This window comes from Xenopus laevis, chromosome 6L (assembly GCF_017654675.1).
Source record: "Xenopus laevis strain J_2021 chromosome 6L, Xenopus_laevis_v10.1, whole genome shotgun sequence".
In the NCBI taxonomy this organism is placed as follows: domain Eukaryota; kingdom Metazoa; phylum Chordata; class Amphibia; order Anura; family Pipidae; genus Xenopus; species Xenopus laevis.
In genome coordinates, this window is record NC_054381.1 from 90229175 (window position 1) to 90461596 (window position 232422).

General features: G+C 38.5%; 3 protein-coding genes across 7 annotated transcripts; all 3 read right to left on the bottom strand.

Moving 5' to 3' along the window:
* Positions 1-3551: 3551 nt before the first annotated feature.
* bcl2.L (B-cell CLL/lymphoma 2 L homeolog) lies at positions 3552-129226 on the bottom strand. 2 transcript variants are annotated; one of them, XM_041566261.1, is made up of 4 exons: positions 126261-129226; positions 121781-121873; positions 110334-111369; positions 3552-12288 (listed from the first exon to the last, which is right to left on the bottom strand). In XM_041566261.1, the coding sequence occupies exons 3-4, from the start codon at positions 111099-111101 to the stop codon at positions 12154-12156; spliced, it is 903 nt and encodes a 300-aa protein (XP_041422195.1). In that variant the 5' UTR covers positions 111102-111369; positions 121781-121873; positions 126261-129226; the 3' UTR covers positions 3552-12153. The 2 variants fall into 2 exon arrangements, with proteins under 2 accessions (XP_041422195.1, XP_018123221.1); XM_018267732.2 differs by lacking the exons at positions 121781-121873; positions 126261-129226 and adding an exon at positions 111774-112434.
* Positions 129227-149044: 19818 nt separating this feature from the next.
* On the bottom strand, positions 149045-182880 carry kdsr.L (3-ketodihydrosphingosine reductase L homeolog). Of its 3 annotated transcripts, XM_018266412.2 has the most exons (11): positions 182735-182880; positions 182330-182462; positions 175639-175728; positions 168014-168070; positions 167341-167406; positions 160240-160335; positions 157032-157223; positions 153614-153697; positions 153249-153332; positions 152859-152960; positions 149045-151335 (listed from the first exon to the last, which is right to left on the bottom strand). In XM_018266412.2, exons 2-11 carry the CDS (start codon positions 182435-182437, stop codon positions 151216-151218), a joined length of 999 nt encoding a protein of 332 aa, XP_018121901.1. In that variant the 5' UTR covers positions 182438-182462; positions 182735-182880; the 3' UTR covers positions 149045-151215. The 3 variants fall into 3 exon arrangements, with proteins under 3 accessions (XP_018121901.1, XP_018121902.1, NP_001084704.1); XM_018266413.2 differs by lacking the exons at positions 182330-182462; positions 182735-182880 and adding an exon at positions 178961-179468; NM_001091235.1 differs by having other exon boundaries at positions 150678-151335; positions 182330-182825.
* A 2833-nt stretch (positions 182881-185713) lies between these two features.
* On the bottom strand, positions 185714-202002 carry vps4b.L (vacuolar protein sorting 4 homolog B L homeolog). 2 transcript variants are annotated; one of them, NM_001092898.1, is given in 12 exon segments: positions 185714-185871; positions 187540-187688; positions 188662-188802; positions 189163-189382; positions 190145-190226; positions 191851-191999; positions 192976-193132; positions 194250-194369; positions 194681-194745; positions 195896-196052; positions 196617-196728; positions 201716-201862. In NM_001092898.1, coding segments are annotated over 11 exon segments (1332 nt in total). In that variant the 5' UTR covers positions 201743-201862; the 3' UTR covers positions 185714-185871; positions 187540-187586.
* Between the last annotated feature and the right edge of the window lie 30420 nt (positions 202003-232422).

Here is a 232422-nt window from a genome sequence, read left to right on the forward strand (position 1 = left end):
ATCTTTTACAAATGTTGCCGAGTTGTTGACTCTCAAGGATTTATTTGGGAAAGTAGCCATTCTCAAATCAGCAGATTGAAACTCCAACAATCTAAGTCACAAGGAGGAATAAACTTACCAGATATACAGACAATTTAGCTTGTAACCTCCGCTACGCGGCAGACTGGATTAACAATAGAGAACTATTTGCACTCCCCAAGCTAGAACAAGCATTAATACCAAACATGTCCTTAGCCTTTCTTTTGCACTCCCATGAGAAACAGCTCCCATCCACAGCAAAAGACAACCCACTGCTCTATACCACAATTAGAGCCTGGCGAGCAGCACATCAGAGACTGTCAATTTCTCCCTATGCATCATTTTTCCTGTCTTTTATAAGCAACCCACAATTTCTAAATAACTATAGCGGCCAGCCTTTTCTGAGGTGGGCAGAACAGGGGTTTATGCAGATAAGACACGTAACGCGTACACCCACAACTGTGTATTCTCTTACTGATCTCAAAGAAAGATATCCTCAGATAAGATGGGACTCATTCTCCTACCTACAATGAAGACACTACATACAGACGGTGATTAAAGCCGTGCCAACAAAAGATATTGACAACCTAATCAACTGTTTGTTTCGATCTACTTCAATACAACCCTCCATCTCACTTATTTATAGAGTTATAAAACCTTCATTATCAGACAAAGACTTTGAAAGAGGTGTAGGAAAATGGTTACATCAAATTCCAGAATTTACACGAGAAATGATATTCAATCTACATTTACAATCTACTTCATTTCTCACCTCAAGCCACTTCCAAGTTATGTTCCTAAATATTCTACATAGGGGGTATTTTTCACCAGAATTGAGAAAATTGGTGGGATGGTCTGACTATGATACATGTCCCAAGTGCCAAGCCCCAAAAGCAGACATCTATCATTGTCTATGGTCCTGCTCAGTAATTAAACAATTCTGGGAGAGGCTCATTTCTTATTGTAAACATACACCACATATCAAGATCCCTCTTACACCTTTATGGGCAATTTTTGGAGAACATCAAATATTTCAAAGCCAGACAAGAAACTGGCAAATTTAATTTCTGCAGTTGGCAGAAAAGCTATATTACACTGTTGTATAACAGACCATGCTCCACCACTTGACATGATGATTACAAAGCTAGATTTTGTCTATCGCATGGACTCGCTGGAGGCCTCCCTAAACTAAGAACGCCAAGTTACAGCCTTCTTCGCCACTTGGTCAAGGTATCTCATACACGTCAGCAGGAAATTTCATATATTTTTCGTTTCACCACATGGTACATGTCTGAGGTATTGGCAGGGAGAAACCCAATAATGATGAGAACTTAAACGTAATGGAAATGGGAACAGTTCAAGTGGCACAATATTCTACAATGCTTTAGACGCAGGTAGAGGTAACCTTGTGGGAAGGTAAAGAGGATATCTATTACTATAGATAGGGTGTCTTAACCTGTTATTTGTATCTAGAAATGTGGGAATAGGCCGGGGGTAACCCTTATTTGTAGGCCTACTTCCTTTATATATGTAACCCTATCTAAAAGTATGTGTGTGACAAAATGCACAAAAACACCACCTTTACCGATCGATTTGACCAAGTTCATCACATCAACAACTATATCAATTGCAAAACCACAGGGGTTATTTACTGTTTGGAATGCCCCTGTAACAAAAGATACGTGGGAATGACGACTCAGATGTTAAAATGTCGAATACAGCAGCATTGCAGTTCAATTAGGAATGCTGACAAAGCAAACAAAACAGAAAAATCATTGTCAACCGTAGCATGTCATTTTAAACAGTTTCATAACACAAATTCAATTAATTAAAAATTTTGGGCCATTGAGAAAATCAACTTGGGCATTAGAGGGGGCAATTTGGAGCAGGAATTGCTTAAACGTGAAAGTCATTGGATCTTTAAATTAAACACCGTTTCCCCAATAGGAATTAATGAAAATATACTTTTCCATGCTTTTTTATAAACTCATATTCCCTTGGGTGTAATCTCCCCCCTTTTTTTCATGTGCGTAACACGTTTCCCCATTTAGACATGTTCACCTTGAATTGGGTGAAGTCTAATATACGGGGTTAATGTGGAGGACATAGGGTGTCCTAACATGTCAATCTAGTGTGGGCGCTGACTGAGACACGCCTCCAAATCTTTGTTAATGTGCTAATCTCGTGAGAACACTAAACACACGAGAGAACGCCATTTGACGCAGACGTAAACACGCATAGACGTCATAACGCTGCGCAGGCGTAAACACGCAGGCGTAAACACGCTGCGTGTATTCACGCGAGGTTTCTTAACGCAGGCGAAAACACGCACAGACGTCATAACGCTGTGCGAAATCTCGCGAGATCTCCAAACACGGAAGTCCTTAAAAATGTGCAAGCAGGAGTGAACAACATTTGCCTTGACAAAGCTTTTTAGCGAAACGCGTTGGCAGAGCCTCTCTTCACTATAATACTTTATTTTTATTTTATGGTTGCTTTGATTCTAACTACAATTCGATCAAAAAACCTTTTTTTAAAAGACTATCTCTTTTTTAACTGAATTTTGGGTACTCATAGTCTGGGCCAGGGAACCGCATTCAATTTCTTTATTCTCTGTTGTTCATATGGCACTGGTGGATTTGTGGTTTTTTAGATTTTATCTCTTTAAGAGATAGGGCATGTAATATACGAGACCACAGTCCCCAGTGTACTACTTTCTCCCCGTGTGGGGTCCCAGGGCTTAGAAAATAATAGGCAGCAGTTTCTTTGGGACTTCTCCACCTCTACACTATTTTCCTTTTCCTACTCAAATTTCCTTGAATGTTGGTCCTGGTTCCTTTTTTGTAAAACGAAATTTTTAACGAATTACCTTGTGATTTTATAATGCACTAGCACTTGCATAAATTAATTATTTTGAACCACACTCAGTCGGCAACTGAGTAATGATTAAGCACTAGCACTTTTTAATTTATTGGAATTCTGAATCTATTGCTTTTAGAGTAAGTACATAAACTAACAAGTTGGCACTGGTCACTTTTTAAATACACAGAAAAAGCAACATTATGCTTCTCTGAACTTGTTGTTTGTGTTATTTATTTTAAGCTTTAATCAAACTAAGCAAATCTTGTTCATTAGCACAAGCACTTTATAAGCACTTTATAACTATTAACTCATTGGTTCACTATATAATTTAAATAAGTTAGTTAATTAATTTGAGAGTAAGGGGGCTCTTACTATCTTTTTCTTTTCCTTTGAACCTATGTAAAAGTATAACATTATATTGCATTCAATATTGTTTATTAATATGTTTTTGTTGGTGCAAATAAAGACATTATAAAAAAAAAAAAATTGGTTCCAAAAATTCCAACTGTATAGCATCATGTATTAAATACAGACCCCAACATGATATCTTTTGTGTAGCAGTGAGAAACAAACAAGTGCATGGGGTGGAAGACAACTTTAATGTATTATTTTCTTCAATTGAATGTTAATGTGAATTAATTTAAAAAACAAAAAAACAGCAAAAAAAAAACACATTTCTGTTAAAGCCACAATGTACAAAAATCACTTTCATTAAGTAAGAACTGTTTCTTATCGTTAAATGCCAAACAAAGCTACTTTGTGAATACAAGGGGAAAAACATAAATATGAACATTCACAAGTACAAACATACAATGCAAGAAGAGAACATGATTGTGAACACAGTATATTTATCCAAGAAAACATTTCACTTGTGTAAATTAAGCCTGCAAATTCAGTCCCTCCGATCTGATATGGTTATTCTTTTGTGAAACTGTTCATGTAAGGCAGGACTGGGCAGCCTGTGTTTTCTCCAGATGCTGCATGAACTACAACTCTCAGCCTTGCAAGACAGTGGATGCTGGATGTTGCAGTGCAACAGCACTTAGAGGGCTACAGCTTGCCCATTCCTGATCTAAGGCACACAAACTCATAAAAGGCACTAGCTTTGAAATATGAATGGGATTTAAGGTGTTATTTATGGTGCGTCACTCCACCACTCCCCAACACCAAACCTTCTGATTTCAGTTTGCATTGCTAATGTTGTTTAAATAATGACTTAACTGAGACTGTCGTAGCCAAATGGAAATGAGATATTTAATAGAAAAGACCTTATGAACACACATCAGTTCTACTGTTGAATGAAGGATTTGTTGTTATGATGCATACTAAAACTGTCTGTGTGTTAAAGTTAAAATCACTTAAGCAAATCACTCAAGCAAATGCAAGCAAATCACTCTCTCACTCAGGGCTGGCTGGTATACTGAATTAGACCCTGATGCTTCAGAAGGGGTCCTTAGTAAGAAAATGTCCTTGACAAAATTATCCAAATAGATGGCAGTGTAGCACATTATAATAACTGATATTTTTAGTATTTATGTCTAGCTTACAGCCTTTCCGGCATCCCAATGACTGATGATGATGATCAATAGCTGCTGCTTGGACATCCCTGTTGGACTAAACCATTCTGCATGGGTTGCACACCGTATCTGCTGCTCATGTCCCAACAAAATTTGCAATTCGAAACATATTAAAATGGTACCACGTTACTACATTATATAGGGATACTTCTATCTTCCTTTAACAGGAGAAATGCAACCTGGCTCCTGTAATAGAGGCTGCTTCAACTCACAAGAAGTATTAATGCTATATACAATTGCACTTTTTTAGATAAGACTAAACCTTAAAACATACTCAAGATCATTATTTAATTGAGAAGGAGACACTTTTATTAGGAAGCAACATGACAGATGGGAAATATAGCACAAGTAAATTTCAAACAAAATCATGTAAAATTCTAAGAAGCATACTTTAAGCAACGTGGAACCCCTGAAAATATAGAAGATGCAGAAATGCACAAATTTATGCTTTAATGTAGCTGCTAATATTATATCTATTGCTCATCCTTCCAGATACTGCTTAGATTGATACTAGATATGCTTTAATAAGATTTATACCTATAAGAAGCTTCTATACCAGTTGCTGGAAAAAATAATATTTAGTTTTGCCTATATTACATTGGTTTCAGGTCTGGCCTAAAAACAGTTGCCAGCCTCAGGGTAGACAAAAACTGGTACTTTCTTTTGAGTCCTCTTGAACCACTAACTGGCGCCGTACACTGTAAGTGGTTTACAAATCTAAAAATATACAAAGGTGTCATTTTACTCTCACAAATCCCCATCTAATTTGTCTTCCAAATATTTCCATTAATACATCTAACCCTCAGTTGACTTCGGTGTTACTTATTTATAGTGTAAACTGACTCACACCATTCCTACCAGAAGGGTCACATTAATAATGTTACCATTGCCCCTATTATGACGAGCTGTGCTGAACTTCAGTGTTACTGGCAGAACAACTACATATGATATAGTGCCTGCATTTGGTTACTTAATAGGGATTTATTTTGTTTACTTTGCTTCTGACTAAGAATGGCGGTGATCATCATTCAAAATTAGCATGGTGCATAGTGGTAAATGGGTCTGAGATGAATCAAATATGTGTATATCTGTATGTTCTGCAATTACCCACTGGACATTCATGGAGTTATATCCCTTGATTGTTACGATGAAATAATACTTTGTCATTTGAAAGAAAAATCATTTTCAGAATTCCTGTTCTAAATGTGTACATTTCTGCTCAAACATTTGGCAATGGTACCAGTCAGCTATCACTGGCTCAGCGCATCAAGTTGTTCTCCTGACCAACAGAGTGGCAAACAGATGGTAAGTTTGGCAAGAGTGGAACGCCAGAATTCAATGCTATGTGCACACAGAATTATCCTTGTCAGCTAAAAAAAAAAAGTTGGTAATGAAATCTAGATTGAGCAGGTAACCAATACTCAATAATGAAACAAAGCAAAACATACAGTAAGACACAAGACAGATGGTCAATAACACCACGATACACCGCACAAATAGCTACTATAGAGATATGTAGAGATATTTAAAAAAACAAAAACCTATACCATAAAAATAATAACAACAATAAAAAATAGCTTGTTATTCTGCAACACCACAGGAGGGTGATCTATGACTCCCACACTCTCAATGAAGGGAAATCTGCTGAGAGACCTGCATACTGCTCACCACTGTCAAAATGCAGTCATAAACAGTATCTGTTTAGCCATGGATAAGATTACAAAAAAAGGATTTATGTTATACTATGCAAGCTACCCCTATAGACAAGGCTGAGACTGCAGTAATCATAGGCAGAACCCTGTACCTGAGCCATTATCTTAGTATACAAGAAGGAGTGAAGACCAAATCTGATTGGAGGCAGAGTGTTCTTTGCAGCTGACCCATGTCGTATTGTAAATATCATGTGAGAGGTGTGTGAATCATTTAAGGTGCAATTAACAGAAACGGGTACACTGTCACAGTAACTAAGCTTCTTATTGAGCCTAATAAATTCAGTGGTATTTGTGGTGTATTTGCATGCATAAAATAGCTATAAAATAGCTATGCAATGGGTAAGTGGCAATATTGCTGCGTTTAAGGTACATACAGTATATGCAACAATTCTACATGTGTTAAATTTCAAACAAGACGTGCAGGTATTTAGAAGTAAATAAAGTTAATAAATAGCAGCTATTAATACAATTTGGTGCACATACCAATAGTATCATTGAAGGTTACGTTTTCCTGGTTCATTAATATATGACGGACCCGGTGCAGAGCATCCTTCAACAGATACAGATGTGAACAACAAAAAACATCTTTGAACTAAAATATAGATTTTAAAGTTCTAGAAGTTGCACTTTATGGATAACTACAGTTTAAGAAGGGTAACATCTGAGCTGTTATTTATTTGTAGTAAAAACCTCACAGTGCATGGAGCTAATGGTTGGGTGTCAGTGACCACAAATTATGAGAACATTGCTTAGTGGGCTAGGATTTGAAATCCTCAAGATATGTGTCTGTTTTATTCTAGGCATTTTAGTAATATAGAAATATATCTTAGGTGTATTTTTATACAGACTCAAGAGGACTAGCTAAATAATAAGAATCTGTATAAATATATTGGTTAGGGTATTTTCTACTACTGGAGGGCTAGTAATTCTAGGACATTGTAGATGCAGGACATTGACATGCCCGAGTACAGGTTTTAACCATTGCCATAATCTCCTGGTAATTATTTCACTCTAGAGCAAATGGTTTCAGTTTAAGCCCTGTTTGGTTAGCTGACCCGTCTAACTATTATAAAAGTTACAGTTACAGATGTATCATCAATAGTTCAGAAAATAGGGGTTCAACCCAAATCTCACCCTAACTCACATTCTAGTTGTAAGTTTAGGTTTATCTAGGAGAGAAAACAGACACTGTCCCAAAATCTTACCCTAAGTGACCTTCAGGCTAAGTCCTCACCCAGTCCCACAAATTGGGAATAACTGCTCTAGTGTCTCCTATCCCTACAGATATGGTTTAGAAATACTAGAATCCACCAAACACTCAGATTTTGCTTGTACACAAGCAAAATCAAAGGATAGTTTTGCACAAACTGTTAAAAATAGTGAAAATGGTAATGGTTTCCTCCAATTATTCAAGCAGTTACAATGCGGAAAATGATAAATTATCAAAACGTGTCATATTGTCCATATTGTTTTATTTCCACCTGTTGTGAATTGTTTCATAAATATGGAATAATTTGAAGTGGTGGATTTTAAAAAAACTACAATATACATTAATATAGCCTTAATTAACAGTGTCTGTTTAATAGCAAAGCTGACAATAAGCCCTTCTACATCTGAGTTTAGAATCGTCCTAATTTTTCCACATTAGGGTGATACTATTATTCCTACAGTAAATAAGTGAAATGGATTTTGAGGCCATGATAGTTTGTGGTCCATGGGGCTGTCAAAGCAGGGGATTATATACTGTACCAACTCTATTTATCATTAATTTTTTAAATGCTGCATGTGCACCTTAAAACATGAACATCCCATAAATAATGGAGTATACGGTTTTAGAATAATTTTCCCTGAACTTTCATTAAAGAAAATTTGCATTGTTCTGGGTAAGATAATAACCCGGTATATTCCCAAACATGAGAAATCCCTGTGCCTCAGTTATAGAAAATGTACTTCATATAACTCAATATAAAAAGCTTCCCTCAGTCGTTACTAACAGATTACAAATTAATATAATGAATTTGGTAGTTTAGCAGCACAGTTAAGAAATCTTCTGCCCTATAAAATGTAACAAAATAACAAATAATTTTAGCCAGAAATATTTCAAGGATAAATAATCTTAATTTATATGTTGTTAATATGAAGAAGCAGTTGGATTCTCACTTCCTGCAAAATAAAAAAAAAAAATACTTGACTCATACACAAGCCATGGATTTTCAGGAGAGAAATTATATCAGAATTTTCCCCAGCAACCAAAAGAGGAAATATACCCTATATGTAAAATTTTTTTAGCATTATCTTATTACTATACAAATGGGTGGTAGGGTTGTTTAGGCCCAGGACATGCCTGTGGTACATACTAGCATTTATACAAATGATTATAAGATGGGAAATTGCTTGTATCATGGTAGATCTACTCAATGAACATCAAGAGATTAGTGCAATTTATATTTACAATAGGATAGTTGTAGAGGATGCAAAAGTCTACCAACTTCCATATCTATAGAAGGAATGTTCCATGCACGCAACAAGCAGTTCGCTCATATTCCACTTTGCATAGATGGAAGATAAACAATTCTTAAATAGGGTATATTTTCCCTTGATATTGTTTTATATTATTAAGAACCAGGGTTGATTTTCTTTTAACCTGACCTTGCATCAAACCAACTGCATTTTAAGCTCTCTGATTCCTTTTGCAAAAACATATATATATATATATATATATATATATATATATATATATATATATATATATATATATATATATATATATATATATATATATACCCTCACCAAAGAACACTTACATCTCATATTCACTGCAGTATTATTGGTAAGTGGTGCCAAATTTTGACCATTTCAGCCATCATTTTCAATATTAATACAGGCATAAATGTTCAAAAGAATCCCTTGAAATCTCTAGACAGTTCTGCAAAACACAAAGCAAGACATTTATTACTGATTCACAACATAAAGAAAAGTTTTTCAAACACATGGATAACTGTCAGATAAAATAAGAACTGAAATCGGTTTCTCTGTTGATTTACAAAAATTTGTATACTTCACTAACTGTATATTGTGCATTGCAGCATTTGGGAATCAGTGATAAATGTTTTCGGTCATTAATTGTGGTATTTACATTTCATTCTCTCCTGTTCTTTTTTACAGTTTAGAAAAAAAAAATTACAATTAAATAAAAATGCAATATCAGCACAATAAAAAAGCATCATACTAGCTGAGATGCACACTGGGATAAAGCAGCAATTTTCTACATAGACTCTATCTGAGCTAAAATAGGATTTGTTTTAATTCTAATTTGTTACGCCTACATTGCCGACACCATCACAACAGAATTACATGCTTATTATGGTCAGTATTATACATAAAGTTATAGTTCTCTCCACAATGCTGAGTGCAAGTTTAATAAGTTATTGTTCTTGGTGTCAATGACATTCCACCAAGTTATATGCCAGATTCTCCTCCCTGCATGTGAATTCAATGCATTCCAGAAATACAGCAGCATGCATATTAAGCCTACCGGCCTCCATCTACCTGTGATTAATAATAGTCACTTTATTCATCTGTTATTAAACAAAATCACAAGCAACATTAGCAGTCTTCAGCCGATTTTTTCAGTTTACATAGTAGACCCTTACCTGAAAACCCATACATATTTTATTTTGAACAACTTTATTCAGGAATAACATGTTGCAACCTAAAAGACTGAGGCAAGTCTGTTTTAACTCAAGCATTGCTGATAGTTGCTAGCAGCCTTACTGTAATTGGCTTCTCTGTTGTAAAATGCAGTCAGCCAATCTCTCGACTGGCTGATAGCCCAGTAAGTGAGAGGCATCTTCCCCATTTATTATTTTATTCCTGCATGTGAAAATTCTTTCTGTGTGATATAATAAAAAAAAAGGAAAAATCTGTTTGGAATTACATAAATTTTAGGATCTTGGCATAACTAAAGATAGTTTTCCTTTAATGTTTTTAATATGTCAGACACTATTAGCATCTTCTGTAGTCTAAAATGTATTGTTTATATATATAATAATAATCATAATCATAATAATAATATGTGATTACAGACAGAGATTAGAAATTTGCATTAGGTAACAGCCTAGGAGAACAGAGCTTTTCATACAAGGATGTATTCCATCACCAACATATTAGTGGACAATCTAGAAAGTAGGAGCATTTGTGTGCACTTGTTACACATTTGAGACTCCTCAGTACTGGGGATGAGCTGCTTCTGCCATTGCAGCAACAAGAACATGTATCTGACCTGAACAAGAATATAAGTATAATAAAGGCATTTATGTTTTACTATTTATAAGTGCTAAAGGGTGTTAAAAAATGTGAACAAACAATTGTGAACACACATGATTGTAAGAATATAAGCAAACAGGGTGAAAGGGACAACTGCCAAATAAATGCAGATAAAAAGTGCAATTAAAAAAACTATAAAACTAAAACACAGAAAGCCGTAACAGATACATGCACAGGATCCTGTATGTCATTCCACATGCAGGGTGCCCAAGGGTATACCAGATCCAGTAGGCTTGTGACTGACTGGAGTACAGACTCAATATATGTTTGGAGGTTGGAGACCCTAAAAAGATTTTTGTTCATTAATCTCTACTCAAAAAAAAAGCAAACTGCCTTGTCATGCATAAAAAAACATCTAAATGGTGTCTTAAAATGCCACTAAATATAATATGCAAATTGGTTTACGAAAGGGTAGCTTGTAACATACACAAATATATGGAACAATATATTTGTAGCCATATATTTGTGTATATGTTGGATTGTGATATGATATAAATAAAGAGATGAACAATTTTTACATGGGTGTGCCGGTTCACCGATATTCGTGGATATACATATTTCAACCGTGAACCCCGTTTATACATTTTGGCCTTAGAGTGCGGTAGAGCTCTGTTATCCAGAAACATGTTGAATCGTTCTCCATTTCCAAAAACAAGCACCTGTTTAAATAGCTATATCTCTGTTATACCATTAGTGTTTCTCTAGCACAACAATTTACTGTATGTATTGGGGGTATACAATGTACCAGAATGTCTTCCTAATTCTATTTAATCTGTAAATATGCATTTGGAAATGAAATATATCAGAATAATAAGAATCAAAGCAATCTCCTATATAGAGATAACACAGGCTGTATCGATGCATCTGGCCCTCACAGACCACCATTTTTCGGACTAGTGATTTCAGCTGTACATCTTTACATCTGTAAAGTTCCCTTTGAAGAGCTTGAGATCTTAAGATATGTTTGACTCAACTTTTTCTTATAATTCAAAGAGTAGAGAGAATTGTACTTGCTTTTCTACCAAGTTTCATTTCAGCTAAACAGATAGTTATATTTAGTGATCTTGCATTTATATTAGAGCAGAAAAACATAGTTTACAAAATTGTTGTCCGTTGGTTGGTAATGATGAAATGAAAGCTATCTCAATGTAGGGAATCAGTAACCTTACTGAGCATGTCTAACCCAAACCCTAGACAGTGTGATGGCAATGATATTACTCCTCACCTCTAGGAGGCACCAGAGGCTGTGTTAGGTTTTACCTTAATTATACTAAGTAGAAAAATATGTCTGGAATTCAGAAGCATGAAAAGCCTGGACGAAAGCTAAATTCTGTAACTGAAGGTTGTGTTAGTAATCCACTGGTAAGAATTAAACATCTGCTACATTAATTAAACACTGCAAGGGTCTGATAGTGCCTGTAAATGGATTTGTGAACCAAGGAAGAAGAGACGGTAGACACTGCATGTAAATTGTCAGATGGTGAGGCTTAGCTTGAAATGCAAAGAACTTTAATAAATAAAACCTCTATAAAAAGAAAATATTTCTACAGAAAATAAAGTGAAACCTCCTTTGGCAGTTATAGCTGATTTAACAATTGGTCCACTAGTTTTACACATCAAAGTGTCCAATTCTTCAAGGTCAGGATACTTCCATCCGTTCACTTGTGGCCAAGATAGGCACCTATTGTGATGCAGGCTCCAACCACAGCAAGGCTTAATATTGTCTTGATGGATAACCAGCTTGGGTCAAATGGTGGCCGAATATTGCTGTTGTAAAGCTCCACAAATGCATCCTAGAAAAAGAATTACAATTTTAGAACATACGTTCTCAATTTTTTTAATAATAATTTAGTCAGCAATCCTTTTGTATGTTCTACACTAACCTTTCTCTCAGACTAATGAATAAGCAGGCTCTGAAAATGTCTGCTACACTGCCATAATCTCTGGGGCAATCTTAAAAAGAATTCAGAAATCAGATGCTTGCTTTCATTATTCTTACAGGATTAGACCAACCAAAATTATCTGCTGGTTGGTTGCTATGTGTTACTTGCCTGTTTTACCACATAACCCCTTTTTGATTACCTGAATACAACTGAATGACTAAAAATACATTTTCCAAACCCCTGTTTGAGGTCTGGGTGATAACTGTGCAACAGTGTCAATACATTATTGATATTTGTAGGTATTTTTCTATGAATAGTTACCAGTAGAGGGAGTGTAGGACCTTCATAAACCTTTAGGCTGTAGGCCAAAGAAACATTTTATTTCACTTGAATTGTGCTAACACACCCAAAAGAATGTTATTTATTTTCTAAACATAATAATGGGACAGGTGCTCAAAACAGCTGTTATAATGACCCTTATGGACTTTTAGCACCACTGTTTTCACCTATTTATTCTGTACTAAAGACTTCTAGGCTGAATACAAGCCCAAAAACAATGTTTGTGTTCAGTTTCAAAGACAACACAGAGAGACATTTTTACTAAAGACCCTAAATATGTTAAAATTTCAAATAATGAAATTAAAATGTGTGCAAGAAAATGATACAATCTTATTCTCAATGCTTGGTGGGAATTAGGGTTGCTGGTATTTTACTGGCCTGGTCAGTAAAAATGTTGCTTGATGACAATATATAAATAGGAAATACAGATAAAATAGGAAGGTGGGTATTTTTTCTCGAAAATATAGCCCCAATGGAAATACCTTATTGATCTACAGCTACAGTATTAGTGAAATGCTATTCCCACATTCTGGTGCTAGACAAAGGATGTTTAAAGGACAAAGAAAGCTAAAATCACTTGGGGGTGCCAGTTGTAAGAAACCACCTAGTGAATTTAATCATTTACCTAAAATCCTGGGCTGGAGCTCCACTTCTTTAAAAAAAATTTTACCAGCCCAGGGTAGTATATGGCAAGACAGGCAACTGTCTTTTTCCTCCATTCTACCAGGAATATTTCATGCCACACCAGGCATGGAATATGCACAGACAAACTTTTTGGAAAATGGAAATGGCCCTCTTCAACTAGCCATTCCCCTATGATATCATGCCATAACCCTGCACTGCTATGTCAACCACTCAATCACTTTTCGTATTGAGGTTATAACAAACAGGAGGTCTTGCTTGTACCTAGCTGCTTAGGCAAAACTAAGGTAACATTTATGGCAGCTTGAAGAACTAAAGCTAAAACAAAAATAAAAACATACAGTCACCATTAGTTACAAGAATTGTGGACCTTTAACATTCTATCTGAAAAGTTATTTATTGATGAAATTAAACCTCTGGGGTTTCCTGTAGGGTTTCGTTCTAAAAAGACTCATGCTATTAAGGGATTTCTATTTCTTTTCATTGACACATGACTTTAATGATTCACAAATGGACAATTTCATGATGTCATGATGTCAGTAATTAAAAATATTAATGATTTTAATGAGTCACACATGACTAATTACTCTGTTGAAACATCCCTCTTATCATGCCTCCCATGTGTGTTTATAGTGCATTCTCAAAATCAAAATTATTTTATTAATTCAATAAAACTATGTAAATTACTGTATTGCAGAACAGAAACATCAAGTCAAATACAAATGATACATTCAGTTCATTTAAGGTAAAATACAACATCCTCTACATCACAGATCATTCTGCAATTGCCATAAATGTATATTGGATACATATTCATACTTTAAAAGAGTTTAAACTATTAAAAATGGCATATGCTGTTTTTCGGCAGTTGAGCAAGCACTGCATGTTATGCTGCTCAGCAAGAGTCTAATGAAGTAGTGCTAGGAAGAATTTAATAAACACAAACAGGATCCTTGAAAGAGGTCCCAAGGGGAACCAAAACATTCAATGCAATAAAGCTTCATATTGATTTTTTTTGTTGCCATTAATAAAAGGTAGTGTGAGTCTATGCAATCATATACTTATACATGCAAATATACAAAGTTATATATATTAGTAATTGTACTATCCAATCATTGATGTATAGACTATATACTTCTACTATGACCTCAAAGTTGTACTTGCCTTCAAATATTTATTTTTTTCTTTGTAATGGTATTTTGCTAAGCACAGTGTATAGGGTTATATAAATAATGAAATAATCTAGAGCTGTCCAACTGACCATCCAATAACATTTTATGGTCCAGAATTCCCAACATATCTGTAAACTCTCTGTATGACATCATGATGTGAAATAGTGCACAATAGGCCTAGGTCCTGTCACTGCCATGCCTGATATAGGAAAAGCTTTCCTAAACATCTCTGATGAAAGATCAAAGGCAGCTAGGCAGTACCAAACTTTTTCACCAAGGCCTAACATGTTATCATTATAAGCAACCAAAATACAATTACTGTAGGTCTACAGGACCCGGCAAACATTACTCTTATATACATACATTTATTTATGTATTGGTCAAATCAGAGCCTCTGGGCTAAGGTATCCTACACATCAGTGTATCTAAAACTCTACTCCTGAACTGGAAAGCTGATTGATATAGAGTGGGATGCAGTCTAGCAAAATCAAACAATTCTGCCAGGTGCCTTAAAGGAGAAGGATAGCTGCAGAGACATTTTATTGCCAATAGATTAGCTGCATTAGTGCAAGCTAGAATGCTATATTTATTCTTTAGAGTGTTTTACCATTCCTGAGTAAAAAGCTCTAGAAGCTCTCTGTTTGTTTTGCATAGCAGCTGCAGTTTTAGCTTGATGTGACATCACTTCCTGCCTGAGTCTCTCCCTGCTCATTTATAGCTCTGGGCTCAGATTACAGCAGAGAAGGGGAGAGGAGCAAACTGAGCATGCTCACGCCCGGGGCAACGAGGTTTAAGCTGAAGGCAGGAAGTCTGATACAGAAGCCCATGTGTACACAATAGAAGTAAAGAAATGCAGTGTTTCTTTTGACTGGGACTCAAAGCAGCACTACTTTGAGGTTTTACTGGTATATTTAGGTGGACCTTTAAAGGAATTCTGTCATGTGAAAACATGTTTTTTTCAAAATGCATCAGTTAACAGTGCTGCTCCAGCAGATTTCTGCACTGAAATCCATTTTTCAAAAAAACAGACTGATTATTTTGAAATCTGACATGGGGCTACACATATTGTCAGTTTACCATGTGCCCTCAGTCATGTGCAGGGGTGCTTCGCCAATGAGGCGAGTTGAGGCTGTCGCCTCAGGCGGCAGTGCCCCACTAGGTACCAGGGGCAGCAAAAATGCTGCTTCTGGTACTTTAAGAGTGAATTTCCGAGGGGAGGGGGGGCAGCAGCAACTGCTGCTGCCTCAGGCTTCGGAGGGGTCAGGATCACCCCTGGTCATGTGACTTGTGCTCTGATAAATTTCAGTCACTCTTTAATGCTGCACGCAAATAATTCAAATAATTCCTCGCTAGCAGCGCTGGCCATTCAATGGAGGGAATACCACTGTTTTAATATCAATCCGGCTTTATTGTTACACACAGTGTGGAGTTAGATTCTCAGTGGGTGCGCTGTGCAAACCTACGCATTTCGTGTCTAAGTGAACGTCACTTCCTCAGGGAACCCTGAGGAAGTGTCGTTCACTTAGACACGAAACGCGTAGCGACCAGGAAGGGATCGCTGAACGCCGAGGTGAGCTCCGCCATAACCGCTTCTCCAATCGAATAATTACTCTTTAATGCTGCACTGCAAGTTGGAGTGATATCACTCCCCCCCCCCAGCATCCCATCACCAGAACAATGGGAAGGTAGATCCCTGGAAGATATAAGGAATAGCACTCAATAGTAAAAACCCATGTCCCACTGCGATACCTTTAGTTATATTGAGTAGAAGAAACAATATCCTGTCAGAAAGCAGTTCCATAGTGCAGCACTGGCTCTTTCTGAAAGCACAGGATCGGACAAAATGACCTGAGATGGCTGCCTACACACCAAAATTACATTACAAATTACAAATTTTATATTAGAGTTAATTATTTGCAGTGTAAAAAGTGTAACTTAGAAATAATGACTACATCATACAAAGCATGACAGAATCCCTTTGAGGTAATGTTATAGGCAACAACACAAAGATAAAGGCCCCATAATAGGATGATTGCACATTGGTGCACTTTGTGAATAACCAGCTTATTTTTTGCAAATCCTGTGTTGTTTCTACGCCTCTTTTGTGCACCTCCTTGCTGATATCTATCTATCTATCTATATCTATTTATTTAAATAAAAACAGTAAGGATTTGGCATCATCTTAAAAAAGAAGGAAGGATAGATGGTGCAACACATTATTTATTCTTAAGAATTTACTTTTCTACATAAAACAAACCATATTTGAGTCTCAGCAAATATCACAGAGAACAAAATCTCAATGTAGAATTTGTTATTCAGTAAATTGAAGAGAATTTGTCAAGAGCCCGAATACTTTGGCAAAACACTGTATATCTATCTCCAGGTGACCCCTGTAATGAGACCCTAGTTAGGCCTATTTTATCTGCAGCAGCAACAGCTCACTACAATCTTGTTTTCTCTTGCTCCGTCACTTTTCACTTAATTTTACTTTCCCAGACAGCCTGATAAGGACAACTTCCAAATCTTGTTTGAACAGACTCATATTATTAATCTTAAGCACAAAGCCGTTCTTAAACAAATACATGTAGATCTCACATTTTCAATCAATGAGAAACAGTTGTATAATAATGGCATCCTTGTTGCATAAAGCTGAAAATCCAGGCCTGAGTGATTAGAATACGACTAGCTACACCATACTAAAACTAAATTTTATGGTGAACCATCATTTAAGCGGAAACATTTAGGTTGATAACCAGAATCCCATAAATTCTTTTATAGCTGTTACTGTAACTTAGATAAGGTTGTCTCATTTTTGGTTATTGGAGACAGCGGTTTTGCGTTATAATTGAAGAAGATGAATGGTAACCAGCAGAGTTCATCTACTATAGTAAAATTAGTATATAAATGGTTAAATGCAAAAAAAAAAAAAAAAGATCTTCATTGATTGTTATAAAAAGGGGAAATGTGTCTTCCTGTTCTTCTGAAAGTTGTATGTGGGTGGTAGGCAGGGCTAGCTTGAGGAAGTAAGGGCTTCCTTTCGATACCTGAGTAATTCAGCGGCTAGGAAGAATCATTACTTCCTTCACTGTCACTGGACAGGATATCCTTGGGAGTAAGAATGTGCTGACTGCAGCATAGCGAGGATTCCACTGCAAAATAGGAATTCCTTTTAGCTTGGACTGAAATGTGCTATAGTAAAGGATATGAGCAAAATTCAGCTGCTCAAGTAACAAACACAGCCACATGGCATTTTGTGATGGCTTCAATTTTCTTCATTTTCTGTATAGTATCAGCATTTTCAACAGTTCAATAAAGCTGAAAATATGTTCTCAATGGAAAAACAATGAAACAACCCCATTTGCTGCTTTCCTGATGCCCAGAGCTTGGAGCAGTGCTGACTATTTTGAAGTAATGCAGCCACCGCCATCTAAAGATTAGCGCAAGTGCAGAGGAGGGATAACTGAAGTGTATATTTTATAAATACGATACAGATTTTTTAAACATATTAAAGAGCAAGGCAACCACAAAATAATGAATTATCTAATAAATGAAAACATAATTCTAAACAACTTTCCAGTGTACATTTATTAAAAAATGTCAGCGCTTTTACAGTTATTAGTAAAAACAATTGCTATTGAAAGCAGTTTTTGCTTAACCTCTCGGTGTTACTTTTTAAGCAATGTCTTAGTTCCCCAGCAAAGACAGGTCTGTTAAACAACTGCTTTGTCTTACATTGTATCAACCATCTGAGCCATCAGGACAGAGAATAGAAAGAACTTTATAAAGAGAAGTTTATAGATGGGCCAGTGCTTAAAGAAGCAAAAATAATAAAGTATTTCTATACTTTATATTGCACCTTTTTCCCATTACTTAGAGGATTGGGTTACCCTTTAAACCAACAACCAGGAAGTAGAAGTTGGATATTCACAAACATTTTATATATCTGCAAGCCTTGAACAACTTCCCAAATGTTGACAACCAATAAGTCTAAAAAAGATGCGCTTAAATAGTGTAAAACATTTTAAAAAACAACTATCTTGTTAAAATGATACTTACATAGATAAGGTTATCGATTGCTTATACTCAGTCTGTCCTGTCCCAGATCTCGGTATCCCAAATTGATCTTAATTGTCGGTGTTACAACTGTAGCCTGCTGTACTGGGAGCACCCAGATGACTTCACAACCTTTCTCCTACCTGACGTGTTTTGTCTAGATGACTTCCTCAAACCCTTTGAGGAAGTCAAACCAACCATGTTGCCTTAAAACTTAACCTAATCCGTAGGTTGTGGAAAAAAGCACTTCCATTTTATATGATTGTGGTATTACAAAAAGGTGCACTCTAAAGTATTGAAATACTACACTATATTATACTTTTTGCTGTTTGCCACAGAGATTCTTTTAGCGCTGGCCCATCTATAAACTCGTTTGCTGCTATATCTGAAGGAGAATGGACATTGTGAACTGGCTAAGAGAGTGAACTACAGGGACATTAGAATTTTCTATATTTCTGACAGAATAGAAAGGGACAGACAAACACTGCTTTCAATAGCAATACATATACAAATAACTTAAACCATAGAAAAGTTGTAATAAATAAGTATATTGCAAAGTTGCTGAGAATTATGTTTTCTTTTATTAGGGAAAATTTTAATTTAGGGTTGACTTGCCATTTAGAGAGTTAAAGAATATGAGATTATCCAGAATTTGGAAAATGTTTTTGTCATGAAAAGTCTGTGCGCACTGGTGGATGTCACAAAAGTGCACAGATACAGATATTCTCCATTTGTGTTTTTGTTCCTGGGAACATGCAATGTGTTTCGTAAGCCTTATATATGTAATAAAGTACTCCCTCCTGTAAAACATAATGATATTATAAGTTACCGAGGAGTTACATGACCATATAAGAGCATGAGGCTGAAGGCCGAGTGCTTTTATACAGGTCATGGAACTCCGATAACTTCAGTGAGTAATCAGACAGAAATGACATCACTAAACTCCGATTATAACCTATGACATCACTAAGCACTGTTTATAAGGATATAATTTACACGATATTCATCGATCTTTTGTATTATATACTGTAAATATTTGAGAATTAGGCTTGGGTGAATTTAGACCTGTTTCATAGTGATGGGCGAATTTATTCGCCAGGCGCGAATTCGCGGCGAATTTGCGTGATTCGCGGCAGGCGAATAAATTTGCGAAATGCCAGTGAAAATTCGCGGAAAAAATTCGCCGGCGTCAAAAAAATTTTTTCGGAAAAACGGACGCCCGCGTCAAAAAAAACGGGCGCCGGCGTCAAAAACGGGCGCCGGCGTCAAAAACGAGACGCTGGCGACGTTTCGCGAATTTCGCGCGAAATTCGCAAATTTGCCCATCACTATTTCACCAAAAATTTGCTGCCTGGCGAAATGATGCCGACACCCATTAAAGTCTATGGGCGTCAAAAACATTTTGATGCGCTGCAAATTTTTTTTTGATATACGTTATTTTTTTTTTGATGCGTAACGCCATAGCAGTCTATGGGCGCCATTTCCGCGGAGAAACAAGGAGAAAAAATTCGCCCATACCTAATGAGAATTCTAAAAACCAAAACAATGACCTAATATTTACTGAATCCTCTGGTGTCCTCTGAACACTGAAAACATTAATACAATGAGGAAAGCTTACAGAGAGGCGCAGAGAGTCTCCCAACCAGTGACAACATGAGCATTATTGGAGATTTTTATTCCTCTATTTAATCTTCTTCTAACAACTAGTCCTGAATTTCATTTTTAAAATATTTAATTTTTCATCTTTAACCCATAGGTATTTACAACTCTTAGGAAAGTCACTCTATCTGCCTATCCAGCATGGCAAGGCATCCCCAGTGGATTTTTATTGCTGCGCAGGGGAGATTTTGGGAGATACCTGAGGTAGCAGACCAGATGCCGCAATATTGCTCTCTGCACTAGCGGAGCCGAATTTCCGGGAGCGGAACGGTCCTGTTACTGCATTACATGTTTTGGCCCTGTCCTCTTTCCCTGTATACTATTGTAGTCTTAAGATACAATATAACCCCCAAAGGGCTACTTAATCACCATTTTTTGTCAAGAAGAGCTCAGAAGCATAAACTACCCCACAAGATCTGTCTCACAACCAATTCATAAAAAAACACAAAATACTATGCTTTGGAAACAGAAAGGGCTGATGGTCTAGATCTAAGGTCTAGATCTAAGGTCTGATCCCAGAAGTAGATCCCCTAATAGTCAGTTTTCTGTTCTGCAGCCACATGTATGTATGACCAAAGCATAGATAATACAATTTTTGATGGGGTGGTTGGCTGCAGGCATGCTAGCTTAGGTATTTAGTGAGGTTTTCTAATAGGCCTAAGGCACCCCAGTCCAACTTTGAATTTCCATATACTTCAGTAACCAGTGTGCTTATAGATGATTAAGGGAAAATCCTCTGTGACTTAAGTCCAGAACTATAGCTGAAGGAGCTGGGTATTGTTTAGTCATAAGTAAAATATTTGATTCCAGTAATAATGGGGGTAATTATGGGCAAGCATGATGTCCAGTAAAGATGAGCTGTCCCTGAAAATATCCATCTTATTTTTTTCTTATCAAAAGATGACTAATACTCACAGCTTGCCATTTCTGTTCAACATAGCGGTAAAACTGTGAATCACACCTACTAAAAACTTGCCGTTTCTGATGTATAACGCTCCTGCAGATAGTAGGAGAATAGCAAGCATGGAAACTGAATGACAGGAATATAGCTTTAATTTTATTATCACTGGAAATTCCATCTCCATTGTGTTTCTCTTATACTCTAGTGAAAGAGAAGCATGACAAGTGCCTGCTATTAGCTGTCATTTCTTTTTCTTTTTTGACATGAAAGATCTTGGAAGGGGTTGGTGCATCTGAACAACAATTCTCATTTGTAATAATTTAATTGTGAGGGCATCTGAGTGCTCTGTGCCAGTGTATCATGGGTTACATCAGTGAAGCTGTTCTGTGCCCAATATAAACTCACATATCTCCCTTCATTTCATCACCCAATATGCCCTGCATCATGTCTCTGCATTTTTAATTTTTACACAAGAATGAAGCAAAAGAAATATGGTCTGGCACCAATAGCTGCAGCTGAAATAATATTGAGTAGTAAGCCACTGTTTTTTAATACTTTTTCTAAAAAATAATTGTATTTTCAATTATAGGTAGAAAGGCAAAAAAGGACCGCACTTGCTCACCGCTCTCCCCTCAGGTCAGGTGCTCCGTCAACAGTGTCCCCACTGTAAACACGACAAAAACTCGAAAGGCAGACGGCACTTCTGAAAATAGGGTTTATTGGAATTCCTGCTGGAAAAACCTAACGCGTTTCGGGAGTTATCCCTTAGTCATAGGTTAGCCTTAGTTATGACTAAGGGATAACTCCCGAAACGCGTTAGGTTTTTCCAGCAGGAATTCCAATAAACCCTATTTTCAGAAGTGCCGTCTGCCTTTCGAGTTTTTGTCTTATTTTCAATTATACTTACATATCCTTTAGCTGGATTCCTGGTCTATAGGTTACAGAACAATAGAGAAGTAAAAGACAGCTTGGACTGAACAATAAATGAAGACTGCTCTTCTTAAAGCTAGAAAGAGGGGCCTTAGGCAATGCAAGAAAGCTATGGCCTACATTTATGTGTTTTCTGTGTATCTAACATATCACTTCCCCATTTTGTATTTATGAGTGCATTAGGCTTTAATTATGCTTCTATACATTTTATATGATTTTAATGGTGTTATATAATAAAATATATATGTTTGCCCAGGTGCAGTTACCCATAGCAATCAATCACCAAGTAGTACGTGTTTAAAAGCACACTTTTTTGTTGCTATGGGTTACTGCACCTTAGGAACAGAGGATTTTTATTATTTAAAGTATATAAATTCCTGTTTAAGCTGAGATATACACTGGGCTGGCGTATTTACATAAATTACATGGATTCCGATTTTTTGTAATATATAACTTTTCCCATTAAAGGCTAATTCAACCCTAAATTTAAAGGCATCGGAGTTCAGGGGCGCCATCTTCTTCTCTTGGAAATCTTCGGCATGAGACCGGCGTGGCGGCGCATGCGCAGTTGGAACAATTTTATGTTTCGACAACTCCTGAAAATTGCCAAAACGCAGGTCTCATTCCGAAGATAACCAAAGTGGTTGAAGATGGCACCCTTGAACTCTGATACATGAATCTGCACCGAGGGGTAAGTAAAACGTTAAGGGCAGTTGCCCGAGGTATCACTTAGGCTGGGGGGAGGGTCTATGTAGGGTAGGGGGTAGGGTTTTTTTTAACGTTAGGGTTGAATTCTCCTTTAGGTGTGCAGTTTCAGTGTTTTGCTTAGGGTTGATTGGTGGTTTAGTTTTGTTTGTGTGTAGGGACCCATAGGGTTAATGTGCCCCTATGGTTTTAACCCCCTACACTTCCTAATCTCCTCAATTGCTGGGAGGATGCCCATGTAGCTTTTTGTCATTTGCATAGTGTGTCATTGGCCAAGAGGTGTTGTGACCACATCCTGTAACACTTTGGTATAGTGAGTGAGAAGGGGTGGATCTTCCTCTTTGGCTTCTGGTTGCTGACCCAGCTGGATGTTTCCAGGGAGCCTGGGTTCACCAAGGCCCAGTAAAGCAATTCTGCCCTAGAGGGGCCTTTACCTCTAGAGAGTAAAGTCAGGGAGCAGGAACCCCGTGAATGAGGCTAGCTAGAAATAGCATACTACCTGTAATAGTACTCTCTAGGAAAGTAAGTAGGCTAGTGAGTTCACTGATCCATTGTGTGGGGATACAGGTCACGGTGCCGAGATCCTGAGGGTGTATTTATCCAGGTGTTACGCTATTGCCTCAGTGAGTTCCACTGTGCTGTCTCTGAGGAACATGTTGTAGTCATGTCGTGATTATCTGCTGGGGCCTCTATGTATTGTAAGTACAAAACCTGTGGATCATTTGTCTTGGACAAATAAACTGTTCTATTTTTGTTGCAAGAACCTCCTGGTACCCTTTTATTTTGTGCTTCATGCACAGCAGCACATGGTAGTTCTAGTTGCACTACATTCTTCCTTCACTACTTCCACTACTTCCACTACTTCCAAAGGCCCAGTCTGGTGTGTTAGAGTGCAATGTAACACATGCACTATGGCCAGATAATAACCCTTTTGGTCTAAAATAGCCCAAAAACCTGTTACATATGTAATTGCTGTGTCCGATTGGAGTGCGACACTTTTCAACCATAAAGATACTGTCTTGTTTTAAGTTCAGCAACAAAGAACATTATCTACGGTCCCCAAGGATCTGAATGTAAACAAACGTGTATCAAAGTAAAGTACAAGTTCAACCATGGGAAACAACATTGTTGGAAAGGGAAAAAACGATTCTAGGTTATAATGTTTTAAAGACTTTCTCTTTATGCATTGTTTTCAAATGGCATATGTATGTTACTTCGGAACCAAATTAATGAGATGTGGCCAAAAATCCAGCTTCGTAGGCTACGGCCACAAAAGGCTGTTTCTCAGCCTGCGGATACCTGTAGCTCCACCTATAGCCAATGTGTCGACCCAGGTGCAGGCACACAGACTGGATTTCGGTGCTGAAATGCAAACTCACTGCTGACACGTTAGCATCTTCTAGAACTACATTGAGCTCTGAACTCAACCCAAATGAACACCTGTGTGATTAACTGTTACACTGGCTGCGAGACCAACTTCACTAATGCTGAATGGGAGCAAATCTTACCCACAACATTCCAAAATATAGTGGAAAGCCTTCACGGAGGAATAGAAGCTGTCATAGCAGCAGATATCTATTGCATATGTTGAGAAGAAACATCCTACACAATCTTACTTTAATACAGTAACAGGAATAGATAACCTTTGTTACTCCATCTAGTGCATAACTACAACTCCCCACATCTTCCAGCATACATATGGTGTGATTTCTACTTTGACTGACATTAGGTGTTAGGTGAAATAACTCCTAACTCCAATTTTTTTCCACAGTTTTATAAATATGCCCTTTATTTTTATAGTCTTTGACAACCCCAGCATGAGCTTCTTATTGAATCTGCCTATTACTAGCAGCCACAATTCCCAAATAAAGACACTGCATCCTGGGGGCATTTATTAAGAGGGTTTAACACAGAAGGCATTTACAGATCAACACACTCTTGCAATTAAGCCTTTCAAACAAATATTTATAATAAAAAAAAGATTTAGGGAAATCTACTTATATTCCTTAATCTAGGAAAACAGGTCAACATGGCAAATACATTTGTTATGATCTGACCTTAATCCGAGGTTGTATAAGAAGCGAATGACTGTAATATATTTGAGATTAGTATAAAAGCAAATCCTGGCAGCTCATTCACACAAATAGCAGATATGAAAACATGAAGTGAGAGTGCACGCTCTATATATACAAAATATATTTTTGTAAAGAATTTGGGCTGTTGCAACCTCTGGTAATCCCTGTTAAGAATTTTTTTTTCAACATAACGTTGACAAATAATCAGATTGCCTTAGTGCGTTAGAAACTCATCATATTTGAAAACATGCTCTAACCTAAAAACACCAGGGGCAGTTCCCTTGTGATAGGAACCTGCTCAGAGTAGTGCTGTAACCAGCCAAAGTGAGTTATGTGTAGCTTGGCCAGGTCAGCTGAGAAGCACGTGGATTCAGTCATGCTTTCTCTGAAATATTGTGCCCTTTACACAGACATGCACAAGAAGTGTGACTGACCAGATTCTTGTTTAAACTAGAAATAAGGACTATATTCTCTTAACTATTCCACAGTCAATGTAACCTTATTTTTCCTTAGTTTAAAGGGAAAGACATGCTTGGGTTGTGCCTTCATATAAACACAAATGTTAATCAATTATACTCAATTAACTAAATATATAGTGCAATAATTAGTAGCAACCAGTCAGATTTCCTTTCATTATTCAGCCTGTTGATCAGAGATACTTGCTGATTGGTTGCTATGAACTACTACACTAAGGCAAATTAGTTCAGAGTCATTTAATTATCCCCAGTCCCTAGCATATTTTCGAAACAAGCTTTAGGTTAGAGTAGCATATGCCTTTTCCCTGGGTCCCAACAAATAGAGGACATATTAGGACTTGGTCACAAATGAGCAGGTGTGCAGTGTGCAAAATGTAATTGTGAGCATATTGCAATGTTTTTACCCAAAATTTTATATTTTATCCATAATTCCAGCCTTAAAGGGTTTGGCGTCCAGGATACAAATACGGCCAACGTGTAAAAACGAGTACAGCATATTCATTTCTGACAATATGGCATCTGCTCCACATTTTTTTGGGTGCAAGTGTCCTGTGCCAATTAACGCAGGTCTCTGTGGAAACCCTGAAGTTACCTCCTCCTTTGAAGGCTGTGGTAACTCCAGGGTTCCCCTATGGTTCAGAAGAGGAGGTGGCATGGATAGATATATATAATAATATATATATATATTTATTTTCTAAGAATTGTTAGCTGTTTGGTATATGGAGCAAGGGGTACTTTCGCTTGTCCCAGCATTCCTTCCTTGCAAAGGGCCACTTTTATCAAATTGTTTCCCTTTGACAAGTATGTGATGAATGTTAGAATAAGGTAAAAGCATAGTTTTCTTTATAACATATTAAATGTACAATATTTAAGGCTTTGCCCCTAAAAAAAACATTCCTCCAAAGAAAGCTGACCATATATAGATGACTCCTAAACAGAAAGAAACATCTCTTCATATAAATTTTCTCTGAATTCATTTGTAATAACTTGGAGTAGTAATACAGAGAGCAGACTGTGACTAATAGCACATGATGTCAATGGCCATAATCCATAAGGTGCAAAGTGCCTGTGCTGAGAACATAAAATGTCACAAATCCTAAGGCTGTATTTTAATTATTTAATTTAATACAAAGGTTTTCTATTTTTTTCTCTTGCCATTTGATGAATGAAGGGCTGAGTGGACACCTACATGGCATACACGCATTAGTACCACAGTAGGAACATACTATAGGTTTTTTAGCAGAATTTAGCCTGCCATATTTAGGTCTAGACTATGCTACAGCCCCATAAGGAATATGTTAGCTGAAATAGTAGATACATGTTTTGCATCCATGCCAGTGTCAGGGTAGGTTCCTCACCTGAACATCTTGGGTCTGAGCTATTCACACAGGCAACATGGGGTAACCAGTAGTGAGCTTCTGGTCATTTAGCAGGCCTTTGCATTGTAAACTACAAGCTACTTACAGTCAATGTTCCTCCATTTAGGCCCTATACCATCTAGTCTATCTAGTCTATCATGCCCGAAGGGGTGGACTTGTACATACCTATGCTTTTCTGGTTGAACATAGAGGGACATACAGTGCCGTAAGAACCCAGAAAGTAAAAGCAAGAGAATGTAGGATGGTGGTGGTGCTGAGATTTAAGGGACATAGGGGTGCTGGCCATTAGAAGTGGCATTATTCAATAATATTAACATATCATGTGTTACAGTTTGTGTGTTATGTGTATGTTTTAGTTGCCCTGTAAAGTGAGTGTAGAGTGCTTCCGGTGCCAATCATGGAAACAAGTCCCTATAGTTTATTGCTAAGGGTACCGCAAATGCTTGATCACAAATTACAAGTTAACTTAGACAAAACTATAAGGTGTGCAACATCAGCTGAGGAACAGGCATATCTTGGCTAGCAAGATACACGTCACAAATCCCCATTGATAGACCCAGGGCTTTACTTCCTAAAATATGCACTCAATTCAGATTTTTCTGGCAGAATCCTTTGGTCAGGCTATCACAAATTTAGGAAGTTGAGTAATAGCCTCTTGGTTAACAACCATGCATCCTGCGTGCTCTGTGCTCTCACTGAAACACGATTAGCAGAAACTTATGAATTATTTCTGTTTTTATTCCAGCTGAGGTGCACTAAATCAGTTTGTATTTAACAGGAAGCTTAATTAATCAAATTTTATGTTCCACAATGTAATCATTTATAAAGATAGATAGAACACAAACATTAGCCCCTAACCGTTCTTCAGGTTTTTCAGGCATCCGACGGTAAGCTTGTACAAGAACAAAAACTGAATTTATGCAGCACTTTAAAGAGATTGTAGATCATTTACCGTACATCAGTCCCTGCCCCAGTGGAGCTTACAATCTAAGGTCCATATCACATTCACACACTAGACAGAATTTTATCAAGAGCCAATACACCTGCCTGTATGTTTTTGGAGTGTGAAATAAAACTGAGTACCCAGGAGAAGCCCTATACAAACATGGAATGATCATGCAAAGTCCTTGCAGTTAGTACTTAACCTTGAACTGAGCTCAAAACCAAAAACAGCTTGATACAATTTGGTATAAAGCAAGCTCCATATATAAATGTCCCATTGTTGTCATTATGCATAAATTGACATGAATTTTGGACCATGTATTTTTTTGTGCACCAGTGTTTTCTACACTTTAGGCCTGGCATAACCCATTGATACAATTAAAAATGTAATGAATTTGTGCAATTAATTTATTCATACTTACGACATTCCTGACCATCCTGAAAAATTTTCTGACAGCCTAAATCTGTTTTACAAACTAGAACATACCGTAAGCCCAAGTCTTTTTTGGCTTCTTTAAAAATGCTACTTATTTAGAATTGAATAATATAGTTAAATATTGCACAGATCAGTAGTAGCATCACACCTGACCAGATGCTTATTCTTTTTTTTTTACAAACATTTACAACCAATAATTTATTGAATAATAATAAATCTGTCCCTGTTTGCTTTTCAGTCACATTTTCAATGACATATTTTTCTCTGTTCTGAATATATCAAGTATAAGATGGAAAAAGATATCAAATCACAGACTATTGCTTGAGCAATCCTAATCCCAATTAATGTCATTAAGTAGCTAAGCATGAAAATGTAATCTTGTTTTACAGACAGTGCTTATTGGGGACCCCCCAGTTTCTCCAACACCTAAATATTTCTAAATGCATAGTTCAAGACAATTGGGTATCTTTGTTGCAGAAGTATTAAGAACTAAACCCTTAAAATGTATATTGCTAGAAATGCCATTTGTATATATACTGAATTTATTGAACCAGCCTAAATGTCAGCATCTCTATAGAAGTAACAATCCAAGCTTTTAAAGTTGTCAACTGGTTTCTAATCTTCAATTTTGTTAGGGGTGTCTGGGACATGCACATACTCAAGCTACATTAGGGGTTGTCGCAAATCATCAATCAAAAAATGAGGTGTGCCTGTCATATAAACTGATGCTACAGGGTTGGTTGTTCATTTTGATTCTAATTGTGCTGGTTTCTGAGCTGCCATGTACCAATAATCTGAATTATTTACTAATCAGCCTTATATTGTGACATTTTATTATATATAGTGAGTATATTGTGTGTCAGTCCCTAAGCTCAATAACTGTCAGCACAGAGCATTTCTACCCTACTTCTTTAGTTAAGCTTTAGTGCTCCTTTAAGACTTTTATGGGGTTATTTAATAAAATGCACTAAGTTTGTTGGCGCTATATAAATACATATTAATAATAATAATAATAATAATAGGTGCATGAACCCATAGCAACCACTCAGCAGGTAGTATTTACTGGTCATCTGTTTAAAAGCAAACATATCATTGGTTGCTAGTTACTGCTCCTGATCAAACCTAGTGCCTTTTATTACATATGGGGGTTAGGGGTCCAGGTGTTTTTTGAGGCCCATTATTTGTTCAATTACCCTCACCCATGTTATGAAAACACAGTCATACAAACAACTCTTTTGTAGTTATAGGGATATCAAAGATTGTAAATCATATTCATCCTCAAATGTCATCCTATTGTTCATTATGCTGGGCTCCTATTCCACAGCAATGAGCCTTCTCTACAGCCCCAGAGTATTAGAGTATACTGTGATACTGTAGCAATCTTAGATGCATTGTCTATTTATATCGGATGTTCATTAAGACCAATGGGAATTGACTTGTTTAAATTTGATCTCCAGATAGCATAGTGAAATTGTATACGTACAGGAGGCAATCAATATAAAACCACTAATGGCTTCTGTGCACAATACCAGGTGGTCTATACAGAACCCATTACATAAAAATCTTATACATATTAAATCATGACACATTTTCCAAAAGAAGATCTTCAAAGTAGCCATTTGTGCAAATGTGTATTATTGCACATTTTAATTGAGTGACTTCCAGTTTCTGGAATGTTCCCCTTGTTTAGAAAAACCAGAGATGACAGTAAGCTGAGAAAATGCCTGCTGGAAATTCAAAGCTGATAAACAAAGTACTAATGAATAAATGGATTACCATAAACCAACATTTAGATTTAATCTTTACACATCTCCAAAGGCCTCTTGGGATTAATACCTTCTAGTTGCTATGCTTAACAGATTCAGCCCCTAAATACAGAACATTTTACTAATTATTTTGTTTCTTTTTCCAAAAACTTCAAATGCATTTTGGTACATATAAATCATAAGTTTCCAGGAATCTCAGACAACACAATCAAACAAAAATAATATCTGTATAATGTTAATCATCAAATTGAGCACATATGTAATTCCGGCTGACTATGACACTTCAAGAAATGAATAACAAATATTAATTAGATCTGTAAGAAACTTCCTAGTACATTAAATGGAGATGCTCTCAAACAGAAGCCACAATTGTTTCTTTGTATAACTCTTTTGTTCCCAGCGGTCATTCTGCTTTTGTAAATATTTATATTATATTGCTTGTAATTCAAATTCCTGTTTTTTACAGTGCATATAGCATAATATAGATAGTAGAAAAAGAGTAGAAAACAAACAGGGATCAGAATACGTTTCTTTAATATTTAGGTATATTTTTTTAATATAAAATCTTTTAAAATGAGCATACACATTATGTTATGAATTTTCTGAATATTTTATATACATATATATATATATATTGTACATATATATATATATATATATATATATATATATATATATATATATATATATATATATATCAAAAGAGTTGGAGCACACCGGTATTATGAACAAAGTTTTATTGATCCATTTAAAAACAGGCCAACGTTTCGGTCTCCTCCTAAGACCTTTATCAGGTCTTGATAAAGGTCTTAGGAGGAGACCGAAGCGTGGCCTGTTTTTAAATGGATCAATAAAAGTAATATGTTTTAACTTTGTTCATAATACCGGTGTGCTCCAACTCTTTTGATATATATGGATGAAGCATGTAGTGGAGGCACCCGGATCTTTATAATTGTGAACGGTGTGCGGGAGATGTTTGGAATATATATATATATATATATATATATATATATATATATATATATATATATATATATATAGTATATAGTGTTACTAGCACTCTCGACACACTGATTATCTGATGCTACAAATAGTTATGGTGGTGTTAAATGCACTTCCTTAACCTTTTGTTCAAAGAGCTACAATTTAACACCACCATACCTATTTGTGTTGTTGATTATGTTCTTTTCTTATTAGCAGCATATTTGTGTTAATTGTAACCACCATATAACAATGTATTATTATACTATTGTAACAAAGCAGCTGGGTTATTTATAGATGGGCGATATGTTTCTCCCAGGGTGTTATATAATACAACACCCTGGAACATGGATTAATTAATACAGACCAAAGCTGCAAGGTAATTGCTGCAGCTAAAGTACCGTATATACTCGAGTATAAGCCGAGTTTTTCAGCGCTCAAAATATGCTGAAAAAGTGTACCTTGGCTTATACTCGAGTCAGTCCTGCTTGCACAAAAATTCTCCTATGTACCTAGCTGATCCGGCATGGAGATCCATGCAGCCCAACACAAAACGATCCGGTGCCTTGTTGAACATCAGGAGTAAGGTCACGGTGCCGCTGGACATGCCCCCCTCCCGCGCAGCTACTCTGGATTGGCTGATGGAGTCTGTGTGCGCGCTGCGTGTGACATGTACAACAGGTGCGCTGCGTGTGACGTCACCACAGGCGCGATGCGTGTAACGTCATCGTAGGTGCGCTCCTCACTGCTCCGCACTGGCCACATTGGTGCTGCTGGGAGACGAGGCGAGCAAATCGCATGGTGGAAGCGAGCAATAGAGCAGGACGGGACTCGGGCTGGAGAAGGAGAGTACCGGAACTATGAAGGACAGGGGAGACAGAGGCGACAGAGTGAGAAACACACAAAAACAGGAGCGTGATCCCTTGCAGCTGCTGCTCAGATGGGCGAACAAGGCAGGCTGATGCAGGCAAGGGGGATGGGGATTCCAGGACTCCCCATCCATGGGGGACCCCAAACTCTCACTCCTCATCCTATGCACGACCCCCCCAACAGACAATGGGGAGCCCAGGAAGCAGGATGTCGGCAACATATTCCAACAGATCATGACTATCACTGACCAGAGCCTTGACGAAGCCCAGGCAAAGTGAGTACAAAAGGCAGGGGGTAACTTTAAGTTCTGGAGAAGAGGCCTTTGTGTGTATGAGCGACTGCTCTGTGTGTATGAGAGCCTACATTATGGCCTTTACCCTCTGCCCACCAATCCCCACTCAAATCCTTCTTTCCTCCAAAAAAGGTCCACAGCTCCCCTCACAGCACAGCTTCTTAATCCCAACCTTTCACTTCCAAACTTAGTGCCCCCTATGATTTGATAATTGAATGGTCGCTGGAGGATGCTGGGAGCTGTAGTCCAGTTAAAGAAAGCATTGAAAGCTGCTGCATTTCTCACCCTAGGCTTATACTCGAGTCAATAAGTTTTCCCAGTTTTGTTTGGTAAAATTAGGTACCTCGGCTTATACTCGTGTCGGCTTATACTCGAGTATATATGGTACCTGACTGACCTTGGGAGGAGGGACCCCTCCCACCTGAGAGAGAGAGAGAGAGCAGAAGCTGCACTGCACAAGGAAGGTACTGATTACCAAAGTTTTGTGTTCTATTTTGATTCTTTTGCTTTAAGTTGGTGTTGGGAAAGCCACCCAACTGTAGTTAGGCTGCCAACTGTGTTTAGCCAATGCTCTGGTGCAAGGGTTTATTTTTCCTTGTCTTGATTTCTTTGTGTGCTTGTTACTAAAGACTGTGTAACAGAATAAACTGCAGGCACTTGCCTTTAAGAGGAGCGACTACTGTGACTGTTTTTACCCTAAAAGACTGTGGAAAGCGGCCCCAAGACGCTGACCCAGGTACCCCTACAGGTCTAGTTGTCACACGTGGTGGAGGATGCATTGGGCACCACACTAAAGTGTGAGGGTAAAAGTACAGCAGTTTCCAAAATGGAGGGTGTGATAAAAGCTCTCATACAGTCTACTGCAGTGCAGCAAGAGACAAACAGAAATGCTTCCCAGAGTGTTGCTGCTTTACAGCAGCTGGTTCTACAACAAGGAGAAAGTGTTGCTACTCTTGCCAAAATCCACCAAAAAAGCACTGAAACACTAGTGCGACAGCTGGCAGAGGTACAGGCCGAGGCCCGTCAGGAACAGCATGCGGCTACCAGAATGGTGCAGCAGGAAATACAGGCCTTGTCAGACAAAGTCAGTCTAAACCCTGAATTCACCCAGCATGGGAAAAAGCTCATACGTGCAAGCCATTACCTGCAAAAGATGGCGGCTACTGATGATGTTGAGGCATATCTACTAGCCTTTGAACGCACCGCTGAGCGAGAAGGGTGGCCAGCTGGTGAATGGGCAAGTTTACTGGCCCCTTTCCTGAGTGGAGAACCACAAAAGGCCTATCATGATTTGGAGCCAGCAGATGCCAGTGACTACAGCAAGTTGAAGGCGGAAATACTTGCACGTCTGGGAGTGACAGCTGTGGTTCGGGCCCAAAGATTCCACTCGTGGATTTATGTTCCAGACAAGGCTGTCCGGTCGCAGATGTTTGATCTGATACATCTGGCACGGAAGTGGTTGCGGCCTGACCTCAACTCCGCTGTACGTGTGGTAGAGTCGCTTGTGATGGATCATTTCCTGAGGGCTTTACCAGCTTCATTGCGACGGTGGGTAAGTCAGAGTGACCCCCAGGATGTTGACCAGCTTGTTGCCTTGGTTGAAAGATATGTTGCTGCCGGAGAGCTGGTTAATCCATCGAGTGCTGAGAGATTCCCCAGCTCCAAATTTCGCACAAGGTCTGTTAAGACTGTCCCAAGGTTAAGGGGCGATGAAGATCAGGGTGTCTCACTTTCATATCCTTATTTTGAAGTGTCTAATGATCTCCTGTATCGTGTAGAAAAGAGAAATGATGTTGTACACCGACAGTTACTGGTTCCCCAGGTGTTCCGTAATGCTGTTCTAAGGCTGGCACATAGTCATGTATTAGGAGGACATTTAGGGGTAGAGAAAACAAAGGAACGGGTTTTAAGGAGGTTTTACTGGCCTGGTGTATTTGCCTCCATTAGCAACTATTGTTCCTCATGCCCTGATTGCCAGCATACTGCCCCCCTGAAAGTTTATAGAAGCCCCCTTGTGCCTCTTCCAATAATTGATGTTCCTTTTGATAGGATAGGCATGGACCTCGTCGGCCCACTTATAAAATCTGCTAGGGGACACCTATATATTCTAGTTATTGTGGACTATTCCCCTACGCAATTCATCAGCAAAGACTATTGCAAAGGAGTTAATGTTAATGTTTAGTAGGGTGGGTATCCCAAAGGAAATTCTAACTGACCAAGGGACACCATTTATGTCTAGGGTCATGAAAGAGTTGTGCAAGTTGTTGCAAATAAATCTCAGGACATCTGTTTACCACCCTCAGTCAGATGGCCTTGTCGAAAAGGTTCAATAAAACTCTAAAAACCATGCTCCGCAGAGTAATTGACAAAGATGGGAAAAACTGGGACTTCCTGTTGCCTTATTTAATGTTCTCAATCAGGGAATTTCCCCAGTCTTCAACAGGGTTTTCTCCATTTGAATTATTATATGGCCGGCACCCCAGAGGGTTGTTGGATATAGCGAAGGAAACCTGGGAGCATGAAACTACCCCTTTCCGAAGCGTTATAGAACATGTGGCTCAGATGCAGGATAGGATTGAGGCCGTTATGCCTATTGTACGTGAGCATTTGCTAAAAGCCCAGAAAGCTCAAAGAGACTCATACAATAGGAATGCTAGATTGCGTGTATTTCAGCCAGGGGACAAGGTACTTGTTCTAGTCCCTACAGTAGAAAATTAGTTTCTAGCAACTTGGCATGGCCCATATGAAGTAATGGAGAGAATTGGAGAGGTTAATAGTAAATCACAAGAATCAGTGGGGGATACAGATAACCTCGAGTATGTATTTCCCTTTGCTGATGTACAGTGTGATGAGGCCCCAACCCCTCTCCCTGCTTTGGTAGGGGATAACACAAGTAGTGATACTGAGCCCCATACTTCTGATGAGACAAATAAGGAATTAGCTGACCTAGAAGTCAGTCCTCTTAATTTTAAAAGTGCTCAGTGGGAGGATCCCACTTTGGTGTTAATGGCATCCCAATCTCCTCTTGAAGTGGAGAAAGCACCAGAGGTAAACATAGCCGATACCCTGTCCACTCCCCAGAAACATGAGGTCAAAGATTTTGTGAACCGTAATAAAGATGTGTTCTCAACAATGCCCGGGCGAACTAAAATAATTGAACATGACATTGTTACAGATCCGGGGCAACGTGTACATCTCAAACCATATAGAATACCAGAAGCTCGTAGAGAGGTTGTTAATAGGGAGGTAAAAAAAATGCTGGAGCTTGATGTGATTGAGGAATCCCAAAGCAAATGGTGCAGTCCCATTGTCCTTGTCCCAAAACCCAATGGGGAAATTAGATTTTGCAATGACTATCGCAAGTTAAACGCTGTATCTAAATTTGATGCTTATCCCATGCCCAGGGTTGATGAGCTGGTAGAGCGGTTAGGGAAAGCAAGGTACCTCACAACTATTGATCTGACAAAAGGTTATTGGCAGGTTCCTCTTACGAAACAAGCAAAAGAGAAAACTGCATTTTCCACCCCCGAGGGGCTGTTCCAGTATAAAGTATTACCTTTTGGCTTACATGGGGCCCCTGCAACTTTTCAAAGAATGATAGACTGAATCCTAAAGCCACATGGTAGGTATGCTGCTGCTTACCTTGATGACATAGTCATTCACAGCACAGATTGGGAATCCCACCTACCAAAAGTTCAAGCTGTTCTAGATTCAGTTAGGAAAGCTGGCTTAACGGCCAATCCAAAAAAATGTACTATTGGGCTTGAGGAAGCCAAATACTTGGGATTTTCCATAGGAAGGGGTCTAGTTAAACCACAAATCACAAAGGTGGAATCTATTCAGAGCTGGCCACGACCTTCCACTAAGAAACAAGTTAGGACCTTTCTGGGCTTAGCAAGCTACTACAGAAGGTTCATACCTGATTTTGCTACTATTGCCAGTCCTTTAACTGACCTTACTAAAGCAAAAGCTCCTGTAATAGTACGTTGGTCAGCAGAAGCTGAAGAAGCTTTTGTTAGGTTAAAAGAAGCCCTCTGTGCACATCCAGTCTTGGTGGCGCCTGATTTCACAAAGCGATTTATCGTGCAAACAGATGCCTTGGATGTTGGCTTAGGGGCGGTTCTGTCACAAGAACTGAATGGGGAGGAGCACCCAGTAAACTATTTGAGTAGAAAACTTAGTTCCCAGGAGAGGAACTATTCAATTGTGGAGAAAGAATGCTTAGCCATAAAATGGGCTCTGGAATCGTTGAGATATTATCTCTTGGGCAGACAGTTCAGGCTTATTACAGATCATGCCCCACTTACATGGATGAGCCAGAACAAAGACAAAAATGCAAGGGTTACCAGATGGTTTCTGAGCTTGCAGCCGTACAGTTTCACTGTGGAACACCGGGCTGGAATAAAACAAGGCAATGCTGATGGGCTGTCAAGGTTATACTCTTTAATGTCCATGGTCGCTCACCCCTCTAGGTCTGAGCTGGGGGGGAGGATGTGTAACAAAGCAGCTGGGTTAGTTATAGATGGGCGATATGTTTCTCCCAGGGTGTTATATAATACAACACCCTGGAACATGGATTAATTAATACAGACCAAAGCTGCAAGGTAATTGCTGCAGCTAAAGTACCTGACTGACCTTGGGAGGAGGGACCCCTCCCACCTGAGAGTGAGAGAGAGAGCAGAAGCTGCACTGCACAAGGAAGGTACTGATTACCAAAGTTTTGTGTTCTATTTTGATTTTATTGTTTTAAGTTGGTGTTGGGAAAGCCACCCAACTGTAGTTAGGCTGCCAACTGTGTTTAGCCAGCGCTCTGGTGCAAGGGTTTATTTTTCCTTGTTTTGATTTCTTTGTGTGCTTGTTACTAAAGACTGTGTAACAGAATAAACTGCAGGCACTTGCCTTTAAGAGGAGCGACTACTGTGACTGTTTTTACCCTAAAAGACTGTGGAAAGCGGCCCCAAGACACTGACCCAGGTACCCCTACAGATGTAGTTGTCACACTATATATCAACATAGAATTATAAGTCATTTTGGAATTTTGTGATAGATCACCCTTACTCAGTATCTAATAACATTAAGCCTCGTTTTGTGTACTAATTAGTAAATGCAATAATGACACCACACATGATGGTTTAGAATGAGATCTTCATTAGCCAACTGGTTGCATAGAAATGGCATATAATACTTTTTATTTACATATTCACATTTCAAATCTTATTAAAAAGAGAAGAGAAAAAGTTCTCCTGGACTGTAGACAGGCAAAGACACCGAGAATGACATAAAGGGCCACATTACACCTCTGGGACCAAAGTTGGAAAGCTTTTTGTGTTTGTAGTGGATTTGCACTTTGGGAAATGAGTGGAACAAAACTAAACTAATCTTGTGCTATGGCTAATTGCTTATAGTTGTTTTGTCTCTGTCTTGCCCTCAACTGCATTCCTTATTGTTTTTATACTTCTTTTTATTACTGCATTAAGGAAAGAATGCAAGAAACATCACAGTGATATGGCGGATGGGAGTTAGTAGGCAGAGTAGAGCAAACAGTGGAAAGTCATTTTGTTTTAATGTCACAAATTAAGCTAATGGAGCTGTTGTAATGTCCCATCTAAACTGCATTATGTTGTTAGCAATGAAGCCATGAGGAGACGTTCTGTTCTGCACACCAACTGTATTAGTGAACATCCCAAGCTGGTATCAATGATTACAGGAAATAGTACAGGTACATCTAACTGCTCTGGAAATTCATTGGAGTTAGAAGTCCTTGTGTGGTGCATCTGTGGAGCATTAAAGCACTAAATGGAAGGTGTAAAATGTTGTGTCTTTGTTTTGTTTTGCAAAGAAAATACTGCATTTTGTGAAAATATCATGGCCAATAGTCAGTCTCTCCTGTGCACTACCCCCTAGAAAGTTTTCTCAGCTTCTTTTCTTCACCAAACATACCTTTTGTTTTGTCCATGGTGAAGTGACTAATTTGAGCTACTTATAAAGAACTGAAATATCTTCCACCTTTCATTATACCATATATATCCATCTGATAGCATATGGGTTTTTTTTTTTAAACATGAGACTTTTTTTTTGCTTTAAATAGACTTCTCCTTGTAAAAGTGATAGCAGTGAGAGAAAATAAATGAGGTCAAGAGGACAAAAGAAGTAATATGTAAAGATACCTAGACCTCGCCTGCAGGGACACCCGCCTCCTTGCCTCCAGCCTCCCTACTAGTCCGCGATTTCTTCTTCTTCTGGCGCACGTTCAGTTTTAGTCATGCCTTTTCTTTTCGGCACACTCGTAACGTCATCGCTCCTGGGTGTGATTCAAGTCTGAATTCCGCCACTGGCCAATAGAGACAGGCTGGAACAATACTGCCTTGTGCAGTCAATTCAGAATGCATCTTTTGGATGCCCAGTTAATGTTTCTGCTCTGTCCTCCCTTGATATACAAATTGATAGGAGGCATCAGGAAATACGTCAGGAAAACAACCCTGCTACTCATAATATCCCTCCAAAGTTTGTACCCAAACCTGAATTTATAGCCCCATTGCCTTCAGAGGAACCCACGCAATTGGGTTCTACCCGGTTGTCCTCTGAGGATAAAGGTCGCAGGCATGCTAATGGGTTGTACCTGTATTTTGGGGATAAAGAGCATTTCCATGACACCTGTTCCAAGAGGGTGGAAAACTGTTAAACCTAAACTGATCTGGAGAGTTCTGTTTAGGTCATGCTGTTTCTACTCTCCAGCAATTCCCTTCTAAAGTTTACTTTCTGGTTCTCTTAGATTGGGATAAGGGTTGCGTTAAATGTTCTGTCTCTTAGATTCTGGCAAAGAAGGTAACTTCTTAGATATTAATTTTGTTCAAAGACACGGCATACCCACACAACCCCTTGTTCCATCAGTTAAATTATTGGCAGTGGGAGTTCCTTAGGTTGTGGGTTAGTCTACCAACTCTGATTACTGTATATCATCATGTCCATGGGTAATCACTCTGAACAAATTTTCTTTTTTATCACTAGTTGTCCCCATACTCTAGGCCTCCCCTAGTTACAAAGAACAACAATTAATGGAGGGCACTCCCTTTATACAAATTTAGCAAAGGGTGCAAGAGTCAAGACTCTTACCCAAATAGAGTCATAAAATACTCCTACATACTCAAAGAGAGCCATAAAATACCCTAAGCTACAAAAGTTACTCTGCACACCACATCATTAGTAGAGACACTTACAGATGTATCTTCGATAGAGTTAAGGGCACCACAATCTTCACAAAATTCAATTTGAGAGGTGCATATAATTTAATTTAATACCTGGATAATATATAGCAGCCCCTCTGGCATTTGCCAGAACCCACAGGTTGCCAGTCAGGGCCTGACTGTGTTCATTGATCATAAAAATGTGTTGTATATTGAATCTGCTAGGTGCTTAAATCCCAAACAGGTTAGGTGGACGTTATTTTTACTCACTTTAAGTTATCATAACATACAGGCCCAGGTAAATACTTATACTAAGGCAGATGCCCTTTCCAGTTTTGTCTCCAGTCCTAGGAAGAAATCTGAACCTGATTTTATTGTCTCTCAGGAAGTAATTGTAGCAGCATTGAGCCCAGATCTGTATTATTCTTTGTTTGAAGTCCAGGTAAATTTACCTGCTAATGTACCTCCGGGCAAACTCTTTGTTCTGGAGGCAGTGCTGGTGGAGACTCACGATTCTAAGGTAGTTGCAGTAACCTGTTCTCTTCTGTCCCACACACTCTGGTGACCAACATTAAGACAGGAAGTTGGTAACTGTATTGATTCTTGTGCAGTTTGTCAGCTATCAAAACCTTCCAGGTCCTTACCTCAGGTGCTGCTACAGTAGCTTTCTATTCCCAAATGGCAATGGACTCATATTGAAATTACCTCCCTCTAAAGGGAATACTGTTTTTTTTGGATGGTAGTGGATTGATTTAGTAAAATGTCACATTTTATTCCCCTTTCCACCTACCCCTCTGCTAAATCGATTGTGGAACTCTTCCAATCCAATATATATTTAAGTTTCACGGGGCTACATTGAATATTGTTTCTGATAGAGGGTTTCAATGTGTGGTTTCATTATTCTGGCAGGCCTTTTGTTCTCTTAAGGAACTGATTTGTCTTTTTCCTCTGTGTTTTACCCACAAACTGTCAGACGGAAGGAACAAATCAATCATTGGAGCAATTCCTCAGGTGTTACGTCTCCAGTAATTAATCACAATGGGCAGATTTTCTTCTATGGGCTGAGTTTGCATTCGATAATGCTACTCATTTGTCCACTGGAGAGTCTCTGTTCTTTACTGGTTTTGGCTACCATCCTAGAGCCTTTTCATTCTCTGGTCATTCTCTGGTCTGTCCCTGCTGTTAACTCTTTGGTTAATCAATTTTCTAAGATTTGGCAGAAGGTTCAAAATCCATTATCTTCTGCAGTAGCTGCCCAAAGGAGTGCCTCTGATGGCCATTGTAAAGTATCAGGTTGGAGATAGGATCTGGTTCTCTTCTCAGAACATTCCTTTGAAAGTCCCTTCCACCAAGCTTGGACCCAACTTCATTGGTCCTTTATCTGTCTGAAATCATTAATGCCAGCACTGTCCACATACTGTAGAACTTCCTCCTCAACTCAAAATGTATAACAATTTTCATGTTTCTTTGTTAAAGCCTGCCAGAGCTGTTTGGCAGAATTCTCCTCCTCCGATTTCTGTTGAAGGTCAGCCTGAATATTTGGTACAGAGGTTAGTGGATTCCCATCTTTCCAGAGGTAAATTACAATATCTAGTACACTTAAAAGGTTATAGTCCTGAGGAGAGATTGTGGGTTCCAGCCGCTGATGTCCATGTTGACCATCTCAAATGTAAGTTTCCTTTTAAATTCCTAGCCTAGGGGTCCCTTTAAAGAGGGGAGGTAATGTAAAGATACCTAGGAGGTGGCGGGGATGCCCACCGCCTCGCCTGTGGAAAAGCCCGCAGCCTTCCTCCAGTTTTCATCCTCTGGTGTCCGTTTGGTTTTGACGTCATCTCGCTTGGTGTAAATTTCAAACATTTAAAGACCAATATAGGTCTATTTCCTGATAGTTCCTTGGTGTGATTCAAGTCTGTTTATTCTTGACCCTTGCCTGTCCCTGACTTCTGCTAGTTCATTGCCTGTACCGACCTTTGCCTATTACTGACCATTCTCTCGGATCCTGACTTTGTGCTGCTGCATTATTGATTGGTTGTTTTGATTATTGTTGCTCACATAATTTAATCTATATAGACAGTTTATGTTGCAGCTGTTAAAAAGACCAATTTCAATAATGTATTATTCGGAATGCCCCTATGAATTCAGCAAGCATGATCCTCCCACTTGTATAAGTGAATACGTTTTAGAAACATATGGGAACCACCTCAAGTAAACTACTGGTATTATGATCATTGCATGAAGCACAATGATATATAGTATGTACCCACTTCACTCACTTCAAAGCTGAGTAAAAAATATTTTCTAGATTGTCATGTTACTGTCATCTGTCTCTCAGCGCTGCTTTCTTCTCCAGTTTTTAGTCAGTTTAAGCACCAAAATTACTCTAGTTCATAAACAGAGAATGAGAAAAGAAGGGACTTTCCAGCACAGCCAAATCACTTCTTTCATTGCCTTTTTTCTAGTTTCAAGATGACATTAAAAAAATAAATAAAAATAAAGCTAATTTTCAGAAAAAAGGGCTAAACAAAGTGACAAGAAATGAGAATAGAATAGGGCTAGGGGAATTCCAGCACAGCTGAATTATATACTGCATTACATGATCATAACAGTGCTCCGCTGACACCCTCCCAACAGGAAAACACCTGCAGTTTTGAGTAGACACAAACAGGTACAAGGAAACATTATTGTCTAGTTCTGGTGCAGGGATATTCACATTGAAGCTCTCTAGTCTTTGCTGAACTAGAACACCCGTCATATCATATATAATATATAATCATATATACAAGTACCCCTAGAATAGGGGTCTATAGTTTTGGTTTGAAATATTTTATTTGGTTTTCACAATAAACCATAAAAATCAATATGATAACAAATAGTATGCAGAATAAGAAGATTAATACAATGACATATTAAACAGAATGTATAATTTACAATGAAGTAATATGTAAAATAAAATAGAAACTAACAAGAACTATCACTAACTAAGCCAGTGGACGCATAGACATTCTTAAAAGAAAAAGAAGAAAGAAAAAGCCCATTGTCTTGGGAATGTCAGATAACCCCCCCATGAACATTTTACAATTGAAGAAACTGAGATATTTGACTTCTAGTATTGGAGTTACAGATCTCAAAGTAAGGAGACCATGTAAGTCTAAATGATTCTTTGGAATTATTTCCTTTAGTTTTTACTAATAAAGCTTCCTGCCAACTAAGCTGGTTCATATAAGCCATTGTGTCTGTAATTGAGGGAGAATAGGGGTCTATAAATGTTTAGTTACATTAAAATTGCCTGTGCCACTGTATATACATTTTTCAGGCATTTAAACAGCAAAACACAATATATTAGTAAGGAAGTCTGTAGTTAGCTAACCTAGAACAATGTAATTAGGCAAGACCGTTACAGGGTAGTATAATAAAAAAAAAGTCTTAGGTTTGCCCACATCTAGCAACCCATAGAAACCAACCAGCTGACTAGTAATTGCTTTTTGCTGATTGGTTGCTATGGGTTAGTAGACAAGTAGCAAATTTAAGACTATTCCATTAGCTGCCAGAATTGTAAACTTAAAGGTTAACATTAAAGAAAATCAAGGAAGAGGAAAAAACAATCCAGTCAACTCTTAATATTGCTATTTGTCAAATACAAAGTAAAGATAAATGGGAAAGTACTGTTAAAAGACGTAATTTTGTCTTTCAGTGTAAATGCTATCATTTTGCAGTTACAGTAGGTGGCACCAAAATATTATTACACTGGTCAACATTTTTTTCTAGATGCAGTAACTCATATTTCAAAATAAATACACCTTTTCTAGTTATGTTTTTATGGGATATTCGAAGGGTACTTTTTATATAAAAAAAGCATCTCGTACTGTATTGCTCTGTTATTAATGTGACAATCCACACATAAGAGGTAACCAGGGATAACTAGAAGGCAGACTATGATGCCAAACAAAGAGTTTATCTGAGAGTTTAAGATAAAACATATAATTATACAATTAAAGCTATTGAAATATACGAGTATATAATTTCCAGATATTTTGATCTGTACTTGGCAGGCAGACATTGGAAGGCCTAACATACAACCTCAAAGAATTTAACAGGCTATCGCAGATAAACCTGCCATTATGAGGGTAATTTGTAACGCATTATACACCAACTCACAATTACAGACATTGGAATTACTGCTTTATTTATTTATCTAAACTAAATTGCTAGCCTTGCTTTCAATATGGCTAATGCTATTTATTTTCTAGGAGAGGGCTGTCCAGCTGCAGACCTCAAAGGCATCAGCAGGCTAAAACTGACATACTGTATATTACTGCTGAAGTATAGGGCACGCTATTAGTGATTTACTGATTTGGACTAATTTACCTTTCCTTAATTAAAGATTAAACATAATATTTCAACCCATAAGTTATTGTGTGTATTAGGATAAATTACACCCAAATGTATTAAATTTAACTCTCTCTCTTAAGCTCTCTCTCTTAAGCTGCCGATATTGGTCCTTTAGACCAATTCAGCAGTTTATCTGCCAGTATATGGGGCTTTCCAACAGGCCTGATCCATATCTGCCCAAAAATATCACATAAAATGTCACATAGCGGGCAGGTTCGATATTCCCTTCAGATTGAGGACAGTATCGGCTAGTTGATGCGGTCCTCATGCCGTCAGCACCCATTGCCACCGTTGAAATCTGATCGTATGGCCCTAGGACCAACCTATTGGATTAGCCTTATATCACCCTGCGTTTGTTCAGCAAATAAGGGAGAGATTGCTGAACAAGCAGCTCTTATAGTGTATGGCCACCTAAAAGCCCTAAAAAGGATACAATGCCCAGTGCCACAATGCAAAGGGAACTATTGTAACAGGATACAATAAAACAACAATTTATACCTGTAAGGGCTTTTGTTACATTTCAAGGAAAGCAGAAGCAGTCGGGATGGGTATTTCACTTTCTTCTCTAGCTTCATCTACATTTCTGCCCCAAAGGGAGTCAGTTGTGTAAAATTCTTTAGGTGTTGTCTAGGAAGATTCTTATTCATCCAGGTCATGATATACATTATCTAGTAGAGTTAAATCAAAGGCAACTGGAAATTTAGAGTTTTTCTTGATAATGTTTTAAGACTCATCCGAGCAGCTTCTTCAGTTCAACTGAGTGTTAGGGAATTCCCCTACATGTAAAGCCTTGAGGGGAGTAAAGTCACAGACATCCAATCACAATGGTTCCATTGAGCTTAGGTGTTGCCTATATATTCCACTGCCAATACCACATATAACATACAGGGTAAAGAGAAAAGAAATCCCACAACATCACAAACTCACCCATATCTTATTCACAATAAACCAATTTAAGGCATCATTACAATCCCAACTGGAGAAAATTAATAAAACTTTGTATTTTTTAAACTTTCTTATCTAATAAAATAAAACACATTGGGCTGATTTTTACACCAAAACCAACTTTTTCATATAATTTCTGCAAAACTGACTTCTGCTTATCTATGCACTGGTAATCTTCTTATCTACCTCCCTAGAGGAAAACATGGAGTAGCTTCAATTTCCCTAAAATTAGCTCAAGAAATAGCACAATACATAGATTTTAAAACAATAGGCAAAACGTATGTTTAGTGCAAGCCCTATTCATTGAACTCATTTTGAACAAGGAGGCTATGCTTTCCCTTTAATCACGCTGTGGCTGGGCAGCAAAATTCACAGAATTGTTTTGCCTTGATTTCAATGGCTATTGCCTGGTATCAAATGTGTGCTCACCTCTCAGGTAATTGTCACTCAGGAACACCAACAGCTGTTTTCGGAACTGACTGAGAACATATTTGCAAAGGATTTAAGGGGTCATTTATGATTACAGCTGCAATATGAATCACCTATTACTGCTTCTCATTAGCAATGTGCAGGCCGGTCCAAAACCCGCGGCCACATCAGGTCTTCGGATAGTGGGTGGGTTTAGGCTGAGTGGTTCCTTCCTATCTCCCCACCCGCGATTTATAGATTTGCGCCTGCCCGCCTCATTTGTGATGCCTCCTCTTTAAATGGAGGAGCTGGGTCAGGCTAAGTGCAGGTTGGGTAAGGACAGGTAAGTGTCGGGTGCGGGTCCAGAAAATGTGGACCCGCATATCACTACTTTCTCTACTATTAATACATCACATATAGTCTCTGATGGCAGACAGAAGCGGCAACAGTCGGACCACTGCTCAGAAATACCAAGTATTTTGACTACCTCTGTTTTCCAACTAAGCACAGAAGCAGTCAAAACACCCATGTGCCATAGGCCTAAAATGTACTCTGTAATTAAAACTAAGAAATCAAATCAAAGGTTCGACATGCAGTACTATTAAATGCCTTTTTTTCCTACTAAGCTGTTACTGTCATCGATCATATTTGATAAAACTTTGTGGCAACATTAATAATAATAATAATAATATCTATTAATTATTCTTCATATATTAGTAATTATATATACTTAATATTATTACTTAACAATAGGGAGGGCTGGACACTACAGCAACATTTGGGACCTGCAAATCAAGATAAGTTTCTAAAATTTATATAAAAAGTGCTGCTGGCCCCCCCTGGAGCCACTGGATCTGATTTAGTTACACCCCTGAACGCAGGATCTGATAAATGGTGCCGTTGATAATAGTGAAGGCATGAGCAAACTTTCCTTTTAAGTAGTAACATTTTCCCATACTATTTGTCACAGTGCAAAAATATCCATTGTCCAATGACCTTCAAATAGTTGTGGTGGTTGCAGGAATCAACCATTAAATCTGGGCGAAGAATATATTTCTATTTTTATACCTTGACCGACGACAAAGGAAACAATGCAATTAAATAAGGATCAAATTAACAGAGTGAAAAGGTCAACAAAAAACAATTCTGTCTCCCACCCATAACTAGTAACTCTGGAAGTACTTAGGATATTTTGACTCACACATATTGTCCATTGTTCTTGGGCATATGGTGAAATCTCTACTTGGATCCAGATACAAGTAGTGCCTTCGGCCTTAGCTAAAAGACACTCTTTATAGCTCAAATAGCATCAAGCACAACATGTGATGTTAATCCTTTGCTACTCAGCTTTTCAACTCCAATTGTCATTATTCACTGGAAAGTCATTATTGTCACAGAGTGCACTGCACATTAGTAAACTGTATAAAGCTGGCCATAGACGTGCAGATATAATCATAAAAAGCAAAGTTTCATACGATTCTCAAACCGCACCAAATAATCATCTCACAATGTTAGTAACATGATGATCAGTCGTTTAGTCCATTAGACCAGTTACAACATTTCTGTGAGATAACGAAAATATCTTTGCATGTATTGCCTATCTTAACATATCCATGGACAAACTTTCATACAATTGTTGTCTGTCAATGAAATAGCCGTAACATCATCTGAGTTTTCCTATTTTAATCCTACAATAATTAAGTTTTAGATTGTGGAATTAAAACGTGTGATCGATATCCGAACATTCTCCTTACGACAAATAAAATCTCAATGTATTTGACCATCTTAAATGAAGAGTTCTAGAAGACTGAGAGGGGCGCCTACCACAGTGGTGTATCCCTTTTTCTGTGCTATTGCACCATCTTTTTACCAGCATGTCATAAGTATCCTAAGGTTTATTTTTTGTACAGGACTCCTTTGTATATATTTTACACTCTTCCACTAAATTTAGCAGTTTAGGGCTCCTAAAAAATGTTCTTGCCAGTTAGCAAGATTTCACTTAAATCACATATCTAATATGTGAAATAAACTAAAAAAAATAATACTTGCATAATCAAACGTGTTTGTTTTAAAAAAATAGCTTAAATGTATAAACGGAACTTACATATTTTGCTTTTAATATATGTTGCAGTTAACAATATACATACTGTAAGTGTATTTAAGTGGTACACTCTCCCACATGCTTGAGCTTCAAATTCTTTTAACCACATATTGCATTGTCAGTGAACTGTTAAACACCATAAGTTCTCCTTTGGTGATGTAATACTGGCCTTTGTGTGACAATTGTACAATGACTTGATATGCTTACGTAATAGAAACTTTCCTTAATTGGGAAAATACCTAAATATATCTCCTTCTGAACATTACAGGCTTTCAAATAATACCACCGTGCTACTTTGTTGGCTATATATGCATATAAGTTGAAATTTCTTCCTAAAATGAACCATATAGATGATGCATTTTAAAATGATTAGTGAAATTTTTGCTCTCTAGTCCTTGAGTTTAGCATTATAACTTATACTTAGAATTTGCTGTTTATAATGCTTCCAGCAATTGTGATAGAAGTGAGACAGTTGTCAAAGTTGAAATGAAAATGTTAAAGTAGCTGAAATCCTATTATAGTGTTTCTTAACATTTTTTCTTCAGTGACCCAAGGTAAGTTGCAAAACCAGAACCATATATACATCTATATTCTATTGTAGAAAGGCATTGTCCATTAAGGGGCATCATGGACACCCACCCAAAATACCATGGGAATCCCTTAGTGGGTCTTGTATAATTATTTCAATATCATGTCAAGGGCAAGATAGGTATTGAAAGATTGATGAATTATTATCTCACCAAACAGAAGTTCTGCATTGTCCGATAGAATGTTATTGATTTACCTAGGAATATATGCAGGTAATTTTAACTTTACTTTAAATTGTTAAAGGTTCTTTCTATAAATGGTCAAAGATATATCAGAGAAACGTTTTCCATCCATGTTTTCTAAACAGAATTTATTAATTTTGTTAGGATGTAGTTAGGAGTTAAGACATGGGGGTGTTTTGCTGCCCCATGAATTCTTTAAGATGCCATGACTCCATAAATAAATGTTGATAAAGAAGTAGAAACAAATAAGTTACACTTAGGGGCACATTTACTATGGGTCAAATATCGAGGGTTAATTAACCCTCGATATTCGACCATCAAAGTTAAATCCTTCGACTTCGAATATCGAAGTCGAAGGATTTACCGCAATTCATTCGATCGAACGATCATAGGAAAAACGATTAAATCCTTTGAATCGAACGGTTCGAAGGATTTTAATTCATCGATTGAACGATTTTCCTTTGATCAGAAATTGCCTAGAAAGCCTATGGGGACCTTCCTCATTTCCCCATAGGCTAACATTGGTGCTCGGAAGGTTTTAGGTGGCGAAGTAGGTGGTCAAAGTTTTTTTTAAAGAGACAGTACTTCGACTATCGAATCGTCAAATTTTTAGTTCGAATCGTTCGATTCGAAGTAGCCAATTTGATGGTCGAAGTTCGAAGTATTTTTTATTCTAATCCTTCACTCGAGCTAAGTAAATGTGCCCCTAAATGACACCCATGGTTATTTTGGGTGTTAACAATTCGTGAAAATGCCATCCATTGCTCGGTAATGATGAGTGCTTCAAAGCACCTGTCGGAACGTTTGGGGAGCAATACTCATCTGAAAATACAGCACTGTACCTTTTCAGATGATATCAACACCAGAAAAGCACTATAATTTCAAGTTACTATGGCTTGTTTCACCTGCTGCCAATCTGACCAAAAGGGATCTGTGTAAACTATTAGTCTGACTATAAAACCTACTACTCATTGCCCAACATAAGTCTATTTCCTGATAGTTCCTGGGTGTGATCTTCGTCTGATTTACTGTTTCTGACTCTTGCCTGTCGTTGACCTTTGCTACACTCTCTGTTTCCTGTCCTTCCTGTATATGTTACTGTCCCCTTGTCTGCCCAGAGACACCCCGGTCCTCTTACTTTAAGACCTGGCAGCATCAGAGTAGCAGAAAGCTCCCCCCCAAAGCGAAAGGTGGTTGCAGTGTCGGACTGGGATGCCAGGGGCCCACCAGAAAACCTTAGGCCCACTTTCCAAACTATTATTCCTCCTCTTCTCACTCATCCTCTTTAATCTCCTAGTCTTTTATTTTTACTTAGTCTATTCTTCCATTATTAAGCATTTTTTCCCCATAAAGAAACAAGGAATGACCATGAAACTTGGCCACATAGTTGGATGCAAAATGGCCCACTGACACCTGGGCGCCCACCGGGAGTTCTCCTGGTATCCCGGTTGTCCAGTCTGACACTGGGCAGTTGTTAAAGGCAGAAGTGTGAGCCAGGACTGGGACCTTAGATTATGTTCTGGGTTTTGGGATACCATACGTTGCAGTGTAGTTATAGGTACTTGACATTTGCTTGGTTATAGATAAGTTACTAGCATCATCCAGTAAGCACCAATACAGTATATACATTAGCCATTAACATATAATACTGTTAGAGGACTTACCCTTTACAGAACAACTCAAAAAAACACTATCCTCTATCTACAACCAAATCCATACAGGCAAGCAAGTTACTAAGCAAGACCTGTACACCCTTTAATCAGGTCGAGAGACAGGCTTATACAATTCAAATATCTACACCGGGCCTAATATACACCCTATATATTGCACAAAATCAATCCTGAATTTGCAGATTCGTCTAATAAGAACGCTAACGCTGTCTTTTACAGCATGGTATGTGACTGCCCCCAAATTTAATTATTTTGGACAAAAATAACCAGATATCGTTCTGATGTAATGGCGCTACTGGTAGAACTTACTTGTCTAGCAAATCTATATGTAATTCCTACTTACTTGAGTGCTGCCTTCATCTGTATTACAGCTTAGACTCCAGAAACATGTATTTAATGTATTTTCACTTTCCTATGAATCAGCTAGCAGATCAGTTAGACTTCTTTCACTTACAAACAAATCTTGTGTTGATGATTGAATGCAAGTTTTTTTTCAACCTCATCTACTATTATATTGTATTACTTTGAAACTGCAGTAAAAAGCAGCTACTGTTTTTTTTTTGTCTTGAATGACAATAAACATGATTTTATGTTAAACAACCCAATCATTAGCCCTGATTTCAAGTAATTTGGGTAAACTGAACTTTTTCCTATCATTTTGACAGTAAGGGCAGGTTTATCAAACGTCGAAGTGAAAATTCAAATTTTAAAAATTCAAATTTCAAGCAAATTTTTGTGTACTTCGACTAAGGAATAGTCCAAATTAGATTCAAATTTGAAAAAAAATTCAAATATCTAAATTTATACTGTACTCTTTACAAATTCGACCGACCATTCGCTATCTAAAACCTGCCAAATTGCTGTTTTAGCCTATGGGGGACCTCCTAGAACCCTTTTGGACTTTGAGAAATCAAAGAGTTTTTTTTGGAAAAACTTTGAATCGAATATGATCGAATTCGATATTACGGACCTATTCGCCAAAAAAAAATTTCAGTTGGTCTTTTTAAATTCGAATTTTTACGTTTTTCAGAATCAAAATTTGACCCTTGATAAATGTGCCCCTAAGAGAATGCTATTCATATTATTTTCAAATAGTCTGGGCTTTGTCCATGTAAAGTAAAAATACATACAGTTTAGTGTACAAGTGCTTCTCTCAAGGGGATACATATGTAATATTGTAGAATGGATTTACATTTTATAACCATCTTGTTAAATTGTACTCAAAGGTTCGTGGGCGAGAACTGGTTCATCATAACTCCCACTGTCCCCCCCTTCTATATTGCTCCTCTATCTTTTACTATCCCTCTTTTTCTGCTGTCTTCTCTATCTTCTCCCTGTCTTTAATATTGTGTCTTCCCAGGGGTAATAATAAGAAAATCTTCCAGTATGTTGCCTTTTTTTGTTATATTGGAATCACTGTGTTTGTACCTTTCTCTCACGACTATGTACTGGATTTAAAAAAAATATGCCTATGATCTGTTCATTGCAGGAAGCCTGGTACCAGATGATTTATATTTCTCTCAGCTTCTGACTTCTTAGAATAAAGATATATACATACCACAACCGGTATTCTCAGAGTTATGGCAACACACAGACTCATAAACTAGAAAACAGTTTTAACAGACACTTCTACGCTATATGTACTAACTACTGTATGTGAAACTATAAATATCACCAGTCTTGACATTATTTTAAATGAGTCACTGATGTTAAGAGTACTATTGAATTGAAACATTTGGACACCCCTTGTAATATTAAATTATATATATATATAAAAATATTTGGTTCATTTTTTTTCAAGAAAAAAGAAGTAAACAACTATGGCAGGAATCAGTGTGTTAACAAAACAACATATTTGTAATAGTAAACATACTATTAACTTTTATTTCACCAACTTTAAAACTTAGGAACAAAAAAATAGTAAAAACGTCCCTTTTATTTTTCCAATGATAAACTCTGTTTTTTTTTTTGCAAGGTACATTGACCCAAGTTACCTCATTGGGTCTTAACAAGTTGTAACCTGTTGCCAAGTGCAGAGCTTATATAAATAAATAAATATAATAAATTAAATTATATAAATAAATAATACATTTCTGACGCTCAAATATTGACTGCAATAGACCTGCAGGAACGTTTAGTTTACCTGAACCAGGGATAGGCAGAAGAAGCACTTGTCTAGGGAGCAAAGTTAAAGGGGGCCAGGCACGTATCTCTGCTGGCTGGCTGCCCCTAGTCTCTAGCCTGCCAGGAGAGGATTTTCTCACCCATACCAACGTGTCACTACGTTTCGCATTCAAACCAGCACAGGATTACCTCTTGCACACCTACCGGGGCGTCACTACCGCTCCCACTCCTCCCCGTCCATCACTACCCCTCCTACTCCTTATGGCTCGTAACTACCCCTCCCACTCCTCCCGGCGCGACGCTAAGGGAATTATTTACTAAACTCTGAATGCAAAAATTTGTGAATTTTTTTTATAGATTCTGACTTTTAAAAAAATCACAAATTTTTCTGAATTTATTCAACTCTGAGGATGAAAAAGTCAGATGAAAATCCGGTATCTCAGACCTCTTGAGGTTGCTTATAAGTCAATGGGAGAAGTCCCAATGCTTTTTTCATGTGCGCTGGGTTTCATGCAATACTCCAAAGTTTTCTGAGTTTGCGGGAAAAAAAACTTGAAAATCGGATAGAATAATCTGAAAAATTTTGAAAATCTGATTTTTTTCCCCACAAAGCAAATTTTTGGGAAAATGTTATAATAAATAAGCATAAAAACAGAGCGGATTTGGTCGGAGTTTGTAGCAGAAAATATTGAGATAAATAAACCCGTAACCCTCGCACATCTCCTGGCGTGTCACAACCTCTTGCACTTCTCCTGGCACATCACTACTTTATCCCCCGCCCACCAAATGTTTCTCTGCGGGAGTGTGCGGGGTGATGATTGCCTTGGGTGCACCATTGAGTTGGCCCGGACTGGTTTAGTTAGCATAGGAGTGGTGCTGTGCTGTTACATAGTGAAACACTGCTTGCACAAACATGGTCTGTATGGAAGAATCATTAGGAGGAATCTTTATCTGCCCCCTCTTCACAGATGTACAAAACAACATCTAGACAAGCAAGAAGTGTTTGGAAACAAGTTCTGTGAACTGACAAAAGAAAAATTTAAAATTTTTGGACATATTACAGATGGCTTGTTTGCAATAAAAAGGATCAGTGTTTGATGAAAAAGAAAACACCTTATCAATTGTTACACATGGGGCTTGATGCTTTGGGGCTGTGTGGCAGCCAGCAGCACAGGAAACATTGAATATGAAGAGGAAAGAATGGATTTCATAAAATATCAGCAAATTCTGGATGCCAGTGTGAAAGAAGCTAAAGCTAAAAACTGAATAGCTCCTGAAACATACATCAAAGTCAGAGCAGATTGGGCTGAAGGGACACCAGGAAAAAATGAGTTAGCCCCAGCCTTTGTGGGCCCCACTGACCCAGACCCACTCCCACGGTGCTGTCCCCTGATCCCGGCCCCCTATAAGGGTGCCAAAAAGTGGAAAACAGGCGCGTGACCTGTTTACAAGCTGTGAGTGATCTGTGTCAAAGGGAGTGCACACGCCACAAGTACACATTTTTTTTGCAAGGTTATCTGCTCAAGTGATTTTTATTCTTTGCACAAGAATAAAAATCACTTGAGCAGATAACCCTGCCTCACAGGCTATTCCTGGCCTATACTATAAGATTATTTTAGTCCTTTAACAATGATTACCTGGATCCTTCTGTGAGACACACAAGAGAAACAAGATTATGCATGGGGTTATGTAATAAAAAGCCCGAAGTGTGCCCAAGTGCAGTAACCCATAGCAACCAATCAGTAGTCAGCATTTACTGGTCACCTGTTTAAAAGCAAACATCTTATTGGTTGCTATGGGTTACTGCTCCTGGGCAAATTTAGTGCCTTTTTATTACATATAGGGGTTAGTGAGAAAAGGACACTATTTAAAATATAACATTGCATACAATTAACACTACTATTTTAAGATAATAATGCAGTGACTGTTATTAAATATATGTGAAAAGAAGATCAGATCCGCCTTATTTTACCTTGGGCTTTATCTTTTATATTATTTCCAAATGTGTATTTTATAAGCACTTAAACTGTATTTTTTTTGCATTGTATTATAGAATGTTCTTTAGTGATAAAAGCAAGGCAAACCAAAATGGATGTTTCTTGTTCTTTTCAAAATGTCTTGCAACAATAATCAGAACAAACTATGTATGGCTTACAGTATATGCAGCTTATATCGTATGTAGATAAGGTAGTATATAAACAGTTTTGAATTGCATGTTTTAAAAATGAAGAAATACAATTGATGCAGATATGAAACTGGTTGTTAGTCAATGTATTTCCTTTTTGTTACTTCGTGCAAATTGGGAATTTTTGTGTAACTATCCATTCACTTGACCTTGAAGTAATCCATTAAACTTCTTTTGATAAAGAAAGCCCACAAGGTACTCTAATAGAGGCACAAATGTAAAAATACATCAAACTGTTTGAGGTGTATGCTTTATATTCAATAAGAATCTTAAAAGTTCCTGCTCCGATAAAAGGTTCTTTAAGAGAAACACAATAGAAAGTTCCTCTTCCATCAAAGAAAGTTGACACAAGTGTAGCATGGAAATGGACAAACATTATATCCCAATGTGGTAGAAATAATAACTCAGAAATAGAATAGTTTTAAAGAAAAGAAATACAAAAGAAAACTCTACATTTTATTGTTCTGTTGGTTTTTTTTCTTGTTGGTTTTTAAATGTTCTTCCCATATATATATATATATATATATCTCAAAAAGAAAAATGTAAAAATCATATCATCATTTATTTATTGCATATTAAAAAGCAGGTCGACGTTTCAGTCTGTATCTAAGACCTTTCTCAAGACCATAAACTGCTAATAAAAAGTTACGCATATCAATAGATAAAACACCCCCACACTCAACCAACTCCATGTTGGGGAACATGTATATTTCAACTGCATATGAACCTATTCAAAATCAATAGCACTAAAGCAATAGAAGACTAACTTATAACTCCCCCTAGATAATAGTACAGAAAAAAACACCATTATGAAATAGCAAACCTGCACAGCAAATATTTAGCGTTGATTTAGAAAACAGAGAAAAGAAAAATGCTCATTAAGACCTGATGGAGCCATAGTATTTAGTCTTTTAATCGAAAACACTTCTCTCTGGAGAAGTGTTTTGGATCTATCACCACCTCTCAATAGTGGGGGGACATGATCAATGGCAATGTATCTAAACGCTGGTAGCCTATGCCCCTCCTCCACTGGTTTATTTGTAGATCCGTCCCGGAATGCAGTACTGATGGCTGAACGATGTCATTCCATGCGTAAACGCAGAGTCTGATCAGTCTTACCAACATAAGATAGCCCGCAAGGACATGTTATTAGATAAATAACATATGTAGTTACAGAAGGGATATGATGTCTGATAAGAAACCACTTACCAGTTTGTGGATGCAAAAAACTATTACTAGGTGTCATGAATCTACAGGAAATAGATAAGATAAGTAAGTATAAGATAAGTTTGTCGATACGTCGCCAACTACCTTGTGTTTTCTGATAACAATTAATGGGGTCACTTTAACGAGGAGATCTCTCAAGCTCACCCTCTCTTGTGACACACCATAGGTTTGTCCGTGATTATCTTATTCAGACCAACATCTGCCTATATGATATCCCAGTGTTTTTTAACTGCCCTTTTAATCACATGAGAGCCTGTGGTGAATTTAGTACTATATACAAAATTAGAGTGTTTCTCATCCCTCAACTGTAGTACCTGGACATGTTGTCTAGCCAATGTTAAAGCCTGATCCAAGATGCAGGGTACCCATGTTCTCTAAAATGAATCTGCATTTCATTTAATTGTTGCTCAGTCATCTCCTGTTTGGAATTATTTCAAAGGTCGACAAAATTGGTATATAGGCAATGATTTTCTCATTGATGGTGGGTGACAACTGCTATAATGAAGAAGAACATTTTTTCATTACTTTTACGAAAAAGATTATATTCAATATGAGTACCATGTTTCCACAGTTCCACATCCAAATAATGTAAACGTTCACTGTGGATTTCACAGGTAAATTTAACAGGACTGTCTAGATCATTTAACTTCTGAACCATAATTAGGAACTCTTCATCCGTGCCACTCCAGACTATAAGGATATCGTCAATATAGCGATGGAAGAAAAGTATCCTATCCCATATTTGGGTAAAATAAAGGTCTTCTCAAATTGATGCATAAAAAGGTTAGCATACGAGGGTGCCTTGGCCACCCCCATGGCCGTCCCTGCAACTTGAAGAAAGAAATCATATTGAAAGCGGAAATAGTTAATAGAGGGACATAGCTTCACTAACTCCAACACAAAAGGTATGGGGGGACCATCATATGGGTCAAATGTATCTACTGACCATTTTGCTGCATCAATCCCAGCTTCGTGCAGAATGCACGTGTAGAGGCTGACAATGTCCAAGCTAGCTAACCTGCAAGTGGAGTCCGGGGGAATGTCCAAAGTTTTTAAACATTCCAATAAGTGTGGAGTGTCTCTTAGATAGGTGGGTGTATTCTGTACCACAGGTTGTAGCACAATGTCCAAGTAGATCCCTATTGGATGTAGTACAGAGCCCCTACCTTATACTATCGGGCGGCCAGATGGTTTAAGTAAACTTTTATGGACTTTAGGTAAAGCATAAAGAATTGGACAAATTGGGTATTCATGTTTCAAATAATGTTTTAACGACAATGATATTGTCCCCATTTCAAAAGCGTTATCAATCACTCCATATACCTGGGGCTTACATACTGTAAAAGGGTCTCTTGGAATTTAAGCTCCACTGTAAAGTAAATGTGATTATACAACTAAATGACATGAATTATATACATAGAACATATGGAGTTACCTACATCACAATCAATACAGGTACAAAAAGGTGAGGAAGCCCCTATGCATAGGCATACACTCTAAAGGGAAGGGAGTAATACACAAGGTGTGGGAGTGGGCAAGAACGAATTAAGTGGGTGAGAAATGTGGTACTGTATGTGGTGTTGCGTTTGATAGTTAAGCAGAGTGAGGGTAGGCTTCTCGAAAAACAGAAAGGTTGGGAGAAATTCGGACAGACCGTGGGAGAGAGTTCCAGAGGAGGGGTGCAGCCCTTGCAAAGTCTTGAATGCGAGCATGTGAGGAGGTAATGAGAAGAGTTGAGTAGTAGGTCAGTAGAGGAGCGTAGTAAGCGGTTGGGTGAGTATATAGAGATGAGTTCAGAGATGTAGGGTGGGGCAGAGTTATGAAGTGCTTTGAAAGTCAGTGTCATTAATTTGAATTTGATTCTGAAAGATAACGGAAGCCAGTGCACGGATTGACAGAATGGCGAGGCAGAGGAGGAGCGGTTGCTGACGTGTATGAGCCAAGCAATAGTGTTCATTATGGACTGGAGAGGTGACAGTCTCTGGAGGAAAAGGCCAATTAATAGAGAGTTACAATAGTCTAGACATGATATGACGAGAGAGTGAATAAGAATTTTGGCAGCATCTTGGGTGATAAATGATCGTATTTTGGATATGTTCCTTAGGTGGAAGTGACATGATTTAATAAGTGACTGGATATGAGGAGTGAAAACATATATACAGTATATATATATATACATATATACACACACATATTTATATATACATGCTACATGTACAGAGTACACCACATTTTGACAGCAGCAAGGGGCCCGATTGTTAGACAATGTAAAGCCTCTGGACCGACCCAGAACAGGAATTTCTAGATACAATGAGATTTATGTGAAGTACAGATTACCTGACAGCGCTGAAACATGATACAGTAGATCTCTTTGATAAAATATGGTATAAATGTGGCATAATGGAAACCACCTAACCCCAGGGGGAAATAGGAGCAATCGATGCAGCAAGGGACTAGTTTGGGGGAACACTGGAAACCAACAATTGAGCGTGAAAACTAAGGAATTTGAATAAATGTCTTTTACTAATAGAAGCATTTAAATGTCATGCATATACAGGTATGGGATCCGTTATTCGGAAACCCGTTATCTGGAAAGCTCTGAAATATGGAAAGGCTGTCTCCCATAGACTTAATTTTATCCAAATAATCCACATTTTTAAAAATGGTTTCCTTTTTTCTCTGTATTATTGAAACAGTATCTGGTACTTGATTAAGACTAAGATATAATTAATCCCTATTGAGAGGAAAACCATCTTATTTGGCTTATTTAATGTTTAAATGATTTTCTAGTAGACTTAAGGTAGGAAGAGCTGAATTATGGAAAGATCCATTATCCGTAAAAACCTAGGTCCTGAGCATTTTAGATAGCAGGTCCCATACTTGTATATTTTATAGCAATCTGTGTACATGACAACTGGAACTATATATCAAAATTGTGTTGTATTTCGCATTATTTCAATAATGTTTCGGCCCTATGGGGCCATGTTGTATGTTTAAAATATCGAAAAATAATAATAAAAATAAATATAAAAAAAATTGTGTACAAGTATGTCTGACACAGGGAATCCCTGGAGCTCCTACCATCTCCAAGCTGACAGTAATGTCAGGGTTCCCTCTGCAGGATACATCAATAGGCATAACAGCATTCATGAGGTGAATCACCAGCAAACATCATTTTAATTACGCAACCCCACTCTGACAAACCACGAAACAATCCCCACACTGCATTTGCATACAAGCTTTTTGAATCAAGGTTCTTATATGTTTGTGCAATGGCAGGCTAATATTGTAAAATGCAGTCGTTTGGAGGTGACTGTCATCTTACACATACACCATTTCAGAGTGTTTTAGCCTTCTGCTACTACAGTGTACCACAGACAGTTCCATAAAACAAACTATTAAAGATTTAATCTGTCATTACTGCATGAGTTTTCAAGGGCAACAGGATATTTTTATTATTGATAACATGTATTTATCCAAAGGCAGAATATTCTGCAGCACTTTCTATCGAACCAGATAACATACATATATATATTGATTAAGAAGGCTTTACTCAATTAAACATACTTCTCAACTGTCCCATCACAGGACAGTCCCGATTTTGACAGCTCAACCCCCAGTCCCGGATTTGTGCTGAAATGTCCCAACTTTGTTTGATCTCCTGCCCTGAACAGCCAGAAAAAGATACAAAGTTTCTAACTTAATTGGCTTTTGGCAGAGAGCCCAGAATACGTAGCAGGCACTTTTGTAAAATTTTTTGTTAATTTTGTAACAATTAAGATTAGCAAAGAAGCAATTGTAAGCAGGTCTCTTGGGGTAACTGTGACTTGCAGTTTAAAGGGCAATTTACCCTCATTAGCAAAACTGTAATAACACAGAAAAACCACAGCAATGTGTTCAAATTTTCATAGCCTGCCACAGTTTTTACAATGAATATGGTAATTAGGGGCCACACAATAAGCATGGTCAACACATTTTTTTTAAATGAATAAAGCAACAGTCTAAAGGGCACACAGTTAATTGGTCATGGGTACCAAATAATGGTTATGCAATGGGACCATGGCATCTAGCTTTTCATTCATGACTTTTGCCTAAAATATGCATTGCAACTTGAAAAAATGTGTTAAAGCTCTTAAAATGTGTTTATTTCTGTAATGAGTACCCTGCTGTCCCAGACCCAAACCCCGCTGGTGCTGCCCCAGGCTGCTGATCTCCCTCCTGACTCGCTAAAAGAATTTTTAATTTATGCACTCTCAGGGGAGGGGGGAAGGCGGGTGGCGGCGGACCCAATAGGGGGGTTTGGGGGCATGGCAGGGGCTGCTGGGGCCAAAGCCCCTGTGGGCCCTGCACCCACCAGTCCAACCCTGAGAAAAAACGAAATAAAGCAGTGGATTCCAGATGTAGGGATAGCAGTAGTGATACTGAAATACAGATTAGATTTAAGGAGTGTTGCTCTTTCTAAAATATATGTATATCTAAAGTAAATAGGGCTGATGGGAAACAGATTGTTCTAGAATTAAGTAGTTTGTCTGTTGAAGTGTTTCTCTGCAGTCCATCAACACTAGACACAGAAATAACAGATTACAGATGCAGCAATATTATACAGTGTATTGTTAATATATGTTACTAATAGGGCAGCACCAAATCAACCTAAATATTTCATAAATGATCCAAAGAATCCTAAAAAGAATCCTGAACCGTAATTTGAATATGCAAATTAGGGCAAGTAAGGCCTAAAATAAAAAAAAATATCACAATTTCCTTGTTTGTACAACTGATTTCTCATGTGATTCTAAGGATTCAGTTTGGTCAGGCACTTGCGAGGCCACAAAGGCCAGGGCCTAGGACGGCAGAATAATAGGGGCAAATGCCGCCCAGGCACTTACCGGGGAGCAGAGCTCCCCAGCGCTCCAGTGCTCCAGTGCTGGCGCGCATGTGCGATTGCACTGAAGGGGGGTTTGCGGGCGGGCGCTAGGACCGCACAGCTGGGTGTCAGGACTGCGCGGCCTCACGATGCCCTCCCACTAAATCCGGCGCTGCAAATCTTGGGCGAATCCCAAACAGAATCCAGTATTCAGTGCATCCCTAGTTGCAAAAAGGAACTTCCATGACAGACTTAAGGTTCTTCTCATTGTATGGAAGCTAGGGAAGAGAAGACAAGAGTACAGAGCATAAAAGAAGACAGTGAGCTCAGAAAGTGTTTGAAATACAGTAACACAGGTTATGCCTCTACATTTATTAGAGCTTGGTCCTCTGTGCATGTAAGAAGGGTAGTGTCAATACTTTACCAGGAAATGTTCACAGATCTCAGATATGACTGCAGAAATTAAGACATCCGATATGCAGGGACAACTAAAAAACATTTGATTAGATATCTCTGCATTATAGATAATCATTAATTATGCTACATTAACCAAAAGTAATGGGTGTTTTATAGCTATAGTTGTCAGTGAGAGGGAAAGAGGAGAAATGGTAAAAGGACAGGACAGCAAGAGGTTGTAAGAACCATGAATGAAGGAAACTCATGGAGAAGACTTTAATGATAAGAAAGAGAGCTTTGCTTGAAAAATTAGTTCAACCTTTTGAAAAGACCCGAAGTCACGAAAATAGCCGAAGCCGAAGTCCCGAAGCGGCGAAAAGACCCAAAGTCGCGAAAACAGCCGAAATTTAAGTCCTGAAGCGGCGAAAACACCCAAAGTCACGAAAGGAGGCGAAGTTGAAGTCCTGAAGCCATGAGTTCAATTCACCTGAACACCAATTTGTGTTTTTTTAATCACCTGCCCACCAATGTATTATTTTAATATTCTATAGGCCCCTGCCACCAATCTTTTTTTAAAAAAAAAAAATTTTTTGGGGCCCCAATTTTTTTTAACTTGTAAAGGGGGCCCTGGCGCCAATGTTTTTTTAAAAAAAAAAAACTTATAAGGGGGCCCTGACCAACAATAGCTTTTTATAACTTGTGTGTGTAGGGGTTACTTTTTTAGCACTGATGTCTATGTGGTCTTTTAACTATGACGTGGAGTGGGCGGGGTCTGGGGCGGGGCTTGTTCACCAGGGTGGGCCGGGCCCAGGGGGCCCTGAAAATGGCCCGAAAATATTATTGTAAGGGCCCCCGTGATTTCTATTGGCGGCCCTGCTGGTGTCCCCCAGTAATTTATAAACTTGGAATGTTTTCAAGTGTTATAGTTATTTCAGACCCTGGCATGGAGAAAGGTCCTAGTTCACAACTTCACCAAAGTCAACATAAAACCCTTGATAAGGATAAGGATAGGAGTAGCCAGAAACTTTGCTACTTTTAATTCAGGACAATATTTTGTAGACCCTTGTAGCTGATTCGCATTGTTTGCTCTATCAGGTAGGGTTGCCACCTGTCTGGTTTTGACCCAAACAGCCCGGTTTTTTGAAAGGATGTTTGGGTCAAAACTGGATGCCCGGTTTTCCAAATTATGAAAACAGGGCATAATTTCCTGGGATTGAAACAACGATGGGTCAATCGCCACATCATAGCCCCACCACTGACATCACAGTCCTGCCCCACATGACACATCACATCATGGCCCCATCCTGCTACTTCACGGTCCCTCCTCCCTCTGGAGTTCGTGGGGGGGGAGATGGCAACCCTACCAACAATGCTCCACTATCCTTTCTAATCAAGGATTTCTCTATTTTAGTCTGTTGAAGTGTATAAGTAGCCTTTGTAAAAAAAATATCCTTGCCAAAATCGTCTTCAACACCACTGTCCAACTTCCTGCTTACTACATTATAGAAATTTGACATGATCTATCATTTCTAAACACTAAATTAATTTACTGGAATGTTCAAAAGTTGTAGACACATCTCTGCTTGCAGATTTACAGGAGTCAAACGGGTCTGTGTGTTTTCTTACAGTCATATGATTCTTCCCCAGTCAGCTCAGTTAAAGAAGTAGTAAACCTTTATTTTTTCTGTCTATAAAATTACTCTAATCAAACCCAAAATAACATACCTTTCTTGCTTGTTTAGTTTTCTTTCATTCTGAACTCTTTTAGCTACTTCCTTGTCCAGCGTGATGCTCTACCCATGAGCTCTCCTCTCTCATAAAATGAAGACCTCAAAGAGGTTCCTACTGGACATGCCCTCACTGCCTCTACTCCAGTGGAAATCAAGAGCTGCAGTTTAGCTGCTTGTATCAAAGAAACAAAATAAGATTAAACGAATGGTGAAAGGTATGTTATTCTGGGGTCTGTTTAGAGTAATTTGAGGGGATTTTAAAATAAAAGGCTTACTTATCCTTAAAGCTGGCGATATATGGCTGATAAAAGCTGCCAACTTGGCTCCTCCAGACCAAGTTGGCAACTTATAAGCTCATGTAAGTCAACTCATTCTTCTCTCTGTCTGTCAGACTGATAGCAATTGGGCATGTTTGAAAATCCCATTGGATTTGCACTACATTGTGCCAAATTGGACAGATCTACATACTGCAGGAGTAGGTCCATTTGCCTCGCCAAATGGACCCCCTACTACTCCAGCAATATGCAGGTGTCCAGCTTATGTTTCCTGAAATTCAACTATGTTTTTTATAACTTTATCATGCAGCTTATTATTTATTCAATGTAAAACAAGCTTAAGGAGTAAAAAAAAAGACAAAGATTATCATACCTTTATCTGCAAAGTTGTTCGGTTTGTTTTAAAGAAACAATCGATAATTTAGATAGAAAGCATGGAAAATGTTTTTTTTTTTTTTGCTATATAGATACCATTAAACAACTAGAAAATGTGGCTATCCCTTTTTAAATATAACATCTTTTAACACTAGTTTAAAATATTTTGGAGTTTTTGTAGTTGTAAATAAAATATAATTGAGTGGGTGGCAGTGTCCCTTTAAGTACAATTACTCTGCAGACTTCACCAGATGTTCTGTTGAAACCACCTATGTGAAAAGGAACTGTCGTTTTTTTTCATTGTTACCACCTTAAATCCCACTTTTGATAAACCGACAAAACATTTGGCTTTTATATTTACAAGGAAGAGATGTTTCTTAGAAAAATGAAACAAGAAGTTCTTAGCAGTTGTACAAACCACAGATCATCTGTGAGGATATGGCACTATATATTTAAAGAGCCAGTTTCCTGCTGCTTTCCCCTTCTAACACTGTACTGTTATTCTGAGAAGTGTTCTGTTTATAAACACAGTAGGTTTATTAGAAAGGCAGAGATGAAAGTGAGCACCGTACATGGGAGTGAGAGAGATGAAGGCAACAAACAAACTTGGATGAAAACACGTAAGGTATATTCATCTTAAAAACGACACCATGAAGATTTACAGGTATATGATAGAAATTTGTTCCAAGTCACCAGCGATAACATAAAACTCTCATCATGGTTTCTTCACTGTCCCATGTGTTCTTTTTGTTTTTATTGTAATATATAAATGGGACCGGACTATTCCTGCTTTAGAGATAATGTTAGTTAAACCTCCAGTAGCTAATGACTGCAGTTCTAAAATAAATAACTACACAAGACAAACTATTTTAAGGATGGTTTTAAGGTTAAGCAATAGCACTGTAAAGAAAGAAGATTTTAAAATAGGGCCATCTATTCTTAGGTTCCTCTGGACTAGTGGCATAGCAATAGAGGCTGTGGTGGTGACTGGACCACTTTCTACTGTATATTCCTGGTTCTGAGTTTGTTAGGGACCTGTAAACATATATTTACAGATATGAGCTACAATTAATTGCAGTAGCTCCATCTCCCTATGTTTATTAATATATTTGCTTTTAAGTTACAGGCCAAATAATGGAGAGAGACATGCAAATACTAACAGGAAATGCCTCACTATATCTTTTTGTATTGTGCAGCTCATACTTAATATGGAAGGGCAATCTAACTGCTCAGCATAGACATAACATATACATGTTTTTGCTGGAGAGCTTTCTTAGAAAATATATAGTAACTAATGAAAATCCAGGAACAAGAGGTTCCCAACCTTTTTTTTTTTTTTTTTTACCCATGAGCCACATTCAAATGTAAAAAGAGTTGGGGAGCAACACAAGTATGAAAAAAGTCCCTAGTTATGCCAAATAAGGGCTGCGATTGGCTATTTGTTAGCCCTTATGTGGACTGGCAGCCTACAGGCAGCTCTATTTGGAAATATACCTGTTTTTTATGCAACCAAATCATCTGGCCTCCAAGCCAGGAATTCAACAATAAACAACTGCTTTAAGAGCACTGGGAGTAACATCCAAGGGGTTGTTGGGCAACATGTTGCTTGAGAGCTACTGGTTGGGGATCACTGCATTAAACATTGTTATTTAACATGGACACTTCTAACATATATGTGCTAATATTTGCAGCAACTACTTCTGTACTTTACTCGTCCTTTTAAGATCCTGCAAGCCTGATACAAATAAATGTTCATAATTTTTTACTTCTATCACTAAAGGGATACAACTAGAGGCAGTGAACTACACTGAGCCAATGATCTTGTTACTTGAATACAAAGGAAAATGGGCTAATTAGAAAGATCAAACAAACTCCATCTTGCCCCAGAAAACTGCTTTGTGCTTTTTATTTTATTAACATGGAAATGTCTAGAATAAAGAGAACAGCGCTCAATATCCTAATTTCTTTGCATAAAATCACTCTTTGAAGAGGGAAGTTGGCAAGGAGAGTTCTGTGTGGGCTCAATGTTTGCAAATGATAGCAATAGGAGAAAGCCTTTTTAGCAGATGCATCTCTTTCTTTCCTTGCAAAGGCAGGATAGGGCATGACCATTCTGAAATAAATACACATAGAATCTATCAGCAAAATTATGCAATAGCTAAAGCACGCATTCAGCAAATCCGATTGACAAAGATCATACATAAACTACAAAAAACAATGTTGCTATTAAATGAATAAACCATCGTATTACAATGAAAATTCATCGTGATTGCTGCAGGCCATTTAAAAAAAAAAAGAAGAAATCCCCCACCTCTCTTTTTTTCTACTTCTTCTTTGGCCCAAATCCTGAATGGCAGAGCTCCGAGTCTGAACAAACAGTGTGGGTGGTGACTACTCTGTGGGGCCCCAGTAAGGCTGCAATCAACTTTATGCTCCGTTCTGCACTACATCATCAACTAAAAAAACATTAGATTTGTACAATTAGCAGTAATTAACTGAAAAAAATAAGAATCCAGGATGCCTTCCAGAACTAGAGTTTTTTTTTGATGAAGCTAAATGAACTTTTGCTTGTTTAGAGTGTTCAGATGTGTTGCATGGTGCATTGAGCTCACAGGCTGCTGTCAAATGATTAGAGGGAGGCCCTGAAAAGAATGTCTGGAATGCAGTGGTGTGGGAATCTACAATGCCACAAAGTGCATGGGGTGGAACAAATCTATCTGGCATCTGAGAATAAATGCATCAGTTCAGACAATAGTTTGCTGCTGATGCTGAAAAGGTTAAACTCACCTCAGAATTCCTCTAGTCACTGAAAGGTGATCATTACTACCCACACACGCTTCCCCTTGAAAAAATTCCAAAATACTACAGGGATCTTGCATGTGATTGTATGAGGTAACTATGTTTATGGCTGATCTCTGCAGCTGAATAGGAACATTTATTTTTAGTATTATAGGCTGTTTTTCCTCATACTAACCCTTTGTTTGTCTGAGTTTTTCCCCCTAAGTGAAAACGCATAGGTCTAGAAGGATGCTGCAAAAATGAACCTGCACAGGGAGTGGAGCGTAATAAATAGTATAAATGGGGGCATGGTGTACCAGTGCTATAATTTGTGACCAAATAGGTGCAAATTTATGAGCTGCCTGCTACAGCAGCCTTTCAGAATAGAATTTTATTATTCTTTATTTAAATGGTATCAACATATTCTACACAGCTTTAAAAATATCATACCTAATTTACATCAATCCCAGCCCAAGTGAAGTTTTCTATATTCCTATCACATTTACACAAACTACAGTCATTTTCATATTGGAGTGTATAGGTGGCCATGCACGGGCAGATTAAGCTGCCGATATTGGTCCTTTAGACCAACTGGGCTTCCGACGGGTCTTAAAGTTTAATTTTTCAGACGATCAAACCTGTCGCAGCCCATTGCTCCTCATTGTAATCCGATTGTTCAGCCCTAGGGCCCAATGTTCAGAATATAGCCCTGCCGTTGGTGGTCAAGGGAAAAGATCCGCTCGTTTGGCGAAGTCGCTAAATGAGCAGATCTTATAGTGTATGGTCAGCTTTAGACAAGGCATGGTTGATTATAGCTATCCTAATCAGACGCATTTGCTTCTCCCTGACACCAGCTTGAGACGTACATTCTCCCCATCACCACAGAGGTGGGAAAAACTTCGGTACAATATAGGAAATGTTCAAGGCAATTTAATAAACTGCAAATCACCATTACATGCCCATTATTCAAGTATGAAATCCCCTTCATCTTAAAAATAACAGTATACAAGCCGGTACACAAGTGTCCAATGTGACAATGATTAGGTGTTATAAACATGGGTACACGTCAGACGTTCTTTGGCCTCATTCCTATGCCCTTGTTGTAAGTCTTACTAGCAAGGTGGGGTAATACTAGAGCAGTTGTTAGTGAACCTGGGGAAAATGTGAGGTTCCTGAACAACGAGAAGTTTCAATATCAGTCCGCGGGCCGCATCGCCAGTTGGACAGCCCTGGATGGGCTACAAAGATTTATCTGTGGGGTTGACTAGCATCTTCTTTTTGTTGAACTGCTCACTAGCTGTGATGTGCTGTCTCAACAATATTTATGACTGTAAAGAGGGGCATAACCATATGTGCAGCTGGCCTTGTGCCGGGTTTGTGGGAAGCAGAAGCTTCATCATGATCATCATCATTATCATCATCATCCTTTATTTATATGGTGCCAGCAAGTTACTCAGCAGTACTGAAGTCTCTCAACAAAATCTTTGACATGGGAGCAAATATTCAAATACTACAATAATGTATAACTTTACAAGGACAAAAGAAACAATTTAAACATTTTACATTTTTATCATCAGAAGGATTGCATATCAAGGCAGCTACCCATAACTATGCTATTTACTGTCTTTTGCAAAAAAAAGAGCAGCGCTACACATAAAAAAACTGTGTTTTGAAACAGTGATACTATGACACACATTCAGATCACATCCCCACCGACAATTTAGCACATGATGAAGTTTACTACATACTTTTCTCCAATTAGGTCTTAGATCCACTGGGGGAGGCAAATCTCATTTACTTATTTACTTTATTGTACTGGCAATGCTGACATGAAGCAAAAGGTCATGTACTCAGCATACATTGATCAAATACTTGCTATTATGTCTGCATCCAAAGAGTTATTAATGTATTCTTAACAAAAAAACATGCTGCTTAATAAACATTTGGGAAATTTAAGGAAACTCTACAGACATTTTTTAAAACCATTTGTAGTGTTATATTATGGGGCCAGCATATATGTGTATATATATATATATATATATATATATATATATATATATATATATATATATATATATATATATATAGATAGATATATACATATATATATATATATAATTTTGATGTGCGACAATTTTTATACGTGCAACTATTTTGTCCAAAAGCATTAAAGTCGATGGGCATCCGAATAATTTTGACACGTACAATTTTATGCCTTGAAACACGGAAATTCGCCGCAAGTTCATGCCTGCCAAATTTATTTGCCCATCGCTAGTCATAATATATTAGATAATGCACCTCTGCTGTAACTGGCAATGGTTATAAGATCATGGAAATCACAGATGTTTTAATATTCCACTTAATTTTCCTTGGGGCACATTGCTTCTGTTATTAAATACAAAAAAGTAAGAAATTCAGTAATGAATAAAGTGTGTAGTTGCAGAGTGAAGTGCAATCAATGGGTTAATTCTCCTTCCCTTTTCTTATGAAGCAGCAGTTCTGGCATGATTTCTTTCTGTGGCACCAGGTAATCAGGTGGAAAACAGCAATGCTGTTTCTGAGCCGAGGTCTGCCTGTTACAGCCTTAGGCAGCATGTTTCCCATGCATTTCTACGGAAGTGACAGATTGAACAAAAGTAAGGGTCGGAACCCACCAAAGGATTTTCTGCCCTTATCAACATTTCTCCTTGGTGACCGAGATAAAGAGCTTTAGCAAGAAAAAGGAAATAACACCACAGCAGTATTAGAATATGTAATGTTATAAAAAAAAATGATGTATACAGTGACAGAAAACTGACAAACTCTATTGGGAAATGCAGCTTTTGCAAAACTTTTTTGAATAATAGAATGCCTTAAAAGGGGTAGTTCACCTTAAAGGGGTGGTTCATCTTTAAGTTAACTTATAGTATGTTATAGAACGATCAATTCTAATCAACTTTCAAGTTGGTCTTCATTATTTATTTTTTATATTTGCCTTCTTCTTCTGACTCTTTCCAGCTTTCAAATGGGGGTCACTGACCCGATCTAAAAACAATTGATGTGAAAGGCTATAGATTTATTGTTACTTTTTTTTTACTCATTTTTCTATTTAGGTCCTCTCCTATTTGTATTCCCCCCAAGTCACGGATTGGTTACTGCCTGGTAACCAATCAGTGGAAAACAAGAGAGCTGAAAAGCAGGAAGTAGTGTTCTGGCTATTATGTTACACATCCAGTCACTCCAGCCTTTATAGATTACATTTTTGGCTAAATAACTATATAAGAAAAATGTTTTATTTTGCACATACTATCTATTTACCCAGTTTTTAGTTTAATATTGAACATGGACACTGTTATAAAATTCTAAAAGGGAACAGTGCTGCAAGAAAATTAGAACAGGCTGCCATTAGCACCTCCATGATACACAAACATAGGCAGTTAGGGTTGCCACCTTTTCTTCTTACCCTGTGAAACAGGGGTGGAGTGTGACATCACTTGGGGTGGAGATTGGCAGTGGAGAGAGTAAAGGAAAGGGAGGGTTGTATAAGGCATTTCTGATTTATCAATCAAAAGGAAGAAGAGGGGTGCACTCCCATAGTGTAAAATTAATTGTAAACGTTTATTATATAAAAAATATTGCACATACAAATTGCTGTAGTACAGTCAGCATATAAAGATTTACAGACCACTAGATTGCAGACTGCCGCAGGTTTTTTTGGCAGTCCAATGTGTAAAAGGTTTTTTAACACATTTAACTCGAAAAATTCAAGTTTGTTTGCTAAAAATCCGATACAGACTAGCCTATGACTAAGTTGTTTAACACAAAACGCTTAAGGCTAATAATGACATAATAAGATAATTTTACTGAACTTTACTGCCTGATGGAAGATTGCCTGTATCTGAGTGCCTGCTTTACAAATTCCTGGTGGGGAACTATCTGCAACAAGTTTGTATTTTCTCCTTGCATTAGTTTCCTCTTGGTCCTCCCATACTCCAGAAACATATGGCTTAATGCCTCCATATAAGACCGGCTATAAATGTGATAAGGACTTTTGTAAGTTCCACTGGGGCAAAAACTGGTATAAATGATGGAATAGGTCAACTCTATATAAACAATAATGCTTAATACAAGAGCTCAGAACAGTGAGTACTGGGGAGAGCTGTTAAATGAGGATGTTTCAAGCAAGGATCATGCATTTGTCTGTGACCCCCATTGACAGCTCTGCTCTATGTGTATTGAGAAACAAAAATAGTGTATGATCCTTGTGTAGCAGCAATTAAGTAATAATACCTTTAATTGGCCTTTGTTTGTGTTCTGATCCTTTTATTTCCTCCTTTTACTTTGTAAATATACTTTCTTTACAGTTGACAAAACCACTTCTACTGGCATGCACATGTAGATTACTTTTATAGAATAATTTAAAATAATTGATAACATTGTTACTTTGGAGTAAATTTAATGTAACTTGATCCTCTTTATATGATATCTATTTTGTTTAGATCAAGTGCACAGAGTTCACAGTTGACCTGTAATAAAATTACATGGAAGATCGAAAATAACTTTTTAGGGGCAGATTTACTAAGTTCGAGTGAATTTTCGAAGTACAAAATATTCGAATTTCGAAGTAATTTTTTGGATACTTCGACCATCGAATAGGATACTACGACTTCGAATTTACTTTGATTCGAAGTAAAAATCGTTCGACTATTCGACCATTCGACCATTCGATAATCAAAGTACTGTCTCTTTAAAAAAAACTTTGACTTCAATACTTCGCCAACTTAAACCTGCCTAAGTGCTATGTTAGCCTATGGGGACCTTCCAGAGCAATTTTCTACGTTTTTTTTTATATTCGAATGAAAATTGTACGATCGTACGATAAAATCGTTTGAATTGGACGATTCGAAGTATGATCGGAGTACGATCGTACGATCGTACTACGATCGTACTACGATCGTACAATGAATAGGATTCTATTCAATGGTCGAATTTCGAAGTATTTTCCACTTCAAAATTCGACCCTTGATAAATCTGCCCCATAATGTCACATTAAACACAACAGAACACTAAAGCTGCGTATTTTTGTCCATGACATTATCGGCCTACTGTCTGTTGTCATAGCAACATCTGTATTTTTCTCCTCACTGGTCTGGTTCAGGGTTTAATCTATTTAACCTCCATTAAAACCTGACTTGCAAATGTGACTACCATAAAAAATTAGATAAAGAGAATCAGTTTGGTCCATTGCAAAGCAATTGACTAAACAATAGCAATGAAAATAATACTAAATTACTTTTGCATATAGCCTAATTGTCGTGGGATAACACAGTAATAAAATAGTCACTGAAAATAAAGAAATAAATATATATATATATATATATATATATATATATATATATATATATATATATATATATATATATATATATATATATATATAAATAAATGCTTGGGAGCAAAGGTTTTACCTCAATACAGCTCTGTGGTGGATGGTAATGCAATATATTGGAGATTTTGAAATACAGGTATGGGACCTGTAATCCAGAATAATTCTGGCCTGGGGTTTTTCCAGATAATGGATATTTCTAAAATTTGCATCTTCATACCAAAGTCTAAAAGAAAATCATGGAAACATTAAATAAACCCAATAGGCTGGTTTTGCTTCCAATAAATAATTATATTTTAGTTTGAATCAAGTGCAATGTACTGTTTAATTATTACAGAGAAAAAGGAAATCATTTTAAAAAATTTCGATTATTTAGCTAAAATGGGGTCTATGGGAGACAGCCTTTCCAGAATTCAGACCTTTCTGGATAACAGATTTCCGGATAACGGAGCTCATATCTGTAACAGATAAACTAAGGCTGTACTTGGGCATTGTGCAACACAATGCAAATAACAATTCTGTACACAACATATGTCATTTTGGAAATAATGACTCTATGTGATTTTGGGGGTCATTTAAAACCGCAACCACAATTACAGCTGTGTTAAAAAAGGCAGTTATTAGGTAGACCCCGAAAATGGTAGTAGCTCCAGAGTTTCCATAGCAGCCTGCGTCAATTGCAAAGTGCACCTATGGATTAAATGCAAAAAGTCATTTTGACAGTGAGGCCAAAAAATGCATCACCGGTAATTAGATTCATCACCACCTTGTGCCCACAATTACTTTCAGATTATGGGAAAAATCAGCAATGTGGGTAAAAAACCTGATGACTTGTGCCTGAAATTGCACTTTGCACACTGCACCTGTGCTTGTAAAACCATAGCTATATTGAGGGTATGCACAATAAGCTGTCCCTTCTGTTTCTCTCAGGTACAGCTATGGGGATCAAACAACTGCAATTCCAATGACCACCACTCCCATATGAAACAAGTTATTATGAGATGAGGTCAGCAGCAATTTGTGCCATTTCATCACAGCAATTTTAAAGGAGGAAATTTTTAATAACCCCAATGTGCCCTTATACCTAATGGGGGTCTTACAAGGACCAGTCACATTTGCAATGCATTTTAAGTAAATAATATACTGCACATATTTTTTAAATTACACTAAAATATTTCTGTAAGAATTTCCTTTTAAATTTTAAGTTTAATGGTTAAGTGAGGTTTTTTTGGGCCCCATGTATTGTGAAGGTATTTTCTATAAATAATTTCTCACTGGTCTTGTATTATTGTTTCCTGTTTGCATGCTCTCATTTAGTAAACAAACAAATAAGGGAATCAGCATTTCTCTGTACAACGGCCATATTCACAAAGGTACTGAATCAATAATGGAGACAAAACAATAACATTCTTCATTTCTAACTGCATTTTTTGGCACAAAAAGTGCATGCTTGTTGCTGAACCCTTCAGTGTATTCAAATATTTAAACAAAGATGCACAGTGTCTGCTGATCTATACAGAGGCGTGCTGTTATGCTTGTATGGACCTATTGCTGGTACTCTTTGTTGAGAAAAGTGCCAAATACTCTTTGTAGCGTTCACATGATAAATTTTAGTTAACAAACCATCAGGCGGGGCCTTTTAGGGCCCACCGAAAACCTGACATCCAGGGCCCACTCTCAAAGCAATTAAATATAACAACTGATAAATATTTTAGGAATATCAGAAGATTCATTTCCAATACCCTTGTATATATTTATATTGTTCCCTTTAAAGGTACAATGTGCTCTGTATATGTCTGTGCTCTGGTTCACTATTTCACACACACACACACACACACTTCAGAAATTTTCCTGCAAACCCTGTGGAAGGTGCCGAAACAGAGGGACAAGACAGCCCAGATTAGTTTTTTCCTGCACAGATTTAGTTAAATCTGTGCAGGAATGCTTTAAATCTTACATTTTCTAGCCAGCTAGAATCGGTTTAACTAAATACAAATGCATTGGAAAGGTGAAACAGGGTTGGCTGCATTCATTTTTGTTAAATGTCCTAATTGAATAAATATACAATATAGACAGATGGTGTTCCTCTGTATTCAGCATCAAACCCACAAGCTTTAAGGAAGAGTTTGCAAAAACAAATATGATATGACCCTTAAAAGTAATGTCACAGTATTTTATTCAATCCTACAGTATGTCATCGTAACTGGATTTATCTATAAAGAGTTGTGCTATGGCACAAAACACATTTTTCTAGTTAATCATATATATAGTAATTATAACAGTACAACAAACCTGAATCCAAAATCCTGTGTGTCTTAATTTCACTAGTACAAAACTCACCATACACATGCCTATATAAATTACTGATTTAGCACCTCCTGTGGCAAGTTGAAAAATAGCTATATTAAGCATTTATTTGTGCTTCCTTCTACAGTAGAATGCTCAACATTGGACTGGGAGGCCCTGGCCCACCGGTCCTGCTGCCTTAGGGGCCACCCCCTGGGCCCCACCCTCTGGCCCCCCGCCATTGCAGCCGCAAGCCCCCTCTGACCCCCCCCCCCCCGCTTACCTATTGCTTTTGACCGGGCCAGGGAGGGAGGTAGAGAGAGCAGCAGTGTTTCAAGTAGGGAGCGTGTCTGGGTTGGCCCAATGCTACATAGCTGTAACATGTCAGCTACGAAAAAGTATAGATTGCAGAAGATCTTTTCATTGGCTAATACATTTTAATTTATACTTTATTACTACGCCTAGGGCCGGAATCTTACTGGTTTGCATGGTGGAGTGCCGAGAATTGAAGCCAGTGTTAACCACTCCCTGTTTTAGCCCACACCCAGTTCAAACCACACCCATGTTACCACAAGACCAAGTCCACATTAATAGCACACCAAAAAACCAAATGGTTGAAGCTCACTGCAGGGATATCAGTTATGTGAAAAAAAATGAAGTCATATTAAGACATACCCTAAATCCATAGACCTCCTCCTCCCCTGTGGATAAAAAAGTACACCCCAGCACATGATTAAACACCTTAGAGGCCCCTATTAATAATTTTTAAATGCTAACAAACCCCCAGAACAAATACCAGACTTATGTTCCACAGGCAGGGCAGGGCACATACAGGGAGCATAGGGAAGGCAGAGTATGGCACATACTGGCAGAAAATGGCACATACTGGCAGAGAATGGCACATACTGGCAGAGTATGGCACACCCAAGAACAATAGGGCAGGCAGAGTTTGGCACACCTCAGGAGCATGGGGCAGACAGAGTATGGCACACACAGGTAGCATAGGTCAGACAGAGTATGGCACACAGGGAACATAGGGCAGACAGAGTATAGCACACACAGGCAGAGTAGGACAGGCAAAGTATGGCACACACAGGGAGCATAGGGCAGGCAGAGTATGTCACACACAGGGAGCATAGGACAGACAGAGTATAGCACACACAGGCAGAGTAGGACAGGCAAAGAATGGCCCACACAGGGAGCATAGGGCAGGCAGAGTATGGCACACAGGGAACATGTGGCAGACAGAGTATGGCATACACTGGGAGCATAAGGCAGACAGAGTATGGCACACACATGGAGCATGGGGCAGACAGAGTATGACACACATGCAGATTAGGACATGCAAAGTATGGCATACAGGGAGCATAGGGCAGACAGAGTATGGCACACACAGGGAGCATGGGGCAGACAGAGAATGACACACACAGGGAGCATAGGGCAGACAGAGTATTGCACACACAGGCAGAGTAGGACAGGCAAAGTATGGAACACACAGGGAGCATAGAGCAGGCAGAGTTTGGCACACACAGGGAGCATGGGGCAGGCAAAACAGAGCAGGAGAAAGGGAAACCCATCAAAATCACTCTACGATGGACTACATAACGTGAAACAATGCTGGTGCCTCATTAGCATTTTGAATAACATGTGAACAGGTAAACAATGTGGGCAGTTTCAGTCTGGGTCTCAGGTGTGAACAGTACAGGGGGGGTCACCAGTAGGACAGCCCTGCTGTAGGTCTCTCTTTTTATGCACAACACAAATAAAAGAGATCCAAGGCAGGGATGGGTAGACGTTGGCAACTACCACAGCTAATATGGAGCTTTAACTACCTTGAACATCCTGATAGAGGTTCTACAACAACTTGTGTGCCAAATGCTGCAGATCATTGATCAAAAAAACATTGCATTGTTAATCTACTGGATCAATTCAACTATGAATGTAGCACAATTAATTAGCAGTGATGAGTCCTGCAGAATATGTTGGCATAATCTTTATTTTTATTATTAAGGGTACATAAAACTAACTCTTATGAAGTAAGCATACCAAGCTAATTACAGATGTTGGGCAACTGGCAATGGTATTTTAAGAACCCATTTCTATGGCTGCCAGACTACAGTTCCCATCATGCTTCAAACCATAATAATGATGGACAATGTTGAGACATGTGTATCAATATTTGGATACAGGAACAATATATAAATTATTAAAATCAAACGACAATGATACCACAATTTTTACTGTGTTATTTATAAGTAGGGAAAAATCTAGTCTTTAATTGTACAGGCAAAGAAGGTGACTTGCCTGACATAAGATGACAGGAGACTCTAACCATACTTTTTTCAAATGTTGGCCAATGTCATAGCCAACTGGACTCAAAAGCTCTCAAAAGAATTAACCATATTATTGTTATTATTGATTATTTATAGTGCATGCTCTGACCTTGCTTTCAGTCAAATGCAAATAAGGTCACAACCTTGTGCACAACAATAAATGAGTACTGCTATAATAGACTACCTCACTTGAAGACTTGTAATGTGTCAAGAAGTTTCATTTATTTAATTTCCCCATTTATCCAACCACCACGGCCATATCTATAGATTTCACAACCTGTATAACCTTCAAGACAGCCATCTCAGTGAGCACTGATGTATCCTCCCTGACCAAATCATAACTGCAGGAAGGCAGGACTATCCATAATGTACCTTTTCATCACTAATGTGTTATAATGGTTTGCTTTTCTATAACATATCAAGTGGTCAGGGTTCCTGACAGCTCTGTAGACTTTTCCATTATGACAGAATAATATTAATAGGCGTTGAATGTGTGGGTATAACAGACAACTGACCCATTATAAAAAAAATAAAAATAAAGATGAGAATGCCTGGCAGAAGGTTATAAAAACAGCAATAACAGGATTGCAATCAGACAATTAGATACCAGATAGATATATGGACTGGAAACAAATCTGGGAAAACTTAAAATGGAGGTATATACAATTAGGGTTTTTCTGTAAAATGACAAAAAAATGCAGGAAAACTCACATACACAGGTGAAAAGAGGGTTTTTTAAGAAAATGGGACAAAATTATCATGTGGAACATACTTAAAATTCAGGAAATGCCTCCACTGAAATGCATGAGAACATAAAGGCACTGTAAAAAAACATTAATAGGGGTACGTAAAATCAGTGTAATTGGGGTGAAAATCTCAAACAAATCAAATTGATCGAGTTTTCAAGTGAAACCCACTGAAAAAAACTTGAACATCATGAAGGCTACAAACATCTACATATGGTTCAGGGGACCTCTGCCATTGGTTTCTACATGACCTCGACAGGTTTTAGATGGTGTATTTTCAGATTCAAGCATTTTTTAACCCAAATATTCCAGTTTTGACTGAAAAATACCCTCCAAAAGTCGAATTTTCTGGGTAAAAATCAACTCGATGGGACAGTCCCGGATTTATAACTGAACTGTCCCGACTTTCTCTTTGATCTCCTGCATGGAACAGCCAGGACAAGATACAAAGTTTCTAACTTAATTCGCTTTTGGCAGAGAGCCCAGAATAGTTACTTAGATAATTTTGTAACAGTTTAAGACAAGCAGGTCTCTTGAGAGAACTTAAGCGCCCCATAGACGCAACGATTCTTCTTGCCGAATGACCGATTTTAGGGAAGTCCGACCAATCCTTCGAAATTATCGTGCGGTTAGTGGGATTCGAACGATCGTACATCTTACGATTTTTCGTCCGACATCTGTCAGGAAATTGATCGGCCAGGTCAAAAAATCATTGTCGGTCCCAGTGCAATCTATCTATGTTTGCAGGGCCAAGCAGGCAGCTCCCCTTTGTTTTCCTGGCAAATTGGTCTTTTTAGTTGATGGTACGATCATTCCAAGAAAATCGTGGTCTCACGATGAGGATCTGATCTTTTAAAAATCTCAACATCTATGGCCAGTTTAAGACTCACAGCTTAAAGGGCAATTCACCTTTATTAGCAAAACTGTAATAACACATAAAAACCACAGAATTGTGTTCAAACTTTCATAACCTACCAAATTTTGTAAAATGGGCATGGTAATTAGGTGGTGGCTACAAAAATGGGTGTGGTGAAAACATGTTTACCGCACTATGAGCAACAAATCTTTTTATCCCTCTATTTCCAAAATCGTGGGAGGTATGATAATGTATATTTTTGGCAAATGTGAAAGAACTGTGCTTTCAAACACAAATTTACTTTATCCCAAATTAAGCATTTTTAAGCCTTTAAGATCTCACAAAGAGTAGTACTCCATTTATTTTAATTATGCTGAGAGTCTGTATTCAGTTACAATATTGCCACCCACACAACAGCATCCTTACTGGTACATTTATTTTTTCCTGCAGGTTAAGACTTTCACATCAATAATAAAAGGGCTGAGAAACAGCAGAACAGTGGTGAGGAATCAAATGATGCTGTACCATTAACAAGTGAGCAGTTGTAACTGAGAATAATGCAAATATTTCACATCCTACATGGAAACTCTGTGTAAATTATGTGTGAATTTTCCATCTCTCTCTTTCTTAAAAAAATGTAAGGCAAGTTTGGGGAGGGGGAGGATAGCCGGCAGCTGTGTGAGGCTCAGGTGATTTTAGGAGTACTAATGGCTGCAAAGCACAAAAGACAGTGGGGGTCATTTATCAACACTGGGCAAATTTGCCCATGGGCAGTAACCCATGGCAACCAATCAGATTGCTGCATTCATTGTTCTACTTGCAACTAATTACTGATTGGTTGCTATAGGTAACTGCCCATGGGCAAATTTGCCCAGTGTTGATAAATGAGCCCCAGTAACACCTTATATTTAGAATTTAATAGATAGTATTTTTAATCTCTCAAACTGAAAAAGTCTATGGGGTATATTTATCAAAGAGTGAAGTTAGAGATCGCCAAAGTCCTCTAGAGTGAAATTCCGCCACGCTCCATTCATTTCTATTGGAGTTTGAAAAGAATATTTATCAAACTTTCACTTTCAGTATTTATCAATGGTGACAGTGAAAGTTCATCCTTTGATAAATTTGCCTTTCAAAATCCCATAGAAATTTTAAGGACTTTGGAAATCTCTAAATTCACTCTTTGATAAATATACCCCTATAGCTCCATAATGTGGGATCACCTGACTATAGCTGGAAAGGGTGGGAGCTACAACATGGAACTGGTCACTGCTCCTGTATAAATTATAACAAACAAGGCAAAGTTATGCTCACCACTAATCTTTAAAAACATTAAGCGGGGGTACAATAAGGTTGTGACCACAAATTTTACATAGACAAATAATCTGCACTCAACTCATTATCAATATATTACGGACATTGAAACATTTTGTGTATACAGCTACTAAAAATGTCTTACCCTTTAAACAATATATGTTTGTCCATATATTGCAATGTATTTAAACTGGCCAACTACCGTATATACTCGAGTATATGCCCACCCGAGTATAAGCCGAGGTACCTAATTTTACCTATGAAAACTGGGAAAACTTATTGACTCGAGTATAAGCCTAAACACAACTACAGCCCTGTCTCCCAGTAGCGCACATTCCGCCAAAGCAACCCCCCCAGCGATCAACCGGACTTCTTTGCAAAGTTGATGGTGACAGAGAATTGACAAACATATTACTGTGTGCATAGTCCCACTGTCCCACTACCATGTGCAGAGGGTGCTGTGTGATATTGCCATCACTGTTAATCTTTCGTATAACCAACAGAGGGCGCTGTGGGATATTGCCATCACTGTTAATCCTTCATATAACCTACAGAGGGTGCACTGTTATTCTTTCATATAACCAACAGAGGGTGCTGTGTGATATTGCAGTCACTGTTATTCTTTCATATAACCAACAGATGGTGCTGTGTGATATTGCTGTCACTGTTATTCTTTCATATAACCAACAGATGGCGCTGTGTGATATTGCTGTCACTGTTATTCTTTCATATAACCAACAGAGGGCGCTGTGTGATATTGCAGTCACTGTTAATCTTTCATATCACCAACAGAGGACACACTGTTATTCTTTCATATAACCAACAGATGGCGCTGTGTGATATTGCAGTCACTGTTATTCTTTCATATAACCAACAGAGGGCGCACTGTTATTCTTTCATATAACCAACAGAGGGTGCTGTGTGATATTGCAGTCACTGTTATTCTTTCATATAACCAACAGATGGCGCTGTGTGATATTGCAGTCACTTTTATTCTTTCATATAACCAACAGAGTGCGCACTGTTATTCTTTCATATAACCAACAGAGGGCACTGTGTGATATTGCAGTCTCTCCCCAAGCGAACTGTTGGTATAGGAATGATTACAAGTGGCTTCAATCTCAGCTACTGCCCACTGACTCGAGTATAAGCCGAGGTAGACTTTTCCAGCACATTTTGGATGCTGAAAAACTCGGTTTATATTCGAGTATATACGGTACGTCAAAGTCATCCATGGTGTGACCAGTTCCTACACTCAACTTGCATCTGATTCATTAAGTGGTGAGCACAAATTTCCCTTGTTTGTTATAATTTATACAGGAGCAACGGCCAGCTCCAAGTTTTAGCTCCCACCCTTTCCAGCTAAAGTCAGGTGATCCCACTGGTGGCCAATAAAAAGGTAACCACGTTTGGGAGTCTTACTTTGAAAGCAGCAAGTATGTTGCGTGAAGCAATAGAATTCTTAATGAATCAGATGCAAGGTGAATGTAGGTACTGACCACACTGGGGATGACTTTGACGTTGTTGGCCAGCTTAAATATATTGCAATCTACGGACAAACAATCCCTGTTTTGTTTAAAGGGTAAGGCATTTTTAGTAGCTTAAGGCACAAAATGTCCTTTATATATGGATAATGGGTTGAGTGCAGAGGACCTCTTGTATTTGTCTATATATATATATATATATATATATATATATATATATATATATATATATATATATATATATATATATATATATAAAATCCGAATCACCACCACCAATAAGGTTTGAACCAATAAAATAAAGTTACAAAATGCTATTCATAATTTATGTGACAGTAAAACTAGTATTCATAACTGTGTATATTAAAACAACCAGTACAGTACAGAAACTTGTTATCCAGAAAGTTACAAATTAAATAAGGCCATATCATATAGATGACACTTTTACTAAATAATTCAACGTTTTAAAAATTATTTCCTTTTTCTTTGTAATGATAAAACAATACCTTGTACTTGATCCCAAATAAGATACAATTAATACTTACTGGAGACACAACAATCCTATTGGGTTTATTTAATGTTTAAAATGATTTTCTTTTAGTATACTTAAGGTATTGATATCCAAATTAAGCAAAGAACCCTTATCCGGAAAAACCTGCATCCCAGGCATTCTGGATAACAGATCCCATACCTTTGAAGTGAAGAGTGTGCCTCTGTAAAAGCCCATGGTTCCATCTGTTCCCTTCCCTAAAACTTATGCAACCTTTATTGCAATTGCAGTGCCAACTCACCAGTGACTTTCAGATGCTGGCAACTTGCATTAGTGTTCTGCTTCCACACTGTGATAAGCTGCTTATTTATTTTAAAGGGGCACTACTAAACACACAAGCATGTGTATTCCAGTCGAACTTTTAGTCAAAACACAAAGTATTATGATGATTTTGTTTTATAACGACCTAAACCACAGCCTGCTTGTTCTAATTATTGGCTATTGTTAAGGATGAATACCAGCTAACCAATCACAAGTCTGTCTGTCTGTTTCCTAAAAAGCTACCCTGCTTTGGAGTTTTAGTCCTTGCTGATAGTTTACTGCTGTGTGGAGACACATGCAATCTAGGTGACATTGCACACAGTATGGCACACAAGGCATATTCCCTACCACAATTTTTGAGCTGGCAGAGAGAGAGCTGAATATGATCTTGCAGCCTTTCATTTACCTCAATGGAATCTGTTTTTCATTCGTTTTAGAGAATAATGATTAGAAAATGCAAAATGCCATGTTTTTATAGAAGCTTCGCTATATATGGTGGGTTGTTTGCCTGAACACCTTTAGCCACAGATTATGCTCTCTGTTCTGTCGCAAAAATGCTATGCATAAAGCTCTACTTGGCATCACGCCTCTTCATCACTAAGGCAAAGATGTGTGGTGCAAAGAGCAAGGTGATAACACTGTTAAAAGCAAACCAGCATGCTATACCATTTGGTCTGTGATGTACTAAAGGTCTGATATATCTCCAAGCCATCCATTATGGAAATTAAATTTGTGTTGTAGTTTATAACATAAGATGAAAAATGTGACAGCTCCAAAGTGCCTTCTTTTACTCAGGAAGGCTTCTCATTAAAATTGCAGGGTTGACCTGTATTGTCTTCTCTTTGTGAGAGGGGGTTGCGGTTATGTTTCTGAGGAGTGGTCCAGTTCTCATTATACAAACACAGCAAAGCCTATCCAATTGATAAGTTGAAAAATAAATCAATTTAAGAAACAAACAAATAGTTCAATATTAAATTACCTTCACAGAGAGTGGCTAGGTTTAGCATCACAGCAATGGCTACTCTGACAATTTATATTATGGAAATGCAAAATGGCTGTTGTATACCATGTACCAGTCCTGCGTCAGTGGCATATGAATAGAATAGAAATTATTTTTAGATGTTGGAAACCAGATTTCTGTATGCATTGTTCCGTTTCATGCACTATGAGAAATATATAGTGCAAGAGGGTATTATTTGAGGTTTGTCCTAGTAAGAACTGTAAAGGTGTGGAGTTGACTTCCTTAGAAGTGGCTGCACTAGCAGAAAAAGAAGAAAGGGAATCACTTTTACCAAAAAAGAAAACAAAACTGGCAGTTAGAGAATTTTAAAGAATAAGGCTGAACCAAGTATTGGTACAGTTAGAAAGGAATTTCCTATCTCCTTCTAAACCAACCTGGAGACACCTTTGTGGTTTTTATTTTGTATACTTCTGAATGAACTAGAATTTGGTAAGAATAAAAAGTTTAAACATATAGTTCACTGCTGCATTTTTTCAGCCTAATTTACAATGAACTATCTGTGCAATATGTTCTCCATCACTAAATTCTTTCCTATGATCCCTCATTATGCTCTTGGTCTTTCCTTTTCTGTTTGCTCCTATTTATATGCTCCCCTTTCTGTTTCTAACCCCCCTTCCCCTTTCTTTGTCTACCCTCAATGTCTGACATGTGTTTAGGTGCTGACATTTGGCACGAGTCAGAAGCTCTGTGAAAGAATGCTGAGGCTGCAAGCGTGGGAGTGTTTATTTTATGTTATATTAGCAATCCATGCCTCTGGCTTGTTCCATTCTTAGGAGTTTTACTTTAAACCACTTATAAATAATAAGGCCTATTAGCAAGTGACTGACCAACTGCAACTAAACACCAGGTCCCAGCACTCTCTGTTATCCACTGTTGGTGGTTGCTATGAGCTGATGTTTGCCAACAGCTAGACAGCCACAAGCTAAAGATCCTTGTACCAGAAAAACATACCCCACTAAGTAACCTGCTCCAACGAACTGATGATGTAACTTATTCCCAAAGGCAGCATGCCCATACTGGAACAAATTAGTTAAGAGGGTGACAACGTGCTCAACCATTAATAGTCTTGGAAATGGTTACAAAACAATGTCACTTTCTGATTCACGTTGTGTTTACCCTGTGATAGCAACTTTTTAATAACATAACTGTACAGAGTATGTAATAATTTCCCTTCAATACATGTGTAATACTGTACTAATTTTCGTCTGATTTATCCTGTTCAAACTGTATTACTATGTATGTCAAATATAAATGAACCCCCCCTTCCCTTGCCATTTTACTCTATTCAAATCATTTCAAATGTGTCTGACATATTTTCCATATCTTTGGGACTTTAAACTTTCCTTACCAACATCAAAAATATGAAAACACTAGAACAGCGTATTTTACTTTTATTAAAAAGAAATATTGTCTTCATCAATAAAGGTAATAGCTATGTTAAACAGACTCTTTTTGCCAGAAAACATGGGAAATAGCAGGTAATCATTCCCCTCCCAGTAATATATATTTATTAGCTCGACTTTAAACCACAATATTTTTATACTGAACGAGAACTTTTAACACTTCTATACCTGTTGTGTATGCAAAGATTTTTTTCACATGTTCACATGTTACAAAGAAGGAGATACATACAGGTATGGGACCTGTAATCCAGAATGCTCGGGACCTGGGGTTTTCCAGATAACTGATCTTACTGTAATTTGGATCTTCATATCTAAGTCTACTCAGGGCTGGATTTACATAACGGGTGCCCCTAGGCCCGATGCTGTTCGTTGATCCGTCCCCTATTCCTTCATTCATGCACATGCTATCATCAGAGCACTAGGGTTTGACGTACGGGAAATTTTAAAAAAGTTTCATTTCTCCTGTGCATCCTAAGTGCTCCCAAATCAGTGTGGATGTAGTTGGGCAGCATGCTGCCCAGGGCAGGCCAGGCCAGGCCGGTCAGACCGCATAGGCAACCCGGCGGGCAAGCCCTGCCCCCTTCGCGCGATGGAGAGGGTTGAGCGACGGAGAGGGTTGAGCGACGGAGAGGGGTGAGCAATGGAGGGGAGAGTGTCAGGAGGGAAGAAAGGGGAGTAAGACTGAGAGGTGCGGACTTGGGGTAGTCAGAAGACAATTTTAGAGTTAGCTGCACATCGCCCCCCCCTATTATTGCGCCCTAACCAGCTGCCTCTTCTGCTTACCCCTTTTTCCGGCACGGATGCCGCCCCCTAAAATTCTGCCACCCCAGGCCTGAGCCTTTGTGGCCTTTCTACAAATTCAGGTCTGAGTCTACTAGAAAATGATTTAAATATTAAATAACCCCAACAGGCTTGTTTTGCCTCCAAAAAAAATTAATATCTTAGTGTGGATCACAGTACTGTTTTATCATTACAAAGAAAAATGTGGATCATTTGGGTACAATGGAGTCGATGGGAGACAGCCTTCCTGTAATTTGGAGCTTTCTGGATAACGGATTTCCGGATAAAGGATCCCATGCCTGTACATGTCATTGCATGTGCTAAAAAAGGTATTGAGATGAAACTGGATTTCATCACAAACCAATTATTACTCTCTTATTTTATCACAACTATTAATTCTTTATAATCTAGACTAACCTAGACATAGTAAAAGTACCTGCTTATGAATATGACTCTTATCAGAAAGACTAAGGAATTACTCTTTATTGAGACAGGACAAGATCCCTTCATACTTAAAGGAAAACTATACCCCTCAAACAATGTAGGTCTCTATTAAAAGATACTGAGTAAAACAGCTCATGTGTAAAACCCTGCTTCATGTAAATGAACCATTATCATAATAATATACTTTTTTAGTAGTATGTGCCATTGGGTAATCATAAATAGAAAATTGCCATTTTAAAAAATAAGGGCCGCCCCCTGAGATCGTAAGATTCACTGTGCACACATACAAACCACATGTAAGGTCACATGAGCCAATTAACAGACAGAGTTCTGCCTTTTGCTTCCTCACTTCTTCCTGTTACAGTTAGTGTTGTAGTATTTCTGGTCAGGTGATCTCTGAGGCAGCACAGATAGAGTCACGAAATGGTGGCTCAAGGCAAGAGATGTAAAATGGCAATATTTATGTAAATATATATTCCAGTTTGGTAAGATTCTTTAATATGTCATTCAATTTGATATAAACTATCTGTTGCTTAAGTATTCATTTTGGGGGTATAGTTTTCCTTTAAAAGATTCACAGATTTGAAATTAGTTTTTGTAGTTTCAGAGCAATGTCGATATCACTACTGCAACACAGAGGGTGTATGTACTTACCATGTCCAGACTAAGTTCCAAAATAGGTCCTGGAATTTAAAAGTACACAGAGGCCCACTAAATAGTGACTGTCCCTGACATCTTACAGCAAACCCTATGGCATTTGCTAGATTCCACAGATTGCCAGTCTGGGCCTGGCTACCTACCCACCATAATTCCCCATCTAAACCAAACTAATCCCAATTGGTCCAGAGTAAAGCAACATGGTTAAACCATTTCTTACTTATAAAAGGGTACTTTATTTTTAAAAAATCAGCACCCATATCTATATATACAACAAGATGATTTTTGCAACAGGTAATAAGTAATCAGTAATAAGTGTTATAATATATTCCCTCTGAGAGTATTGTTTAAATTGCCCTGTTTTCCATTCATAAATGTAAAAACTTCCACAGAAATAAGAAGTCAGCAATTGTATTTGGAGATGCTTAGTCTCTTCAACAGAGACCAACTTCTATATATTCATTTATAAGTTCACCAATGGAAAGCCTTCTATTGATAGCCTCCCGAAACAGCAATTTCACCTTCCTCCCATTTATTCCTGTTTTTCCTATTATCCCAGCTTAACCTCCGACAGTGTAGCAACATAAATAATACGGGGTTGGTTAGTTCCTTTTAAGCCCTGCAAGCAACTCTGCACCAAAAAGTAGAAATTTGAAAAATTTAACAAGTTATGTAAAAAAGGCACAACATTTCACCTTGTGTAGTAACTCATAAGAACCACTCAGTAAGTAGTATTTATTGGTCACCAAAGCAAGAATTGGTTGCTATAGGTTACCAGGTGCAGACTTAATGACTTTTATTGCAGTACCCCATGAAAGTTTAATCTACAGATATTTTGTTATGCAAGCAAAACAAAACATTAAAACAAGGTTGATTGATCAGTTGTTAAAAAGTGTTACATAATGTTTGTTCTTGAGTGTGTGTGTCTGGTTTGGTAAGGAAAACCTTTGGCAGATATAGAAGAATACTACTGTTGCCTAGGTTATGTTGGAAAAATACACAAATGGTTAGAAACCAAGCTGGATAGCAGATATTTACATTATTGGTACAGTACATTTACTTAAAGCATGCCAACATTTCACAGCACTGTCCATAAAATATTTTTCAGCAGTTCAGACATACAGAGTTTTTACTTATAATGTTAGTCTCCATAACCTTATCAGTGATTGTAAATTCATGACTTCCCCATCTTACTGCAACATATGGAAACCTGATAGGATTTAAGATTAAAAGAGCTAATGAATTTACTATTTATAACACAAAGGGGGTTATTTACTAAACTCAATTTATTCTGGTTGAAGTTTTTTGGGCAAAAACTGGAATTTTTAGAGGGAAAATAAAACTTGAATTTTTCAAGATTAATTCTACCCCAAAGCTGTAAAAAGTCTGATTCCAAAAATCCACCATCTCAAACCTGTTGAAGTCATGTATAAGTCAATGGAAGATATCCCTTTTACAATTTAAAGATATTGTGATCTGCGCTGGTTTTCGTCTGATAATCTGAAAAAAACTGGGTTTTCCGATGATAACCCGAAAAGATCAAGCGATTTGGGCGTCAAATTCAAAAACTTTGTATGATTCAGGTTTTCGCTCAATTTTATCACATTTTTCCCCCGAAACAACTTTTTCGAGTTATTTTGTTGATAAATAAGATAAAGTCCTGAATGGGAGTTTGGTCGAGCTTGGTTTAATAAAAATATGAGATAAATTCAAGTTTTTGGATTTAAATAACCCCCCAAAATGTGCCTGAAGTGGTCCTATACCTTACACATTAAGTAGAAAGAATAAAATCTAAAATAAAAGATGAAAAGCACAAGAATATGTGTGCAGCTGACTGAGGGTTAACAGTTAATTGATGAAAGATAAGGAAAAATGAACACTTTGATCATTGTAATCCCCACTTCCCTTAAAATTCTCTTGAAAGTTTCCATTGTAAATTAAATTCTTCCTCATATACAAAAAGTATGGTATCAGTTCAAATTTCACCTGCAATTCCATTTGTGGTCAGCATATCTTTATTTTACTCTGTGATTGTTTGTATAAAAAAACAACAAACCTTGGTATTGGTAAAGTTAACATAACTATAATTCTGAACTGAACCTATCTATAATATCAAAGAAGTTTTTACTTCACCATTCTAGGTATATGTTAATTGTATGAAAATTTTCAGCAATAACAGGTACAATGCTTTTAAAGGACCAGTAACATAAACAAATTTGTTTCTACTTTCTCCTCCCTTACTATCTCCTATAAATAGTCAGAATAGAAGGCAGGGAGGAGAAATTGGAGCCGAGCAATGGATCGTCACCCTGTAACCGTTTCTGAACAGGAGCACAAGCAGAGAATCGGTAAGTAATTTTTTAATAAAAACTTTGCGAATTAAAAGTTAAAACTGTCTTGGTGTTTTTTTTCCATTACATAGAAACAAATATTTTTAAAAAAAATTATGTTACTAGTCTTTTAAGCAAGAAAATAGTAAATTTGTTAACTATAAAAATAATTATCTGTTCCTATTTCTTTAATTGGGAAGTTAATCTTAAATCATTTTACTTCTGTGTAGTGATTACTTTTGAAATATGAAGGTAATGATTGTTTTAATTTATGCAACCTACCAGGCTAATGTTACAAAAAAACACAACCAAACTCCCATGCCTAATTTGACCTTGTCTATTAATTAAAAAACTCGAATTAATAGTATTGGGGAAAAAAACCCGATAAAATCGAGCGAAAACCTGAATCGTCAGATTTTTTTCTGACTTGTTCCCAGATTACTTGATTTTTTGGGGGGTTTGCCCGAAAACCACGAATTTATCGGATTATCAGGCTAAACCGAGCGCAAACCACAAAGAAATCCCAAATTGGGATAGGTGGCAGATTTTCGGATTCTGGGTTTTTGAAGCATTGGGGTATAATGAATCTCGAAATAAGTTTTTGCCCCAAAAATCCCGACCAGATAAATTTGAGGTTTAGTAAATAATCACCTTAAAGTACAGAATTCTTACTTATGGAAAGCTACCCCAGGCCCCAAGCATTCTGGATAACACGTCCCATAAAGTTATTATTTGCTAGACAGACTCATGTCTTGTCTTGCAGCAACTAGCCACTATGATACTGGCCAAGGTAACAATTGTTACATCCTACTACAGAATTTCCAGGTGCTCCTTAAACTTAATCAACAGACTACATTTTATACTAAATCTAATATTGCTTTCATTACTAAGGATGCATCATTCTGTGTTCTACTACATCATGCAGTTTAGTTCTCCTCCTCCACTCAGGATATAGTGCACTTTTAATAACCTTCCGGGTCTTTATTGTTACAAGGTCTTGATCTAATTTGAAGAAGAGACCTGTGTTGAACTGAATATTTTGGAAAAAAAATACTAAATATATCTTGAGTGTTTAAACAAGAGATAGGAAACTAAAAAGGTAGTGGAATGTTTACAGAAATCAACACTTTCCGTTTTCCTCCATTTATTATTCAAAGAATGTGTAAAGATTTGTATTAAGGATGCTAGCAATACACAAGCTTGTAAGCAGGAGCAGTTGTTCTATTGATAACATTTAAAACTACTTACAGTTTTATAGGTAATCAGTTAAAATAACACACATTATTACACCTATATGTTGCAAAAGAAAATATTTAGACTTAAAAGATTATATTTGTTTTATACACAACATAGTATTCAAAAGATAACGGCTAGTTCGGAAGTACCTGTCTAGCCCTTAGTTCATGTCTGTACCACAGAGATTTTCTATAAACTGGAGGTACATGTTTCAATAGAACAAGTCAGGCAGGAAATTTCACTTTCATCTAGTCTGGGATAATTGAAAAAAATCACATTTAATTTTTTCCCCTTCTGACCTATAAGGTTTCCACCATACTAGTAACCCTTCATTATATTTTATTCAGCACTATGGGAGAGATTTATTACTTCAAATTGTGATTCCTGGCACTTTACTTAAATTTTTACAGCAGTTCGAATTTCATCACATTAAACAACATCTTCCAAATAGTATTAATATGGTTAATATTAACCATAGTTACTACTTTAAATTTTTTTTATTTTTTTTAAATTGTAAATATGCTCCTGAAATTCATAAGGGAATTTTCCTTGAAAGATGATGTTCTTTGCCGCTTAAAACAAGCACTGGTTGGAGTCTTTTTACCATATAAAATAGTTACAATTTATTAATTTTCCCAAGGATACTTATTTTCTCATAATCATAAAAAGCTGACAATATATTTTGCCTCCAATAAAAAAAAACACTTTAGCAATATTCCCCCTCCCCCACTGGTTTGAAATGCTACAATTGTTGATATTGTAACTATAATATCCTATGGCCTACACTTGCAATTAATACTTTAAATTCTTTAAAATACATTTAGTCGAGAAAAACTGCGAAAAAAGAAAAAGTTATTATTGGGTACCATAAGCTAGGTCAATATGGCATTTCATTTTTGGCCAAAATTTCAACAAAAAAAATGTACTTTGCATGTTGTCTTCTTATGACGCTATGTTCAGAGATCTCTCTTAAATTCCACTTGTTATCATTCTTTCTGTCAGAATTGGAAATCTGATCTGTGTATTTAGAAGATTATTACAACACATTTGAAGATCAACTTATTCACCCACTGGGTTAATAAGCAGATCAGTGCAAATGAGTAAATACAAGGAAAGGGGTCAACTATACTCAGTAAGGGTGACAGTGATAAAAATATGTTGGCATAGGGATGACAGGCATAACTTCTGCAGGTAAAGCATGCACTAGGATATAGTTCCCAAGTTGACAATAATGCTTAAAAGTTAAACTACCACAGGCAAAGAAAATCCTGTGACAATTATATAAAAAAAACTGCCTGTTTTTGTTTATCAACTCAACCATTTAAACCCATACCCTGTCATATGACCTAAAAGAGTCTTATAACATATTTACATATCTTAAAATGAATATTGTTAAGCAATATTAAAGAACAAGACTCATGAATAAATAATGCACAGTGGTCTGGGAATTAGAAATATCCACATGGAAAACCAATGAAACCCTGGGTGGTTTGATATTGCCATTTTTTAAGTTAACCTGTCACTTTTAAATCAAATTCATTATGGCAGAGATCTATCCTACTGATCAATGACAAGTGTCAAAAAGCTTCTTATTGAGTTCCCCTAGTGACTGACTAGTTGAGCATATTCCAATCAATCACTGTCAGTAAAAGAGTCAAACAACATAAGAGAACTATATTACAATCACTCCCTTGGAAATCCTTCTAGAAATGCAATGTACAATGATGTACAATACATCTGGAAATGCTCATTATAATGCTTCAGTTGAAACAATGCTCAGCATATTTTAAAACATAATCATCCACTGGATTCTGTGTACTTAGATGCTTGCTGTTCTTTAATATAACTTGCCACCTTTTTAATACAATCAAAAACAGTGCTACATTTATATGTGTAATCATTGTTCATTTGTTAATATTCACAAGATGATATTCTGAGATGATCCATATTCATGGTATAGTAAAATAACCAGGAAACAATATTGTATGTAACAACATCATAATCCCTGTCAATCCCATCTAATGTTCACTCAACAGGATAACTAGATTTATCAGTATCATTTTGCCATCCACATATGGTCATCCACCATACAATTTGTTGGCCTGCTGGTTAATTGAGCAATTTAAGTAGGAATCATTTTGTGAAGGGATAAGACATGAGAATTGGACAGTAGATTTTGCTGAAGAATTTCAACAGAATTAGTTGCCTTCACCTTAACAGAAAGTTGTGTAAATCATATTATTTTTGGACACACCAAACACATTTGGGAAAACACCTAACTTATTAAACTTATAATAAACATAAAGGTTCCGCAAGAAGAAAACAGAAAGAAATAACTGGTCCTCTAAATTGTGTTTTGCTAGCAATAATATCATGTTTAAACACTTACAGAACAGAGCCGACCCCTTTATCTGCTTATAAAAAAGGGAAGCAAAGATGAAGCATGAACTAGGATGAAGACTAAATATTAATCTGTAAATATTAAAGTTACTTTGTAACAATTGGTGGAACATAACACTCATCCTGAATAGAGAGAAGCAAGCGAATTGCTCTGAGCTAACTTAAATCTGTTTAATAAACAGTCCATATTTATCAGGCATGTGTTAATTTGTATTTTTAGATATATACAGGTTTGGGCAATTTTATTTTTAAAGAATTTGCAGGAATTTTTTTTCAGGAGTCAGATGGTAAGTGCACTGTCTATAAATATAAGTTTCACAAATACTGTACCAATATTATGGCATAGGAAGGAAGAATCTTGACGCACATCCCTCTTTGGAAGCACTGGCTCCAGGTTTACATTTCAGAATGAATCAGTGAATTAAGAATTAAGGTATGAATGTGCTATGCTGGGACCCTGAGTTAAGATAATCAAGCCAAATGGGATTCTGTTATGAAAGTACTGAGCCAGTGCTGAATTTTAAGCAAATAATATTAAAGCAGAATGGTTCTTCAGTTCCTGTCTTAGCAAATATTGGCAAAGCTGAACAGCAATGGTGCTCTTCAGCATTTCAGTTATATGCTAGAAAACTGCACAAATTCAGTATAAACATATGGATGTCTCCAAGGCTTTTAAATATATACAAAATATATTAACATGCTGCATTACAATTAAACAAACGATAATATATAAGTGCCCATTTCCTTGTCCAACAACCATTCTTAGAAAGGTAATTTAAAATGGATGTCGGCAGACAGACAAATTATCTTCAATCACTTTTGAGGAAATTACATGTCAACTTATCATATGCGTCCTTGGCTCACTACCAGGAAATGCCATTAACGATTTCTGCATCAAGGATATTTTACTCTGCATGCTATTCATAAGTAAAAACATTTTGGAAATCTAAGAATTGAACCTACTGGTACTGCCACACCAAACTGAATTATTCCCTAAGCACCACATTCTGATGTGCCTGCACCAAAAGCCATTATGTTGGCCCAGGTACAGGCACACAGAGCAGATTTTTACTCCGAAATGCATACTTGAGCATTTTGATGTGGAAATCCACTCTGTATGCCTGCACCCAGGATAACGTAGTGGCTCATAGTGGAGCATAGGGCTTTTTTCAACCTGTGTTTATCCAAAGTCCGGGAATCAGCCTGGTATGTCAATACCATCAAACTTCAAATTATTCTGATAACTCTAACTTGTGTTAAATGCAGAGATACTAGCACTGTCAGGACAGTCAATCAAAACTTGACTTACTTTATCTCAGTGCAGGGCAAAGATACTTCTACTGTGGATATTTTTATGACAAAGTACAAGCTAATTTAGGATGGACTGGTTGGAGATGTCAATGAAATTGGTAGAGTTAGGGTAAGGGTACACGGACAGATTTGGGGAGATTTAGTTGCCTGGCAATTAATCGCCTCTTCTTTCGGACAACAATCTCCCCGAACTACCTTTACCTATCTTCCAGCTGGCTATAATGAAAAATCGCCAGCGGGATGGCACTCGCGGTGCTTCGGTTTCCTCACCAGGAAACTCCGGGCAACTTTGGAAAACGAAGAGCTTTGAGTGCCATCCCGCTGCTGATTTTTCATAATAGCCGGGGGGAAGCCAGGGGGAAGCCGGGGGGAAGGCAGTTTGGGGAAATTGTCACCCGAAGAAGAGGTGATTAGTCGCCAGGAGATTAAATCTCCCCGAATCTGCCCGTGTGCCCTTACCCTTAATGGAATTCTTGGTTACTGCCAGCAACCATGTAAACCTGCTGAGGTGCGAGAATTAACTTCCCATCTGATTAGAAGCACATTCCTAGAATTCATAGAATACACAGTTTCAACTTCAAAAATCTAAAAAACAAAACAAGGACTAAAATTATGAGAATATCATTCTAAAGGGCACATTTATAAAATTATTGAGGTTTCTCCTTAGTTGGATCTCAATTTAAAAAAAAGAGATTCAAAAGATTCACAAGAATATGCTAGATATCAGTTCTCCATTCACAGAGAAGTGAGAGAAATAAATGGTATACATGGTACATCTTAATATAGACAGTTTGGCCCCTAGAATGCTCCAACTATACCAGACGGCTTATGAGACTGGCACCTTACCCCCATCCCTCAGGGAAACAATCATAGTACTTTTACCTAAGAAGGGAGGTCATCCAACGGACTGTGCGGCATACAGACCCATATCACAACTGTCCAACGATGTTAAAAATCTAGCAAAAGTCCTAGCTGACTCACTTACCAAGGTTATCCTATCTATAGTACATCTGGCTTCATGCTGACATTAATAAACGTAGGCTATACACGAATCTTGACTTAGCCCGGATAGTGGGTTACTCAGGAGTGATAGCCTTCCGGGACATTAGGAAGTCTTTTGACTCGGTAGAATGGCAATACTTATGGGAGGTGATGACAACAATAGGTTTTGAGTCTAACTGTATTATATTAATTGGGTCTAACTGCTGTATGCCAACCCAGTAGCTAAACTCCACACAAATAAATCTCTGAATCTCTGAATCCTTCCCCCTAGGCAGAGGTACTAAACAAGGATGCCCACGTTCTCCATACTTATTTGTACTGGCTACTGAGCCGCTAGCAATGCTAATATGTACAACCCCACTTCTCAGAGGTCTCCGCTTTGGGGGGTGGAAGAGCGCATATCTCTATATGCAGACGATGCCCTGGTCTATCTGGTGGATGAGGGACAGTCCCTTGCAGCGCTGTTGATGCTCGATAACCAATTTCAGTGCAAACCCATACAGAAATAGAGTGTTAAACATAGATCCAGTGTTACAGCAGCTAGGTACAAACTTCACGCATTGGTCAAACCTCTCACTCAACTTATTGGGACGTGTCATAAAAATGGTGGTGCTCCCCAAACTGTTATATTTATTTCATAACTCCCCAATCCATCTCCCAAACAGCCTATTTACCAGACTTGACTCCATGATATGCTCTTTTGTGTGGAATAATAAACAACCTTGTGTAAGCCTCCAGACCCTAACAGCCCCCAAAAAGTACGGTGGTTTGGTGTTATCACACTTTTTCCTATATTATCTAGCTGCTCAACTAGTGTATGTAGCTTGGTGGTTCTCTCCCTCAGCTGAAAATGCCACCTTCCCCTTCTCAGCAGAAGCAGCAGGGTCAATTGAAGCATTAGCGAATACCCCTATAAGGGGAACCACTCAAAGGGGATGCCCCTTAATGCCCTTAAATATGACAAGTCTCTACAAAACGTGATTTCCCTTTATATGCCTCTCTGGCGCAATCCCAAGTTACAACATTTTCTCTTGGTTTCTGACCCATCATTTTGGGCTAAGTTTAAAATTAAATATGTTGGTCAACTGTACGATGCTCAAGGGTTGAAATCCTTTGCAGCTCTAACTATGGAGTACAAGCTTCCTAGAACCATGTGGTTCTATTATTTACAGCTTAGAAATGCAGCTAATAGCCAATTTCCTGATCTCCCCAAGGTAACCCTGTCTCAAATAAAAGAACTATTAAGGACACCCAGTCAAAAACAAACAATTTCCCGCATTTACTCAATCCTTAATTAACCCCTTTGCACAATGCTACACCAAATGGACCTCAGCTCTCCCACAACTAGACTCTGACGACTGGGATGACTTTACTCACACATACCTACCTTCGGTGATTAGTAGTAATGATATCATGATACAGTATCGTACAATCAATAGAACTTATCTCCCACCGACCAGACTGCGATGGGCCTTAAGCCGTCAAGCTTAAAGCCCATCTCAGTCTAAACCTATGTTTCGCTCAACCCATGTGAATAATCAATGTACACTTGAATATTATTGAAAAATGGTCCTTTATTTCTGTATATTGAAGATGTAATCAATAAATAAAAAAAATATGGTACAGCTTTCCAAGAATAATACAGCCATAGCATACTATTTAAATGTTGTTATTATTATCATAATTATTATGCTTAATTTATATATTGCTGATATGTTTCATGTAGCATTTTATAGACATAATGATTCTCTGCCAGGAGAATTTTGCAACCTGAACCCTATTACAATATTAATCTTCACATTTTCTTTATTAGTTACAGCTGAATCTGTGATCAAAGTAATTTCTTTGCACAGTATATATTATTTTGAGTACTTTCATTTTAACTCTACAATGAAAGCAACAACTGGTAAAGTACATTAATTTAAGTGTTAAATAAACAATTAGAAATTTAGGCCAAACTGCCAACATTTCATCATCCAAGATATGTCCTAGCCTAACACACAACACTTAACATGATCCTCATCATCTATTTTTATTCCACAATAATGTCTGTTCATTGTTCCTTAAAAGGGGAAAGTTGGTATTCTAAATTAGAATCCTTGCCAGATTCTTCAGTGATCAATCTCTTTATAGGTCATTATTCTCTTAAATCAGACACAAATATTTCTGTATCTTCCTGGGTTTCTAGAGAACATCAACTCTCTTTAAAAAATATTAGAGAAAAAACAAAATATATGTTTAAAAAGCCCTTTCCAGTTCTGATCGCTATAGTTCTGAATCAGCAAAGCAAATTGGGCATGGTGTGTTGCTTTGTTTTTAATACACTCTCCTCAGTGAAACAACAAATGTAGAGATAGCGACCTTCTGATGAGAAAGTCATATCCATGGCAACATGGCAGCAGTCCACAGAGGTAGTATTGCCTAAAAGCACACTTTGTGCAGATTAGTGCTTCAGTGGCAGTGTGGTTTATTAACTGACTTTCGCTAAAATGTTTAGTGCAAGATTCCCCATTTCTCATTCAGAATCATTGTTGTTCTGCTGGGTTGTATACCATGACAAAAACAAAACAAGGATCTTTCCATGAAGTCTCTAGCAAAGAGCAGAAATCTTTAATAATAAACCAAATGGACCACCACTGGTACTGTTACTTTTGACTTTCACTTGTAGCTCTGCAATGCCATTCAATAGCTGACAAACACATTAAAATATTTCAGTACTTGATGCAAAATAAAGACATAAATAGTGGCCATTGGGATAATTAAAACATAAACGCTTTGTTAATGTTTGTATATTTTCCTGCACACATTAGTCATCTTAAATAGGCTGCATTTCAAAATTAGCTCCAAACTGCTTCTATTGTGCCAAATAGCAACTTTTATAGTAGCAGAAGCAGTATTGTGCCATAGCAACCAATAAAAACTTTTTATTTCAGTAACACTTCACTAGTAGAACGTAATTGCTAATAGGTTAATGTGGTTTCTTTACCAGGGTTAAGTCTTTTTCTATATTGCTAGATATCCCCCAATATACTACACTATATATTACTGAATAGGCTATGAAGTAATTCATTATATACTAAGACAGTCATGCAATACTTTCATAATTTACATATAAAGACAAAGCTCATGTATAACCAAAATTACTGTAGTCAATAATTAGTAAAGTAATATAGAAAGACCAACTGTACCATGAAGTAGTTACAAATATCTTATAACTGATGTCATATTGTATTAATGGAGCCCACTGAAAGTGGGAAGCACTTGGCGTATTTCTAGAAAAGAGAGAGCATGGTTGCATACAACAAGGAATCCAGACATGTCAGAATGGTATTCCCTAAAAAATGCATATTTAGGAAGTATTTTCAACGGATAATGACAATGTGTCCATTGGTACTTATATTCGGGCCATAAACCTTCCATGGAACTGATGCTAATCTTGATTCAAGAGGGAAATATATTGCTTCCTGACAATCAGATATTTAGCCTGCCATAAAAATAAAACTGTTGACATTCTCAAGACATGGATGTCATTTTAGGACCATTATGGGGAAGTGATTTGAACCCAACACCTGATCTGAAATAGAATTCCAAAATTCCAATTATGTAACGACCTTCAGTTTGCTCAATGAGGGAATGTTCTTTTCTTTAAATAGAATAAGAATTTAAAGACAAATGTGATTTAAAAGTTTTCTCTTATATTTCTAAATGTTATTTTAGTACCTTGCAGCGGTATCTTCTCTAAAGAGAAAGGACAAATTACATTTTTCACAAGAATTTATGGAAAATCAGCTGAAATTTCTTAATCAATTTAATTTCCTGCCATTCTACTTTTCTTATATACATCTGCCATTTGTGCCAGTTTTCTAAAGGTAACATTTGTATAAAAGTGCTGTTATATGATTTTTCTAACAAAATTAGTTACACCTTATAATTTCTGTTTGAATGTGTTTTCAACCTTTTGCTCAATGAATTCACACCTAAGAAAGTTATGTTCTTTTGATTGCAAAGTACTGTCTATTCTGCACTTCATCTGAGAAAGCATTTTAACAGATTTCAGCTAAATTCCAGTTATTGTTGAGGGAACAATCCAATCCTGAATTTGCTAAACCCTTTTAGTCTTTGGCACACCAGGGGATTTAACAGCCACAGTACTATTGGTGAGAATTTCAGTGGCCTCAATTACCTTCCACTCCTATCACCTTTTGAATAAAATATGTGTTTCTTTAGGTTGGTGTATTATAGGTCAAAGACTGGATATTTTTCTCACTAATCCACTGCAACAAAATGTCCCTTAAATGCATCTGAATTTTCTACAAATACCCTCAAGCTCTATTAGCCTTAGTTTAAAGGGACCTGTCACCCTAAGAAATTATTCCAAATTATTTTCTACCATGTTAGTTGAGCAAAATTACTTACATTATATTTATTACTTAAATTGTGTTTCCTTCAGTCTTGGAATTTACAATCATAGTAAACAGGCAGGTGCCATTTTGTGACAAGGCAAGCTGTTTATCACCCCAAAATCTTGTGTTTGTGCCAGAATTGGGGACCTAATGCACATGCATGGTACCATACACAATTATAGAGTATGAGGAGTGAAGGGGAATGTAAGAAGTCCAGCGACATCTAGGAAGTACTGAATGAAAAGTGAGAGTAAGTGACTGCCTCACCTCTATGCCTGAGGCATAGAGGAGGTGCAGGCAATATACTGTATGATCAACAGCTGAAACTTTTAAATGAGTTTATAAAAGGTATGGATGTTTTAAAGAAAAAAAGAATTTGGGTTTCATGTTTAATTTGCAAAGGACTTTCATTATAGAGCTTTTTATGTGTTTGTGACAGGTCCTCTTTAAGACAAACTCTCTACCAAGCTCAAGTGAGCATGTTTCTCTGTGCTTCTTTTTAATTCTCTCGGGTTTCACACTTATCTTCTTGAAATGTATTCTTTTGGCATACTCTTGTTTGTTCATAAATTCCTCTATAGTGATATCTTTCATTGGACAGAACAGAAGAGTTTTTCATAACTTCTGCACAAAGAAAGGAATCTCTGGAGCTAAAATCAGAAAGCAGAACTTTGCAGTGGATTGCTCAAACATTTTTGTATTTCTATGCAATAACACTGAATTAAGCAATTCATATTACTAATAAAAAAAATGTTTTCTGAATCTTTTTATCAAGATTCAATCTGACATGATGCGGATGTGAATTTGAGTAATAAGGAGGGCTTATATTAATATGATATGTCTTTAAGTAGATACAGAGCTGCAAAATAAAGATATACACTTTGGCAGCTCTTCAAAGGAAAAGCAGGGACTAGAAGGAAGAAAGAGAATAATCCAAGAGCACAGTGACATTTTGTTCCAGAATATTCAGAATGTAGCAATTTAAATTTGGATGGCTCATTTTGGTATTGTCTTTAAGCAAGTTAAGATTGCTTACAGAGAATGGGCTTTCCTTCTTGGTCATCATTTAGTACATCATGTTACATTTACTTTTGTCCTGATGGTTAAAATTTACAGTTCATAACTAATAAAATATTTGGAGACAGAATTATTATATATCATTTTTGTCACTGAGAACAACAATCCTACTCCCATATCTGAGAGAAGGTGCTTTCAAAAGTAATTGCTTTGTTCGTCCGGGCAAACATTTGACCAATTTTAATGATATTTTGGCAGCTGGAGGTTTTACTGAACCATCTGGATAAGAACTTGATAGGGAATACTATGGGTATTAAGTCTTCCTGAGTGAAGGAAGGAATAAGTAATTCCAATATTTTTTAATAAACCAATAATGCAAAATGTTTATTGATAATCTTTTCTCAACCATAGTTTTTTAGGGAAGTAATTAGGGGTTGACTGACTTTACCCCAGTGATATTATATATTATATATTATGTGATATTTCTAAGAATTGCTCTTATCAATGTCAGATATATCAGAATTATACTTGAACTTTATTAGTAATATACAGTATCTGGCACCTAATTATAAAATAAAGGTAGACCTACGTGACAGCCTGCCAGCCTTTGTTTGGATCAATATGTGTATCCCATAACATCTTGTAGTGCAGCTACTCACAAAAGCATGAGTGTGTGTAGTATACTAAAAGGGATCTGATGACTCCAGGATTTGGCTGACCCCCAGCTGTTTTTACTGGTTTTGGATTTAGCCAGGATCCTTAGTTTTCAGCCAAACTGAATAATAATGTAAATGTCACATAACTTTAAAACCCTGAACAACTAAATACAACTAATTTGTTCTTACAGAAGATGCAACGATCTTCAAATATGTTCAAATATAAATATGCAACTTGAGGTCTAAATTTGGTTCAGAAGTTGGTCAAGTCCTAATGATGTATTCAGTTAAAGGACCAGGAACACCAAACAATTAAAGTGTTTTAAAGGAATGACAATGTAGTGTTACGCTGCACTGATGAAAACTGATGTAGTTGCTTCAGAAACACTACTATAGTTTATATAACCAAGCTGCTGTGTAGCCATGGGGGCAGCCATTCAAGCACAGGCCTCACAGTAGATAACAGATATGTTCTGCAGAATCTAATTGTATACTACAGAGCTTTTAACTGTTATCTGCTGTAATCATTTAGTATTTACATAACTGATGCTGAATGATGAATCTGCAGCAAAACTTCATAATTAAAAATCATAATTATACAACAGGTGAAAGTATGCAGTTTTTACATCCTTGATTTCAGTGATTGATTTTCAGAAGTCGCATGCCCTCCTGCATCTATTTCTTGACTATGGTGTATATGTGATAGGGATTTTTGTAGACTTCACAACGGCAGGGATTGATGAGAATAATGTGTAAAGCTCAATGCTGTGCAGAATACATGAAACTTTTACTGAAATGCACCACTTAAAATTGTCTTCTAATTTGACATGTTTATGGAGAAATAGGTACATATATACTAATATTAATAATCATATTCCTCAAGTGCCTCTACTGAGTGTAAACACACCCAAGTTGCATTCATCACATAAATTATGAGCAACGTATTTAGTTATGTTTGTTTCTCTAGATTCTCTCTAGTACATATTTACTATTCTTTTTGTAAATTTGAGATGCAAACTGATATTCTGACTATTTATTATAAAGATTAAGGGGGTAATATATGAAAGGTCAATATTATAGCTTTTTAAGACCACAATGAAGTCAAATGAACTCACAACCCACATGGTTTTTAATTTAAGAAAAAACTTGAAAGTAAAAGAAACTCGTTATCAGTGTAGTTGGGTTGAAAAACACGAAAAAAACTCAAATTGCTCGAATTAATAGAGTTTTTGAATGAAACCCACCGATAAAAACTCAAACTAAATGAAGGCTATTAACATTTTCAAATGGTTCAAGGGACCTCCTTAATTGACTTCTACGTGACCTCGACAGGCATCGGATTTGAGCTATTTTCATTGGGGTATAATAAATCTCGAGAAATTAGAGGTTTTTTAAAAAACTTTTTTTGAGGTTTGTATGTGAAGCGGCGCACCGGTATGTGTCAGTTCGTGTCTATTGCTAACTTCTTCAGCACACAGGCAGCAGTATAGACCAAGTGTCAGATCATTTCACTAATGTGCCCAAATATTACTGCTACGGCTACGTGATTTCTGATTGCACTGTGCTAGCGGGCCACATTTAATTTCACGATGGAGGCTGAGGGCCAGTGTAAATTTGCAGACGGGCCGCATTTGGCCTCCGGGCCACACTTTGGACATGACTGCATTAGAATCACATGCAAACGGTGATTTAATGCCATATACCCACTCTGAAAAATGCAAGTCACAGTTTGAACCCCATTTGCAAACATGCATCTTCCCACCCAGCTACAAATATGCTGGATTCTATAAAAAAAATGCTGTGCTCCAAACTTTGCTAATAAACACTAAAACAATTTGATCATCATATTTTTTGTCTCCAGAAACACACAAGTATTTGAATCTTGTGCAAACCAGAAGCCTCATTTACCACTGCAAGTGTGGTTTGCAAAAATATACGCAATATAGGCAAATTATATGAATAAACAAACATCCTCCTAGCAATGTGCACCACTACACCCACCTGGTATACCTGGATCATGTGCAAGTGATACTCTAAACCCTGCAGTTACTACAATCCCACAGCAGGTTACAGTAATAGCTGCTACAGACCCATGCCAAGTCAATGGCATTCTAATGCTGTTAATGCAATTGCACTCAATTCACAAAATGTATAATAGTGTTTGTTTTGAGACGTTGCATGCAATTGTGTCAGACACAGCTTGTTGCATAGCTGTAATTACACTGCAATTCTCTGAAAAAAGTTTGTACTGCACCGTAATGATGTGCGGGTCAAGAAAAACTCAACCCACACCGCCTCTTCTATTTATGGACCTGCACCACCCGGCCAATGATGTCACAAAAGGGGTGGGGCGGAAAGAGCACGTGAGTATAAAAAAGCATGTCGGAAGCAGGAACCCTGCAAAGGGTGTACTAAGGTTGACCAGACATGTAGCAATAACAAAGAGAAATCAGATGGCACTCACCAAGAAAAATGTGCTGAATTTTTATGATTTATTCAGATCTCTGCACAACATTTCAGGGGATCAACTCCCTTTCTCAAGTGCTCTTGAGGGGGTTGATCCCCTGAAACGTTGTGCAGAGATCTGAATAAATCATAAAAATTCAGCACATTTTGCTTGGTGAGTGCCATCTGATTTCTCTTTGTTATTGCTACATGTATGGAACTGAAGAGCAGCAAAGTTCCCAGATAGAGCACCACAGTATTTAACCCATGGAGGTAGGATTCTATTGAAGTAAGGTTGACCAGAACCTGCCCATTCTGCGGGTAAACCGAAGTTCCTGCAGATATCAGGCCGGCCTGCACATCACAACTGCACTGTGGTTGTAAATGAGGAATTACATCCCTGTCAAACAATATGAAAGTGTCACCCATGCCATAGGGATTTGTTTTTTCTTAGTATTAACATTGTGACATATCTGTTTATCGATGAAGTCACAATTTCCTGGGATTTTGCTGAATCCCCTTTGCTTCAAAATGTGCATTTTTAAATAACTGATACAGTATAATGTACATATACAGTAATATATTCCACATGTTCCCGCAATTAAGTTCTCTGTGAAATACCAAAAAGCTACATAGAGCAATAAATCACATGTAACAAATTTAAGTCAGATGTAGACAAAGAGTAATGGGAACACGTGAAAGTATACTGTTTATGTTATTGTTTAGCATGTACACATTTTTATTGCATCTGCAAAGGTTAAACCAGCAGAACAGTCATGGTTCCCGGTGAACCAGAGGTGACTAACACTTGCCCTTTGAGGCCAAGCAATGCTTTCTAACACGGTGTGATTTTCAGCCAAAGTTAAATGCAGAAAGGTCTGACTAACAGGCAGAAAATCAAAGGGTAGGTGATTCCGACTCATGCAAGCATTTGCTTAGTGCCTTATCTTGGGCTTGGTTTGGTCACATTTGTTTTCTCAAAAACAAGCTTTCCAGGTAACTCTCTCTTGCTTTTACTGTTTGCTTCACAAATAGCATGAGATCCCGCATCACACATTATGCTATGCTTAGACTGAATGATTTGCTGGCCAATAGTTGGTTTAACAACAAGCATGGGATACGGCTATTGGGCCTTAGCAAACAGACTACATAAACTGCAAACTGGAAAGCTATCAAATAAAAAGCTAAATACGTAACTCAAAAACCACAAATAATAAAAACTAAAAGCCAATGCCAAATTGTCTTAGAATATCTTTCTCTACACTAAAAGTTAACTCAAAGGTGAACAACCCCTTTAATCTAGGTCCCCTAAAAATGGTTTTATGGCATAAGGGGTGTTTTGACCTTCGGCAAAGAATAGCAGGGGTTAAAATGCTCCTGGCTGCCTATCACTGCTCCTAATGTACAATGCCAAGCACCCTGGTTGAAGCATATTGAGAAATGAAAGGCATTGTAGCAGAGTGTTGTAATGTGTTAGCAACAGATCAAAACCAGGAAACAGAGGATAGGTGATAGATGTTGTATAACATTAACATTAATTGGGGTTTGTGGCAGAGAGTGCAGCAGCAGTCAAACTATCCCATGTGCCCTAAAAAGCACTTTTCCATGGGTTCATGCATTAAATATAATACATCATAATACATAAAATGTCGTTAGACTTTGACCATTATTGTTTAAATCCTACTTATTCCTTTATACATACAGTATGCTTTTAATCTATTATATAATCTACCAAATAAAATTATAACCTCTAAATAAAAAAAAAATCAAGTTGCAAAGTTGATAAAGGCCCACTTAAAAAAATACAGATATTTTGTCACAGTAATTTCTGATCAAATTGTAAGTTCAACCTGAAGCCTTGCTAAGAATCAGGACATCACAAGCTCGCACAACAAAGCATACCAGGGATTTAATTTAACCTCCCCTTACCGCAATGCATACTTGGATTTCTACACATGATTTCAGTCTAGCATCATATTGTGGCATCTGTTCTACGGATAATGTGAATCAACATTTCTTAGAAGCACTTACAGCAAAACAAAATGTTCTCCATGGATGCCGTCTGAAAATTAATTTAAAACGAATTAAGTCAAATTGCAATTATTGCAATGACATTACTGCTATATCATTTACCTTTAACTCATGTTTATTTTATTCTGATTCTGTTTCTGATATAAATAAATGCAGCATGATAATGTTGTGTCAGGCAATGCTAGCCCACCTGTCAACCATCTAACGTTTTATGGATAAACCTGCAATTTCCACCATAAAAAAAGTGCACAGCACACTAGTGGCTGAGGGTTACAGCAAATGATTGCAGGGTTAGATTCTATATGGGAATGCTGTGGAACATTAGTTGTAAGAGTAAAATGCTCAGATTTCTGAAATGAGAATGCTGGCTGGTATGCCTATGAGAAGAATATGTGTATTTTTAGCACCTGGTATATAAATGGAACCTTCATGGCATCTCTAGTACCTTAAAAACATGTATATAACAAAAGGAGAATAAAACGATTAGAGGTTAGGATTGGGGAGGGTCCTATGGGCAATTTTAACATAGGGTAAAATGTTCAGATTTGTTAAATGGGAATGTTGGATCGCATGCTTATGAAAAGAATATGTGCATTTTTAGCAATTGGTATGAAAACAGAACCTTTATGGCCTCTCTAGTACCTAACACACAACAGGAGAACTGACCCTAACGGGGCCAAGATTGGGGAGGGCCCAGTGATCGATTTAAATATAGGTTTATAAAAGGCCTTTCTTTCCAAACTTTGGAGGGGCCCTTAAGGGTGAAGTCACACAGAGCTACTAGTAGCAGCTACTTGTCACGCCTACAAAAATAGACAATTCTGATAATTTACTGATAACTGTATCTACACATGTTTTTAGTAAAGGCAATTATCAGCATTGTCTATGGCAGGGTATTTTCTGGGGTTTGCAGCTGCTACTAGTAGTTCCATGTGTCTACACCTAAATATTAATGTTGTGAGGTTCAGCTAACACAAACTGACATTTACACTGAATTTCAGACATGAACCAAAGACAACATCTTACAGGTCCAAACAAAGACTAAATTATATTATATATGATAATAAATAAATGGAAATGAAAACTTTTATCTGTAATATTTACACCTGCTACTTTATTCATATGACTTGTCTCATATAATTCACTTAATTTAGTATGATATAAAATCACAGCATGTAAAAATTAGCCTTAGACTTTCATGCCCTGTATATAAACACCTTATTTTTTGCTCTCTTTAGAGACTTCTAATATTCTTATATTTGACAACAGGTGAATAAAATTGGTCAATTAGTTGTGACATTGTAATGCAAAAATTTAATTTCCTAGCTTTCGTTTCGATTTGTTTCGGGGTTCGGCCAGGATTCAGCCTTTCTTCAGCAGGATTCGGCCAAATCCAAGACCCTATCAGAACCGATTCCTTAAAACACTTGATTTTTTTATCACACAAACAAGGAAATCACAATTTTTTTCTTTGTAACCTTTCCTTTAGATTCATTTCAGGCTTCAGCCAAATTCTTCATGAGGGATTTAGGATTCAGACGAATCCCAAAATAGTGGATTCAAAGCATACTTGACACAGCATTGCTGGTTTAGTGCTGAACCATTTGTAAGTGCCAGAATCAAAAGTGTGCTGTTAAACTTCTTTTCAAATGTGTCAGGGTCAAAAATTCAAGGTAAACAATCTCCAAATGTATTTTTAATGCTGCATTAAAAATGCAGTAGGTATACAGAATTTCCAACCACAGAAATTGTCATGTAAAGTATAGTTATCCCCTCTTACCTATGTGTATGATATATTTGTTTGTAGACTTTAATATGAACATATGTTTTGTTAACTCATACAGTCAAAGTGAGTAAAAATGTAGAAAGTAGAAACTTGCCTGTTACTAGGAGTAATACAATCCCTAAAGAATAAAAAAAAAACTGAAGTAACCCAGTAGTTCCAGCAGCTGAATAAATGTAGTTTTCCCACAGCTCTGTGACGTCTAGTATTCTTTATACAATAAGGGATAGTTACTTTAAGTACTGTAGGTACCCAGACTTTAACAATATGGCATATATTTGTTTACAGGTTTTATTATCAGTTTGCAGAATACGTTCAAAAGAAACTGGAACATATTTAGAGAACTGTAGAAAAAATTTCTAGTTTCAAATATCAGAAGTTTTACCTCTTTAGTAATAATTACACTGATAAGTTAAACTCTGGCCCTAGGGCATCACTATGAGTGATCATTTAAATTATATCTAGCCACTATAGAATTTAGTGGGACACCCCAGGGTTAGCCTAATAAGAGTAAGGCTTTTATCCAGAAAGGAGGTTATCCAAAATCCACCTTATTACCACCTGCTTTTCAATTTAAAAGAATACTGTCCAGACAAGTGCTCCAGTTTTATTTTAACAGAGGATGTCATCCACCTCTCCAAAAAAGGCATCTATTAGAATAGACCCCCTGGGAAAGACCATATGTCCAAAATGTACTTTTTCTACTATTTAAAAATAGTGAAAAGCTCCACTACATAATGTTACACTTCAGGTTCTATGGCTACAACTGTTTATCCTGCTGAGAAAAATTGATTAATTTTAGTCCCTTCAGAGAAATGCATATGAGTTATTAAAATAAGGCACCAGGACCTTCACACAGTACATATGTAATTCCCTGTTAAGTGCATATTCTCTTAGAGATGACTTTGGCAAATGTGTTCATATCCTACTTGAAATAACCTTGGCAAATGCCTATTATAACAATAAAGGAACTGATTCATAATGTAATATGTCACTTATCTAGATTTCTTTTTTAAAATGCAGATTATATTTAGCAAGCCTTCAATGTTAAAAATTCTTGATATGGTTATTCTGTGTTATCAGGGCTTTGTGATGTCAAGATAAAAAAAGTTTATAGAAGACATATTTTGTTTGCTTTCTTTATTGTATTATGTTGTGGTGTGGTTCTCATCCTCTTCCTGTACTGTACCTCCATCAAAAAAAACAAGTACTTGTTATATCCTCAGTACTTTCTTCTTCTTTTCCACCCTTTGAAGCACCATCATCTAGGATTTCCTGAAAATCCTAGTCAAAAGCCTTCACAATTCTCTGTATATAACAGGAATGATAACTGTTAGGGCATCATCACACTTGGCATCTTCTCATTTGGCATAGATATACCAGCAGAGAAAAGGCTATTCACTCTTGTCCATCCTATTTTGTGTATGCATGGTGAACCCGCACAGGGGATCAAAGCAGATTTATCAAGTGTCGAATTGAAAATGAGAATTTTCGTTTTTTTTATGATTCAACTAGGGAGTCATTAAAATTCAATTCGAGTTTTCTTAAAAAGTCAAAATCAATTTTCGGGATTTATCATACTCTGGCCCTTTAAGAACTCAAATTTGACTATTCGCCACCTAAAACCTGCCGAATTGCTGTTTAAGTCTATATATATATCATCTATATATATATCAGGTGAGAATCAAGAATGTACAATGTTCCTTGTTTGCCCTACTATAAAATTGATTGGACCATTTAATCATATGCAGTGAATGGGTGTAGGACTTACCATTTATTGGCCCGTTAACAGCAGCATCTTTCACATCTATTTATCATTTTGGCTCCTGATCAATTCAATTCCCCTCCAACCAATGTAGGTCCAGAATACAAAAGCAAGCAAATAAAAATGAAATATGGTGCTGACAGAGATGCCACAGGCAATTCTGCACAATTGCAGCAATCTATCTTTAATTGTAATCAGCCCAAAGGAGGTGGCTCCATTCTAGGATACACTAGAAATATACTGCAGGCACTCTCAGTCCTTGCCAGATTAGCTAATGAAGGTGCACGTTTGACTGTTTTACCTGAAGGGGAATAATATAAACAAGACATTGACCAGTTGCACCTGTCTCTGAAAGATGCCAGAAAAATATCTAATCGGCACACACAAGGCCCATCTGAATTTCTTCTCCAGACTAAAAAATAGCACACACTAAAATATAAATATTTGAGTGTGTTTCATTTCACTAAACATTTTTAAATCATGAACAATAAACAAAAATACAAAATAAAAACTACCATTCAACTGACATAGACAAAGGGAGTCAACAATTAACTTGTGCAACTTCTAGCTATGAGCCATGAGGCCAGCCATTCCAGCACAGGAGTGGTTGAAAACACATTATCAAATTAATAGTATTTCTACTTTAATTTATAAAAATAATAAGGTAGAAAAACAAGTTGGATTTTAATGATTCTGTAGTTTGACATTAAGGTTTTTTTCAACATTTCAATGATTCAGTGGATTAACATTAAGGTGCTAACATGAGAACTGAACCAGTGGCTCATGAGCAGGTGCTCATTTTTTGAATTCCTGGTTTGGAGGCACGTTTTGGTTGCATAAAAACCAGGTGTACTGCCAAACAGAACCTCCTGTAGGCTGCCAGTCCACATAGGGGCTACCAATAGTCAATCACAGCCCATTATTGCCATGCTTGTGTTGCTCTCTCACTTTCTTTACATTTGTATGTGGCTTACAGCTAAAAAAAAAGGCCTGTACTAGTGATACCCAGAATGACTTACTGAAAATGAACATATGCTTACTGTACCTCCCAATGGCGGGAGTATTATATTAATTACAGCGTATGACACTGTTATAAAAACATGACCCTCTGGTATGTTCTGGTACTGGGGTGAAACATAATCATATGAAACCAATTCTTTAGGTTGTGATGTTGATACAAAATTGAATTTTTGGTCTTCTGAATAGAAGGGACACTGGGATAGTGTGTGCTGCCTTTACAGACTGAGAAAGTGACCAAATGTGCCCCAGTTTTGTGTTTAAAATTATGAACTAGAAAAGAAGGGCAATGTCAGACTATCCAAATGTTGTTAGGTTACAGCACATAACATCCCACCAATAGCCATAGTTGACAGCCAAGACTGCCCATCTTTGCATAAGGGATAAACTACCAGATTTTGTAAATTAAATCTAAGAAGATCAATGGGCACCAAGCTGAATTGTTTAAAACCACAACCAACAACAGGATTTTTAAATATTAACCTCAAATAAATCTTTGTTAATCAAAAGAGGAATATTTTTCAACATATAAAGACACTGAGCTTCTTTAGGCATAGACACTAAAGCTAGACAAATATTGGAAATTCAATTAAAGGGCTATTCTAAAACTATACTTACTTTTCTAGTCACCTAACAAATAAGTCTTAATTAATTTTACATTGTTATCAGCTTTAGATTAACTTCTTTAGTCTCAATGTCTGAGAGAGAAATTAGGAAGGTAACAGTTTTAGTTAAGATGTCATTGGTAGCTCAAACAAATTTCCCAGAATACAAACTGTAATTATCATCATAGCCTTATCAGCTGTCTGAATCCTTATGTATAGTTCAGTCCAAAACATGTATGAAAATATGTTCAGTCTCATCATTGTAAATCAGCAATCAAAGCGATTAAGTCTAGCCCTCTGATCTGGTTGTTACCTATCATTTCTTTAGACCAGGTTAACTAAATTCAGCTTTGTACATCAGTTGTCAAAAGAGGTGTAGCATCTATGAGTTGCGAAAGGTGCATGTGTATCATCCACCTGTACTGTATATCCACAGCATATAATACTAATAGTGTAACAATTTTTTTTCAGGCACTAGAAACAGAAGAAGATAAAGTGACATGCTTAAAATTCCAAGCAGCAGATTATAAACAAGGACTTTCTGTTCTTATCCTCAGCTAAATATTGTTCTTGTAGGTAAGTCTGCTACAGAAATGTTTCTCCAGTCATTGTAAAAAAGAAAGAATGACTTGCTGACCATCCTTTACAGAGGTGGGGAGATGCCAAATAAGTGAAATAAAAGTAGAAGGAGTCAAGAGGGAGGAGATTTTCTACCAAATCCATGGATGCAGAGAAGTTATTATACCAGTTATGTATGCATGTATCAGCATTTTTGTGTACACGTGTGAAGAGAGAATTTTTTTAACCCCCACTTGCTTACAGGGCTATCAGCATCTTGAACAATAAGTATCACCACATGCTAACAGTCAGTTCAAGGTTATCCTAGTGTTTGGTCCCAGGATACCTTAGAAGAACAAAAACTCAAATAACAGTGCAGTTGAGGAAGTCTTGTGATATCACTCAACAAGAGTGACACTTACAGCCTTGTACGGCTATGGTAAACATATTAAATTCTAGTTTGACTCTACTGAGCTTCATAGAGGTTCCAAGCCTCAAGTTCATTTGGGTTCACTTGGCGCAGTCACGTGACCTTACTTGCCCTAGCATGTCACAACATAGGTCAGTTTCTAGCTTCTTTATCACTAACAGATTTTTTTTTCATGTTACTTCCTTCCATTTAGCTGTTTCAAAATATTTCATTCAAACATTATGATAAGACTGTTATACATGCTGATGCTAATACATTAGAAATGCAATGTAATACATATACTGTGTATATATATATATATATATATATATATATATATATATATATATATATATATATATATATATATATATATATATATATACATATATATATATATGTGTGTATATGAGATACTATTTAGATATAATAGGTACAGTAAAAATCATACCCATCCTCCCTGTTCCTGGATCCAATTTTGTAAGTGACTGTTCAGGTACTCTGTCATCCAACCCACAATGGAGTCCACCAGAGGAGACATTTCTCGATTAATACTCTCCACGCACATGACCCCACCAAATTCAAAAAAAGCAACAATCCTTCCCCAGTTCACCCCATCATGAAAGAGCTCCTCCACTACGGTTGCAAAGCGCACCCTAACTGTGGATGGGGTTAAATGGAGGAGCCCTGAGATCTGTCTGAAATCTTGCTGATACAAGCGAGAAAACTCATCTCCAGCTCGAATCAAAGTCTGTAACACTGCCGGAGGGACTGGCTGCATAACAGCTTCATCATCACCATCATCATTATTATCACCATCTGCTGCACGACTGGCATCTGGGTTAACATTAAGATCTCTTGGTACAGCATTCAATTCAGCTAAGGGTGAAGCAGCAGATGCAGAACTCCTGGGAACAGCAGGTGCATTGTCCACAAAGGTGATTGGAGTATTACTTGGGGTTTCGTCATCTGAGGAAGCAGAAGCAGCAGCAGCAGTAGATGCGAGTGAAGATTGAGGTGGTCCAAGTGAATCTGCGGAAGCAGCAGGCATTTCTCCATCATCAGAATAATTACTAATAGCAGCAGAAGCTTGAGGGTGCTCAGCAGAGACCTGCTGCCTTCCCTCTTCCCATTCATACCCCTTCTGAGATAGTTTATAATGAATATATTTTACCACTATCTCCCGGTGATCATAGCTTCCTCTTCTAGGATGAGCCATATTTGTCCACTAACTGATGGCAGGGAATTGGTGAAAAGGAATATTCAATTTCAAACCAACACTTTACCCAGATCTCAAAAAGCTCCTGCAGCTCTTATACTTTAGTTGTCGTAAGCAAAAGGTCCCGCTGAAGCTCTTTCATTCTTTTGCAGTATAAAATCCTCCCCCTCTTCCTCCTTGTGGAGCTCTGTAGCTTTATTGTAATTTCCCTCCTAAAGGTGTTTTCATTGTTAGCTGCTCTTTTTCAAGGGACATTCCCTTCTTGATCCTGAAACAAAACACACATAAGCATTAGAGTGGTGTGTGGGGGTTTCCGTGTGACAAGTTTAGTAATGTGCATGAATCGACACTGTGAGCCGATTCACAGACATAATATATGTACATACATACATTAGAGCGACTTAGATACACAGCATCAATGTACTCCAGAACCACCAAACACACATATACATACTGGACACCCGCTCATATTTAATGAATCTCTCTCTCTCTCTCTCTCTCTCTCTCTCTCTCTCTCTATACACACACATTCATACAGTATATATATTAAATTATAAAATACTGCACAGAAAACAAGACAGGGTTTTCCTCAAACTGTGAATATGTTTATGTTTACAAACACATCACAACTTCTATAGGCATAAGCAGGGAATAAGTAAGCAAAATACTCACTTGCTTTGCTGTTGGTTTTCCCTGTTCATCTGTATCCATGAAATAAGTTCCAGATATGCTGGGGTTATATTGACTTGAATCCTCAGGGGGAATTAAATGCATCAATGAAACAGTCCAAACATCACATACGCATCTTTGTGTAGGAAATGCTTCAGAGGCCACCCAGGCAACCCAGAAGCGCCAGTGAAAGACAAATGCAGTTTTTTTTCCACCTCTGATTTGAGATCCTGCTACAGTGTGTTCACTCCCATTAATTCAGCCTCTCACACCCCACACATATGCTGCTCAGAGATGGCAAAAAGTACTAATCCCTCTCATCTAATCTAGCACAGGAATAATCTCTGGACAGTAAAAGAAATCCTAGTAGATTTTAAAACAAAGGACAATGTAGCAGCTATTTAGTGTGTGCTATTTAGTTTCTATTTATTGTCCTCGTTGCCTTCTTCATTTTGCCTCCGTGTAGCACACAGCGTGGCTGGAGGGAGGCGGGACACTGCTTGTCCGCTGTGCTGTGTCCTCCTGTGCTAGGACAGAACTGAAATCCTTGCACTTCTGGGTGGACTGACTCAAATGATTTCCTTCTTTAGTCTGTTCAGTGCGCATGCCACTTAGTGTAGAAGAGGACTGCCCTCTGCAGGTGGTTTCTCCCTACAGATTCAAGCAAATGTCCCAATATGCATTACTTTTTAGGTTTCTTTATAAACAATATGATTTCACAGGAAAATAACTGTTTCTCTGTATTTTCTAAAACGTTTAAGTAAAACAGGGTGGATTAAAGGGGAACTACTGTGAAAATGAAAATGTAATATAAGCTTCATGATACTAAAATAAGAAACTTTTTAAACATAATCAATTGTACCGTTTCTGAAATAATCAAGTTCATCAGACTCCCATGAAGACAGAATAAAAAGAAACAGATGCTGAGAGAAGGAGGGTGAAGAGTAACATGGTTATTTCATAAACGCGGCAGAATTTTTAATTGATTATATTTAAAAAAATGTCTTATTTAAGTGTGGTGAAGCTTATGTTACCTTTCTTATTTGAGATAGTTCCCCCTTAAAGGAGAACTAAACCCTAAAGTTAAAAAAACCCTATACCCTACCCTACATAGACCTCCCTCCCTCCTCCCCCCCAGCCTAAGTGTTACCCCAAGCAAATGCCCCTAAGTCTTTACTTACCCCTCCTTGCAGATTCTGTCCAGTGGAGTTCCCGGGCGCCATCTTTAGTCGCTTCAGAGTTCCGGCGCATGTGCAGTTGTCGCAAAACAGAAAGTTGTTCCGACTGCGTATGCGCCAATACAGCACTTACTTCCAGAAGATTACCAAAGAGAAGAAGATGGCGCCCTTGAACTCCACTGGACAGAATCTTCACATAGGGGTATGTAAAGACTTAGGGGCATTTGCCCGAGGTAACACTTAGGCTTGGGGTGAGGAGGGAGAGGGTCAATGTAAGATAGAGGGGGGTAGGGTTTTTCTTTAGGGTTGAATTCTCCTTTAAGCATTGCAACTAAAAACACAAGAAAAGTAGTCAACAGGGGGTTTGTATTGGTTTTTCCTGCAGCTAAAATATATTATTCAGAATTTAGGTTTGAGTCAACAGTATAGGTTTTTATTTCAGAAAGATTTTTAATCCCCAAACAATGAGAAATATTAACTTCCTGTCAATTTGCATAGTGATGTTTTAAGCCATTGCAAAGCAATCTATTTATATTATAATTTGATGCTACTGCTCCAAAATATATTTCATTCCCATAAATTTCTTATTAGCATGGGGCAGTTTTCTTTCAGTATATCCAGTTTTCATAAAGTTTAATAGTTTTAATCAGAAGTGAAGCTGGTTCCTTTGCATTTTCAACCGTATTTTATCTGAATCACTTGGCTTAGTGATGTAAATAAAAGGTTTTTAGACCGGATCTATGCCCCCTTGTCAGGATATTCTGTTTTCAGCGTCGGACTGTGCCAGAAAAAACCTGGTGGGCCCCAGCCCTCGTGGGCCCCACCGGCCAAGACCCTCTCCACAGAGTCTGACCTCCTCCCCCTCCTGACCTCCGCCTGCCCAATCACATAGAGATGACAAGTAGGTACGCACCAGCACAGGAGGTGGGAGAGGGACAGAAGGGTTTTGGGACTGGGGGTGTGCGGGTGCCCTGATGTTGCAGCCTCAGTGGGCCCTGACCCTATCTGTTCTAAAGGTAGACAGAATATCAGCAATAAATAAATAACTACTTTGCAAAAGACTCACCACTTGCAAAACTTTTTGTAAGAATAAATTGTACACACATTTTAAGATTTTTCCCCCTCAAAAAATATCTACAAGATATTAAGGGGCAGATTTACTAAGCTCGAGTGAATAATTCGAATCCAAAAATATTCAATTTTTTTGGGTACTTCGACCATCGAATTGGTCAAATTCGCTCGAATCGAAAGTTTCGAAGTAAAAATCGTTCGACCATTCTATAATCGAAGTACTGTCTCTTTAAAAAATCCTTTGACTCAATACGTTGCCAAATAAAAGCTACCGAATTGAATGTTAACCTATGGGGACATTGTAGATAGGTTTTTGGCACTTTTTATGATTGAATAAAAATCATTTGACTGATCGCTTAAAATCGTTCGAATTGTTCGATTTGAACGATTTTAACATTCCATCGAACGATTTTTATTCGATCGTTCGATCGAACATTCTGCGCTAAAATCTTTTACTTCGAGGGTCAAATTCGAGGGTTTATTAACCCTCAAATTCGACCCTTGATAAATCTGCCCCTAAATGTTGTGTTTTAGGCACAAATACAAATTATTTTTCAACCATAGTGCCCTTTTAAGATAAGTAGGGATCATTTTGCTCTCTACTCGTGTATATACAAGTACAGTATGACCACTTTAACTGATCTCTGCAGGATGAGGCAGTAGCTGTAAGGCATATATGAGGACAAGAAAAGCTCTGGTTTTCTGACCCACATCAACAAGTGCTGTAACCTCTTTACTTCCAATCAGAAGATCAAATTAAGGGGAGATAATTATTTAATGGATGCTATTGTGGGAATTCTTAGTCATATACTTGGGGTCTCTTTTTTTTCTGTAAAGGTTAAGAATAGGCCAACTCTAGTCTATACTGACCCCAGTAGCCCTTAAACTGTTGTTTTGTGAGGCTACAATTGTATTTCTATTTTTTATAACATATCTTTCTATCCAGGTCTACTCCTATTCATATTCCAGTCCCACATTCAAACCACTATCCTAGCAGCACGTTAGGGCAGGTCAATGTAAGAATTTTCTACAGGTAGACCAGCATATATTAGATAAGCTATGGAAGGATTTGGTTTTTCCATATATAATAATGAACACTTCATATATTGTGCATAATAAGCATTATTATGGCTAAACAAAATGTAAGGTATATATTTTTCACAGCAGGGATGTCAGGCTTGCAGTCTCCAATTAAGGAGAATACAACTCCCAGCCCTTTGCCAGCATGTTTACAAGTCCTAGTGCATGAACAAAGCTGGGTTATCATAATAATAACTAAACTCCCATCATGCTGGCATGTTGAGAGTTGTTTTGGCTATATACAGTATGTTGGGCTATGACGAACATTTTAACAATATATTCGGACATGTTCAAATACCAAAGGATAAGTATCATTATCCAGTAACATCAGCTTACCAGTTTTTATTTTAAGGTGTGTTTTGGTCATGCTCCACTCCACTCCCACTTTGCCCCATTACTCCTCTTGCTGCCCGCTGATCACACACCCCAGCTCTGCTCAATGATTAGACCTGAACTGGCGATATGTGGGTTCTGGCAAATACCAGATGGGCTGCTGTAGGGTGCAATTAGACATAGGGTTGCCAACTGTAGGGTTTTCTAAATTAGGAAAACTGGGCAGGATTTCCTATGATTGACACGGCAATTGGCTAGTCGTCACATCATAGCCCCGCCCCCGATTTCACTGCCTGCCCCTCCGTATCACAGCCCCGCCCCCTGCCCAGTCTCCACTGGGCTAAAAGGTGGCAACCCTACATACACAGTTACTATTTATTGGGCTGGTGGGGGCTGTTTGGGCCTCTGTGTACTTGAAATGCCAGGGTCTATTGTGATTCTCAGCCCAGACCTGTCAATGATGCTTGTATCTAATTTAATTCTGGCAGGATTTATTGGCCTTTTCAGTTGCAGGGTTAATATTAATTTAGGTGAAATTCACAGGAAGCAGAAGGCTGGCCTATTCCTTCATAAGAGGAGAGCTAAAACAAGTTGAATCCCAACATTTCAGAATATACATTTACATCTCTGATTTTGCTAAATACCAAGCTCTTTGGGCTTTTTTCCCTTTTCTTTTAGATACAAATAATTCATCACTTAAAGGGGTCATCCACCCAAAACAGAAAAGGCAGACTAAAAGTGCTTCCAATTGGTATTCTGGCCACCTTTCCACAACTTTTGAACATTGTGCATATTTAATATTTACATACTTAGACTTGACAAAAATTCTGTTAATTGTGAACAAAAACCTTGCATTAATGATTCAAGATTTTTAAAGTCATAAACACTTTAGATTTCACAGAATTTGAATCCTGACAAAAAATTCTAGGATTCAACAGATTCCTGAACTAAATCCTTAATCTGGTGCATCCCTGTTTTTAATTGACTTAATAATGACTGGTTTAGAAATGTTTTTTTTATTTTGTTTTAGTTTTACCCATTGTTTTAGCCTGGATGAAGGGTTTTGGTGGAGAGACAAAAACCTGCTTACTATATCACTAATGAAACAATAAGGGCATAAACTAAAAATAAAAAAGCTGTTTAAATACCCTGTCCTTTTTTTCCCCTGTATTTCTTAAAATTACACAAGATAGGGAAGAGCATTCATAGGCCACACCCAGGGGGTTTAATTTAAGAGATGTAGGTCTGATATTTGTGCATTATTAATCAAATATGAGTTGAAGAGGTGTATTTGATTTTCACACCATTTAAATCAAAATCAGATCATTATCATCTACATTTCCTATGTATGTATAATTAAAAAATTTAAAATGACAATACTAAATATTTATCAGTATTACAAAATCTGTCCAGGCAAAATGTAGATGGTAGCCAATGGTTAGCTTTGATGGCTTATTCTTTAGTTCTGTATAATGGTTTCTTATATTGATTGTGTCACATGCAGAGGATATATACACTAATTTAACATGTAATTTAACATGTATTTCACTTGCTATTGCCCTGCACTTAAAATGTAAATCCACATAATGTAGAACACCCAGTAAATAAATAACATAAAAATAGCTACCAATACACAATAATGATAATTAGTATAGGACAAGATGGGCTAGGGTGTCCACCAACAAATTAATGAATATATATACACAAAATTGGGACTTCACTCCTGGCCCATATAATCCAAATCTACTCAATTAGGAATACATAACACCTAAAATTGCAGTAAAATTAAAAGGCAATATCTATTCAACACTTTGCCAAGAATATTCAACACTATGCTGTGGAATATGATCACTTGATAATGCAGAAACATATGCTGTATGATTCTCTTAGACAGCATTGATCACCTGCTATATTTTTTTGCAAGAAAACATAGATTAAAACAAAGTGCATAGGCTGAGGATGGAATTATAGTGGAATGTGACATTAAACAGTCCACTTGCAATTGCTGTATTTGCCTTTAAAGTGTGAATACAGTGGGGATCATTTACAAAATGGTCACAATAAGTCAGTGGGCAATTTCTGCCACAAAGACCTGAGTGGTTTATTGTTCCGTCCAAAAATATGAGTCCCCTTGCAAAAACTGCATTTTTGAGAGAAGTGAAATATTCACTGTCCATTTAAGGTTAAGAAGATTAGTTAGCTCCTGGTTAAATTGATCATAGTATGTGTGAATGTGATAGGGGTGTCAGGGGGAAGTAAATGTATATTCACTGTAAAATGTTTTGGAATATGCTGGTGCTATACAAATAAAGGAAAATAACAATAACTATAGGAACAAATAAATCTGGAAACCTTAATGTCCCTAAAAAAGCGATAGCTATCTCCATCTGACTGAATAATAAGATTATAATCTGCTGTGGCTAAAAAAAACAATTTTATTATCATTGGCACGATATAACAAAAAGATTACAAGTATTATTATATAGGTTGCAAAAACTCACTAAATTCTCTGTTTCATCCTATGGAGAAAATAAATGATCTCACTGCTGAAGGACACATTTTCAGGCAGATTTGAAACATCTAATCTGTATGACATTGTTTTCAGATATAAATTTACATTGGACATAATTCCCTATTGAATTCACAACCCAAACTATCTTGTTTCTTGAGGATTTTTAACCAGTTCGAAGGAAATACCAGATGGTTGTAGTTCATAGGGACAAGCTGAAAGAACACCCCAGTGACAGCAAATGATTAACTGTATAGTATTGTTATTTTGAATCTATCTTTTTGATAAAATATTCATAGAAAGGCGTTGTAGTGGCTCATTTGAAAAAAATAAATATTTTTTTCCAACAAACAACCTAGCACAGAGAAGTACAGAGCAATCAATGGCATATGAACAATCCCAGCCAAAATGTAATTATAGATGCAAGAAGATGCCCCATAGAGAAGCTAAACTACCAGCACTGATGTCATTCATCTAACTGTTATCAAACATAGGGCCATTGTTGTGCAATTTTGGTTTGACATTGTAATACTTTAATTTTGGTTAGGAAAGTAATCCAGAAAAATTATTTCGAGATTTTGGCATGATTTAAAGGTTGACGTAACCCTATAGCGGCATTGTATATGCTGTACAAGTCACTTGACAATATTACACTGTAATTTATATTCAGATGGGTGGATATGGTGTTGTCTGTGTTTTCAGAGCTACAAAATGTTTTCGGCTTTATATAAAATGAAGAACAGCGGGTTAAGTGTAAGTACCCAGGCCTGGATTTATGTCAAGGCCACAAAGGCCCGGCCCATCCAGCCACATTCTAGGGAGCCGCAGCTCCCCAGCAATGTGTGTGCTAACGTGTGGGGGAAATGGGTGCGTGAAAGTACCCCAACATATTTTTAATTGGAAGATAGTCTTGCATCCTTTCATCTCTATGGGTATTAAACTACAACTACCATCCCACACTAAATATTGATAATATGCTAGAGCAGGGCTGTCCAACTGGCGGCCCACGATCTCCCTTATGTGGCTCCCCACATGAAAGTCTGCCTGCTGTGTCTGCATACCATGTGTAACATTTAAAAGGTATCACTAAAAAGATTAACTGGCCCCTGCATTATTTAAACCTCAAATTCAGGCTGTAACCCCCTGTTCACACATGTAATCCCTCCTGCATTGTTCACACTTGTAACACCTCTATTGTTTACACCCCTAAAGCCCTGTACTGCTCACACCCGAGACCCAGACTAAACTACATTGTTCACCTGTTCACACTCATACAAACAGCTGAAAGGGGCACCAGCACTGTGTCACTGTATGTAGTACATCTTAGAGTGATCCTGATAGGTTTCCCTGTCTCCTGCTCTGTTCTGCCTTCCACATGCTTCTTTGTGTACCATACTCTGTCTGCCCTATGCTCCCTGCGTGTGTCATACTCTGTCTGCCCTATGCTCCCTGTGTGTGCCATACTCTGCCTGCCCTATGTTCCCTGTGTGTGCCCTGCTCTGTGGAACATAAGCCTGGTATTTGTTAGAGGCCCCTTAGATGTTTAATAATGTGCTGGGGGTGCTATGTTATCCACAGGGGAGGAAGAGGCATATGGATTTAAGGGTATGTCTTAACATGACTTAACTTTTTTCACATATGAGTGATTAGTGATATCCCTGCAGTGAGCACCAACCATTTGGTTTTTTAGTGTGCTACCACCATTTATGTGGACACGGTCTTGTGGTCTAAAGTGGGGTGGTTTAAAAAGAGGAAGAGGTCAACACTGGCTTCCATTATCGGCCCTCCACCATCTGGCCCTCAGTACCACAGAAGTTGGACAGCACTGTGCTAGAGAATGCCAGTATATACTTTTGCTATGTCTTTTGTTAGCTCAAAACTATTTGGCTCAACTCATGTGGAAGGGGTTGTTCACCTTTGAGTTAACTTTTAGTATGATGTCAAGAGTGATATTCTGAAGCAATTTGCAATTGCCTTTCATTTTGTATTATATATGGTTTTTGAGTTATTTAGCTTTTTATTCAACAGTTCTACAGTTTGTAGTGTCAACAATCTGACCAAGAATATGAATATGAGAGGTCCTACAGCAATAACATTACATTTGTAGCCTTACAGAGCACGTTTTTTTTTTAGATAAAGTCAGTGCCCTATTTAAAAGCTGGGAACAGTTAGAAGAAGGCAAATAATTCAAAAACTATTTTAAAAAAATTGCTTAGAATTGGCCATTGTATAACATATTAAAACTTAAAGGTGAACCTCAACTTTAAACATCATTCCATCAGAGCATAAACAAGTTATTTAGCAATTTCTTAGGCTTTTCCACAATATTCACCAAAAGTGTCAAAAGCCAAAAGTAGGCAAAGCTTCTCTCCTTTAAATGTATCATGGTGTGCATAAGTGTACATTTACAGCGTGTTACGTTTCTTGTTTTACAAACGTTTTTCCTCGCTCTAATGATTTATGTATAGAGGGTATCTTATCACTGTTTTTTCCCAGGACTTGTACTTCCCCTGCTAATGTTTCCTGAAGCAATATCCAGCAACCTTAGCTCACTACTCATTGAAAAAAAAATCAGTTTGAAATTTAACACCACAAAGGAGGTGTTGCTGCCTCCCACAGCACAGACTGCCTGATGTAGGAGTTTACAAGCCTGCTATAGAGTTGTGGAAATGTGAGCTCTAATCCATGCCCCACAGCAATGCATACAATGTCATATCATATCTTTCATGTATAGCATTGGATAAAGCATGTGGGAGGACGGAATAAGAATGAAAGTGCAGTGACTTGCACTGAGATCATGCTTTCAGCACTCTCTATACAAAGTGGAGCCGGGACTCTACATCCCGTGTACTGATGTAAACAGAGAAGGGCAGGCATGGGTGGCCCGATCGTTTTACTTGTGGGTGGTTTAAAGACACCGTGTGATCTAATCTCATAACAAACCCACCCACTCAGCATGTGTCTCTCTGAAGCTGGAGAGGCAAATGACAAGGAAACATCTGATACTGTGGTGGTCAATGCACTGATCTAGCTCAAGGTCATCTCATTTTGTTCTAAAAAAATTAGTATTTATAGTAAGTAATAAGACAGCAAACACTCTCCTTGGTTGCACTGGCATTATATCCAGTCTTTACTTGTTTAGAGCAAATGTATTTACTTCTAATATCAGTTACTGTTTGTTTTGTATGTAAACCTGTATGTTCAGTGTATGCACCCAGTTATTGTACAGCGCTGCGGAATAATAACTATTACTACTAATAATAAGCTACTGTTGCCTACATTTGAGGAGAGAAAACCAGAGCATTATTTGCCTTGCTTTCAGTCTATGGTAATTTAAGGTATAAATCAGTGACACTTCCACTTCTTCTAAATGTACATTAATTTTTCAGAAATGTCACATCTTCTGGTCACCTTAAATGTATATGGCATGCCTAGGATTATTATATTACAACTGCCCTGTCAAATTAAAACAGGTCAGGACAATAGGTGGCACATTTTGTGTGATATATTTTTACAAAATTTTCCAATTTTTACATAACATGCCACATTATGTGCAAGCATACATCTAAATGTGGGATTCCACTGGGTTTGGATTTGGGTTTCTACTTAGATAGGGCACCATTCTAAATGTGTCAGCCAGCCTGGGAGCCATAAAGTTAAACTCAGGCACTGAGATATAGCCAAATACATAACTGAAAAGTCAAATACATCTTCAATAACAAACACCAATCACACATCAAACCTATGTAAAAATAATATACAATACCCTATGTGTGGAAATAACAACAGAATCTTACAGCACAGACTCTAGAGTTAAATAACACATACACAAAACTTACCAGTGCGCAGTTAGAAAATAAGCATAGTGACGTCCTGCAAACTCGACCGTGCTCTTCATCGCCATCTTGTGTCGAGAGTCTGAAGTAAAGTGCCTAGAAACAACGTTAATGCTTGTTTTCTGATGGCAGTTCATTATGGGTGTGGAAAATATTTTCTCTCTGAGTGCCTGCACAGCTTTTATTTTCAAACACAGTCCACTTAAAGAGACATATAGGATAAACTAAAAACCCTAATTTTGTAGGCAATTATGAGTAATATATGGTGTTGCTTTTACGTGGTGCTAAAAATGAATATTATCTTTAAAAATAGCCCATTTATTGGAGCTCCCTATAGATGTTCTCTGGTCCCTGTCTGTGTTTCAAATGAGGGGTGAGTGTGTCCTAACAGCCAATCACAGTTCTGCAGTCACACAAGCACAAACAGGCTTCAGTTCCCTATCAGGTCCTGCTAGCTGCTGATTGGTTCCTGTCCTTCAGTACAGTGACCTTAGAGCTGCCGGCTCCCCTGCACAGCCTGGGAATTCAGGGAGTAGGAAGTGAAAGTGAAGGGAGGGATTATTAGGGTTTTTGCAGAAATATTCAATAAATCAGCCTGAAGTACTACTTTTTCAAGCACAATTCTTCTATATCTAAATTAGTATAACGCACTGGTATATTCTTATTTTTTACACTGAATGTCTCCTTTAAGCAGGCATACATGTCTTTTACTACCAGACCAGAAGTATGACTGATGGCCGAAGGCAGTTCACTGTTGGGGACCTGAGACAAAAATAAAAGCTCTATGTTATAATATTCCTGTTTGGGATAAAACTACCCTTTCACAATATTTAGTTAGACCCCATCTTATCCAATAAGGTTACAAAAATAATACAGCAATATTGTATTTCTGCAGATTCCAGAACATGAAGGAGATCAAATATTCATTCACCTGAACTGTCACCATGCTGGCTTTTTGGATGGGATCTGCTCAAGACAGCAGCAAGTATTAATATAAAGGTTGCCTTCCCTTTGCTGCCATAACATACTCTACTCTTCTGGACAGGTCTTGAATTAGTTTTGGAAAGTGTTGGTGAGATATTCTTTCATACAAATGCAAGAGTATTAGTGAAGAATGGCCTTCCTTAAAACGTTGCCACAAAGTAGGAAGCACAGAACTTTAAGAATGTAATTGTAATATCTACCTTTCACTGGAACAAGATGCCCCAAGACCATTATTCTTCCCCCCATAAAACTTTAAAGTCAGCATTATTCAGGCAGCTAGAGTTGTCCTGGGACTTGTCTGTCAGACTGTCAGACTTGTCTGTCAGACTGCCAGATGGTGAAGTCCAGGTCATCATGCCCATTTCCAAAGCAGTGACCTTTATATTATTCCAAGCAACAATTGGTACTGCACAGGGTGGTAATAGGCTTGTGTGTGGCTGCTTGCCCTTAAAAAAATCCATGATCCCACACTAATGTTGGTTTTGAACCATGCAGTAGGTGTTTGAAATAAATGATTTCAGAAGAGGTAACCATACTCTTGTCCATTTAGCATATTATCTAAGGCAGTGTTTTTTGCCTTTGTAGTTAAAGCCACTGGCTATATAGACTATAACTATAGAGGAAGCAGATTTCACAGCCTTTGGGGAAGGCCGAGGCCCAGATAAGGAGGTTTGCTTCCTCCATAACTGCAAATAAATCCTCTCTCCCCAACCACTCTCCTACCTGCAGGCAGGGAGTCGGTGGGCGGGTATGCTGGGTAGGAGTCCCTGTGCACTGGACCCCTCTCACAATTAGTTACACCACTGGTTAAAGCTCTTCTTTGAGGACAAACATTTGGTTAGGGGCTGCTCCTTATTAGCATATAGCAAAGTTACATGTATTTAAAACCATTGCTGTGTCACCCATTCAGCATAGCAAACAAGTGTTCATCCTAAATCTCACATTATTTAACCTTCCAGCTATGTGTCCAAGGAGTATCTAGTAGAAAAAAAAAGGAATCTTTCCCAAATCTGGCCTTTGCAATGGCTTCAGTCACTGCTCCATGCAGCAGTAATATCATGGGGCCTTTAATTCTAATTAAATAATTTTTTTACATCATATATTTAGTCACTTAAATTGAATATTGGTAATTCTATATTTTCTTTGTAATGACCACTGATTGATCAGTGCTGAAAAGTTATTAGGGCTATTTTACTAATAGTGTGCACATTTGCTGTAGAGTAATAAACAAGCAGCCAATTAATAATTTTCTTTAAATTATTCTTTATGCAGCAGGCAGATCAGAGCTAAATAATGACTGATGGTCTCTAGCACAGGGCAACATTTTCCAGTGGTAGATAGTTTTACCTGTCCTTAAGAAAAGAAAGCTAAATCATGTATGTTTCCTTTTCAGGGGCTTGCTTTAATGGAAGTAATAAGTGTCATGTCAGTACACCTTTTGAGTCTGTTGTCTGAACTCATTACACCTAAGGTATGCAATTATTAAATTTCCTAATTGCACCATCACCTGGCAGCATCCAGAGGAGGAATTTACCATAAGCAGTGGTATAGGAAAAACAACCTAATAAAAGACAATGAACAAAAAAAAAAAGTATAACATTGCTAACATAAATTAAAATGTAAACAAATAACATTAGATTCTGTCTATTAGTCCACGCTAAACAATAAATGGGATAACCCCAGTGCTGTTCCATTAGTGGCTAGGAAGGTTAGGGTGAACTAACCATTTCCACAGTCCTTGGCCCCTTTGTAAAAGAAATTAGCATATGACCACACTATAAAAGGGCAAATAGTAATTGTCTATTTATTCTTATTCAAAATGTAGCAGTTGAAATTATAGACTACATTAAAGGCAAGCAAGAGAAAATAACTTTAGAATAAATAATTTCAATCAAAACAGGCATTCCAAAATCCTCTGCGATAATCTTCACATGTTTTCTAGGACAATGTAGAAAAAAGCATGTGTTCAGCTTGTTTACGAGACATCCGTACAAAAGCTATGACTTCCAATGTATTCAATTTCAGCAGAGTAGAAGTAAACATGGAAATGATATGCTTTAAATGAGCATTGTGTGCCAGGGACAATAATCTTGTTTTTAAACAGAATTTCCAGGTTCCTCTGGGAAATCAAAATAAAGAGAAACAAAGGATTTGATTCTTGCCTCATTATCTTTAATAATTGGATTTGTTTTTTCTTTGTATTGAACTAGCACATGACAAAATTGGCAGTATAAAAGAAAGTATAGCTAGAATGGTTGGGTTCAGAATTAAATTGTGGAGTTACGAAAGGAATATTTTTTATTTATGGTTGTGGAGTATAATTTTGGCTATATGGAATTTGGTATTTCAATTATAGAGGAGGTAAAGCAAATATATGCATTTATGTATTGTTACGCATCATTTGTAAACATCAAGGTAGGGTTACCTTAAAATATTGTGGCATCTGTATGCCTTTAGAACTGAGGACATGAATGACTGAGTGTCAAGTGAGGATAAAATGTTTAAAAAATGTAGAAATGTTAGTGAGGCAATATAAGATTGAGGGGAAGCAATGTGGATGGGTAACAATCCAGAAATGCTTGCGCAAATGGATCTCCTACCTAGCTATATTTTACAACTCACTTGTGCCACTGCCATAAGGCATCTTTTGGGGAAAGAATTGTATCTAACCTTAAGGAAGCAGGTCAGTTAATCCCACAAGCTTGTTATGCAGTGCCATTTAGGAATTGTAAAAAAGCTCAATAACACTAGAGAAAATTGCCAATTAGTGCAGGGAATAAACTAAACACAATGGAAGGGGACCATTCAAGGCCAGTTCCATGGCCGTCCGCAGAGATATTTTCAGGGAGGGGGGGGGGCAAGTAAGTAAACGCATCACAAGTAATAGTATATAATAAATAATTTGGTGGCAAAGATAAATCTAGAGACTGTAATGGTTAAGAAACATGAAAGAGAGAACTATGGGACAGCTGATATAGTTATGGGGTTAACTAGCCTGATGGGGTAAAATAAATTATGTGCACAGTAATATATGCTACACTGATTAAAAACTCTGAGTCAATGCAGCCATCTTAATTCACTTTGCAAGCAAATCCATGCCTTGGACAAATACTAGCAGGGCAGCCAGTCCATTTGACTGTTTGTCTTACTCACACTCTTGCACTGACTCACACACTTGGATATACAGACTGTCACGTAAACGTGTGACGTATGACCAACTAGCACACACAGGGAAATACCACACTTGTAAGAAGGGTTTACACAGGAGTTTATTTCAGATATACAACAAGCGGTAGATCAGGAACACGGCATTAGCATATGAACTCCCCCAAGTTCAAAACACTCCTGGTCCGAAACAAAGAGCTTCCCTTGGAGCGTCCACAGCAAGATGCACACGACCTCCAGGCAAATCCAAATACAAAGTCAGGGAGTTCCTTTGGGCAATTTCAAAGGGGTAAGGAGCAAAGTGCCTTTGGGTAAATCCACCGAATAACCATACCTCAAGGGAATCCAGGTATAAACATTCTTCTGGGAGGTAGGGAAATCCAAACTGTTGGAGGGAGTCTTCCTGCCTCAGCTAGGATAAAGTCCAAGGAACCGCAGAGGAGGGTGCCCTGCCACAGCCAGGTTACACCCCAGACGAACGACAACAACTCTCTAGCCCTCCCCTCTGGTATACCTGGCCTTTTCCCCACCCCCTAGGGTTGATTGGCTGGGAGGCCGGCCTTGCTTCTGGTTAACCCCACCCAAGCAGGTCTGATTGGCAGGGGCCCTGCTGCATCATTAGGGGAGGAGGAATACCTTGGAGGGGGTTGTCCAGCTCTTCTGGAGGGCTATCCTGGGAGCTCGTTTGTTTAAAGCTTTTTGGCGGGAAAGTAGAACAAAGAAGAAACACCATCTTGGATTGTATGTGTACTAGTCAGTTAGCTATGGATAAAATGGGACCAGTAGAAGGGGATTTTGGTCACACTAAGTATTTGTCACATTTCTTCCCCCCCCAGAGTAAGTGCATTGCCGGGGATCCCCTTTGTAGGGTGAGTCCCGGCTGCACTTTGAAGGCCCCACTGGCTCAATTAAATCTTTGGGTGACATAGTTGTTTCTCTCAGTCCATATTCTCCTTTGTGTTGGGAGCCATTTGCATGGGGATTGAGGAGCCTTATTGCTACTTTGTCTGTCTATGGATGCAAATTCCACCTTAACTTGACGCCCACACAAAGTCCATTTATTTAGTTCTTGTACTGCATCAGCAGCATCTCTGTGGTGTTCAAATTCCACAAATGCGAAACCCGGGGGGCTCCTGGCCACCCACACACTACGTATAGGGCCATAATATCCAAATGCCTGCTCCAATATAGTCTTATGGCCATGCTTGCCAAGGTTTCCAATGTAGACTTTGCAGTTTGGAGAATTGGTGACTTTGTGTCTGTTACTATGAATTGGAGTAGGGGTTATAAGTTTTGTTTGATGTTCCAGTCTTGTCTGTGGAACACCCCAGTGTCCTCTCCTGGGTGCACAGTTGTTCTCCCACCTTTTTGGGGCACACAAGTTGACTGCTGACACTCTAAATTCTTTTAGGTCTGATGCATCAATATTCACTTGTTGCTTCCTGTAGATATGGGGACCAGTCTCTTGGGCATCCTGCACTTGACACTCAGTGACCCCCTGTGATACAATATTTGCAGATTTGGCAGGTTGCAGTCTTATTGGGGTCAGGTTAGGGAGTCTGCGTGGGCATGTTGCCTGTAAGTGAGTAGTACAACCACAAATAAAACAGGCCCGAGGAATCCTAATTGGTTTAGAATCTGGAAGGGCCCTGACTGTCACATGGCTGGCATGTAGAGCATGGGTATGATCAGCCTCACAGGAGTGGTTTGTAGGACTCAGGGGTAGGGCAAGTGGCTGGGACTGGACACGATTCTCCAGGTACTCATCTGCTAACTGGGTGGCCTCCTCCAAGGTACCAGGCTTACGGTCCCCAACCCATTGTCGCACTTCAAGGGAGCAGTTTTCGAAGAATTGTTCTTTTAGCATCAACTGGCACAAATCCTCAAGGGAATTAACTTTATTCCCCCGTACCCAGTTGCGGAAATCCCTCTGCAACTTATTCCCGTAATCCTGGTGAGTTTCTTGGGAGGCTTTACGCCGGGTGCGGAAAGCTCTTCTGTAGAAGTCTGGAGTGATGGCGTAGCTGGCGAGGAGAATCTGACGCACTTTCCAATAATTTGCTCGCTGGGGGTATGGAATTTCCAAATAGACTTCGCTAGCTTTACCAGTGAGTTTACCAGCCAAAATAAGCACCCACTCATCCTGGGGAACTTGGTGGTCCTCACATAAACCTTCAAAGGAGCGAAGGAGGCTGTCTATGCTCTGCTTAGACTCATCAAAGGCAGGGAAGGCAGCATGAGTCAGTTTCACAACTGGCTGTCGTGCAATGGTTGGCCCTGCTGTGGGCCCAGAACTCAAGTTCCTAGGCTGATTTCCCTGTATAGTTGGGCGCAATACCTCTAGCCGTTCTGCTGGGGTCAGCCCTGGACCAATAGCAGCAAGGTGTTTCTGAAACAAGGTAACGGTGTTGTCCTCAGGTTCCCCAGCTGCATCTTGGTGCAAATTATAGTTTTCTTCTCCCTCCTCAGGGGTTTCTGGGTCACCCTGGGCATCACCTTCCTGGGTAGGTAGAGAATGGTGTGTGAGAAGTTCTATGAGTTCCTGTCTCCGCTTTCCCACTGTGTCAATACCGCATGTGTGGCAGAGCCTTTGTAGCGTTGGTAGCCTGAGCTCAGTAATCTCCTGAGCTGTAAGGTTTGCGAAGTTCCCTGATGTGCTAGTTTCCATTATCCGCACCGCTTGCCACCAGAATGTCACGTAAACGTGTGACGTATGACCAACTAGCACACACAGGGAAATACCACACTTGTAAGAAGGGTTTACACAGGAGTTTATTTCAGATATACAACAAGCGGTAGATCAGGAACACGGCATTAGCATATGAACTCCCCCAAGTCCAAAACACTCCTGGTCCGAAACAAAGAGCTTCCCTTGGAGCGTCCACAGCAAGATGCACACGCCCTCCAGGCAAATCCAAATACAAAGTCAGGGAGTTCCTTTGGGCAATTTCAAAGGGGTAAGGAGCAAAGTGCCTTTGGGTAAATCCACCGAATAACCATACCTCAAGGGGATCCAAGTATAAAGATTCTTCTGGGAGGTAGGGAAATCCAAACTGTTGGAGGGAGTCTTCCTGCCTCAGCTAGGATGAACTCCAAGGAACCGCAGAGGAGGGTGCCCTGCCACAGCCAGGTTACACCCCAGACGAACGACAACAACTCTCTAGCCCTCCCCTCTGGTATACCTGGCCTTTTCCCCACCCCCTAGGGTTGATTGGCTGGGAGGCCGGCCTTGCTTCTGGTTAACCCCACCCAAGCAGGTCTGATTGGCAGGGGCCCTGCTGCATCATTAGGGGAGGAGGAAATACCTTGGAGGGGGTTGTCCAGCTCTTCTGGAGGGCTATCCTGGAAACTCCTTTGTTTAAAGCTTTTTGGCGGGAAAGTAGAACAAAGAAGAAACACCATCTTGGATTGTATGTGTACTAGTCAGTTGCTATGGATAAAATGGGACCAGTAGAAGGGGATTTTGGTCACACTCAGTATTTGTCACACAGACTAGTGAGAAGCAGCTGATCTGCTGTATTCCACTCGCTTGTGTGTGAGCCGATACAAGTGTGTCAGTAAGGGCTCTTACTCATGAGCGTTTTTACCTGCGCTCCCCTGCGTTCCGTTTTTCGGCGTTCAACCGCAGGGGAGCACAGGCATAGACGCATTACATTATTTCAAATGGGGCTGTACTCACACAGGCGCGTGTAGGCGCCGAACACAGGAAAAATGCAGCATGGTGCGTCTCAACCTGCGTTCGGCGCCTACATGCGCCTGTGTGAGTACAGCCCCATTTGAAATAATGAAATGCGTCTACTCCCCTGCGGCTGAACGCCGAAAAACGGAACGCAGGGGAGCGCAGGTAAAAACGCTCATGAGTAAGAGCCCTAATACAAACAGTTGGCGTTAAAGACATTGCATATGATGGACTGGTTCCCCTGCTAGGATTTGCCCAATGCATGGATTTGCTTGCAAAGTGAATTAAGATGGCTGCATTGGACAGAGTATCTCATAACCCCCCCTCACACACACACGATTATTTTATTTAATCTGCACAATACTTTAGTTATTATTAGGTACAGAAATAAGGAGTGGATGTAAGCACAAAAATGCATGTTGTTAATCTGTATGCACCCAGGCTAACACAGTGCTTGTCATTGCAGAGACAGAAGCAAAGAGAGGCAAAGAAACAGGCATGTGAGGCGCCAGTATGAGAGGGACACAATCTGCATTCTGGAAAATAATCCTGCATTAATTGGAAGAGGAGACATTAATTGGATTGCTCACACAGTTGCGGTACATGCATAGACAGAGGACACTTTTTGGTTTGGGGGCTAATTACAGCAATATGTGGATGCCCATGGCCAGTTCATATCTATTAATATGGTATTCATGTGTGTTGGACATACAGCATGTTGTGCTGCAATATGAAATATTTTAACTTTTTAATTAAGGTGGATTTTTTTTTTACAATAGCTATAAAGGTTTGAATAGCTGTCCCAGAGGCTGAGTGATCAGATCACATGTAATTTGGCAATATGGAGGTCAGAATTACACTTACCTCCTTAGCTCTACAATTGTAGGCATACATCAACTAACAATAATTTAAATAATTACTCCAAATACTTTGTCAGTGGCCCAAGAATTGATTGATGGTTGTCTGTTTAATTAAAAATCCTCTTTATGCTAACCATCCTAATCTATTCAAATTAAAAACCCACTCAGAGGCCTTTGGTTTATGTGTTAAAAGTAAGTAATAGATTGTTATCTCTTAGGTCTAACATAAGTATCTTATGACTGCGTGTGTGGGCAATGGTGTATATAGGAAAATGCTCTGCTCCAAGCACAAGAATTTAGATTATGAGGAGCTGGGATGAAGAGATTTTGCTTAATTGATTTCATGCCAGGGTGTGTACTAGGCAGGTTTGAAAATAATACTTAGTGCACATCCCACTACTTGTAGAGTAGGCAGCTGTTCCAGCCAGGGAAAAGATTGCTGTGGTAAATCTAAGCAAGATGTTCCCTTTGAAGCTCAGTTAGCAGCAGTGGTATGCTTTAGAAAACCAAGGATGAGGGGGCTTTGCAGTCATAACTAATAATATTCTCTTTAAATCAAACGACTTCCTAATATGGGTGATTATCTATTCATTTAATAGCAATGGTTATGGCAAATACACTTTTGTTAAATACATTAATGGACATTTACCATTTCTTAAATTATTGGGTAATTATTACGTATTACACGTTTGTTTAGCTCTAATCTGATATTTTACCCACAAGCAGATTTGTGGAATTCTTGCTGCTTATGACTACTGAAAAGAGAAAGCCTTGCTGCAGTGAACAAGTATATCTCCTAAACTTTTGCTGTTTGAAGAACAAAGCCCTAGTTATTTTTGCCATGATTCACAGCTGATTATTCCTCTTTCCTCATAGTTAATGCAGCCCAAATGGGAATCATCAATTGTGTGGAAATTCTGTATGTTGTCATCATACGGGGATTTCACAAGATACAATACATAAAGAACAACTTAGCTGTAAATCAACTCAAGTTAAATCTTTAAGGGGATATTGGCCTAAGCAAAACAACTTCTTGATTATTTATGTGTCGCCATGAATATATTTGCAACAGGGCCTGTTTATCATCTACTTACCTGAGCTCCAGGTAAAATGAAAAGGGAAGATTGTATCTTACTTAACGTGATCTTCCTTTCCCTGGCCCTCTTCATGTCCATACTTGCTGGGATAGTCCCTCCCTCTCCCTCATAAAGAACCCAACCCCCTAACCTATAAATTAGGTGGCCCTACCCCACCTCGGTGTCTAGTAAAAGGTTCGATACTCTACCAAAACCAAGGGAGGGAAACCTGACATGGAGAGGGCCAGGGAAAGGAAGATCACGGTAAGTATCATACAATCTTCCCTTTTCCCTGGCCCTCTCCATGTCCATACTTGCTGGGACTTAAAAAGCGTACTGTCCCTGGGTGGGTAAATAAGACTCACAGCCCTTATGCTGAAAAATGGATTTGGCTGAAGTAGCCGATATCAAAATGCTTGAACCAAATTGTGCATATTCAGAAGATCTGACATCCAACTTATAGTGCGAGATAAAAGTGCTCGGAGAAGACCAGGATGCTGCTTTACAAATCATTTCCAGTGAGATGCCTGCCTCTGCTGCCCAAGAGGTTGCCTGACCCCTGGTTGAATGTGCCTTAATTCTTTCCGGTTCTTTCAGATTTGCCGAGGAATAGGCTTTCTTGATTACCAAACATATCCAACTAGAAATTGTGGAGATGGCCTCCGCTTCCCCTTTCCTTGCTCCTCCGGGCACAACAAAAAGTCTATCCGACTTCCTGATTGATGAAGTTGCTTCACAGTACATTTTCACATGCTCAGCTACATACAGTTCCTTCAATTCCATGTCTGGATCTTGGTGAACAAATGTAGGGACTACAATCCAGTCTTTCAAATGGAAAGTGGAGACGACCTTCGGTTTGAATGAAGAACAAAATCTCAGGATTCATTTATCCGGAAAGATATCAGGACTATCTTCCCCAAATCTCAATGCCTGTAGTTCCCCCACTCTTTTGGCTGAAGTAATTGCCACTAAAAAAAAACACTTTTAGACTTAAATTCCACAAAGTCATAGGATGATTGACTGAAATGGACCTGAAGAAAGCATGGCTAAGACCAACAGCAAATCCCAGTTGGGGCATCTTAATCATCTTGCCGGAAGAATTCTTATGGCTGCCTTAAAAAATCTGACTATCAAGGGGTGATGAGCCCATGTTGTCCCTGAGATAGCCGAGATTGCTGATACTTGCGTTCTTAAAGTACTAACGCTTAAGCCTCTGTCCATGCCTGCCTGAAGGAATTCCAAGATCTTTGAGGCTGATATCTGTTCTGTGGAACTCATATTACTGGTTGAGGGCTTTCTAGACTGTACTAGGGTGTGAATGTTAGATAGGCCATGCGCTTCTAGACCTTGCCTCTCAGCCGTAAGGGACAGTGCTCCTGGATCTGGATGGACAAATGGTCCTTGAATCAGCAGGTCGCTTGACGTTGGAAGTTTCCAAGGTTTGTCTATCGACAGCTGGATTAGGTCTGTAAACCAGGGTCTTCGTGGCAATGCTGGAGCAATGCAAATCACATCCGCTTGATCCTCCCTTATTTTCTGAATCACTTTCGGTATCAGAGGAAGAGGAGGAAAGATATAACCTAAATGGAATCTCCATGTCTGTGCCAATGCATCCACCGCCAATGCATTTGGATCCCAACTCCTTGAATAGAACTGAAGACACTTGGTGTTGATGGATGATGCCATCAAGTCTATGGAAGGTTGACCCCACTTCTGTACTAGTGTCCTGAAAATTGTCTGATTCAGAATCCACTCGTGTCTGTCTGCAAAATTCCTGCTGAGCAGATCTGCCACTATATTCACTTTCCCTGGAACATATACTGCTGTCAGATCCTTCAAGACATTTTCTGCCCACTGTAGTATGGGATACACTTCCTCCAAGAGGTCCAGACTTCTTGTGCCTCCTTGTCTCCTTATATAGGCTACGGCAGTGACATTATCTGACCTTATCTTTAGTCTTGTGCCTCTTAATTGATCTTGAAAGAAAACACAGGCGTGTCGAATTGCCCTTAGTTCTAAGACATTTGATGGCACGTCTGATAATGGATAGGACCAGCGATCCTTGTTCTTTCCACCAAAGAAGAGATGTTCTCATTTGAGGCAGCATTGTTATGTTTTGCGATTGGGATTTCCCGTCCCATTGGCGCAGAAACCAACATTGAAGAGGCCTCATCCTCCAGTGAGCCCACTGGACTAATCCGATTGAAGAGGACATCATTCCTAGGATTTTCAGCAATGTTTCTGCTGATGCTTCTGGCATTAACATTAATCTTTCAAACATCATGATTAGAGATTTCTGCCTTTCCATTGAAAGAGCCAGTCTCCCTGAGATTGAATCTATTGCTGCACCCAGGTACGTAATCCTTTGAGATGGAATGAGTTGACTTTTTGTATGGTTGATGAGCCAACCATGTGCTATCAAGGTCTCCAGACACAGATCCCTGTGACAGATTGCCTGCTCCCTGGATGAAGCTAATAGGATTAGGTCATCCAAATAGTGGAATATTCGCACTTTCTTCCATCTGAGATGAGCCACTAGGGTAACTAACACCTTTGAGACCACTCTTGGTGCTGTTGCTAACCTGAGGGGTAGGCACCTGAATTGATAATGATGTTTTTTTTTACTGCAAACCGAAGGAAGCTTTGATCTGTTGTTGCTATCGGAATATGGTGATACGCATCCCTGATATCCATGGTACACATCCAGTCCCCTGGTGATATGGCTGACTTTACTGACTCGATGGATTTATTCTTGAAATGCTGAATTCTCAAAGTTTTGTTGACTCTTCCCAGATCCAGAATAGGTCTCCATGACCCTGTGGATTTTCTTGTTATAAAAAAACGAGAATAAACTCCTGTTCTTCTCTGGCTTTGTGGAACCTGAACAATCACCTGCTGCTGTTCCAGTTTGGTGAGGCAAATTAGAAATGCCTCCCTTTTGGAGGCGTCTGTCGGCATGGTGGATACCAGGAATCCTGAAGAAGGAGGAATGGATAAGAATTCCAGATTGTAACCCTCTCTCACAATTCCTTGAACCCATCTGTCTTCGATGGATTTTTCCCAAGCAGCCTGAAAAAGATGAAGTCTCCCGCCTAAGGCAGGCCCCTGGGTCGCACCACCTTCATAATTGTTTGCGGGTATTCTCCCCTGTCTTACCCTTGGGCAGACGAAAGAAACCAGATTGTCCTGCCTTCCAACTGTCTTGTCTTGCAGTTTCCTTCCGGAACGAAATGACCGGCGATCGTATGGTATGAATCTGGCTCTAGTTGAAGTTTTCCCTCTTAATGATTGTCTCCATGGCTGATGTCTCTTTTTCTGAGGCAACAACTGACTTTTGCCTCCCGATGCCTTTGATATGAGGTCTTCCAATTTTTTTCCAAAAAACTTGTCCTTGGAAAGGTAATGAAAATAGAGCTGCTTTAGATGCTGCATCTGCTTCCCACGCTCTAAGCCATAATGCCCGTCTTGTTGAGACTGATAACGCCAATGACCTTGAAGCCAGCCTTATTTGGTCCACAGATGAATTGATCAAAAACGATGAACCAAGCTTTAATTCCTTAAGGCCTTCCACAATTTCGGATGTATCCCGGCCTTATTTTAATGCTATCTCTAGATTGACTAGCCAAACTTCCAGGGCCTTGGCCACCGAGATATTGGCAATTGCTGGTTTAAGGCTTTCTCCTGTTACCGAGAAGATTCTTTTTAAATCCACATCCATTCTCTTGTCCATTGGATTCATTTCATTACAGCATGATCTTCAATCGCCAATAACGTGTTTTTTGAGATATTCAAGACTGGTGCATCCACCCTAGGCCTGGTACAAAAGTCTTTCACTTCATCCTCTTTGAAAGGATATAGCTTATTGCATCTTGGTTGCATAGTACTTCTTTTTGACGGAATATCCCATTTTAATAAGATCCATGACTTCCTGATGCAAAGGAAATGTCTGTCCCTTAGTTTTGGAACAAGGCAAAAAGGATGCAGATGATGAAGCTTGATTATCATCTTCCAAGGCTAGCGAAGCCCTTACTGCTTTAATTAAGGGTTGTATCAATGAAAAATCAAAGGAAGATTGAACTTCCTCCTCCTCTTCAGAGGAAAAGGACATGTCCTCAGCAATTCCTGCTGCACTTGTATCATCCATATCTGGATCAAATTCCACCTGAGGACCCCTTGAAGTAGAAGCTGTAGCACTAGAAACTTCTCTAGCTACTGCATCCTTTATCCAAGCCAGAATTCCTGTGCTTGTGCCTGCCTCTATTCCAGATGCGGCTGTTAGGCATGCCTGACATAACTTCTTGTCGGATAATGGAGGTTCCATGCATCCTAAGCATTTCTTGGATACTGTTTGTTGTGCCTCCTCTCTATCTTCTGAGATGTCTTTAGACCTCTCTCTTGACCTTGATGGTCGCATGATGGCACTGTAAGCAAAATAATTTTGGTAAGCCAAGAGTCAGAAATCCCCCATTTTTTTTTTCTTACCTCAACCAGGGAAGGAAGACTTATCTGGGGTGGCAGTTGGGATGAATTGGAGTAAAGAATACCTGCAAAAGGAATGCGCAAAATCACAAAACAGAACCTCTAGGATTCTGAGCAGGTCCCCTTTAAAACACCCCTTTACCTACCTAGCAGAGCACTGTACTGCAAGCGAGTGATGTGGATGCCGTTAAACACAAGGCAGCAATGGTGAGCCACCTAAATAGGTGTTGCCCCTCCCCTCATGACTCATAGAGCCCTTTCTATGCTGTAGAGGGCTATGCGGAAGGCTTTGGATGAAAGCCTAAACCGAATCAGCCTTCCCCAAATTATACTCCCCTAGGAAAACCAGAGCGCACCCGGAAGGTAATGCTGTGCGTGTCAAAACTCGTTCCCGACTAGGATGACGTCATAGGTGCGAAACGGACCTGCTGCGTAAGTCCTATTGTCGTGCTCTGCAAGATGCCACCTATCATTCATGCCACCCCTCCTGATACCTGCTGAGATGTGACTGGGCTGGAGAGGAACAGCACTTTACCTTTTGGAGGCAGGCCGATTAGGAACACCTGGGAGACGCAGCCAGCGAGCTCAGTAAGGAGCCGCATGCATGAGGTACGCTGCAGAGGCAAAAACCCTCGTCTCTGGGACGCTTTTCAGCCCCTGCTTCCTTCCCTGAAAAAGAAAATTAGGCTCCTGAATACAGGAGTGGGGGAGAAAAGAAAGAACCCAAAAAAGACACCGAGGTGGGGAGGGCCACCTAATTTATAGGTTAGGGGGTTGGGTTCTTTATGAGGGAGAGGGAGGGACTATCCCAGCAAGTATGGACATGGAGAGGGCCAGGGAAAAAGCTAATTCTTCATGGTGTAAACAAAGTGACAAGCCTGATGTGTTTGAGCCTGTGTGCTATGATGACGAGCTCCATATTGTCAGGGAGTCGGGAGCTCTCTCCAGGGAGTTAGTCAGGATCAAGGAGGAAGCCCACTTGAGGGATCAAAGTCGCGGTGTCCAAAGGGTTAATCAAGCGGAAGGTCAGAGTCCAGGCAAGAGTTCACAGGCAGGTCAGGATCAAATAACAAGTGTTCAGGTAGAGGGTCAAAAACCAAGACAGGTAACAGGCTGGAAGCTGGGAACAAGGTGGGAGCAGGAATCAGGCAAAATAACAGGAACCCAGGATTCTAGATAGCAAATCCTATTCTTGGGCGACATTCTGGCGTCCTGGAAGCACTTTTATATTCAAATTTGGCGCCAAAGTGACGTCATTGACGTCCTGCTTGCGCCGGCATGTTTGCGCATGCGCGTTTATGCATGCGTCGGTGATGCGGCGCTGGCGTCCCAGCGCCCACGTGGGCCGACTGGACGCCACCTTTTTGGATTCTTCGCCGCCGGGAGCAGACGCACCTTTTCGCGCCCTTGACAGTACCCCCCCCCACGGGGGCCTCAGGACCACCAGGGCTTGGCTTCTGGGGAAACTTGGAGTGGAAATCCCTTACAAGACGAGGAGCATGAACATCAGAGTGTCCTTCCCAGGAGCATTCTTCAGGGCCAAAGCCCTTCCACTTGATGAGGTACTGAAGAGAGCCCCTGGAGATTCTGGAGTCAAGGATCTTTTCCACCTCATATTCTTGTTGACTATCCACAGAGATAGTAGGAGGGGGAGACTGGTCCACAGAAAAGCGGTTGGAGGTAGCGGGTTTCACCAAGGAGACATGAAACACGTTGGGGATTCGCATCTCAGGGGGGAAGCTGAAGTCTGACAGCCACAGGATTGGTCACCTCTGAGATGGAGAATGGACCCACAAACTTTGGACTCAACTTAGGAGATGGCACCTTCAACCAAAAGTTCCTGGAAGACAACCAGACTTTATCACCAACCTTGTAGGGAGGAGAGGGTCTACGTCTACGATCTGCAAACGTCTTGTGAACCAGAGCGCTCTTCTCCAAGTTCGACTTGGTTGCAGCCCAAATAGCAGACATGTGGGCTGCATGGTCATCTACAGCTGGGACGTCAGACAACACAAAGTCCTGTGGGAAGGCTTGAGGATGTTGACCATACACCGACATGAACCGAGACCTTCCAGTGGAAGTGTGGCAGGCATTGTTATGAGTGAATTCTGCCCACGGAAGGAGATCAGACCAATCATCTTGACAAAGGGAAACGTGGTTCCTCAGGAACTGTTCTAAAGCTTGATTCACTCGTTCAGCGGCTCCATTTGTCTGGGGATGATAAGCGGAGGAGAACTGGAGAGTAATACCCAGATCTTTGCACAGGGAACGCCAAAACTTCGCAGTGAACTGGGAACCTCTGTCAGAGACAATCTCCGCCGGGAAGCCATGCAGGCGGAAAATGAATTGAATAAACAACTGTGTGTTTCCGTAAAGGGATGAAGTGGGCCATCTTGCTAAAACGATCTATGACGACCCAGATATCTTGACAGGAGGAATAATAGGCTCTTGTCTTTCAGGAGTAAGACCCACCGGAGTGAAACTTCGAGACAGAGCATCGGCTTTCCGATTCTTGGAGCCAGGGCGAAAAGTCAAGACAAAGTTAAATCGAGAGAAGAAGAGAGCCCACCTTGCTTGTCTGGGATTCAGCCTCTTGAGAGATTGAATGAACTCAAGATTCTTATGATCTGTGTAAATCGTGACTGGGATCAAGGAACCTTCAAGGAGGTGACGCCACTCTTCTAAGGCAAGCTTAACAGCCAGGAGTTCTCGATTTCCTACATCATAATTTTTTTCGGCAGGAGTGAACTTCTTAGAGAAATACGCACATGGGTGCAGCTTCCCATCAGAGGGATGTCTTTGGGACAGGATAGCTCCAGCTCCAACTTCAGAAGCATCCACCTTGATGAAGAAAGGTAACTCTGGATCAGGATGTCGGAGAACCGAAGCAGAAGTGAAGGCATCCTTCAAGGATTGGAAAGCTTCTATAGCAGGCGAGGGCCATGAGCTGGGTTTACCCCCTTTACGGATGAGAGCCAGGATAGGAGCAATACGAGAAGAGAATCTCTTAATGAATTGCCGGTAGTAATTGGCAAAACCAATGAATCTCTGGATTGCCTTGGTGCTCAGCGGTAGAGGCCACTCTTGGATTGCAGACACTTTCACAGGATCCATCTCGAATCCCTCTGGGGAGATGATATAGCCCAGAAAAGGAATCTTGGACACTTCAAACACACATTTCTCCAGCTTGGCAAAGAGGGAGTTCTTCCTCAAACGAGAGAGTACTTCCTTCACCTGGGAGCGATGGCTTGCTAGGTCCTTGGAGAAAATCAGGATGTCATCTAGGTACACGACCACAAACTTTCCCAAGAGATCCCTGAAAATGTTGTTCACAAATTCTTGGAAGACAGCGGGGACATTGCAGAGACCAAAGGGCAACACGAGGTATTCATAATGCCCATCACGAGTGTTGAATGCAGTCTTCCATTCGTCACCTTCACGGATGCAAATGAGGTTGTACGCCCCACGGAGATCCAACTTAATGAAGATTCTAGCCCCCTTCAGTTGGTCAAAAAGTTCTGCAATCAGAGGTAAGGGATACCGGTTCTTAACGGTGATTTTATTAAGACCCCGGTAGTCAATACAAGGACGTAGGCCTCCATCCTTCTTCTCCACTAAGAAGAATCCAGCCCCTGCAGGAGAAGTAGAAGGGCGAATAAAGCCCTGATTTTCTTGGATATACTCCTTCATGGCAACGGTCTCTGCTGGAGAGAGAGGATAAGTGCGACCTCTAGGAGGCATGGTTCCAGGCAGGAGATCAACTGGACAATCGTAGTGACGATGAGGAGGGAAAAATTCTGCAGACTTTTTACAGAAGACATCAAAGAATTCCTTGACAAAGGAGGGAAGCGTCTTCAAATCTGACGTAGAAATATACACCCTCTGAATGGGTTCAGCAGATAGGCAGTGCTGTTGGCAGTATGGACTCCAACGGGAAACCTGCCCCGAGGACCAATCAATGATAGGGTTATGCAGGCGTAACCAGGGAAGCCCCAAGACAACTGGAACAGAAGGACAGGAAATAATCAGGAACGATAACTTTTCTTTGTGTAAAGTCACAACCTGCACAGGCAATTCCCCAGTCGTCATAGAGATAAACTCGGATTCAAGGGGTCGGTCGTCAATGGCGGTTACTCGAAGTGGAGGAGTCAATGGGAACAGAGAAACATTCATATATTTAGCAAAGAGAGCGTCCATGAAATTTCTGGCAGCTCCAGAGTCAATAAAAGTTGAGCCAACAATGGTCTTAGTGGACAGACGGATCTGTAAAGGAAGGAGAAACCTGTGAGTGTTCTCTTGAGAATTCGGAGTAGTGCCCCCTACATGAGTTACCCTAGATATACCTCGGGGAACAAAACTCGTGAGCTTCACAGGACAAGACTTCGCAAAATGAGATTGTCCGCCACAGTACAGACATAGGCCAGCCGTCCATCTACGAAGCCTTTCTTGCTCGGAGAGACGAGCTCTTCCGACTTGCATAGGTTCCTCCGGAGGAGAAGTAGACGCTTGAGAAGCTGGAGTATGCAAAAGAGGTCTTTGGAAGCGTGGTGCCAACAAGGGTTGAAATCTTTTACTGCGCTCCTTCTCTACTTGATGCTCTCTGAGACGAGTGTCCGCTTTAAAGGAAAACTATACCCCCCAAACAATGTAGGTCTCTATTAAAAGATACTGAGTAAAACAGCTCATGTGTAAAACCCTGCTTCATGTAAATGAACCATTATCATAATAATATACTTTTTTAGTAGTATGTGCCATTGGGTAATCATAAATAGAAAATTGCCATTTTAAAAAATAAGGGCCGCCCCCTGAGATCGTACGATTCACTGTGCACACATACAAACCACATGTAAGGTCACATGAGCCAATTAACAGACAGAGTTCTGCCTTTTGCTTCCTCACTTCTTCCTGTTACAGTTAGTGTTGTAGTATTTCTGGTCAGGTGATCTCTGAGGCAGCACAGATAGAGTCACAAAATGGTGGTTCAAGGCAAGAGATGTAAAAGGGCAATATGTATGTAAATATATATTCCAGTTTGGTAAGATTCTTTAATATGTCATTCAATTTGATATAAACTATCTGTTGCTTAAGTATTCATTTTGGGGGTATAGTTTTCCTTTAATGGATAGAGCAATCAGATCTTCCAGCAGGTCAGGGAACTCCCTGGAGACAAGATCATCTTTAATTCGAATAGACAGACCTTGATAGTATTGATAGAGCCTAAGATTAAGGGATACAGTCCCGAAACGCGTTAGGCGGTACACAGCAGCCTTTTCCCAATAAATCTATCCAGAAGTGCCGTCTGTCTGCGGAGTTTTTGATAGAATACAGCCTTATAGGCATCGTCATTCCAGGAAGTCTCGGCCATCAAATTTCTAAAGTCAATAGCATAGTCACTGACACTGCGGTTTCCCTGCCGGAGTTGCAGAAGACGAGAAGGGGCATTTGTGACCCGACCCGGGGCATCAAACACGGTACGAAATGCTTGAAGAAAAGCCTTGGCATCAAAAGTCACTGGAGACTTCTTCTCCCAAAGAGATGTTGCCCACTCAAGCGGTTTGCCCACCAAACGAGACATCACATACCCCACCTTGGACCGTTCATTGGGCAAGTGCGATGGTTGAAACTCGTACTGGATCTGGCACTGTGTAGCGAAACCTCTGCAGGCTTGTGGGTCCCCACTAAAGCGAGGCGGAATGCGAGGCTCACCAGACGAGGAACTTGCGGAAGACGAGACAGCCTCCAAGGGAGTATTTCCAGCAGCTTGGGAAGCAGGGGGCACAGGAGGCATACAAGAGAGTAGGGTATCGAGTGCCTGCCCTATGCGGTACTGCTGGGCTTCATAATCCTCCATGCGGGATGCCAGTCCGTGGAGCGCTCGTCTGACATCAGGCGTAGCTTCCTCAGTAGGATCCATGGCCCAAGAATAATGTCAGGGAGCCGGGAGCTCCCTCCAGGGAGGTAGTCAGGATCAAGGAGGAAGCCCACTTGAGGGATCAAAGTCGCAGTGTCCAAAGGGTTAATCAAGCGGAAGGTCAGAGTCCAGGCAAGAGTTCACAGGCAGATCAGGATCAAATAACAAGTGTTCAAGTAGAGGGTCAAAAACCAAGACAGGTAACAGGCTGGAAGCTGGGAACAAGGTGGGAGCAGGAATCAAGCAAAATAACAGGAACCCAGGATTCTAGATAGCAAATCCTATTCTTGGGCGCCATTCTGGCGTCCTGGAAGCACTTTTATATTCAAATTTGGCTGATCCAGCAGAATTATGCACTTAAATCCATTTCTCAAAAGAGCAAACAGATTTTTTTATATTCAATTTTGAAATCTGACATGGGGCTAGACATATTGTCAATTTCCCAGCTGCCCCAAGTCATGTGACTTGTGCTCTGATAAACTTCAATCACTCTTTACTGCTGTACTGCACGTTAGAGTGATATCACCCCCATCCCTTTTCATCCCAGCAGCCAAACAAAAGAACAATGGGAAGGTAACCAGATAGCAGCTCCCTAACACAAGATAACAGCTGCCTGGTAGATCTAAGAACAGCACTCAATAGTAAAAACCCATGTCATACTGAGACACATTCAGTTTCATTGAGAAGGAAAAACAGCAGCCTGCCAGAAAGCATTTCTCTCCTAAAGGCACAAGTCACATGACTGGGGGCAGCTGGGAAATTGACAATATGTCTAGCCCCATGTCAGATTTCAAAATTGAATATAAAAAAATCTGTTTGCTCTTTTGAGAAATGGATTTCAGAGCAGAATTCTGCTGGATCAGCACTATTAACTGATGTGTTTTGAAAAAAACATGTTTTCTAATGACAGGATCCCTTTAAGCAGGTATAAGTATGGAAGAGGAAAATTGCATATTGAATATATAATGCATACAGGGTGGAACAGGTAGGAGTCCTGTGATGAGCCTAGTTAGATACATACCTCCTAATCAAAGAGCCCAAAAAGCTTGCTGTAGAATAATCAGGGCTTGGGGTGGATCAGTGTGTGATTTATCTAGGATCAATAGCCAAGGACGCCTGTTCAGGCAGCAGGCTAATAACCCATACCCACTGGGGAGCTTCAGTGGGACGGCTCTTAAAAAAAAAAAAAAGCTTCCAATAAAAAATTACCCTCTGCTTGCAACCAGACCCAAGTGCTAGTGATCAGTAAGCACTGCTTGATATGGCAATTACAAGCAGGCCTGGGATTCAAAATTGGCCCAACATGTCAAGTACACAGAGTCCCAACAGCCCCCAAAGGCCCAATAAATGGTGACTGTCTATGGCATCTTACAGCAACTGTTCAAGGGATCATCAAAAAAATGATCAGTTAATTCTCTGCAGTGTAGACAGACCTTCAATCCAGTTATTTCTGAGACTGAAACTAAATAAACAAGTCATATTTTAATAATTTGATTTTTTTTAAGGAAAAAAATTATAAGGCTTACTTAAGTGCAAGTCCTTGCTTTTGTATAGTTGTATTAAGCACCAATGCAGTCACCCTGTCTGCTGCAATAAATTGTATGCAACATCGCCGAATGACACTGCGGAACCCTGGAGTTGCCGTCAGCCTTACCTAAAACTTGCACCCGATTTGCAATAACAATGCATATGCAATTCCATTTTTTGATGCAACAGACGCCATTCTGGTGGATGCAACTTTCTCAATAACTGCACTGTGGATAAAAATGTCCAGAACCACTTTCTCGATATAATGTTTATGTATACTAAAGATCGGTAATATTGCTCTTATATTGATCAATTTTCAATTCTGAAAACAAAACAAAAATATACTTTTTATTGAAGTTTACATACTGGCCCCATCTCTTCTAGGCACTCCTTTCCCTCCTAAAACTCCATACAACACACAAAGTAAATTCCCTCCTGATGAAAAATGCTCTTAACAGTGCTTTGCATGTGAGCAAGTCAGACATTGTTCATACCAAATCCAAGCCTAACCTGCTAATTCCTAACTGTGCCCAACCAAGTTAAAAGTCCTCTTCTACTTTGTGAACTGCACCAGACGTATCTTCCTCTGATGACTCGTATAAGGGTGAGATTAGCCACTTTATGGAAGGGCTCAACACTATTACATTCTCAAAGGGGACAGGACCTGCTTGAAGTTCAACTGCCACCTGCCTGAACCTGAGGCTCACCTTCTTGACCTTAATGTGCCCAACATGAAGGAAAACTTGCGTCAACCTGCTCATCATGAATAGTGATGAGCAAATCTGTTTCACTTCGTCGAAACTGCAAAAAATTAAGAAATTTTGCAAAACACATTGAAGTCAATAGGCTTTTCTTTTTTTTACGCAACTTTTTTTCTCCAAATACATTAGTCAATGGGTGTTTTTTCTTATGGCGACTTCTTTTGTGCTTATGCATTAAAGTCAATGGGCGTTTTTTCTTATGGCGACTTTTTTTCTCTAAATGCATTTGTCAATAGGCGCTTTTTCTTATGGGCGTTTTTTCGCTGCAACATTTTGCTGCAGTTTCAAGAAAAAATTTGCACATGGTGAGATTTGGAATTTCGCCGCAAATCCATGGCTGGCGAATACATTCGCTCATCACAATGATCATGAACTTAAAAGTGATACCGACACTAAAAACTATTTTTTAAAATATAAATGTACATTAAAAGTTCATATAGGTCATGTTGATCTTTTTTGCTGAGAGGTTTGTTTTTGTAAGTAATTGTTAGTTGAAGTTCCTAAACCTGACTGTTTTGCCAACCTGACTGTCCCATCTCAGCCTGTCAGTTACATTTTCTAATGCTAACGGACTCCTGCTGCACAGATATGGCAGCCTCTCAGATAGGAACATGGGGCATCAGAAAGGCAATATAAAAGCATTGTGCAAATACTTTATGGCAAAGTTGCTTTCAAAGGCAATATTATGATAGATGTAAAAAAGTGTTTAATTTCTGGTGTCAGTATCTCTTTAATTAATTAATCACGGTAAAACACAACATAATATGCTGGTATAACATTAATAAGACTTTGTGCAGAAGTTATTGCTCATTAAAATTAACCAACCACTAGATAATTTATATCAAGAGATATTTGAGCATGAGCTATCCTTTTAGTACACTAAATAGCCCAATAATTACAATTAAAGTAAAGCATGTTTGCAAATAAGGTATAGTTTAATCTTTAAAATTAAGAAAAAATAAACTGCACAAACAAGGGATAAAATACAAAGTATTTTATTTTTTCAGAATAACAAAAATGTTCTGTTAATGAAATGGTATGGCACACAAGCAAAACAGGATCAGATTATAATAAAAATAGTGTGGTTTGAAATAATATGCAAACCTAAAGCAAGTTGGTTTATGTTCCACAAGTGCTGCACTTGTTTACCAAGGTTATTAGTCACAGCAAAATGGCCTTTAACAGCTGCATGCAAAAGTTTAAATCTGTATAAACTCTAAATGATATCTGAGTGCTATACTGAATCCTAAAACCTGCAAGCATACCCCATTTTTTTACCAACACAGGTAAAAAAACAGAAGTAGTTAATAACGCTTCAAAAAAAGGAGCAATGAAATGTTTCCAGGCAACATGAAAGATAAATGAAATGGCATATGCTGCCTGACAGAAGAGCTGTGTGTACTCTCTCTTTCCATCACTGTTTGTGATGAGATATGGGGCACTAAAACTGAACAAATCAGCTGCTATGGGCCAGATAAATGAATATCCCTGGGCTGTAATGTGTGCTTCCTGTATGCTACATATGAGTGAAATAGCACTCCTCATTTCTTTTATGTAGCCACTAATACAATGAAACCCAAACATGACACAGCAACTTTTCATTCATGATTTATGAAGCACAACATGGCAGATCAATGTGATGCTTCCATCTTCAGGAATCAGTCAGTCTCCAACTATATGCAGAATCATGGAACTCACAGCGCGCACACACACACACTTTATTTGATGTGATTATCCGAACAACATTTATCTGCAGACTTTTGTACAATGTTTGGGATGAACAACCCCCTTCCTCAGCTTTACATGCTGTGTACCTGAGGAAGGTAAAATTGCGAGGTGAAATCCATGATTCTGTGCGTATAGACTGAGCAAACAGTGGCACTTATTCAAACAATTCCATTCCACCTCTCTGGGACAAATGTGCTTACCAAAAAAATCTATCTTTGCTAGGTTTCACTGTATCACTGTGTAAGGCTCCGCTGTGTTTAGCAACATGTTCATCTGTGCGCACGTCGCTGAACACAGAAGAGCTTTACACATTGTATCAAAGACACTGAAACAAAAGATGGTGTGTGTCCGTTACCCTGTGTACCGTATGTATTTAAGCTGCATGATTCATTCTATTGCACATGCCTTAAATAAACAGCTACGTATGTGTATATGTCTATGTGTTTACTTATTACCAATTCAGAGTCCAAAAGCCTTTGTTAACTTGACAAAATCATTTGTCACAAGAGTCTGTAATAGCAGGAAAGCCAATACAGGTATGGGATCCATTATCCAGAAACCCATTATCCAGAAACCTCTGAATTACGGAAAGGCAGTCTCCCATAATATCCAAATAATCAAGATTTTTTTACAATTATTTTCCTTTTCTCTGTAATAATAAAACAGTACCTTTATTCATGATTCAAACGAAGATATAATTAATCCTTATTGAAAGCAGAACCAGTCTATTGGGTTGATTTAATGTTAACATGATTTTGTAGTAGACTTCAGATCCAGAAGGTCCAAATTATAGAAAGATCCATTATCCGTAAGCCACAGGTCCCATGCATTCTGGATAATAGGTCCCATACCTGTATTATCACTCCCAGCATATTCTTAAACACATAGGGGGTTATTTATCAAAGGTCAATTTGTTTTTTCCATGAAAATTTTGAGTTTTCAATGGTATTTTTTTAGTCAAAATTAGATTATTTGGGTTAAAAACGACACCAAACCTGGAAATAGGTAGAATCCGTAAATACGTTGTCTAAAATCGGTCATTTAGAAGCCAATGGCAGAGGTCCCTTGAACCATTTGAAGATGTATGTAGCCTTCAAGAGATTAGAGGGTTTTTTTTAGTGGGTTTTGCACACAAACTCAATCAATGAGTTTTTTCCTGTTGAAAACTTGATCAATTCAAGTGTTCGGGTTTCTCACATTGAATTCAATGACGAGTTTTTTCCCATTCAAGTTTTTTCTTAAAATTATAAACCATTCATGTTGTGAGGTTTAAAAAAGCTCACAAAGCTCTAATACTTGACCTTTGATAAGTAACCCCCATAGTATCTGGGATACGGTTACAAGTATTTCTATAGCAGCTTTAAGGAAAGGTACTTCTCTCACATAAGAGTCTTATGATAACCTCAAGGATGTTATCCATGCCATTGGATTTACCTATACTACATATACAATGACCTGGATGAATGAAAATCTTCATCGTCATACCATGGGATCATACAGATCATAAAAAACGTCATATCCACGTCTTTTATTTTTGGTATAATCACTCAAAACAGAGTACTAAGGGAATGCAAATTATCACTACTCCACAGAGCAGTCTTTCAGCACTGATAGAGTTAATATAAATATAAAAAAGGAAGTGCAAAGAAAAAAAAAATCAACTTTTGAATATTCACATCCTGACAAGTAAGGAAACGTGATATAGTGGAAAAATAATAGGTACCAATTAATTTTCCATGAATGCATTTCCCCAATATTTCATAGCATTTGACAGAATGGAAAGCACAGGAAATGCGGAAAAAGTGTTGTAATCATTTTATCATCTAGAATAGGAAACTGCACAACTGTAAAAATACGTGAAATACAAGATATGACTTTTAGGGGGGTATTAAAACTTTTTTTTTCATCTTTATTAAAAAAAACAAAAAAACTCTCCCAAACTGCCAACCACAAATGGCCTTAATTTAGTAAAAAATCCGAACGAAAAAAGCATGTGCGAGAAAAGTCGAGAAAAAATCAGGAAACTTTCGATTTCCCGTGAAAACCACAACTTTTTCCGCACAAAAATCAGAATCTAAATAGCCAAAACCCTCGAAGATCATGAAGGCAAGAAACATCTTCCAATTGTAAAAGGGACATCTGCCATTGACTTCTGCAGGTTTTAGCAATTTTCGGATTTGTCACAGTTTTGTCGCATAATAAAACCTGAAAAAGTTTCAGCAACTTTTCTGGATTTTTTGAGACAAAAAGCCTGAAAAATTCGACCTTTAATAAATGTGCCCCTAAATGTTACGTTGTTCACTCTGTCAAATGGCGTATCATAATTAAAATTACTGGTGGCCCAACTAAGTTTGGTTTCATCCCTCTGTTAGAAATGTAAAGCCAGTTCCCTGCATTACAATTATGAAAAAGGTAAACATAAAATTTAATTCAGCTATACTCAAGTACATAACGTGTAAAACAAATGGCAATACTAGAGGCATCTAGAGATCAACTGCAATACTAGTGGAGATTTTTGGGCTTCCTGCTGGTAGTGTCATGTTTGGAAAAAATAGCCAGTTCTAAGCAACTTTTCAATTGGTCTTTATTATTTCTTTTTTTTTTTTTTTTTTAGTTTTTTAAATATTTTCCTTCTTCTGACCCTTTCTAGCTTTCAAATGGGGGTCAATGACCCAATCTAGAAAAACAAATACTCTATAAGGCTACACACGCTATTTTTTTTCATTAATCAATCTTTCCATTTTTCATTATTCAATTTTCAGTCTCTTATTCAAATCAATGTTTGGTTGCTAGGGTAATTTGAACCCTAGCAACCAGATTGCTGAAACTGCAAACTGGAGAGCTGTTAAATAAAAAACTAAATCAGTAAAAAACTTAACTGATAAAAATCAAAACCAATTGCAAATTATCTCATAATATCACTTTATACATCATACTAAAAGTGAACTCAAAGGTGAACAACCCCTTTAAGCAAATGATTCCAAACTAAAATCAAGACATTATGCCTTCTGACGAGAGCAGTCATTGTATTTTTGGTCTGTGAGCTGTGTCAGAATCATGAAGAAGTGTGTTCCTTAATGCAAGCAGACAATGTTTCTATTATGTAAGCTCTATGTGACTTTATTATAACTCAACTACTTACTAGAAACTAATGGTACAGGTAGAGGTTTTTATCTTGCATTTCACAAGCTTCCCATAAACTAATTGTAAAGCAACTTGAAGTGACAGAAAGATTCATTGACAATGAATAATTGACACGAAGACAAGAAAAAGACAAGAAAAACTGATAAATGCCAAAAGCAATGTCATTTGCAGGAAAAAATGGTCAATTGTATTAAGTTTTTGGTCTCAAATTCCGATAATTCGCCCATTTAGAATTGTAGTTACCTGCAAATTAACAGAACGCTTATACGGCAAAAATCATTGTTGAAACAAAAGATTTGTAATTGATCTTTTTAAAAAAGTAGCAACCACACTGTTACCAGTCAACTACAGTATATGTACACTGTACTCAGATAATGTAAGGCCAAACCTAAGTGACAGCAATACCACCCTGTTTTTGTCATACTTTGTATAACATTTTCAAATTACATTAAATTTTGGGAGCATGGTGTACCACATTTGATCTCATCTGTGTTTTCCTAAACAGACACTGGCTTTCCATGATGAAGTAGATTGCCTATATGTAACACAGGATGCAACAAATCTGAATCAGGCATTATTAAAATGTAGCCATTACTATTCTTGGCCAAAAAACCTTTAGATCAGAGATGTTAGTTATAGGAGAGTCCAAAATCCTGATTTATAAATTAACATTTGAAGGTCTGTGGTTTGGGTGTGCATTTTACTTTGTATTGCTTGTAAAGAAATATCAATTCTGTGTAACTAGTCCTGGCCATAAGATATAAAAAGCTCACCCTCATTTCTGTAATCTTTTCTTTAAAAGAAAGAACTATGATGCTACACTTTGGTAAGAACTCATATTGTCCATGGTATAAGGTTTAGCTCCACCTGAGTTGCTTCTAACAGTCTCAAACAAAAACCCTAATATGCTACCTCTATAGCAACCTCTATAGCAGGTCCATTCACTGGTGGTGATTTGCTGGATGTGGCCCTCCAAAAAATTATAATGGTCCCAAGCATTTCCAAAATCTACATAGACTTCTTGACAAGAATCTTGTTACATGTGTGAGGAGAGTTGATAATTGGACCAAAGCATGGAGAATCTTGGACAGCACTGAAACTGCCACTGATCAGTCTGATTTAATTCTCCATCTTAAAGTGCACTTGCTGAGAATGTTGCTTTATAAAGTACAACTGATACCACCTTGGCAAACCTGTCCATTAAAAAAATCTTTTAAAAATGCTTGTTGTATGGTTAGCTCAGTGTTGAGTATTGTAAAACTACTGGTTCTACAAATAACTGGAGAATAAGCAACAAACCTTTATCAGGGCCCAGCACCACTTCCTTATCTTGAAACCAAGAAACCAACCAATACACTTTAAAATAGGCAATACCAGTAAATGTCAAAAATTATGTGGAACTTTGTTAACCACTACCAATTTTGCAAGTAGGACTTCTCTATGGTCCTTTGACCATAATGGACAAAATGCATAAAAAAAACTAATGTGACCCTAAAAAAAAAGAATGTCTTTGCTTTTCAGTATTATGGGCAGCCAGTTAGTATTCCTCATTAGTTGCCATCCAGTATTTACTACTAAAACATAACTTATAAGTTCATTTGCGGTAGTTTTATTAGCATTTAGGACTGCAAAATGATATACGGTTAAGGCCTCCATCAGTCTAAATATTTATAATCTTCATTCTATATTTGCATCATCTTTTGGTCATAGTAAGCATTTTAAAATTTATCTTCAAGGTATCTGAATTGCTTCCTAATTACTTCCCATGCCCAGAAACAGCAGTTTGCTTTCTCAACAAGTTATGGCCCTGTGAAAGATTCATTAGGTGTTGAACCATTATTAACAGTTAGAAAGAAAAAAGAGGCTTCTTTTCATTGAAAGTAACAGTGTACAAAACAGTCTATGTCACATGTACCATGTATCAGCCATATATAAGACTTAGAACACGGCAATCAATTCAGTTTGCATTGTAACCAGCAGGCTTTTAACATCTGAAGGACGCTCTTACTTCATCTTGGCAGAAAAACAGTGACATGCTGAATAGGTAGACTAATCAGGTGACAGGAACATTAGCCTTAGGTCATTTGTATTCCTAGCAGCAATCAGTCTGTTAAGTTCTTGACACTAGTCTGTTTTACAGGATTTCTGAGAATCGCGCTTCTGCATCATGCAGCGACGTACAATGCTATCAAAACTTCCAAGGTAGAATAAAGCAATGATGCGAAACAGGCCCATTGTGACAACCTATAAAAAGAAAAAAGAAGTAATTGGGTAGGCACAAGACATATTTTTTTGCCAGTATTTACATATAAGCATATAAAACACACACACACACACACATTTAACACACACAGAGAAAATATAAACTATTATTTTTATCTGCTTAAATTGATTCCAGTGAGGGTTTCCTAGAAGCTGACAAAAGAAACAACTAACCCTTCCTAGCAGTAGTAGCGATTAATCATCCACTTTGCATGTCCTTCTCTGAGTGCAACTGATTCCCCTCCTCTATATTAGAATTGAAATTTGAAAAGGTGCTGTAAGGGACATTTCCCTAAGCCATGTAAATGTGACTTCCACAGTCAGAAACTTTCCTTTTAAATGTACAGAAAAAGGCTGAAAGCAATGAAGATTAATTCATTAACGGTCATCCTATATGTACAGAGGACAAAGAGTTTATCTGATATTTCATCACTCTTAATCACAGGAATTAGCAGATAAATTGTGCGCCAGTAGTCAAAAGTTAGATTTACAGCATACAGTTACACATTGTTGGCCGGCTCTTTGGAAGTAACGAAATTAAAGATACTAAAATCAGAAGGGGGTTTCAGCTAAAAAAAATATATTGTTTATGTGCATTTCAGAAATGTTAACTGTAATTAAAGCAAATTAATAAGAGCAAATTATATTACACCCAGTCTTAATTTAAATGGGAATGTTTCATTTAAGGCGTATTGTGTCAGCTGGTCCCAAATAAAACAGAATGTTTGATAGGAATTTAAAGCCAGGTGAGAAAATGAGAGTATGAGTGACAGCATGTGCTTTGAGTTCCAATAATAGGAGCCAACAAAAGTTATGAAGACATGAGCCATTAAGGAGGATTACAAATAAGAAATTTAATGGAACCATTCTGAGAGGACTTTTTCGAGGACTATATAGACCACTGTACATAAGTATCCCTACATGGGACTGTTAAAGGAGAACTAAACCCTAGCCCCCTCCACTGGCACTCATCTGAGCCATCTATTCCTTTTAAAAGTTTCCCTGCATCTTGACCTGCTATAAATCTGCAGAGCCGCACAGCGGAGTTCAAAGGGGCCATCTTCTGATCCTCGTCTGTCAGCTGATACTGATCTTGCGGGAGGATGCAAAGTAGAAGCTGAATCAGGACATAGATTTAACTGTGTATGCTCCTCTAACAGAAGTGGAACAGAGACAGACAGAAGTGTGTGTGTGTGTGTGTGTGTGGGGGGGGGGAATGGAGTGGGCAGTGGTGAAGGGCGGACTAGGGTTTGGTTCTCCTTTAAAGTAATTGATGTAGATAAAGGGGGCCCAGCAAACACCAAGATTAACTGTTATGTTAGCTTTATTATGTCATACCAAATGGAAACACAGCAGTTAATCTTGGCGAGTGTCGGGGGGCCCCCTTTATTTACATGAATAACACTGACTGACGTGACTATATGTCGCACCACCAGAAGGTTTCTGAGGATTCATTTATCTTTCTACAGAGTGTCAGGTGGAATGATACAGTGATTGTTTCTTACCTGCTGAAGTCCTTCTGTAATGGTTGTTACAGGGGACATCCCACACGTTAGGGAGGACAGCATATAACCATCTGAGCCAACTGAACTATTGAAATTACCTTGCTATTGAAAAAAAAACATTAAACAAACCAAATATAGATGAAACAAATGTGAACACCACAAAAAATGGGCATTATCTAAGGATCCTTGGAATCCTAAAAAGCAGTGTTTATGGAGAAAGAAGAGGGTTATGTATGGAAATATAGCATGTGTGCCTTTCATGTTTTATGGCACGGATGTTTAATATTTTTCTTCCTTTCTCTGTGCTAATAAAAATCACCACATGGTTTATGTAAACAAACTGTGATATAATATGTTTGCTTAATGAAACGAAACAACATGTAAACTTACAATGGCATCTTTAACTATCACTCTGGCAACTTGATCTGCTTGACAGAGACTTGAAGATTCAGATATTAACTTGGTCTCCAAAGGCTTAAAGAAAAATACATAACAAAAAGACATGGTAAGCCCACAATGAACAAGCATTATTTGTTTTTAGTATATAGTGTGAAACATTATATATGTGTTAATTAAAATTTAGATTTTTCATAGGAAAAATATATTATAAACAATTTGTATTTCAAATCAAAAGCTTAGATAATTTTTAAGTGTGTTCATACAGAAAAGGGGGGTTTAAAACTTCATGAATCTAGTAAAGTATACAGACAAAAGGGCAGTCCACTGAATGAAATTATGGTATGTTCATACACTACCTTTGTTTTATTTTCTTCAGCAAATCCAGGGGTGTCAGTGTCTGGAGGATAAGCCACAGTCACATAAATGTTGTATGGCTTCACCTGTATAAATGTAAAAATAGATAAAATGTATTTGTGTATATAATACATTGTGGCAACAGGGTAGGTGAGAAAAAAAAAAATACAACATTGAGGGAGAGGTAGACTAAAAACGTCCATACCATGGAGATTCCAGTTTAAATGTCAGTCTATCAGATACAACCAATTAAGAGACCCTGGTGGTTTTATGCAATCCGTTATAAAAACCCCTATTATATAAATGAAATAATGTATAAGCAGAAATATAAAATGTAACATCTAGCAACCCTGCATTTAGACTTAAATGGCAAGGAAAGCCTTTTCGATCTGGTTTATCTCATTAAAAAAATATGTGAAGCTAAACTTAATCACCAAGTTATTTTTATGAAAAGGGCCTCCAGACATATTCACTTATTACAGTAAGCTGTCCATAATTCTAAACACCTTTGCCATGTTTTGCTGAATGACATAATAAAGCCATAACAATATGGCTGATGAGCTGTGCCTGTACATGCGCCAAGTTAATCAATCCCCTTTACCCTGCATTTCTCTCTCTCATGCACTGATCTGATTATGTATTTAACAGTGCCACGCACAAGTGAAGAGTTCAGCTCTTATCCTGCACCTGATCTCAAGACACTTTTTGGCTCATGCTGGTCAGATCTAACACACAGGGTCCCGGCCTTGGAATATTGGTTATTCACTAAATATAAAAGATGGTATGGTTATATGCTGTCTTAGAGTAAGCAACATGCTTGGGTCCAAAGGCACAAAGGGGTCCAAAGGCACAAAGCAATTATTCAAAAAAATGGAGTATGCACGTTGTTTTTGTGTTAAAGGAAAACTATACCCCCAAAATGAATATGTATGCAAGGGATAGTTTATATCATATTAGGTGACATATTTTAGACTCTTACCAAACTGGTAAATATTGGACTATTACTTCGCTTGACCCAACATTTCGTGATGGTCTCTGTGCTGCCTCAGAGATCACCTGACCAGAAATACTACAACTCTAACTGTAACAGGAAGAAGTGTGAAAGCAAAAGACAGAATTCTGTCTGTTAATTGGCTCATGTGACCTAACATGTATGGTTTGTTTGTGTACACAGTGAATCATACGATCCCAGGGGGGGGGGGGCCCGTATTTTTTTAAAATGGCAATTTTCTATTTATGATTACCCAATGGTACATACTACTAAAAAAGTATATTATTATGTAAATGGTTTATTTACATGAAGCAGGGTTTAACACATGAGCTGTTTTATGCAATATCTTTTTATAGAGACCTACATTGTTTGGGGGGTATAGTTTTCCTTTAAATAAATTCATTATTTACATTGCACATGGCAGTGTCTTATCTGTGTCTCCAAACCTCATGCAAGCAACACCCTCCTGACATGGTTCACGTCACGAGGGTGTGGCTTGCATGAGGTTTGGAGACACAGATAAGACACTGCCATGTGGTATGATAATAATGAATTTATTTAACACAATTTTTTTTTAATTTGGTTGAATTTGCACAAATAAATGCCTGAAGTGAGACAACATGCATACTCTGTTTTTTTTTTGAATATGGGTTATTCACAAGGAGAAATCAGCAGTTTATTTATTTATTTTTTTAACAGTTGCCGTACATTAGACAGCTGTACTTAAGGTATTACACTAATGTAATGTAATGTTCCATTGGCTTTCCTTGCCCTTTAATATCTTGGCATTTACCACTTCTTCTCCCTGTCTACTTAAAGGAACAGGAACACACAAAAAAATGTATGTAAAAATCCCCTCAAACCACCTCCAATAAAATCTGGCCTTGACAGGGTTAACAATCTTAAATGTTTTACACCTAAATGACGACATAAAATCCCTCTTCCAGGTGTACTGCTGTGTCTGAAAAAGACGATAGGGCGACAAGCACTGAACCAGCTCTTGTGTGCGCTACAGTCTCCCGATAGCCTGCTATTTCTCTGGGAGAAGTGAGGACATGAGCGCATTCACGCTGACTTTGTTGGGGCTTTCTGCAGTCCTTGGAAGATTTATGGCTGACCTGGCTGCTGCCTTTACTGTTCAACGCAGTAAATCAGGGCTGAGCAAATAAAACTACCTACACACTCCCCGAACCCAAACTGGCAGGAATGCTTCCGTTGAGCCAGAGAAACTAACTTCAGCAGTAAAGGCAGCCGTCAGGTGCTATTTTCATATTTACCACTAGATGGGGTATCACTTGGGTCGTGGCAAAATACAAGGAGAAGGGGAGAACAATAGCGGTCTCAAAGCAGTTCCATCCTGAAATGCTGGCTCCTTCTCAAAACTCAGAATCAGGCACAATGCACTAAGATGGCTGCCTCCACACCAATACTACAGCTAAAAAAAAGTACATTTGTTGGTAACATTTTAAATGGGTTGAATTATTTGCAAGTAAACTGTATAATTTAGAAATAAAAAGTAAAACATAAAAATGACAGAATCCCTTTAATGCATTGTACAGAAACAATTCAAACTGGTTTCTTATATTGCAAGCACCTTCAACCCATCACAGCTCAATGTACTGTCCCTTTCTTCAACAGTGTAACGAATAGGGCTTGTGCAAAACATACTTTTTAACCAATTGTTTTAATCATTAAAAATGTATGATTTTTATTGTTATTTCTTGAATTAAAGAGGGAAAATGGGAAAAGACGCAACTTTGTGTTTGGTTTTTGTGAGGCAGATAATTATATTACATACCCCAGCACAGATAATCCACCTGCATAATGGGCTCCTTCTAACAAAACAGTCACAACATAGCATGAATTGAAGGGATTGTATACCAGTAATCTAATTATCCCCCCAAGACCACCTTCATCATTACAGCCCTGCTGAACACATGCAGCCCTTTATTGATTGGGAGTGTGCAGTAAATCTGCTGTTTTTTGATTTTGCTGAACCTGAATCTTTCATGAAGGATTTGGGTGAATCCTATATCAAATTGAAATTCTAATTTGAATAAAGAGATTATGGCATGAAAGGGTTAAAAAGAGGCAAAATATTTTTTGCAATCCCCCCCCCCAAAAAAAGTCACATCTACAATGTTTTATTCACATATTACCCCTAAATCTAATAAAATTAAAGTGGACATTTATCAGATATTAATTCTATATTATCTCCACCCACAATATTTCAGATACCATTTGGTAGTTTATAATCTGATACCATCACTTACCTTAATTTGTAAAGCTTCTGCAAGATTTACCCCTAAATCTAATAAAAATAATTTGGACACTTATCAGATATTAAATCTATATTATCTCCACTCACAGTAGCAATTATTTAGTTTCAGATCCCATTTGGTTGTTTACAATCTGATAATATAACTTACCTCCATTTGTAAAGCTTCCGCCAGACCACGAAGAGCAAATTTTGTAGGGGAATATGCTGTGTAGCCAAATAATCCCAGTTGCCCAGCCTGAGATGAAACAAAAACTATCCTTCCCATTCTTCTCTCCTTCATGGTAGGTATCACAGCTCGGCTGGGATACACACTACCCAGATAATTGATTTCCATCAGCCTCTGCAAAAGAGAAAAAACATGCATAACCAGACTGTTTTTGGCTACTAGATACGATAAACTGAGTTTGAATCTAAGATTAATTATTGACTATTACTAGTAGTGGTGCAATTTCCTGTACAGGGTTTATGCTCCTATAGGAGTTTTTGATTAGGAAAGTCATTTTGCAAATGCAATTAACAAGTATAGGAAAAAGAATAATCATGTTTGTTTGGATGAATCAGAATATTTTTATTTCCTAGAATATTCCAGAATTGGAAAAAGTCTTATTGTCTTCAAAACATACAGGGGCTGCTTTACAAACATGCAGTAGATAACATATTGCACAAGAGCAATTGCTTATAGCAGCCAGTCAGTAATTTAACAGTATACTCCGGGCTGTGGCCCTCGGGTGCCTATATAAAAAAACTTAATTTTTAAAAGAAAGAATAAAAATAAGTCCCAGCCAACGCAAACCTTTCTATCTAAATCTGGTGACGGAGTTGGGAGGGTGAGGGGTACCTGGGTCAAGTGAATACACGTGCATGTATAAGCATTCACAGTTCACCAGTGGAGGGGGGGGGCGCTCATAGTTCTGGTGCCTAGGGTGGCACAGTACTTAAATACAACCCTGAATGTACTACATGCAAGAGAATCAAAGAAAAAGTCTGTTTGGTTTCTGTTGGTAACTGCACCTGTGTGGGATGGCACCAGTTAGTAAACAAACCCTACAAAGCCAATATAAGCCGTTCTCGTGTAATGTTTTTATAACATTATAATATGGCAATATCTCATATTAGCATTTCATTTGTACTACCCCATCCCAATAAAGCAAACAGGATAGACAAAATGGGGTAATCACTGTGTTATTTATCAGAACATGAAAACACATTTAGCCAACAAAATCTTACCACACCCACAAAAATGACAGTAATGAAGCACCTAACACACCTAGATGTTATACAGTGAAACCTCAATTTTACATACCCTCATTTTAAGTTTTCATGCATTTTACACATTTTTTTGTGTGTCCCACCAATTTATTTTCTATTTCAATGGGTGATTTTTTACTGATTTTACACCAAAATTCTGTCTTGATGTTTCCAAAAATGGCTGTTTGTTATTATCAGTGAAATTAAGAGGTTTAAAATACTAACAGATGCATATTATACATAGTTCTGTATGTAAATAAAGAAAATGAGAGGGGTCCATAAAGTGAAATAACTCACCACATAATAGAATAGGCCCAGGTGCACCTCCCTGAGCCTTCAGCAAGGGGAACGGATTAAACCGGATGTATGCAGAGCAGGCACTCAAATAATGCAGTCTTCCCACCAGGAGGATAAAGTATAAACTTTATTTTGTGTTACAAACACACAGTCATAGACTCCTGACCAATGACTAAGGCTGCTTCTATGTGAGATAAATAATGTTTATACTTGATTTTATCTACCTGGTGGGAAGACTGCATTTGAATGTCTACATACATTTGGTTTGATCTGTCTATAAATAGTCAAGTTATGCACTTATCACTGCTTTCGGTTGTGCATGACTGTCAGAGAGGCCTTGCACATGCCCTCCCATGGTGCCGCATTAATGCTACAATGCTTAACTCTTAGGAAATGTGTGTAGAAAAACCAGCGCTAAAAGCTCGGGGAAAAGAAGAAATAGTAATATAGTGTAGTATTTCCTTAATAGGTAGGTTGCACCCCTGTGTATGTTAAGGATAAAAAAGTGTCTCTCCACCTGTGCGGTTTAATCACCCCGCAACCATTCACCAGCACAAATAAATATTTCACCGTCTGTGTCTGACATATAAATATACTCACAGACGTTTTAAATATTTGCTCGCGTTAAAGGTGTTTGTTGATGCTGTTCCATTCATTTGGCATCTAAGGACATATGCTTGACATCGTGTAAAACAATTTATTAAAATAGATTTAAGAGTTAAAATTACACTCACAAAGGAATTTTGTAGTATGCACGTATAGTAGTCATTCCAAGGTGTTCCCAGCTCCAACCAGGTTTGTTCCGCTGTGTAAAGATGTTAATTTGCTGGCACGATCAGCGTGTGGTGTCTGGGCCTCCTTGGATGACGTCACAGCCAAGAATGTCGGATGTCTTGGCTGTGACGTCATCCAAGGAGGCCCAGACACCACACGCTGATCGTGCCAGCAAATTAACATCTTTACACAGCGGAACAAACCTGGTTGGAGCTGGGAACTCCTTGGAATGACTACTATACGTGCATACTACAAAATTCCTTTGTGAGTGTAATTTTAACTCTTAAATCTATTTTAATAAATTGTTTTACACAATGTCAAGCATATGTCCTTAGATGCCAAATGAATGGAACAGCATCAACAAACACCTTTAACGCGAGCAAATATTTAAAACGTCTGTGAGTATATTTATATGTCAGACACAGACGGTGAAATATTTATTTGTGCTGGTGAATGGTTGCGGGGTGATTAAACCGCACAGGTGGAGAGACACTTTTTTTATCCTTAACATACACAGGGGTGCCACCTACCTATTAAGGAAATACTACACTATATTACTATTTCTTCTTTTCCCCGAGCTTTTAGCGCTGGTTTTTCTACACACATTTCCTATTGCATATCCGAAGGAGAACGGATCTTTTAACCGGCAGAGGGGCGTGAGCTACAGAACTTGGACATTTTCTCGTTTTATTTAATGCTTAACCCTTGTCATTAACACAGTGAACTGATTCCTTTGCTTTTATCATTTGAGTACATGAAGAATAAGTTGCTTCAACGCATTTCCCTGATTTTATATTTTCTGGCATTTTACACTATTTTACACATTGTTTATAATTAAGATGCTTAATGTGTTACTAGGATGGGGGAGTTTAACTGCAGTACATGCACAGTTTGTTTATACACTATGTCCAGACCAAGAGATTACCAGTGCCAACGGAACCTAGAAGGTAAGTAAAGCTGAACTAGGTGTATTTTTAGAAGAAAGGCAGGTATGTATGATAAGAATATGCAATAGTATTAATAGGACGGAAACTTACAGCAAACTTATCAATCTCTATTTCTTCAAAATTTCCAGCAATTGCCATACCCGCGCAGTTCACTAACATGTCCACAGGACCTAATTTCTCTTGAGCCTAAAAGGAAGAAAAAAAGCCCAAAGCATTTTAAATAATGAAGCTGAGAATTGTATATTTTAATATGTCCACTCGGTTTGTATTCAATGGAATACATGCAAAAATATAGATAACATCAAAAGAGCATATGAAAGCATACATCGCTTTGCTTACTCCAGTGTAGATAGTTTCATTAACTGAAAATGCTACATATGTTTTAAGAAACAAGTGCTTGCTTCTCTGTGTATATACTGTACATGAGTTCATTGGTACATCCACTAATCAAGTTCTGCAACATCATCATGTACTTATGACCCCCTAGGAGTTGTGTTTAAGGAAATACAGGTATGGGATCCATTATCTGGAATCCTGTTATCCAGAAAGCTCCGAATCACAGGAAGGTCATCTCCTATAGACTCCTTTTTAAGCAAAATAATGAAGACATAATTATCATTGGCGGCAAAACAATCCTATTGGTTTAATTTCACGTTTATATGATTTTTAGCAGACTTAAAGGAGAAGGAAAGCTACGGAGGCATTTTATTGCCAATAGATTAGCTGCAATAGTGCAAGCTAGAATGCTATATTTATTCTGTAGAATGTTTTACCATACCTGAGTAAAAAGCTCTAGAAACTCTCTATTTGTTTAGGATAGGAGCTGCAGTATTAACATGGTGTGACATCACTTCCTGCCTGAGTCTCTCCCTGCTCTGGGCTCAGATTACAGTAGAAAAGGGAGGGGGTGGGGAAGAGGAGCAAACTGAGCATGCTCTTGCCCAGGGCAATGAGGTTTAAGATGAAAACAGGAAGTCTGATACAGAAGCCCATGTGTACACAATAGAAGGAAAGAAATGCAGTGTTTCTTTTGACAGGGGACTCAGAGCAGCACTACTTTGGGGGTTTACTGGTATATTTAGATGGACCTTTCTGATAAGGCTTACTTAGTTTTAACCTTTCCTTCTCCTTTAAAGGAGAATTAAATTCTAAGAATTAATATGGCTACAAATGCGGTATTTTATATACTGAACTTATTGAACCAGCCTAAAGGTTTGGCATCTCCATAGTAGTAATGATCCAGGTCTTTAAAGTTGTCACATGAGTTTCTCATCTTGAATTTTGTTAGGAGTATCTGCAACATGCATATACAGTCATATAAAACTGATGTTACAGGTCGGATTATTAAATTCTGATGCTAATTGTGCAGTGTTTGTGAGCTGCCATGTACCAATAATCTGTACTGTATATGTATTCTGTATGTTGTGCATCTATCCCTACACTGTAATGAACAGCAGCACAGAGCATGTGCAGTGAATCAGCAGAAAAAGATGATGGGGGGCTACATGGGCATCTTTGGAGGCTCAGATTTTCAATGCTATAGGGTTGTGGTTGCCTTGGGCAATTAAAGAAGCCCAAAACATAATGTACAACATTTCTGCTCTGCTTCTTTAGTTGAGTTAATGTGCTCCTTTAAGGTATGGAGATTTAAATTATGGTAAGACCCCCTTATCCAGAATACCCTAGGTCCTGTGCCTTCTGGCTAACAGGTCCCATACCTGTATTCCATCCTTCTTTAATAAAGTATTGGTGCATGTATACAGAGAAAAAGGTTTTGCCCAGCACATTAATCTATGTAAGTGTATGTCTGTATATTTGTATATAGTGCTAATGGGTTATACATGAAAGAAAAAAAAGTGTGTACTAAATTGGGATTATTTTCTGTTAAAGCAGTTATCTAAATTTCAGTTCACATATACATGTAACTTTAATCTGTTTTTGTAGATCAAATACATGTATACATGATTTTACATAGAATATAAACAAGGCAAGAGAATAACAAATAAGGTCAAACATTACAATAAGTTTACAGCAACAAAACTGTTACTGAAAAACTGTTAATGTAATGTCAAGCAAATATATCGGATCCAATGACTGTATATGAAGGCTATTAAACATGCACTTTCAATGTGTAAAATGTATTTTAGTAGCACTAAATCAACAGTAGATTAATAAATCAGTTGTGCATTTTATAAAGTCATGAATTGTTTCCAAAGCACTTGATCTCAAACTGAATTATAAACAGAGAAGATGCCTCTGACATCTTGATTAAGAAGAAGGCCGGATAGCAATGAATGAAAGCTGTAAGCTTAATTGGTAATAAACTGGGATCTGGCAAAAGATTTCCACAAGGTGTATTAACTAAAAAATCAGTGCTTGACAGGGCTGCAAATGGCTGCTACTAACTAATTAATTGGATAAAGCGAAGTCTTTAGTGGACTAGTACAGTGGATCCTATAAATGAAAAGCTTGTAGTATAAATACATTTGTATACAGCTGCATGGTCTTTCTATCACTGGACCTAAACATAAAGAAGGTTAGAAAAAAACCTACCTGATGGATACAGCTGTACAGTATCACACGGACACAGCACTAACAGCACAGTAGCTGTTCCCTCTGTTTTCTCTTTGCCTCCCTGAAGCCACAACAACCATGTTGAAACATATTGAAGCACCTTAAGGGTGTGATACATGTCACTTGGCAAAACCAGGCACTTGGCAGCCATTCACTCTGAATGGGGTTGCTAAATGTTCAACATTTTGTCCCCTCTCTGTCCCCTCTCTCAGAGACTTGAGGGGGGCACATGGGTCATATCTGTTTCTTTTGAATCTGAGCTGAATGCAGAGGATCAATTGCAAATTCACTGAACAGTTATGTACCATGTGGCCCCCCCTTCAAGTCGCTGACTAGCTCAATGTTAGAGAGCTGAAAAGCAGGTAGTAGTTCTGGCTATTATGTTAGACATCCAGTCACTCCAGCCTTTATACATTACATTTTTGGCTAACTAACTATATTAGAATTTTTTTTTATTTTGCACAGCCTATGTACCCAGTTTTTATTTTTACACTGAACTGTTCCTTTAATCTAGTTTGTGGTTCGATTAGGATATGCATAGTGATTCAATTTGTCTGCCTATATGTGTGGTATAAATGGTTTTCCCTTCTCTTTTTGCACCGGGTGCGTGCAGGATACATGTCCTAAGCTTAATTAGCAACTGGTAAAAACTGCCTAATAAAAAAAAATATTGTGAGCTCAATTTCTGGGGAGATAGAAAACCAAAATGTATATTTATACAATTTGTATTTTTTTGCTAATTTTGCACTTAGAGATAGTCTACATAATGATTACACCAGGCTCTGCCTTGGTGATTTCTCTACAAAACTTCTTTACAGAAGCCATTAGGACTGCACTCTGTATTTGCAGATTCAATAAAATTGTTTTATTTTGGACAGCATGGTGGAGATACAGTTTAATTATTTAATTGCTGCCCCAACTGCTCCTTTTTTTCAACCCGCCTACATGTTTTTTTCTGGGGTGGACACAGTTTTCAAGTAGAAAAAAGTACAAAGTGCCAGGAAACATTATCAAAGCCTCTTTATATGTATGAAAGCCACTTTATTATCTTTAGAGAGTGTGCAATCTATTGCTAGATATCTGAATTTTTAGTATTTGAGTTAAATGGAAGAATGGAAATGTGTTTAACAGAGAAACTAATGCATTGAAAAAACAGTTTCGCAAACTTTAGTTACCTGTCCCCAAAAAAAAAAAAAAAAAGGTCAGAAAAGTGAAACAGTCAAATCTGGAATGCTTTTGAAGAGAGAAAAGTAAACAATTAAACTGACATGAACCTAACAAACAGGGCATGTACAAAAACTAAAGGTCATCTGAAACTTTAGGATCTTCTCCCGTTTAGGAAGTTGTTTTTATCCCAAACCAAACTTCAAAGAAAATCCACCCATTCTCAAGATTTCTGAAAGCAACATAATTCCATTACCCATATTTAGGTGTACAATAAATCATGAATAATGTTTGAACTGTTGAGCTTCTATTGTAAACCTGTGCATGCTTGCCAATACCATATTATGTACAGATTGTTAGTTTAAATTGCATTTAGTTATGATTTTGCACAGGTAGTGTGTGTGTACTGTTCTGCTTGCTAACTTAGTTAGTTACAGTTGCACATGACTATTACATACACATATCACAAAATTCTGTCCGCAGTAGAGATCGTTTTTAATTGATTGCAACACTTTTCAGCACACTTTCAGTTAGTGCACCTTCTGTAATTGTAAATTGTAACTATAAATGTAATTGTAAACACTATTTCTTTAAATACCCTTTATTTTTAGAGAATGAAAAATGATGTATGTGTTGTCTGAGGAAGGTGCATTAACTGCACAGAAACATCACACAATAAATTAAAGACTTTAAATGCAGCACTGTTGCTCCATATTCAATCTAGTGATTTGTTTTTACATCTATATTTTAAGCATCAGTTGTTTTATTCTTTAATCTTCGCTTGTTCCTCTGCTGCAGCATACCGCCCCCCCTCACCGCGAGTGGATGCCGGTTCCTTCATTTGCTGCGACCGCAGTAGGAGAGGGTGGTCGGGGCAAAAAAGGGCAGGGAGGAGGTCTGGGCCCAATCCAACCCTGTATGAGTCTATTAGTTATATGGGCAGTATACCATGAATTCAATGAAGCAGGCTTGTGTGGAGCATACTTTTAACTATTGTTTTAAATCACAAAAAACAATGTTTTTTTGGAGGTAGATAATATTACCAGTAAACAAATCTCACCCTTCATCCTTTGTTGTGCCGTGTTTTGCTAGAAGCATCCATTATGCAGGCTGATTATCTGTACACTGGTAAATTAATTATCTGCTCACAAGGACCATCAATTACATAGCTTTAATATCCCTGTTTGTCCTATGTAGCTTAAAAATATACACATAGAATCAGTTATCCAGAAAACTCTGAATTACGGAAAGGCCGTCTCCCATACACTCTATTTTACCGGAATAATCCAATATTTCCTTTTTCGCTGTAATAATAAAACAGTACATTGTACTTAAACATTAATTAATCCAAACTATATAATTAATCCTTATTGGAAGCAAAACCAGTCTATTGGGTTTATATGATTTACATGATTTTCGAGTAGATGTAGGACATGAAGATCTAAATTACGGAAAGAACGGTTATCCGTAAAACCCCAGATCCCGAGCATTCTGGATAACAGGTCCCACACCTGTATCTAGATTTCTCATGATTAAAACAAAAGCTATAAGGTATGATCAGCACAGGACCTATTCATTGCACTCATTTTTAAAGAGGGGGCATAGTGCCCCTTTTTGCCTTATTGGATGTTTTTTGTATTTCTGGAGCATTGCTATAAAGCTATCCTTTATATTATCTGGAAGACATTCATCCAGAAAGCTGGTATAGCCATTTCATATAGAGTCCTATTAAATTAAAGATAAATGGAAGGGCAAGAATAAAGAACATTTTGACATACATTCTCAGCTTGATTATTTTTGTTTTTTGTATGCAGTTAAATACCGTATGATCATATTCAAATATGATAAGAACTATATAGTGGGAAGGGGAAGAGAAAACTGGGGGGGGGGGGGGGAGTGATTTTGGTGGTTGAAACGTTATATCTGTCTATGTAGTAAGCCTTCTCGAAACAGCCAAATATTCCACACTTCTTTGAATTTATGTAATCTATTGTTCATTAGGGCAGTTAGTTTCTCCATTTCGATAGTCCACCACATCTTATTTCGTATTTCCTGCATCGTTGAAGGGGGACCTTTCCATTTTTAGCCATCAAGCCCCTTGTCGTTAAGAATAATTTAACACATAATTTGTGTTCATTAGAAGTCACTTGCTCGGGCTTCCTTAGTAGTAAAGCCGTCCAAGGGTCCGGTGATAATGATGTTGCCAGGGTATCATTTATTGTCTTGAAAACTTATTTCCACAATCTGTTAATTATTGGGCAAGTCCACCATATATGCATTTCATCTGCATTTTCCCCACACCCTCTTGAGCATAGATCTGTCGTATGAAACCCTTTATATAGTTTTTGGGGTGTATAATACCAATCGTGGTAAACTTTATATGCATTTTCTTTTATGCAAGTGTTAATTGAAGCTTTTGCCATAGTTCTATGTATTTTCTCCCATTCTTCTTCTTTAAGAGAGTCTCCTAGTCGTTGCTCCCATTTAAGCATTGCCTTAGTTTTCCCTTTTGGATCTATAGTTTCCATGAGTTCGGTGTAGAGCAAGCTGATTTTGTGTTTGCGATGAGGGTTATTGCATATATATTCAAATGGTGAGGTGTCAGGATAGTTGTGCCCCAGTAACCTTAAGATATAATGAGATATCTGTTGAAATCTATATAGTGTTCTTTTAATGGTATTTGATAGTGTTTGAAGAGTGTCCCACGTTAGTAGCTTCGAGTTACGAAACATGTCTTGTACCTTTGAGATGCCATTGGTTGTCCACCATGCAAATGAAGATGAGTTCAACCCCGGAGGGAAAGCAGGATTGTGTAACAATGGTGTGAGTGGGGAGGACAATTTATGCGGATATAAGGCAGACTTCACTTTGTCCCATGTATTGATTGAATACTTAATGAAATTGTTGTTCATGCTTCTTCTGGGCCAATGTTTGTCCTCTAGCCATAAAAGATCCGCTGCTTTGTGGGGGGCAGTTAATTGATTTTCAAGGGATAACCCTTTTTTTAACACAAATTCCCTTTCTGAGTTGCCTTGTGAGTTCTTGTCTAGTTAGATTTAATTTTCTTTTGTATAATGAATTCCTCTGCATTTAATATGTCTAAAAACTCAGACAGGAGGCTGGGTATGAAAGGATCATATCAATGCTTGTTATGAAAGAGGAGTGGGGCATAATCTTTGTGCTAGACTACAGTTTGTTGTACATTGTTTATTTAAATTCAGCTTCAGTAGTATATACTTCTTACTGCCTTTGGTTAGTTAAAGAGTGAAAGGAGATTAAATAAATAGCTACCTTTGTTTATGTGTAGAAAGGGAGAGAGTAGGTCTAGGAATTAAGATATACGCCCTCTAATATATGTTTGTACAGTAGTCAAAGAACTAAATGTGATATTTGCAAAAGCATATAAAATGGATTCTAACCTATTTAAATTGATTGTACCAGACCAGTTCTCACCTGTTTAATGACATTTTCCACTTGTCTGTAGTCTTTAGATATATCAACTGATATACATAGTACAACCTAGCAAGAAAATATGTTTTTCAGTTAATTACGTACAACATGAACATGCTGGAAAACTTGCATGAAAACATTGTTGGAGAGAATTCTAGGTCAACTACCCACAATACAAAGACAATGTGCTGTGCTTGCAGAAGCTGAATTGACAGCCAAGAAAAGTTTACATTTTGGGGTCCCTACAGGCCACATACTTGGCATTCGGACTGTTCATCAGAAGGAAATGAAACATGGTAATAGGTTATGCTTTTTGGATGAACCAAAAAGTGTTGGTGGGTGAGGCTTATATTTGTAGGAGGGACATATCTAAACATGACCCTGGCTAAACAACACAATGTTGTTCTTTTTTAATGAATTTAGGTTTCACAGTAGCTTTAAGGCCTGGTACTTGCTTTACATCACAGAAATACCCTTTACATGTAGCCACAGGTCCTAAGCATTTACAGATAACAAAATAAAAAGAAAAACTCTAGGGGCAGCCACTATTTCTAGTAACATTTCTCTTTTATCGGTTATGAGGAAGAAGGATATCTTTAGATAAAAAAGTTTTATATATGAACAGCATAAATTGAAGTATAGGCCCTTACATTTCAAACATATTCTAAAATCATACCTGTTTATCATTTACTGAATACTTTTCTATCTCTTTCTTGGCTTGTACCAGCTTGCCCTGTATATATTTAAAAAAAAAAAAACGTAGTTAGTGGATGATATACATTAACATGAATGTGTCTCAGTCTGATACATGGATTAAAGGAGAACTAAAGATGTAGGCTAGAAATGTTGTTCATTATGTTTTGGGCTTTTGTACGCAAGGCAAACACAGCCCTTTAGCAGGGGTAAGATCTGTGTCTCCAAAGATACCCCATTAGCTTCCCATCTTCTTTTCTGCTGATTCACTGCACATGCTCTGTGCTGCGATCAGTTACTGAGTTTAAGAACCGACACAAAATATACAGTACACATAGAATATAAATGTCACAATATAAGGCGGATTAGTAATTAATACAGGTAATGAATATATGGCATCACAGAAACCAGTGCAACTTGAATCAGGATTTAATAATCAGCCTTGTAGCATCAGCTTATATTAAAGGCCAACCTAATCTTCTGCTTGATCATTTGTGACAGCCCCTAAGCATAGTTTAAGGGCTTAAATCCCACCGAGCATGTGAGTCACTTTCCAAAATAGTGACTGGTACAATAAGTTGATTGTATAAAATAGGGAATTTGTTGCCATATTTATGTTTAGGGTTTAGTTATCCTTTAAGTAATTCAAGTTTTGGCAAACATGCAAAACACTGATTTAGAGTTCAGAACAGAGTTAAAAGTCCATCCCAACAACATAAACATCAACTAATTTTTAGTCAACAAAAAGTGCATCAGTATGGATAAATAAATAAATGAATTATTGGTCCCAAAAAGCTAACAACTCACCGCATAAAGGAAGAGGCCCAGGTACACAGCCCTGAGCCTTCAGCAAGGGGAGCAGATGAAACCAGAGAATATTGTAGAACAGGCACTAAAAATAAAGGCTTTCTTCCACCAGGCGAGTAAAAGCAGGTACAAAAAGTTTATTATGTTTGAATATTATAAACTTTTTCTGCTTCCTTTTACTCGCCTGGTGGAGGAATGACTTTATTTTGAGTGCCTGCTCTACAATATTACCTAAAAAGTGCATGTGTATCAAAACTAAACTACATACTAATACAGCACATTAATGAAGTGGCAAGGAAAGGTTTGGTTGTAGATAGCATCGATAAAAGGGAAAGTTAAAAAAAAAAGTAAATGCTGCTTTGTATGTAAATATAGATTATCTTACATGTATTTTAACAAAAAGTAATGTAAGCATAACATTTTTTTCTGTATATCTGTATGTCTGACAATAAACTACTTAGATTTGTAGAGAAGCACCCTCTAGTCTTGGCCACTAAAAATGCTTTTGTATGAGAAATTACTCAACCAAGGAAAGCAAAATGGCATCTCTGAACACAGTATTTTAATAAGCTAAACTTACTGGGGTTCATTAACAAGCCTTTGACTGTATCACTAACAGCCAATGATACCCATGAATGCCAGATGCTAATTGTTTATGTTTTCAGATATCCTGTAGGATATGCTCTAGCTCTGGATAAGGTTTAAATAAAACATGTTCCTTTCATGTTCAATAAGAATATTTTTTTTGGGATTTACAACTCCTAGTGATTAGGGGCTGCTTTTGTTGGTTAGATGCAAACAGTATTCTATTTTAAGTGTTACACTCCTCCACTAAGCCCAACATGAATGATAGAACTACTTCTCCCTGCTCAACCAGTTTTGGATATAACTGCCGCAAGGCTGGGGGTGGAAGACACCTTCATACATATTACAGAACTGTGCATCACCTTAGGGTCATAACTTAGGATCACTCAAGCCTATTCATCATTTTCCTGTTTAAATACTAAAATACTAGGCTTATGATACAGGGAGCATTTAACAAGAGCATTTTGGCATTTAGCATTGGCTGAAAAGTCACAGCAATGGCCTGTCAAGAGATTAGGTGCCAGGGGGTGCTTTCAGGCACTTCTCTTGCTGAAACGAGTCAGCCAGAAAATTCTTGAAATGTCTTTATCCTTAAACACATTGTCTTGCAGTATTTGCTCAAAATTTCTGCACATCTACATTAATTAAAATGTGCCTTATGGTGGCCTGATTAGCATGAAAAATGGTAGAATGCTTGCATGCTTGGATTAACCTAGAAATGAGCAGTAATCTAAAAATATTTTGAACATGGGAGAAGTTTTAAAAAAAATCATGTTCCAAATCTATATATGGCCACTATACTGCCATTTCTTGAAGAGACTTAACTGAAACATCACACGGTAAAGATAAAAGTTTAGCTATTGTGTCACTTGCAATGACTAGCAGTTCAGTTATCTGTCATGGTCAATAGCCATTCTTATTTAATGGCCAGCAAGACAACAGTCAAAATATCTATAAGAATCCATCCTTCATTATAATGTGACAAATACACTGCAATGCAACAAATTACCACAGTTCTGATTTCTGCTGCAAATATACCAATGAAGCTAGAAATAAAATTGGAAGGCATAAAAAGACAGAAAAGTCAGACGTATCATTCCTGCTTTACTTAAAAAAAGAAAGCTACAGCCCTTATTGCCACAATTATAATTTTAATATAAATAAAGCCTTGTAATTCATTCACACCCCTTATAATTTAGCAAGGATAAAACTAACTTTGAGATTCTTAGGTACTTTTCAATGAGGCAAACATACCTATATTCAGTTGTGGGTAAGACAGCTGCGGGCATAACAGAATTTCATATAGAGGGAAATCAACCTTTATATGAAAAGTTCACATACTCCACTTTCTTTCTTAACAAACTTACCACCGTCTTACCACCGTGACATATGAACTCACGTGTTGTTCTTAATATTGCAATGTTAGGGTTAGGAGGTACCATTATTTGTGCTAGAGAAAATTGGGATTTGTGACACAACCCTACCTAATGGCATACACCGTGTTATCTCTGAAGGTGTAGAAAATGCAGGTACTGGCCAATATCACCAGTGTATGCAGCGATATCAATGGAAATTTTCCTTTTACTGTATACAAGGAGTAGACACTTAAGGCTGATGCCAGAAGTGGTTGTTTATACACATGATGAGAAATATCAAATTGGCTCACTCCTATTCATGCAATGACAGGCCCTGTGTAAGCCTGGGTACAGACACATGAGACAGATTCCGGTTTGAATACGCATTGCATTTACGCACTGCAATCTACTCTATGGGAAGGTCTTTCTAACAAATTTCTGATTGAAGGAAAATCGTTCAATCGATGGATTAAAATCCTTCGATCGTACGAATTGCGGTAAATCCTTTGACTTCAATATTCGAAGTCGAAGGATATAACTTCGACAGACGAATATCGAGGGTTAATTAACCCTCGATATTCGACCCTAAGTAAATGTGCCCCTATGTGTGCCAAGTTACTAAACGGCAGCTGTTTTAATGTCATAGTTTACATTATACCTTGTACGGGCTTCTGTTATAAAATGTTTCCTGGTTCAGTTGCTGGCTTTGGTGGGATGGAACCAGTAGTAGATTAATACCAACATGGACCCTTAGTAGTCCAGGATACATTTTTCCACGATTTCATACTCATGCCAAATTAAAAAAAATGATAATAATGAAATTGGAAAACACTGTAAAGCTCACAGTCATGTGAAGCCCCATAACATACTGAAAATTTAAAATCCTGGGTTGTATTCCCAACCCTGATAATTACATTGTGCCCTTGAGAGACTATTCTAGAGAAGGTCTAAATGTGTGCCATCTCTTAAACATGAAATTGAGCCAAAAGTCTCACTTCAATATTCAAAATGTGTATGTCCTATATTTAATTTCTTCAGCAATTTGTGTCTTTGTGGAGGACCTTTAAAGACAAAAAGCACTCGTGTCTCTCAATGCCTGCTAAGAATATCCCTTTTCAATTTACAAGATTCCCCACCAATTATATTTATGTGAGCTGCACAAAATGAACAGGGAAATAAAGCAAGAGTGCAGCAATTCCTGCAGTACTTCAGGGAAATTGACTTGTTGATTAGTTTTATGAGAACATCACTTACCCTAAAAAAGACAGGGCATAAAGGATTGGTTTAATTAAGCTTTCGTGATCTCACTGTCCTTCCAACCTTTTTTTTAATGAAATAAATTAGTAATTATGCTAGTTTGGGACTTTATAATTATAACAAGCAGGCAGGAGCCATTTTGTGGACACTGCTATTAAGGCAAAGCTTGAATCATCTAAGAATTTTGTTTGTGTACCAGAATGGGGGACCTGATGTCTATCCCCATGCACTGGTTACACAATTAAAGGAACAGTAACGTCAAAAAATAAAAGTTTTTTTTGTGTTACTGTTCCTTTAAATGGTGAAGAGAACAGTGCAATGTGGGGAGTGCAGTTACATCTAGGAAGTGCCGAATGGAAAGTGAAAGTAGTTGCCTGCGTCTATGACAAAGGCAATATTATTTGATTGACAGCTGAGATTTTTCAATGAGTTTAAAACATCTATGAATGCTTTAATAAAAAATAGAGTTTGGATTTCATATTTATTTTGAAAAGGACTTTTATTATACAGCTTTTTATGTCTGGGTTTCAGGTCCACTTTAACTCTGCAGATGGTAAATACAGTGTTAGGTACTGAACATGTCCACTAGATAATATCCACAAAGATAAAGAGGAGCATGTCTACACAGTGAATACAATTTACTTCATTATATATATATCTTGTGTCTGCTGACCTGGAATCCACATCTTAGGCCGTCTAATGAAATGATCCATTGAATGCTTTGTCTGTGTTTCTAACCCTTTTAGAGTTGTGTATTGCCATTTATATCATTCACACGTCACTGAGATAAATGATCCTTAAGGAACATGCTATAAATAGGCAAATTCTGCTGGAGCAGACATTTTACAATAATTAGGATTCTCCATGGTTATCTGTGTTAGATGAGATATGCTGTTTTTTGCCCAATAAACAATGATGTACAGCTTGGCATCTCATTAGCCAAAAGCAATTATCAGTCAAGTGGGATGACTTCATTGCCAACTTTCTTTAAAATAGAACACATGCAACTTTAAAGAACTTGAAAAGAGAAGTTTACAGGGTTTATTTATGATGCATAGCCCTATGGACCCCTTTAAACAAAATCACATGGAATCATAGGGGCACATTTACTTAGCTCGAGTGAAGGAATAGACTAAAAAATACTTCTAATTTCGATGTATTTTTTTGGCTACTTAGACCATTGGCTATGACTTCGAAACGAACGATTCGAACTAAAAATCGTTCGACTATTCGACCATTAGATAGTCGAAGTACTGTCTCTTTAAAAAAAAACGCGACCACCTACTTCGCCACCTAAAACCTATCGAGCATCAATGTAAGCCTATGGGGAAGGTCCCCATAGGCTTTCCTAGCTGTTTTTGATCAACGGAAAATCGTTCAATCGATGGATTAAAATCAATCGAATTTTCCTTTGATCGTACTAAATGCGGTAAATCCTTCGACTTCGATATTCAAAGTCACAGGATTTTACTTCGACAGTCGAATATCGAGGGTTGATTAACCCTCGATATTCAACCCTAAGTAAATGTGCCCCATAGTGTATGATGTATTATTAATATGTATTTAAAGGGGAACTCTGGCTTCCAAAGCAAAAATTATGATAAAGAGGCCCACATAACACAGAAAACCCTAATATACCCATCAAAGTTACCTGTTTCTTGAAAAAGTATGAATAAATGCCATTTTCTATGCTTAAATCAAGCTGATTAACAGTTCTTCTCATTCTGCATGATCTGAAATCCTGGCAGGGAAGGAGGGACTAAACACTGATGTTACAAATTGTAACAACTTCTCCACAGCTTACAGACAGCATGCCGGAACTACATAACCCACAATGCACTGCAATGTTCCTTTCCTTATTGAAATCACGTGTGAAGGGAATTGTGGAGTTTGGAGGATGCAGGTTAAGGACAGATGGCTGCTGATACAAAGTAACAGTAGTCAGCCAGCTCAGCAAAGTAGTCAAGACAGATCAGCAGGCGAGCAGAGGGGCTAGGCTTAGGGAACTGCTTCAAACCATTAAATATCATGAAAAGTCTGCATATTTTTTAATTAATGTATATTGCAAAGTTGCTTGAAATTATGTTTACTTTTCAAAAAGCTTAAGTTGTTTTTGTGTGGAGTTCCCTTTTAACATTGGCCACAGTACAAAATTTGTTCCTTGATCCGTTGTCATAGTGAATAATCCCATGTGTCAAGTAAAGCTTCATAAAGTTGACAAACTATTCCCATTCCAAAGATTTTATTCTGAGAAAATGGTATTTATAATATTTAAAGCTACTTTATGTATTTTTAACCCAAACAATATGTTTTAAATATAAAACTAACTTTTAAATATGACATATAAAGTTATAAATAAAAGCACAGCTATGTTGCTACTATAGAGCCAAATATACTTCTTAGCAACATATTTTTATTATTTTTTTCTGCAGTGGTTTAAAACAAAAAGCCTGATCTGTCCACAAGAGAGATGCTTGCTCAAGAACAGACAGCATTTCTATATACTGCTACATGTAAATGAGCAGACATGTTTTTGTCTTTTGCTGTACATTAGCAAAATGACTATATTTTGATGTTGGACTTTTTGACAGGAGCTTGCAGTGAAAAAACATTTTTTTCTACAATCTTTACAAAATTACATTTCTGTAAAAGCTACAAACAATTAAAATAGCCCTCCAACAATTGTATAATCCTCACCCTGATAAACTGCAAAGCTTTCCACAAACTTCCGAAGATTTTGGCATAGCCTGAAAGTGTGTGGTTCTGATCAGGCAGAACCACATCAGGATATTGCACTGCCCCTGAATTGTACGGATTACCTCTTGGGGTATTGCCTAAACAGGAAGTGATGCCACTGCAGTAGATGAATCAAGCAGATATAAAAGAATTCTTAAAGGAGAAGGAAAGGTTAAAACTAAGTAAGCCTTATCAGAAAGGTCCATCTAAATATACCAGTAAACCCCCAAAGTAATGTTGCTCTGAGTCCCCTGTCAAAAGAAATACTGCATTTCTTTCCTTCTATTGTGTACACATGGGCTTCTGTGTCAGACTTCCTGTTTTCAGCTTAAACCTCATTGCCCTGGGCAAGAGCATGCTCAGTTTGCTCCTCTCCCCCCACTCCTCCTTTCTCTACTGTAATCTGAGCCCAGAGCAGGGAGAGACTCAGGCAGGAAGTGATGTCACACCATGTTAATACTGCAGCTCCTATTCTAAACAAACAGAGAGTTTCTAGAGCTTTTTACTCAGGTATGGTAAAACATTCTACAGAATGAATATAGCATTCTAGGTTGCACTATTGCAGCTAATCTATTGGCAATAAAATGCCTCCGTAGCTTTCCTTCTCCTTTAAAACATTTTTCAAACTATAGAGGCATGCACCTTACCAGAGTACGCAAGCAGTGTGCCTACAGAGTGCTTTTCCATATAAAACAGAAACCCTTTATGGGTATTTCATAAATACCCGATCCAGAACTCAGGCTTTGATTCCAACCAGGACACCAACTTAAGGAGTTTGTATGTTCTCAATATCTAATATCTCATCTCTGTAAAGAACTGTGGAATATGGTGGATAGTATGGAATATAAAAGATAATAAAAGTAAATACCTCATCTCGCGCAACCAGAGTTATAAAGGCACCTTGTTTAAAGCATTCGATCGCAACACACTTCCCAATGCCACTGGATCCTCCAGTCACCTTCAGAGGAGAAATGGATAAAAGAAAATATTTTACATGAAAAACAGCAAACAATACTAGGAAAATAATATTTAAGTAAATCTAGCATCTGCATCCCATTTAAAGACACTTTGCATTTATACTGAAAAAATTCTTTCTACAAGTACTAGTCATTCCATACTTTTGATCATCCTGACATCCAGTTAAAAAAGTCACATTTCTCCTGCAAACCAAAAGTTGGGATTAGTATGCAAGCTGCACTTGTCAATGGTATCCCTATTGTATTTGTATATGCCACAGAGACATGAAGAGGTGTTCTGCTGGCTAACGACCACTGCCCTGTCACTACTTATAATGTTAAAAATCAATTAAAAGCAACCTGCCACTTTTCGTTGATTAATATGACAAGCTGTGACAAGTGGACAGGGACATTATGCTGCTTCTCCCATAGGCAGCAACAGGAACTTTACTCATTTTGATAAATATGCTGGAGAAATATCTTCATTCCTGGCACTAATTTATCAGACAAAGGCTTTGATTATTACCTTAAGTACAGTTTAAGATTATTGTACATAAACAGCTCCTTCACTGAACAACATGACCCAAAGAATATATTATATTTGAGGGTAACCAGTGGGCTAAAAGAGACCGCTTTACTTGCACACTTAATTTTATGCCTGCACAGCATGGTTATATGGAAATGGATTTGGAAATCATGAGATAATTGGGAGAATTAGAAGAAATAACACAACTCTACATATATGTATCTTCTACAAATGCCATAGGATAGAGCCATTTGTAAAGACAATATAACTTTTTTGCTTTTGACTTTCCAGCTGCGATGAAATTTCTCCTCCCATTACTAATATGGGAAAGTGCAGTTCCAAACCAGCTGGAGATTGAGAGGTTCCTTGCTATATGAGGATATTATGAGATTTTGGATATAAAAAAATATAAAAACACACTCCATGATAAATATATGGTCTTTAGCTTATAATAAAATTTGCTGAAGTGGCCATTCTCAGTTTATACATGTCTCGTTGATGCATAAGAACCACAAACTCAGCAAAAAACTACAGGAGATGTTTACATCTATCTCTGGGACACAGTGATATGGATAAAACCTGAAGGGGACAGTGTGTCATGGAAGATGAAACAGCTGGACATTGAGAAACAAATCCAGCTGAAACTCTCTTTCTCTGGCTGAAAAACATTTAAAAGTTTATTTAAAAATACATACGGTATGTAAATAAAAAAAGATAATATTTGTGATGCTATAAGGATTATACCGATATTACGGAACATATAGATCTCTTTTATTCTAAGATTTCCTTTGGGTAATAAAATAAAGCCAGCCAGAAATTATTAACAAGAAACAAACAAGCACAGTCTGTGTGAGGTCTGTCTCCTATCTGAGCATGGTTGCATTCAGTTATATGATACTAACACACACCTACATATTATACATACACACACACAGGTATAGGATCCCTTTTCCGGAAACCCGATATCCAGAAAGCTCCGAATTACTGAATGGCTGTCTCCAATAGACTCCATTTTATCAAAATAATCCGAAATTTTAAAAATGATTTCCTTTTCCTCTTTAATAATAAGACTGCACTCTGGTATAGCTTCTCCAGCTGGGGTGCACGGTTAAAGTATATGTATTTGTATTCTCTGAAGAACCAGCACTCCCATATATAAAAAATATCTTTTTATTTCTGTTAAATTCCAACGTTTCAGTCTTTCTCCTTTTTCCTTGAGAAAGGTCCCAACAGGGACCGAAACGTTGGAATGTAACAGAAATAAAAACAGATATTTTTTTTATATATGGGAGTGCTGGTTCTTCAGAGAATACAAATATATATATATACATATATACACACACACACACATTATATACAGGCATGGGACCTATTGTCCAGAATGCTCGGGACCTGGAGCTTTCCGGATAACGGATCTTTCCGTAATTTGGATCTTCGTAACTGAAGTCTATTAGATAATCATGTAAACATTAAATAACCCCAATAGGCTGGCTTTGCTTCTAATAAGGATTTATTATATCTTAGTTTGGATGATCAAGTACAAGGTACTGTTTTATTATTACAGAGAAAAAGGAAATCATTTTTAAAAATTTGGATTATCTAACTGCATGTGCTTTCAAATTTCATCATAGGCCACTCAGACTAGAATTTTCAACATGATAAATCAAATTTAGGATCCAAACATTTGGGTCCAATTTCAATCAGACTTCAGGCTATTTTAGTGACAATTATTTATTTAGAGGACATATGTTGCCATATGAGGCAGTGAAACTTATTTTACAGCAGCAGGACTATTTATGAAAAATATTCACTCTTTATTTACCTTACTTGTCTACTTGGCAGGACTTAAAAATACAATATCACAGGGTGCTTAAGTTATTTGTGGGGTGGGCCATAGTGATGTGCGGGTTGATTTTTTACCAATCTGCATCTGACCATAACCTGCCCATTTCCAACCTGACCCGCTGCCTCAATATGTGCTGGGATATAATATTCTGGCATGTGATACATAATGTAAAATTATGAGAAGAGTTGAACAATATCAGGCATGTGTATAATGAGTGAGTTAATCACTCATTATGTGCATTCATTAAGTCCCAACATGACCACCCACACTGGAAGCTCCTCCAGGTGCACGTGGCATTAGTGCATTTTCTCACCAAAACAGCATTGTTTCCCCAACCAGAGCGTAGGCTCTATTAATCCGTAGCTCTTGTAACACTTTTGTGACAATAGTTACCCAGTAGTAGGGTTGCCACCTTTCCTGGGAAAAAATACCACTCTTCCTGTATATTAATATTTTTTCCCTATTAATAACATTCGATCAACCATCATTACTGGCCAGGTGGCAACCCTACCCGGGGGCCCTCTGCTACATGAGTAAAAGGTGCATTTGGCCAGGGGCCAAATGCATAGGTGAAGTAGCCATCTACCTTTTAAATGCAATAATATTTGAATTAAATATCTGGCTTCCATCTAACCCACTATTTTCTATTGGAAAAGTGATTATTCTTGTATAAAGCAGAATATTTTCAATCAGTTGCAGGTAGAACAATAAAGGCAATAATGTAAAGCTACAACATAGACTGTTATTAAATGGATTCCTACTAAGATTTCAGCCATTCACTGATTCAACAAGCCTTGTTGTGCAAAGCACACTACCAGAGTCCATATGTTAACAAGCCTTATGCAAAGTCGGTGCCACTCACCACCACATGGGCTCCAGCCAGTTTGAGAGGCTTGGGACTGATGAGAGGGGACACCATATACAGCAGCAGCACAAATGCCACTAAAAAGGTGGCGGCCAGCAGCAGCATCACCGTCTGAGTAAAAAGCTCCAGCCTGATTAGAGGAGAGGGCAATTGGGGGTGGAAACGGTACCCAAAGTCAGACGGATAGTGGGTTATTCGTGAGAGCACTATAAGGACCGAACATGGACTAACAGGGATATATAACAAAATATGGCAACACAGCAAGGGGCAGCTGAACTTTGTTATTCTAATGAATACCACTCAGCTGTAAGGGAACTGAGAGGGACCAGACCAATGAGAGCTTAGACAATCTGGAAAAACAGAGTAGAGAAACAGCAAGGTCAGAGCATCGGGCTGCAATTCTGAGGTACACAATCCCAGTATCTACACCAAAAATATTTTTTCTCTGCAGCGACAACTCCACGGGACAGCGTGCACCTCTCCCAGCAAAGCTCCGTCTCTCAGCCGACACTTGCCCTTCCCTGCTCTTCCTGTTTATGTTTCACTTTATCACTGAACAAGAAGGTTCAGAATTGGAATTCCAGTTAGAGAGTAATCATTGCGCCCTCTTGTGGCAATACTACAAAGTACAATCCAAGCTGCCTGGTGCATTGTTATGCACAGCAGTCAACATCAGGATTTTGGGATTCAGGGAGGGCTGTAAAACCCCTAAATACATGATCTGTTTGAGGCCTCTGGAGGTTGGTAGTGACCCATTCCTTGTCACTATTAAAGGCTAAAAACATAGCTACAAGTATGGGACATTTGATCTAGAATACTGTAAAATACTGAATTTTTACCTAAAAGTCAGTATTGTCTGATTTTTATTTGGGGTATACTTACTATAATTGGGAAACAGCACAGGAGTGATAGATGTGAGCAGCAGAAAATTGTGTAAACATTGACATTTATTGCTATTATTATCGTTAGCTGCATTAAAGGGGTTGCTCACCTTTGAGTTAACTTTTAGTATGATGTAGAGAGCGATATTCTGTGACAATTTGCAATTGGTTTTCATGTTTTATAATTTGTGGTTTTTGAGTTATTTAGATTTTGATTCAGCCACTCTCTAGTTTGTAATTTCAGCAATTTGTCTGGCCCTGGACTAAATGTTGCTGCCTATCAAAAATTACATTGATGATGTTTCTTCACTTCACTGAAAAATAATGCATGGCACCTGCACAGGCACTAAACCTTGTATTGGATTAGTCAACTTTTTAGGGCTGTTTGTTTAGTAGATCAACATATGTGCCCAGTCTACTGAAAAGTGCTTTCCCTGCCATCTATTGGTGGAATCAGTTACTTTGAATTTATACAGTAAATAATCATTGACAGCCCATATCCATAAAACAATGGCACACATTCCATAACACATACAAAATAAGTAACTATTCAGAAAACCACTTTGCAAAGACACATGTAGATGTTGAACTTATCATTATATAAGGTGACCATTGTATCAGAAAACTTTTCGCTGAGCAGAAATGATTAGTTAATAAAGAGCACTGAGCCATACAGCATTGTGTGTGACATAGAGAATAAATGCAGCCAGTAATTTGAAAATATTTCAGTAATATTTTTCTACTTTTTCACTTTTGTTTGGCCACTGTAGGATGTTACACTATTCTGAGAGATAAATTTAATAAACATTAACTGAAACTAGAGTCTTTTGAAATACTATATTATATATATACTGAAGGCTCTGCTGCGGCTCTTGATCTTCACCCTGCTCCATTGATTTGAATCCGATCAGCCTGTGCATACACACACACACACACAGCAGAGTCTCAGTGATGCCTCCTTTTGCATATTTGGGGGGGGGGGGGGGGGGGGGGGTGTGTGTGTGTGTGTGTGTGTGTGTGTGTGTGTGTGTGTGTGTGTGTGTGTGTGTGTGTGTGTGTGTGTGTGTGTGTGTGTGTGTGTGTGTGTGTGTGTGTGTGTGTGTGTGTGTGTGTGTGTGTGTGTGTGTGTGTGTGTGTGTGTGTGTAAAAATTTGCAGGCCGAAAGCAGCAGAGCCTTCAACCTGTGTGCCCACTGCCTTTTTACTCACAAATACAAAGTATATGCCCAAGTGAAATGATCATTATAAGCCCATAAAGACGGTACAGATTGTACTTTTGATTAACAGCTGCTGGAAAGAAAGTTTGCATGAGCAGAGCATTATTCTTGGACCCCCTAAAAGTATTCTATTGCACTGCAGCAATCTATAAACATCCCTGGATTTATGAAGATTACATAGCTGCACTGGAGCAAGATTGATTTAGCAAATATTATTAAAGGTGCAGTAGTGTGTACCAACATGTATGTTTTCATTAACTAACATTGTGCTGTATCTCAGACAGCCTGCATTACAATACTTTGATAATATTATGAGGACCCACTCTAACAGGTTGTTTACATTTTCTTAAGGGATACGGATAATAATTTGGTGGTTAAAATAAATGATATTTTTAATATTTAGTCTGTTCTTGCCTCCATCTTGCCTCCATCCCCTCCTATTGTCAGTAGTGCACTGTACCACAAATGATTAGTGTTGAAGTTTAAAGGGCACCTATAATACCAATACTGTTTCACCCACCACATCTGTTGGATTATAGAGCCCACACTCTAGTTGGGGAAAACAATGCTATTTTGGCAAGAAAATGCTTCTAGGAAGTGCTATGTTAACGACACTGGTAGGGAGCTCCCAGTGCAGACAGTCATGTTGCGTCACACACATGCTTAAAATGAGTGAGTCTCCTGGCTTGTATAATATGTTCATACATGTGATGTACAATTATGAGAAGAGTACAACAATCTCAGGCATGTGTATAATGAGTCAGTTAATCACTCCTCATTGTGTGCATTCATAAAGTCCCAACACAAATTGGAAGCCTCTCCAGGTGGATGTGGCATTAGTGCATTTTCTAACCAAAATTGCATTGTTTTCCCCAACCGGCATGTAGGCTCTATTAATCCGCAGCTCTTGTAACACTTTTGCGACGATAGTTACCCAGGGGAACTCTGCTCAATGAGTAAAAGGTGCATTTGGTGAGGGCCCAAACGGACAGGTGAATGAGCCATCTACCCTTTAATTGCAATCACATTTGAATTAAATATCTCACTCCCATCTAAACCACTATTTTCTATTGGAAAAGTGATTATTCTTGTATAAAGCAGAATATTTTCAAGCAGTTGCAGGTAGAATAATGAAGGCAATAATGTGAAGCTACAACATAGACTGTTCTTAAATGGATTCCTACAACGATTCCTGCCATTCACTGATTCATAAACAGGCCTGAGTCCCTATGTCATGAACAAGCCTTATGCAAAGTACGTGCCACTCACCACCACGTGGGTTCCAGCCAGTTTGAGAGGCTTGGGACTGATGAGAGGGGACACCATATACAACAGCAACACAAATGCCACTAGGAAGGCAGCAGCCAGCAGCAGCATCACCGTCTGAGTAAAAAGCTCCAGCCTGAAGAGAGGAGAGGGCAAGTGGGGGTGGAAACGGGACCCAAAGTCTGATAGTGGGTTAATTCTGGAGAGCACTATAAGGACCGAACATAGACTAACAGGGATATAGAACAAAATATGCCAACACAGCAAGGGGCAGCTGAACTTTGTTATTCTAATGAACAACACTCAGCTGTAAGGGAAGCGAGAGGGACCAGACCGATGAGAGCTTAGAGCACTGTAATTGATATGAGCATTGAAACAGTCCGGTCAGAGCACTAAGGTACACAATACCGTATTACACCAACAAAAAATTCTGCAACGAGATACGAGAAGTGTCACGGGACAGCGTGCAGGCAGCTCTCTCAGCAAAGCTCCGTCTCTCAGCCGACACCTCCCCTTCTCTGCTCTTCCTGTTTATGTTTCACTTTCTCACTGAACGAGATTCAGAATTGGAATTGCATTTACAGAGGAATCATTGCGCCCTCTTGTGGTAATAAGTCACAGTGCAATCACAGCAGCCTAGTGCGTTGTTATGCACAGTAGTCAACGTCAGGATTTTGGGATTCACGGAGGGCTGTAAGGCCCCAAAATACATGATCTGTTCGAGGCCTCTAGAGGTCGGCAGCGACCCATTCCTTGTCAGCAAGTCACTATTAAAAACATATCTACAAGTATGGGACATAGGATCATCTAGAATGCTCCAGACCTGGAGGATAATTTGGATCTCTGTATCTTGTCTACTTGATAAAAAAATTAAAGGCAATACGTTTGTTCTACCTCCAATAAAGGATGAATTTTTTATTAGTTCAGATCATGTACAAGGTACGGTTTTATTATTACAAAGAAAAAAGAAACTATTTTTAAAAGTTAGTTATTTGATTATACCGGAACCTATGGGAGACAGCCTTCCTGAAATTCGGAGCTTTCTGGATAACGGGTTCCCAGAAAACAGATCCCATACCTGTACTATAAAACATAAAAAATTTACGACAAAAACTGGTCTGGGTGTCAGGGTCCATTTACCTATAAATGAGAAGCAACATATACATTTGAGGTTCTCTGCCATGTGCTAATGAGTGCAGTCTGCAGTTTTGGGGCCTTCCTGCTTCTGAGAGTGCACATAAGTCTGCTAAATTACTGGAGGCTTGGCGATGTGCCTTTTAGGTTTTTCTGTCACACAGAATATATGGGTTAGAAATAATACAGCATTTGCCCTGGAAAACAAATCACTTTAATCTTCATCCATTGTGTTTTGATGTACAGGTCTGAGATCTATTTGTCCCTCTGTAGCTAGACCGAATCCAGAAACCATAGATTTGGTATGCAAGCTTCAGAAGGGCCTATATGGACTTAAACACGCTGCCAGAGTCTTTTTACATGGAGGATTTTCCAGAAGCAAGGCAGATCCATGTCTTTACAGTAAGAAAGAAACCAACAGAAGGATATATGTATTGATCTATGTGGATGATGTGCTAGTATGTAATGAGCAAGAAGGGGACTGATGATATTGTTCAAAGACTAAAGGCAAACTTTGAAATTAAGGATTTGGGAAATGTCACATATTACCTTGGAATACAAATTGAGAGATGAGGATGGAAGTTTCCTACTTAATCAGAAAGATAAAATTCAAGAACTTATAACCTATTATGGAATGGAGGAAGCAAAGGAAGTGAAAACGCCTACTGAAGTTGAATATCTGAAAAGGCAAGAATGGTGAGCGATTGTTGACAACCACCAATATCGAAAGGTTATTGTCAAACTGTTGTTAACAGCGGCAGTGACAAGACCAGACATTGCAGCAGCAGTAGGAATACTTTGCAGAAAGGTTTTAGCTCCATCGCATTGTGATTGGAATGCGGTAAAGCGCGTAATAAAATACCTTAAAGGGACTATCAATAAGAAATTACCAGCAGTACACATTAACTGGTTATGTAGACGCAGACTGGGCAGGTGATGTAAAAGATCGCAAGTCAACTACAGGATTTTTGTTTCAACTTGGAAAAGGCACCATATGTTGGACCAGTACAAAACAGGCCACATTAGCCTTATCATCAACAGAAGCTGAATATGTTGCCACAGCACCAGCTTGTCAAGAAGTTATCTGGTTACATCAACTCTTGATGGACTTGGGTATGGACATACACGACCCAACCCTACTCTTGGAAGACAACCAAGGATGTATTAAGTTGTCACAAACAGAAAAGGTGAACCAGCGTACTAAAATATCACCTTTCAAGGGACTCTCAAGATCAGGGCATCATTGAAATTCACTACTGCCCAACTATGGTTGCAGAAGCATTAACCAAACCATTGCCCAAGGATCATTTTGAGAAACTTATTGAAAGAATGAATCTTGTGGAATAATCTCCATACGATCGAGACAGAGATTGGTCCAGTGGATGTTACTTAACGCAGGGAGGGTCTATTGTTGCTTAGTAATGTGGTGTCATGGTTGACCTGTAACCCTGTATTTTTCTTCTTCCTCTTCCTGTGTATGCTCTCTATGAAAAGTTCCTGCTGTACACATGCTATGCGGAGTTCTATAAAGCAACCAAGTTACTGTTCACACCCTGAACAAAAAAGAAGTTGGTATGTCTGTCCTCACTTACAGAGAAGCTGTACATGCAGTTCAGATCAGCGCTCTGCTAACATCCTTCAGCAGAGGTGTCATGTAGCTGCTATCTGGTTAGATGCCCTTGTTCTGTGGATAGGCTGCGGACGGGATTTTGGGGAGAGGGGGAGATATCACTCCAACTTGCAGTGCAGCAGTAATGAGTTTATGAAGTTTATCAGAGCACAAGTCACATGATCGGAGGGCTCCTGGGAAACTGACGATATGTCTAGTCCCATGCCAGATTTCAATATGAAATTTGAAAAAATCAGTTTGCTTTTTTGAAAAACAGATTTCAGTGCAGAAGTCTGCTGGAGCAGCACTATTAACTGGGGCGTTTTGAAAAAAACATGTTTTCCTGCAACAGCATCCCTTTAATCTTGAATCAAGAAATTATATGCAAAGTCGTCTGCAGTCTGCCACTTTGTTTGCCAATGACTTAGCAATACCTTTTCTGTAGAAAAAGATTTAATAAGGGCACATGGGGGACCTCCATCACATCAAGTAGCCCTGCCTGCCTGCACTTAGGCAACACACATACAAACATACATCTACTTTTAATTAATTAACACTTTTTTGGGGTTTGGGGTGTTTACACACTCATAGCACACACACGCAATATATTTCTTGCTATCTGGAAGAAAACTACACATGCATAATCTTTTTTAATAAAGGTTTTAATTTGTATTGGATCCAAAAAAAATGACAGAAAGAAAAGAAAAAAAAAAGTATAATTATTTTAACAATTGTATTTAAAGACAGCCATAAAATAACCGACACCACAAATGAAAGATCAGAACCCATGACCGGCATAAACCTAAAAAAAACCAAAAACTATTTGTAGAGCTGAGGTACAAGAATAACAGGTATTTTAATAACACAGAAGGGATAATTTAGGTATGGTTATTTCTTAGTTTCTAATCTGCAGTCATTCTGAAGTTGAAAAAAAAGCATAATATGATAAAATGATAACGATAATAAAGACTCTTCTACATTTCCCTCTACACCTGAGTGAACTTGTGACCTATGATTGTTAATGATGCCTATTAATTACCTGCTTATTTCAATTTAGGTGTGGAGAATCAAAATGGAGGAATCAAGGGGAAACAAATCTTTCATTGAGCTTCTGCTTTTAAAATACTGGTACTCTTTTACTAACCTGCTCAATGCTGGCATGTCAATTGCAGACTTTCAAGCCAATATACAGACAAGGCAACAAAACAAGGAAGATTTAGGAATACATCGCATTTTGTATATCAAAGTCTAACTTTTTTTTATTTACAAGGCACAGTCAATTCTGGAAGCGTGGTAAAATACATTCAATGACACTAAGGAATCTATAAATAAGTTCACTATTGTTTTTTTTTGCTCTGATAGAAAAAATCAAACGCGCTTCACATCGCAAGAGACAAGAAAAAAACATTTGCAGTGCTACAAGGTAGATTTCAGCTGTTCTCCCTCTTGCTTTGACTTTGTGTGTGTTTATATATATATATATATATATATATATATATATATATATATATATTGGTATTTTATTTGCATGTGTGATTGGCAGACTTATTAATGCAAAAGTAAACTCAAACAGTATGTAACATATGTACAATATAAGGAATACAACTGGGAGTTTTTTTTTGGTACCGACGAACTACTCAGTATAATTCATTTAAAAAAAAAAAAAAAAAAAAAAAGGAGGTTTCTACTACAAATACTAAATAACAAAATTTTATTTTTACTTCCAGAATGCAGGATAAAACAAAATCAGTGATGTCACTTTCATTCCCAACATTAAGGATATTTCCTGTAGGTTTTAAGATGCTGTTTTTAATGACCACCCGGCCTTAATGATCTAGATGCCTGCTGCACATTACCAGCAATTCAAACTTTGAGGGGGAAAAAAGTTAGTCAAATTCATAAAATAGTGTATTATTGCTGATAATTCTCACTTTGACATGGAGGGGCAGATTTATTAAGAGTTGAATAGTAATTAGAATTTTTGAATTGTATTTTTGGTCAAAAATTGGGAATAATCCAAACTCGATTTAAATTAGAGATTTATCAAATCTTGAGCCTGGGAACAATTCTAATTCTACTATTCGCCACCTAAAACCTGCCGAGTTCATGTAAAAGTCAATGGCAGAGGTGCAGTGACCCATATGAAAATGTTAATAGCCTTCCGGACAGTCAAGATATTTTCTGAGAAAAAACGCAAATAGAGTTTAGTCAAATTCTATTCGAGTTTTCAAGTGGGTAATATCCGTCGAGTTTTAGAATTCGAAACTCAACCTTTGATAAATGGGCCCCAGAATGTCCTAGAGATATATTCATGTTGTAATGCAGATTGTAATGATATTGTCAATAAGTGCTAACAAACATCAACGGTTTGTAGAAATTACAAGATAGTTGAAATAAGGCATTTACATCCACTTGAGAAATGCAGTATTGGCAATGATTTGGAGTGCCATCTATACTGAGGCAGGAATACCTAAGCAAGAGAAAGAACGCTCGTCACAACTGCCCTGCAAGATTTCTTTAACCTTCCTGTCCAAAGTCTTCTGTGAATTTCCTTAATTTTGCAAGGTCCTCATCATTCACAGTCGGTTTTGTGTGAGCCAGTGACTTTAGCATGTCAGGCTGAAATGAGAAGCAAATCAGCAATAAATAAAGAGTAAAGAAACTTATACGGAGTGTGACATTAGAAATATGAAAACTACTCTACACATTAAACAAAAGCGAACAGCACGGAGACTGAGCAAATTATGTTTAGCTCCTAGTTATTATGCGGATGCGGATTATGGATGCACTCATCCACTGGATGTTCATGCAGTTTGTACACAGTATACACAGCAGAAGGAAAAGCAACCAATTAACTTATTTTCACTGCCTGGTTTAGGCATTCCACCCCAAACTAGGTTTTAATCCACTGCCATGAATTAGTATAGTCCAGTTACCTGCTCTGTGGGCTCAAAGGAACATTTCGGTGTAAAAACTGGGTAAATAGATAGGTTGTGCAAAATAAAAAACATTTTTCTAATATAGTTAGTTAGCCAAACATCTAATCTATAAAGGCTGGAGTGACTGGATGTCCAACACAACAAAGCAGAACACAATACAACTTTCTGCTTCTCAGCTCTCTAAGGCTGAATTAGTCAGCAACTTTAAGGGGGGTCACATGGGACATAACTGATCAGTGAGATTGCAATGTATCCTTAGCATGCAGCTCAGATTCAAAAGCAAACAGTTATGTCCAATTAACCGCCCCTCAAGTCGATGATTGGTTACTACCTCAGTGGAAGGGAACTGAAAAGCAGGAAGTAATGTTATGCTCTGTTAGACATCCAGTCACTCCAGCCTTTATAGATTACATTTGTAACTAACTTACTATATTAGAAACATTTTTTCATTTGCATAGCCAATTTACCCAGTTTTTATTTTTATACTGAAAATTCCTTTAAGAACAATTACTAGATGCAATGTATTCTCTGCAATCTTAAAATGTAATTTCCTAAGCTGAACTGGCCAATAGACAAAATAGTAGATCCTTTATAGCTTTTAATTTTATACATTATTTGAAAGAAATACAAACAGGTCAACTTTTACAACTCACCATGCATACAACTGGTTCTAATAACTTGTCCCCTGGAACATCCACCCAGGTCATTTCAACAGCATTTGGATCGCCAGGTGAGCATGGAGTAAGTAGATCATCCCGTGTAACATTTGGATCAAGAGGAGATTTCCCTCGTTCCTAGATAATATTGGCCACAAATTGTATGTTATTTGCAGAAAGTTAATGTCATAGTGTTGACATGTAGACATGTTAGGAAAATAAAACAGCAATATAGTAGGCAAAAGCCATCAGCTACCCAAGTGAAAAAAAATCCTTTCAAAACATTCCAAAGGATTGCAATTTTGCCTGGTTTCATAGTTTAATTTGCTTGTTACCAGTGCAACTGCAACATTATCATTACAGTCTCTTGATAAGGAAGTGTTAATAGTTGAACCCAGCACAACAATCTGTACTTCTACCAATTTATGGTCATCTTTAAATACATATACCTCCCTTTCTATTCAAATGTTCTTTTACCCATAGTATGTGGACACATACCTTTTTGAAATGTGTGGCCGATTGAACTTTCCTGACGGGTTGCATCAGGGCATCTCTGACAATGATACTAATATCAGCCCCAGAATATCCATTAGTCTTCTTCCCAAGGTCTCTGAAGTCTGGTTCTGAAAGACTGTGTGGTGTCGTCCCAAGGTGGAGTTTAAACATATCTGTTCTTGCATGCTCTTCAGGCAGAGGAATGTAAATTCGCTTCTCAAACCTTTTAAAGAAGAAAGGCACACCAATAGAAATCTTATTTATTAGGAAAATCACAGCTACCAAATGACAGATGTGCACACATAGAAAGTAACTTTGCTCCTTATTCTGTTAATTAGTTAGAATCAATCTAAAATTATGGAATGGATTAACATTTCTGTAAAATGAGGGCCTCTAGATGGTTTGTTGAACACAGCAAATAAACCAGGAGTTAAAAGCAAGGTAATCCTCCAGCTACACAAGCTGAACTGGATAAACCAGATAACTGGCATAATTTTAAAAAGCGAGAGGAGGGTTAACATTTTAATAAATCACTAGCTAAACAGTGTTTGAAGAAAGCATGGGGCAAAGAGGTTATGTGTTACATTGGTTTACATTAGGGACTTTAAACCTGAACAACGCAGACTTTAATCATATGTAAAGGCCATAGCTGCTGTAATACTGGAATATCAAAGTGTGTAATAAAACAGTTTGTTTATTACAAGCATATTCTTTAAGATGGCTGAACAGAAGATTTCTTAATTCTGAATTGAATATACAGTAGTACACACTCCATAACCTGTAAGGGCAAGGCATTACAATTTGCAATGAGATGAAGACAAGTATGATTTTCATGCATGACAGTATATTGAAAAGATCAGAAAGGTTCAAAAATGGAGAAGGGGGGAGAAAACAGAACACAACAGCCAGCTATAATCATTCAAAATAAGGAATACAACAACCCCCTCCCACACAATAAATAAAGCAGTACAATCTTTGTTCATACCGTCTGCGGATGGCGGAGTCTAGCACCCATGGAATATTTGTAGCACCCAAAACCAAAATGCCTTCATTATCCACTCCAACACCTACAACAAAAGAACCAACTGAGATACTGCAGAAGATCCTATCACACATACAGTATATTACAGAGAACATATATATTTTTAGTTATGCATTATTATATGTTTACTATGCATTAAAGGGATTGTTCACCTTGCAAACACTTTTTATAGTTCAGTTCAGATTATTCACCAGAAATAAAACATTTTTCAATTACTTTGTGTTTTATTTTTATTTATGGTTTTTACAAAATTGAGCTTTATGTTCCAGTCTGGCAGCTCAGTGATCCAGTTGTACATTCTGAACGGTTACAATTTGCTACATTAGTTGACACATTTCTCAGCAACGTCTGTGGAATATTAGCAATTATTGTATCAATTCAAACAGCTGCCTTTAAGTGCCACAGATCATAGAATCTACCTTCTGTGGATAAAAGTACCTAAGTGCCACAGAACGTAGATTCTACGATCTGCAGCACTTCTAGGTTAGGGAGCGGAGGAGCAGCTTTTCAAGAGGCTTGCTCCGTCCCCGTTCGTACCCCTGCCCCTAGGCAACCAGCAGAGCGGGGGATTGAGTGACCCCTAGGGCGTGATCGTCCAGGGGCCCCAAGGCAGTAGTAGACAAGTGAAATCTACGTGTCTTGCTGCTACTGCCCACACTTCTGGACCCCAGTGCCCACTACTCAACGGACCTGTACAGAAGAGGACCCCTCTGGTTTCTGGATCCCTCCAGTCTTCTCTTACGGATTTCCAGCCTGCTTGTCCCCAGATGTGCCTCACACACTCACAAGCACACAATGTTTACACGAGTACACTTAGATTTACACTTACACGCATTTTTGGGAGACTGGGGGTTTTTCCACACACGCACATAACACCCAATTTTCCAAGTGTACACAAGCATATGCACTTACACTAATTTTTCATTTGTTTTTTCTTATCGCATGGTCCATGGAGTCTTATGGAACATAATACATATATAGGGTGTTTGTATTGCTGCAGGCAGAGAACATTTATATGCACTATTTGCATTTGGGGGTCTCTGTATGCCACATTGTTTGGTAAATCTATGCATATTGGACATCAAACTGTACAGTAGACCGTTGCCATTCATATTTAGTATGTTTTCTCTTTGTACCCAATGCCATTTGAGAGATAAGATACTAGAAAGTGGAAGCTTTGATTTTCAGCTATTTCATCAAAACCGACAATTTTGGGAAAGCATTCCGACTTGCGGTAACATTGCGGTAGTTTGGAGTAGAAAGACATGGTTTCCCATTTTAGATTCGGCTAAATGTGTACTTTCCAAGAATTTATGGTTTTGGGGGATCAAAGCATCTTTTCGTGTTCTTACTGTGCAAAATATGCAGTAAAGTTTTTTTTTGTGTTTATATCCAACAAAAAATGCAGTAAATGTGATGATTATTCAGTAGACGAAGTGACTTCCAGGACATCGTTGTATGCACAAACTTCATTTTGGGGTCTTTAAATACCAGATACTTTGTTAATCCTATGTACGATGGGCACCAAACTGTTCAGTGGAATGTGTGTGTAAAAAAAGTGGAATTATTGAGTTATAATACATATGCCATTAAAGGTTTAAAAAAAAAAAAATACATCTTCTATGCTTTAAGAGCAATCAGTTTCCTACCTTGCATCTGGACTAAAAACTCTGTTTTAATCCTTCGAGCAGCTTCACTTTCATTCTCACTTCTTGACCCACAAAGGGAGTCAATTTCATCAATAAAGATAATTGATGGCTTGTGTTCCCTGGCAAGCTGGAATAAATTTTTCACCAATCTGAAAGATACAATTGTAATTTGCATATGTTTATATTTTAATAAGATACTAATAAAAACATGCACAGACTATTTCCGGCCACCACAGAAGTGTACCCTTTGTTTTAGGGATTAAAATTTATCATTACTGCATATCTGGAATTATAGAGAAGATTGTAAACCAAGATTCTATTTAGCTGTATGCTAAAAAAGCTATTAACTGGTTGCATGCATACCACAACTTCTCTACATCATATTGGCCAAATCTTTTTAAGGAGATGTTACATGTGATTAAACTTTCCTATGAAGCTAGGGGGGTAGCTGGGAAATGATTTGATGATGATCAGATGATTTGGGGTGATCTTTATCCTATTTATTTGGATTAACCAACTGTATTGACGGCAACTGTACTCCCCTATGCAATCATTGGAGCTTTGATCGGTTTAAAATACATTTGCTTTTTGTCAATGGAACAAATTATGGTGGTGGCACATGGGGAGATTTAGTCAACTGCGATAAATCTTCTCTACTGCAGGCAACTAAATCTCCCTGAAATGCCTTCCCACCAGCAAGATTGTGAGGCAACTTGCGCCTGCGGGAAGGCATTTCAGTGAGATTAGTCGGCTGTAGTATCGAAGATTTATCGCAGGCGACTAAATCTCCCCATGTGCCACCACCCTTTTGTGACTGTAGGGGAATTTAGCAACTCTGTTTCTTTCGGTTATATTTTTCTTCCCTTTTGATATCAAAATTAATAAATAAATACTATAAAAGAACCTGCTTTTTGGAACACCTGGCATTCAACCCCAATCTGTCCACAAAGTGAAGCAATAGCTGGGTTTGGCCCAAATTCCCCAATGCAGCAGAAGGAAAAGATGGTTATCAGGAAAAAATTCTCTAATATGAACTATAAAATTCATCTGAACACTAGGTTAGCATATATTAAAAAGAGATACATTTCTGAGAGAGAGTACTGCTTTTTAACCAAAAACACTCACTTCTCACTTTCTCCTAACCATTTTGAAACAAGGTCAGATGAGGATATTGAGAAGAATGTAGAATTATTTGCCTCTGTTGCTACAGCCTTGGCTAGATAGGATTTTCCTGTCCCTGGAGGTCCAAACAGAAGTATTCCTCTCCAAGGAGTCCTCTTGCCTAAGAAAAAACGATATGTTGTTATAAAGCAGAAATTGCAAAAGCAAGCATTATGACTATTGTATATGCTCAGTATGCATTAATATATCATGTTTTTTAACATTAGGACATGTCTAAAAATTTGCTAATAGATAAAAAAGGGCAGTATATTAATAATAATCCAAAAACCCCCTTACAAGGACATTGTGGGTCACCAAATATCAACGAACATATTAAAAAAAAAGTCCCGTAAAAAACGAATAAATGTGTCCTATCATAACCTATAATAAAGAATACACACATATGGGGTTATTTATTAAAGGTCGAGTTGTGTTTTCACTAAAAATTCGAGTTTTTCAAAGGTAGTTTCAGTAAAAAGTCAAATTGTTACTAGTGTAGCAGAGGATAGGAAAATACCTGTTGTACTGGAAGTAAAAACAACAAGTCAAATGTGAAGATTATTTATATAAACAGTGGCATATTTTACAGAACAATAAAGAACTGACTGATAACATTTCATCAAAACCTTTTATTCTTTTTTAAAAGGGCCCAGAATATTAAGAAAATTGTATTCAAACATGTGACTTCTGCAACACAACTGCAGGTTACAAGCAGCTTAAAACAGAAAGCTATTGCAACTAAAGGTTTTCATACCCATATTGGTACATTGTAGTTCTGAAACACCTATCACTCTGAAACCATCCAGCCTACCTAACATAAAGGCTATTGTCCTTGCTGTCTCCATGTGTCTCCAAGGGCTTGCTGCCAACAAATTTTAGTGCAGTAAGGATTAAATATAGCTGCAGACTGCCTGTTTCGTGACTAATATAGTTTCCTTTAAGAATCTGAAATTAATTTGGGTTTGCTTTCTAGCAAAATTGGAAAACACAAGACCAAAGTGCTCGCAAAATATAATTAACAGCATTTTTTCTTCTTATTGGAAACTTTTATCAAAAAATTTGTACAGGATTCCATCACTATCCTTAAAATTAGAGGTACAGAATTAGATCTGGGGAACGGAATCTTGAATTGCTTTGTACTTAATGGTGGAAGCCAAGAAAGTAAATTAATGTAATGTAATGATGTAAATGTAAAAGCTGCTTATGGGAGATCACACCAGCAAGAAGTTAAATTTTACCTGTGAACAGATGAGGAAATTTTATCGGTAAGATTACAGCCTCCTTGAGAGCTTCCTTTGCTCCTTCTAACCCAGCTACATCACACCATTTCACGTTTGGTTTCTCCATCACAATGGCACCTTTGCAAGACAAATGCAAAATTTCAGTCGCATTTAAACTTCTATGTGAATCAAACAGTCATCCACTAGGAGGCTCCAACTTTTAGGATATTTATTTTTGCACAAACAAAAAGTTGTACCAGCCCATTGTGAGCAAGTAAAAACTCCTAGAGAGCCTAGATAAATGGAACATTTTATATCCATATACAGTATATGCATACGTCCAAAACGCTTAATCTCAACAAACCATCTTTTCAAAGACAAAACATATGTAAGAAGATAAAGCATTGCGGAAATGCAACAACAACAAAAATTGTTTCATGCAACAATACCTTGGAGCTGACTCTGCAATTTTTTTTTTTCAGGATCTTCTGAATCTCCTTCGTCACTCTCATTACTAACAGCAAAAATAAAGGATTGTTTATTTTACGTCAAACCATACTGTAACGTGCAGTATTATTTATTTGTTAAAATTTTCAGTGGCTTTGAATTTATTTGTAAATGCAATTAAAACCATGTGTTTCCTGCCCAGTGAAGCAAACAAAAAGTTTAAACAATCAATGAGACATGCAGCTTTAGGTGACAACAGTAAACAGACATTCACTGTCAGACTTGGCTAGTGTACCTATGCAGTTCTACGTACTAGGTCAGAAGTGTTTTGTTCACAGTCACTTTTAAGGTCAAGCATTTAGCCAGGGCACTCATCAGCTCATAACAAGAAAAATAAAGAAAGTGCTGTATAAGTAATTTAGGCCAATATGATCTAATGCAGCAAATATGTGAGCCTCTAATCTTACTCTAACTGATCTCCAGGCTCATTCCCTTAAATGGCCTTCATACAATACATACTATATTTCAAGTTGTAATATAAGGACTGCTCAGGAAGAAATAGAGTACGAGAATATGTATATGCTTGGAAATGTGGTTTACTAAATGACACTAAGTTTACTGAATGGCAAAGTAGATCTGTTCTGATTCTTTTCAGTCTAATTACACTGGTAATTAAATCCAAAGACAAACATGGGAGTCATTCGGTCAAAGCAAAGAGCTTAGTAATAATTTTAAAGTGTAAAGGCCAAGTAATTCAATTTTGTAATAAAATGGCTTTAATGGCTTTTAATGCAGTTATGTTAGTTTCATTTCAAAAATCTGAACTATTTGAACAATGAGCAAAAAAAGCATTCCCATACGGTACACAATTATGGTTCTTTCTTACCTTCAAAAGGTGGCTTTACAAAATGTGAAAATGTGGGAATGAATACTAATGAAAACAGCACATTTCAAGTTTTGCAAGGCACTAAATATATGGTCTGGGCCCAATTTTCCCCAAAAATGGGAAATTAAAGATATAATTTATAAAAAGTATCTTTTAACAGAGATATTCAAAGTTGCACTGCAATTTTATATGCGTTAGCGCACACAGAATATATTCAGTTTGAGGGTTGCCAGTACATTAATACCAATACTAACATTTATAGAGGTAACAATTCCAAAAAAAAAAAGAAACAAAGACCAATACTTAATCTTCAGTTCTCAAGCACACATACCCTTTGTCATCAGCAGCTCTAGGTGCTCCTTCTTTGACTGGCTTTGCAGGAGCTTTTTCATTTTTCTTTAGATATGCCTTCAGCTGCTCTGCTCTGTCCAGGTATTCTATGCACTTTGATCTGATGCTTGCTTTAGCCTTTTCTCCTTGTGCATCATCTAAAAACAATTAGGGATGTATACTCCATAGGTGGTTCAAAAGGTAAAGCTACAACATCTAATATACAGTATAAACAAGCAAACACACATACTGTAAATTTAGTTATTCTAATGTTTATTGGTACATAAACAAATGTCCTACACTGTCTCTTACATACGGTATGTGATCTTTACCTTAGTGCTTCTTTTAAGATCAAGGAGAATCCTTACACAGGCTATGTTCTTATACAGTAAGTAAAGTTACAGGATTGGTTAACTGGAATGTTTTGGGACCATAAATTGCATCAACATACCTTAAGTCTGCTAATTAGTATTTAAGAATTAAATAAACCCAGTACGATTGTTTTGCCACCAATATGGATTCATGCAGCTTAGTTTGGATCAATGATTTCCAGGAAGTAACTCTTTTGCAGAAATAAGAATTATCTGCGATAATGGGTTTCCATATAAGAGATCCTATACCTGTACGGTAATTCGTTTTTTTAAATAACTTTCTAACATGTTATTTTTAGATGAATTCAGCATGGAGTACACAGCAAAAAAACAAACAAACAAAATACTTACATTTAACCACATGCAGAAAATACTGCACAGAATGCTGGTATAAACGAAGAGCTTCTTCATAGTTCTTTGCTTTGTCTTCCTGAGATGCCTTGCTGGCAAGGTCAATAGCTTTCTGTTACACAAAAGACAAATATTAAACATTAGAACATAAAAGAAACAGAACATCTCCAGAATCTCCTTTACTTTAATTCTGCCAGAAGTTTAGACTTTATCCTGCTTTAAAACAAACATAAAAAGCCTAGCTAGTTTAAGGCAGAGTTCCAAGTTCACTTAAAGGAACAGTTCAGTGTGAAAATAAAAACTGTGTAAACAGACAGGCTGTGCAAAATAAAAAATGTTTCTAATATAGTTAGTTAGGCAAAAATGTAATGTATAAAGGCTGGAGTTAACAGATGTCTAATAAAACAACCAGAATCCAACTTCCTGCTTTTCAGCTCTATAACTCTGAGTTAGTCAGCGACTTGATGGGGGGGCCACATGGTACATTTCTGTTCAGTGAGTTTGTAATTGACCTCAGCATTCAGCTCAGATTCAAAAGCAACAGATATGACCCATGTGCCCCCCCCCCTCAAGTCTCTGATTGGTTACTGCCTGGTAGCCAGGGTAACCAGTTAGTGTAAACCAAGAGAGCTGAAAAGCAGGAAGTAGTGTTCTGACTGACATAATATACATCAAATCACTCCAGCCTTTATACATTACATTTTTCGCTAACTAACTATATTAGAAACATTTTTTATTTTGCACAGCCTATCTATTTACCCAGTTTTTATTTTTACACTAAACGATTCCTTTAAACATTCAAGGACACAGGGTTGCACTGATAGCATTTAAATTAAATTACAATCAGTGCAGAGACTTTCTAGTTAAATTTTCTAGACGTGTCCCTCATTTTTCAAGTGATCTGGTAACCCTATTTTAAGGCATGATTTCACTTGAAACTACTGAATTAACAGAAATATGCTATCAATGATATGTCAATTCAATGGATCCACTGACAGAATGTCACTGTACAGAAAAGTGCAGGGGTACCCTCACTAGGACCAAACCAGTGGCTAGACATCTTAGCTTGAATACCAGGTTCATACCTATTTTGTAAATATTCGTGGAACTGCAGCAGCATGGCTAAACTGGCAACATATTTGTAACATTTGGGACAGTCTATAAACAAATGAGGGCAATAAAAAGGAGTTAAACTCAAAAAGTCTGAAATCCATGGCGTTATTTATTTAAATTAATCACATTAATCTGGGATTACATTAAAATTCAGTTGTATTGTTTTTCTAGGTAGGAGTTCTGCAGATTGTAAATTTCATTCTTAACTGAGCGGTTTCTTTCCCTGCATGTAGGCACCCTGTAGGGTTGTGGGGAGATAGGTGCAGGGTATGTAATATTGTTTTGTTTTTACTCTTACTACCTTGCCAACTAATAAGAGGAGTTAGGTTTAATAGAGATCATGCTTTCTGTATAATTAACAAACCACCTTCCCCTCCTTCTTCTGTCCAAACAACTGCTCACAAGGAACCAGGACGTTGGAAAGCTGAACCTCTTGCATGTGCAGTGTGTTGCTCCATATTAATAACATGCACTGAACCCACCCAACCATAAGCACACCATTTGTGCTAGTAGCACGCTATAAGTCCACTCTGCATCAGAAGTGCCATCTTCTGCAAGAGAGCAGTGATATATTCTTAAAGTGATACTGAAAGTAAAAAAAACTACTTTTTAAATAATGAATTTGCATTAAAAGTTACCTATAGGTCATGTTGATAGTTTTTTTCCTAGAGGTTTGTTTTTGTAAGTAATTGTTAGTTGAAGTATCTAAACCTGACTGTTTTGCCAACCTGACTGTGCCATATCAGCCTGTCAGTTAAAGTTTCTAATGCTAACGGACTCCTGCTGCACAAATATGGCAGCCCCCTCAAACAGAAACATGGGGCATCAGACAGGCAATGTATAAACATTGTGCAAATACTTTATGGCAAAGTTATAAGTAGCTTTCAAATGCAATATTATGATAGATGTAAAAAATTTTTAAAAAAAACAAAAACATTTAAGCATGATGTACCCTAGCTTTATTCTAATTCTTTGTGTAGTGTTTGTTTCCAAACAGAAACAATAAGAAAAAAAAAAAAGCTATCTAACCATCAATCCACTTTCTTTCACTAGCCCTTGCAAAGAGTTGAAAGGGCAACTAAAGATGTAAATGAATATGGTATCTATTATTTACAAGTTGTGATAATGTTTCAATCAACTGTTTCTGATCTGGGGGTTGCGGGAACATGCAAAATTAAGGAAATAGTGGGAAATGCAAGTCCTGGCAGAAAGAATGCGCTGTAGACAGTGGAACCTTTTTACTATCTGCTTCCAGTACACTTTTGTACCAGCACAAGGGAGAGAAAAGAGACAGCTCATTGCATCTGCTGCCACATATCCAGACAGCAAGCAACTCCCCCTGGTGGTAAGAAACATATGGGAATGGACTTGAATCCAACATCACATATCCACTCCATCCGTCTAAACAGTTTAAAACAGGCATAAGGGAATGGAAAAGCAAGAAAAAGAGAAAAGACAACAAATTTAATGTTAAGAGTATTCAAAGGAGAAGTGGGAAGGGGAAAGCAGATTAGGTAAGCAATGAAGAGGTAAGAAAATCAGCTTTCCAGTCCAGGTCATGTTGTACTATTTTCTACTAATATATATGCATAAAAATGTTAAAACTTTTTCTTAGGTTGCATGCTCAAGCCAGGCTCAGTCTGTCTGTGCCACTTTTCCAATGTATCCAGTTGTTTTAAGCCTCTCCCACTCATCTGTTAGATTTCATATGTCTTTATGTCTTTATAACTATGTAACATGGGGTAAATGTAATAAAAAACAATTTGCACAACGAAGAATACAAATGTTACTGCATTGCGAATTTTAATTTCACACTTTTAAGAAGTGCTTGAAGTTGTCGTAATCTTTTGGAGCATATGTAACTTTTCAGTAAGAGGTTTTATTACATACACTGCTCACTGGTGCAAACAATAACATTTGCAATCTTTCTTCCACTGTCGGAAGTTGTCTCTAAACAATTTCTGGGTTTGCAAAAGCTATATTGTATTACTAGCTATACTAGGGTACTAGCAGACAGGATGTTTTGTTTCCCACTTCCTACTCATTTCTACTACAGTTCATATAAATCACAGGTGCTAAAACATATGAATGGCAAAACAGCCTGAAGAGAGTTCAACTACATGAAAAAGCATGGAATAACCATAACAATTTCAATGCTTCTAAATTGTCCCTGTACCAAGAGCACATCTATGAACAGTCCCTTGTGGTAGAACGCATAAAACAGCCAATGTTCCACAGCCAGTGCTCACGTGTAGGAGCTCTAACAAATGCTCTCAGAACAGTCTGCTTGTTAATTATGAGGAATCTGACTGACATAATGACCATAACAATATATCCCTGTTACTGGGCACTCTGCCTTCTCAAATATTCTGTATAGTTTAGCACTATCCTACAAAGGTAAATCCTGTGAAACTAGTCTGCACATATTTGGTTCTGTGATCCAAGCTGATGGAGTACAGAAGATACAGTGTCATAAAAAGGTGTTGCTGAATTATACAGAATCTTTGACATGACTAAGCGATTCTTAGCTGCTATTGCCCTTTCTATAAAAGGCAGTGAGTTTTCTCCTGTAGCTGTGTAAGCTGTGGTTCTTCAGTGTGGCCACTCTTACAACAGGCATTTGGCGAAAACGGCAACCAATATTGAGTATACATGCGATACAGGAGAGTACAACATGCAGGATGGCCACTGTAATTAGTATAGCAAAACTACCCATAACAACTAACTTAAGTATCATGATTTTATTTGCCTTTATCATTGATAAACAGGTTAAGCCTTACTGTTTAAGAGTGAAAGGAAAATGGAAGTGAATTTCAACCATTTCCCAATGCCCTCACAGTGTCATGCAAACACTCCCCTCGTTCCATTGTGAAGTGATGAAACTTTAAGTTCCTCTGCTTTCCAAAGAATCTGTGCCAGAAATCATCACTTCAAATAGTTCTTAACAGCATCATTGTTTCCTTTCAATCTGAGGATTCAAGTATGGCAGTACATAATAAAAAAATATGATTATTTTTGGAAGTTCTATTATTATTCCTTTAAGATAAACTGAATCCACGTGGTATAGTAAAGGGGTTGTTCACCTTTGAATTCATTTTTATTATGATGTAGAGAGTGATATTCTGAGACAATTTCCAATTGGTTTTCGTTATTTGTGGTTTCTGAGTTAGTAGCTTTTTATTCAGCTGCTATACAGTTTACAATTTGAGCCACCTGCTTGTTAGGATCCAATTTATCCTAACAACCATGCATCAATGTGAAAAGGAAAATGGGATATAAATAGGAGATGGCCTAAATAGAATGAGGAGTAATAAAAAGTAGCAATAACAATAAATCTGTAGCCTTACAGAGCATTTGTTTTTTCCATATGGGGTCAGCAACACCCATTCATAAACTTGAAAGAGGTAAAAGCAGAGCAATTAACGCAGAAACTATGAAATGTAAATGATGAAGACCAAATGCAAAGTTGTAAAGTAGGAATTTGACATTGACAGTAAGTGTTACTTTAAAATGATGGTATCTTAACAACATATGAGCTTAAGCTAAACGTATTCCCCATGTGATAGCATGTAGTTAAAAACTCAAAGTTATCACATATAGAACGCAAATAACCAAGTGGCAAATAGCATCTAGTGAATCTGGGCCTAAATTAGATTTTTATTCAAACACACAGAGGTTTCGCCACACCCACTGAACCCAGGAAAAAGGTGAGCAACTCGCGTTACATGTAAGTGCATGCACTGCTAGGAAATCCAAGACACACTATAAACATCTAAATACTAATTTACCCACACAAGTGTCAATGTAAAGTGTTGGAGTACGTAGTGTTCCTTGGGGTAGCCCTGCGTTCAAACGGACTGGACACTGAAGTCATATTTAGGGTAACACCCTGTACTGTCCCAACATAACCCCCCCCCCCCCCCCCAGTATATATGTATCAACATGCGACTTAATATGATAAACAAAACATTACATTTCCCTGTTACCTGTAGATTGGTCCCGTTGGCAGCCATCGATCATTGGGGTTTCACCCGGAAACCGCGGGTGTTTCAGTATATCAACGTGCTCGCTGACCTCCGTCTTTCGGGTTGTGTATGAAATAGGGTTACACACTAAAGCCCCGGTATCACGCGGTCTTCCGGGTGCTCTAAATGTTCAGGACTCGTCTCACTTCCGTATTACGGACTTGCTTCCGGGTTACGTCACAAAACAACGTCACAAAACAACCAATCATCTGACCAGGAGCGCCTTAATGACGTGAAGCCGCACCTCGACTGACCGAGGTCCCAACTCTTAAGTTTCGTGTAAAGATGCTGCTGCGCAAGCGCAGAAGCATGGAGGTTGCTATATCGACAGATGCACGGGATTTGTGACTCACCGCCACCTGACCTTCCTCTATTGGCGTCTAATTGATATAGGTTGGGTGTGGGGAGCTGACACAACATTGGATAGGCTAGCCGGCCCAGTGTTCCTTGTGAGTACAGTATTGCCAGTCTTGTCAATTGATGTTTTATCTATCGTGCCATGGTTAGGATTGGAATTTCGTCCCTAGTGGTGTCGCACGGTGTAAGAACTGGAGCTAATAAATTCATTCAAATATAAAGGTGCTTCATTCAGAACAAGTATTTGCGCGGCGCCTCAAAATTAACTTTACTTCTATGATGTAATAGGATTGTAAGATAACTTTATAATTTTAAGTTCTTCAATGCCAGGGCCTGCAGGCAATGATAGACTGTAAGATTAATAGGAGAAAGCCGGAAGCTAATAATAACTTTCGTAACTGCTAGTTGATCCAGAGGAAGGCCAAAAAACCCCATCTGAAACCTTTCCAATTTGCCTCAGAGGGGAACAAGGCTTGGGCCATCATCTTAGGAAGATGAGTGCTTGTCTTGGGCATCACATTGAGTGCTGTTGCAATGTTCTTCCATTGTTGTGCTATGCTATCGGTGGGCAGGGCTCACCAACCTGTGTACACACGGGACCGTTGGCCTAATCAGGGCCTGCTTTACATACCGGGCACCCCTAGGCCAGTTGTTGTTCATTGCCCCCATCCCCTCCCTTTTACTTGCTCAAATTTTCATCATCAGGACCGGAGTAATGAGGATTAGCACACAGGATATTTAAGGGTAGGGACACACTGGGCAATTTGGGGAGATGTAGTCGCCTGGCGACTAATCGCTGCGACTTTCCACGACCAATCTTCCCCGAATGCCTCCCCTCGCTCTGCGCCTGGCTAAAATGAAAAATCGCCTGCGCTAATCACACGAGGCGATTCGTTTTCCGAAGTCGCCCGAAGTTTCCTCGTGAGGGAACTTCGGGCGATTTCGGAAAACGAATCGCCGTGTGTGATTAGCGCCGTCGACTTTTCATTTTATCCAGGCGCAGAGTGAGGGGAGGCATTCGGGGAGAAAAGTCGCTGCGATTAGTCGCCAGGCGACTAAATCTCCCCAAATCGCCTAGTGTGTCCCTACCCTTAAAAACGATCGTATCACCTGCTAATCCCCATTGTGGAAGGAAAAGTCTTGCAGGCCCTGTATGGACCCTCACATTCCTAAGCCCCCCTCCATGGTGGACTGAGCAGTTTCAAAGTGCTCATGGGGCCCTTCTAGGAACTGTTTCAAGACTACCCAGGAGACAGTGTGCCATCCGAGAAGGTTCTTATCAGTAGTCTGTTATGTTATCCTTTGGCTTCTACCAGGTGCCCTGGCCTTGAAGCTCTCCCACTGTGTTACTCCCTTCTCGTTCACATAACTAGCTAACACTAGATAATTGCACACTGAGACAGTATGACAGATACCTGTCAATACTCCCTATCCTCCTTAGAGAGGCCATCCGCATTGAAGTTCCTCTCTCGAAGGGTATATAATGTGTGGTCTTTTCTTTGTTCTATAGTTCTGTGTTATACTCTGTACAGAACCCATGACGCTCGTGTATGTTTATTATATAATTAATAAACTTCTTCAACCTTCTACCTCAATGATCTCCGGTCTTTGGATTATTCCCTAACACCAGTGTTTCTGAACAATTGTGAGTGTGGTTGGGCAGCATGCTGTCCCCTAAAATCCTGCCACCCTAGGCCCAGGCCTTGGTGGCCTCTCCACAAATCCGGGCCTGGTCCTAATACATTGTCTCCCTCCCTAAATGGCATTGTTTCAAACGGTAGGGCATTCCTTATCAATTTGCACAAGCGGTGTTTGGTCGTATGGCAACTCCAGCAATGTTTCAATAGTAGTAGCAATGTTATTTCATTGGGGCACCATACCACCGGTGGGCAGGGCTCTCCAGGCTGGGGTCCAGGCTACCATTTGGCTAATACTTTGGTCCCCCATACTGCATTGTTTTTAGAAACTTGGTAATTTTCCCCCCTTCCTTTTTGCACAGTGTTTGGATGTATGGCAGTTCCAGCAAAGTTCCAATAGCAATGAATGCAAGGCCATAAGATCAGTCATAGTGCCTTATTGGCTAGTGATATTTGGGCAGGTCTTGCAGGGAGTGGGTGATGAACGGCAGGCTAAAATGTGCACCCCCCCTTATTGCCTTGTTTTATGGAAGAGGTTAATTTTCCCTTTCATCTTACTCTGACGAGGAGGGAAGATAGTGTTAGTTATAGCCCTGATAAAGGGAATCAGACTACAATTACTTTCAAATTATGCTCCTAACATAAATCAGATATATAAACAGATATCAGACGTCTTGGCGGATAAAGGACAAGGACGATATGTGGTGTGTGGTGACTCTAATGCAGCACTGGATAGTTATTAGGATAAACAGGTTCACTCAACATAAGTCTCAACTAAACCCCCATCTAATAATAAAATGGCTAATAGGGTTAAAGCATGCATGATGAATATAGGTATGATGGATATCTGGTGTGAAGACCATTTGGAAATAAGGCATTACATCCATTATTCCCACCCACACCACCTATATACCAGGATAGATCACATTTGGATTTCCCAAGATCTAGTTGAACTCCCCTGATTCTCTAAAATAATGATGACACCGTAGTCTGAAAGTAGAACAAAAGCTGGCTCTCGCACACCCAGTGTAAGATGCGAAGTCTGGTGCTCAGTGGTAGAGGTTCGGCCACCTCACAATTGAATCAATAAAGAAGAAATCCACGGCACACAGGCTGCTGCAAGCAAGGAACCCCTTGCACGTTTAATGCGGAAGTGAGCAACGTTTCGGGGTCACGCCCCTTTGTCAAGTGGCTTGACAAAGGGGCGTGACCCCGAAACGTTGCTCACTTCCGCATTAAACGTGCAAGGGGTTCCTTGCTTGCAGCAGCCTGTGTGCCGTGGATTTCTTCTTTATTGACACCGTATTCTGATCATGACCCTGTTGCGTTAACATTCTCCCAGTGGTCCCAATGCAACTCCACATTTGGGTGGCGCCTAAATTAATCGTTACTAACTATACCTGATATAGTTGGGGAGAAACCATATTAAGAATTACTTCTCAGACAATATAGGGTGTGTCCCCTCTAATACACTAGTTTGGGAAGCTCATAAACCTGTAATCAGGGGTAAATAAATCCAAATAGAAGCACAAAGGAAAAAAGTCAGAGACGGTGAACTCCGCATAACTCAGGCACTTCTGATCACAGAACAGGCAGCCATTCCCCTTATCAACTTACGACCACAGATTGAAAGAATCAGGACAGAACTTGGCTTACGCCTCACAACTAGAGCGGAGAAATCTCCGAAAACATTTATATTTCTTCCAGGCATTACCCGTGCCACTTTAATGCTAGGAGCTTGGAAAACTTGAGGAAAAAATGCTGCAGTTTATATGGAATAAAAGTATCCCACAAGTTGGAGAATCAGTCTTATACCACTCCACTCTACAAGGGCGGCTGGGTTTCCCCAACTGCTGGAATTACTATACAGCCACACCATTATCACATTTACCATTGCTACATGACACCAATACACCACCACTTTGGGTAGACCTGGAACATTTCAATACCTCCCCATATGTTGCATCCTCCTACCTCTGGATTCCTAAGGGATTAGGAAAAGGAACTGTAGTGATTGTTTAGCTAACACCATTAATATTTGGGATACAGTGGCCTCCAAATATCACTTACCGTACTAACAGCACATACACCAGCAGCTCCCATACTGTGAAATCCCAACTTTCACGTGGGTATCTCCCGATCACAGTTGCAACAGTGGGAACATAAAGGGCTTACCTCAGTACACACTTTGCTGATACCAAAGAGGGCCTTAACAGAGAATCTTCACTACCCCCTAATGAAATATTTCGGGCTCTCCAAATTTTACACTTTATTGCAGCCTGTTGGGCCTCCTCAAAATCACAGGATGCACTGTCATCATTTATGAAAGGTGGTACAAGGCTGGGTTAGCTCCTAGAGATGCAATTTCAACATTATATAGACAGCTCAACCCCCAATGAAAACTGGATTTCAAATATATTGATGGTACATTACCCCAGTCAGAATTGTCAGGATATATCCGAGGATAATTGAGAATTGCTTTTGCAGGTGTCCAGCCCATGGGACAATTGATTGACCATGGTTGACCTGCCCTAAAGTGGTCCCTTTCTGGATACAATTGTACAACCTGATATTCTCCATACTACACGTTAATCTGAAATGTGGCCCTTTTGTAGCCCTTCTGGGCGCCACCCCTGAGTGAGAGCCTAAAAACCAATGGAGGCTGTTAAATAACCTCTTCCCAGGGCACATCAAGTGATAGCAAAATCTTGGAAGTCACCTTTCATTAATTTTGAGTTGGTGTAAACCAAAATGGACTGTATTCTCTGTAACGAGAAGTTAAAGAGTATATTAAATGATAAACACCAAAATTTCCAGCGGACCTGGCAACCATGGTTTGAATATAGGTTTCAAGGTGCCATCCCCTGATACCTTGGGGCAGATTTATCAAGGGTCGAAGTGAATTCGAGGGAATTTTCGAAGTAAAAAAATTCGAAATTCAAAGTAATTTTTTGGATACTTCGACCATCGAATAGGATACTACGACTTCGAATTTACTTCGAATTCGATTCGAAGTAAAATAGTTTGAATATTCGATAATCGAAGTACTGTCTCTTTAAAAAAACTTCGACTTCAATAGTTCGCCAAATTAAACCTGCCGAAGTGCTATGTTAGCCTATGGGGACATTCTAATGCATTTTTTAAAGTTTTTGGAAGTCTAAGTAAAATCCTTCGATCAATCGCTAAAATTGTTCGAACCGTTCGATTCGATCAATTTAATTGTTTGATCGTTCCATTTTACTTCAACCACAGGAACCCCAAATTCGATGTAAAAAACTTCGACTTCGATATTCAAAGTCTAAGTATTTTAATTCGATGGTCGAATTTCAAAGTATTTTTAACTTCGAAATTCAACCCTTGATAAACCTGCCCCCTTGTGTCCTTATAGGAAAGAGTTAAGGACTATACCTAGGTAACATTGTCTGTCATAAGCGTGAGATAAAGGGGCAAGAAACAAATAATAATTCAGAGAGGCAATTGTATGTTTGTATTTTATTTGTTTATGTTCTTTAATTTGTTTTTGACACTGTTGTTACTACTGCGTAACTCACAATTACTTTTCACAAAGATCACATAGCATAGACTCAACTTTATACTGTTTTCTGTATTTACATTAAGTTGTGTATAAACCTGTACATTGTGACAAAAAAGCTATGAATATAAATTAAAAACTTTAATAAAAATTATTGATACAAAAAAAATGTCAAGTCTTTTTTATTGTGTTCATGTTGAGCAAATGCTTGTACTGCCCATTTATGCCTGGTATAGAGATATACTTTAAGAGAAAGCTAATTATTTTCCTTTTAAACAGGCATTATACCCTTTCTACAATTAATAGGGCTTGTGCTAAACCTAATTTTTGCCTTTTGTTGAACCTATCTGAAACTGAGGGTAAAGTCCCATTCTATTCTCATGTGATCAATAATATCAATAGATAAAGTCTATGTTAGGCTTTCAGATAAGGAGCAACTCATTATACAGAATTTCATGGTTCTGTAGAGCTCACTTGGCAAAAAGCTAGTTACCACCCTACTAGAATTTAAGTCTCTGTGTGAAAGAAAAAGCTTGTTGTTAAGCTGGTACAGGGTCATAACGCAGTTACTTTGTAACAGAAAGCAATTAACCTTCCTGTTAAAGGACCTTTCTATGTACCTTTTGCCCAGGGCCAGTCAAAGATAGGAATAAGCTAATCGTTGTACAGGTATGGGACCTGTTATCCAGAATGCTCAGGACCTCCATACCTTAAGGGAGCCTCTTCTGCGGGGCGACAGTCTCCCCGAACTGCCTTCGCCGTGCCTGCCGCCTGCTATAATGACAAAACGCTAGCGCCAATGCACTCGCGGCGATTCGATTTCCGAAGTTGCCTCACGAGGAAACTTCGGGCGACTTCGGAAATCAAATCGCTCCGAGTGCATTGGCTCTAGCGTTTTGTCATTATAGCAGGCGGCCGGCACGCGAAGGCAGTTCGGGGAGATTGTCACCCCGCAGAGGAGGCGATTAGTCACCAGGCGACTAAATCTCCCCAAATCTGCCGTGTGCTTGAGGCCTAACGGATATCTAAACCCCCAATAATAAAAGCCCCTACCTACTACCCTAGATAGTCCCCCTCCCTGCTTTCCCCCGCATAGTTCATTACCCCTGAGAGTGTCCTGAATACATTGCTCACATATCAGTGCAGAGTAAGCGCAGTAGCGCTCATAGACACCACCTTCCGGATCTTCGGTCTTCATCTGTCTTGACCGGTCTTCGGTCAAAGGAGCACAGTATTGGTGCATGCGCAGTTGGAGCAGTCTTCCAGTTCGAAGCAACTGCGCATGAGCCGTGGATTGCCAAAGGGAAGGCAGAGGACCTGAAGAAGACCAAATATCTGGAAGATGGCGCCCATGAGCTCCGCTGCACTTACTCTGCACCAGGGGCGATCCTGGCCCCTCCGCTGCCTGAGGCAGCGGCAGTTGCTGCTGCCCCCCCTCCCCCGGAAATTCGCTCTTAAAGTACCAGGAGCAGCATTTTTGCTGCCCCTGGTACCTAGTGGGGCGCTGCTGCCTGAGGCGACAGCCTCAACTTGCCTCATTGGCGAAGCACCCCTGCTCTGCACTAAAACATGAGCAATGTATTCGGGACACTTTCAGGGTTAATGAACTGTGTGGGGGGGGGACTATCTAGGGTAGTAGGTAGGGGCTTTTCTTATTGGGGGTAGTTTTCCTTTAAGTCTACAAGAAAATCATGTAAACATTAAATAAACCCATTTGGCTGGTTTTTTTTTTTATTATTTGAAAATTTTTATTATCTTAGAAGAGAGAGAAAGTCTTACAAACATAATAATACCACATGTATAAGTGGTGCATTTACATTATCTTAGATTGGCACAAAAAATTTTTGCAGGCATTGTTAAAAACATTACTGTGTGTGAGCAGTAAACCTCTTTATTGAACATAGAATCCTTTATTGGTGCTGTCGTCATGTGCTCAGCCCGAAATATGAGGAAAGTAATGGCCAATCCACTAACAATGCTTTGTGTAGTTCCAAGAGGGGAAGAAAAATGAGAACAATAGAGATAATAGTGTGGGAAAAATAAAGGGGGAGAGAGTGAGGGAGGGAGGTCAGAGGGTGAGAGCAGAGGAGCCAAACCATTGAGTCAGTTTGAGTCTGATTGGGTTGTCTCGAATTCAGCCCAGGGGAGCCATAGCAGTGCATTTTTGTATTCTGTACCTTGCAGAAATGCTCTAATGGTTTCCATATTCCGTATCCATTGCACTTTAGAGATAAGGGCCTGTTGGTTTGGTAAGTAGGTGCTCTTCCACTTGGCGGCTCTCAGCGTCTTCGCTGCCGTGAGTATATGTGTTGCTAGCCTATTAGAGTCTGAGGTCCGCAGTGCTGTAAGAGGTAGACCCAAAAGGAATGAAAAGGGGTCAGGTTTTATGGAAAGTTTAAAAATGGCAGATAGGGTGTGAGCCACCATGTCCCAAAAGTCCCTAACAACCTTGCAGGTCCACCACATGTGGTAAAATGTACCCCGCTCACCGCATCCTCCAAAACATAGTGAGGGAAGGCTGTTACTGGAGAGGTGGGCCAGCTTTAAGGGAGTGCAGTACCATCTGTATATCAGTTTATAGGCCTTCTCCAGTACTATGGTGCACACCGACGTTTTACCAGCCTTATCCCAAATTGTTTGCCACTGTTCCTTGTCAATTGACGCTTGTAAATCACTCTCCCACTTATTCATATACGGTTGTGCCAAAGTGGTGGTATCCTCCGCGAGCCGGTCGTATATTATGGATATCAAGTGAGCAGTCTGATCTGAGTTGTTGCACAGAAGTTCGAATCGAGTGGGGGCTGGTACCAGAGTGTTGCTCTGGAAGAAGGTTTGGGTTACAAAATGACGTATCTGTAAGTATCTAAAAAACTGGCTGTTTGGAATTTGGTGATTGTCTTTAAGGTCTGAAAAGGTACGTATCTCTCGCCCTGTTACCAAAGTTGAGCAGAGATGTGCTTTATAATCTATCCAGGGGAGAAAATCCTTAGTTTCTAACCCTGGAGGGAATTTTTTATTTCGTAAGAATGTGCAGAATAATGAGTTGCGTGAAGATAGATGTAGTTTGTCTCTATATCTATCCCAGACTTGTAAGGAGCCCATTTGGCTGGTTTTGGTAATTAGTTTCTGGTAAGGATGCATTGTACTGTATCTTAGTTTGGATCAAGTACAGTACAAGGTTCTGTTTTATTATTACAGGTATGAGACCCATTATCCAGAATGCTGGGGACCTGGGTTTTCTGGATAACAGATCTTTCTGTAATTTGGATCTTCATACCTTAAAGGAGAAACAAACCCTTAATAAAAAAAAAACCCTACTCCCCTACCCTACATAGACCCCCTCCCTCCTCCCCCTACAGCCTAGCTGCTATCCCGGGCAAATGCCCCTAAGTAATCTTCAGAATGAGACCAGCAAATGCACAGTTTGAGCAATTTTCTGTTTCGCGCCAACTGCGCAGGCGCTGAAACTCACGAAAATTGCCGAAGTGCCGGTCTCATTCTGAAGATTACCGAAGCGGCTGAAGATGGCACCTGTGAACTCCGCTGGACAGAATCTGCACGGAGTGGTAAGTAAAACGTTAGGGGCATTTGCTCGGGATAGCAGCTAGGCTGGTGGGGAGGGAGGGGGGTCTATGTAGGGTAGGGTTTTTTTTTATTAAGGGTTTGTTTCAACTTTAAGTCTACTAGAAAATCATATAACCAGTAAATAAACCCAATAAGCTGGATTAATTATATTTTAGTTGGTATCAAGTACAAGGTATTGTTTTATTATTACAGAGAAAAAGGAAATAATTTTTAAACATTTGGAATATTTGGATAAAAATATTTGGAGTCTATGGTAGGCTGCCTTTCCATAATTCAGCGCTTTCTGGATAAAGGGTTTCCGGATAATGGATTCCATAACTTTACAGAGAAAAAGGAAATCATTTTTAAAAATTTGGATTATTCAGATAAAATGGAGACTATGGAAGATGGCCTTTCCATTTCCAGATAACGGATTACATACCTGTAATTTCAAAGGACCTTTCTGCGTCCCTTGTGGTTATGTCCATCAACGTCACATAAGTGAAACAGGCAAGCTCTACAGTAGAGGTTTCTATCTTTTTTTTATACTTTGGAGTGATTTTGCCAAAAATTTAAATTCACCATCACATGTGCGATTTACTAAAAGGAGAGTGCAACGAGTTTTGGCGAATAACTTTGTATTGGTGAATACTCATCTTTTCACCAGGTGAAATTTCTCCAATTCAAAATTTTTAATATTCACCAAGAATGCATTCTTACCATCGCCATCGCACATACATTTATTGATTTATTATTAAATTCTATAGAGAATCACTACAATTGTATGCGTAAAATACACTAGTTTAAGTAAAACTTCATCAGATAACTTCTGCCAAGTGAGGTTTTGCCACATTGTGTTTGCAACTGAATACTTAGATTGTAAGTAAATATGATATGCTGTAAAAATACGTGTGACGAATTGAGGCATATTTTGGTAGAGTTGGATTTAGCTAAAATTTAATTTAGTAAATATGCCCCTGGGCCTTCCTTAGCTCATAAGAAAGATATATGAATATCAAAGAGCAAATATATCTGACCTTAATACTAGTCCCCCAGACTTTACTCCAGTCCCCCCTAGGTTGAACATTCCTACAGTTTGGTGTAAAAGAGTGCTGTGTCATTATCTATATGGCACAAAATCAAAGCTAATCCCACTTGGCAGCGCCGTTTCTGGGGAAGGAGCCGCCTGAGGTGGCTCCTGCAATGCCGCCCCCCGCACCGACTTACCTGTCGGCGAGGGGAGGCAGGAACACGATTGCGGAGAGCGCAATTGCGCTCTCTCGCAATAGCGCAGCCGAATTTCCGGTTTAAAAACCGGAAATTCGGCTCTTAAAGGTGCCGGATCGGCTTTTTGCCGCCCCTGGAATCCTGTCTGGCGCTGCCGTCTGAGGCGAGCGGCTCAGCTCGCCTCATTGGCGGAGCGCCCCTGCCACTTGGATATCTAAACACCAACCGATGGTGCCTCTATTCAATAATCCGATTTTCTTACCCGGGTTACAACCGAACAACCGTTTAGTTGGTGGGGCACAAATAACCTCACACATGTACGACATTTTATACTACATGGAAACATAATAAGTTGCTCGTTTTTGAAAGATAGATATAGTATCCCAGATCGGGAAATGTATAGATATAATCAAATCCGACATTATTTAACTTCAGTGCAGAAAAAATGTTCCTTTAGCTGTAACACTTTTTTTGAATCATTATGTCTCCATTGGCCACGTATGAAAGGCTCTCAGTCATATTTACCATCACAGCACTAATACTCAACCTATAGCTTCTTTAAATTATGTACAACGGTGGAACATGGAATTGACGTTGACATTGCAAGATCAGGACTGGCAGGAAATTTTTCTAAGTGCTAAACGTGCTTCCACCAATGTTTTAGCACAGGAAACTGTGTATAAAGTGATCAGTAGATGGTATTTCGTTCCGAGCCGTATAGCTAAATGGAATCCCCACACCAACCCTAACTGTTTTAGAGGTTGTTCCGAGGCTGGGACAATGGCTCATTTATTTTGGCATTGTACTAGAGCACAACGTCTATGGATCTGGGTATACCACCTGATTTATTCAGTATTGCAAGTGAACTTACCCAAACGGCCAGAGGACGCTCTCCTACACAAAAAAACTGACGCTATCTCCAAGGCACAATATTCCTTAATTACACATTTTTTCACGGCCACAAAGCAGGTGATAGCAAAAGCCTGGTTGACTCCAAAATTGGTTTTCTCTGAAGTGAAAACCAGGATAGATGGAGTGTTTATTATGGAAAAGTTGACGAGTATAGCATTAGACAAGCAGGAATCTTTCGCGAAGGTTTGAGGCCCTTGGATTACCTACCATTACCCAAACGAATTTAATCGATCAGCATTAGTGTATTGAGGAGGAGCCCTCATGCTTTTAGGGAGACAGACGGCGAAAAGCTAGCATTTTGACTGAAATGGTCATAGTTTCTAAGGCAGTGGACTTCTTTATTTTATTTTCCTTATTTATTTATTTTATTTTATTTTACCTCTTATTTTTCTTTACTTGTCTTTTATTTTCTTCTTTTGTTTTTTCCTTTCCTTCTCCTTTCTCTTATTATGTGTTATGCAGTTCTTTTTTTATTGATCTATACGTATATAAAGAAAAGTGCAGTGACTACTCTTTATACTACAAAGATTTGATACATATTTATTTATCATGTCGTCTACCATGTATGCTATTCAGTTTAGACTTAGAGACATCACTGTTAGTATAAGAGATGTACTCATTACTGTCTATGTTTGTGAGATGACTGTGACGATGTTAACGGATATGTTGTAATGCACGATTTCCTCAATAAAAAATATTGAAAGAAAAAAGAGTGCTGTGTAATGTGTGTAAGGTGTAATGGGGTTGGAGTTCTGTCTGATTAGGTTTGCTACCTGGCTAGTATAACACTAATTAAATGACATGATCCATGACCTTAGTAAACACAGTGGTAGTCTAAATTTCATTTTAACAGACAACTTAAAAGGCAAACAATTAAGAAAAACATTACAAAAAAGTTCTGGTTTTGCTCTGTTTAGGAAAGACGCCACTACCTTTAAAGATTCTAACATGCATAATTAAGGGGCTGATTCACTAAGGGTCGAATATCGAGGGTTAATTAACCCTCGATATTCGACTAGGAACTAAAATCCTTCGACTTCAAATATCGAAGTCGAAGGATTTAGCGCAGATAGTACGATCGAAGGATTATTCCTTCGATCGAACGATTATTCCTTCGATCGAACGATTATTCCTTCGATCGAACGATTATTCCTTCGATCAAACGATATCCTTCGATCAAAACAAGTTAGGCAAGCCTATGGGGACCTTCCCCATAGGCTAACATTGACTTCGGTAGCTTTTAGATGGCGAACTAGGGGGTCGTAGTTTATTTTAAAGAGACAGTACTTTGACTATCGAATGGTCGAATAGTCGAACGATTTTTACTTCGAATCCTTCGATTCGAAGTCGTAGTCGAAGGTCGAAGTAGCCCATTCGATGGTCGAAGTAGCCCAAAAAATACTTTGAAATTCGAAGTTTTTTTACTTCGAATCCTTCACTCGAAGTTAGTGAATCGGCCCCTAAGTGTATTTGTGAAGATTCTCATTCATCCAGGTCATTGTATATCTGTAGAAATAAGTCAACAAATCATAACAGCAAGTCCAGTTGATTTGAAATTATTTCAGATATAATTAAGTCTGAATTTTATTAAACCAGCAGGTGGCACTGTTGTTACAAGATTCATTATATTAGCAGTATGCAATTTATTCATATCTTGAAATGGAAAAAAAAGAAATATAAATTGCAAAAGTGCTTTAAATAACATTCTGACCAATTTGTTATTAATTTATTATAAAGGTTTACATTTCTTTTATTATTTAACATCCCCTTTATTAAACGTCCAAAGTATAACAACAGTAGTTTCTTCCAAGCAGGTATGGTTGCTGTAATTGTTTGAGTCTCCTCTGTACCATGGTCGGTATATTGTGGCTCATTCATCTGTGCACCTGCGTCATCTATGTATAAAGGCTGAAGTGACTGGATGTGTAACATAATAGCCAGAACACTACTTCCTGCTTTTCAGCTCTATAACTCTGAGTTAGTCAGTGACTTGAAGGGGGAGAACATGGTACATATCTGTTCAGTGAGTTTGCAATTGATCCTCAGCATTCAGCTCAGATTCAAAAGCAACAGATACGACCCATGTGCCCCCCCCACTCAAGTCACTGATTGGTTACTACCTGGTAACCAGGGTAACCAGTGAGTGTAAACCAAGAGAGCTGAAAAAAAGGAAGTCGTGTTCTGGCTATTATGTTAGACATCCAGTCGCTCCAGCCTTTATACATTACATTTTTGCCTAACTAACTATATCGGAAACATTTTTTATTTTGCACAGACTTATCTATTTACCCAGTTTTTATTTTTACACTGAACAATTCCTTTAAAACTGTACATACTGATAACAACAGTGATTCATTCCTCTACTTTGTGTATCCTGCATTGTTTGATATTTGGTCATTAGGGGTTAGTCGCCATGATTGCATTTGTGTGTTGTATATATACAGGCCCCTGCAGTCATGAATTTTCTCCTCTGTACCTAAATGAATGGTTTGAAGTGTAAACCAGATTACTCAGAGTCTGGCAGAACATGTATTGTGAACGTAAGCTCTGCCTCAATACAAAATTTATACAGACAAATTTTCAGGCAGAGTGGGACCCAAAATGGACTTCAAAAAGAGGTGAACCATCCATTTCCTCAACAAGGATTTTATATAAAACAAACTAAATTTGTATTCATTAAAATCATTTGAGTGCAGTTGCACCCGCTGCTCCCCGTAGTTACGCTTCTGTAACTAATGTGCCGTAACTAATATTGCCATTCAGATGGTCAAAGAAGCAATAAACACTATATGGCCAAAAGTACTCTATCTGGACACCTATCACCCCACATCCTATTCTAAAACTAAGAATATTAAACGCCCTGGGAGGGGGGAGGGGGGGTAATATTAAACGCCCTGGGAGGGGGAGGGGGGGCACGGGCCCACCCCCACCCGGTCGCCCACCCTGTAAACTGTTCTGGATACAGTTAGTTGATACATTTCTTATCTTTGTCCCTTCTGAGCAGAATATCTGGGTTTCATTACAGGCAGCTGTTAGAATTGATACAATAGTTACTAATACTGCAGATATGCTGCTGATAAATGTATCAACTAAATGTTGCAAAATTGTAACAGTCTGCACCTGACTTACGGATCTGCCAGACTTAAACTTAAACAGGAACATTCAACTTTAAACTTAGATTTTGGAAAAACAGTAAAAAATAAATAATGGAAAGTAATTTAAAAAAGTCTTTATTTCTGGGGAACAATCTGAAATCAACTGAAATGAAAAAAAAAATGTTTTTTTGCTGGCAGAGAAATGCCTGAAGCCACCCTAAATTATTGTTTGTCTGTTTATTCCCTTGCTAAAATTTAGGACAGATCAGGCAGCTGAATCCTTCATCAGAGGTGTCAAGAAGATGCTACCTTGTTACCTGCCCATTGATCTGTTGATAAGCTGCTGGGGGTCAGAAGGGAGGTGGATGATATCACTCCAACTTGCAGAGCAGCAGTAAAGAGTGAATGAAGTTTATCAGAGCACAAGTCACATGGCTGAAGTCACCTAGGAAATGATGACCATGTCTAGCCCCAAATTCAGCTGGAGTAGCACTATTTACTGATGTGTTTTGAAAAACAAATACCCCCCAAATACCTCAATTTCCACTTTGCAGGGGAAGTCAGCTAGATTGTTAATAAACTAGTACTCTATTAGAGTTTTGCTGACATTAGGACAAGGGCCTACCCAAACCATAGAGAACAGACTCAGTCCCAGGGTATTAGTCCACTTCCACCAAACTTCACTGTTAGCATTATGCATTCAGGCCAGCAGAGTTCTGCTGGTATATGACTTTTCTGACATTGCTTCTGGCGACAGTTTGGAACACAGTGATAAGCCTTCCAACTAAGGAGAGATATCATCTTAGACCAGGGATCCCCAACCTTTTGAACCCGTGAGCAACATTCAGAAGAAAAAAGAGTTGGGGAGCAACACAAGCATGAAAAATGTTACTGGGGTGGCAAATAAGGGTTGTGATTGGTAGCCCCTATGTGGATTGTCAGCCTACATTGAGGCTCTGTTTGGCATTGCACCTGGTTTTTATACAACCAAAACTTGCCTCCAAGCCTGGAATTCAAAAATAAGCTCCTGCTTTGAAGCCAATGGGAGCAACATCGAAGGGGTTGGAAAGCAACATGTTGCTCACGAGCTACTGGTTGGGGATCACTGTCTTAGACAAAGAAATGCTGTTGGCTAAAAGACTGCAAATCTGCCCCCCCCCCTTCAGAGTGAATGAGAAATGCCATGACAGGGGGCAGATAAGACACTGCAGATTTCCCTTTGATGGTCCTGAAAAAGGCAAAGTTTATATAGCTTATATATAAGTTTATATATGGGTGTCAAAACCCATGCATACTACATAGTGGCTACATAAATATGATGCAAAGAGCACCTAACCAAATCAAAATCTCTCCAAATAACCAAAAACCACCATCCACAAATACTAGGTATTCATAATATACCACCAATAGTACAGTGCACATATAGGGGCAAATTCACTAACCTCCAAAAATTCGTCAGCAACGGCTTCGCTCACAGCACAACAGTTCGCCAGGCGTAGATTCGCCAGGACAACACTAATTCACTAAAATCCGAAGTTGAGTCCAGGGAAGTTAAAGTTCAATGGACGTATATGTTGCAGCAAATACATTACACTACACAAACCCAGGAAACCTTAACAAAATAGAGTTGTTATATTGCCCTACACTTGAGCCCAGTGTATAGTTTATGTGCCATATGTTAGGAAATGTAGGGGGGAAGCTGGTTCACCCTGAAAAACTAAGTCCAAAATTTTTTAAGGTGTCTGAACCTTGGCCAGTGATTATTGCTAAATCATCAGGTGCAGGTAGAATTCTATTGTTTCTACCTGTAAATGTGACAATTCAGCTGTGAATGTCTGTAATGAAAACAAACAATCTTTCAAAAGATTGTAATTGTTACATCTATGGCCACATTTAGACATGTGTAAATGTGATATAGACCTTAGATTAAGCTGCACTTGGGCAGGGATTGAGGGACTGATGTGGGCCATGTATTATGCCTGTAAAGTGCTATATAATATGTCAATACTATAAAAAAAACATAGGATAATAATAGCCATTACCTGCTCACAAGTGAAATTGTCCACAAGTCATGGGCAGGTTTCTGTAAGAAATACAATATTTGCTAGAAACAGAGAAGCTGCAAGATTTAGATAAGGCTGAGCTGTGGTGGGTTCACTGGGTTGTTTATCTGTCATTTTCACACATTTTCACTAGTGGTCATTATTCTAGTTTCTTATGAAGATAGTGAAATGTTTGGGCAGGCTAAATGCAATGAAAAACATGGAGTTCTCTGGCAAGACAGTTGTAACATTATCTAACATCAGTGATAAAGTATGGCAATAATCCTGGAACCATATATTTAGAACAAAAGACATTTTTCATTGACTATTTATTCGTTCTTTATGCAGCACAACATATGCAGCAGCATTTTGGAAACAGTTTTTCATTTATACTTATAGGCACAGCTTTTAGGCAGAAAGGCAATTTGCATGTGTTAAAAGAACATATACAAAGCAGGTCTGTGATAAGCCTCATTTAAGCTTATTTGCACAAATCTTCACTCTTCCCATTCTTTATGCAGCAAAGTCACATGATAAAAACGAGGAATAAGCTGCTTCCCAAAGCATTTTTCACATTCAGTCCATTCATAGCAAACATGCTGCTGCCAACATGTTTATCAATAAGGTCCTCTGGCAGTACACCAGTGCACATAAATGTATTTTAATGCAGCCATAACTTTTGGAGAGTTTGTTGGGTTGGCATTTTCACTACAGATGAATCCAAATTTATTCTCTTTTTTTTTTTTTTTCAGCATTTTCCTCATCCTGTTTACATTCTCAGTACATCCACATTAGCCACGTCCTGGCATTGTTGACGTTTTTAAACTGGGCTGTGCTGACATCTTTATTAGCTATTCAGGCAGCCCTAGCTGTCTACACAAAAGTGATCTGGTTTGTCAGCTTATAAGTAACGTTTAAATATATAAGCAAGAAGACAGGATGCTATCTTCAAATGGTTCAAGACTTCTACGTGACCTCTACAGATTTTAGCCAGTATTTTCAGGTTCAAACTATGTCCAGCTTCGGGATATAATAAATGTTGAAAAATTCAAGTTTGTTTTTAATCTGAAAATTTGAAAAACTACCCTCAAAAACTCATTTTTTGGGGGAAAAACAACTCTATCTTTAATAAACTCCATATAGGGGAGAAAATACAGACACAAAAGACAAGATAAATATACAAAATTACACAAAAAGTACTATTCTAATATAGCATTCTACCATGGAAAGAAGAAATAAAGAAGCAAACCTGATCAACTTTTCGCTGATGTACATATTTAGAGTGCTTTATTATTGTGTAATTTTCATATCCTTTGGTCCTCTGAACTGCATGTGCATGAAAACTAACAGAACAGATATTGTTCAATATGGCCACCCACAGGGTTGCACTGAACAAGCTGACTAACCCCTGGGTCAATAGGTTGGGTAGCTATTCAAAGGTTTCAGCACATGCAGTTTTGCATAAATCAGACGCACCATGGGCTCATTAATGTGGGTCATCCGTCAACCCAGTGACACATAGAATAACAATTACAATTAGAGAGGAAATGACAAATTGTATTTAATTATTAGCCATTTAAGGTCAGCTTTGTACAAGCTGGATAAGCAAATGTCTCCTCTATGTAACCCTCTTAATAACAGATGATTTTGCATGAATGGTCACACTAACTGCAATGCACATTTTTAACACTTTTTGCTGTTCAGTTTAGAGGCATTGGGGCATATTTATCAATAAGTGAAGTTAGAGATCACCACAGTGCACTAGATTGAAATTCCGCCACTCTCGATTCATTTATATTGCATTTTGAAAGGGTATTTATCTTTCAAATATATGTTTATTCGTTAAACACAAGGTCATACAACATTATATTGCAGCATAGTTAAGTACAGTCATGAACAATTTACGTACTTACAAGTGCCGCTCATTCAAGTAAACAATACAACAACAACCATGTCACACAATGGGGGATACAGGGGGTGGGAGGGGAAGAGCGAGGAAAGGGCAATGAAGATAGCTCCAAGGGTAGTGATATTATGCATATTGTGCATCGTGTACCATACTAAATATCCTGTTCAGGTTATTTCACAATAGGTGTTGTTTATACTCCTGTTCGTTTTTAAATAAAATCCATGATATCCACTGGGCAGAGTACTCCCTAAATTGCTTTTCCGTGCGAGCGGACCGTTCCTCAAATTGTTGAATTTCATTCACTGTATTAATCCAGTCCCTGATTGTCGGCACCTGCTGGGTGTTCCAGTGTCTGGGAATCAGAAGTTTGGCCGCGTTCAACAAGTGAGGAAGGGCTGAGTTAGTGAAATGCATCCTGTCTTCAGGAGACATGTGAAATAACAAGGTAAATGAGGGATCATTCAAATCTCTGCCACATGCAAAATGAGAACACAATTGGAGCACTTGTCTCCAATATTGTACTATCAATGGGCATGACCAGAAGACATGTAACATAGTACCAACCCCACCCTTACATCTCCAACATATACAGGAAGCATTCGGAAACATTCTGTGCAACCTGGAAGGTGTATAATACCAATTAGTTAGGATTTTATAATTAAGTTCCTGAATTCTGGTACATCTGGAGCTTCTCATTAAAGTGTTTACCATGTCTACCGATTCTTCCCCTGTCAACGTTAGATTCAGTTCTCTAGTCCACTTCTTAATAAATAATTGCTCCTCTAGCTGACAGTCATCTATTAAATTTTTGTAGATAGCCGAAAGAGTATGTTTAGGTGGTGTACTAACGTGACATAACTTCTCAAAATCCGAGATTTTTCTGCTAAATATTCTGTCCCCACCTAAAGTGTTATAGAAATGCTTAAGCTGGCCGTATTGTAAGTGTTGGAGTGGGGTGAGAGTCCGGAGCTCCTCAATTCTCTCTTTCGAGACCAGTTTACCCTTATCCAGTAGGTGTATAATCTGTAGATGACCATCTACTAGCCAATGTTTAAATTGGTCTTTATCCATAGCGGGCGGAAAGGCCGGGTTGTTGGTGACCGGGGTTAGAGTAGAGGGTTGCGTAGTGATGCCAAATTGTTTTTTATCAAGAGAGTCCCATATCTCCAAGGTATTAACCAAAAGTGGATGACCCTTAGTCAGAATTCGTCTATTGATCTTAGTAATCCAGGGGAGATGTATGAGGTGCGTTGAGGTAGCCTGCTGCTCTATTTCGATCCACAATTTATTATCCAAATGATGAGACCAATCTAAAATCCTATTCAAAATAGCTGCCTTATAGTACTTATGTAGGTCCGGCAATGCAGTCCCTCCCAATCTTTTAGTTCTAGTGAGGATATGCCTGCCCAGTCTGGGGTGCTTATCCAACCATACAAATCTCGTGATGGATGCTTGAAATTTATCAATCCACCCTTTAGGATATTTGAGTGGGAGAGCTTGAAAAAGATACAACAATCTGGGGAGAATATTCATTTTCACGACATTTATGCGGCCGAACCATGAAAGCGTGTTAAGTTTCCAACGTTTCAAGTCTGAGTCTATTTTCTTGTATAGATTCGAGCAATTTAATTCGCCCCAGTGGTTGTAATCTTTTGTAAGTGCAAGATCTAGATAAGTGATACTATGAGACGCCCATTTGTAAGGGAAGTTCAGGGACAATCCTTGTATCGTCCTACCAGGTACGGAGATGTTAAGGGCATAAGATTTATTATGGTTTATTTTAAAGTTGCTCACAGCCCCGTACTTGGATAAGACATTATTAAGATTCGGAATTGAAATGATAGGGTTTGTTATGACGAATAACAGGTCGTCAGCATAAGCCGCCGTTTTATGGTGTCTGGTACCAATCTGAAGTCCCTTAATGTCCTGGTTATTTCTAATTGCATGCAGTAGAAGTTCAAGGGTCAAGATAAACAGCGTGGGGGAAAGGGGGCAGCCTTGACGCGTACCATTTTTGATGACAATGGGTTCGGATAGGATATTATTGACTTTCACCTTAGCTGTGGGATTGTTATAAAGGGCCTGAATCCAGTTAAGGAGGTTGGGTCCAAAGCCATAATGTCTCAAGGTATCAAGCATAAATTTCCAATTAACGCGATCAAACACTTTTTCTGCGTCCGTGGAAAGCAGGAGTAATTGTTTAGAGCGTGTCTGCGCATGGTACAGTAAGTTTATTAATCTGTTAGTGTTGTCCCTGGCTACCCTGTTAGGCACAAAACCGACTTGTTCTGGATCTATCAATTTTTCCAGCACCTGCTGCATTCTTTTCATTATAATTTTGGCTAGCAATTTCACGTCATTGTTTATCAACGAGATCGGCCTGTAACTGCCTGGGTCAGATGGATCTTTGCCAGGCTTCAGTAAAAGAGTTATTTGCGCCTCTAATGATTGGGGGCAGAACGTAGCATCCGTTTGTAAGGCATTAAAGGAGTTGCATAAGTGGGGGGACAAGATATGTTGGAACTCTTTGTAATAGGACATTGGGAACCCATCAGGTCCTGGGCTCTTGCCTGTTGGGGAAGAGGAGATGGCTGCCTGTATCTCTTACAAAGTGATATTTGCCTCCAGCTGTTGGCTAATGTCCTGAGACAATTTGGGTAAATTTTGTTGAGTCAAAAAAGTGGTGGCTAAGTTATGGTAAGCACTACCTGTGTTATGGGGATTCTGGTCAATTTGATAACCTTAGTAAAGAATGCTTCAAATTCTTTCGCTATTTTCTCGCTAACAAACTCTATCTTACCAGTGGTTGTTTTAATTTTGGGGATATAATTTTTGGCAAGTTTTTGTCTCAAGGCATTAGCAAGCAACCTGCCGCATTTGTGGCTGTGTTCGTAATATGTATGTTTGATCAGCGTTTGTATTCTGTTAGTATATGCATTAAGTAAACCACCCAACTCTGCCCTAGCTTCAGCAAGTTCCAGCGCAGTTTGTTGGGCCAATGAATGCTTGTGCTGTGTTTCTAAAAGTTTAATTCGAGACAACAATTGTTCAATCTGATGATTCCGCGCTTTTTTAAGCCTAGAACCAATCTCTATAATGGAGCCACGTATCACGCATTTGTGTGCCTCCCAACATATTGTGGGTGAGATGTCTGATGTGGCATTTGTCTTAAAATAATTTTGTATGTTCGTAGCAATTTCTTTCACTATAGTCGGGTCCCGTAAAAATGTTTCATTAAATCTCCAAGTGGAGTATGGTTTGGAAGAGGCTGGTATTACAATGTTAACAGAGACTGCCGCATGGTCAGAAAACGTTCTAAGATGGATGCGACTATGCTGTATTTCTGTTAAAGCATACTGAGAAACAAACAAATAATCAATACGTGTGTATGAATTATGTCTAGCGGAATAATACGTGAATTCTTTTTCCTGTATATGTTGAGTTCGCCATACGTCAACTAACAATAAGTCATGTAGCTGTTGTTTGATTTTTAAACATATAGCCCGTGCAGTACTGGTTTTCCCTGTTGAACAATCCAGGAGAGGGTCCATGGGGACATTAAAGTCTCCTCCAAGGACAAGGATCCCTTCCATAAATTGTTGTAAGACCTGAGTAATGCGCAGGAATTCCCTATCCTGGTCAGTATTGGGAAGATAAACCGTTGCAAATGTGCATAAGCGTTGGCCAATACGACCTTTAACAAAGACAAATCTACCTTTAGTGTCCACTTTGGTATCCTCAACTGCGAGGTTCAGACCTTTTGAGAACAATATGGCTACACCTCTAGTTTTTGTGTCCTGGGGGGCACTAGCATATAACAGGATAATATCTGTTATTCCATTTGGGGACATGGCCCCTTTTTAAATGAGTTTCTTGCACGAATGCAACATGGGTTCTATGTTTTCTTAATTCCGCTGACAAGAGAATCCGTTTTTGGGGAGAGTTCAAGCCATTAGCATTTATTGAGACAACGTTAATAGAGTGCACCGAACCATTCATGCCCAAAGCCTGAATGCCACTACCCTTAGTCTCAATCGTAATCGGAGGGGGGGGGGAGCAAGAAACCAGGAAAGCAACAAAGACAAAAATACAGGGGGGTGTTGTGGCTAACTCTAGCCGGAAAGGGTGAAAAAAAGACTCTGCTATCACCCGGTGCAATACACACCGGGGTAGCCCACAATGTAAAGTGAGTAGTATGAGGGGAGGTGGCGGGAGACAGGCAACAGTAACATGAGGCCCGCCCCGGGACCTGGAAACGCCTGTAAGCGGGAGCGATATTTACCCGTATAATACAAATCAAAGGCCAAAAGACCATATTGACAGCCTGTCTGTTTTCTCGTTTATAGATAACTTAACAATATGCGTAACCTCTAATGTACGTTATAGATTGAATAGTGCAGGGAGAAGACCCTGTATAGTACGCTGAAATAGCAGAACTGCAAATTTGTGTCACAGGAACAGGAACTTAAACGAGAAAGCAGAAACAAATGGACATTGAAAGATATAAAGTAATTGTAACAAGCATAACAATAGCAGTGTAGAAGGTTTCAAACTTTGTGCCTAATGACATTAGTATCCTTCACTATACCATGGCCTGGGAGCGGCAAAAAAAAAAAAAAAAAAAAAAAAAAGGGGGGGGGGAGGGAATTAGGAACAGCATGCAAATATTCTGGCTATCACAACAATGACATTTGAAAAAACAAAAATTAACATGACTCATGAAACAAATAATGCGAACCCATCTACGACTTCATCCAAAGTCTGAAATGCCGTGCAAGTTCAGTGGGAGAGTCTTCAGAGCATATGGCGAAACCGAACAGTCCAAATTCTGTCCGGGGTGCAGCAGCGGTGTTGCCCAAGATAAGAAGGAAAATATTAAACACTCCCAGTAGCGATGAGTCACTCCCACCTGAAGCAAGAAGCCCGGATCGCAGAAGTGGCCAAATGGCGGGAAGGGAAAGGAATGATCAACCGTTCCGGCCATGGATTGTCAACTCTGAGGAAAAAAAAAAAAAAAAGGGGAAAATAAAGAAGTAACTGCTGTCCCGTGCTATCATTGATACATGTGGCAGACGATGATTCCAGGCGAAGGCATGGATCCTGCCTTTAGCATAGGGGAAAATTAACCCTCACGTGGCTGGTCTTCTTGCTGGTCTTGTAGCTGTGGTCCATAGACGTAACAAGCCCAATCCGATAGGTCTACCGGAGGTAGCCCCAGACTGCGAAAAAAGTTCTCACCTTCATCAGGTTCTCTTAGTAGTTGGCTCTTCCCGTTGTGCCTGGCTATTAAGGAGAACGGAAAACCCCATTTGTACGGGATATTTCTATCTCGGAGCCTGCCAGTCACCTCTTTTAATAACCGTCTTTGGTTAACAGTGGAGGGTGCCAAATCCTGAAAAAGCTCGATGTTATCCTCCTCAATTTTCATGTTCTTAATGTCCCGTGCCTTAGACAAAATCTGTTCCTTGGTGGTAAAGCTGTGTAAACAGCAGAGGATGTCTCTTGGCTTACCCGGCCTTCCTCTCGCCACTCTGTGGAAGCGGTCAATCGGGATATCGGTAGTTTTATCCCGGCCTAATAACTCGTTGAAAAGCTCAATAAGTAGCTGTTTGGCCTCCGCCGTTTGTACATCCTCTGGCAGCCCTCTTATGCGGATGTTATGCCGCCTGCTTCTGTTTTCGGCATCTTCCAGTCCTCTCCGCAGGAGGTAAATTTGCCTGGCGTGTGTAGAAAGGGCCGCGCCATGCCCGCTCAGACTGGAGTCGACTGCTTTTTGGCGCGATTCTAGATTAAGCAGCCGCGTGGAGATGGCCGTCAGTTCCGTTTTGAGAATCTCCGTTTCGTCGTGCTGGGCTCTTTTGATATCCGTCAGTAATTGGAGGAGGTCATCTTTAGTCGGGAGGTTGGCAATCAACTCCGGTATGTTACTCACCGCTGTAATCTGGCGGCAAGGCGAGTCCTGGGTGGAAGAGGTTTCACCATCCTCCGCCATATTGGGATCTTGGGAAGACGCCTCGGGCGGTTTTTCAAAGAAATCAGCTATTTCTTTCGTCTTTTTTGGAGCGGGAGTCTTTTGGATAGCAGGGGTATTAGAAGCTTTATTTGTTTTACCCATGGTCGCCCGTATTCTCAATTCAGCTGCTAAATCACCAGGTCCCGGTGCAGAGAGCCACGAGTATGCGTCCGCTCACCCCGACATCCGGCCACGCCCCCGAAAGGGTATTTATCAATGGATGAACTTATAATTTCACCCATTTAATTACTCTTTTAAAAATCCCATAGAATTGGAGACTGGCGGAATTTCACTCTAGCGGACTGTGGGGATTTCCAACTTCACCTTTTGAAAAATATGACCCATTGTGTCCAAAGCTGCTCCTTGCACTTTCACATAGTTGCACTTGGTGCTGGTGCATCTGTCCTGCCTCCTGTTGTGAATCATGCACTGTGGGTAAAACACAAAAGCATCCAAAATATTGCAGTTTGTACACTGCACAATATGCTCAATTATTTTCAGCTAACATAGTCACTTTTATTGTCTATTATTTATAGGGTTATTTATAGGTACCAAAATATGTATTACTTATTTATTACATATCACCAACATATTACACAGCTCTTCACAGAAATCACACACACAAGGGTCAGTTTTATCAGGAGCCAGTTATTCTTGCTTCATGTTTTATCCATGAGGAGCTTGGAAGACAACATCAAATCACCCTAAATCCCCCCATTGTTTGCTATGCCTGAAATCACTTTGAGGAAATTGGTAGATCAGGGACTCATTTCTGAAGGAACAAAGTACCCCAAATCATCCTATGTGCCATTGCCCTTAATTCTATTTATCTCTTCTACATAGAAAAACAGCAAACTCTCGCTCCTCCTCTTTTAAAATACAGTAGGACATCACACCGAGAGACAAAAGTTATCTTTTTGACATAAAGGGGGTTATTGATCAAAAGTTGCGTGTTAGAGGGTTTTTTTTTTTTACCTAAAATGCACTTGAAACAAATGGTATCATATTTAAGAAAAAACTTCAATGGCAAAAACCTGAATGTGCAAGTTCGAGTCGCGCATCCCGAAAACTCGAATTGATAGAGTTTTCTGCGGAAAAAACCTTGAATCATTCGAGTGACTTTGTCACTGTATGTAGTACATTTTAGAGTGGTCCTGATAGGTTTCCCTCTCTCCTGCTCTGTTCTGCCTTCCCTATGCTTCCTGTGTGTGCCTTACTCTGTCTGCCCTATGCTCCCTGTGTGAGCCATACTCTGCCTGTCCAATACTCCCTGTTTGTGCCTTACTCTGTCTGCCCTACTCTGCCTGTGTATGCTGTACACTTTCTGCCCTATGCTACCTGTGTGTGCCATACTTTGCCTGCCCTATGCTCCTTGTGTGTGCCATACTCTGCCTGCCCTATGCTCCCTTTGTGTTCCCCTGCTCTGCCTGTGAAACATAAGCCTGGTATTTGTCCTTGGGGTTGCATTTGAAAATCAATCATTGTTGGGGGTTTAAGGGTATGTCTTAATATGACTTATTTTTTTTCACATATGAGTGATGAGTGATATCCCTGCAGTGAGCACCAACCATTTGGTTTTTTGTTGTGCTACCACAATTAATGTGGACATGCAGGCCTGGATTTGTGGCCTTGCCACAAAGGGCCTGGCCTTGGGCGGCAGAAATTCAGGGGCGGCATGCTGTCCAGCCACATTCAAGTGAGTTGCTCCCCTTCCGCGTCACCTCCGCGCCATCCTCCCCGTCTCCTTGTGCCTGCACGTATATGCGCATGCGCACATCTGGAAAATGCACATATATGTGCAGGCACAAGGAGATGTGGAGGACAACGCGGAAGCAGGGGGGAAGTGCGAAGCTGAGGCAGAAGACAGAGAGGGGTGATGAGCGGCCTAGGGGTGCCCAGTTTGTAAATCCGGGTCTGTGGATATGGTCTTGTAGTAAGATAAGTGTAGTTTAAAGTGGGTGTGGTTTAAAAACAGGGAGTGGTCAACACTGGCTTCCATTATTGGCCCTCCACAATGTGGGCCAGAAAAATTTCGCAGAAACACTGACAGCTGTTTGAATGTCCCAGCAGGTTTTTTAAATATGTGGCTGCACATGTCTTTCTCTACTGCCTGATTTGTCAGTGAATGCCTCCAGCAGCAAGCTGGCAGTGGTGAACCTTCCAGGATTTTCAGTGGTCCTGTTTTAATTTGGGGGTCTGGAGCTGAAGTTCTATCAGCCCTATTATTCATCTCTGTGTATTAGGCATGTGAATACCTTTTGTTTTTAAAGGACTTTCACTGCAAATATAACACATCAGAAGGTAGAACGACAACCATGTAATTGTAGAGAGGGGCAGGGGAACAGTTATGGGGGTAGGGAGGAGCCCAGTAACAGATATATGGTATCGTTTTATTTCCGAGAGAGTAGACAAAATGGGTGGTTGGATTTCTCTTGCAGAACCCTTTGGAGGCAGAGACCGGGACTGGCAAAGGTAAGGAGACTTCAAGAGGTCAGGTCACTTCTAAGATAGAGTTTTTACTCTGTGTCCTAGGAGATCCAGGGGGACTCCCCACGATGCTTGGCAGACTCTGCACTCAGCAGTCTGTTGGGTGGGGGAATTTTACTTTGTATTTTCTAAGCATGGCTTCTGACAATGATCCAATAAAACAATAGAGCTTTTCCCATTTACTAGAGCAGGAAGCATTTTTCATGCATGGTGATGGCATTTTTATCACAGGATTTTGCCTTGCATTGCCACCGGTTAATGTTACAATTTCTCTGCCATTGGTTTGCCATCGGCAGAGAACCACTGATTTGACCCTCTGCCTCCCCTTCTCTTGGGGCAGATTTACTAAAGGGCGAAGTGGCCGTCGCTAGTGAAAATTCACCAGAAATCTCATCCACAGGGGCATCGCCAATTTACTAACAGGTGTAGACGACAACTAGTGAAAGATAGCATAGTTTCTAACCCTATTGCCAGGTGAGTTTTCACTCAGACGAACAATCGTTACAATGCAAATTCACTAAAGTGTTAATTTTACAGAACATTAGCCCTTTCGCCACAGTTTCCTTTGCCACCTTAGGCGAACTGATAAGATAAAGCTACATTCTCCTCAATCTTGCTGTCAAGCTGGCGTTTTTTAATTTTTTCAAGCACGATTGTCTTTAAAAGTCCTAGCTATTAAAAATTTTGGTGTTAACATTTCTTTCCCAACCATTTGAGGGGCATATGCCACATTTGTTTTAAGGTGGGCTCATGTCTAGGGCATTAGAGGATCTCTTTTGTCTTAATTTTGCTTCCTTGGACATTTGTAATAAAAAGTGGACACCTCAAGCATTTGCACCTACATCTGTAATAAAGAGGTCTATGGGGCCAATTTACTAAACGGCGAAAATTCGCCAGCGCTGGCTTTGCACACATCTCAACACTTCGCCAGGCGTAAATTCGCCTGGACAGCCCTAATTCACGAAGATCCGAAGTTACGCACAGGGTAACGTACACTGGTGAAGTTGCGCTAGCGAAAATACGCTCAGCAGTTCGAAGTTACGCTAGCTGTGGCTAATTTGCATATGGCGTGCAGTTAAAGTACAATGGCCCTATATGCTGCAGCAAATACATTACACAAGGCCAGGGAACCTTAATAAAACTATATAGAGGTGTTATATTGCCCTACACATGTGCCCACAGTTTAGTTTAGGTAGCATATGTTATTAAATGTAGGGGGGAAGGAGGGTACCCCAAAAAATCTTCAATCTTTTTCAGCCTATCACCCTGTAAAAAGCAAAATACGCCAGCTTAGAAAAATGTTCAACTTTTTTTTGAGGAACTCCTATCTACTCTATTGCACTTCCCCTGGTCCAAGGTAGTGAAGGCAAGTCTGGCGATAGACGTAACGGTCAGTAAAAAAAAAGTTTAGTGAATTTGCATAGTAACACTCTTTCGCCAGAGGGAAAATTCGCCTGGCGTTAGAGTGCGAAGTTGCGCCAGAGTCTATCTCCTTGTCGAAATTTTGCCAGCATTAGCCATTTTGCCCTTTAGTAAATTTCCACCTATATGACATATATGTACCCACCCTATTCAAATTGACCTAAGCGTAAGAGTACTAATGAAGGTTCGAAAGTCAGAAATGAACGCTAACAAAAAAATTTATATTATATGGTCGTGCCGACAAATTAACACTAGCAAAACTTTGCCATCATTCAGCTGCCCAGACGCAACTTTGCATTTTAGTGAATTAGCGTAGTGGTATCGAATTTTCATATGGCGAAGTGTGGCCGATCGTTCACACAGAAATGCTATCCTCCGTGTGACTGCACTCACTGGGCAGATCTCAGCCAAAAAATGCATGCTGGGCCAAATTGGGCTGATCTGCTCTTGGTCCTAGGGCTAACATTCAGATATTAAACATACAGAGGGGCACATGGATGCCCGTCAGACAATGACCAAAATCAGTGTGCTGATACACTCTTGCCTAATTGAAATCTGGCCAAAAATAATTTGGGCAGGCCCATTGGTGGTCCCTGTTCATGTAGCAATAAAATGCCAAATCAGTCTGTAGGGACTCATTAATCATCATTAATTGATTGCAATGTGCCAAAATGCTATGCTTTTACCCATGTTTTGCCCACAATGCAACTAAATAATAATGTATGCTGTGTATAGATAAGTACAAGTAAAAGAAAGTATTACATATGGCAACTGAGTAGTTGTAAGTGAATTTCTGCCTATATAAGGCCCATAATTCTACACATATGTGAATTTATATAAACCTTATAGTGGTGCAACTGCAGTTGTTGGTAATATATTGCAGTCTAAACACCCTATATATCTGGTTTATTATGGTTATCCATTAAATGGGACATATACACCAAAAACAGCTCCAAAACAAGATTTATTTTGACAGTTTTCTCCTTTAACATTTGTAACAGTTGTTAAGTCATAGCTTCTGGAATATCTAGGACTGCAAATAAAATGTCACCCTAACTTTCAGCTGGGCTTTCAGGTCTATCTATCTAGTGGGCTAAGCCCTGCTGCTCCCGCTCCAGCCTCCTGGGGGGGGGGGGCTGCAGTACAATTTGCGAACCACTGTTAATCATTTCCTGCCTCAGTGCTCTATCCAGTCTAATTGTCCTAGTGCTAGCAGTTTTCCCAGGGGCAATTAACCTTTAAGAACACATGTTTTTGGCATTCTTGTCTTTAATGATTGCGAATATTATTCTGAATTGTGTACATTGAATATTATGGTATCTTTCAGCCACCATATACCAAACTTGACAACTTTTGAAAGATTATTAACAAGGGCACAACTATTAGGCTCATGAATCATGTAAGACCTACCCACTTTTTCCTTTATTTGTTAGATTTCGGTTCATTGGTGTAATTTTGTGATTAACTGAACATTTACTGTAAACTTTAGACTTTATTACTGGGGACCATTACATCTACTTGTGCACAAGAGCTTTGTTTTACTCTTTACTCGCAGGTGGAATTTAAAGGAAATTTAGCACCATTTCTCCACGATAACATTATTAGCATGAAATATGTAACAGGTTGTTGTAAAAATGGACTGCACAGACCACGGATAAACACACATTTCAATCACTCTCAGAATTAACACAAAAATACCCATTCTTACTGACCCATCAATTCTCCTTAAACCAACTAACACACTTTATCAAACAACAATTAACTTAACTCATGGATAAAGACAAAAACAACCCCTTAAGGTCCCCATAGACGCGACGATTCTTCTTGCCGAACGACCGATTTTAGGGAAGCCCGACCAATCCTTCGAAATTATCGTGCGGTTAGTGGTATTCGAACGATCGTACATCTTACGATTTTTCGGCCGACATCTGTCGGGAAATTGATCGGCCAGGTCAAAAAATCTTTGTCGGTCCCAGTGCAATCTCTCTATGTTTGCAGGGCCAAGCAGGCAGCTCCCCTTTGTTTTCCTGGTAAATTGGTCTTTTTAGTTGATGGTAGATTCGTACGATCGTACGATCGTTCTGAGAAGATCGTGGTCTCACGATCAGGATCTGATCTTTTAAAAATCTCAACATCTATGGCCAGCTTTAGACTCTTTATGATTACGGCACAACACAATCAGATCAACCGCTAAAATTCAAACAGATTAGAACAACAATAGAAATAGATAAACCTACTAGTAATTTTACAAAATGGACATCTATAATCCCACAATCTGAAAACAAAGAAATTCTTCAATACCACACCCATATCATGAAAAATTTATCAGCAAGCATATATCAGGAAATGGCGTTACAAATTCCACATCATGCGTACCTAACACCACTGAAAACATTCCATATAGGGACTGCCATTTCAGACAGCTTTTTGAAATGCGGAGAATATAGAGCAGACCTGTTACATTTTCTATG

Coding starts and splice junctions, on each gene's coding strand:
- kdsr.L (XM_018266412.2), bottom strand. CDS start 182,437: ATGCTGCTGCTGGCTGCTGCCTTCCTAGTGGCATTTGTGTTGCTGTTG. Junction 175,729..182,329: donor TGGCTGGAACCCACGTGGTG/GTGAGTGGCACG, acceptor TCTCCTCTGAAG/GTGACTGGAGGATCCAGTGG. Junction 151,336..152,858: donor TTACAGAAGGACTTCAGCAG/GTAAGAAACAAT, acceptor TTCTTTTTATAG/GTTGTCACAATGGGCCTGTT.
- bcl2.L (XM_041566261.1), bottom strand. CDS start 111,101: ATGGCTCATCCTAGAAGAGGAAGCTATGATCACCGGGAGATAGTGGTA. Junction 12,289..110,333: donor TCCAGGAACAGGGAGGATGG/GTATGATTTTTA, acceptor TTCTTTTTCTAG/GATGCATTTGTGGAGCTTTA.
- vps4b.L (XM_018266525.2), bottom strand. CDS start 201,742: ATGGCTGCCAACGGGACCAATCTACAG. Junction 196,729..201,715: donor CCAACGGGACCAATCTACAG/GTAACAGGGAAA, acceptor TTTGTGTAACAG/AAAGCTATTGACCTTGCCAG. Junction 194,746..195,895: donor AGAGCTGCTGATGACAAAGG/GTATGTGTGCTT, acceptor TTTTGCTGTTAG/TAATGAGAGTGACGAAGGAG.